Source organism: Lissotriton vulgaris, chromosome 7, assembly GCF_964263255.1.
Source record: "Lissotriton vulgaris chromosome 7, aLisVul1.2, whole genome shotgun sequence".
NCBI lineage: Eukaryota > Metazoa > Chordata > Amphibia > Caudata > Salamandridae > Lissotriton > Lissotriton vulgaris.
In genome coordinates this window covers 1,388,812,227-1,389,100,584 of record NC_141695.1, presented here as the reverse complement: position 1 = coordinate 1,389,100,584, position 288,358 = coordinate 1,388,812,227, and the positions used below count along the sequence as shown (strand labels likewise).

The 288,358-nt window shown below is 47.2% G+C and overlaps 1 protein-coding gene and 1 pseudogene across 1 annotated transcript; one reads left to right on the top strand and one right to left on the bottom strand.

The window, feature by feature from the left end:
* Positions 1 to 64,550: 64,550 nt before the first annotated feature.
* Positions 64,551 to 280,664, bottom strand: LOC147703774 (polymerase delta-interacting protein 2-like). The gene is made up of 11 exons (XM_086932122.1): positions 280,547 to 280,664; positions 237,280 to 237,361; positions 156,926 to 157,023; positions 156,404 to 156,491; positions 149,085 to 149,154; positions 136,065 to 136,172; positions 120,763 to 120,899; positions 114,839 to 114,865; positions 100,931 to 101,056; positions 97,504 to 97,583; positions 64,551 to 66,655 (listed from the first exon to the last, which is right to left on the bottom strand). The coding sequence occupies exons 1-11, from the start codon at positions 280,636 to 280,638 to the stop codon at positions 66,550 to 66,552; spliced, it is 1,014 nt and encodes a 337-aa protein (XP_086788248.1). The 5' UTR covers positions 280,639 to 280,664; the 3' UTR covers positions 64,551 to 66,549.
* Positions 269,779 to 271,692, top strand: LOC147703775 (uncharacterized; annotated as a pseudogene).
* Positions 280,665 to 288,358: the final 7,694 nt, after the last annotated feature.

Below are 288,358 nucleotides of genomic sequence, written 5' to 3'. Positions count from 1 at the left end.
AAGTTTTTAGTGTAAATAATGAGAATATTGAAATGGTCCAAAATTTTAAATACTTGGGTATTTGTCAGGATTCCCCGGCCGCTGGTAGATCACTGCCTGCAGCTCGAATCTGTACCGAGCATAAAACTACAATTCCCATGATTCCTAGCGCGGCGCGTAGGAATGACGATATGCGACCAGGAAATGGGATATCACGGCGCTAGTGGAGAGACGCCTTGCCGATTATTCCTTCCTGGCGAGCAAGAAGGATTGCTCGTGTGACTTGCTCTTCTTTGGTGCTGTCTTTGGTGGGCTGAGGTAAGCTCACGCCGGATTGTACTTTGGACCCGTTGGAATTCTAGGTGGGGCTTAGGAAGCGCCCGTATATCGGTAGCTGGTATTCCGATTCTTGGATCTCCGTTTTCACCGTTTTGTGGATTACTTGGGAGGGGCTTAGAAGCGCCCACATCGCGTTTGGCGAGCTGTGTATTCAGGTTTCCCCGATCAGGGGGTGCTTGTATTGTACTGACTTATAAAGCTACTCTTTCTGTTATCTCCAACTTTGTTGGGTTCTATCCCGGTAGGATACTGAGGCTAAGTGTCCTTGAACTTGTGGAGAAGTGTGGTTCCTGCTTTTCCTTGCAGAGACTTATCTGCAGGGGAGTTGAGTTCTTTACCAATTTTTGATTTATGCTGGGCTGTTTTCTTTTGTTCTTTGTTCTCTGAAAAGTACCCTGCGGACTCCTATTCCAGGTGATTGAGAAAACGCATAGGGTGCTAGGCACACTTGCCTGTACTATTCTTAACTCCACCTCGGAGGGGATGTTATTTCCTTTTCACTGGACTGAGTGATAGGTGATGTGAATTCTCCTTTGGCCTTCGGGTCTTCCTCCATTCTCAGTAGGGTAGGTGTTTAATAGTCTTCCTCCTATAAACCTGTTCTTTTGAACCCTATCCATAGAGGCGGGCAGGAAGGGGCATATTCATGGTCTTCTTTGTGTATTTAAGCAGGAAAATCTGGGAATTGAGAAGACGCCTGTCCTGTCACTCTTCGTTCCAACATACCTGTATGATATTTCAGGTGGGTGAAAAGCATAGCATATTAGGTAGAGAGAATATAGGTCTAGAGTGACTTTTCCATTTATCCCATGCTTTATATATTTACAGGTTTCCAGCTCCAGACGCCCAGCTGTTCCCCTCCGGACTTCCCTATTTTCCCCCGCTTGATCTCCTTAATAGTCTGTGTTACTGATAGCCAGACTAGGGATGATCTAGAGGTGGGCCCCCTTTATAGCATCAATCCAATCCTGAGGAGCAACGACGACAGGCCTGACAGAATTAGCCTCGACTCTAAAATGAACTGGATATCGCAGGTAGAAAAATCTAGGCTAATGTTAATATAAAGCCAAGCTCCTATAACAAAGAAGCATAAAAACAGCTTCCTTAAGGCAGTATCATCAGCAATTGAGCTATTTAAGTACAAAGCCCAATCTGACGCCCTATATGGGGCAGAACTGTAGGGCCATGTAGCTAGAGACTCTTTTTCACTACAGGAGAACATCTTTTTTAGACAACTTCTAGCTGTCCCAGGTTGTACTCCTTTAATTCCCCTATTTTGGGACTTAAATGTACGACGCTCCGATGACCATGCCTCCTTACGTCCGCTGCTCTTTTGGGTTCGTCTTTGGTCCACTGACGAACTATTGGACTATAGAGCAGCACTACAGGAAATCTTACAAATAAAAAATACTGTTAGAGTGAGCTGGCTATTGCATATTGAAAAATGGTTTTTAAAATTAGGCTTATATAGTTTTTGGACAGATCCCGATTCCCTAACCCATGGCTCAAAAAAGCTATTGAAGGCACGATACTGGGAACACATTAATAGTTATCCACTTCAAAACTCCAAAATCGGGAAATTGACACTTAAATTCTTTTATGTTAAATGCGAATGTAAATTTGAATGTTTTATGGATGAAATCTTACCTTCAATGGCAAAGTCACTGTATTTAAAGTACCGCTATGGCATTTTACAATTAAAATCTAGAACTTCTAAATGGGTGTGCAAGATTGATCCCACGAATAAAAGTGATACTGATTACTGTGAACTTTGGGATATGGGCGTTAAAGAAGATGTGGCCCATATCATATTTACATGCCCTGCATATCTGCAAGCAAGGAGGAAGTGGATTAAGCCTATCTGCCTCCCTCTAGGCTTTTGGAAAATTAAAGAGGGGGAAAGAGTATTTAAAGGGGATACTTCACAGACCATAGTATTTAGTCTGAGTAGGTTCCTTCTTGCAGTAGCAATAGCAAGAAAGAAAAAAGGTCTAAAAATGTAATAGTATCCTCAGTTTCTGCACTAACTCATAGCATACCGAAACAAAACGCCCTGGTACTACAGTAGCCCCCACACACTCTAGTTCAAATTGTCCGCTGTAAAATATTTCCAGACTTTTTAACATTTTATAATCGAAATATTTACTATATTAAATTCTTTTTAACTATGAATTATTTTGATTCTTTTAGAATTTTAAACCCTCTATAATCCTGATCCCTTTGGCTAATCCTTTTGTACATCTAAACAGCCTAAGCACCTATGTATGTCTCAAATAGCTTTTACTCAGATTATTAGCACATGATGTATATGTTGATGTTTTTAATTGTATTGTACTCTTTTATGGTTACTTTAACCGAAATAAAGAATTAATGAATTAATGGTATCTAATGTCGTTTTATATTTTTTGCGCACAATGTTATTCATTAGTGCTGCACTATGTGAGTTTTGTACTGCAAATGTTTTACAACAGGAGTTAAGGTGTCTGTAGTCCAAAACTAGACGATATGAATCGTCTGGCTTGGAGACAGGAAATAAAGGATTGTTCATTTGAGAGGTGCATGTTTCGATCACCCCTTGATATTCCAGTTGATCTAAGATCTCCCTGACTTGCTTTTTAGCTTCCTGTTTAACTGGGTACTGCCTTTGTGCAGTGGGCTGATTTTTTAACTGGATTTTGTGGTGAGGAGAATCCTCATCCCATCCTATATGATTTTTATATAAAGCAGGAGCTTGGGCCACTGCCCATTTTCTTGCCAATGTGTTTTTTTATGAATCGGAATATGATTAGAGAAGGCAGGCATAATCATTTCTTCGCCATGAGGGCACTCCCTGACAAACTCTGGTGGCCCGTCTTTCTCAGCTAACAGAATGTCATAGCCTGTTGAAAGTTTTTCCCAAAACCAACCTTTTATTTTCCTAGTTCTATCTCCCTCTATACGTAATGTTATTTCATATAGTTTATGGGGCACACTAACTCGTGTGTCTGCAGTTTTCACTTGAATGTATTCATTCGTGTCCACTGTCTCCAGAAGATTCATCAGGATCTTGGGAGCTATGGTCACTTCTGCTGCACTGTCTAGCATTGTCTGTGCCCACTCTCCGTTTTTCAGTTGTGTCCTCAGATTTCTCGGCATGTTTAATTTTAATACTTGCTACCTTCTTCCTGGGAAATTGTAATTTTTTACTTTGATGAGCAGGTTCCTTGTCTTTGGACTTGACGTGCTCTTCTCTGTGTTCTGACCGTCCTCTTCTTTCCGATTTCTGTGAGGAAGATCGAGAAAGATTGAGTGAGAAGGATCGAGAGGGACGTGTATCAACATCTTGATCCGTCTGGTTTTCTTATTTTATCCCTATCTCTAAGGTTGTATCTTTTTTCAGAGGGCTCCCTTTGGGGAGACTTGTCTTCTTGGCCTGGAGATCTCTCTCTACGCTGAGGAGACCTTCCTCTGGCCAGGAAATGTTTTTCCCTGGGAGTGGATTGTCTATTACCATCCCAACTCTTTTTTGGAGTTTTTAAATTATTTTTAATAAATGTTTTTTCAGGATTTTCAGTTAGTTGGGGTTTTACCGGTTTCCCACCCAAACTATCTCTTCCTAGTTCTTCATAGGATTTTTCTATGATTCTGGCGAGTTCAAATGGTTGGTCTGCTATATCTGTTTCCTTCAATTTCTGGAGGTACTTTATATTGTCCCTTGCCAATTGAACTAATTCTCTATATGCCTTTGTTAATTATTTTAGTTTAACTAGGAGTTCTTCGCTTGACATTGTTTCGATGTCTGGGTGTGTTGGTTAGCTGCATAGGACCGGCCCCGTTGCTTCCGGTCTACCTAGTGGACCGAGCCTGGTGATGTGATTATTATGTTTTAGGGCGCCATTAAACCAGAGCAGGTGCTCTTGGTAATTTAGTGGGATTTCGATCTCCTCGAAAGGAGAGTATTGTCCCTGAGGTTCCTCTATTTTGTAATAGTGGAAGTCTTTTGTCGTAGCGTGTGCTGCTGGAAAATTTATCCATGAATAGAATACCTCTGTCTACCGATATTCATGTGCCCTCACCATGAATATGACTTTACCACCTCGTGATGTCAGTCCATTTTCTGTAAGTTTAAGAGTTCTAGTTCTTCTTATATTAACCGGAATGATTATTGCATCCGGGTCTGTGTTTTGCAGAAGTGTGTCGTCCGCTAAGAGTTGGGCTGCTAAGGCTTCTCTTTCTTTTTCTTCGTCACTTTCTGCCATTTTACTGACTGAAAGTTTTTTGTTGCAGATCGAGTTTCAAGGAAACCAAGATTAGGTGCAAAATATTTTGGAACACTGTATCCTTCAACGTTGATCAAACCAAAAACTAATACATAGGATTCTCATCCTACTAAGTTCCGGCGGATATTAACCTTTCACCCACTCCAGACGTCTATTGGAGTTTTTACGGGAAAAGGGTTCTGTGTGAAAAAGCACGCTTGAGTTACTCTAGTGTCTTGCGTTACATTATCGCCTTACCAAACGTTGGGCGCCATGTAGTGTAGTTCCTATTTTCCCAATAGGCTCTGCGCATTGGAATAACATAAACAGCAGTGTAGACGTAGGACGAGGTCATCTAGGTCTCTACTGACTATGTTAAACTTAATTTAGGTTTGCGCCAGCTAGCTCAGAGGTCACTGGAAACTTTCTTGAATGAATAGGGAGGGATGAACTTCCCTGGCTCAGACAAGAAAGGATTCAGTTTCCTACAACCGCATAAACATGACAACTTTGCTCCCTCAGAATAAGAGTCATGTGAAAACAATAGACAGCTATTTCACTCAGTCAACAGTGCATACTTAGTTTCACCAGAGTGCAGAGAAATAGAGACGGGCGTTTTCAATAAAAGGTGTTATTTATTGAGCAGTCTTCTTTCTCATGCAAGAGAAATGGATTGCCACAATTGCAATACTTAAAGTAAAGTAAAGTGCGTACAGTAAAAGTAGTATTATGAAATAATACTGCAAAAGCATTGATATGGTTTCTTAGCCATATGATACTTTAAAATTGATAAAATATATACATACACAAATACAGTGACTAACGTACTCAACTGGTGCTTCTAACTAAGCCAACCCCGATGTACCTGACCTAAGCCTAATACGTGGGAAGGGAGGAGTAAGTAGCAGTTTAAGTTAAGTAGGTTAAGATAGTTTTGCCAAGAATCTGCATCAGGAATTCTCTTAAGGGTTTAGTCAGCTCCGTACCTTGGTAATAGAATGTGGGAGGTCTGGTATCTCTTTCCTCAGGACTCGATCTCCCAGCCACCCGCAAGAGTAGGCTGGAAACACCGGAGCTGGATTTTCTCGTCTGGAGAAAAAGACAGCGTCTCTCTCAGTGCGTCAAACGGGAGGGGCGGCTTCCGTGGGCTCTTGCATCAGCTGGGCAAGTAGATGGCTGCTCTGCTCCAAACCACCGTGTGTTTGCTTAAGGCAACTGTTGGTATTTTATACCTGGAAGGTGCCGGGTTTGACGTAAGGTTGGACATAAGACGTCACTAAGAACTAACAGTTCTTTCTGGACTTCAGGAGTTCTTGTTCAAATCAAAACAAAAGCAGGGGGGATTTTCCCGGGCTGCTGGAGGCTTGGTTTGTTTAAAGAACGCGTTGTGCTTTCTAGGAGTCGATGGGAGTAGCCGTGCTGTGCTTTGGACTGCATGGGCTATTACTGAATATGGATCTGATTCTTATGCCTTTATCAGGATATTATTGATTATACCCTCACAAGGGCATAAATCGGGAATATTGAATTAGGGTCCTAGATATAAACACGACAAGGTCAGTTTAGAGTGGTATATTAATTGCCTCCTCTCTGAGGTAAATCAAGGCATCATTGGCATGAGGGAGATTATGTGCCACCAGTCATCTACCTGAATCCCCCAATTCCAGCCCTTAGCTTGCAGAGCACAAGCCAGAGGCTCCATGGTGAGGGCAAAAATAATTGGTGATAAGGGGCAACCCTGGCTCTTGCCCCTTTCTATTAGTATCAATTCAGGTATGGTCCTGTTAATTTCACCCTAGCTGTCGGACTATTCATTCAATTCAATTAATCTTTATTCAGGTGCAAACATTTTCCACAAAAGTTCAGACATGCGCAATAAAAACATATAGAAAGCATGCAATAAATATTTAATAATTAAAACCATTCTATAAAATACGTAATTATCAACCATACAAGAAATAATACTGCTTGATTTTATATTCAGACTAGCAGCCCGTCCCGACGTTGTCCGGGTATGAATTGCTGCCGGCCAGTAGTATATTGTTTTGTAGGATTTCGTTTTGATAGCATTTATTATCTGTGAAAGACCTGTGAAACGCACCTTTTCACAGTGCACTGCTGATGCACTTAAGAGTGAGCGTTCAGTAGTGTGTGAACTCTTGTTTCCCTACTTTATTTTTCCTTGCAATATTATATAGCGCGAAATCGACAACAAACATGGCATGAGCACAATTTACATTACAGAAGAACACATTCATTTGTGGTAGGCACGGGTAGACAAAGCCATTTGCCAGGAATCACAGGATGTTGAGCTGATGCCGAGATTCGAACGTAGCTCCCCAGCTCTAAAGTTCGCAATTCTAGAACTTGTAGCGGGAGGTGTGTCTAAAAGTGTATGTCGGTGCTGGCCATCAATGAGAGAGACCTGTGCATTTTTCAAATCGGTGGTGAAAAAAATGAGTATGCTGCTGGAGATGTGGGCCGCCATGCCACCAATGTACTTACCGGGGGAGGGTAAACACCCATTATTCCGCAACTTTCTTTCCACACACCATCACTCCGCATACTTTCATTAGGAAAGTACCATGACTCCGCAATGCCATTATAACGCATGGCATTACATTTTATATGCTTTTACCACGCATACATTTACAACGAAATTCGTTGTAAATGCATGAATGGTAAAAACAATTTTTTTTTAAATGTTTGGATATGGTAAGTATGGGCATAGGGGGTATATGTTTTGGGGTACTGAGGTATATGTTTTGGGGTGTTTGGGTATTTTAAGGGTTCAGATATAGTTTTGGGTTATGGGGTACAGGGGTAGTTTTAGGGCTTAGGGATAGGTATGGGTTTTGGGGTACAGGGGTATTTTTAGGGTTCAGGGCTAGGTTTGGGTTTTGGGGTATCGGTATTTTTAGGGTTCAGGGGTAGGTTTGGGTTTTGGGGTACAGGGGTATTTTAAGGGTTCAGGGCTAAGTTTGGGTTTTGGGGTACAGGGGTATTTTTAGGGTTCAGGACTAGGTTTGGGTTATGGGGTATAGGGGTATTTTAGGGTTCAGGGGTAGGTTTGGGTTTTGGGGTACAGGGTTATTTTTATGGTTCAGGGGTAGATTTGGGTTTTGGGGTGCAGGGGCATTTTTAGGGTTCAGGGCTAGGTTTGGGTTTTGGGGTACAGGGGTATTTTTAGGGTTCAGGGGTAGGTTTGGGTTTTGAGATACGGGGGTATTTATAGGGTTCAGGGCTAGGTTTGAGTTTTGGGGTGCAGGGGTATTTTTAGGGTTTAGGGATAGGTTTGGGTTTTGGGGTACAGGGTATATTTATAGGGTTAAGATGGGTTAGTGTTTAAGGGTGTTGGGGTATTTTAAGGAGTACGGGTGGGTTATGATTATGGGGTGCAGGGGTATTTAAAGGGAGCAGGGTGGACACCCGGAGCTCGAATGTACAGAACCTGGAAAGAAAAAAACAATGAAATATTGGGCACAACGCTCGCTTTTTTTCCGTAATCCCGCGCCCCGCACACGCCCCAAGCACACGCCCACAGCACACGATATGAGACATGGCATGAAGGGCGGAACGTACCACACGCCCCCAGCGTTTGTCACGCCCCTGGCATACGCCCACAGCACAACGCAGACACGCCCACAAGGGACTACTTTGCTGGCACGGTTCTTTTACCTTTTAAATGTATATGGTGGGCGTCTGCATAGCCTGTGTCCTTCTGCTGCAACTGCCCTTTGCAACACTGTATTAGGTGTTGTGATTGGTGCTGTGGTTCCTGAGATTACCCGCCTCAAAGGTTTGGGCTCTCCCTTTATTATATTAGTATAGATTTAGTCATGGGCCATCGAAATACGGGCTCAGACAGCAGTTCTCCAAACAGCACCTGTATGAGTGATTGACTAATCATCATTAACTTGAAGCAGCATACTAAATGCTTCCCTAAAGTCTGTAATAATGCGCCCCTTTATCAGGGAGCACAAAAAGAGCTTTGTGTGCTTAGAATAACAAGCATTTGCAATGCAATAGGTCTCACCTTTGTGAGAGTTTGAGCTATTGGTATTGTAAATGACAGTGCCTTTCATTTATGTGTTTTGAAAACCTGTAAGCGGTGAGTAAACACACACTTTGCCCTTAGAGTCTTTGCTTACGAGAAGCAAGGCTGGCAGTAAAAGAGGTGCAGTTACTGCCAGCCTTGCTTCTCGTAAGCAACGACTAAAAGTACAAAGTGCGTGTTTACGCACCGCTTGCAGGTTTTCAAAACATAAATAAAAGGCATTGGCATTTACAATGCCAATAGCTCAAACTTTCGCAAAGGCGAGACCTATTGCATTGCAAATGCTTGTTTTCTACTTTTTCTCATCACTGGCTAAGCTTATGGTGCAGAATTTAATGTGATAAATAGCATTTGTGCATGCAGCATGTCAAAAGCTTTTTAGAATGAGTATGTTTATATGAGTCGACAAACTGAATTCACAACTATTTTCTTTGCCAAGGCTTCTTGTGCTAGTTATATATGTAGCCTTGTGTAAAGTGCTGGGACAGAATAGACATTAGCCTGTAACAGTCCTGAGAGGAACAACAGAGTATACACTCTAAACACAAAGAGTTATCCACACTAAAATGTTGATAACCTTTGTAAGTTTCAAAAGAAAGAATTCCAACATCTCTCCACAAAAAATCAGGCGTGGGCGACGTTCTTTTTACATGAGTGAATATCTTGTGTAAACTCCAAATACTGAATTACTTGTAGGTCAGCTAATCTCTGTTAACTGTAAGTAAGTAATTTTATTTGTACATGATTAATTAAAATCTTTACAAAACTATAAAAGCATTGCTAAAAATTGTTAAAAGTTCATTGTTAACTGTGAAATTAGATAACTTCATCAGCGGCATGCTCTGTGGTATCACGTGAATTGAGAAACTGTATGGATACCTTGTGCTGCTAACCTGCAGTTCTCTTGCAAGCAAGTGGAAACGCGAAATTTGCACAAAATGTAGCATGTCATAGGTTTGCTAACACCTGCAGCACAGCAAAGGTATGGTTTAGCATCATGCAGATACAGCTCAAGGAAATATGTCCGATTTAGGCCAACAGGCGCAGCAAAGGTCAGGCAGGGCAAGCTTCCAACACAACCAGATGATGCTAGCTGGGCTGCTTGTCACGACGAACAACAAGTACCGCTGTCAGTAGACAAACCTGGATACAAAAGATGTCAAAGAAATGATGGGGTGGCTCAGGCTGTGACTAAGGACGAGGGACATCAGAGCATCGTGAAAGACACATGCAGGTTGACAACATCTGAAAACACGAAAGAAGAGAGTGCATGAGAGGGAGAGAGGGGAAGAGAGGGAGAGAGAGAGATGTTGTTGCAGGAAGAGTCGATGTTCTTTGCCCCATATTTACATAGCCGACGGCGAACCTAAGAGGTGCAATAAAATGAACACTTACAATGGAGCTTGGCGCTGAGGGCCCAGATCCCTTCCTATCTGGTAGCTCCCTCTGATTTGACCCCATTGTCATTGGTGATCAATGTCTCGAAAGGGGAGGGCTCATTTCTAAACTATACCCCTCCTGCCTGCGCCTCCTACCTACCCTTGACTCCAGACTCAGACTTGCATGGGAGACGGACTTGGGGCAGTCTCTAACGGACAAGGTGTGGGCTACTTGTTACGCGCAGACACGCCTAGTCTCTCTTAACCACTATCACAAGTTCCTGCATTATACGTTTTTGAGCTGAGCAAAAGCTGCACCTGCAGCGCTGGCCCGCATTGATTCTACTTGCACGTCAGAGTGCCTAAAGAGCTGCATTGAGAACACAGATTTCACACATATGGCGTGGACGTGTCCTAAAGTAGCAATATTGTCGAGGGAGGTATTCACTAGACTTGCTCGGATGACCCAGATGGCATTTTCCCCTTCCCCTTACTTGCTTTATTGAGTTATGTCCATGGTGTACCTAAATCCATGCGCAGGTACGCTGCCATTGCCTTATTTTTAGCCAAGCGAGCGGTTGCCATCCCTTGAGTAGGTAAGCACTCACCTATGGTAGATGCATGGATACAAAGCCTCATCCATTGCGACACTAGTGAGTTGTATGCAGCCTTACTGCCTCTTGCCCGAAAGATAACTGGGAACCTCTGGGATTACCTACTAACCCTGTCTACCCTACTCCTGATTCTACCCAATAAACATGTCGATTCTCATGGAGTAATAATAATAATAATCTTTATTCGGTTTTTTAGCATTTGCAAAACCATAAAAGATATCAAAGTATACAAATATTCACAGTAAAAAGGTACAATTGAATATACAATTAAAAAAGTGAAGATGCCAACAGTTTACGTGGAATATGAGTTGGTCCTTTGTTCTACAGATTGTTTCTGTGCCTCATAATGCACTTTAGAAAATTTAATACGTGGTACACAGTGGATTCAGAGTCCAAAGATTGAAGTGCCAACATAGCTGGACGACATTGTCTGTAACCCCATTTTTTTAATAAAGGGATGAGCCATATTTTTCGATGGGTGTGGAAGAACTTGCAAAACAGTATTGTGTGCATAGTAGACTGTTGGGAAAGATCGTCGCATGGGCACGGGTCCATCTGAGTGTTCCAGTTATTTTTTTCCGGAAATGTCACTAGTCTGAAAAAAAGATTCATTCTGAACCTTGTTAGGAGCATCTTTTCATATGCGGTGATCTCTAAGGTCAAATATAGCTGAATTTTCGGAGACTGCTGGATCATAATTGCGTGCAAAACAGATTTTTTTGCAACCAACGAAGACAGTCTCAGGGATTCCAGGTGGCTCAATGCGGTTTGCTTCAGTTCCTTTTTGGATATCTCTTTTAGGTTTTCTGGTTTATAGTAATATTGTTGTAGACCCAGGTCGGAAAAAAAATGTCTTACATAGGAGAGCCAAGCTATTTTGTTGGCATGGTCCAACTCCATGGTATCCTGTAGGATGCTTTTGGTCAGGCTATTTTTTTCCGACAGCCAGACTCGCCTCCAGAGCATAAGGGGTTGTATTTTAATTAGGTCTTCGATATATGAGATTCCCAGTTCTATGTGTGAGGCATAAGTGGAGGTGCCTCGTGGAGTTGATAGAAGGAATCTCATGAAGATATTTTCCTCTTTTTGTATAGACTGTATAGAGAATGAAAGAAGGCACCCTGCCTGGGATTTGTGAAGGTCTTAGCTAGAGGATCCAAGCATTATAAAAGGGGGGGTGGTTAACCCAGAGGCTGAAGCTGCACAGGACAAAAACAGGGTCAATCCAAATAGACTCAACAACATATATTAGAAAAATACATATTTTTTATTTTTTCCTTTTTAGATATATTGTTTGTAGTTTTCAGAAGACAAACATGTATAAATTAGATAGGGCGTATTGATTTCACAGTAGTACTTTAAAGAAGAAATTCATATTATACTACAGAGACACAAGACAAAATTTTTTTTACTGAATTAATATCTACCCAGTACTGACCACACTTCAGTCATACAACCACACTCATTCACACGAGAGTTTACTCTATCTATTATTTGAACATTCAACTTTCATTCATCCATTCATTCCTATAGTCCTGGCGTAGGCAACAATAGATGGTCAATAAGTTGCCTAAATCGGGAGGTTGATCCAGGCAGATGGTATTAATACGGGTCCTGATGTAGTTAGGACAGAATGCCGTATTCCTGGGAAAACATGCCGACGCGCGTTTCGGTGAAAGGCCAATGTGGCCACACCTTCGTCAGGGCCGGGGCAGTAGGCTGGGCAGGGGACAGGAATAAAATCTGTTTGCTTTATTGAAAAAGCCTAAGGCGACAGTAGATTTCAAAGACAGCTTTCACGAAGTCAGGGGGGGACGGGTTCCAGTTGTTACCTATTGGGTCTCAACTAGTAGTCCTCTGGCGGGATTTTAAAAGGCGCTTTGTTCTAGCATGTGGCTCACATATGCCATGTGACCAGTGATATGGGGCGGCCAGTCGCTGTTCGTCGTATTCTATAACTTCCGAGATATTAAGCTGTTGGATTTTCTATTGTCAGTTAAGGAGAATCCTATCGGTCATCAGGTAAGGAGTGGGTCCGTCGCGTTGCTGTCTTCTAAGACATCAATTATTGGCAATCCTGCAAGCACAGATACGCTACCTTAGCTGCCGTAGGAGGGGACAGGACAGTCAGGTCGGTTAATATTAAAATGAGGTTCTTCAAGGAACAGAGCCGGGCTTTTTAATTTGGATTCCACCGACTAGGATGAGCCGCCTAAGGTCACAACGAGAAACTGCTCACTCAGGTTCTATTGTAGAGTCGGTCGTTGTCTTCCGATGGGGTTCCGCCGGCTGCCTCGGTCGGCCAACTACGGGATACAGGACACTACTACTACTACTGTCCTGGAATCCAAATTAAAAAGCCCGGCTCTGTTCCTTGAAGAACCTCATTTTAATATTAACCGACCTGACTATCCTGTCCCCTCCTACGGCAGCTAAGGCAGCGTATCTGTGCTTGCAGGATTGCCAATAATTGATGTCTTAGAAGACAGCAACGCGACGGACCCACTCCTTACCTGATGACCGATAGGATTCTCCTTAACTGACAATAGAAAATCCAACAGCTTAATATCTCGGAAGTTATAGAATACGACGAACAGCGACTGGCCGCCCCATATCACTGGTCACATGGCATATGTGAGCCACATGCTAGAACAAAGCGCCTTTTAAAATCCCGCCAGAGGACTACTAGTTGAGACCCAATAGGTAACAACTGGAACCCGTCCCCCCCTGACTTCGTGAAAGCTGTCTTTGAAATCTACTGTCGCCTTAGGCTTTTTCAATAAAGCAAACAGATTTTATTCCTGTCCCCTGCCCAGCCTACTGCCCCGGCCCTGACGAAGGTGTGGCCACATTGGCCTTTCACCGAAACGCGCGTCGGCATGTTTTCCCAGGAATACGGCATTCTGTCCTAACTACATCAGGACCCGTATTAATACCATCTGCCTGGATCAACCTCCCGATTTAGGCAACTTATTGACCATCTATTGTTGCCTACGCCAGGACTATAGGAATGAATGGATGAATGAAAGTTGAATGTTCAAATAATAGATAGAGTAAACTCTCGTGTGAATGAGTGTGGTTGTATGACTGAAGTGTGGTCAGTACTGGGTAGATATTAATTCAGTAAAAAAAAATTTGTCTTGTGTCTCTGTAGTATAATATGAATTTCTTCTTTAAAGTACTACTGTGAAATCAATACGCCCTATCTAATTTATACATGTTTGTCTTCTGAAAACTACAAACAATATATCTAAAAAGGAAAAAATAAAAAATATGTATTTTTCTAATATATGTTGTTGAGTCTATTTGGATTGACCCTGTTTTTGTCCTGTGCAGCTTCAGCCTCTGGGTTAACCACCCCCCCTTTTATAATGCTTGGATCCTTTAGCTAGGACCTTCACAAATCCCAGGCAGGGTGCCTTCTTTCATTCTCTATACAGTTGTTCTTCCCCCCTTTCCCTGCCTATATCATTAAGAAACCCTACGGGGAGCCCCCTTCTTTTGCTTTGCTCTCTTTTTGTATAGAGCCAGTGGGTGTATGTCCCCAGATCCCTGCGCCGTATAGTGCGATGGCTTGGCATTTCGCAGCATAAATCTGCAGCAGTTCTACCGGAGATCTTTTCCCGAGATTGTTTGAAAATTTCATCAGCGCCATGATCGCTCGTTTAAATAGATGTCTCCTGGCCTCTACCGCCGCTTTCCAGTTTAGGGTGTCATCTATCATAATACCTAAGTAGGGATATTGTGAGGTCTTTTCAATTTTTTGGTCTTTCAGAAAGATGGGCTTCGTTGCTTTTCTTGGTCCGCCGACTACCATGACAAAAGTTTTTTTGACGTTGATGTGCAAGTCCAAGGCACCCATAAAATCTGCATATTTAGTTAAAGATGTCTGCAGTTCAATGGGGTTCGAGCTAAAATGACTGCGTCGTCCGCATAAAGTAGTGCGGGGATCAAGCGATCTTTTGCTCTTGGGAGGTCCCTCCCCCCTCTCAACATGGTCTCTTCTAGGCCGTTGGTATAGAGAGCGAAGAGAAAGGGGGCCAGGACGCAGCCTTGCCTCACTCCCCGCTCTACTCTGAATGGTGCCGTCAGTTCTCCTCTTGTCCCATACCTCACTCTCGCCGTGGCTTCACTGTAAAGCTCCCTTAAGAAGTTCAAGAGAGGAGGATCTACCCCCATTGCACTCAGCAGTGACCAAAACTTAGCATGCGAAACACAATCGAATGCGGAGGACAGATCCACATATGCCATATAAATGGCTCCAGGTTTAGCGTGGTTATATTTGGATGTTAACAGGCTTAGATTTAGAGCCTGTTCGACAGTTCCAAAGCCCTCCCTGAAGCCGAACTGTAGGTCCGAAAGGATATTTTTGTCTTCTACCCATTGTTGCAGCTTTTCAAGGAGGACTCTGCCAACTACTTTGCCCAAGGAGTCGAGGAGGGAGATTGGTCGATAACACTTAGTGTCTTGTCGATCCCCCTTCTTGAAGATTGGGACCATGATGGAAGATGACCATGAATCTAACAGGCCGAGTTTCGTTGTTGCTATACAAACTCTTGTAATTATTGGTACCCAAAGGTCAGGAAGATGTTTAAATAGGTCGACTGGGACCCCGTCAGGGCCGGGGGCTTTCCCACACTTGCTTGAAGATAGCGCCATTTCGAAGTCCTGCAGATCAACCTCCAGTGCTATAGGATAGACTACTGGATTGATGTTAGACTGGGGTGCTTCGCTGTTGGGTGTCAGTTTAAAATTTTTCGAGAAGTGGTTCACCCACGTATCCTCATCAATAGCCACGTCTATTTTTGGGCCGTTGGAGTCGATTAGCGAGGGGGTTTTGACTATTTTCCAGAATGCCTGGCTGTCTTTCAAAAGTGCACTTTTGTGCAGAGCATTCCACAAGGATTGTTTTAATTCTTTTTTCCTTGTTTTTCTAGCAGTGTTATACTCCCGTCGGAGAGCTTGAATGTTTATTTTGTCTATGTTTGGATTTCTGAGAGCTTTCCTCAGATTGGTCTGCGCTTTGGTGCAGTCTCGGTTGAACCAACCTATAGAGTTTTTCTTGTTTTGATTAGGAGTTTTGGTTAACAGTTTTTTAACTTGTTCTATTATTACGTTAAAGTTTTCCAAGATTTGATACGGCTCCGCGTGAGGATCGAGGCAGGTCAAAATGTTATTATAGGCAGATGTTACTAACCGTTTTGTGAGAATATTGGGGTCCACTTTTTCCCATTTTATTGTAAATCCGTTGCTTTTACCCAGTTCAAGCCTATTCTGTGTTAGCGTGTTTGCTATGTTTGCCATCAATGCTCTTGGTTGATTTGTTTGGAGATTTAGGCTTAGAGCGGAGTGATCACTGATATTGTTTTCCAAAATTTTGATGTTATTGATTTGATCTTTCAAGCCTTCTGCGACTATTACGTAGTCCACGGTGGTCTCGTTGCCCCTTCCTCTGTAAGTGGGTTCTAATTTATTGTTTGTCTGTTGGATGGGGTTTATGATTTGCAAGTCCAGATCGGAAAGTATTTTGTTCATAGCTGGCCCCACTCCTGAATGGATAAAGTGGACTAGGGGGTTGTCATGTTCGTCCACCATTCCACAGGTGTCGTTGTTGGGGCAGGGATGTAAGTTAAAATCTCCTCCCCATATTACATGGGCATTATCCGTTTTCTGTTTGGGGTGGCAATGTTCGATTATTTTTTCTTGAATTAGGGAAAGAACGTTCAAAAAGTTATCATCCTCTAGGTTGTTATATATGTTAATTATTGTGATGAAGAGTTTTTTTCCCAATTATGAGAGTGAGGATCTGGAAGTTCGATAATAGATCTGCCTTGAAGATCTTCATGTCAGCGATTGTATTTGCCAGGTAGATTACCAGTCCCCCTTTAGGTCTACCTGAAATACTGGGAAGGGCGGGAGATGTGAATGTCCTGTACCCCGCAAGGTGAAGTGGCGTCGTTGCCCAGGTTTCTTGTAGGCAGATGATCTGAGTGTCCCTCAAGAAACCGGCGGCCGAACCATCCTCAATTTTGTTGTTTCGGAGGCCAGCCACATTCCAAAAGATCAGAGAAAGCTGAGTGGATGTGTGATCTAAAGCTGTGTCATTCATTTGTAAGGGGGGTGGGGTAGAAATGCAAGGTGCCGGGATTATTTGTGAGGGCTCTGGCGATTTGATTATTGGTCAATCGACCATTTCCAGGCCGCTAAACCGGTTCGTGGTCGGTATGCCTAGCCAATTTTGCCCATTGATGGTGTCTCCAGTTGGGTCCGTATGGTTGATGGGGTGGTCTCTCCCACTGCTCCCAGTTTCTAAATCTGTTTTGTGGGCCCATAATCTGCCATGGTACTTCTCTCTGCTGGTGTTTCTGATTTACTGACCACCAGGAGTTGTCGGGGTCGCTATGTCGCGGTGGTAGATTTGGGCTAGCGACATCTAACTCCCACGGCTGCGGGATTGGTTTCCGCCAGATGTTATCAGTGTTACGTATATAATTGTTGTTATTATACCTTTTTGGGTAGAAGTAGGACAAAGATCTTGTTGCAATCCCCCCTGAGGAGTTATTATATTCCCAGGAGCAGATATACTCAGCTATGGTGGGGTCCTCGAACGTGATTACTATGCAATCTCCCCGGATATTTTTTTTTCTTGTAGCCTACCCACGAGGTCCGGCATACTGATGCTATTCTGCTTTTCCAGGGTGGCGGGACGGGGCGGTTTGTATTCAGCCAGTACTGGACTTTGTTCTTTAATGACCAGTTGGGTTCCGTCCCCTCACCTGTAAGTTCGGGGACCCCCGTCATGACTACCACGTATGGAGATGCCTCAGGTGGCAAGTTTAAGGGAGGTCTTTGATCAATAGTCCCTCTTGGGGCACCTTTTGTTTTTGGGGGATTTGTATTTGTTGTGGCAGGGGTTTTAGGAGCAGGTGTGTTTATGATTGGGGTGTGGTCTGTTGATGTCGATTGGGAGCTGGGTTGTGGGGGAATGGTCAGAGGCTTGGGAATTGGTTTTTGTGCAGTGGGAGGGTTTGTTTCTGTTAGGAGTTTAACTGTAGTTTGTTTTCTAGTCTGTGGGGGAGGTAGGGTTACAGGTTTCTTAAGTACAGGAAGTGTGGTCGTGGAATTTGGGGCTGGTTTAGGATGGGGTTGTGGGGGTGTAGGTTTAAGAGAGCCAGTAATTTTTGTTAATTGACTCTCAATATTGCCAAGTCTAGATTCTAGAGGGCGAATGTAGGAATTTAGGAGGGAGGCTATCTCCTTAATTAGCCTCGCTGATTCTCTTTCTCTACCTGATTGTTGTGGGCTCGGGGGATCTGGGATTGAAGAATCTTGAAGGTCATGTGGTAAGTGATGTATTATTACAACATTATTGGTTGGGGGGACAGAGTGGAGGGGTAACACTGCCGGGTTTGTATCGTCGACCAAAACTGGGTGCTCGGTCGCTTTGGTGTTTTCGGTGTGAACTGGGTTTTTCCTGGCATTCCTTTTCTTTATAGCTCCCTCCCGCCTCCCTCTCATTTGCCTTATTTCTTCAGGTGTTGGGTCAGGGAAGATGTCAGGGGTTTTTTCAAGGTCGCTTTCTGTAAGGATTACAGAAAGTTGAGATGCTGAAAGGTCTACGTTATTTGGAAGGCTAAGTCTATTTGCGGTCACCGTGGTTTGGGTTGGGGCTGACTGTACTTCAGGGGTTCTTGCGGTTGCTAGTAATCCCATTGAGGATCGACGTGCGATTGCAAGTTCGGTTGAAACTCTCCCCTCGATTAGACTTATGCTTTGGTCAATGAATGTGTTTGCTTTGGTCAGAAAGTCATCCATTGGACCTAATAGTTTTTCTCCTATCCCGTTCTTTTTAAGTTTTTTCTGCTTGCTAGATCTCGTGTTCATTTTCCAATGATTGATTGTTAAGAGATCTTTCTGTGTTGCCTGTCGGGTTATAGGAGAGGTCGAGAATATGATGGATACCTGTGTTTAGGTTGACCAGGGTGTAGTACTTAGGGGGGTGGGCCGGACCGGACTCTCACGTTCTCGAACGGTCCGCTCTTTGCCCGGTCTTCGCCCCGCGCGCGTCCCGCGTTGCGCGTTCTAGATGGCGTTTTTATGTATTGGCGGGTTGTGAGGGCGTGGCACTGTGAGGGGGCGCGGCTCTCACGGGAAGAGGACCAGCTGGAGCTGTTGTATGCTGGTCCTAGCAGTCCAGCAGCGCAGTCAACGGGGTGATTAGCTACTCCTGTAGCAAGGGCGGTGATTTCAGGGATCCAAGCAATCCGTGGCAGCAAAGTCTTTTCCACGAGTGGCACCCGCGAAGCGGGTGCCGCGAGAAGTTGTAGGGCTTGGCTGGGGGCGTGGCACTGTGAGGGGGCGCGGCTCTCACGGGAAGAGGACCAGCTGGAGCTGTTGTATGCTGGTCCTCGCAGTCCCGGGGCCGGCGCCTCGTCCTCCTCTGCGGCCTCGCGGTGGTGGCAATCTCCCAGCAGCGCAGTCAACGGGGTGATTAGCTACTCCTGTAGCAAGGGCGGTGATTTCAGGGCTCCAAGCAATCCGTGGCAGCAAAGTCTTTTCCACGAGTGGCACCCGCGAAGCGGGTGCCGCGAGAAGTTGTAGGGCTTGGCTGGGGGCGTGGCACTGTGAGGGGGCGCGGCTCTCACGGGAAGAGGACCAGCTGGAGCTGTTGTATGCTGGTCCTCGCAGTCCCGGGGCCGGCGCCTCGTCCTCCTCTGCGGCCTCGCGGTGGTGGCAATCTCCCAGCAGCGCAGTCAACGGGGTGATTAGCTACTCCTGTAGCAAGGGCGGTGATTTCAGGGTTCCAAGCAATCCGTGGCAGCAAAGTCTTTTCCACGAGTGGCACCCGCGAAGCGGGTGCCGCAAGAAGTTGTAGGGCTTGGCTGGGGGCGTGGCACTGTGAGGGGCGCGGCTCTCACGGGAAGAGGACCAGCTGGAGCTGTTGTATGCTGGTCCTCGCAGTCCCGGGGCCGGCGCCTCGTCCTCCTCTGCGGCCTCGCGGTGGTGGCAATCTCCCAGCAGCGCAGTCAACGGGGTGATTAGCTACTCCTGTAGCAAGGGCGGTGATTTCAGGGCTCCAAGCAAACCGTGGCAGCAAAGTCTTTTCCACGAGTAGCCTCTCATGGAGTATGTGCACTCTATGTATGCTCCAACTCTGGTGCTTTGGCATCTGGACAGACTTTAGGACACTTCTTTTCTTTTTTTGGCATGGGCTGACTTTCGCTATTGACATGGTATGCACCGATATGTCTCGTTTTTCATTGTTGTTCACATCATGCTTTGACAACTGTGCCATCCTCTTTTCACTATTGATGATGCATCGCTGTATGTTTATGCTGTTTCAAAATTCAAAAATAGTGTTATAAAAAAAAAAAGAATTGCATCTTTATTTTTCAAAGCATGCATTTTTACATGCATCTGACAAACGAATGTAGCTGCCTTTTTGTCATGGGTATCCAATCTAATTAATATGTTTTCCTTTCATTAGGTTTCTGCTGGTTTCTTTTTTTTCTCCTTTGGAATCAATATAATTTGCTTGTGGCCCTGGCTCTGAAGCTCTAATACTTTCCCATTAATGTCATTTATTTTGTCCAAGTATTGATGGCGTTTCTAATGTCATGCGACCAGTAGGCTTCTATGCTGGCAGCTGGCCTGGGATTGGCGGTGGTTTTAATAAATCACAATCAGGCCCATGCCATTACATCAATATTTTTTGTCAATTGCACCCGTCACTTTTCTCTTGTAACATACTGGTTGCTACCTCTTACATTTTGTTTGCTTTAGACACTTGCTCAGGTGCCACCATTGCCTACGTAACGTTTGTTCTTGTGCTTGAGTGTCTGCCATTTTTTTGAAGTATTATAACTCTACTTGTACTTTGTACGCTTTTGTAACTTGCACACATGCCACTTTTTCCTCCTGTAATCGAACGTTTGCTACCCCTTGTATCTTGTTTGCAAACAATTGTCACTTTTGCCTCATGTTACTTAACGGTAGCTTTTGTGTAATTTGTTCTCATGTAATTTTCTCCTCTTGTATCATTACTGTTCCTATTGTGAAATGCTCTGACACCTTCGGGTAAAGTCTGCGCTATATAAAAACGCATAAAATAAATTAATACATTGTAGAGAAGGTCAGGTGCTGCATTCAGCACCTGACCTGTACCTGTAGAGCTTTGTTCGCCATAAGTGGCGGGGTATGCTCAGACGTGAGTCCCTTGCTCACTTTGCCACTGGATTCAAGCAAGCCTGGCTGAAGACGGCTGGAATACCAGAAACCGGTCCTAGGAAGCTTGTTTCCGGTTCAGGGAAGGCATGGCTTGGCAGTTCGGGCTGGACTGTTCCCATGAGGCACAGGGTCAGACTGATTTGCACATGGCCATATCTGAACTGGGGTGGCAGAGTGGGCTAAAGAACGGTGATGGATTAAACCCAGATCCGTCGATGGGTGTGAGTGTTTGATTGGTTCAGATGCTCCGTCCATCACCACCCCCTTTTGTACCATTTTGTTCGCCATAAGATGGCAGGATATGCTAAGACGTGAGTCCCTTGCTCACTTTGCCACTGGATTCAAGCAAGCCTGGCTGAAGACGGCTGGAATGCCAGAAACCGGTCCTAGGAAGCTTGTTTCCGGTTCAGGGAAGGCATGGCTTGGCAGTTCGGGCTGGACTGTTCCCATGAGGCACAGGGTCAGACTGATTTGCATATGGCATATCTGAACTGGGGTGGCAGAGTGGGCTAAAGAACGGTGATGGATTAAACCCAGATCCGTTGACGGGTGTGAGTGTTTGATTGGTTCAGATGCTCTGTCCATCACCACCCCCTTTTGTACCGCTTTGTTCGCCATAAGTTGGCAGGATATGCTAAGACGTGAGTCCCTTGCTCACTTTGCCACTGGATTCAAGCAAGCCTGGCTGAAGACGGCTGGAATGCCAGGAACCGGTCCTAGAAAGCTTGTTTCCGGTCCAGGGAAGGCATGGCTTGGCAGTTCGGGCTGGACTGTTCCCATGAGGCACAGGGTCAGACTGATTTGCATACGGCCATGTCTGAACTGGGGTGGCAGAGTGGGCTAAAGAACGGTGATGGATTAAACCCAGATCTGTTGACTGGGTGTGAGTGTTTGATTAGTTCAGATGCTCCGTCCATCACCACCCCCTTTTGTACTGCAGCCCCAGCATGTGGCATTTGAGAAACATCTGGTACCAACGAAACTGCAAAGCGGGGGAGAAAGAATCCTGTTTATTCCATCTGAGGAGCCCGAATGGAGTATGCCGCTTTATGGATAACGCAAGGACAATTATGAGACATGTGTGAGCCTGTTCGACTGCCCAGGCAGAATATTCTTCATATAGATGTATTCTCAAAAGTTGCTGTTCAATAGCAACTAAAAATGAAAATATTATTTTCTATGCAGCAGATGGGGTATTGGATGCTCCCAGCTGGCATCTCATATTGTATGACACCTGGTGACAAACCTGAATGCAAATTGTATCTTAACATCAAGCTTACATCAGCTTCTGCCGCATGAGAGAAGGCAAGTGACTTCCCGCCACCCGGGCTTACGGAGATTTTGGCCATTTTTGATGCACACAAAGAATACACGCGCAAGGCAGTCCCGCTGACGGTGCGTTCCCTTTCCTGTCAAGGCGTCTTCTTGGAGTGCTGGCAGACTTCAGGGAACCCTGGACGTGCGAGTACCTACTCATCCATACATTACTGTCACCTGGAGTGAGGCTCAGGTGCAGCAGGGCCCGCGAAGAGTGTCGGAATAAGCACAAAAGAGTCCACGAGTGAACAGAGTGGCAGAAGTAATTCTTTTTGCAGAGCACGGAGCAGGCATTGTGTTTATTTGGGTCAGGAGACAAATCATCTCTCATGTAGATGACACCTGGGAAAGTGGCTGAATGAAAGAAGGATGAGGGGAGATGATGGAGAACACTGGCTGGAAGTCTCCGAGGACGGACTACCCTTTTCTCCTTCATTGCATCCTAATATACTGACTAACGTACCATGGAAATTCACTGGTGGGATTAGTGAAAAGAGGGCCCTGCCTTGCCGCGCGGCAGAGGAGGAGGGACGCGTAGGTAGAGCGGCCGCCATACATTAGCAGTCGTAGGGCGGCAAGGTTTGGGCCATTTCTCAGGGACCCTCTCGCCCCGAGATTGCACACTGCTTTTGATTAGCAGGAGTCGGCTGGGGTTTGGGCTCGGGTTTCGACTGCTTTCAGAAATCCCCTCTGTGTCAGATTGCCTAAATGTGTTCTAATGGATGCCCTCAGGCAAGAGGCGTCCCTGCCCGAGAGACATTCATTTTTTTTCCTTGCCACGTGTCACAAGCTTGCCGGTAAAATCTTTGTGATGCTCTATCCAATTTTTCTTCAGTAAATCAAATCTTTCTTCTTTCAGAAAGTTGAATGCCGGGAGGTTGGGGCGTTATAAAAACAAGCGCTCGCCCGACAGTGACTTTTCTCTTTGTTGGATGGCCCACTTGTACGGGCTCGTCCGACGGGGAACATCCTTTACAACGGAACTTTTACCACGAAGTACCGTTACGACGCAGGTTTAACAACGAAAGTCAATACAACGACTTTCGCTGGAGGGCGCTCTAGGATAGGTAATAGTTTCATTTACTATCCAACACCTGCCCTATTATCCACTGGGACTGGAGTTGGAATAGTAAATTAAACTATTCACTATCCAGCGCCCCCCAACGCAAGTAGTAACGACTTGCGTTGTAAAACTTGCGTCGTAACGGTACGCGTTGTAAAAGCATGCGTTGTACCGTCATACATCCTCGTCCGACTTACTTCTGCCGTAAAAGATTTCTAATCTTTATGGGGCCATGGATCCATAAAGATTAGAAACCTTTTATAGCAGAAGTAAGTCGGAAGAGCCAGTCCAAGTGGGCCATCCAACAAAGAGAAAAGTGTACTTCACACCAACCTCTTTCCCAATGGCTGGCCACCGTTTAGCCTAAACAGTGACACCAGCCAATGGGAAAGAGGGGCGGGGCTTATAGCCCGATACGTAAAGCCCCTCTAAATCATTAAATCTCACCAACGAGACGGCGCAGCTCTAGGCTTCGACCTAAAAACCACAAAAGAATAGAAAGTGCAATGTGGATTGACCTGACATCCCATTACATGTGCAGGTCAAGGAGTCAAGGTTTACTTGAAAGTCTGGGGGGAAGCATAACAAATACTTGACAGTATCGGCCCTAAAGCGGTACAGTAAACTGAGCTCCCAGCGGCCCAAAGATTTAGTCCGGTAACATGCAATTTAGCGGTCTGTTCTAAGGTTCCAATGTACCGCCGCACTAGTCTTCCCAATCTCTGTGGCCAATAATCCATCATGAAAATATTTTACAGTGCTAGCTGAAACTGCTTTTTACAGGTCACATGATTGCCATCCCGGTTCTCAAAGAGATGCTGGTAACCAATCTTACGCAAACAAGATTCCACCCCAGCTAGCCATGGGATATTCATGCCTTTATCACATTTATTGCAATCTGTAATAATATCTCTTGTAAGGCTCTCCTCCTTGTTTTTCCATACTGTTAACTAAAGCAGGGGGGATGGACACTAATGTAATCTGCTATAAAGGGTATATTGAATTCACAGCGACGGATAAATTGGGGAGAGGAAATGGGAGCCACCAAAACCCAATGTTAAAATCTATTTTCTTCTGCCTAAATAGTATTGCACTTGGTAATGCCCCATACATTGGGCCCTTATGTTGCCATCGCAAGACATTGCATTGTGAAAATTTGCAAGATTGGCATGAGAGCTTACCCCACCTTCTTGGCCTGTGATAAGCTAAACAATGAGCCTATCACCTTGGAAAATGTTTGCACAATGAGCAATATGTGTTGTCCAAGAACCATTGGCAGCGAAAACTAGACCCAGGTAAGAGGAAGTGCTAGTGCATTTTAAACTATGGTTGTCAACAGTAAGTGAGGAAAAATTATACTTCCTTTGGCCACAAGCCACGATATATGATTTTGCAAAATTAGTACGTAGGTCAAGAATGGACATAAAATCCACAAAACCTTGGACTAAGGATGCAGTGCCTTAGATGTGCAAGCCATCAACATAGCAGTGTCCGCATATAGCAAGGATGGTGACAGGGAGCCTTTTACTTTTGGAACATCAGGGGTGACGGTTAATAAATAAAAATGAGTGGAGGTAGTTAAAATATAAAATAAATAAGAGGAGCTCAAACGCACCCTTGTCTCGCACCCCAAAACATGCCAATATCTTTACAAACCTCCAACTGAATATTTATTCTAATTCTGGCCTTCATGTCCCTGTGCAAATATACTAAAAAGTGCACCAGTGCTTCATCCATCGCATATGCTAAAAGATTTGACCACAGCTTTGAGCGACTGATGCAGTCAAAAGCGAAGGTCAAATCCATAAAGACTAAATATAGCGGGGACTGTTACATAATAACGAAGTTCAGGAGAGACACCTTGGTCCCATCCCCAGTCTGCAGAGGACTTCCTTAAGGTGGGCCTAACCCCAGGCATCAAAGGATTTTTCTGTATCCAAAGACGCCAACCAGGGTTAGTGCTGAATGTCTGTGCCTAATCCATTACCATGAATAAGCGGCGGCGCTTAAGCAAGGTGTTTCTCCCAGAAATGTAAATTGTAAATTGTGTCTTGTAAAGCGCACTGCTACCCGCACCGCAGGCCTCGTAGCGCTATAGACCGCTGGGGAACCCGTCCTGGCTTTCCCTGTGAGATAGTCCCTCCTGGGGGTCTCCAAGGTGAAACCAGGCATCCCCGGCGTTTGTGTGGGGCCGTTGTGGAGATAAGGCAAGCTAATGCCCAGAGTTGCCGAGTGTGATCTCTGGTCGGAGTAGGCACCGATGCGAGAATTATCAGTCCGCTGATCCTGGTCCAAGACCCTGCCGCGTCGGGAATCGAACCCTGGTCCCGGGCTGTTCTCTGCTCTCGGGTCTGCCGCCTCTAACCAGTGAGCCACACCTCTCCACTGAAATGAAGCCATTCTGATCCGGGTCAATTAGCCACGACCTTACAGAGAATCTTACAGTCAGTATTTAATGATGACAGTGAGCAATATGATCCTACCAGTAAGGATCCCCGTCAGGTTTGGCTATTACCACGAATACAGCCTCCCTCATAGATTGCGGGAGTACCCCGTGGATGCGAGCAAGCTCATAGATTCGCAGTAGTCCTGGGATTAATTGTGGAGCGTATGTGGAGTAAAATTTCACTGGGCAACCATCCGCTCCAGGCGTTTTGCCTCGCACCATTTGTTTAAGAGCCAGGGATGTCTCATCAGAAGCTAGCCGGGCCTCTAGTTCAGGACAGTGTCAGCTTGCTTGGGAGGTGTAAATTGTCCAGGAATGTCTGTATTTCAGGGGCATCTGCGTCTCCTTGAGTGGTGTACAGTGCACCATAACAGGACCAGAACGTGGAATTGTTCCCAGTCGGTGCGCATAAAGCTGTAATGGAATTTGTGAAGGACTCAATCTGGACAAGGTTGGCAAGGAGTCTCCGCACCGTATCCCTTTTGGCATGGTAGCAGGCCATTTATGCTCTATAATCTAAAGAACCTACCTTAGCGAGAGTAGTCCTGTAAGCGAGTTTTGCTTGCTCTAGCGGGCTGCAGTGGTAGGTTTGTGGACACTTGCAGTTCATAAGCTCATATCTGCCTCAAGCTGCTACAAGTCCTTGCAGAGCAGAAGCTTATTACTGTAGACTAATTTAATGGCTAGTCTCTAGGACTACCTTAAAGGAGTTCCCACTCCACTAAGGCATCTGAGGCTGTTCCCTTGCAGTCATGAAAATATTGTTTCAGTTGGTCTGCAAGGGTGGTGTGGAATGCCGAATCATGCAGGGCTTCGGTGAGGAGTTGTCACATTATGATGTGTGGAAGCCCTCCACCCCAGGGCAGGGTAGGCTGAAGTGGATAATGATCAGATGAGGTATGTCCTAAGTACTCAACCCCTGACACCTGGGATATTGCTCTACAAAGCAGTAGAAGAGATCAATTCTGGTATTTAGATCGTGTGAGTCTGAGTAGCAGGAGTACTGCGTTGAGTCATAGAGGAGGAGGCAGCAAATGTCCCCTACCTGTGTATTGGTCACCCAACGTTGTAGGTGGTCCGTTAGTGTTATGGAATGTGCACCAGGCATTGGTTGGTGATAGTGATCCAGTGTTATGTCAGGGACACAGTTAGAAAAGCTTTCCTAAACACAAGGTGCAGGTGTAAGCATATCGAGGAAGGCTGTTTGGTCTGAGTTAGGAATGCAGAGTGAGATCAGTGACAGTGGGAGCCAGTCTAACACACGCTCCACCACCACATATCTGTTGCAGGGTCTACTCCTGAATGCTGTCTGTATGTTGTCCCCAGCTTGCCCCCTCCGCCTCCCATGCAGCTGCTGTAGATCACAAAAGGAAAGATGAGTCTCCTGGAGACGCGCTCTGTGTATGCTGCTGTGCCCCAAATACTGGTAGACTCCGTATCACTTGACAGTAAGCCAAGCCAGAATATGTCACCCCCCCCCCATGTTGGGCCCAACCACAGCTGCCAACATTGCATCAACTCAAAAAGGAAAAATCCAAGTACATCGGTACTACAATAACTCCCCTTCGCAGGCGGATGCACCAACTGGTGCTCAGCCTTAAGCACTGCACTGCTCATAGTTGTGTCCACTTAGCGAGTATGGAGAGCAGCGGGAGCCAGGCTTTACAGTTCCTGCTTGGTGGAAAAAATCTGACTAGCTTACCCTATGACAGATTCCGTGCTTGGAGTAACATAAGGGGACTTCATGTGGGGGCCTATGGGAGTAGTCCTTGTAGAGCCAAAGTTCGGTCGAGGGAGGACCCCCACCATCCCCCAGGGGTGCTTGAGTTCTCAGAGCAGGGGCAAGTCATATCACACCTTCTGCTGTCATGGGCGCAAGGCCTGCCCCCTCCACACTAAAAATTAAAAAAAATGGGGCGACATCTCGCCCCAACAAAATGCACAGCTAGTTGCGCCTTTTTGGCGATCATGTAGTTATTCGAATTATATTCGTTTACTCCTGTTAATCCAAACCTTTACATTACTCTAAACAATTTTTTCAAGTTCAGTACATATGGCATGAATTAAGTGGGGAGGGAGGAATGATGGAACATGTAGACGTGAACAAATGAGAATGGGGAAGCGGTTTCAATTAAGGAACTATCAGCTTTTAGCGAGACTAACAGAAAGTGTAAATTGGTTCTTTTCTAAAAACGGTACATAGGTAAAAAAAACATTGGATTAGAATGGTATAATCGCTAAGAAAACAACGTTTGTAATCATTGTTCACATCACTAAAATTGAGCTATTTTTCGTGGGTAAACAAGGATGTTGCACGGAACTAGTGGGGAAGCAGCTTACGGTTTGCGCATAGGGTTTGTGGGTTAAACGTTTTTTAACATGCTAACTACGAAACGTGTGTGGGGGAAGTAATGCATGGTATTTTGAAGCAAAGTTTAAGATGTAAAATACACAGTCACCCCAAGTAAAAGATGCAATTATTTTAGATCAGTCCAGGTTTAAAGTGATAATGGTTATTGTTCTGTTTGTTGTTTTAGTGACCCCTGAGGAAGGGCAATTTCGGCCCGAAATGCATTGGGTTTTTATACAAATAAAACACTGTCTTGGATGAGTTTGCGTCATTCGTGTTTTTGGGGAAGAGGTTCCGATGGCCCACCTTGAACACTTGAAAAACAGAAAATTGGCATTCCATTCCTCATGTGGATGTACTGAACTTGAAAAAATTGTTTAGAGTAATGTAAAAGTTTGGATTAACAGGAGTAAACGAATATAATTGGAATAACTACATGATCGCTAAAAAGGCGCAACTAGCTGTGCATTTGGTTGGGGCGAGATGTCGCCCCATTTTTTTGAATGTTTCTACTTATGTGCTCTTGGGCAGGGCACCAACCGAGTTGCAGGCATCTTGTTTGATTATTGAGGAGTTTCGAATAATCAGGATGAAATGGTGTGCACCCCTTCCTTCAAATTGATTCCCTCCACACTAAAGCCAGTGCAAGGTTGGTTTCCGTGGAACTGTGCTCCCTGTCCTCTGATGCAGCGGGCGAGGGGGGGGGAGGCACATTGGAGGGGTGTGGGAGGGTGCACATGATGCTATTTCCGTGGCTGCCTAGTCCTCTGTTGGGCCTGACCTATTCTTGTTGCAGGGGCGCCCTCTTTTCTTCTCTCGCAAAATATATGCATCACTGGCATCCAGAGGTGGATTTGAAGCCACTACCATCAAGTCAGGCTGAAGGCTATTCAGGGGATGTGTAAAACATGGTATAACTGTTGTGCACGATCTTCACTTTGGCTGAGAAGTGCAAAGTGTACTTCAACTCCACGCCCCTCAAATGTCTTAACTTCCAAAAAGGAAGCTCTACTTTTCTGCACTTCAGCACTGTAGATTAGGTTGAGGTTGCACTTCACCATGAGCCAGAGACCCTTAGACCTGCCATTTGAAGAATATGGTCCCTGTAACAGTAATTAAAGAGGCGGGCGACCACCAGTGGGGGTGGGGGTAGGAAGAGGGTGCCCAGCAGAGAGGGTCTGCTGGGCACCCTGTGGGCCTTTTCCACTGAGAAGAATGTCCAGAATCTGCGTTCAACATAGTCTGAGCCAGTCATTCCTCCAGGTAGTGCGCAATGCGCAGGCCCCCAAGTATGCTCTGGAGGACCTGCAATCCCAACACTGTTGCAGAGTGAAGGGCCCTCTGCATCTTCAACCTTTTTACTAAGGTAATGGACCACGTCCTGATGCGAGAGTCCGCTTCCGCAGCGGAGGGCATTAGGGCCGCCATTGTAGATTCTGGGTTTCACACGGTCCTTCAGATTTCTATGATCCTCACGGAATACACCCATTTCGATTCCCAGGGCATCTGGCTTGGGTTCTAGGTCAATTTGATGCCAAGCATAGTTTCAGGACATCATCAAATTTCCTGGAATGTTCCTGCCCTGTGTTGAGTGCCTGGAGGGTTCCCCCATCCACTCCACCAGCCCCTGGTTCAGACATCGAGGCTGTGGACCGGTCATGCCTGGGACATACTATAGGGAAGGGTGTGCACCATGGGGAAGGGTGCGTACCAAGAAAGTTCCACTGTAGATAATCATTGGGCATCTACCACACAGAACAAGTCTGATGTTGGGTTAGTCGGGCAATTGGCAGCCACAGCACTGAAGGATGGGGGGTGGGAGTACTACCTTGCAGCTTACTCGTGGGGTGTACTTTTAAGTTCTGTCCCCCTTCTTTGAAGCCCCACAATGATAAGAATTTGGGGACAGTGTCTGGCATACAGTGCACTGTCACATCAGGGGAGAGGGGAGGATCTGGGAGGGGTAGCGCCTCACCATTATACACTTGCCCTTGTTCGTCAAAGGCATGCCCCTAATCCGCTCCAGGAGAGGAGTGTTTCTCTTTGGGACAGAGGGACTGGGCCCTTCTGACCCTTTAGAAAAGGGACCAGGGAAGACTTACCCATATATTATGATCTTGCGCCCTTTTCCCAGATGATTGCTCTTTGCTATCTTTCACCATATCAGCAATGTTCCTGCATCCCCCTGAACCTCCATAGACCCTGTAACGCTCTATCCCTCAATAGCGGATATTCTAAATGCACTGAAGATCAAGCATACCAAACACAGGGACAGCAAAGCCACTTTCAACCCAGAAAAGCAAATTGTCGGTAACAGCTAAAATCCGCGCCAACATGGGCTACTTATTCGTCATTTATCCAAATGCCAATACTCCTCTCTGGCCCAAGAAGTCCGTATATACAGCCTCAATTCCTCTGCCAATAGCTCATTACCGCTAAAATACTTGCATAGAACGCAGTCCCTGCCAACTCACCAGAAACTGCCACTCCTGCAGCCCTTTATCCATTTGACACACGATAAAGTGTACCATTTCTGCATTCCCCTTTTATTGTAGTCTTTAGACAACCCTCTTCTGGCTGACCAGAAATCTTCAGTCTCACTTGATTACAGGTGGTATTGTATTGTATTGTATTGTATTGTATTAATCTCTTATATAGCGCAGCTGCCACCCTTCGGGTATCCTGGCGCTTGGATCATGAGGTAGATACCAGATAGCAAAATCAATTGTCAATATGTTAGTCTAAGGACCGCCTTTAGGAAATAGCCACGCTTTCCGGCTCTTCCTGAAACAAATCAGGGAGTCAGCCTGTCTGAGATCCAGAGGTAGCTCATTCCAGGCACGTGAGGCAATCACACCAAAAGCTCTGCCCCCAGCCGAGATCTCTTAAATCTGGTAGATGTTATCAGATTTACATTCGAGGAGCGGAGCTGCCTCCCAGGACTGTACCGGGTAAACATCTCCTGCAAGGGTACCGGACCATGACGTGTGCTGCTTTATATACAATGCAGAGAGACTTAACCCTTAAAGCAGATTCTCTCTTTGATAGGAAGCCAGTGAAGGTCTCTCAAAGCTGCGGTCGTGGAGGACCTGCGGTGTCTGTCAAGTACCAACTTTGCTGCCAGTGACTGGATTTTCTGCAAATCCTGCATAACATATTTTGGTGCCCCCATATACAGGGAGTTGCAGTCGTCCAGCCTACTCAGGATAACACTCCTCACTACGAGAGATCGAGTATCCTTTGGGAGTAACGGAAGAACCTTCCGTAACATACGCAGCAAGTTGAAACAGCCGCTGGCTGTTTTATTCGCTTGGGAGACCATCTGTAGATTTTCATCCACAATCACCCCCAAATTGCGTACCACTTTAGCTGGAATCAGGGGCTCGTCCGCAGGGGTTAGCTTAAACTCCACCGAAAGATGGCGATGGAGATGGTCTATTAGATAAAGCCACTGACTTTTTCCAAAAGCTCCAAGACTCTCAATGACCTAATTCCCACAGTTCCAGCAGTGCTGTGGTCTTTACTTTCTCTGCCCCAGGAAGTATGTAATACACAGACCCTCTACTACTGTGAACGTCACAAAGCATCAAGTAAATGATAATTAGCTCCCAGAACATGCCTTGCTTGACAAAAGTTAAACTTCAAACAGCTCAACAAGAAAACCAGCAGCAATTTCAAAATCTTCTCATTTCAAGCAATTTGATTTTTAACCAATGTAACTACAGTCTGTCAACATTAAATATCACTCGCCTATAGGCCAAGTCCTTGTCTCACAACAGCAAAGCCACCATAAATGGGGAGAATTCATGCAAAGATATGCTTACATTGCATTTCAGCCACCGACTAGGTCAATGTTCTACCCCACGCCTACCATTTTAAAACAGGCCAAAAGTCACTTGCACCGTCCGCATCTGCGAAAATGTTTTGTGCCACAACCACTCCATGACTATAGAAAACTGTTTTTTGTTGCATTACTCCCCCGCTTTTCCGCTACCAGTTGCTGTTTTTTAATTCTGACAGTGCACTGAGGCCTGCTAACCATACCTCAGTACTAGTGCTCTTTTCTAAACAAACAATGTCTAATTGTAACACAATTGGCAAAGGACTTTAGCACCCCTGTAAGTCACTAGTAAATAGTACCCCTGGAACCAAGGGTATGGGTACTAAAGACTTTGAGAGAGTATGCCTGGATTCAGTGTTGGTTTAGACCCCCTTCCCCCACTACAAAGACAAACTCATTGGGCCGGAGGGTACAATACTAACTGAAAAGTGGTCCTGACCGCTCCGGGCCGCAGTTGCTAGTACTACCTAAGGGCTCTGGGACTCGCTGACAATGCCTGGTTCAGACGCGATTGCATTTGCTCTCGGTTCCTGCTCCTTGGTGGGAGAGGCTTATCCGGTGAACGACGGTAGTCCCCCAGTAGGGAGCATAGGACGCAAGGCCTGAGGGGTCAAAAGCAACGAAAGACGCGCAGATGGTTTGGATGGGCGCACCCCGGAGGGAGTGGCGCATGTGATTCTCTCTGCATCCCATTGGGGAGGTTGCGGGCTGGGTTCCCCTTTGACTGAGCATTACCGTGCTCACCTGGAGGCCGGTTGCGCTCCACCTTGGTCTGAGGTTCCAGACATTAAATACCAAGGTTACCCTTGCCTCCAGTGTCAGACTGCAATCCACAATCCCTGAACATCAGATGATCACAGCTCCAGAATGATAGCGCAATGCACTAAAGGAACTGCTCACGTAGCCCTTCACCTCGCTGCGCCGGAGCGCCCTGGCTTCTCTACCAGATCACGTGCCCCCGACATGTCGAGGGTGAGGCGCCAGTCACCCGTTCTTACCTGTAGACACGGTTCTCCTCCCTCAGGGTAGACTTGCAGACAATCAAGAGGGACCTGGCACAGGATCTATAAGTGGTCTGGACAGAGGTATCTGAGATCGGAGACAGAGTGGACACCCTGGAAAATCACAAAATATCCAGAGATGAGGATATCAAGCAGCTCTGGCAAGAAATCATTCGACTAATGGACCAGGTAATCAATCTACAGGCACGTGCCTGGGACCTTGAAAACAGGTTGCGACACAACCATATTAGAATAAGCGCGGCTCTTAGGGCTGTGGAGGACATTGGAGAATAAGTAACAGCCCTCTTTTTCCTGATCCTAGGTGACACCCAGGCGAAGGACATCCGGCTGGACAGAGTACACAGAGCGGGTCCCCCTAGGTCTGCAAACATTCCAAACCCAGACATCCTGGCTTGCGTCCATAACTTTCCCCTGAAGGAGAAAGATATCAATCTAGTACAATTTCGTGGCCATCCATTCCAGCGGTTTCAAGATCTCTCGACAATCACACTGCAGAAAAGACAAGAGTTCCTCCCGGTGACAGCCTTTCTCCGCAACATAAACATCACGTACTCCTGGGGCCATCCCTTTCACCTGGTCTTCACGTGGGAGGGGAAACTCCATAAAATCTGACTTACTGCAAATTGAGATTCCCGACTACCCTTCGCCCAGCTCGACAGCTGTGGACCCCGGAACCGGATGGCGCTCACGCTGGAAGTGGAAACTTCGTGGGACAGGGGTCCTGAGGCTGAACCCCACCATGATCGCCCAAAAAAGAAGGGTGGTTCTGGAGAAACTGGCTGAAGATCTAACATCACAAGATAACACCTGAGGCACCTCATGCACCATTTCTCAAATGTATCCTAGACATGGGCCTGGCAGGGGGGCTTCACTGTGGAGACTGGCCAACCATGGAACCCACCCTTAGTCTACTTCCTGGACTGGCATTGACTTTGTTGGATGCCTCGCCCCTTCCAGGGAATCTATCGTAGTTCTGTTCCTTGTTGGGGAAGTTACGAGGGTACCCACGTACTTACCTCTTAAGTTATAGAGTGAAGTTGCCTATACATTCAGCTGGGTCCTCTTACACTAGTCTACACTACTGGGCGAAATAGGTCCGGGTTATGGAATTTAGTGAAGGTACACACACCCACCCACAGATGCTAGACCCCTTGAAGGTGATTTCCTTGAATGTGAAGGAACTTAACAACAATGTCAAGAGACAGGCCGTCCTCTCAGTATTCAGGCAGCAGGGGTGGGGAATTCATATCGCCCGACGCCCGAGACATGTTGATTTCTGCCAGGGGCAAGAAGATTTAATGTCTAGTTTGTTCGACGGACAACTAGACATTAAATCAAAGTGAACGGCAATTTCCCTGCTCGGCCCCGCCCCCACAGCTATCATCTCGGTAAGGGGCCGGTAGTGTTCTGTCAGACGCAGCTTCTCTTCCACTACTGGTTGTAGCTTCTGTACGCACGCATCGCTTGTGTATTAGGAGTGCGCACAAGAACAATGGTCTGACTATGGCTGCTCAACAAGTCTCTGTCATAGGATTTACTAATGCCATAGCATGCGTGATGGCACGGGATGCCGAATACAGAACGGAACATTTATTTGCCTTGTTGGTAGGATTCTAAAAATACGTTTTTGTGTTTTCCTAGCTGCGTGTCTAGTGCTGAAACGTGGACACTTTTGCTCTGCAAGCACACGAAGTAGGGAAAAGAGCGAATGAAACCGGGATGAAAAGGAGAGGGGTCTTTAAGAGCGTAGTGTCTGCATTTTTTTTTGTTTAGTAATTGCCACAATTATACAAGAAGGAACTCCATATTAAAGTTATTTTAACTTGTTTTAGGTTAAAATAAGAACGCAATATAAAATGGGCTGAGGCACGGTAAATACTTTCTTCCATCTGTTTGGTTGTCCGTTTTCTCTCTTTCCTTTGGTGCAGTTATCTAAACAAATCTAAAGTTTGGTGAATATTGCTCATGCCGGAGAGTGAGTTTGTATTTAAAATCCTTAACTACTGGTGCGCCCTGAAGCAGTCCTGCGTGGGTAGCGCTGGAGAGGGCAATCTCATCTGGCATGCAGGGTCCCGTTTGGCTCGGATTCTCTCCTGTTCTGGCCATGGCAGCACTGCAAGGGTTGGAGCGGTCGGCCGAGGCTGTGCTAAAGAGGGCAGTGGAGTTGGATGGTGCATTAAGATCCAAGAGACCCTGATTGGCCGCCAGAACGGGATAGACCTTGTCATTTAGGTGCTGAAAGGTGATCTTGTGTTCGGGAGAGGCGCTGCCACATTTTCAGTGTGCTTAGGCATTACAATTTCATATTTTCAGGGTATTTAAATTTGACGTTATTTTATGTGTGAAATTTAAGAATTATCCTGCCCGACCCTTAACATGGCAAAGTATTTTGTAAGATTTAGGAGCTTTTGGCTCTTTTAGAGACGTACTTAGCCCAGCATTTTGAAGGCATTTTATTTGAGGTTGTGCTCTTAGCTGACGATTTTTTATTGCGTGTGTGACAGTTCCGCATGGATTCAGTGTACATTCTACTGGCAAATAAATGTTGGACACCTCGAGTGAAATTTTATTGTGAGTAAACCGAATAATGAATATGTAAAGAAATGCATATCAGAAACTACCTCTTTTGAGCTATGAGAACTGCCACAAAACCCCTGAATTGTATAATCAACATACTTCCGAGTCAATACATGTAGTTTTCCCAACAGTAATACTGTATCCATTTTCCCCAATGCTCTGTGGAAATGAACCACAAAGCAAGCAGTGAGACCTTTCCCTACAATCCTACCAAATTAGGTGGAATTTTCTTCCTACGTTTACCCTGGACACAGATTTTGTTTGATCTTTGATATGAATAAATATTTGGCCATGTCCATGATGAGAATGGGCTGTGGAGTGAGTTGTGAATACTCCCAAATGCATTATTTCGTGGTTGGTCATAAACTTCCCAGGGCATACCGACCCTGAAATACCCTCCTGAAACACCCTCTTCTCTCACCTCAGAAAATTTTTATTTACAAGAAAAGGTAGCTGCAAGTGAATCTTTTCACAAGTGCACATTTACTCTTTGAGCCTAACAACCTGAAAAGCTGTGCTATTTGCTAACCAAAACTGAAATAAGCATTGGCAAACTATAGATCCTAAACAGCCAGAGACATGGGGTGTCCAACATGTTCCAAGGAGGGCCACACCCATACAAGCTTTTCAGGATTATTACTTAAAATAAACATATACCAATTTAATCTAATTGGAACTAATTTGAATAGTCAGTGGTACTTTTGAAAGTCTGGCCATGGATTCCGACCTGCCCTCGTGGACCTACGCTGGACATCATTGCCACCTAATCCAAAACTTCCTTGAAACCCTTCCCCTTCTGCAACATTCTCATACATTTGTAGAATGTCCTTCATTAGAACAGAAAACGAGTGGCTTCTTTCAGCCTTTTCTGGAAATCCATGGATAGATTTGCGGGCAGTATCTCTGCTCCAGTCAGGGCCAAGTTAAGCACGTGTTATGCAAACCTTTCCTGTTAGGCACTGCCTATCAATAGGAAGTGTTTGGGTCTATCTATAGGAGGTGTGCTTAAGTTTGCGCGGGGGTATGTCTCTAGGGGTGTGGTCCTGCATGGGGTTGTGTGTCTGTCCATTAAGTGATGTATGAGTGTACAGTATGCATCTGCAGTGTAGCTATGTGTCTGTGCAATGGCTTTGTTTGAGTGTGCTGTGGGTGTCTGTCCCAGGTGTGTGTGTCATTGCAGTTGGGTTGTGTGTATGTGCAGTGAGTATGTCAGTATGGCAGGATGAAAGGGGAAGAACTAATTAGGCTGGAAGGAGGCCAGGCGTTTTGTGACAGACAGCACCTCCCCAACTGAACAGCATTTCTCATCCATTTATTTTTTACTTCAACACTGAGCTACTCCACCTTAATTATAAATAAGTATATCGTGCTACCAGAATATTATATACAAAATTTTGAGCGTCAAAATTTGGAGATGGTAATTGGTAAGCAAAGATTTACTATTCCTAACTCCAGACTCTATATTTTGGTTCTCATTATTTTGGCAGCATGATGTTTCTGCAGTAGATATTTCCACATACAACCAACATGGATGGATGTGCAAATATGCTGCAGCTTGTGATTTGGACCAGTATATCGATGCTACCATACCTGAAGTCAGTTATTCAAGATCCTTCCAAGATAATATGGAGGAACTTTTCACCACTTCAAAGAATGTCTTAGAGCAGTCACAACTTGGATGGATGCAAATTGTTTAAATCACAATTCTGACAAATCAAAAGTTTTGGTTTTTACCAAAATGGCCCCTGCCACCTTCTATCTGGTGGTGGCCTGCCAACCACCTGTCCTAATCATACCATGTCTGCTAGAAATGTGTGAATCATCTTTGACTCTACCCTCTCTTTTATGCCTCAAATTAAACATATTTTGTCTGTCTGCCTTACTGGCAGATATCGGCCTTCTCCAGGAGACCTAACTGCTCGCACAGGACTGGCATAGGCCGAAATCCAGAGCTTTTCTTACTAATTTTTCTCCTCGACAGTTCAGAAAATGGCTGTGGTGCCCATTCTCTCCTCATATAACTTCAGGGTTAAGGTTGTACATAAACTAACAGAGTTTAAAGATCACCTCCTCGTCTACCGCGTACAGCTAGGCACCCAGACACACACCTTGGGCTCCCTCTATGCCCCTAACGAGGGCCAAGTACTCTTCCTGTAAACTGCGATATAAGATACTCTTGCCTCGCAGGACCGAATAGTCTTAATAGGGGGTGACTTTAATTTGGTATTTAATAATGAACTACATTGCTCGGCCCACAGGGAGGGAGGTGCAGGGGCATTCATGGTGGAGGGTGCAACCTGGGTCTGGGAGATGGGTCGGATAGACTTATCGAGAGAACACCATACCTGCGAATACACTTTCTATTTGCACACACATTGGTCTTACGCCTGCCTAGATCACTTTTTGGGCTCCAGGGAACTCCAGCGGCTAGTCATGTCGGTAGAGATTGAGCCAAGATTTTTCTTTGAACACTTGGCACTTGTCCATGAATTGCGCACTCCACCAGCTGGAGAAGTCCTTCAGCAGATGAGACTCCAGGAGATGCTTCTTCTGTCATAGTCCCTCTGAGGCCTCTCAGGATCGGTTTGTTGCTCAAAGGGGGCCACCTATCGACAATTTTAATTCCGAATTGCCATTAGGGCACAGAAGATTAAGGGGGTCAATCGGGGGAAGGAAAGGATGGGAACAGCGGGGAGGAAAACCTGTGAAAAGAAAAGGCTTATTAAAGACACACTACACTGAAACAGCATAGAACCTAATTCCTAGGGTTTTACAACAATATCTAAACCAGGTCTACCTGTAAAGAAAAGTAACCAGTTCTGGCAGTTGCAAGTAGAAGGACGATTAGGCATTCATCAAAGATCTTGTCTTGGCTTCCTTGTCTTCTAAGGTTTAGAAGGAATTTACACAATATTCAGGCTTAAGAACTGTGAACAAACAAACATATATTTGGCGATATCACATAAACCATACAAGACCATAGACGCTGCTACTTATGGTGTATAGTACCCACCAGTTAAGGTGTGTGCTTGGGCCTCACAAGGGTGGAAGGATTAGGGCTTAATTCAGCTACCTCTCACAATTCCCCTGCTAGAAGACGAACAGAAAACACACACTTAGAACATATATATATATATATATAGATCAAAGAATATCACAACATCCAGGATGGCTTTTCATAGCCACATCAACAGATAACAAATGCAACCAATCCTTGTTGAGTTTAAGCACATTTGAATAATATACCACCTGGTATATGTAAAAGGTCAAGGCGCTGAAGTTTTGGGGAGCTTGGTAGCTACCACAGGGTTGCTACTTACATAGAATTGGGTTTCAACACAGTAGCAAGAACTTGCACTTTCAAATATCGAAACGCGGCGTACTCGGCCGCTAGATAACAGCGCTTAGAGGAAAGAAAGGCGCTTGGCAGTGTCACCGACATCCTTACACCCGGGTACTGTGGCAGCTAAGAATTCTTCGGTCCAGCGCTACGGATTTCACAGGATAATCTGCAGTGTCTCTCCCTCCGGCTCTGGCTTACATAGTCGACAAGAAACCAACGCTGCATCACTTCCGGTGCACGCACCCAGCACCACACAGTCTACTGGGAGCTGTAGTTCTGTAGCTCCGGTGGCGTTACTGCACCTGAATGTTTCGTGTTTCCAGCCCGCCTGCATCATCCGGAGAAGGACGGTGGCCTTCTCCCAGAAGTCTCTCCGCATTGGCTGGTCTGAGGAGTGTACAGCTGTCGGAGCCTGGTACTTAACATCTTTGGAGAACTGAACTGGTGAGACAGGTTAGGATAGCCATTCCTGACTACCTTAAAGTCAAGGATAATCCCGACGTGCCCGCGTCCATAGTCTGGGATGCCCAGAAGGCAGTGATAAGGGGCGAGTTTATTGCGCTCTTGGCGGCAGAGAATAAATTACGAAAGATCACCAGGGAAGAACTTCCAGGACAGGTGTGCGAACTGGAGCATAACCAGTAACGCACCGGGGCTCCAAGAATATGGCGCAAGATGGAAATTCACAAGCCCCTTAACCTTTCTTTAACAGAAATCCCAGGTTCCCTTTTTAGGGAGAGGCAAAAGAGGGCAAAGCAAAAGAAGACAAAACCATGTTCATTGGGAGGAGGAACAGAACATGGGGGCCAACAACACGGAGCAAGACCAGGGACCCACAAGCAGGACCAAGTTCCCACAGGGTCTAGTGACCAACCTGTCATCCCACACTCTAACCAAAGCAGAAGACAACATACTAAACAAAGGTTTGGGCTTCGTACCTACCGCTCGACTGGACAAATTTAAACTGCATTACAAACTTGCAGAGTTTTTCCGAATGCTCAAGGTGAAAGCTTTTTTTCAGAACCACACTCCAGGAGATGAAATTGAGAATACAGGCGATGCCAATCTGAGACTAAAATCAATGTTCAGTCCACCTCCTAGTACAATACCTGTTGAACTAATCACGTTCAGCAGGCGGTGTTCAACAAAGTAAAAAGGACTACAGGAGCAGAGACTTTCAAGACCAGCAGTGGAGAAGAATTTGCAGCACTAGAGACCCTACGCAATAACAATATTGTTATCAAAAAAGCAGACAAAGGGGGTGGGAGTCATTCTCCAAAACAAAGAGGACTACCAAGCAGAGTGCAGACGCCTACTGGATGATCACAAGAACTACAGGTTTCTAAAAAATGATCCCACTGAGATTTTACAAGAAAAAAATCAAAAGTAAACGTGAAGCTGATTTCTTGACAACAGGGGATGCAAGGATTCCTTATTTGTATACACTACCAAAAATCCATAAAAAACGGAATAGTCTCGGACATTGGTACTCTCTTAGAACCACTTTCCTGCTTCTGTGATTTCTTCCTAAAACCACTAGCCCAAACTACCCCCGTCTATCTAAAGGACACCAAAGACCTGTTAAATAATTGTACACATTGACTTTCAATTCTTAAATGTCCTTGCTGGTCAGCCTCGAAATCCGGAGCTTTTATACCAGCCTCCCCAAGGATAACACCTTAAAGGCTCTGAAAGTTGCCTTGGAGTCAACAACATGGGATTATAAAAACCCCAAAGTAATTGGTCCTCGACTGCGCGGGATTGGCATTAAAGGATACATTTTTTGAGTTCGAAGATGACCTTTTCTTGCAGATCTACGGCACCTCTATGGGCAGTACTGTTGCCCCAAGTGTGCTGTCCTGGATGTTTACGAATTCGAGAAAAAATACGTCCTCAACTTGGACATGCCATTGAAAGAGAATATCACATTTTACAAATGCTACATCAACTACATCCTTTAAATTTGGGAAGGCATGGAAGAAACAATTCCCTCCTTCCTGACCTGGATCAACAGCCGAGATAAGAATCTCAAATTCACACACAATATGGATAAGAAGAAAATCTCCATTTTGGACGTGGATATCACAGCAGAGAGTGGCAAACTCAGAACGAAACCATACTTCAAACCCACAGCAAAAAACTCCCTCTTAAGATTTGACAGTTTCCACCCCAGATTGTTATGAGAGAATTTGCCCTTTGGCCAATACCTTTGTCTGAGGAGGAACTGTAGCAATATTGAGGATTATAAAGATCAAGCTTCATCACTATCCTCCAAATTAAGGGAACGCGGATACCCAGAGAAAATCCTCAGGAACAAAAATGGGCCCACAACCAAAACCTGGATGGCCTCTTGGAGGAGACACCAAGATCGACCACAATGATACCGCTTACCTGTGTTACCACCTACAGCACCATTTCCAACCAGGTATCCAGAATCATCCAAAAATGTTGGAGGATACCTGAACAGGAAAATTGGGTTGGGAGAAACCTTTGTTCTCCTACAAGAAAGCACCAAGTGTGAAGGACAGCCTAGTATCCACAAGGCCAAGGACACAAGAAACAAACTTAGTACTCAACACATGGGGTTTGCCTAATATCACAGGCCATTTCGCATGCAGGAACTGTGATATTTGTCATTTGACCAAGACAGCAAAGACACTTAATCTGGAACCCGGGAAGGCATGGCAGGCACCTCAGAAAAAACACCAATTGTAACTCATGCAATGTGGTGTACCAAATCATCTTCCCATGCGGACTACGCTATGTCGACATGACAAGCCACAAAATCAAAATACGTATCTGTGAGCATCGAAGCAGCATCAGATGCAGGCAGAACACCACCAAAACGACTGATCATTTCCTGTCCTCCGGCACATAGTATGCGCTAGTCTTGGAGCTTAATTACTTGAGCCATATAACTGTATAGTAGATTGCACAACATGGCATCTAGTATGTGCTAATGTTAAGGTACAATGACAGCAGCCACACAATTTTTCTGTACGTTTGTAGCAGCAATCCCAACACTCTCCGAGGGCCTTCCACAGTCTAGTGTCCAAAGGATTAACAAGGCTTCACTAAACTGCATGTATGCACTCCGCCACACGTACAATGAAAACTGTACGGTATGTCATCCAGGCTGGTCTGATACACCTCATCACCCGAGAGCTGGTTACAGTCTAGTCCTTAAAGGACATGCCGTATGTCTGACATCATAATGTTGAATGACGCAGGACGCTATGCATGTGATACCTCCTCCGGCGTCTTTCGGGTTTGGTGCCATATTAATCGGGACACCACCATGCCGCGGAACCACCGGGATCCTGTGCCGGACCAGAGTAGGTACGATAGGAGAGCGGACAAACTTGACGAAGTAAGCTGCTGTTTTTCCCACTACGGTGGGGGCGGGGTTCTCATGCTTTTACCAAAATACACACCCTATTCTAATCATCCATTTTTTATTTACGAAGTGTGAGACTACAGGTGTCCGCTCCCCGCTGGTATAAAAATACTGCATAATTGCTCAACTTTAGTAAGACTTTGCAGTCCAGATGGAATGGCCCTCTAGCCGTATGGATTATTCGTGATTTTTTTCAGCAATTTCTTGGTTGCCTAAGACCAGCAGAGCCACCCTCGCAATTGGAGGGTGATGAGGCTTTTCACACTAGCCTCTACTTTAAGGTTGTATTTCCATGACATACCAAATCTGTACATACTTCCTACACGTGCGGCAGAGCTCCCCTTCTGTTGGCTGGCTTTGCAACTCTGCATTTTTTGCCCACACAGAGGCAGATCCCTCGCATGCGACTCAATTTGATATTATTTAATCTGAACTCAGTGTGTGTATGCATGCTCATTCATATGTTGATTTTTGTTGAGAATCTAGTTGACTGAGTCACTGGTCGACCCAGGCACTTTAGCTGTGAGTATTTTGGGGACCTCTGCATCGCACGACTGAGGTAGATGCATCGGGGTTACCATTTATCACTAGTTATTCTCTTATGTGAATGTTTTGCTTTATTGTTACAAATCGCACACCTGTCGGTGGGAACCGCAAGCACGGCAACACCCCCGTACTCACGGCACACCTTAGTGTAAGTGCTGATATTTCACTTGACTACACTGCATCACTTGATCCTGAAGAAAGCCTTTTTTTAAATCATTTACTTAGGCTAAAACATGTAGACCACTTTTGTTTGGATATAAAATACCAATCTAGTCTTTTCAGTATCCACATTTTGTACTTTTTAACCTTGTCCTAGGACCTCAGAAATAAAGTTGCTCTAACTGGACGGAGGATCCTAGAGGCATTTATAAGCTGCAGTTCAATATTACCCTTGTCACCAAAAACAAATCAGCTCCGCTGTATTCAGGCATCGCAGCACACCTGGGTTGCACTCGGCAGCCCAGGAGGGAACTGAGCGATGGAGCATGGCACCAACTAGGTTGGTGGGTGAGGGTTCTTTTTAAAACATCATTGTTTTCTTCCTGCACTGTGACAGTGTTTTGGATTCCCCTCGTGGGTCGGTCCCTTGTGTTGATTGATTAGTAATTTGGGGATAAGGGCATACCCCCCCCCCCCCCCCTTCCACGATTTCACTTTGATTTCTCTCGCAAAATGGAAATGGCCAGGAAACAACTGGCGGGGTTGGACTTAGAGAGGGCCCAAAGCTCCCTTCTTAGGCTAAAGCACTCCTAAGTCAGTGAGAATAAATGTGGGAGGTTCCTGTCAAACAAGCTCAGAGTCCAGAGACAGATGGCGAGGGTTGATCCCCTGCTGACTGTTGAAGGGGGACCCACTGAGGGGGAACAACTTGATATCGTCCAAGTTCTAAGAGTTCTACAAACATTTATACTCCACCCTGGAAGTCCGGCCTGTTACCTCCACACCGCGACCCCTACCTGACTGACCGAAGCACAGACAGTCTCTCTAGACTGTCCGATACGCATTGAGGAGGTTGAAGCGGTCATATAAAAAAAAAAAACTCCTAAGTCACTAGGCCCTGACTGCTTCTCATCAGGTTTTTATAAATCATTCGGCCCTGAACTAGCTCCTGTCCTCACAAGACTTTTTAACTCCATAGCGGACGCAGCCACACTCCCACCTTCGATGCATGAGGTGACCATCGTTGTTATCCCTAATCCCAGAAAAGATGTTCAGCTTTGCACATATTATTGCCCCATCTCTCTACTGAACATAGACGCAGAACTATTCACCAGTGTCCTGGTGACCAGTCTCACTGCCTTCATGCAGGGTCTAGTGGCCCCTGATCAAACAGGCTTTATTTGTTCGATAATACGAAGCGACTCCTCTATATCATAGACAAAGCCAAACGTGTCGAGAGTAATACAATGCTGCTATCAGTCGATGCAGAGAAATAATTCAAGAATGTGCACTGGCCCTATATGGAGGTAAAGCTGGCCCACTTTGGCATAGGGGAATGATTTCGCCCACTGCTGTGTGCCCCTTATCACCACTTCTATTTACGCTCTATATGGAGCAAGTCGCACAGACGGGGAGGGACCATTCTCAAATCAAGGGAGTTCTCTTTGGATGGGAGGAACACCTAATTAGTCTAGAAGCAGACAATGTCATGGTGATGTTAGATGATCCCCTGGAGACTCTACTCCACTTCCTGGAGAAGCTGAAGGAGTTTAGAGAAGCCTCATTTTTCTGCATGAACCTCCATAAGTCAGAGGGCCTCAACTTATCAGTTTCGCCAGCTACACTGGCTTCCTTAAACCGGGCTTACCGGCTGCAATAAGCAACAGACTCCATCCTTTACCTGGGAGTGCAGTTGGCCTCAGCACCAGAGAAATGAAAACCCTTGATTATCGCGATCTACCAAAGTGAGTGTGGGACGAGCTGGCTTGCTGGAGACACTACCCATTGTCTTTGCTGGGCCACATTGCGGCCCTTAAGATGCCGATCCTCATCAAGGTACTCTTCCAGACCCTCCTTTAACTCTTCCGACAGGCACGATCCCTGCCCTACAGTCCTTGCTCCATCACTTTATATGGGTGGGCAAGTGCCCACATATGCAAAAGGAATTGAGTTGGTGCCTACCTGCTGAAGGAGGACTCCGAGTGCTGAGCCTACTCCATTACTACCAGGCAGCTGTGGCTGTTTATGGACCAAGCACTTGCTGGGACCTCATTGGGGAAGGTCCATATTCTCCTTTGCATACATAGAGCTCCCAGTCTCTACATATCCCCAATCACAAGCTCCTTGTTAGGGGTGTGGGACACTCAAAGTCTCAGGGGAACCTAACCACTGTTTCCTACCCTCTGACATCTGTGGTGGATAATGTGGCTTTCACATGAGGTATGGGGTCCGATTTCTGAGCATGGCATGAGGCTGGCTGTCAGGCAATTTAGTACTTTCTCTATCAGGAAGGTCCCAATTCCCTCCAATACTCTGCAGGCATATTTTTCTATTCCTGAAGATGAACGGTTACATTATCTTCAGATTAGACACTGGATTTTACACTAGCAGGTTAAAAAGAGAGCCCCGAGGCAACTAACAAAATTAGAACAATGGCTCTTTGCCAAAAGGTCAGATAAACACCTTATCACAGAATTATACACTCTGTTTTTACCATCAAGGGATGAGGGAAAATCACCCGCCCAATCACCTGGGAGACAGAATAGGGGAGGCAGCTCCCCAATAAAGAGTGGCAAGATATCTTTTTATAGAATGCAGCACACATCAAATAACACATCTAGCACAGAAACCGCTGTAAAAATTGCCACTTACTAGTATCTGACCCCCGTCAGGCTCCACAGGGGCAACCCTACTCCTAGCGATGAATGCCATCGACAACGCGGGACTAAGGGTACCCTAACTCATATCTTGTGGGACTGTCTGAAGTGGTCTTCATTCTGGGATTCTGTGTTAAATGACATTGATTCCCACTTCCACATTGAGATCCCCAGGTTCCCGTCCTTTACCTTACTAGGTCTCCCAATGCTCTCACATACCCGCTTACAAGGTGCAGAGCACAGCACATTAGTATGGCCTGGGGGCGGCCCTTCAAACCATCCTAACACTGTGGGGCACCACCAATACACTAACTCACCTAGGATGTCTTCAGCACCTTTGGCATGCTCTTGAAATGGAGCAGCTGACCCACACTCTTTCTGCCCAAGAAACCTGGCAACCATTCATAGCCCTTCTGTTCCAGGAATTTAGGGAACTAACCTGCCACCCCCAAAGAGGTCTCGGGGAACCAAAAAGCACCAGCCCCAATAGGGTGGTTTAACAAATCATGCAAAATTAGTCAGTTGCTGGGTGCGTTAAAAAAGGGAGACCCAGGTAACATTAGGGAAAGCAGGGTCGTGTATGGGGCAACCCTACAGGAAGCTAAGAAACCGGGAACATATTTGGCCTAAACTCCTGGAAGCTGCGACCTCCAATAGCCAGCTGTAGTTCTGGTTCTTGGTTAGCCTTGGCAGTAGGAAACTGAACAAACCTTCAGAGTCCTCAATCTTGCCCTGCGACTGGGCTGCTCATTTTGGGAGTCAATATTTAGACCACTCCCAGACCAAGAGAACCATTACACCTAGGGGTGACACCTATTTGTTAAGGTCTAATTTGCCCCAGTAGTCCTTTCGTTGGAGGATGTCGGATGCCCCACAAGACTCACCTGTTCTTGTGAAGCAATTCCGCAGAGACGACAAGAGCCACCGCCCCTGTACCAACCTAACCCGTGCGGGAAGTGGCCCCCAGCAAGGACGAGATGGAACCAGGGATGGGAGCCAAAAAGGAATGAAGAGATCTTGGTGGCAGTGGAGTAGGGTAGGGTCTTGACACGACAGAGGAGACAAGAAAGACCCGATTAGGATAAAGCACTACTCCTGATTGTGTAAACCACGAAACATGCAGGAAAGAGCCTCTGTTCCCTGGACTTACCAAGGCGTAATATGCGTGCAGGACCAAGGAAAGAAAGATCATCTGAATAAAGCGTCCATGCGCTTCTGCAATCAACCAAAGTATAGTGCTCCTGCGCTGTAATGAGGCAAGTAAGAAAAAAACCACCAAGTGTATAGATGCTCCAGCGTGGTAAGAAACAACCAAGGATAAAGCGCTCCTGCGCGGTGAAACAACAACCAAGGAAATAGCGCTCCAGCGCGGCGTGTCCCAAACAGAAAGGCTCCAGAGTAAGCGCTATAGCGCGGCCCAGTACATTTGTTCAATTAGCACTCCTGCGCTCAACATAAAAGTAATAACAGCAGCGCTCCTGCACGGCTGCATGAAAAGGAGGACTCAGGGGATGATGCTTTTCAATGCCAGCGAAATGCCAAAAGCGGCAAAAGAAAATGTCACAAACAGCACCTATGTAGTGTTTGCTTTATCGTGATTCGTAATCCAAGCAAGTACTTCTATTCTACGTAAGGCAGGGAACAGTCCTCAGTAACTGCTGGGCTCCGGACAGGATCCGTAATGAATCAGAAGCACCGAACCGGCGGGAAAGAATGTGTTTAAGCGTTTTCCCCCGGAAGTGCTTTTAGGCATGGAGAACTAGACCGCGACTTCACTTCCGCCCGGAAGTGAGGATGAACAATTGTTACTTACCTGTAAACAGGTGGTTCTCCAGTATTTGTGTCTTTCATAGATTCACATGCTTGAATATTCCCCGTCGTCAGAGTGGGAGTCCCACGGTAAATAAAATAGCAATAATATACTAAATATATATATAAACATATATACCCATATATAATCAGAAGAAAAAACCTGAAATATGCCAAAGAAGAGGCATAGATTGCCTACCCAAAATTCTACATAGGAATGCATGGGAATGGAAAAGACCTAATGCAGCCTATCCTTGTCATTATGTTGGTCCAAACTGCAGCCAATTAGGCAACAGCAGCCCTCCAGAACCTTCTCCTCAGAGCTCAACACCTCAGATTTTCGTAGCACAGAGTGACCTAAAGAGTCTATGAGGAGAAGAGAGCCTCTGAGGGGAGGAGGGAGGGTCGCATGTGAATCTATGAAAGACACCAATACTGGAGAACCACCTGTTTACAGGTAAGTAACAATTGTTCTTCTCCAGTGTTGGGGTGTCTTTAATAGATTCTATGTCAGGACCGGAGGCTTCAGATTATGCTTTTCTCTCTTCGCTGTTTATTAACACAACATCGCACAGCAGCCAGAAAAGCATCAAAACTTGAAAAAATTTTAGTATTCCCAACACAGGAATATCAGAAAACATTGTAATAACATTGTTTAATAACTACAAATCCCATGAGATGAACATTAGGCAGTCCTTCTTTAGTGTCCATAAATCCCAATATAAGGGTCCAACCAACGAACTCCTCCTCTTTCTTCGCTGCTTCGCAGCCAGTTAAGTGCTATTCTCCCTCTCTTGCACATTTTGTGTTTGCTGAGGTTTTTTGTGTTTCTTATATTCTATTTGCATTGACTGTTGCTTTGGGGGGCCTGTGGGGTTTTCTTCCCTTCCAGAGCCCCTTCCATCGCGGGGACGCCTTCGCCCCTTACGCGATGTCCCCGTGTATTCCGCGGTGTTGAGTTCACCGCTAGAGGGCGCCGTTGCGTCTTGCCTGCCCGCAGCTCCCGTCTCGCTGATTGGAGCCGCGCGGGAGAGTCGACGTCGCAAGTGCCCGCTGCCGCCTAACCCTGACGCCCTCTGGGTTGTACTGTCCTGTGCCTGAACGCCCCGGTGGGGTCTGTACTGGTGGTTGTGACCACGTTGAAGCCTGCGGGCGATTTTCAGCACCTTTTCCCTACATCAGCTTCCGCTGGGGTGTTCCCCGCTCGAGCGCGCTGGGAGGCGGTGAGACCCGGTCTCTGGAGAGAGGGTCGGCGCGCTGTGAAGGCTGGTGCTGCCTTTTTGATTCCCCGGTTCCACCGGCCTACAATCCTTGCTAACCTTCGGTTGGCCCACACGTGGCTGTCTGTGTACGCCATCGGAACCCTCAGTTTCCAATTTATTCTCTACTGCGTGGTGGACGCCATGGCTGAGGGGTACTACGTCGAGGAGGAGGAGTCACACCAGTACCTCCAAGACGACGAGTTCTATGCGGCTGTGGACCAGTCGATTTACCGGTGCGTGCAGGAAATCGTTGGGCCTATGGAGGACAGACTTTCAGCCCGCATTGTCGAAGAATGTGCCAAGTTGGCACCGGCCCTAGGGGGGACTCCCGCCAACGATCCTTGCCAGCTTCCGGCGGCCAAGAAGACACGTGGGGACGCGGGTCCCAGTGGTTCACAAGGTGTGGACAAGGACGCCTTCGAGCGCCTACGCAACGCTTTCCTGGCTAAGGCGTCCGGGTCGGCCTCCGAGGCACCTCCGCCTCAGACCCCTTCAACGCCGGCGGACGTTGTCCTGGCCTCCCCGGGGGGTGTTTCCCCCGCGGATACGGACGACGACGAGGACTCCGTGCGGTTATGGCGACCGGCGTCCAATTCGACGGAACTGCCCAGAGACACTTCAGGCATGTTGGACCCGGACGAAATCATGCACCCGCGGTCGGCTGCTTGGGCGCCTGGTGACAAGGTGGCACAATTTGTAGCGGGCCGCCTCCGCAAGCCCTTGGAGAAGGAGGCGCGCAGCTGTTTGAGGGGCGAATGTCCCCGCCCGACTTTGGATGGGAAGGTGGCCATGACGCCGGAGCTCGATGGGAAAATGGCCACCTTCATGGCGAAGTTCGTGAAGGACCCCCGGAAGGGGATCGACCGTTCCTGGCGCTCCTGCCAGGACAAGCTCTTGGACACCATTGGCCCCCTCACCAAAATCCTCGATATGGCCGAAGAAGCCAAGGTGTCGGGCAGCGCCATTTGCCCGGAAGTACTGTCCAACTGGGCGCAGCGGGCTGTTATCTTCCTGGGGAATGCCAACTGTGCCCTTTCTACCGAACGGCGTCGGTCGCTGCTGATAAAACTGGATCCCAAATTGGGCGATTTGGCTTCGTCGGAAGCTGGCGCTGTTGCCCAAGGAGAGCTCTTTGGCGAACCTTTCATAAAAGAACTGGGGAAGTTTGTTTCCACCTTCACCTCCCTGGATAAGGCCCAGTCAACCATCAAGCGGGTCTTCCGCCAGCCATTTTCCCGGGGGGCTGGTCGTGGTAGGGGCCTCACGACCGGCCGTGGTGGTCAGCAACAGCCCGGAAAAGGGCATGGCTCCGGCAGAGGAGGCTACAACTCCTCCGCGAATTACAACAAATTTTACCCCACCAGAGGTCAGCGTTTCAGAGGACGCGGAAACTTCCGGAACGACTCCGGCGGCAACAATTCACACGGTGAGTGTTATCCCTGCGGACCAGGTTGTTATTGGGGGGAGGTTGGCGTGTTTCCCCCAGGCATGGGAGGCTATTACAACGGACGCATGGGTCCTTCAGACCGTGCGGGGATTCCGCATAGAGTTTTACGACCAGCCGTGCCAGGCGGAGCTTCTCGACCCATAACGTTTTCTCAATCGGACACGCTCTTGATCGACGAAGAAGTCTCGGCGCTGCTGCGCAAGGGGGCTATTTGTCGAACAACGCGCCACCCCCGGGGTTTCCTGAGCAATATCTTTCTTGTGGAAAAGGTGGACGGGGGCAGACGACCAGTCATCAACCTCAGGGAGTTCAATGGCTGGGTGGTCTACAACCACTTCAAGATGGAAGGCATCCATCTTTTGAGGGATGTTTTGCTCCCGAACGACTGGATGGTCCGTCTGGACCTCAAGGATGCGTATCTGGTGGTTCCGATTTACCCCCTGCATCGTCGTTTCCTTCAGTTTTTCTGGAAAGACATGGTGTTCGAGTTCAAGGCCCTTCCGTTCGGTCTTTCCTCGGCCCCTTGGTGCTTTACAAAAATTCTGCACCCGGCCATCGAGACCCTGCGGAGTCAGGGGATTCGACTTATCGTCTATCTGGACGACATCTTGCTGTTGGGCCAGGACCCGAACAAGTTGGCAGCCCATCTGTCTCAGACGGTCTCCCTGTTACAAGGTCTGGGGTTTATTGTCAACAGGGAGAAGTCGGTTTTCACCCCGGCCCAGCAAATGGTGTTCCTGGGCTTTGTGGTGGACTCGGTGAGATCGACTCTCAGTTTGCCGTCCAGAAAGATGGCAAAAATCAAGCATGTGCTTCGGCAAACTATCTCCAAATCGCACACCTCCCTCCGGCAGGTGGCCAGAGTAGTAGGCCTTCTCTCATCGTCCATTCAGGCGATATTCCCGGGCCCTCTTCACTATCGGGCTCTTCAGCGACTGAAAGCGCATCATTTGCGCAGAGGGCTCTCCTACGACCGCTTGATTCCCCTGTCGGTGGAGGTCAAAGAGGAAATGTCTTGGTGGCTCGCCCACATGGAGGCATGGAACGGCCGCACGATTTTCGGGTCCGTTCCGGACTTGGTGATCGAGTCCGACGCCAGAAGGTCTGGCTGGGGCGCCCGCTGCGGGGATTTCTCCACAGGCGGCGCTTGGTCGTCCGACGAACAGCGACTTCACATCAACTGCTTGGAACTTCTAGCAGGTTCGTTCGCCGTCTGTTGCTGGACGAGGGACCCAGTGAAGTCATGCGTCCTTCTGCGGATGGACAATGTCTCAGCGGTTCGGTATGTGAACCACTTAGGGGGTCCGCGATCAAGAGCCCTTGCGGACCTGGCGAAAGACTTTTGGGATTATTGTCTCGCCCATCAAGTCTCGGTTACGGCGGAATACCTGCCGGGTCGGGCCAATCAGGTGGCGGATTGGCACTCGAGATATCTTCGAGACTCCAGCCTGTGGAAGCTGGATGTTCAAGTGTTCAGCTGGCTGGCGGCGTGCTGGGGACCGTTTTCCATAGACCTGTTTGCGTCCCGTCTGGATTTCCAGCTCCCGAGGTTCTTCAGCTGGAGACCGGACCCCTTGGCGGAGGCGACGGATGCGTTCCTCCAAGACTGGAGTCAGGAACGGCCGTATGCCTTCCCGCCTTTCTCCATGATAGTGCGGGCCGCGGCCCAGATTCGCCGTCAGATGGCGGACGTGGTGATGGTGACGCCCGTGTGGAGGTCGCAAGTGTGGTTTCCAGTTCTTCTGGAACTTTCCTGGGATTCTCCGATCCTACTCCCCCGGCTTCCTCGTCTTCTCCTCAATCCAGACGGGGTCCCTCACCATCTCCTCCAGGGTTCTCTCCGCCTCATGGCATGGAGGCTTTCAGGCGACGTTGGTCGCTCCCTGGCCTTTCGAACTCAGCTCAGCACTTTTTGTCCAAGGCCTGGGCAGGCAGCACTGCCAAGAGGTATAGATCGGCTTGGACCAGGTGGGTTCGTTGGTGTCTTCGACGGGGTTTGGATCCCATGGTCGCAGGCCTCGTTCCTATCCTGAATTTTCTTGCAGAACTCTCTACCGCCGGCTTAGCATACCGGACGATTAATACGATACGTTCTGCCATATCTGCGGCTCATGTGCAGGTAGATGGAGTGGCGGTTGGGGAGCATCCCCTGGTATGTCGACTCCTTAGAGGAGTGCGTCTGGCTTTACCGCCGGAGCCACGGTATTCCGTCCTGTGGGATGTTAACGTGGTGTTGAACCTTTTTCTTTCTTGGCAGCCTAACAAATATCTTTCCTTAAAAGAACTGTCAGCTAAACTGGCGATGCTCCTGTGCTTGGTGTCTTGTCGCAAGGTGTCTGACGTGCGTGCCCTGGATGTCACGGCGAGAGTGTTCTCCCCGGATGGGGTGACCTTTACCGTGGGCCGACGCACGAAATCAGCTACGAGGTCTATTTCCTATCCGGCATTTGCGGATGCCCCTAAGTTGTGTGTGGTACAGTGTTTGAAAACCTATGAGGATGTGACAACGGAACTTCGCCCTCCGGGCGAACGGCAGTTACTGATTGCGCTGCGCAAACCGCACAAGGCTGTCTCTTCCCCCACTATAGCCAGGTGGGTGCGTTGGGTGATGCAGGAAGCTGGTATTAATACGAGGCAGTTCGGAGCTCACTCAGCAAGAGGGGCCTTGGCCTCAAAAGCTTTTGCCCTTGGGGCACGATTAGAAGACCTTATGCGCGCTGCGGACTGGTCTTCGGATTCCACCTTCAAAAGGTTCTATTTTAAGCCAGTGGTGGATATTGCTAGTTTGGTGGTGGACAAGCTTTAAACAAGCATAATCTGAAGCCTCTGGTCCCGACATAGAATCGAAATTTGCCTAGCGTAGTAACGGTAAGTTTCAATTCTATTAAGGACACGGAGGCGAGGATTATCCCACCCATACCTCCTGCGGAGATCCCGCCCGTACTGGAGTAAGTAATCCGTTTTCTGACTTGCAGTATGGTTACTGTTTTCTTGGGTTGCATATCGATTGACTTGATGCTCTGCTTTGTTGATTGGCCTTCATGCTTAGCGGGTATGGCTTAGCTCACGCTGTTCTTTTTTCCGCCAGGGAATGATGGTGCGAAACGAGATGCTTGAGACTTTGGCCTGACTCGCCACGAAGAAAGAGGAGGAGTTCGTTGGTTGGACGCCTTATATTGGGATTTATGGACACTAAAGAAGGACTGCCTAATGTTCATCTCATGGGATTTGTAGTTATTAAACGATGTTATTACAATGTTTTCTGATATTCCTGTGTTGGGAATACTAAATTTTTTTTCAAGTTTTGATGCTTTTCTGGCTGCTGTGCGATGTTGTGTTAATAAACAGCGAAGAGAGAAAAGCATAATCCTCGCCTCCGTGTCCTTAATAGAATTGAAACTTACCGTTACTACGCTAGGCAAATTTCGATTCAGATGCTTGAATATAGAATAGTTAGCAGTCCGTACTAAAAAACAAAGTTTCCATAGATACAATGCATAACAAAAGACTGAAACAACTTTATGGGTATAGAACACACACAATTTAAAAATATATATACATATATATATATACACATACATACATATATATATATATATATATATATATATATAACAGTAATAAATCATATGGAAACTAATAGGAGGAGGGTAGAACAGATGCTCACCTTATTGAAAAAGATTACGAAGCACAGCTTGTCCTACTGCGGTATCCCCTTCATCCATGGCACCCAGACAGTAGTGTTTCATGAACGTGTGCCTGCTGGACCACGTAGCTGCTCTGCAAATCTGATGCAACGGGACACCGGCAAAAAGTGCAGTAGAGGACGCCATGGATCTGGTGGAATGGGCCCTTACTGCAGCCTTCAAAGGTTTGCCTGCTTTGTGATGGCAGAAAGCAATAGCCGAAGACACCCAGCGGGCTATTGTAGGTTTGGTGAATGGACGTCCCCTTTAAAAGCCGCCATAGGCTACTAAGAGTTGATCCGATTTTCGGAACTGGGCTGTTTTGCTGATGTAGAACTTCAAGCACCGCCTAATGTCTAAGGAATGCAAGCGTTGTTCCGCAAGAGACTGCGGGTTAGCAAAGAAAGACCTCAGAATAACAGGCTCATTGATATGGAAATCTGAAGGTACTTTAGGAAGAAAAGTAGGGTTAGTGCGTAGCAGCACACAATCCGGCTTAAACTGAAAAAAAGGTGGTTTGATCGTGAATGCATGAATGTCACTCACTCGACGCGAAGACGTCAAAGCAAGAAGAAGCGCGACCTTCCAGGTGATGTACTTGAGGTCCGCTCTATGTATTGGTTCAAATGGTGCATTCATTAATTGTGCTAAGACAATGTTGAGGCGCCACGCTGGAGGAGGACGCCGAACTGGTGGAAATTTACGAAAGAGTCCCTTGAAAAATTGCCGTATTATCCTAGAGGAACATAGGCAGGCGGAGCCATCGTGGCGGAAGCGTGAAATTGCCGCCAGAAAAACTCTTAAAGTAGCATGAGACAATCCAGACTGAGCTAGTTGAAAAAAGAAAGGGAGGAGCTCAGCGGGTGTGGCACGCAAGGGATGCACACCGGCCTCAGCACACCAATGGTAGAAGCGTTTCCATTTTAACTTGTAAGTCTTTATAGTTGATGGAGCTCTGGCCTGAGCAAGGATGTCTCGACACTCTTGAGGAATGGCTAGATGTGCAAATTCACAGTGCTCAGGTTCCAGGCTGATAAGCTCAGAGAAGAGGGGTCCGGATGGTAGACGAGGCCCCTGTCCATGGAAAGAAGATCCATCCGAGGATGAAGAAGGATGGGCTCGCATTGAGACAGGAGGAGCAGCTCCGAGAACCACGCCTGCCGTGGCCACCTGGGAACAATGAGAAGGATGTGGCAGGGTTCTCTCCGCATCTTCCAAAGCACTTGTGGCACCAGAGGGATTGGAGGAAAGGCGTAAGCAAACAGATTCGACCAATTCATCAAAAGGGCATTGCCCTGTGAGCCTTTGTGGGGATGCCAACTTGCGTAAGCTGGGCATTTGTGGTTCTCTGGAGTTGCGAAGAGGTCCAGTGCTGGGCGACCCCAGCGACGAAAGATCATATCGAGTGTCGGTTGAAGTAGTTCCCACTTGTGGGTGGATGATCGGGATCTGCTTAGGGAATCTGCCAGGAGGTTGGACAACCCCGGAAGATGAACTGCAGTGATTGTGATTTGATGATTGAGTGACCAGTCCAAAATCGCCTGTGCTAGGCGGGATAACACCGGAGACTTCGTTCCGCCCTGCTTGTTTATGTAGTGCATGCAGGTTGTGTTGTCTGTCTGTATGAGGACAGACTCTCCTTGCAGCACGGGTTGAAACGATTTCAGGGCTAGAAAAATAGCCATGAGCTCCAATTTGTTGATGTGCCAGGCTTTCTGGTGGAGAGTCCATTTCCCTTTGATGGACAGGTCTTGGAGGTGAGCCTCCCAACCCTCCAGAGATGCGTCCGTAGTTCGCGTCAGATCTGGGGTGTTTAACAGGAACGACATTCCTGCTACAAGATGCAGTGGCTGTGCTTACCATTTGAGCGCTGTTCTCATGCGAGCCGTGACACAAATCTTATCATTGAATAAACCGGTGACTTGACGCCACTGTCCGTCCAGTTCTTCTCGAATGGGTCGTGCACGTAGTCTGCAATGAGGGATGAGAGCGATGCACGAAGAAGCCATCCCTAGAAAGGACTTCAACAGTCGAACTGAAATGCACCGTTTTGACAGTAGAAGAAACACTAGATGTAGAATCCTCTGTTGACGTTCCAGGGAAACAAAAGCCTTTGCCAGCGTGGTGTCCAGTGTGGCCCCTAGGAAATCCTTGCAAATTGTCGGATGCAATTGGGATTTTTCCAGGTTGATGGACAGACCCAAGGAACGAAATACCCTCTGACAAATGGAGGTATGGTGCAGCAGTTGTGAGCGGGACTGCGACTTCAGGAGGCAGTCATCGAGATATGGGAATATCTGGACACTTTGGAGGCGAAGAAAAGCCATGACCGGAGCCAATATCTTGGTAAAGACTCGGGGGGCGGACCGGAGGCCAAATGGAAGGACCTTGAACTGGAAATGCAGGTGCCCCACCTTGAATCGTAGGAACTTCCGATGACCTGGGAGTATTGGGACATGGAAGTAGGCGTCTCGGAGGTCGATGGTCGCCATGAAATCTCCGACCGAGAGCAATCGCAAGATTTCTGCAAGCGCTAGCATACGAAAGGATTTATCCTTGAGATATTGATTGAGCGCTCTCAAGTTCAATATGGGTCTCCATTCTCCGTTCTTCTTGACAATTAGGAAAAATCGGGAATAAAACCCCTTTCCTCTCTGAGACCTTGGCACTACTTCTACCGCACCCTTCTGAATCAGACGGCGAACCTGATGAAATAGTTTCTTGAGGTGCGGAGGTGGCGGTCCAGAAGGTGGCGTCGGAGGAGGTACTTCGACGAATTCCAATGCATGGCCCTTTTCTACAATGTCGAGTACCCAACGATCCGTTGTAATGGAGGACCATTGAGAACCAAACAGAGAGATTCGACCTCCAATTTTCAGATTGAAAGGCAAGTCATTGACGCTTGTTGGAAGTTCCCCTGTAAGTGGACTTTCCTCGATAGGTTTTGACAGGCTGCTGACGAGAAGACTGTTGTCGGTTTCCGGAGAAACGCTGGTTGCCTTGGTTATAGGAGCGATATTGATTGTTTCCGCCTCGAAAATTGGAGGTAGTGCCTCGTCCTCGAGCACCCCGAAAGGGCTGTTTCTTAAATTGAAGGGTACCTAAGGCACGTGCAGTGTCAGTGTCTTTCTTTATGGATTGCAACGCTTCGTCAATGTGCGCTCCAAAGAGTGATTTGCCGTCATATGGCATATCAAGAATTTTTGTTTGAACTTCCTGCCGAAAAGAAGTTGAGCGCAGCCAACCTTGCCGACGTAAGACGGCTGCTCCAGCGAGTTGCCGAAAACCAGTGCAGGCCACATCCACTGCACAGTCAATTAATTCTTCGGATGCTCTCTCACCTTCTTGCAGAAGCTGCTGCGCTTCCGCAGTGGAAGCATCCGGAAGTAACGCCACATAGGCGGACATATCTGCCCAAACTTGACGGTCATAGCGACCTAAAATGGCCATAGCATTAGCCACTCGCACAGTCGTAGAAGACATTGAGGAAAACTTGCGAGCTATTGCATCAAGGCGTCGGCCCCCCCCCCGGTCTGGAGGAGCGGTGATAATAGATGCTGGATTTCGCGATCCTGTCTGAGCTGCCTGCGTAACGACAGAATCAGGCTTAGGCTGGCCCGTAAGGCATGCCGGAGATCCCACTGGCGCCTTATATTTCTTTTCCAATCTTCGTAATTGTGCTGGTAAAGAGTTTGGGGTCTTCATGAGTTTTACCCTTCAGCCCAGATGAAATCTATAATTGGGACAGTGTGAATCTGTTTGAACGGTTGGTTCTTAAAGTCATACAGGAAGCAATCTTCCTCTCTCTGGACTCGTGGTAACTTGAAACGTTGTGCCGCCCTGTCCATCAATTGTTGGAAGCTTGCAATATTCACCGGAGGAGAATCCCCTGGCGTCACCTGAGATGGGGATGGTGTCTGTGCACGATAGTCATCCCACTCCGCCATCAGATCATCATCACCATCCACATCCGCAACTTCTCCATCCTCACGCTCTGGAGGGTTCTCATCGTCATCATCAGGATAAAGAGTTGCATGAACCTGAACTGATGTGCTTCTATGAATGGTAACAGGCGGTGTTGGTTGCAAAGGAGCGGTTGACAGCTCTGTAATCGGGTTCAAAAAACCGATGGGACAGTAGACACTTGTGGTGATGGCGGGAAACGCCGATTATAATCATCCAACATGCTTTGGAGGCTTGAAATCATTGATAAAGGCAACATCGCAGCTGGCATTTGAGACTGAACTTCATGATGTTGGCCATACTGCTCTTCTTCATCATTACTGAAGTCTTGGCACTTTATATTCAAGTCTGAAGGACTTTGAGCCTGGCCGTCAGACTCCTGATCCGAGTCCGTAGCAAACAAAGGAGAGGGTGGAAGAGTCATTCCCCCTTCTGTAAAAGTTGCAAAGCGGTCCGATTTGCTGGAAGACAGCGGCAACAAAGGCAATGAGGCAAATGAAGAAGTTGTCATTGAAACTGCATCTTGCGACCGTGTCGACGGCAATATATCCGTCGACGGAGCCATCTGAGTCATCGACGATGCGATGGATTTCTTTGAGGCAGCAGTCATCGAAATAGTTGTCGATGAGGACATAGTCGACGGAGACGTCAGCAGTGGAGCCGTCGACGGAACCTTCATGGACATAGCTGTCGACGGAACTTTCAGTTTTAACTTTTTCGTCGGCGAGACAGTCGTCGACTGAGCAGTCGTCGACGGAGCAGTCGTCGACGGGATAGCCGTCGACGGGACAGAAGAAGACAACACTCTCGTCTTTGAGGCAGCCGTCATCTAAATCGTCGTCGATGAGGACATCGTCGACAGAGACGTCAGCAGTGGAGCCGTTGCCGGAACCTTCGTGGACGTAGCTGTCGACGGAACTTTCAGTTTTAACTTTTTCGTCGACGAGACAGTCGACGGAGCAGTCGTCGAAGGGATAGCCGTCGACGGGACAGAAGAAGACGACACTCTCGTCGACGGAACACTCGTCGAAGGCATCGACGAAATCAACATCTTCAAGACTTTCGTCGACAACGATCGGACTGCCGATGACGGAGGTTTCTTCGTCGACGAGGACGAAATTGGGATAATTGAAGACACAGTCTTGGAACTGAGAATGACCCTCATCGACGACGTCAACGCAGGGGCTGACGACGATCCAGAAGCAAGCATCGTCGTGACTGTCGTCGTCGATTTTGATCCAGAGACAGCCATTCTCGTTGACGGACCTGTAGCCACCGTCGTCGACGGAAAATCAGTTTTCTTCACAGAGAAACTGGAAGTAGAAGCAGAAGGAGCCTGAGAGCCAGGTCTCGTGGGACCAGAAGTGGCGAAGACACCGCAGGGGTTAAGGAGAGAGACATCCTCTTCTTTATCAAAAATGGAGAAGGCACCTCCTGCACACTACCACGCTTAGAAGCTGCTTTTGAATGGCCTGAAATTAGACTTTCAGCATCAGAAAGTACATTGTCTTTATCCTTTAGCCTCTGAAGCCAGAGTAGTAAACGGCCTTCTCTATCCTTTAAAGTCTTTGTGGAGAAAGTTTTACAGAACTTACAGCTTCCCACCTCATGGTCAGGGTAAAGGCAGTAAATACACTTACTGTGTGGGTCCTCATGAAAAAGTCTTAACTTTCCACAGGATAAACAGGCTCTGAAAAGAGACTTCTTATTAGTAGACATTGTAGAGAACAGGAAAAAACCTGAAGAGAAAACTGAGCAGAGCTCAGGGAGACTCCCTTACACGCGACGTGCGGTAGAAAATCTGAGGTGTTGAGCTCTGAGGAGAAGGTTCTAGAGGGCTGCTGTCGCCTGATTGGCTGCAGTTTGGACCAACATAATGACAAGGATAGGCTGCATTAGGTCTTTTCCATTCCCATGCATTCCTATGTAGAATTTTGGGTAGGCAATCTATGCCTCTTCTTTGGCATATTTCAGGTTTTTTCTTCTGATTATATATGGGTATATATGTATATATATATATATATATATATATATATATATATATATATATATATATATATATATATATATATATATATATATATATATATATATATATATATATATATATATATAGTATATTATTGCTATTTTATTTACCGTGGGACTCCCACTCCGACGACGGGGAATATTCAAGCATGTGAATCTATGAAAGACACCCCGATACTGGAGAAATTCCGAAGCCTGCATGTGTTTTGCGGCGCTCGGAACGGCTTAAAGGCCGCTACATGACAGAGGAAACTTCGTGAGCTGGGGCCGTTTTAGGCCAGGAAAAGCCCCAAGCCTTGAGAAGATCCCAGCAGATCAATTAAAATCTGAGACCACTGTCTGGGTACCCAGCATAAATGTTAGAGGCTATTCCCACTTCTTGGAGGGATGCTGAGATCGTCCCAATTTTTAAGAAGGGGATCCCAGCTTCTCATATAATTATAACCCTATCAGCCTTATAGATATTTCACAAAAGGTTTTCAGTAAACAGATTCTTGAGCATATTTTGGATTGGTGCAAGGAGAATAATGTTCTCTCAAATCTGCAAGTAGACTTTAGGCTCAAGACGAGTTTTGTTAACCAGGCCTTCTGACTACACTTGGTAAATAGAAGATGGTGGACCTAGGCAAGGTTGACCTTTTTTTGGCCTCATTGACTTCATAGCTGCCTTTGACATTGTGTCTAGGGGAAATTGTGGGAGGTGCTCCAAGAAATGGGAGTCCCCCAAGATTTACTGAGTATAATCAAAACTCCACAAGGGTAATTTTGCAAAAGTCAGGTGTGGCACCAAGGGGAAAGCGACCGAGGCCAACCCTGGAGGACCAGGGAGTTCAACAGGGCTGTGTCTAAAGCGCCAACACTTTATACATTAATAACTGTGTCGGCTATCTGCTGAATTGGGTTAATGACTGTCCCTCCTTGGCAGGGTCCTGGTGCACTTATTTGTGGACTACACACTCTTGTCCTAAACTAGAGGGGCCTGCAAAACCTGATTGCAGTACTTGTTGAATCTATCAGAGTATGGTCTTGAAATCAACACCCCTAAAAATAGAAACAGGACATACTACTCTAAGGAAGGAAGGGCGAGATGGCTGGTCAAAGTTGGGAATGAACACCCTGAAAAAGTGAGAGAGTTTGACTACCAAGGCATCAGATCAGCTGAAACTGGGTCAAGAGAACCACAGATCTAAGAAGCACACTTTTCAGTACCTCTCCAATCCCTATGAACTGTTTACTCTTATGCAGACATGCAAGCTGTGCTACAGAGCCCACCCTCCTCCTATGATCCTATGCAGCCTTAAACACTAATTGGCCAGTTGCAGACAGAGGAAATACACAGTTGTGGTTTGTAGAGGGATGCTTAGAGGAGTGTGAACAGTCTACACTACCATAGCTAATAGACGTAACATTTACCATTTGTCTAAACACATTGGGATAGGAGCAGTCCTGAGGAAAGCCCCTTAACCTAGAGAAGCAGAAAGTAGGGATGAAACATGTCGACCAGTGGCTTGGGGGACATAATATATACCCTTAGGAAGCCAACATTTTCCTTGCTGTTGATCTTGCCAAAGGTACTCAGAATTAAAACAAGCATTTACAATGCAATGGTTTCGCCTTTTGAAAAGTTGGAGCTATTGGCATTGTAAATGACAAAATTTTTATTTGTGTTTGTTTTGAAAATAAATAAATAAATAGCATTGTCATTTACAATGCCAATAGCTTCAGAAAGCTTAAAAAAAGGCAAGAGTGAACGTCGTGCAGGGCCAAAACACAATTATGTTCAACAAACTCCTAAATAATTTGTTGCATGCAAATAATAATAGGAAAACTAAAACCGAATCGTGCTGCACACTTACTAAAAAAAAAATCTATATTGGCATTATTAAAACACTAGTTCGATTTCTGAACTCTAAAACTTATACATAAACGCAATAACATCAATGCATCAATGCACCAAAACCTATAAATAAGGCACATAAATCATGCCATGTCTTATACTATAAAGGCCTATGTTTGGGGTAAGAAACTCAAAGTATACATTATACCAAGGGATAAATATTCATCTAGGGCCCTTACTACAAATTTTAGGTAAAATCAAGGGGCATATTGAGCAATGTGGCGTAATTGCATAACTTCGGAAATCTCATAACAGGTGCAACATGAGTTTATCAAAAGTATGTCAGATTATGCCAGCAGAACAAAAACATTATCTCGGCCTTCTACAAAGCGGCCAGTGCACTCACTGTCACTCTGCACTCAGTCTGCACTCACTGTCACTCTGCACTCAGTCTGCACTCACTGTCACTCTGCACTCACTGTCTCTGCACTCACTCTGCACTCACTGTCACTCTGCACTCACTGTCTCTGCACTCACTCTGCACTCACTGTCACTCTGCACTCACTCTCTCTGCACTCACTCTGCACTCACTCTGCACTCACACTCACTCTGCACTCACTGTCTCTGCACTCACTCTGCTCTCACACTCACTCTGCACTCACTGTCTCTGCACTCACTCTGCACTCACTGTCTCTGCACTCACTCTGCACTCACTGTCAGTCTGCACTCACTCTGCACTCACTGTCACTCTGCACTCACTCTGCACTATAGAAATGTCACTCATAGCAATTTGAAACCTTGGCAGCTATGGAGCATTTCCCTGGCAGAGTCACCAGCTGGATCTTTCAGTAAAAGAAACCAGCTTTGGTTGAAAAGGCCAAGCCGGCCAGTAAAGTTCCCAGGGCCAAAGTGGAGCAGCTATGTGGTCAGGAGAGGCTGTTCACCGACCGCACTGTCCCTGTCAATCTGATCATGACCCTCCCACACTGGCACAGCGTTGCTGGTTGTAGCAGGGATTCCTCAGCACACCCTGGCCGGTAGGAAGGCCCTGTATTAACGACATAAGCCTCACCACTGGGTGCGCTCCTGAATGTTCCGCAGTACAGCTAGGGACAACGCAGGGTCACTGCAGTATTATGGCTTTCTATGAGGGAGAAGTAGTCTGCGGTGTCCTCCTGGCAAAATCTAGGACAAATTCATGCCCTCCAAATGGATCACCGTCCCATCTCCGGTACCTCAGAGCTCCTTCAGATACATGCGGCAGGGGGGGGGGGGGGAAGGGGGGAGGGAGGGTAAACTTAGCGGCGCGCTCCAATAGCGTGAGTAGGTATGAGGCAGGATGTCCAGGCCACCGCAAGCGTCCCCACTCACGGTATATAACTTGTAAGTGTCCTCAAATATGGCAATGTGCTGCTCAGAGCCCCCGGCTTGCGGGAGCCGCCGCGCGGCCCGCCAGCGGCTCCTCAATGTAGTAGAGTGGCCGTTCCAGGGATTAAATGCCGCTACAGATCCCTGTCCTGCGGCCGTCACCACGGGCAGCTATCTCTTCCGTCACCTCCAACGCTGGTAATCCACCGCAGGGGCCTCGCCTCACGACGTGCCGAGCTGTCCACGCCGCACGCGAGCTCGCTTCAAACGGCAGGCCCCCGCCTCCGCCCGATCCTCCCGGCGGGCCGGCCTAGGCTCACAACTCTTCTACAACTCAGTTTAGGGGTACCCCGAGGCACACGGCGATGCAGGGGGGCTCCAGCTCATCAGATGGGAGTTCCGTCGATCGGCTAGTGCACAGTAACAGTTTTCACAAAATGTACAATAAAAACGCAGAGAGCCGTGTGTTAAAGTATTGGGCAACGTCAGAAAGTGCAGGATCATGTGTGAAAGAGCAGCCCATGGGTGAACAAGCAACGGAGAGTGAAAGGGGAGGGGGGGCGGGAACGGGCACACGGGGAGGGGGGCGGAACGGACACACGGACAGCGGGGGGGGGTCGGGAAGGCAGGAATTAAAAAAAACACTCACCTGGACTTCTTCCACCGGCCGTGGTCGGCAAGGAATGACGAATACAAACAACAACAAAAAAAAACGAAACTCCGCCCACCGCCACCATGACGATGCGAAAAGGGTGGAGAGGGAAAAAATTGCAGGAACGCCCACGAATCTGGTCCGGCCATGACGGACAGATCTCTGTTCCAATGGCTAGCCTCCATTTATGGAGCTAGCCAATGGAACCAAGGGCGGATTCAAGTCCCCCATACTGCAAAACTAAAGATTTCTCCTGGGGGCGGAGCTAGGAGCTCCGTGCCCCAGACGAAACCTAAAAAGGAGAGGAACCAGCAGGCAATTTTTACCAATTCCCGTAGAATCCCACAGGACATAAGTGCTTCAGTAAAAGATTGTGCGAGTCTGCCCGCACACTCTAGGAGTAGTGGGTGAGGATTCGATGACGAAGTAAGACACAGGTGGTAGTTGTGGGTTAGGATACTATAAAATAAACAAAGATTTTGAAGGTCTTCCAATTTCCACCCATTAGGAGATAGAGAAGGTAGGAGCACCCTCTTACTGTGGTTAAACAAGAGTAAACACATGATTACTGCCACAATACAGCCACTTGAAATGAAGCATCCTGGATCTACTGTGGTCATGTGGGAATCTATGCTGGTATGGCAATGCAGTTGTTCACTAGTACAATGAAATGATCTATTATTTGAAAGCTGAATGAACAGGGTAGCGGTGCAGGATGCCTACCACTTAAAAGAGAAGAGGTTGCAACTTATTTGAACAGGTGGGTCCACCAAGTCTAGATCAAGCCAGATAAGCTTTGGTTTCCATGGCCCATTTTCTAAAATTAACCAGCTTTCAAAATGGGGGAGAGGAGTTACAGCCAAAGGAACACATCAGAAATACATATAAAGTAGCAGACAACAATGCCTGAAAAGATTGCTCCTTAAAAAACCCATAAAACAGAGTGATTTGGATATAGATTTTATTATGCAGAAAAAAGTATCCCTCTCCAAAGAAACATCAAGAATAATTTTCTGAGCTTAAAACATCATGGGAATACAAAACAGCATGGAGTCATTATGTCAAGAGCTTTAGTACCAAGCCATTACTCACAGGTCTGAGCTAGTAGAAAGTGGTAGTCACATTCTTGCAGTAGGGGCGGGGAGGGACCACAAGTAAGGTTGCAGCTTTTCAATTACTCAGTAATCTGCTAGGTGCAAGCTATGTGACATAAGCAAAAGAACCCCGACGTCCAGCGTCAAGAAAAGGCATGGTGCTTCTGTACAGCTGAGTAAGAAATGCTTCTTGGGTAATATGCACAAGAGAACTGTTTGAGAACAACTATGCAAGGACTGACTGTAGAATCAACAAAGTTACACATAGACAATTAGAACTAAACTAGTTAACAGAATAAACTGGAGCAGCTTAGACAGAGGGCCCAGAAGAAGCCTCGACTCAACACCCCTGACTTCAAATGCAACGAATTGCCAACGAGAGACTTTTTCGGCTTACGATACAACAACAAGGCAGCTTAGATAGCAAATATGGTTTGCAACAAAATAATAATCCATGATCCTGTTTGTGATCGCAAACTCACCCAGGGAACAGCTTCATGCACAGCTCTCCCTCAACTGTCGACAATTTTACCAGGAGATGTGATCTAACCTTTTAGTTTTCCCCAAAATGAAACATTTACTTCTATGTGATATTAGTCACCAATTTGCTCATTTGGGATGCAGTAAAAACCAATTGTTAAATGAAGTTGACGCAGTTACACACTTCTCTGTATTTTGTGACCTACATTCTGAGGTACTAGTCAATTTGCGGCAAGCGTGTACACCATCAACACCAGCAGGCACGTCAATAGTAGTAGGAATTGAAAATAAAAATCACAATCTCTATTAATCACTCTTGAAACGCTAGACCAGCATGAACAGCACCCAGTTGCAACTTCAAAGCACATATATTGTCCTTGGAAGTGCTTGTGGAGTTATTTCCATCTGTAAATTCAGAACAGACAATAATAGAAATGCACTCCCATTTCCTTTAGGGATCTTATTGAAGATATATGCGGCATAAACAAACAAAATGAACATTTTTATTCATCCGCATCTTACAACAGAGGCACAACAAAGATACAAATATTTTTCCTCAATCTATTATTTACTTACTCGATCCCAAAGGTTACTTAAAGCACTTAAGCTAAGAATGCATTGTCATCCTTACTAGATTTCCACTGCAGACTATTTTGGCATTTAAGTACATTTCAAAACTGGGCCCCATTCAATTTTTGGACTTACTGGCCACTATCAGAATCAGGTATCCGAATACTGTTGTCCAGGAAAAGTGGAGAAGTTACCTGCGTTGGTTTCTGTGAAGGCAGGGTAAGGTGTTTGTATTTTTAATTATAATTCTGAATAAGAAAGTAACATCTTGATGAAAAACTAGCAGACTACATAATTATCCAAAAATAGCAAAAAAACAGAACAGGTCAGCTGGCAACAACCCCCCCAAAAATACTATTTGAGTCACACATTTAGTAGTGCAAAATAAATAAATAACACTATAAATGAGACAGATGTACAAAGCAGCTCTACAATTCCGCTCCAGGAGTGGAAGACCTCAGTTTAGGTTCCGGATAGTTATGCTTCCGGTGACTAGCAGGATCAGATTGCATTCAAGTTCCCACTGCCACTCAAAGTTTTAACATGGGATCTCTTTTTTCCAAGTACTGTCCCTCAGATTTACGTGCAGTGAGTAACTCAGCATCACATGACGCACTTTCGCAGTACCCGGCTAGTATTTCAGGAGCAGCACCCTGTCCTCAGGAGTGTTGGAGCAAGATCATAGAAATACATTCTTACAGCAGAGTCATCACCAGATACTGAAACTGGCACTGAATGTGTTGGAGTGGGTCAAGAAGGAGTGTCGCCCAGATTGTGCAGAAAGCAGGTCGTCATGCCGGGTTTATGTCCCATATCCCGGCAGGTCCTCAGGGCGGCTCTCCAGTGAAAATGGAGGGATACGGCAGTCAAACATGTAACCATCCTCTCGTTCCATTCGAAATGTGCCCCTGAGAAAAAACAATACCCATGTTATTGTGCCTGTAGGAGAGAGTGCCTGAGCGCTGGTTTTAGGGGAGATATAAGAGATGGTGCAGATCAGCAGCTGGGGAGAAGGGGGGTATGTGTGTGCTGCGTAGTGTAGGAGTGTTGGTTGTAGGACTAGTGTAGGGCATGGTGCAGGCTGGTAAAGATACGTAACAGACAACACTGACGCGCAGGTTTTGAAGGAGCTCAAGTACTTATGTAGGAGAGATGCCAAGTTTATCAGGCAGAGTGGAGAAAATGTTACTCACCTATAACAATCATTTTGCAGCTTGTAGAGTTGTAGGTTCACACGAGGTGCACACTCCTGCTATCTAATGTTGGGCTCGGACAGTGCAAAGTTTTTTTTCCACATAGATGTACTTTCAGTTTTAAGGTGACTCAAGATTCACCACCTGAAACATACAATCCACCAGAACACAGACTCTCCCTTCGATTGAGTTTTCTCTATAGGGTTAGTGTTTTGGGAGGTGATGCATTAAAAGGTCTGAACAGGAAAAAAGTAATGAATAATAATTAAAGTAGGGGGATGGCCACGGAGAACCACGCCTACGCATAGCCACAGATGACCGTAGTTTCCTCCCCCGGCAATGACGGCTTGGCGGTTTTGAGCAGCACGGCACGGAGCTGAGATCTCTGGCGGCGGGCGCATTGAAGTTTCCGATGCACTTTTGGCATGCCAAATGATCGGGGAGGCATCAGGAGTATTACCAGCAGGAGCGGAGAAAAGAAATGAGTCAAAGTGGAGCCTTATGGTAGCGGATGATTGAGCAGGACAAGGCTGGGATATTCAGATTGGAACCAAGCTGGTTGGAGTGGGAGCAGCTCTGATGGGAGGAACGCTGTTTGAGGAGGTGAGGTGAACTGGCTCTGAGAACTATGGCTTTTGGGTATCGCTAGCGTAGGCTGCGCACTTGCGTAGTCGAGCTCGCGAGATTTTATGTTTTCAGAGTACTTTCACTAGTGAGGTTAAACCCCGCCCCTCTTTTCCAGGGGTTGCCGTCACGGTTCATGCTAAACGGTGGCCAGCCATTTGAAAGGAAAATGCTACTTACCAGTATACATCTGTTCTAAGCATGTAGAGCTGCAGAGTCGTACACTTAGCAATAGATCGCCACCTGGTGTTGGGCTCGGATGATTGCAGGTTGTTGTCTTCTTGGAAGAAGTCTTTGTAGTCACGAGATAGGTGACTCCTCCCTTGGACAATACTGCGCATGGTCATCGACTCCATCCTCAGATTGTTGTATGGATGCCGCTTCTCACCTGTTACGGGTGGACCGGGGCCAAGGAGGTTGGTGCAAACGCGGCTCCGGTATATTACAGGACGTTGGCGGCTCCCGCCAGGTACGGGCGCCACCTCTCACCTGTTTGAGCCGCACCGCAAAGGGTGGTGCAAGATGTGACTGGAATTTGCCTCCCTCTCAGTGTTTGTATCAGAAACGAAACACAGCACAAGGAAGTGATTTCCCTGCCTCGTCAGTAAACAGTATTTCCCAGAACAGCTGCACACGTATTGTGAAAACGCCCACGGTTGCATGACTGTTTCACGGTGACTTTCTCGAAAGTTAAGGGCTTCTCACATCACGCCACTTAGCCGTCCTTGGTATGACATTGAGCCGGTATGTTTTTCACACTGCTCTTTCGAAGGACAAAATTTAACCACCTGTTTCGGTTGTGTGACAGGATGTTTTCATGTAAATCATGTGACTATTTACATGCAGCCATACATTTTTCCCCAAATTGTGTTTATTGAAATGTATAACCTTTTGAATTTCTTACAGTTTCAATATGGGCTTGGCAGGGGTGTAGTTGCCGTCGATACGTCAGGCGTAGTGCACCCGGTGTACAGCCTTAGCCCCGCCCCGATAATTGCTGTATTTTGCTACCCCAGCAGCAATCAAAGGGGCCATTTTCCTACTGGCACCAGGGCCACTGGCATCCTTGCTACGCTGTACAAAGTAGCCAAGGTGATCCAAGTGTCCAAGACTCGAAGCGAGGGCAAAAACGGCGTAGAGGTAAAGGGCAGGTGTTGGGGAAGGGGAAGGCAAACAGGTTGGAAAGTGGGTAAAGGTAGCTGACAGCCGCTACAGAAGGGCAGAACCAAGAAGGGACAGACGAGTAGAGGTGGAGGTAGTTAGCAGGAAGGGGCGACAGGAGCAGGATGGGAGAGTTATAAAGTAGGGATGATGAGATGTTAGCAGAGTAAGAGGCAGCCCTACATGGCTGGGGCGGAGGGTGCCACCTGGATGCTGTGTGCAGTGTTGTGGTGCCTGGAAGCAGAGAGGCGGAGGACAGTAAAAGAGAGTAGGAGGGAGAGGTGGAGAGAAGCAAGAGGGTCAGAGCCGGTGGCGGGTGGCCCTTGGGGGGGGGGGAGCAGGGGCTGTGGCTGGCGGCACTGCTGTGCCTGCATTCCCCAGGGGTGGAGGACTGCGTGTAGGAGAGTCAGGTAGTGTCTGTGACGGGGTGGGTAGTCTTAGAGGAGGAAAACAAAAGTTAAGGAGGGTCAAGGGGACTATGTTTAAAGACCTACCAAACTCCAAACCCCTAAGTCAGACTACAATAAACAGAAGAGAGTTGGAAGGTCTATTAGACAACGTAGCTGAGTCTATGAGGACCTAATAAAGTGACCCTTTTGGATTGCACTGGACCAGGCCCAGTGGTCACATGACACGAATATGTATTAGAAATCCTATCAGCCCACCCATCTGGCGGAGCCTCGTCATGTAGGACCTCTAACCAGGGTGGTGAGTCCAGGCCCAGATGAATTGGCCAGACAACACACACTGCTGGTTGATCTTGTGAACGTGTCCGTGCCACAGAGTGGTGCTGAAAAAGTGCAGTGCAAAACAGGGAATAAAGAATAAGTGATCTAAAATGGCGGTCGAGGCAAAGAAAAATTGTTTTTATTAGAGATATTCACCAGGACGCCAGATTAAAAAGAAGTGTAGAACAGTGTGAAAAAATCACTGTGATGCTTTGCTATGTTGTAAATCAGGCCAACATGTTTCTGCCGAAGGTGGAACTACACCGGCATTCTTCAGGGCCAACTACAAAAAAGATCTTGCTACTGCAAAGGTACACTCAGAAAAGTTATACAAAGTGAGGCGAAAAAAGGAACAGACCAAAATGTTTGTTAAAGACCTGTCCTGACTACTGGTGTGGTCGAATAGACCATCCTACCATATCCTCCGGATTAGAAGTTGATAGAGGAAGTAATCCTAAAAATGAAAAAACAAAAGGAAACAACAATTGTTGTACATCATACAGTCAGAAATAGACTATTCACAATATCAGGAACAAAAAACAGACTCAGCTAGGCAGGTCCTTGCTAGGACGGCCATATATTATAAGGGTTTCATATTAAAGTAAACCAACAGTCATTGCTGAACATAATTTTCAAACAGGATGTATTGGGACTTACCCAGCAATATGTGGGAGTCGAGCCTCACCTCACCCGGCAACGGCTCGGAGATTGAGGCCCCGCTCTGTTCACAGAACAAAAAATTTTTTTTAGAACTTATCAACCTGCGTTGACTCAGGGATCTGTAGTCAATATTAGGTTGTACAATCTGTGCAAAAAACTGGTTGTGTAACTATCCCACCCGAACGCCATCCAATGGGAGACAAGGGGAGGCCTGGCTAATGGACAAAACTAGTGTCTAGTAGGTGACTAGCACAGTCCAGCTGGAATGAGCACCTGTAATGTCTGGTGCCCGATCCATGGTTGTGCAGTAAGTTGTATACTCTGAGCCAAAACCTAGATGTAAACAGTATGGCTCTGAGATTGACTAATATAGACTGGTGGGTCCTCAGTAAAACACACCCCTTTTCCTGTGCCCATATGAAAGGTTCCATATAGTAAAATGAACCTAGACCTTTAATCTGTTGGTGTAAAGGAGTTGCAGCAGCTCAAGGTTAAAATTGAAGCTAAACCTGCGTCTGTTTAAAGGAAAATAACATACAGAGAAGCTAGACATGCACAGAGGAAAGGGGGGCCAACATCAGGAACACAGGACTGAGCGCTGCGCCTAATAATCCAAGCTGCTCACCTCTCCGTCGGTACCCCTAGGCAGATCTAGTCACCTACTAGACACTAGTTTTGTCCATTAGCCAGGCCTCCCCTTGTCTCCCATTGGATGGCGTTCGGGTGGGATAGTTACACAACCAGTTTTTTGCACAGATTGTACAACCTAATATTGACTACAGATCCCTGAGTCAACGCAGGTTGATAAGTTCTAAAAAAAATTTTTTGTTCTGTGAACAGAGCGGGGCCTCAATCTCCGAGCCGTTGCCGGGTGAGGTGAGGCTCGACTCCCACATATTGCTGGGTAAGTCCCAATACATCCTGTTTGAAAATTATGTTCAGCAATGACTGTTGGTTTACTTTAATATGAAACCCTTATAATATATGGCCGTCCTAGCAAGGACCTGCCTAGCTGAGTCTGTTTTTTGTTCCTGATATTGTGAATAGTCTATTTCTGACTGTATGATGTACAACAATTGTTGTTTCCTTTTGTTTTTTCATTTTTAGGATTACTTCCTCTATCAACTTCTAATCCGGAGGATATGGTAGGATGGTCTATTCGACCACACCAGTAGTCAGGACAGGTCTTTAACAAACATTTTGGTCTGTTCCTTTTTTCGCCTCACTTTGTATAACTTTTCTGAGTGTACCTTTGCAGTAGCAAGATCTTTTTTGTAGTTGGCCCTGAAGAATGCCGGTGTAGTTCCACCTTCGCAGAAACATGTTGGCCTGATTTACAACATAGCAAAGCATCACAGTGATTTTTTCACACTGTTCTACACTTCTTTTTAATCTGGCGTCCTGGTGAATATCTCTAATAAAAACAATTTTTCTTTGCCTCGACCGCCATTTTAGATCACTTATTCTTTATTCCCTGTTTTGCACTGCACTTTTTCAGCACCACTCTGTGGCACGGACACGTTCACAAGATCAACCAGCAGTGTGTGTTGTCTGGCCAATTCATCTGGGCCTGGACTCACCACCCTGGTTAGAGGTCCTACATGACGAGGCTCCGCCAGATGGGTGGGCTGATAGGATTTCTAATACATATTCGTGTCATGTGACCACTGGGCCTGGTCCAGTGCAATCCAAAAGGGTCACTTTATTAGGTCCTCATAGACTCAGCTACGTTGTCTAATAGACCTTCCAACTCTCTTCTGTTTATTGTAGTCTTAGAGGAGGCCGGGCACGAGCAGCACCCCCCTGCACCAGTAGTGACCCTCCGCTGCCTTTCTTCCTCTGCAGGGAGCCTTGCCGCGGGCCACTATGCCCGTGATCCGCCTGCTGTTGGTCGCTGCCCTGCTCTGCTGCCCGCCCCCGCCCAGGATGCCTGCTCTTTTAAGTTTATTTTGCGCTTTTATATTTTTGGTGGTGTGTAATGCAGGTTCTCCCCAGGGAAGCGGACTCACAGAGGCAAGACCCCCTCACCACACCCAGCCTTTCTGTGGGAGCCCGGCACTGAAAGCCAGGAAGGAGGGTGTGCGGGGCAACTGGGGGGACAGCCCCAGCAGGTGGTAGGAGGTAAGAGGGCTTAGTCATGCCGGGGGATTCAACCGTGATTTGCTTGCGAGTCTTGGGTGAATGGGAAAAGTGCTGGTGAGACACTATACTTTATATCACACTCCGGCTGTTGCGGGGCAGACAGGAAGGTGTTATTTTGCAGAAGGAAAGGGAGGGGGTGGAACCCACATACCTTCTTGGGCGAGCCCATCGCTCCCTTGCACGCTTGCATCGTAACAAAAGTTTCACCACATTGTATATAGGTAATCAGGTGAAATGCCAATACCATTGTTTGCGAAAACGGGCTCTGGTGACTAGCATTGTAACTGCTTACTGCAGGCGTGGGGTCAGGGACTTGTAGGGGAGGGGGCAGTTTGGGGGGAGTTGAAGGTATGGAGTAGAGCAAAATCTGTTCCTGTCACAAAACTGTGTATTTGATGTAAAATGTGTTGATATTGTGCTTGCAACAGTGTTTACACTCTTTAGGTATTTCTGGTGGAATAACTGTGTTGGGGACTCTTTTTAAAAATCTCAGCTTCTCCCCCCTCTTGAAGTTGTTAGCGATACTGGGTCCAATAAATAACAGCGTATATACCTGTGCAAATTGTTAATGTCGTTTTTTTGGGGGTCTTTAAAAATGTTGCCACGCTAAAATCAATCTGAGGAAAGAGGCAAAAAATGACGTGATTTATTTTACATCTGCTAAGCTGCCGTTACCTAGCCGTACCATCTTCCTTTCACCCTCTTGCCTGTACTGCATAGTCTATCTTTCTTAGCCAATATATCCTATTCACTGCCCCTACTGCCCCCTCGACATCTCTTACACCCCGTGGGTTCCCCTCATCCAGCGAACATGTCACCCTACGGCTGCCGCCCCTCATCGTAAGTTCTCTTCCTCGCCCCATCTTCACTCCCGGTGGCTACCTCAGACCCGCTTCGGCAGCGCACTTCCCTCCAACAGTCTCCCGGTCTCTCTTCTCCACAAGAGCCTTTCCCGGGCACAAGGCCACAGACTTCAGAAATCTGAAAACATCTCCCATGCAGCTGGTGGAAGAAGCTGCCTTCATGCAGGTCTGAGGCAGTGGAATGGCCTTGGCTCTCCCTTCACTGCCTAAGGAGGGGGCCTGAGAGTGCAGGTGCTCCCTGGACGAGGAGGTCACAGCTAAGGGAGGCCCTGGCAGAGAAGGGCTGACACCCCCCACCCCAGCTCATGAACCATCCCTCCCAGTTCCCACCTGTTGGTCGAAAGAACACCATGCCATGGCGGAGGGGGATCTCAGACCCCCCCAATAGCTGAATAAGGCGGTCACGGCTTAGGCAGGCTTTGGCATTTAAGCATCTGGACCTCCTTTAGAATGGCATAAATCCCAGAGAGTCCAGAAACGGATAACTGCACGACTACCCCCCCACCCCCACCCCACTCCCGTGGAGGGATACCCCCACCTCTTCCTCTACCCCCTCACACTTAGTGAAGTCAAACCCCAGCACTATAGCTTTTCTCGTTAGAGGAATATGAATGCATCCTGTTGTATCTCGTCCTGCACCCCACACTTTTCTTGCACAGGCAGCAAGACCTGTATTGACCCCTACCCCACCACACTTCCAGAGAGGCCCTTGCTGCAAGACTTAATTCCACTAATTTTTAGGGCTTACTTTATAGCACAATTGTCTGCATTGCCTATTTCGAAATTCTTTAACATCTATAGCATAGCAAGCTTTAGCACTCCCCAGAGTAATAGCCTCCTCTACTATCTCATGCTATTGGCGGTTTGATGGATCATTCAGTCTTCTAGAAATTGCTTAACCAGAATGTCTGAGGCACTACTTTACATCTGTAAAGTCTACCTAGTCATCGCAGGTTGTCACCTCCCTGTACGTTTCTGTTGCAGAAAGCAAGAACTGTCCACTTTTCTTCCGGTATTGCAATAGGTCTAACAGCATTTCTGCACCCTACGCCTGAAAAAACAGTCGTGTGCATGCCTTTAGCTGCCCATGTGAGCAACATAAAGCCAGAACTACTGGCTTTATGAGTGTTTGTTTTTTATGTGGGAAGCCTGACTGCCTCTAGCTGTTCAACCCCCACTCTTACTCGGGGTGGGGGGGTGTTTCTGCTTGCTGCGGGGGCAACTAATTTCCCTGTTGAATCATAGTCACAGGTTCAAATCACAGCCTTTCATCCATCTGAAGTCGATAAAATGATTACCATTAAGTTGGGTAACAATAAACATTGGTTATTCCGCGCCAAAGTTCCCCACGGGTCAACGCGCGCAAATACACACCTTATGTTATGTTCATGCAGGAGCGCCCACCTCTTGCTATAGGGTCCTCCATGTCTGTCTGTCGCTATTCTTTCTGCACAGGCTCCCCGCAGGGCCACAAGCAAGGCCTTCATCACATGATTTCTAATTGCATGCCAGTTCACAGATTTGGCTTCCCGGATCCACCTTAGAACTGGAGTGTTGTTTCCTCTGCCTGACCTTCACTGGACCCCAGGACAATTGCTTAAAAGGAGTGATGTGTTTTTGAAAGGGGGAGGGGCGGAGTTAAAGGGGAGGCAGGGGCAAGAGCGGACAGGCCCTGTAATTGTTTTCGGCACGTCCTTTTGATCCTGCTGAGTGTTATTTTGTGTGTAAGGTTATTTTGTTTGTAAGCATTTACAATGCAATAAGTCTCACACTGACATTATTTTGTGCTATTGACATTGTAAATGACATTCTTTTTTTGTTTTGTTTTTCTTTTGTAACACAAATAAAAGGCATTGTAATTTAAAATGCCAATAGCTAAAAGTTTAGTTTAAGTTATTGGCATTGTTAATACCAATGCCTTTTATTTATGTTTAAATAAAGAAAACACAAATGAGGCATTGTTATTTACAATGTCAATAGTCAATAGCAAATGCCTTTTATTTATGTTTTACAAAAGAAAAAGAAACAAAACAATGTCATTAAAAATTTCAATAGATCAAAATAATGTCAGTGCGAGACCTATTGCATTGTAAATGCTTGTTTCTTCTGCAATTTAAGAAGCCATAGCTGAATTAACGAACTGAGAGGGAGAATGTTTTTTATCCTCCTGTTAATTTACCCTCCAAAATTATCAAAAATGAAACAGATTTCATAATCAAGGTGCCTTTAGTTTGCAGCTTCCAGAGGAGAAATAAAAAGGAAGAAGGGAGAAAAGGAAAAAGATATGAAAAAAAGAAATCTTCAATAGGACTGTGAAATATCTGCGGTGTGGATTTAAAGGGAAAGACAAAGATGGGAAAGCATCATAAACAAATTAATCTAGTCGCCAACGTTGATTCTGTGGCAGGACTAAAAGACAAAACTCGCTTGGCACAGTCAAAAGCACTTTCTTCAGCGGTTAGAGCTGGACATTCAGTCAACCGCCTGGACTCAACTCAAGCTTTGAGAGCTCGGAAGAGGAGCCTGCTGAGCCGCTCTTGAAAGCTGGGGCCCCGCAGTCCAGCTGCAGATGGAGGATCCTGGTTCTACTGAAAAAAACCAGGCTGGTGACCCAATAGCAGGGTCTAGTAAAGAGGAGGCAAAAAGCATGAAGGACTTTCCACTATTTTCGAAAGAGGCGTCCCAGGCGGCCTCCCTCAAATCCATCGCCCAACCATCATGGCTGATTGAGGAAGGGGCAGTAGGGATAGAAGACATCCACAACAGCCAGCGACAGACCATCTCCATCTCCATCTGCATTAGCAACGGTTCAGGCAGCTCTCCCACCCGACATAACAGCACAAGAATCTAGCCAAAGCTGCGTGGTCCAGGTAACACCTCCTTCTGCAGGGGTTACTCCACTACTCCATACCCAGCTTATTTAGATTATGGCAGCAGGGCCAACTGAACTGCGATCAGGGGCCCAGGCACAGCAACAGACCCCGCTGCCCGATGGAAAAAATGCGGGACCACCGGGTCAGCCCCTGGGAAGTCAGGAGGGGGCAAAGAATGGACAACTGCAGATTTCAGAATCTGTAGAAGCCTCAATGGATGCTTCGGAAGATGCAGCCCTTACTAAACAGAAGGATATTAAAACCTTGCTAAACCTGATTCTTGAGGAGATAAGAAAAATAAAGAGGTCTCAAGAAAACAAAATAGCCTCTCTTCATCAGCATCTCAGGTATATTGAAGAAGCAGTGGCCTGCTTCCCAGTAAAAATACAAGCAGCTGAGTCAAGGACTGCCCAGCTAGAGGACCAAATGAGCTCCATGCTCTTGAGAGTTAACGAAGGCACCAAGGATAAGAATATTTTAGAGAATAAACTTGAGGAACTTGTAAACCACTTGGGACAATCAAACTTACGAATAGTGGGGGTTCCTGAGGGGAGTGAGGGATCCCAGCTGTTGCAATGGGTGCAATCCTTTATCAAGCAGAGGGTATTGCCCGAGCATAATGGACACCTAACAATCACAAGGGCCCATAGAGTCCCTTCCCATCTGTTCTGTAACTCTAACAGTCAACGCACCATCCTGGTCAACTTTGCTGACTATCGAATCAAGGAAAGGATTTTGGCTAAGGCCATACAACAAAGACAATTCTCGATTAATGAAACTTCGAATTGCCGTATATTTTTTGACATGTCAGCGGCAGCTGCACGTTGGCGCAAAGAGTTTGTTAAACTTCTCTTCCTCCTTAAAGCTCAAGTCGCACTGGCATCAATAACCCAACAATCCAAATGACATGTTCTAGTGAGGGGGGAGTTCCACATGTTTTCAAACTTAGAAGATCCTCAGAGTCTTCTTAAGGAGATCTCTTCTTCAAAGTGAAATGATATGCTAGACAATTTGTACGTCGAAGTTCACTATTGCCGGGGGAGGCGGGTCACCCAGGGTGTAGGTCCATGACACCCATTAGAAAAGTAGGGGGTGAGATGTGGTTAGTGTGGTGGTCCACATTGCTCGGAAGGAGGGGGTTGCTGACGGGGGGCTAGTTCAGGGGAGGGTATAGCAGTAAAAAGAGCAGTAGCAGGGGCAAATGTGGAAAGGTAAACAGGATTGCGGGATTTTTCTTTTGCCGTCTGAAAGTCTATACAAATGATAAGTGCTGTATTATTTCAGTCAATGGCAATAGAATACTAAACAAACAGACAGAAATATGGAGGGATTATCAGGTGGTTAGCTTCTTTGTCGCCGCACATGTTATTTTTTCAAGAAACTGACTTAAAAACAAATTCCCGAAAGTTTTTTTATCACAAGAGCATTTTCTCATGCTTTCTATGCATCAGCTGGGCTAGCAAAAAGAGGGGTAGCAATTTCCTTTGCAGAGGTCTCCCTTTGGAAGGTGGATCTGGGTCAAGGCCAAACGAAATTGTATAACAATTGTATAACATTAAATGTTGTAAACTATTACGGCCCAGTAATAGACGATACCACAGCACTATTGAAAATCAGTGAGCTACTTAGGGGGACACCGGGACAGATAATTTTAAGGAGGGGATTTTAACTTCATTCAAGATTTGAAGAAATACACCTCTAACAAGAACAAGAAGCAGTTAAAGTCTAAAACCAAAAAAGTCCTAGATGCTTTACAACAGGAGCATGTTTTGTTAGATCCCTGGCGTCTAACTGACCCAATTAATTGTAAATTCACATGCTAGTCTCGCCGATTTCAAATGGCTTCCCGTATTGATTTCTTCTTAATATTGATATATTTGCAACATATAGTACTGAAATAGGGGCAAATTCATTCTCTGATCACTCCCTAGTAAAACTAGAGTTGGAAATTGAGGAGGCAAGGAGGATAAGATCCAGGTGGCAAATGGATCGTCTCCTCCTTCATAACTCCCAATGGGGAGCTGATATAAAAAATGAATACTTTAGGATTAATGAAGAAACAGCAGAGGTTTTTTCAGTTTGGCGTGGGTTCAAAGCAGCCTTGCGTGGGCAGATGATCGCTTTTTCAACCACCCAGTCTTAACAAGAGCGTGACAAAATAGCCAAACTTCAGAAGGCTGTGGATATTGCCCTGCGCCTGAGTAATACCCCATCACAGGGGGTGAGGGAAGCAGGGAGTGAGCTTGAAAGGGCGAAGCAGGCAATGAGGGAATTCTTTCTAAATGAAGACATAAATAGTTCCAGGACATACCAACAACGTGTATATGAGGATAGCCAAATGGTTGGTAAAGTGCTAGCCAGGGCAACCAAAAATAAACAGGAAGCAACTTTAATTTTCGAAATTATTGACCCAAAGTCCAGGGATATAATAACAGGAAAGGATAGCGTAGCCGAAGTTTTTAAGGAACATTTTTCGCAGCTATACACCACTAGATAGGAGGCAAGATTGGGCCTAATCAAGGAATATTTTGAGAGGGTAAATCTTCCTAGTATGTCAGAGCTGCTAGTGGAACAAATTCAACTTGACATATCAGAAACAGAAGTTTTAAATGTTTTAAGAACTATTGCAGGGGAAAAGGCCCGTGGAACTGATGGGTTGCCGATTGAATTTTATAAAAACATTTTCTAAGGAATTGACCCAATCTTGGCGAAGCTGTTCAATAATATTAAGTCGGGAGACTGCATCCCCTCAAGTTTAAAAGAATCTCTAAATGTCCGCTTTGTAAAGAAGGGTAAAAACCACAAAGATGTCAATTCTTATAGACCAATCAGTCTCCTCAATACTGATTATAAAATTCTAATGAAGTTCTGGGCCCAACGCTTCACCCCCATAATCCAGGAACTGATTCATAGCGATCAGTCCGGGTTTGTTGCGGGGAGGTCTACGTCCTCGAACACTGGGTTCTTAATTCAGGCCCTTAACTACTTATACGAACAAATTAAACCCAACGCTCATTATGATGGTGGACGCCGAAAAGGCGTTTGACCTGGTTAATTTGAACGCTCTTTTCTTTGGTTTGGACAAATTTGGTATCCATGTCAAGGTCATTATTATGTTGAGGAACATCAATCAGGGTACCCAGGCTCAGGTGGTGATAAATGGCATCAAATAGGGACAGTTAATATCCATCATGGGACCAAACAAGGTTGTCCGATGTCCCCCCTTACTGTTCACCTTTTTCATCGAGCCCCTGGCCATAAGAATCTGTGAAAACCCGGTAATTAAAGCTCCAATAATTGGGATGGCGAAATTAAAACACTTCACGGGTGACATTGTTTTATACCTTAGCCCTGAGAGCCCGAACTTGGACCAGACACTAATAGAATTCAGTCAATTTGAATTGGTAAGGGGTATAAAATAAATTAAAATAAAACCGAGATCTTATCACTGAATGTCGATTGTAATTTCCTCCCCTCCAATTTTAAAACCCAGGTTTTGAAAGCGGAACCAATACGATATCTGGGTATATATGTCTCTAACCGCTATGAATAGCTGTTCAGCTTAAACTATCTAGCAATGCGGAATAAAATCAAAGCATTGCTCAATAAGTGGTCTTTTCTACCCCTAACATTAATAGGCTGTGTAGCTCTAGTAAAAATGTCTATTCTTCCCCTATTAATATTCCTTTTTTATAAATTTACCTTTGAAAATCAACTCCAACTAATTTAAAGAGCTGGAGTCAATGTTTAGGGTATTTGTCTGGAGTAGGAAGGCTTCTAGTGTCAAGGTAGCAATACTACAGCTAGAAACCAATCAGGGTGGTTTAGCATTGTCAAAAATTCAAACTTATTATGAGGCAACGATTTTAGGACTTACAGCACGCCTATTGTAATCAAATGGTTTATCAGACAATTTTCTATTTGACAAAATGGTCCAGGAATCTGGCTCGCAAATTTCGACATTTTTAAAAATATCTAAATTGCCGAAGACCAGATATAAGACAGTACAAGACTTTTCTTTTAGGTTGCAATCCTTTTTTTAAACAAGCTGGCTCTTTCGGATTCCACCATTGAAAGTTAGTGAAATGCAAAACGCTCGGTCTCCAAATACACTCTAGTAGTCTTAAAAGATGGAAAGATTGTGGTCTAGAAGAATTGGCGAACTTTTTTTAATCAATAACAAAGTAATTTCCTGGCAAGAGGTACAAAATACATATGGTGATCGTAATAAGCTCGGCTTTCTAGAGCATCTGCAGATTATACATTTTATAAATAGATTTAATCTATCATCAAGCGGTGCTCCAACAAAGCAGGTGAGCTTATTATACTGAGACAAATTAAGGGGGGTTGGAAACTGGTACTCTCAGCTGAGAAAGTGTAATGATTTCCCTCTGGTTTAAGAATTCCTGGGAAGAGTAACACAGGAAACTGACTGCTCTTTCTCTTGTCAGGAGTGGAAGTTTATAGCGCAGCTAAGGAGTAAGGCATTAAGAGAAGCCAATTTTAAAAGGATTGCTTTTCTATCCCAGTGGCTGGCATATTATACCCCTAAAACCCGTAGCAAAAAGAAATCCAGAAGTGGAGAACAGATGTTTTCGATGTTAGGCAGAAGTTGAAGGGGCTTGGCTTCACACATTCTTCAAGTGCCCAAAATTAGCATTATTTTGAGTTAAGATCTTCTCGGCTATAAGCCAGGCAATTCAAAAGAGGCTCGATCCAGAGGCTGAGGTAGCCCTCTTCCAGTATTTCTAGAGTAAGGACTGAACTGACAAAAGCAGAAGAGACCTTCACGGTGATTTGTTCCCTTGTTGCTCGATCTTTCATTCTCCAGAATTGGATGTCTGAAGATGTACCTTCTTACTTCAAATAGTTAAACAAAATTAAACTAACCATGATGTTTGAAGAACATATGCTAGGAGGGTAGGCACAAGAACATTTAATGCTGTTTGGAAATTCTTTGAGAATCTTGAAACTATGGTGGAAATATAAATTATTTAGATGTTGCACTTTAGCACCTGTGAGCACTATAGCACATTGCACTTTTTCTGGCCAGCTTGAGATGCACTTTAAAGATGGCACGGTAGCATTTTTCCACTGCAGCATTTCTGCAGGTAAATTCTTATACATATGTGAATGGTTAAGATACTGTTTTAATGAGTGCTCTAAAATCAAGGATATAGGTGAACTTTAGTTGGATTACGAATCTTTTCAGTTTGATTTTCTCTTGGCTCTTTAACATTCTAGAATACTAATAAGTAAGATTTGTTCACTTATAAATAATTTAAGATATAGCCAGATTACTGTTACTCTAGCTATTTACTTCCCGTTCATGTCTTGATATTTATTCCATGTTGGTTCCACTTGCATAATGAATAAGATTTATTGATCGAAAAATTTCAGTTAAAAATCCTGTTGATTACTGTGATTACTATGTATTTATTCCTTTTTACTCTGCTCAATAAAATAAAAACATTAAATAAATAAAACATAATAATAGTAAATAAGCCTTAATGTAAACACTACATGTGGTGCTGTGCACTCTTACATGTGGAGGTGGGTAAGGCGCATGAGAATCTACAGCACTACAAGGTGCAGATCAATTGGAGAGGTAACATTCTAAATTTCCAGCATGTCCTGATGAAGCTCAAATGCTTTAGAGAAAATGAAAAGATGTACCCAGTCCCTAAAGCTGTGCTTATGAGTAGCAAACTGAGACATGTGGGTCAATGTTTTGTCAGACTTGTACTTTTTATGGGGAGATGAATGACCACACCTCAAAAAGACTTTATTCGGTTATAAATCTCTGATAACCATAAAAGTACATTAAAAACAATACACAATTCATAATCTATTTACATATCTCCACACAAATATGCTTAGTGAATGTGTAGCTAGACAACCAAGTGGCAACTTGCAGCTATCTCCTAATGGGATACTGTCTAAAAAAGCCATTGTGGTCCACTTCTTTAAAGTAGTGTGCATTTGCCTCTGGCATAGTAAATCTGAATGCATTCTGCAATCTACCTTGGGCTGCTCAGATTGCGGCTGGGCAGATGCATTTAACACCTTAGTTTTTCTGATGAACTTGGTATGGTAAAAAAAGTACATAATACATCTAAAGTCAGTCTTCTCACGACGGACTGTGGCCGCAGAAAAAAGGAAGAAATGTCAACAGACCGGTGACAAGAAAAGGAGCGTTGACTTTAGGCAAGAGGCAAAATGTGTCCACTAAGGACAACATGGTCTTTGTGCATCTACAGAAAAGATTCTTCAGTGGACAAGGCCTGTATTTGACTTACTCTTTGGAGACAAATTATGGCTTCTAAGCAAGCCACCTTTTGGGAGACAAACTGCAGAGGACATGAATGCAGGGTCACCAAAAGGGGCACAAAAGTCAAATATGGACAACAGTAAGGCAGTAAGGTCCCATGAGGGCGCTGGTTGTAATCCAGGAGCAATTACCCTCTCAAACCGTACCATAAATGTTTTAACAGCAGGAATTGTATAGGTGGGCTGGTGGTGTCTGTTTTATAAGTAGGCAGCTATCGCTCACAGGTTTATATGTACAGAAGAATACTCCAGCCCTGATGTTTGAAGTGCAGCAAGTAATAAATAATATTTTGTACAGTAACCAACACGTGCTATATGTGTAGACTGTTACACTAGTGAATACATTGCTTGCATTTAGCTGCATTACCTGCTTCTATGGTAGGCTTTCTAGGCTCTTTCAAACTTTGCATACAATTTTCAGGGAGCTGTAAATACCCAAATTCTAGGATCCCTTCAGGGTGCAAGATTGCGGCCCGAGGTTGAATTGCACGGTCTGTGCTGACTGTTGTGTGTGCATGTGTTAAAGCAGTTGTAGCTTCTTGTGTGGGACAATGGACAGCTCTCTAGAGAGAAACTGTCAGGGCTGCCGAGCCCAGAAGGAGGCTATGGGGACCATTGGTGCTTGTCACATTTTCCTGACATACGGAATCCATAGTAGCGGGGGGGGGTGTATGCAAATATCCCTGCCCAGCTGATCAATAGGTCATTGCTCGAGGACTGTGGTTGAAAGTAGCTGGGTGCCAAGGTTTGGCACTTTGCTTTCTCATGAATGGAGAATAGGTTGATTGCTGGAATGCCTTAATCTGAGAAGCCACTATTGAGTTTTGTTCTCTAACGTACGAGTTTGTAGAGGACTCCTGTAGTGGAGATTAACAGTTTTTCTTTTTTTAAATGTACTTATTGAGATTTTTATAAGAAGTAACAAGCACAAAACCCACAATACTTGCAGACATATATGTGCACCCTCTAGTGCTTACATCATTCATCAAAGGTTTCTTGAAAAAATGCAGTGTAGATCATTACAGTTGAAACATTCATCTAAGAACAAAAATACTGAAGAAAAGCAATACAGTGGAATGTACATCGCGTCCACTATGTTAACTGGTATCCACTTGACCGGTTACAATATACATCATTTAGCAAGTAATAGAAAATACATATCCCTTCCAAAGTGTTTATGGCCATACACAGATATCCCATAACTATCATTATCATGTATTTTCAGCCTCTGTATCTACTGGATGAGATAGGGGCAGTTTTTTAGAGGGTCCCAAATATCTTTGGGACGGGATGTCATGGGGAGCAGATCCGCATAATTGATCCGTTTTTCTTGACACAATATTAAATCCTTGATCCAGCCCTTGAACTTGGGAGCCCTTCCTCACCCCCATAGGCATGCAACCCTACGTTTGGCCATCAATAGCGCCAGAGCGATGTATCTGCAAGAGGGCTTTTCTAGGAGTACAGTGTTCCCCAATAGCGCTAGTATTGGAGATATCGCCAATGATAATGATGTCCTCTGTTCCAGCGCTTCAAAAACCTGACGCCAATATTCATACACGCTTGGGCAACACCCATACTACATCAATCACACTTATCGGTGTCCCGTAGTTGGTATTTGTACATTTTGGCTGGCATGTAATATAGATGGTGCAAGAATTTAAAATGTGTAATACACAGTCTGATACTTGCTGAGATTTGTTCCGTCTGTAGGCAGCGGTAAGACCACTGTTTATCAAATAAGGCACAACCCAGATCTACATCCCAGCGTGTGCGAGCGGGACATTGTTCTACCTCCTGTTGTGTATGTATCATATGATAAAAGCGTCGAAACAGCATGCTCCAGAGAGGGTGCTTGGAGCATCGTATGAAGTGGGGCCAATGTCTGGGTTCTAGTGGGTATGCTGGGGTAATGTCATGCACGCCTTGCCTAAGTCTCACGTAAAGAAACACATCTAGTGGCGAGGACTGTGTGTTAGGGAATATCTGCTCTTAGGTGTGAAACCTTCCATTGCAATATAAGTCCCCCCAGCATGCTACATTCGTCTTCATTATGGCTTTCCTGAACACAGCTTCTTGTAACAGCTGCATGCAGGGGTGAAATGTCAGCGGGAGTAGTGGAGAGTAAAGCATGGGAGTCCGCAGAATTGTCATAATGCGTCTCCAGGCGGATACTGTACATGTAATTGTCGTGGTGTTTATGTCACTGAGCTGTGGGACATTGCATATCATGCCTGCCAAAGGGATGGAATCTGCGAGCCATTGCTCTACTGCTATTTGTGGCATGTATCTGGGTGGGTGAAACCAATAATAAGCATAATGAGCCTGGCAGCATATATAATTTAGTTCAAGGTTCAAAATGTCAAACCCACCCTGAGAGTATGGTCTGGTAATTACGCCCCAGTGCAACCGTGGTTGCTTGCCCTCCCATGTCAATCTGATAATTTCCGAGCGTAAAGTTGCGAAATGTGCCTGCCTAGGTAATATGGAATATTCATGAATAAATATAGCAACTGAGGGCGAACTACCATTTTGATTAATGAGGTGCGCCCTGCCATGGATAGCGGCAAGGAGATCCAACGTGTGACACAGCCTGTAATATGATCCAGTGCCATACCGTAATTTAAGCGCATTAATTGCTCCCTGTCCCTGGTTATGCACATGCCCAAGTACTGAACCTCTGCATTACACCATTCTATGGGAAAGTTCAGTAAGAACTGAGTGGCAGCTGAGGTGAGAGGGAAAACCTGCAACTTCCCCAGTTGATCTGGATCCCAGAGAGTCGCCTAACAATAATGAATTCTCTCAAGATAGGATTTAAGTTTTGCTGCGGGTCTCTTATATGCAGGGTGATGTCATCTACATAGAGGGAAATGAGCACCTGGTGATGGGGCAACGCAGGGCCTTATCCTGATGGTGCTGCCAGAGTTTGGCCACAAAGGGCTCAATTTCCAGCGCAAAAAGCAAAGGGGAGAGCGGGCAACCCTGGCTGGTATCCCTGGTGATCTGGAAGGCAGGGCATATAATTCCGTTAAATAAAACTTTGGCAGTGGGTGATTTATATAACAAGCCTATCCATGACAAAAAACCCATAGGCATTCCCATGTGATGAAGTATACCCAGTAAGTAGTTCCATTCTACTGAATCGAAAGCTTTGGTGGCATCTAACAAGACTGCCACAAGCACCTGATCTGGATCCACATTTGTAATATGGAAAAAAGGCATGGCGGTTGTGGGAGGTCGCTCGTTCTGCAATAAACCCCGCCTGGTCGGGGAGAACAAGTCTTTCCATTAACATATTTAACCCATTGGTCAGTAAGCTTAGTCAGAATGTTAGCATCATTATTAATAAGGGACAGCGGCCAATAAGAGTCGCATTGATTCGCAGATTTCCTGGGTTTCAATAGGGAGGTAATGAACGCCGTTCTCATCGTTGGTGGGATAATCCCATTTGCTTGGGAATCTTCGTTTCTCCGTTTTTAGTATGGGAGCTAACTGATTGATAAATGCTTTATAAAAGTCTATGAGGAGCCCGCCTGGGCCTGGGGCTTTACCGGACTTCATATGCACTTCACATGTATCCTCCAGCTCAAAGGGGGCATCTAGAAATTCCCTATGAGTCTCCCAGCCGTCCTAAGGCTACATCAACCAGGTAGTTGGCCAGGTCCATCGTGCCCCCCCCTGCTAGTAGAATACAGTGTGGAGTAATGAGTGGTGAACGCAGCCAGTATGTCAGCACTTTCTCTGCACTGAGCACCATCAGGAGCTATAAGTTCCAGTATGTAGCTAGAGAAACGGGGTCTGCGTATCGATTCCACTAGAAGTTTACCAGGCCGTTCTACTTCTCCATACCTGAGGGCCACACAGTATTTACTCCTAAATCGTGTCTACAGTTCCGCCGTCTCTCTATACTCCGAGTTTTTCCCAAAAGGCACGCTGGACCATGCCATCTGTGCCCTGAGCAAGTAGAGTCTCTAATCCCTTGAGTTCGTTCTCCAGTTTCCTCAGGGTGACCTGGATGTCCCGCAGAACTCCTGAGCTTTTAGAAATGCAAAAGCCTCGAATTGGGACTATAAAGGTGTCTCAACACTGTCAACGGAGCCCAGATTCCTCTGAAAGAAATCACTGATTTCTTACCCTTGTTCACTGCGAAACGCAGTATCCAGTAGAGTGAGACGGGAGAGTCTCGAGCTTCTAGGGAAAGCAACGAAACCTAGAGGGGTCAATGATAGTCTAACAGGAGAGTGTTCCGAGTATGTTCTCGCCAGATGCTCGACTGAAACAATCGAGGGGCCCAGGCCACAGAAGACCAGACAATAGTCCAATCTAGCCCAAGATGCGTGCATGGCTGTGTCATGCATGCTCTCAGTTTTTTGTGGGTGGCCATGTTGCCATGCGTCTAGTAACCCATTGTCCACCATCACGTCACGCAGCAGCTTGTGTGATCGAGTGCAATGATGCGATGCCGGGTTAGAGCTACCCATCTCAGGATGTAAAGTAGTATTAAAATTACCCCCCATATCACATGAGTAGAGCCAATTTCCAGGATTTTCCCCCACAGTGCAGCAAAGAAATCAGGGTCGTCCACGTTGGGCCCGTAACAGCAGACTAGTGTGATAGGGACTGAGCCTAACCTACCCCAGACCATGCAGAAGCGACCTTGCTGATCTTGTGCCATGCCAGCATGGGTGAATGGGTTGTGCTTTTTTATAAGTATTGCTGTCGCTCTTGAATATGAGGAGTATGAGAAGAATACCCTGTGGCCTGCCCACTTACATGCAAATGAAGGGGAATGACAGGGATTCAAGTGAGTCTCTTGTAGCATCGCAATCTGGACATGGTGGCGGTCCAGGTATGCTAGGACCCGTCTACATTTGCGTGGATCGCCTAGTCCTCTGACATTCCATGTTAAAAAATGTACTGTCTGATTATTTACCGAGTTGGCCATGAAGGTGCTGTAGTCTTATGCAGATGGGGTTCTATGATCTACGTCTGCAAATGTGACACCATACTTGTAATAAAGATTCCATCTGTGCTTTGTTCTCCTTTATGTCGCTTCCCATAAACAAACCCTGCAGTAAGGGGGAATCGCCTGCAGGAGGGTCTCCTAGGTACCTGCACAGTTACACCCTCCCCTCCGAGTTGCAGGGTAGTTATTAAACAAACTCGTCGGGGACAGGGGTGCCTTGTGTCAAGTGTTTCTCATTCCCAGGGAGGCACTTATCTGTTCATGTTGCTCCAGATGCAAACCCTCGCAGAGACTGCTCTTCAGTATGCCATTGTCCCAACATATAGCAGGATGCGGAGGCCGCGGGCAGGCGGAGAGGAGAAGTTGAAATGTTGCAAGAGGCAACCAGCAGTAAAGATGGAGTTTGCATTATTCCATGGCCGGTGACAACAATCTAGATGACAATTCATGTGTGGTGGGAGAAGCCTTTGGCCGTTTAATGCGCTTCAAGAAGTCATCAACTTACTGCAGAGTAGTGAAAAAGTGTTGCTTGCCTTGGTGCATCACACGTAAGCGAGCCGGGTACATTAGCATGTAATCTATTTGTGCCTGGCAAAGTTTTTGCTAGGCTGGGATGAATTTCCGGCTTTCTTCTTGGACGGTGGCCATAATGTTAGGTATAAGGTAAGAGCATCCCACCTCGAAAGTGAATTGCCTCTTTTCCCGTGCCATCCTGAGTGCCACATCGCGGTCGCGATAGTTAAGCAGCCTCGCGATGATGGGACGAGGTATGCCTCCTGGTGGTGGCCTGGGGCCCAGGGAGAGATGACCCCATTTTAACTATGAATTGTGAGGATAAGGGTCGGTGTTGGTACTTTCCGGAAAACCAATGATGCAGATATTATTAAGTCTGCTGTGCGCCTCAAGGTCTTCATTCTTGGCAGCAATGATTCTAAGTAGTTTGTACATCTGCGTCATTTGCTTTTGGATTTTCTATGTGTTATCAGTATCGGAGATGCATGGTTCGGTCTCTTTGATGCGTTCTTCGTGTTTGTCCAACTTATGGACAATGGCGTCCATACGGGTGTTCATTGTGTCCATTTTACATTCAATGGAGGCAAGGATTTGTCTTACCTCGGAGTGCCATCTTCTTGCATTTGTGACGATTTCTGTACTTGGTCTTCATTGGTGTGGTCCGAATCTTCCTGTTGTGATCGGGTACCCTTTGTGGCCTCAAATGGAAGCCGAGTTTGCTTTGCATCGGCCTTTCCCTTACTGCTGATCGCACTCTACTGTAGTAGCCACTGTTCTAGAGACCGCAGTCCGCTATCTCTGCACGCACTACAACAAAGATGAATGTTGCTGCACAGGATTCTCTATGAGGGGTGTCCAGGATGTTGCTGCTGGCAATGCCCACGGTGCCCACCAATACCACAGGAACAGCCCACTAGAGTGCACAGAAGGCCAACAGTGCAAGCGGCCCACCTTCGCTTTGTTTTGGTAAAGGTCTAAAAGTCAAGCATACAACAGTGCATGGGCACAGCAAAGGGCAGTTCCATTCCCACAGTGCCCACCGCAAAAAAAACTGTCCGCAGGCTGCCTGCAGTCCAGGGAGCAGACCTGTAGCAGAATTACCTTTCTTGTGTGTCCCCAGTAGACAAGAAAGGCAAATGTAGGCTTTAGGAGTAGTGTCTGTAGGGCTGCGAAGGGCCCCTCGGGCATCAATTAGGTTGCGCTCGCGCAGGTTCAAGATGGTGGGGGATCAGCGGGACACCCCAGGCACTGCAGGCCCACAGTCTGTCAGAGCTCATCAGTCTCGAAGGGGCATATAAATTTCCGCAGTGCTTAATTAGTCCACCACTGCAAGGCCACAGCACTCTCACAGAGCCAGTGCAGAGCTGACAAGGTAATCCAATCGCTGGGGGCCCTTAACTTACCAGGAAGGCCCGTGTGGGCAAAGCGGGAAGTGCCAACAGACTCTGCAGGATTGACGCTGAGCCGGCCCCACGAGTAGCAAAGGGGTCGTGCTCGAGTGTCTCTTCAACACGCAGTGTGGGTGGGTATCTGGCCGTGCCCCGCGGCCACCAGACGGGAGGCCCAACAGGGGAAGGAGAGTCTCTCCTGGTCACCAGCCGGCAATGTGAGAGAGTGCGGGGATTGTTGGGCACCTGCTGGGGTATTGCTCATTGGCACTCATCGCCACCGCACTGTAAGAGCGTGATTCTCCTCCAGGGCAGGCGCGCAGCCCAGCAACCACGTGGGTGCCGTAGCGCCCACATACTTCACTCCGCACGCCTCGGATCCAGCACACCAGGCAGCACCTCCGGCGTACCTTCGGGGGAGCTTCTGCAGAAGCCTACAGGAGCCTCCGCAGCAACCCTCTAGGCCACCGGGTTTTGTACTGTACTCCGGTGTGATAGATCTCGTCTTATGACCTGGATAACTGTACAAAGTGGGTGCTCAGTTTGTTTACCTAGTACCCAGTAATCATGTTGTCTGTTTGAATTTCTTTCTGGAAGGCTTGGAGAGCTATCCTCATACGTTCTAGCATACTGATGTGAAGGATATGTTTTTTCAGGAGCCACTCCCCCTGCATTGCGAAGTCGCCCCTCTAACCTCTCCAACCTATGAGGAATGAGTCTGCATTGATGGCCAACTGCGGCTGCGAGTCGACAATTGACCTACCCAGGAGCAAGTAGTTTGAGTGCCACCACTGCAGTCTATGCTGAAAATTGGGCTCCTTCAACACTACACCTACCAATTTCTCAGTCGCCTATGAGCACTATTTGGCAAGTTTTTTCCTGGGGAGAATCCTAGTCTCCGATGACAGTCGTTAGAGGGCGCATAAGGTTTCAGGTACTGTACTGCTTCAGAGTACCAGAGTGCCTCTCCTGGTTTAGTTATCAGAGTAGATTCATTTGACGTCTTCCGAGGTTGAGGTAGAGACCTTACAGTTCTGGAGCTGCATTGCTTACTAGGACACCCACCATCTATTCCATTTGTAGTGTAATTGTCGTTTTTGAATAAAAGGCGTTCAACGCGGAACAACTGAACTACACCCTCACCCAATACAACCACACCCGGGCGTCAGACGCAAACATCGCAGCCAGAGAACTCCACACGTGGATATCCAACTGCGGAGACGAGCTCGCCCGTTACATGACCCCGGCAAACAACGCCTAGTTCACCACCGATCTCCAAGAAAAAAGGAGCACCTGCAGACGCCTGGAAAAGAACTGGAGGATCACCAAGACAACCGATAGTCAATCCATCTACAAGGACGCCATGACAGACTGCCACAATCAAATCAGAACAACCAATAGAAACTTCATCCACAAAAAAATCCTCACCAACTCCAAGGAACTCTTCAGTGTCATTCATTAATTCACCAACCCACACAGCGAAGCCACAGACAACAGAACGTCCCAAGACCCCTGCGAACAAGCTTGGAACCTACTTTCACCTGAAGATCAAAACACTCTACGACAACTTCGTCGACCACCCACAAGATGCCATAGCCTGTCCCCCGCCTCTCCAAGACACCACCCAGCCCATCATCTCCAACTGGACACCAATCACAACCAAAGACACCACCATGACCATGAAAGACATCCCCTCGGGGGCCCCCACCAACCCCTGTCCCCCCTCACATCTACCACAGAGCTACAGACACCATCGCACCTGAACTACAACACACCATCAACACCACCTTCAGAACAGGCAGCTTCCCAGATGACTGGAAGCACGCAGAAGTCAGGCCCCTGCTCAAGAAGCCCATGGCTGATCCCACCAACCTCAAAAACTACAGGCACATCTCGCTTCTCCCCTTCGCAGCCAAAGTGGCAGAGAAAACAGTCAACAGGGAACTGATAGAATTCATCAAAGAGCACACAGTCCTCGACTCATCCCAATCCGGATTCAGAAGCAACCACAGCACAGAGACCGCCTTACTCGCTGCCACAGTTGACATCCGCACCCCTCGGACCAAGGCCACTCCGCATCCCTCATCCTCCTCGACCTGTCTGCAGCCTTCAACACGGTCTCTCACCGCACATTAGTCGCTAGACTTCACAACGCCTGCATACAAAGAACTGCCCTGGACGGGATCCACTTGTTCCTCACCGGAAAAAGCCAGAGGATCAGGCTACTGCCCTTTCGCTCCGCCGTCACGGAAATCACCTGCGGAGTCCTACAAGGGTCATCACTGAGCCTGACCCTTTGGAACATCTACATGGGCCCCCTCGCAGCCATCGTCTGACAATACAGCCTCAACATTGTATCCTACGCCGACAACACCCAGCTCATCCTCTCCCCCACCACCGCAAAACTCAACTTCCAGAGAGGAATGCAAGAAGTTGCAGTCTGGATGACCAACAGCTGTCAAACTCAACGCCGAGAAGGCAGAAGTCTTTGTCCTTGGAACCACCCCTTCACCTTGGGACAACACCTGGTGGCCCACCACCCTCGGACCCCCCACCCCCTTGCGCCATGCCAAAAACCTCGGCATCGTACTCGATTCACCATGAACCGACAAGTCAACGCTGTCCCCTCCAGCTGCTTAAACGCCATCTGCATCTTCCGCAAGACCTTCAAATGGATTTCCACAGAGTCAAGGAAGACAGTCACCCACACAGTCATCACCATCAGACTGGACTATGGCAACGCACTCTATGCCGGCATCAAAAAGTCCCTACTCTGCAAGCTCCAAACCATACAGAAGACCGCCGCCAGACTCGTCCTCGGCATCCCCCGGCACGAACACATGAGCCAACACCTGCAGAGACTCCACTGGCTGCCCGTGGAGAAGAATGTCACCTTCAAAATCCTCACCCACGCCTACAAATGCCTACACAACAACGGACCCAAATATCTCAACGACAGAATAAACTTCCACGCACCCAAAAGAAACCTATGATCATCCAACCTTGTTCTGGCAGAACCCCGTGCTTCCACAGAGCCGAGGGAAGATCATTCTCTCACATTGCAGCCAAGACTTGGAACGAGATGTAGGAGAGTAGGGTCTGCTTCCTATGGGTACCCCCACTTTTTGCTGCGATTCTCTGGTTTTTCGACTTTAGTGTGGCTGTGTACCTGCTAATCAGGCCCACAGCCCCAGCTGTTCTCTCTCTACGTTGATACCATGGCCTTTAGGTACATACCAAATTGGTTACTGAGTCACCCTTGTGAGCCCCTGTATAGTGTACCATCGGTACCAAGGGCATAGGTGCACCATAGGCCTACCAGGGGCTGCAGCATGTATTGTGCCATCCTTGGTTGGCCTTCCAAACTGACACCACAGGTCTGTTCACACAGCCTGGGTAAGGTGGTGTAATCACCCCTTACTTAGATATAGTATACCTATATCTATATACACATATAGACGCATATACACATATAAGTCACTCCTATGGCAGGCCTTAACAATCTCTGTGTGTGCTAGTGGACGGCTGTGCAGCGAGGGCATGGCGCAGGATGGTTTTTAGCTTCCGGTGGGTCAGAGCACTATCTTACATAATGTGCGCGCCCCTCAGTCCTGGGCCCCAGCCCAGGCACTTCAAACTTGCCGACTCAATGTATAAATTATGTTGTTGACACTCTAGTAGTTATAAACTTTCAAGTTACCTTGCCATCAACTTGAGGAATGCATACAGTGTGACCAGGACATCAATACTCATGGCACAGGTGCACTCTTAAAAGTGCCAGGCAGGGGTGGTTGTCAGCTCGGATGGACAATGATGACAAGCAGCTGCCATACTCGAAGGCTTCCAGGCCCGAGACACTCTTCACACTGGCCCTCTGATAGCCAGACAGCTCTAGGATAGTGCCAGAGGTAAGCTTTGGTGACTGTGTAGCACCTGTGTCTGAAAAATAGGAATGTCTTGTATACCTGGTGCTCCTGTATTGTACAAACTTGACCCAAAGGTAAGCGAGCAAGGGTCAAATTCATGCTATATAGGAACTGCAAAGAATACCCCCAAAACTAGGCAACAAATTGAACTCAAGCCTCAATCAGCACCAACCCATTGTGAGACTGCAGTCGGCCCCAATAGCAGCTCATTCTACTACAAAACTGCCAATGTGAGCTCACTGTCCTTATGCCGCCCCCCCTCATCTGCAGAACACAGGCCAAAGATGCACTCTCTGGCTTCATTCAGTCAGGCACTGCAGAGAAGATGAATCATTGATCATGACACAGGTAAGCCCAGCAGCAGAGCAATCACCAAAGAGCAGTGCAATGAGGGTGCCTGGCTTAAAGCACAACTGATTTTTGAACTCTTTTCTTGGTCTTTCGTCTTCTGGTAACTACATAAAATAGCCTGAAAGTTACTATACCTCTCAACTAATTGTCATTAGCGACTGCTTTAGTGGTGAGTGGGTGGGTGGTATGACCCAACTTATCTAAAGAATCACTCTCTTCTAAGGGATAGACCGCATCCTAGATATTTAATATGGCGCCCCTTTACCTCACACTCTGCCCAACATCAGTTGTGTGGTCTTCCTTTGTTGGAGGTCCGCACTGAGATTTTTGGGTTGGAACGGTAGACTGACTGGTATGACCCCAATGTGGAAGGGGCGATAGCTCAGCCACGCGGCGGGGTTCATGGGATTCCGTAAATAGGATTTCATAGGCATCACAGTCCTGGAGGATGTCTGGGCCGGGAAACATATATTGACTTTTCAAGACTTACAAGACTGTTACAACCTCCATTAGATGCAATTCCACAAATGTTTGCAACTGCACCCCCAATCCCCCCCCCCCCCCCTCAGGGCCAACATTCCTCCAGATACATTCCTGAATGTATTCCCCTCGAGGCCAGACTTCTACTGGGAAGCATTGGTAGGGGTGTCTTAGACCAACTTTATTAATCACTCATAGCGAATGCCCCACACAGTTTTGACACTCTCAAACATGTTGAGAGGGCTTGATTGGCGAATTGGACGAGGCAGACTGGAGGGAGGCTAGGCTTGCCTCACGCATGCTGACCATTTCCACAATCCTCTAGTTCATTCAATTAACTTATCTGCACACAACATACCTCACCCCATCATGTTTATATCATGCTGACCGGATCCCCCACCCTACTTGCTTCCGCTGCTCAGCAACTACAGCCAATTTCTACCACATGATCTGGCCCTGCCCAATCCTCTCACATTACTGGGAACGTATAAGATGTGAACTCTCGGAGGACTTGGCATATTACTTTGCACTTAACCCAGAGTGGCCCACATGGGCATGGTTGAGGAGATCGGCGGCCCTCGGGCTGATTGCACACTTTGTGGGTATTGCCACCTTGGTCGTTAAACGTGATATTGCTCATATGTGGAACTCCCTGAACGCCCCTTCCCTGGCGGAGTGGAGGGCGGGAGTGGACTGCGTGCCCAATTGAAGAAACCCATCTATACTGCACTCAGCTGTCCACTCGAAGGGGGGACTTTTATGTTTTGGGAATATGATATATCAAGTGGTTAGCTGTTATGTAAAGGTACGATGCAGACACAATTATTTTCAAAGCAGTGGAATTGGAAAAATAACAATGTTGTTATAAAAATTTTAAAAACAAAGATAAACTGAGAGATTCAAGATAAAGAAATTGATTTGAAAATTCACTTTTTTTCTTTTCTTTTAAGTTTACCATAATCACGATCATAATAGTAAGCGGCAGTGGGTTAATGAACTTCCATTTCGATGTTTAGCAGCAGTCTCAAGTTCTTTTTTGATCTTCTTATTGATCAAAAAAGGGTAATTTCTGATACTTTTGTCTTTAAAATGCACTGCATTCCTTATTTGTACTCACCCGAAAGTGTTACTCTAAGTGTTAGACATTTGGTTGTTAAATATCACTCATACGTACACTGGAAGCATTGAAATGTCACACACATTGGCAGCTCAGGGAACCTCTGTCTGGCGAGTGATTGCACCAAGAGTGCTTGATCAGCGTCATTCAATCAATCAATCAGGGAATTATAAGTGCGCTACACACCCGTGAGGGTCTCAAGGCGCTGGGGTGGTGGGGTAGCGGGGGGGGGGGGAATTCGACACAGCTCCGTTCTTCTGAAGAGCCAGGTCTTGAGGGTCGATTCGAGCTGAAATGCAAACGCGGGCCCACGGGTCACTCGTGGAGTGAGGGCCTCTGAGCTTCGGTGCAAATGGTGCTCGGGTCTGGGGCTTCAAGCACCCCAATGCACGAATTCGAGTTACCTCGTGAAGTGAGTGCAGCTTGCAAAATGCAGGATGTCCAGGAGTTCCGGTCCCACGTCTCTTGTGTCCGCCACGGGTCTCAGCTTTGCTGTGAGCGAAGGTCGGGTCAGAGATGTCTGGAAGTCTGTTTCCTGTGGCACAGATTCTTCTGGATCCGGCGGGAGCCTCGATAATGCAGACCTGCAAAGTTGCCTTTGGTGCCTGTTTGTACAGGGTGGTCACTCCTTGACCACAAGGGAGATGTCTTCCATCTTCCAGTCGAAATGGAATGTCGAAGGTCCAGGACTTATGTTTCAAAGTTTCGTCCAGGGTAATCTAAAGTCCTAGTGACTGGGCTCCTATACCTATACTAAGTTTAGGGGCTGGACTACACTTAAGGTCCCTCCTATGGGTGGACCTGGGAAGGGGTTGGTTACACCCCTTTCCCTTTGTCCAGTTTTGCTCCAGAGCTGGGGCATAGTGCCCCAGCAACCGGTTTGAACTGGGAAATGCATGGAGCACCTTGTGTGCCCCAGGCAGTGTCTGGAAAGCATTCACTGAATGCAGCCTTCCCTGCCCAAATACACTAAAGCCTGTCTGGGGAGGTACTGGCACCTCCCTGGACAGGAAACCTATTGTCCCGGCCTCCCCTGCCAGAGTTTTGTCCAGCAACAGGAGGTCAGACTCGTGTCTGTGGCAGCAGCATCCATTTTGTGATGCTGAGGCTCTGTTTAACTTTAACCGGGTAAACCAGTAACTACATGTCTTCTCCCTCTAGAAGGGTGGAATGCTACCCCCGCCGCTAGGACTGGGGGGGGGGGGGGGGGGGGGGGGTAGTATTCCAAAGTGTTTGACACCTTACACGACATGTTTTGATAAAGCCAAACCAAAGTTAGCATTAACTGCAAGGATTATAATGCACTTAAGAGTATATGGTATGGCTATATCATAGAACAGCTATAAGGAGATGGTTCCGAAATCTGCAGAGGGGCTCAGCTCATGCCAGGGCACCCTCTCACATAAATCCAAGCACTCTGCCTCCAGGTTTTTTGCGGTGCCAGCTTATTTTGGATGGTGAGAAGAGAGCTTGAGGATAAACGATCTGAATGCTGCACATGGCCAATCACTTTATAATGCACATTGAAAAAGGCACCAGATCCACCGGAGGTTGTCTCTGTCGCAGTTATCAGTTCATTTTATTTACTGACATTGGTCATCTCACATGACCCAGAGAGGTTAAGCCTAAGACCGGCTCACAATGGTATTTTTGGGGGTTTTAAAAAAAAATGAATCTGCACTTGCAGCTGCTAGTGCAGTTAGGAAACAATATATCAAGTAATTATCTAGATGCTGACATAACGTCTTTGACTTGGTGCCCAGCCGGATGATAAAAATTGAATGCAGTGGCAGTCTAAGGAAGCAGCAGGGCAAAAAGGGAGCAGATTGCAGCGCCGCATTGAACAGTGAGTGGGAGGAGCTATAATTATGCGTGCCTAATGAATTTTAGTGAAGTGATGCGGACACCAGAATTAGAATGCGTTAGTCTAACCCCGGATGCATGGTGCTTGGCAGGGGTTGGGCTCTGGACTGGATGCTTTACTAACCAATGGAGATGCAACATTTTTATTGTGTGTTCTCCATTGCCGTCCCCAAGAGAGGCACTGTCACACAACCTAGCACTGAGCTCATCAGACATTCAAGTTCTCAGCGGCCAACAGTCACACGTTGTGCTTGTCTTCTTCCAAAGTCAGCTACAGTTCTGAGATATATTCATCTTGAAGTTAAGTTGAAATTAAAACTAGAGGTGAAGGAGTACTAAAAAACCTGGTCTGTGCTCAATGTCCAAAAACAAATAAATTGTAGAGTCTGTGTTCAGGTGTACGGTCAGTTTAAGGGAAAGTATAACAGGTCACCGCCAACAAAAAAAACAACTTGTAAATCTCAAGCTCAACACTTGATGGCAGAAGTGTGAAAAGCAGGAGTTACAACAGCACAGGCTGCAGACAGTGTTTTTTTCACCTGCCTCTTGTGCAAATCAATGGGCTGCCCACTCACCACATATGACCACTCGGGGCTTGCAGAGACACATGGCTGCTGTACTGGAAAGCTGGTTCCTCCTTAGACAGGACTGGCTCCTAGAGGGAAGATAACAAGGATCAGGTATGCCATACATGACGTCTCGAAATGCACGTGTACCTTCTCAATTCAATGTCCAATGACCTCATCCCTACAAAGGATGCCTAGCCTTCAAAATCCTGGTGATCAGATCCCTACATTAATGATCAATGGAGGAATAAGGGCTTGTGTGGATTAGTGGTATAAAACTGCATCCCACCGTAGGCCACTTCAAAGCACTAAAAGAACTGGAGAGATGACAAAAGAACAACTAGAATAGCAGAAGAAATTGGAAAACATGGAGAAAAAGATGCAGGCCCTTATCAATGAATTGGTGCTCTACAGACAAGATAGAAAGGCACAGAGAATGTGTTTTGCCAGAGGAGCCATTATTTCCTGGTCCTGTGCTTCTTCAGGATTCCATGCTTGTACTACAAAATATATTTATGCATTTTGAAGCATGCCTGTGCTGTTTATTAATAGTGAGACAGCTAAAACTAGATTGGGTCACACATTTGACCAACTGTGTTTTCTCTTCCCCTTTAGTCTTTCTTTTTTTAACGTCGGTGCCTCTGTTTTTTAGAGTTTCTCAGTGAAGTGTTTAACTTCGGCCCTGATATGCCTGGTGATAGTTTGCTGTGGGTAACCTGCCATGGGCAGCTGACTAGCAGGTATTGTATTGTGTAAGAAAAGCTAGGAATGTGATAGGCGAGGGAGGCAGAATTCAGGGGAAATGTTTAGGGGTTTGGGTGATGATACCAAGAAGAATAAGATCCTGACACTGACCATTGTAAACTCTGTACTGTATTATATTGATTCACCTGTATCACATAAAAAAGAATGAACTCCAGACGAGGTAGAAACTATGGTACATTAAAGACTAGGTGAACCAGATTGCCCTTTGAAGGCGGGATACTGTTCTCCCCACCACTTTTCACCCTATCAACCATGACAAGAGTTCCTGAGAAGATTACCCTTTTGATTAAAACAGGCTCAGCGTCTAAGACTTGTGTTCCATAATGGTGCTAGAATAAACACTCTGAAAGAAAAGCACCCTGTAGCTCTCTGTGTGGTGCAGTTCAGCCTGCATGATCAGGAACTCCACACAGACTCTTCAATACTGAAATCCGTCTTAGGCGACTAATGTCTGACCTTGTCTGTGCATCATTTGAGATAATGCTGCTTTCCATTTGCAGCCTACCTTTTGACGTTCTTCCCACCTTAGGCAAAGACCAGTCGAAAATTGTGAAGTCAATTCTAGATTTGGATGAGCAGGGAAGGGGCAACCTTGAAGAATCATACTCCTGATTTTACCCAACCTTCAACACGGGATCTATGGATAAAAACTGGGGAGGAAATGAGCTATGAAAAGGACAAAGAAAACGGGGGCCTAGAAGTTCATTACCTTATGGATCAGTTATTCTATTTCCATAACATTTCCCATCTCTCACCTGCTCTGCCGTGGGCACTCAAGACATATAAATGACTCTGTTCCACTGAACTTCCAGAGGTGTCACCCTAGCTAATAACTCACTAGCCTACAGCCTTTCAGATACACAAGTCCAGAAATATCTTGATTTTGCTTTTAGATCAGTCTTCAACTTCTGGTTTGTTTATATAGCGCGTACACGCCTCCATGCCGTTGCTTCAAAGCACTCAGATGCACATAAACGCAAAAGCAAGCAGTATCTAGATAGACAGCAAAAGTACCTTATGTGTAAGTGAACTGTGTAGAACTAAACACACATTGAGAGGTCCAAGATTTCTCTTGGTGCAAATGCTCTGCCCTAGAGTCTGGTCGGTGCAAAGACAGTTTAAGGGTGGCAGTGGTTAATTGTGAGCAATGGGCTCAACGTTAGTCAGAGTTGGCTCTTTTGAGAGTTATTTGCATAGGTCAGCCCCTTGATCGAGAGACTCAACAAGCCCCCTCAAGTATACAGGTGACGTAACAACTTAATGAGGTACAGCGTTTACTGATCTTCGCTATGCTGACAGAATCTGAGACTACTAGATGTAGGGGATGCAATGACGTACAAGAGAGTGTCATATGTGTGCATACTATAACTATACACTTCTGTTGCCACAGTGTTAGATATAATTCTAGATTTTACACATTTGCCATCATAACCTGGGTATTGAAACCCCAAAAGTTTGTTTCTAGCTAAACAAATCCAACACTACTAAACAAAACTTGCAAGAGGTGGGTCTGTCTGTGCATTGGCCAGGTCATTTAGAGGTCAACTCTCAGTTGCTAATGCCTGTATTTTGGTGTTAAACATTTACCAACGAAGTGCAACTTTGCCCAGAGTGTATAAATAATTGTTAAAATGATGAACTAATCATAGAATACTGCTACAGCCATAATGTCACATATTTTGTCTTTTCTAACAACATAATTTTGTCAGCCTTGTGCATAATTTGGTGTTTCAATGACGTATAATTCCAGTGGCCCTCACCATATTAAGCAATAAGGGATAATGATGCACTGAATATATGCAGCTTAGTGCAAATTAAGTGTTTTAAAAACCTAAAGCATATTTAAATGGCACATTACATTGCATCTCTAACACCTCCACTTCCTAAGTGCTAATTTAAGGGCAGTGGCTGCTTACTGCTGGTTGAATGCAGAACTGAAATTATTGGGGTAAACGGGTCGTACATGAAGGCAACACCCCCTCTCCCCCAGTACTTCCTACATCCACCAACTGGTTGCCTAGATCCCTTCGTCCATCTGATCAGGAGAGGCCCTTCCTAAAGGGCGGACGGGCCCTGCCATTCCACCTTATTACAGACATGAAGAGTGTCTGTCATGCTGAGCAAAGGTCAGCCTGACAGACACCTTTATTCTTCAAGCCAGGTGCTATATATGCACAGGTGCCTCTCTGTCTTACTTGAACCAGTCTGAAAATTTTGCAATTCTGTGGGCATGACCTCCTCAGCCTTGAGGTCCTCAATCTCAGTTTTTTAATAACTTATTTTGTGTAGGGTTTTCATATACACACAAAGAAAAGAAAATACAACAGTACACATCATTGCATCATTACAGTCTATGCACAGCATCCGTTCTGGTGATTGCTAGGTGGTGGCATGCCAGTGTCTGGCTGGATTGGGCGGTTTAGCCACCATAGTGGCCCAGAATGTAGTGAGGGAGACAGTTGTTAATCTGGCCTACTTCAACCTCACACCACTGAGATCATTCTAGTATTTGTGAATGTGCATGTGTATGTGCCTGTGCTTGTGAATGTATGGGTGAGATTGAGTGTACATGTAGATAGTGGAGTGTGAGCATGTATGTTTGTGCGTGAGTAGGCCACCCCCACTTGCCCAAATTACCGGGCCTCACTGCATCAGATATTCCAGCACTCACCCTTCCTACTACACCACGGCCTCGCACAGTCTCCAGCGTCCCTGTGAGGCTAAATATTCGCCAATGTCTCTCCCGGAGCTGCACAGTGTCCGAGCTCATGTTTTCCAATCGAATGCAGTAACGCCACTAAATTAAAAAGAAAATTAAACAATTGAGAGGGTGAAGGACATGGTATGAGTTTATTCATCCACAGCATGTCATACTATACCCTACCTCTTAATACAGAATGTAGGCATAGTGAATTACGTTCATCATTTACCCTAAATAACATTTGTACCACTGCTCGTTATTTCGCAAGACTCTTTGATAACCAACTAGTTATTGATTTATGTTGGTAAACTAGAGAAACATTAAAAATGCTAAAGGTATAACTAAAGTTTATAATTAAGGCTCCCTGTTTTCCGTTTTTACTGATTTTTACAGATAAATGCAGACAGAATAGGCCAATAGTTGTGTGGATTGATAGAAAAGGGGTTGGAAAAGAAAGTAATTTTAGTAAAGAGGCTTTAAGAGCAGTAGCTATGCCCAAGGTTGATATTGAAATCTTCATATTTTCTTATAAGTGCACCGGTTTATCTTCTGCGTGTGTTCGCAGCACTGAAACCCTGCAGACATTCAGGCATGACTGCATATTTATTGGTTAAACAAATGTGGAACTATACTAATTTCAGCATAACTTTTCCACAAAACTCAAAATAAATATGGATAAATACAGATAAAATTAGCAAAAAAGAAATATGGATAAATACAGACGGATATCACAAAAAATGAAATACCATAAAACCGGGAGCCAGATTTATAATTTACGCACCACCTTCAAATTACTGCAATCAGCAGGCCATCGGTTAAATCCTTAGTAATCCACTGTAGCGTCACCACAGATTTCTAATGACCAACTAGAGCGCTAACATGTTTGTTCAAAACAAAACCAAGGCTCTCCTGAATGCCAGTTTGCAGGAGCTGCTAAATTCAAAGCCCGTCCTAAAGAGCAGACTGAATTAAATAAGCATTAAGATGACAATGCAGGCGTGAGACCAGAGGGTTAAAAGTGTGAGGGAAAGTACAGGTTTTTAGTAATTTGAAGCATAATGTATTTTTATTGGGGATAAAAATAGTTAAAGAGATAAATGTCTGCATAAGTACAGTATCCTCGTTCCACATCTGTTTACACAGCCTGCACATCTTCTCAGGTGCTTAACAGCTCCATAATATTAAAATAGTAAGGTTTTGATATACATATATATTCATATATTCACTGAAAAAAACATAGGTTTCAGGGACGTTATAGTTAGTTGGACATTAATCTCGTACAAAACCATAGAAATTGCCCCATTATAGTTAGTTGAGCTAACTATAACTCGCGCACCCGCAATGCATTTTTGTGTGGTATTTACTGGAGGTAACAGGAGGAGTAGTTAGCCCCCAACGTCAACCTTGGGGGCCAACTATACCTTTTATTACCACCAGTAATTCCCACACAGCAAGATTGCTAAATTCTTACATCAGGCCCCGCCCCCTCCTTGCACCACTGTGCAAATGTGCCCCCTAGCACGTTGCAAGTTGGGGGATTAAGTCCCCTTGAATCCTGAGGGTTTCTGGGGGTCAACTAGTCCACCAGGTACCTCCAAGAAGCGGCACAGAGCTGCGTTGCAGAGAAGTATTCCGAGGCCACGCCCCTTTTTACACCTCTGCAACGTACATCATGGGTGCTTACTGTAAGTGCCTGGTGAGCTAGTCTGACCCAAGGGACCCTCAGGATTCAAGAGGACTTAATCCCCCAACTTACAACGCATCAGAGGGTCATTTAAACAGTGGTGCAGGGTGGAGGCAGGGTCTGAAGTGACAAGTGTGCAAACGGCCCTGAGGCATGTTTTAAGTTGGGGGATTAAGTCCCCTTGAATCCTGAGGGTCCCTGGGGACCAACTAGCCCACCAGGAACCTCCAGTAAGCGCCACGGGGCTGCGTTGCAGAGAGGTGCCACGTTTCAAGTTGGGGGATTAAGTCCCTTGAATCCTGAGGGTCCCTGGGGTCCAACTAGCCCACCAGGTACCTCCAGTAAGCGCCACACAGCTGTGTTGCCAAGAGGTGTAAAAAGGGGCATGGCCTCGGACCACCTCTCTGCAGCGCAGCCCTGTGGCGCGTACTGGAGGTACCTGGTGGGCTAGATAGCTCCCAGGGACTCTCAGGATTCAAGGGGAACTAATTCCCCACCTTAAAACGCCCCAAGGGGGGCATTTGCACAGTGGCAGCGATTTGCCGGTTCTTTTTTGAAAAAGTTTTGGTGGCGGCTGCTGCGTGGCCCCCCATCCCTTGGCCTCGAGGCCTTGCACCCTTTTTTAAAAAATGTTTTATTATGCGAAGGGGGACCACTGGCCCCCCTCCAAAGGCCAATTTTGGCACCGGGGACCCCATTCCCTGGGGCCGGCCTTTACAAAAAAATTATTATAGGGAAGGGGGGCCGCGTGGCCCCCGTCCCTGGGCCACTATTGGCCCCGGGGACCACATCCCCTGGGGCTTGGCCATTATTTTTTTAATTATGATTTAGAGGAGGAGGGGCCGCGCATCCCCCCTCACCAGGCTGATGGGGTATCCAGGGCCCAGCCATTCGTGATTTTTTTTTTAAGGGAGGGGGGCACATTGCCCCCTACCTGGGCCATTTCTGGCCCCAGGGACCCTATCCCCGGGGCCCAGCCATTTGGTTTTCTTTTCCTCAGGGCCCCTGCTAATGAATTTATAGTGCCCCCAGGACCAGGCCCACCTGGGAGCTTTTTTTAAATGAAGCGCTGGAGCCCGTGCTTCGTTTAAAAAAAAATGTTTTAAAACCCCTGAACAGGCCTAGGGGGTCAGGGTGTTTCTACCCTGCCACTGCGGCCATAGATATCGAAACTTTTTCTTTTTCTAATTTCTCAGGAACTACTGAACGGGTTTACACCATTTAACAACAAGCAATGGCAAAGCCAATAGGTCTCGCCGTTGGGACCTTATAAGTGTTTAGCCAAGCAACAGTTGATGTTGTTGCACGAAGGATATTGTGCTGCATAACTAAATACTTATAAGGCCCCAAAGGCGAGACCTATAGGCTATGCCAATGCTGGTTTTTTCTTTGCACTTTTATTCAGTGCAAACTCGACCCGAAGGAATTGGAGCGCTTTACATGAGGGCACTAAACAGCGAAGTGAACTTGGAGTTATCACACCGAATAGCTGCACAGGAGTAAAAGAGCGTGAGAGAATGCGCCCACATCAGGTTCCCACTGAATTCATTGTAGAATGTGCTAAGTTTGCCCTTGAACAAAACTACTCCATGTTCAATGGAGACTTTTATGGCCAAGTGAAAGGTGTGGCCATGGGTGCTATTTCTGCACCAGCCATAGCTAATCTGTTTGTAGCTTCTTTTGAAGAAAAGGTGATTTATAATAACAATGCCTTTAGTTCCCATATAAAGGATAATCTCAGATACATCGATGATGTATGCTTAATATGGGAAGGCACTCCTGTTGAATTGCAGGGTTTTCATTCCTGGCTGAACCAGCAGAATCCGAATTTACAATTCATTATTGAGAGTAATCAACGTACCATCAGTTTCCTAGATGTAACTACCTGGAATGATGGAGGGAATCTAGCCATTAGTCTACAGCGAGGAATACGCTTTTAAAATATAATAGCCACCATCCAAGCAATTTGCGGGATAATCTCCCTTTTGGGCAGTTTTTGTGTATTAAACGCAACTGTACCAGAAGGGAGGATTATTTCAGAGAAGCTAAATTGTTACAATCAAAGTTGGTGATGAGAAGTTACCCATACAGATTAGTGAAACATGCAATGAAACACGCATGGTACTACGATCGACATGCGTTACTATATAAAGAACAAACAAAATCACAAGACATTCAACATGATTCAATTACTTGTGTAACTACATTTGGAACTCAGTTTAATACTATCAAAAAGATTATCCTAAAAAACTGGCATCTCATACAGAAAGTGGAACCTCATTTAAAACAACCACGATTTGCTTTTAAAATGGCCAGAAATTTGAGAGATCACTTAGCCAGAGCCTACAATGAACAACACGCAGTCACAATACAAAACGTGGGGTTTAATGCCGGTAATAGGACATTACCCGTGTGGTAATTGTACAGCTTGCACAACCACGTGTACCCAAAACGTGTATCTTGAACGGAAAGGAATGGAAGCTACGACATCATTTGAATTGTTTGACAAAAAATGTCATCTATGGCATACAATGTCCGTGTTCTCTATTGTATATTGGTAAAACAAAGCAAGAGGTGAAGAAGCGCATTACGCAGCATCAGTCGAATATACTTTGTAAAGTAACAACGGCACCTTTGGTTGAGCATTATTTACAAAATTCGCATACTCTTTCTGATATGAAATGGTTTGTACTGGAGATTGTTAAAAGTTCAAAGAGACGGCAGAATGTCGACCGGTTGCTCACACTTAAAAAGAACAAATGGATTTGGTCATGCAAAACTGTCGAAAAGGGATTGAATTCTTTTGTTGAATGGCATGCACTAGCAACTTTGTAGTTTTTTATGAATGTACCATTACTGAAGTCTCTCAGCAACTAGTTTTCTGCGAATGTACCATTGTTGAAGTTTGTTATTTTATTTTACAAGGGTACATATTATGAAGCAGACATGTAAGGCAACATTGTAGACACCTGGGGTAGGGTTACCTTTATGCTGTCATTTAGAGTGTGCTAATACACTACGTCCCCCTGAGGCATGAGTGAGGTCTTAATGCTTCTGACTGTACTTATTATTTCCTGACCCTCCATTTTGACTAGCTTTTGTTATTGTGATTCTTGTGTTCCACACACTTAAGATGTGATGGAGTGGGTAATAGGACTACATGTGCAGTGTAGACTTTAGACTGACGCCCTGACTTGGTGAAAAAGACTATTTAGACTATTGATTGGTTGGGTTTGTTTATTTTGTGATGTACCTTAGGTACGGGGTAGCTCATGTTAACTAGATGGCCCCGTTTTGATTAAGGTTCTGATTAGGGTGTTGATAGAGTGATTAGCATCATGGTGGAACAATAAAATTACTTAATTACTTACTTACTCATGGTGGAACGTTCTTAACTGATGCGCTCATACTGGAGTTATATCCGATGCAAGTTAGAGTTGTTTTGTTTATTTTCATGACTGAGGCTTTTTTGTTTGTTTTGGACTAGAAGGCTATATACAAATATGTTTTGGCGGCTACTCACTTAAGATGGCTGCCAAGTACGCGACGTTTTAGGCGTGGGCTTACGTTCTGAGGTTAAAGTTCACTTTTACGCTTCCGCCGCACTCGGTCTCTGGATTCGAGTGAAGAACTGAGCACTGCCGGTTCCTAATAGAATTAAGTCTACACAGCATTTTTGATTTTTTGATTTTGTTTCATTTTCGAGTTTGACATCAGTTTCTAATTGACGACGGTGTTCTATTCTCAGGCCTCATTTCAATGATTGACTCGTACGGCTCACTTGTGAGGATTGTGTGTTTTCTACGTCTATAATAGATGGATGAATTGTGGTTAGACTTGGGCGTAATCGTTAGTGATACGTTTTTTATTTCTAGATTTGGAGACTTACTCTGAGGTAAGAGGAGTTTCTTGGGGTGCACTTGGATTAGGTGCAATGTAATTGTTTTGGAGTGATGTTCGGAATAGTTATATGTACACTTAAGATGTGGATATTTAGAAGGATTTTTTCTTTGAATAAATTCAATACTTTTATACTATTTAAGGTTATGGTGGCACTGGTTGGTGTGTTACAGGGAACGTTGAAGGCCAAATAGCATGTTTTTTGGTCGTTGGTGGCACTTTTTATTGATTTGTGGCACTTCCCATACACACGTAAACACATCAGAGATAAGTTGTTCATGTTTTCTTTGAACTCAGGGTTTCCTCTGTATATGTTATATTTTTATGTTTTCATTGCATTAGATTGATTGTGCAACTCCTCCGTCCTGAAGATGGTCTCGGGGATCTTCTAGACCATTAGATAGACTGAAACGTCGACGCTTTGGCACTTTTTTGTTTGGATTTATTTTCTTTGAGGCATAATGAAAGCAATATAAAAAGATCCGTTTGATTTTGACATATGGTGATTTTCGTCCAAATGTATGAAAAGCAAAAGGTGTTTTGTTACTACTGTGTAATTGATGGAGACAATCAGTAGTATTTTGGTTGCCGTACGTCTAATTGAATATTTTTTCTGAAATTGTATTAAATAAACATTCATACAACATTGTTTCATGAGAAATTCCTGAGTTTGTGATAATTTATGTTAACATATGTGGCATGCTTTGAAATAAGAAATAATATTTAAATGATTCCTCTAGGGACATTTGTATTGTGTTATTAAATACAAAGGCAGCTGAACACAGGGCGAAAGCAGCAATTATTAAACTGTATTACAGCCACGCCGAGCAATGAAAAACAAAGGCGGTAAACGAAAGGGGGAAAAGACGAAAGCTAACTAAAAAGGAGAAAAATGCAAGCATTACACAAAAGGAGGAAAAACACGAGCGCTCGAGAACAACGCGACGCTTCCACAACAAAAAGCATAGGCCGCGCCGCCGTAAAAGTAACGGCCGCACAGCCGTGAAAGCGAAAGTGATCGCGGTGAAAGTGAGCGCAAGGACGCGCTCTGTGGAAGCTGTTCACGTCGCGTGCGCTTGTGTGCGTAACAGCAAGCTGGTGGCTGGCAAAAGCCTCTGGGTAGCACTTTGAAAACCCAGTAATTAAATGTCTCACCAGAACAGCGCATGCGAGGCTCATGCAAGACCTAACAAGCATTTACAATGCAATGGTCTCGGCATTATTAAAGGTAGAGCTATTGGCATTGCTCATGACATTTTCTTTTTTTTTTAAATCATAAATAAATAGCATTGTCTTTTACAAGGCCAATAGCTTAATCGTTAAATAAATGGCATTGTCATTTACAATGCCAATAGCTTATTCGCTCGCATATGCATGACCTATTGCATTTACACCCACACAGAGCCACCCACACACACAGAGCCACCCACACAGTCATTCACATAGACTCACCCACACACACAGAGCCACCTACACAGAGCCACCATCACACACACAGAGCCACCTACACAGAGCCACCCTCACACAGACAGAGCCACCTACAAAAAAAGCTATCCACACAGAGCCCCCCCCCACACACACACACAGAGCCCCACACACACACACACAGAGCCCCACACACACACACACAGAGCCCCACACACACAGAGCACCACACACACACACAGAGCACCACACACACACACAGAGCACCACACACACACACGCACAGAGCCCCCCACACACACAGAGCCCCACACACACACACACAGAGCCCCACACACAGAGACAGAGCCACACACACAGACAAGCCACACACACAGACAAGCCACACACACAGACAGAGCCACACACACACACAGAGCCACACACACACACACAGAGCCACACACACACAAACAGAGTCACACACACACAAACAGAGTCACACACACACAAACAGAGCCACACACACACACACACAGAGCCCCCCACACACACAGAGCCCCCCCCCACACACACACACACAGAGCCCCCCCCACACACACAGAGCCCCCCACACACACACAGAGCCCCCCACACACAGAGCCACACACAGACAGACAGAGCCACACATACAAAGATAGAGCCACACACACATGGACAGAGCCACACACACATGGACAGAGCCACACACACACACGGACAGAGCCACACACACGGACAGAGCCACACACACACACACGGACAGAGCCACACATACACACACGGACAGAGCCACACACACACACGGACAGAGCCACACACACACACACACGGACAGAGCCACACACACACACACACGGACAGAGCCACACACACACACACGGACAGAGCCACACACACACACACACACGGACAGAGCCACACACACACACACACACGGACAGAGCCACACACACACATACACGGACAGAGCCACACACACACACGGACAGAGCCACACACACGCACGGACAGAGACACACACACGCACGGACAGAGACACACACGCAGAGAGAGCCACACACGCAGAGAGAGCCACACACACACGGACAGAGCCACACACACACGGATAGAGCCACACACACACGGATAGAGCCACACACGGACAGAGCCACACTCACACACAGACAGAGCCACACATACACAGACAGAGTCACACATACACAGACAGAGTCACACATACACAGACAGAGCCACACATACACAGACAGAGCCACACACACACAGACAGAGCCACACACACACAGACAGAGCCACACACACACACACAGACAGAGCCACACACACACACACAGACAGAGCCACACACACACAGACAGAGCCACACAGACAGAGCCACACACACACGGATAGAGCCACACACACACACGGACAGAGCCACACACACACACGGACAGAGCCACACAGACACACACACAGAGCCACACACACAGACAGAGCCACACACACAGACAGAGCCACACACACACAGACAGAGCCACACACACACAGACAGAGCCACACACACACAGACAGAGCCACACACACACAGACAGAGCCACACAGACAGAGCCACACACACACAGAGCCACACACACACAGACAGAGCCACACACACAGAACCACACACACAGAGCCACACACACAGAGCCACACACACACAGACAGAGCCACACACACAGACAGAGCCACACACACAGACAGAGCCACACATACACACACAGAGCCACACACACATAGACAGAGCCACACACACACACACACAGAGCCACACACACACACACACACACACACACACACACACACAGCCGCACAGACAGAGCCACCCACATTCCACTACAAGGCCATCACATTTACTGAACTGAGCCCTGAGGCTTTCAGAGTCTGCAAAAATTGATTCATTACAATAGGAGTGGAAGGCTGGCTACCTGATAGCGTGCTCAAGGTAGCCGGTTGGGCACAACAGCCCCCTCTTTGTCATACTGTCCAAATGGCAGAGAGAACAGTCATTGGCAGTAGTGTCTGTTCCTGTCTCACCAGAGCTCAGACCCATGTTTCTATTATGCATCAGGCCCTTGCTTACTGTCCTCTATCCGTGACCTCAGGCTGACCCACAGTTTGGAAAGGCATATCCATGCTGACCGCCTGCAGCTACTTCTACTCCCTCCCTCAACCCCAGCCGGAAGAAAATGGCACTCGAGGGCTGTGTGGTTACTACAACTTGTGACTCTACTAATCTACAGACACAAGTTATTGTTGGGACTACCTCTCCCTGCCAGACTCACTCTCACAAGAGACACGAAACTGACACTTTAGAGAGAGGCCACAAACTGAATGAGCGCATTCCCATCACACTGAAAAACGGGTGATATGCACTGGTGGGCAGTGTGAGGAGGCTTGCACTGTCATGGAAGAAGCAGAACAACAGGAAGCACAATACCTCTCCCTGCCAGACTCACTCTCACAAGAGACACGAAACTGACACTTGCGAGAGAGGCCACTAACTGAATGAGCACATTCCCATCAGACTGAACAAGGAAAGGCAGGTGTGATCCTAGGAGCGCATTGTTTAATAGAAAATCCACAGGATACAAAGAATAGAGAGATCGAGTGAGGAAAGCAGTAGAGTTTAGAGAATGACTGCATTTGGACGTTGGAGTTAGTTAAAAGAATTAGGAGACACAGTATCCTGGGCATTAAAAAAGGATCAGAGCATCGAGTTTGCCAGGGGGTACGAGGTCTTGAATATATGCAGATTTAATCAGGAGCCGGGAAGGCCACAGATGCCATTCGAGGGTGTCAGCTGGCAGGTCGGGGAAGGGGGATTCAGGAATTATGAGGGTTATCCTGACGGGAGCCCATGCTGGGATCAGCAGTGTTGAAAAAGTCATGTATAAGGTGGCCAATCATGGCAAGTATGTTCTTGGTGAAAAAAAGCTGGAAACAGGGCGTCTAGGAGGGGTCGAAGAAGGCGCAAGGGATCTTGGAGTGGGCCAGGCAAGACGAAAACTGTCCGTGCGGAGGTCAAGACAGGGCAGAACTGTTTTTGGAGGTCAGAAATCGAAGATATTTTGTGGGAAATTTGGACTGGTTCTAAATAAAAAAAATGGAGGGCACATTGTGGGTACGGGGCTTTGAAGAAAATGAGAAGGATGTATCTTACGGTCAGAGTAAGCTTCCGTTATTTCTAAAGTGCGGGAAGGGGACAGAGTGTTAGCAGTCTAACTACGGAAGGGGATAGGCACAAACAGCACACTGTATTGAGAACCCGTTAAGGGGAAGTGGATGTTGAGGAGTGCGGGGGGTCTACTGGCGGACGACCGCTCTGGTGGCTGTCAGTGGGCAGCTGACGCTGGAGCGAGGATGCCACTGCAGCAGTCGATTGCACTATCCGATGCCGCCTCTCGTCTGCCAAAGGTGGCTTTGCCCGTTCCCGAAGAGCCGGGGGGCCGGTCCTCCATTGTTCTGCGTCCTCTCAGTCGCTGACACTGTGGCACCTGTGTGGGCACTGAGTACAGGCTCTCGAGGTACCAGGGTGTCGGGGGCGCCCTCACTGCATCAGCTCAGAATGCCAGCTCCACAGCTCCGCTAACACTTTGCCTCTACCTGTAGCTCTGCGCGGACAGCGCATGTGTACGCATGCGTGATGACCAGCCTCTGCTTTCGCCTTCGTGGCTCCGCCTCCACTTCACTCGCTTTCGCACAGCTAAAGCATCAGTGACATCAGCGACGCTGATACCGACACAAGGCTAGCAGCGCCCGGACAAAGCTAAATCTACCATATAGTATAACTGATAGCAGGAAATCATTGACACCGTGGACCCAGCAAAACGCTGATAGTGGAGCCCTGACACCAGGGAATCACGAACGGCAACTCCGAATGTCAACACAATAACGTAATTATAACTGAAAGGCAACGACAGTTCTGCCGCCAACGTAGCGAAGGCACAGGAACCGAGTTACAGCAAACTCCTCTCCTACTGCAAACGAGCTGCCCTTGCTTTTACTCCCTAAATTACAGCAGCGTGCATCAGTTTGCTTGTGTCGGTGACGCTTTCCCGAGCATAAATGGACTAACCCTGAAGATAAACACGTATTTAAACAAGTTTCCTGGTGTCTGTGTGAGTAGCTTCGGGAGGGGGCGGGAACGGAGACACGGACAGCTGGAGGGGGGGCGGGAACGGAGACACGGACAGCGGGAGGGGGGATGGGAACAAAGACACGGACAGCGGGAGAGGGGCTGGATACAACCACACGGGACGGGGACACATGGGTCTTCAGAGGGGACTGGGAGCGGCAACACTACGTCCATCCCGTTAGCAATGACGAAAAACATCCCTGTAAAAAAAAAAAAAAAAAAGTAAATGGCCACAATGGCCCACCTCTGAATAACGGAAAAAAGGGGCGGGGCTAAAAAAAACAAGAAACGCCCACAAATCTGCTCAAGCCGGGGACAGAACTGAGCCTTCATTTATGAAGCTAGCCAATGGAAGAGAAGGCGGGTTCAAGCCCCAGTACTGGGGAAACATAATATCTCGGTTGCGCGACACTGCTGCGCAGTGTATGCTAGGCCGAGCCCTAAAAAGGACTCTTTCTGAACCAAGGGCTACCCTTTTGCCAAATTTGGTATAATTCCGTTCAGCAGTTCGAGCAGTAACTTTGTCTAAAGTTTCCTATGGAAAATAACATGGGGAAACACGTTTTGGGACCCCCCCTTTCTTCTCGACCCCGCTTGGCGAATCACCCCGGAACTTTCAAGTCAGGAGCTGACTGGAGCTGATCTCTAGTTTTGAAAATTTTGCGAAGATTCGTCAACCGGCGCCAAAGTTATTGGGAAAACAAAAATTGCTAGTCCTATGGAAAGTAGGTCCTAACTAGACCTACCTACTGGCGACCGCCAGTAGGTAATAAATATATATATATATATATATATATATATATATATATATATATATATATATATATATATATATATATATATACTTCCTTTACACGGCTCTTTAACGGCGGAACCTCCCACAGTCCGGTGGCGCGTTCAAGGCTGGCAGAGCCCCGCCAGTCAGTTGTTTTCCATAAAAATCCAAGTTAGACGCGCACTCAGAGGTAAAGTGTACACAGTGTCGCTTTATTTGCTGTGAATAAAGCAAATAAAGCGACACTGTGTACACTTTACCTCTGAGTGCGCGTCTAACTTGGATTTTTATGGAATATATATATATATATATATATATATATATATATATATATATATATATATATATATATATATATATATATATATATATATATATATATCTATATATATTTGTTTTCACCGAAAAAAACAAAGGTTAAAGTGGCATTATTGGTAGGTGTTGAACTGAGACACAAGTCAACATTAAAAACCCTGAAACTACTTAAATAAGCCAGTACAGTTCAGTGAACTAACCATAACTTGTGCCCCATACATGCACTGCTTATGACTTCATATTACATCACACATGGCATTAAACGATTACATCAATGATTTCACTGATGACATCTCATTCATAGCCTCCAGCCGGACCCTGCATCCAATCACCATCAGGACTTGGACTCAGTGCCTACACTTAGGAAATTCCTGCACCAAACCTCCTACAAGCATCAACGCTCCACTGCACACAATCTTCAGCCATACGTAGGACAAGTTTGACACAGGGTGTAGCATTTGGACAGAGACAAAAAAACGGTACCAACTTTGAAATATGTAAAAAAAAAGAAAAAAGTACTAAATGGTGCAGACTCATTTAAAGCATAACTTACATAGACATATGGTTTACGTAAAATAATTAAACTCTAGCCACTCCTTCTTGATAAACTAGCCCCATTAAGTGGCCTAGCCACTACTCTGCACATACTTTGCAATGTACGGAGGTTTTCACAGGCAGACTCTCAAACCCGGTTATGTAGTGAAGCCCCTGCTATATAAAGCCTTTGTCATGTGGACAACTTTCAACGGAGAGCCAACATCCTTCACACACACAAGCCTATAAAAGGAAGGACAAACATGTTGCAATTGTATACACTCATTTGCAGTACAGAAGCTATAGCAAATATGCTCTAGAGGTATCTCAAATACTTTTCAATGTCAGAAGCAGAAAGCAAACGGTCACACTCATTGAATGATGTCATCAATGATGTCAGCAGTAAGGTTATTGAACACAGGAATAATGTATAAGGTCACTAACCTTCTATATATACATTCATATGTTTTGGGGTGGGCATCTTTGGTTATATAATGCCTTGTGCATCTGCATGTATATTTTTTGCTACTTAACCAAAACCAGAATACAAGGGGTTACATTTATGTAGCAAGGTAAAAATCACTCAAGAGGCCTCTTGATTGTTAAGAGAGTTGTGTACAGTAACAGTGGCATTTAAGCTATTAGGGAATTTCTCATGTTAGTTTTGCTGAACAGTGGTAATAAGCTCAAATCTGACCTTTGTATTGTAATAATATTCATGTGAGTGGTTGTTTATTAGTACAATTGCTCTAAGTAATATACAAGTGTGTCATATTTATTTTCAATAGCATGACATGTATCAGATAGCCAGGGAGACAGAAAGAGATGGTGATTACTCATCATTTACAAACCCCACCTACACAGAACATTTTAATGAACAGCAGAGTCATGTCACCCCCCAGAGGTCCACCCTAAACATTTAAATCACAAAAACATCCAACAAGTAAGTTACAAGTAGTTGGTCACAAAAGGCCACCTTACTCCACCCTGGTCAGACAACTTGTGAGAGGGGTGAGAGTCTGGGCTTGGTGCACACCTACTTCTCCCCTCCCTTCCAGCTCCCTTCCAGCTTTCCCCTAAAATATAACTTACCCAATACACAGGGGTATTTTGTGTCTCCTACAAGGAAAGAAGCGAAAAAATAATGTATTAACCACAGTGCAAACCAGGTCTCTTCTAACAGTGGCATCGCTCATGCAAACATCTTATAGCTGGACAAACACAGCAATAGTAGCAGCACTCAAAGCTGCACAGAACATTTCACACGGATGTTAAGAAATACCCCACAGGCCTTCAGAATGCCCAAAGAGGCCTTCAGAAACGCTTCATAGCAATGTGGTAGATGCCGCTGCAGCTTGTACTACCTTTTTTACATTATCAGTAAAATATGGAGCAAGTTTGAATAATAGCATTCATTTATTTCCTTGAGGCAATCTTACACCATAACATCGTGCTTTCATTAAAGCTCTCCAGAGGAGCGTAACTTTATTAGTGGTGCCGAGAATCACAAAGGGTTTTGGGATTTAGCAACTGGGAGCACAGGTCCATCACTTTTAGATTCCTCTTTGTCAAAGGTGAAGGAAGCACATTAAGCGCACAGACAATTTAGCTCTCCACAGACCAGAGGTCTTCAAACCGGGAGCACGTGAATTGATCTAAGGGGGGGGGGTGGGGGGGGGGGGGGGTTGCCAGGCATTGGCAAAGAGAACCATCATACTGAAAACAGCGAAAACTGTACTTCAAGTGAAAAATCAGAGTGGCAATAAGCCACTCCGTACTGGACCATCATTACCAAAGTTTTGCCACTCATGTCTACTCTAGGAGGAGGTGGGGGAGGGTTCGAGATAACATCCAAGGTCCCTCTTTCCATTTCTGATAAGAGATCACAGTGTAAACACTTTAGGGAGCCAACGATGCCTGTAGCATGTTGGCAATTATATATTTTATTGCATTGTTAAAATCGATCACACTACATAACAAATGTTTGGATTGTTGAATATATATATATATATATCAGACAATTGTGTGCTACTATAATTGAGAAAAAAATATGCTCGTCATTTTGATGCCCCCATGAAATTTCTTTAGATGTGGGGAAGGAGGGAGGGGCATCATGAACCAGAAAATCTAAGAATTGAATGAGGAGTTCATGATGGCCACCATACTCCAACATATCTGATTACTCCAAAGAATACCAACAAAAAAAGGGGCAACTAATTTCCAGTTCACTGCAAAAGATCATTGGTAGAGCCTTTACAAGAAAACCATTATCAAATGGAACTTTTACATTCACAGCATTTCTTTGAAAAGGGATCTGGAGCCAATTTTGTCACCAAGATGCTAGCACAATCTCCAACACTAGTTTCCGCTCTGTCTGCTGCTGATGACTGCCCAAGGCTGAGGACTACAGGGCCTAATGTTTTGGGCTGGTGGAGGAAACGCTGAGAAGCACGTAATTCATTGTGCTTTGCCCTGAACTCTGCAACGGTTACTGTTTTCAGCAATAAGATATGACATAACGTTCATTTATAAAGCACACGTTCATCCGTGGGGATCTTGGCGCTGAACAGATGTTTATTGTTACCAAACTCTATAGTACTCATTATCTCCCTCAGGATGATTAAAGGCTGAGTGAACCAGCCGGGATTTTAACCTGTTATCATGAGTTGTCAAATACATGCCCCTACCGTGGACGCATTAGTCCACTAAGCCACCCAACCCGGCTTCAAAAGAGTTAAAAACATACAAACTTGACATTGTGCAAACCAAAACAAGTAGTTAAAAAAGGATTTAATCATAGGGGGAAAAGACGGGAAAAATGATAAAGCAAATAGGCTGTTTCCATATTCTATGGTAACATTATCATTTGGGAACAGTACTCTGTGGACATGTGTGTGAAGCAAAGATCATCAGTCATGATACTATTAGCAAACGAGAAAGCTTAGCAAAACAGATGCAGAGATGATCTTTTTGGGTAGGTCACACAACCCATCCTTACTGGTAACAAATATACAGATCAAATTAATTATCATAGCTGTAACAAAGTGTGTATGCTCAAGTGTATAACCGAGCAGGAAGAGACTTGATAAGGAGGGGTGATTTTTGTGCTTTGGGTAAAATAGCAAGGAAAACAAGTTTAATAACACTCACCCAACGTTAAATGCCTCCGTTCAGAGTGCAAAATTACCCTTCTCCTCACAATTCAAGCGAGTTTTCCAAACTCCATTTAAAATGATCCTATTAATTCTTAGCAAATCTCTATAAGTCATATCCAAATTTAGTTGTAATAACTGGTAAGTGGATTATAGGTACCCAAGATTCAAACTGCGTGGTGTCTCATCCCATCAAACATTATGCTTAGTGATCACTAGCACCACACATGTGAAGGAATGGATGATTAAAATTGAAATATATGGCTTGAGGAAGTCTAAATAGGGACATAACGTGTCGGCTGCTAATGATTTAATAGGATGTGAGTTTTGGTATTGGAAAAACGAAGAATAAAGGATACATGGGGATTTTTAAAAAGATACCCGACTGAAAGACATTTTTTTAATCTGATGTCACACAAAGAATGAACTTGAAGTATAATATTATGACTACTACTCGGTGCACATTAATGTTAAAAAATTACCGACCCATTCCAGCAGCCTATTTAACAAAGCCCGTCCAAAAATATTCCCAAGCCATTTAAGAGAGATATTGGCCTGTAGTTGTTTAGTGTTAGCTTGCTTTCCTTCTTGTGCAAGCGATGGAATTGGTGGGTAACACAGAGTTAAAAACTTTTGTCAACAGGCAACAAAACGGCTCCTGACGCTTTGTTGAGCTTCTGGCAACAAACTGAGGGGTTTGCCTAAATAACCACAACCACCTGGGTTATATAAACAACTTAATGAAGTGATGGTGTACAAAATGCGGATCAATTATAACACAATCAAATTAAATACAATAAGACATTCGATCATTATTGAAACCTGAATTAATCAAGCAAATTCATTTAAGGTGCAAAGTTAGAGTTGCCACTAAACATTATATTCAGAGGAACTCCACATTCCCAGAGTACAAATCTCTGTATCATTAAACAAAAAAACACTATTTGCTATATAAACACATCATTAAAAGACAATCTTATTCTTTTGTGTCCTCACAATAATTCATATTGTAGGTGTCCAAAAGTTAGGTCCCTACAATGATCCACTGCAGAGGTAGTCAATCAGGAGTAACAGAACACAATGCCCTCTATTTTATCCTCCTTATCTTTCCACTGCTTGGTCATCTTATTTCATATACAATAGACCCCTCTAAATACAGTTGACGCGTTTCAGCTGTGTCAAATTCTCAACCTTATAAGGAGGAAATGGAAAAGACAAGAGGCCTATTGACTGTACCAAAATTGGAAATTACTAAATCAGAAAAGTTATCTAGGGACTCATCCTATTGCATACACACTGACCACTATCGAAGATCAAGGAGGACTAATCATTCATACTTATATAATAGGGCTGTCATGTGCTACCAAAGTGAAAAACTGTGCACTATCAATAGAAAGGTATGGTTCCTAAACCACCTCCATAGGTGATCCCAGGGGATTAATGCAGGGCAGCAGGGGCCTGAAAGTGCATCAAAAGGATACTGCACAACAAAGTAGACATTGCAACACTCGCTGCCAAAGTGAATAATTTCTGGTGAACTGTTAAGGGTAAGGCGAGAAAGAGGCTTACCAAAACCGAAAGTAATCACACATTTTCACATAGGGCTTACCTTGTTCCGCTCTGAAGAACATCAGCTTAGAAGTATCGTCATGGAAGTCACGGAAACACATAACCCAGTCACCAAAGGGACAAAACCCTCCCATAAGCCTAGCAGCTGCTGGCCAGTGCACCACATCAAACTGTTGACCAATTTAATCATACTCAATTTACAAACACTCACAAAGAAAAGTTGGCCTTGCCAGGATTTAAACATTTGACCTACAGAATACATCAGGTATTAGCAGCAAGTACTAACTCACTGAACCAACTTGGCAGCTGCTTGTGGAGAAGACTGCTTAGTGGTTTGTCATTGTTATTAAATATGGTGGGCTTCACAGTTACTTATCCAGGGTGTTTGCTTGCAGATTTGTACTGCATGAAAGTAGAGAAATCGGAAAAGATGCAAAATGTTCTATTGCCTTTTTAAAGACTTGTCTCAAACTGACATATATAATCTGTACTACAGAAGAGAGCTTAGGGTGGGTGTGGAGAGAGTAAAGAGAAAAAGTATACAGGAGAACATGTAGATTTAGTGGAAAGGGTCTGACGGTGACAGGTAAATAGTGACACTAACTGTAGCAGTGGTGGGAGATTATGACAGAAAATTAGCGTGGAAAATAATAATGGAAAGATTTAAAAAATAGCCAGAAGAATATGTGACAGGAAAAGAACAGAATTTGACAGAGAAAGTGTTGGAAAGGCTGGTTATGATGGGAAAAGAGTGAAAAAATAGTCATGGAGAAAATAAGAGTGATAGGGAAGAATGGGTAGTAATTGGTAGATAGTGACAGACGAGAGTAAAGTGACGGGCAAAGAATTAAAGTATGAAATGGAGACCGTGAAATGAAGAAAGCGAGCAGGATGTGGGTGGGAAGGGGCTCTCTTGTATTAGCTAACAGGACGGCATAGTGCCATGAACATCCATACAGAAGCAACAAAAGTGCATCAGTATCAATGCAATGCAATGCAATGTAGTTTTGGTAAGCCACAACCCCCCTCAATGAACAGAAACAGTCTCACTATCAGTTACCCATCAGTTTTGACAGGACATCTTTAGAATCAGCGTGACTGACACATATCAGTACCTATCTGGTGATCAAAGTGACTAGGTGATTCCACTTTCAGTGTCAAAGGGCAGGCACTTTTGTAACCGGTGTGGGGGACAATTATTGTTCATTACTGAAATGCGGTGCCACCTCCTATGCTTGGCGTGTTTTTGTTCAATAGTGTACTTGACAGTTTGTGAGGATGGTTACTCCCTTATAGTACAAGGCCATGGTGTGATTGGTGGTAGCTGACCTCCTGATTAGTCTTCAGGCGGCGACTTCTTTCTTCTGGGTGGTGCAGCCTGCATGCTGCAGTTCCTGTGGATCAGCCCCTGTAGAAGTCTGTCTGGACTGAGGCAATGGAAATCTGTTCTCTTGGCAGTCTGCTCCTGCCCACCACTACACGCAAGAAGCTCTTCCCGCGGTTTTCTTCTGGGTACCTTGCTGCTTGTGTAAGTACGTGCAACACATATTTCCATATAGGTTCGAAACAACCATACAGTTCATGTGGACTTCACAAGGGCACAGGGAGATGCTTGCCAGGAAAAGAACCCATTAGTAGATTTGGTTCCTTTCCAAGTCCGGATTAGGTCAACGATTTATGAAAAAGCCTGGCCCTATGACCTGCAGGCTCCTTATGAGGAGAAAGAGCAAGGCCCACCTGAATGAGGCCTGCATGGAGATTGTCTGAGAGGCAAGAAACAACCCCCCTCAGTGACAATAAGGACACAGCTGATTGGTGGCGAATTGAATACGGTCAGGGTAAACTTTTTTCTGTTCACCGGGACAAGATATATGCCCACACACTATAAAATCCAGTGTGTTCGTCCACAGTGTAGCATTTTTCCTTTTCCTTGTATGTGTGTTAAGTTTGGATTCACACATGCTTGAGGTCACCGGGAGCTGGAAATGATGTCAAGAATGGTGTCCTTCACTGCCAGCCACCACCTCGGCCCCATTTGTATGTGTACAGATCTCCCCTCTGGAGGGTCAGTAGTGTAAGAAATCCTTCTCCACTGTGTTTGAGCCCATCGATCCTTCCCTTAATATTGTGCCCATTGAAAACACCCTAGCGAGGAGTTGTTTCTCCATCAGTACCAACACAAATAAATATAAAACTGTTACTATAAATTCATCCCCAGGTGCCCTGGGACTTGGAGCATTAATGTGTTAACATTCAAGAGAGCACAATGAATCTCTCCCAGGGCAGAGAACATACCCGCATGCCCATGTAGAAGGGTGTGGCTGTAACCCGCAAATTTTCTGTGGTCTCACGGTGGACATCAGACAGCTCTAGCCAATGGTGATTCTTATCCTGCCAGGCCCGGAGGGTCTCCTGAACTACTAAGAAGGGCTCTGTAAAAAACGCAGAAAAAAATCAGTTGGCTTAAATGCAGACAGACTCAATATTACTTCTCCATTTCCATGCATACATTTTCCAAGGTATAAATTGTAGGAAAGTGCCCCTTTTTGACATGGTCAACCCCACTTTCTGCCTGTGCACTTGGTTCCTGCTAACCAGATCCCCAGTGCCAAACCCCATTTCCCTAAAACTGTACAAGTGTTCCCCCAATTGGCCATAACTTTAGCACCAATGTAAGTCCCTAGTAAATAGTACCCCAGGTCTTTGGGCAATTGTACTAAAGGGGGTTTCCCAGGGCTGCAGCATGTATTGTGCCACCCTAACGGACCCCTCACCTAACTCATGCCGACTGCCATTGCAGGCTGCATGTCTTGGTACAGACAAAATTGAAAACATAAATGGCACACATCCCTGTGCGCCATGCCTGCAGACAATTCATGCAGTATAGATAAGTAACACCTATGGCATTCCTTACAGCCCAAAGGCAGGGTGCCCTATACTACATGTGTACATATCTGCATGAGCAGACATGCACATGTGCTAGCCAGTCCAATTACTGCCAGTGCAAGTGACCAAGGAAGCCATTTTAAATACATGTGCTGGACAGTGGTGTAAAACGAGTTCACCAGCTACCTGATGGCTTCCCTGAAACTGATTCCAGAGTTGGATTCATTAATAGATGCACCCAGAGGGCACCTTAGAGGTACCCCCCGAAAACCTACCAACTACTAGGATGCTGGTTGACTCGTCTATACCAGCCTGCCACCACAGATGAGTTTCTGACCCCCAGGGGTGACAGTCAACGCTCTCAGGAGATCAGGGACAAAGCCTCCTGCGGTAGAGGGTGTTTTACACCACTTACAGCAAGATGACCTGTAAATTTGCATTCCAAGGAAGGGAGCTTCAATGAGCCTGCCGCCTTTGGTATGTCTTTCTGCCTTCCCTCAGAGGTGATGCCAAACCCCCTGACCAGGGCCCATTTGGTGCCTGGACAGGTGGGAAAATGAGTACATAGAGGGGCATGTTCACCCTCGGGCTAGTTCCATCCCTAAGGTGGGTTACCTGATGTGGACACGAAATTTAAAAGTCTGCCATCTTTGTGATGGCAGAATTTGGAACCCTGGGACAGGGTATTGCCCACAGAAAGTCATCATATAGGGGGTAAGTAGCCCATTGGCTACTACTCTACACTCCCCTAACGCTCCTAAAGTTGGTATTTAGAGGGCCCCTGGCACCAGGAAATCAAATGTTGCCGACTTGAAAGAAGATGGACACTGAAGAGTCACAAAAGCAAGAACAAAAAACCAGCAACTGACATGGCGTCAACACTCCCGGCCTGCTGTACCAGACAAATGCGTCAAAGACGACTCGTCATGCAGCTGCCTCTGCCTCCAAAAACCTGGGCGGACTTCCAGCCTTCACCCTAGACTCGGGAACTCCAGTGGAGTAGCCGAGCTGCTCCACCACTGAATCCATGCATGCCCACCAGAAAAGCTGCGAGGACTCCGGGCTGCCAAAACCCGACACCAGAAAGCACAACTACACCAATGCCCCATAGCCTGAGTCGAAGTGGCCCAACTAGTCAGCATGGTTCCCAGACCCTCTAGATCCGAAGCCCACCTTGGGTTTACTAAATGTGGACTTCCCACCACCTGCAGTCTCTTTATTCAGGCAATCACTACTGTGAGTTTCTCCGGTGACAGAAACCTGATGCAAACACCCACGCCATCCCATGGAGAAGAAGACCAAAAGTGTCCCCCCATCGTCAAGCATCGTGAGACCTGAGCCCCGTGTTGATTAAACCGGACTGGCCCCAGTACCTGCCCATTTTTTACCAGCCTGAACCTCATTGACTGAAACTGGGCACCAGACGCTGTATCGACCTCTGCACTCGGCTGCCCCAGTGCTGCCTCAGTTGACGTGTTGGTGCTGCTTTGGACCCTGCCCCAAAACTCACCTAAGTCCAGAAGATTGGTCCTGTACGTTGCTGTAAAGTACCTGTATTCAGTGTATGTCTTTTCTCCACAGGATAACAATACTGCTCCAGAAATTGCAATGTGTCAACTTTTAAAAACTGTAAATATTTCTAACTCGCAACGTACTTACCTGAAAGTGATGATAAATATATATAACGATACGTGTTATTTTTCAAAATTGGTGTGGATCTCCTTAGAGTCCAGAAAATCATTTATTGACCATGTACATGCAGGAGATGTCTAGCCCTCCTCTCTGATAAGTCTAAGGCTGCTCAACCACACTTTCCCCCAAGAGAACACACTGGGATTGCTAGAGTAAGCCCCTGTCCACTTCTAAGGAATTTGTACACACTTTGGTAACCTGGTCAGAAAAGCAACAATAGGCGCTCTCCACTACGTATGGGGAAAGTAAAAACCAAGACTATCTTTGAAAGGTGCTCAAAGGAAAAATGGTCAGTTACCAAACAACCCTAATATGTCCCTCAGAGAGGAGGAACAAACTATATTAACAAACTAATCCGAGCACTCAAAGGTAGAGAAAAAGTCAATATTCAATCCAACAGTAAGTGCTGTAAAGTCCAATTTAATCCAATTCTTCTGTTCGAGCCAAAAGAGATGTAATCCATAAATCTTCACATAAAAAACTAGTTGAAGTTCACACAGCCAAGGTATTTGTGCCACAAGTGCCAGACCGCCTATTAGTTGGCCACATCACTCTGATGTTTATTTATTTATTTATTTAGAATTTTGTAGAGCGCACAGTACCTCCGACGGAGGTGTCCCGGCGCTGAAGACATGATTTCAGGAGGGTCGAGAAGGAGTAAAGTGGGATCTTTAGATCTGTGAGAATAACCAGGTCTTTAGTTTTTTTCTGAATTGGGGTTCGGACGTCAGGAATCTTAACTCTGTGGGTAGCTGATTCCACAGTTTGGAAGTGGCTACTGCCAGGGCCCTTCCTCCTGTACGTGTAAGGCGAAAGCGGGGGCAGATCATGAGGCGAAGATGATTGGATCTCAGGTTTCTTGGTGCTTGTGAAAACCTCATTTTGCGACGTAGATAGGTTGGGCCTCGGTCATTGAGCGCTCTGAAGGCCAGTGTTAAGGCCTTGAATTGAATACGGAGTTTTATTGGGAGCCAGTGTAGTTTGATCAGGTGGGGTGAGATGGAATGACAGTAGGGGATGTTGCAGACCAGCCTGGCCGCAGCATTCTGGACTTTTTGAAGTTGGTAGATGAGGTAAGTAGGGGCGCCTACGTATAGGCTGTTGGCATAGTCCAGATGAGCAGTAATGAGGGCATGAACTACCGTTTTACGGGACTCAAGTGGTAGGTATGGGATGATTTTTTTTATCATTCGAAGTTTCCCGAAACAGGCTGAGGTGGCTTTATTGATTTGAGTTTTGCAGGAGAGGGAGGTGTTGAATTGAAAGCCAAGGTTGCGGGCGGTTTGAACTGGTTCTGGGGGGGGGTTGAGTTCAGACGGCCACCAGAGATTGAAGGGTATAGGTGATTTTTGATTAAAGAACAGGACCTCGGTCTTGTCTGTATTGAGTTTCAGGTTGTTAGCGGACATCCAGGCGGCTATGTTGAGCATACAGAGGCAAAAGTTGTTAAAAGATTTTTCAGTGTGGTCATTGAAGGAGAACACCAGTTGGGTGTCGTCAGCGTAGAAGGTTACTTTGACGCCACAGGATTCCACAACTTTAGCCAGAGGTTTGAGGTACACATTAAAAAGGAGCGGGCTGAGGGCAGAGCCCTGTGGGACGCCCCAAATCAGCTGTTTTTTGGAGGAGAGAAAAGGTCCCAGCATCACTTGCTGTATTCTGTTTGTAAGAAAAGATTTTATCCATGCGAGGGGGGGGCCGCTGATACCAACTTCTTGCAGGCGAGTCAGAAGTTTGTCGTGTGAGATGGTATCAAACGCAGCGGATAGGTCGAGGAGGACCAGCATGGCCTTCTCTCCCTTGTCCGTGCATTCGCGGATCGATTCGGATACCTCGAGTAGCGCCGACTCAGTACTATAGTCTGGTCTAAAGCCTGATTGGGTGTCGTGGAATAAGGAGTTGGATTCCATATAGCGGGGCAGTTGTTTTTGGACGGCTTTTTCCAGAACTTTTGCGGGCTTGGGTAGGAGTGAGATTGGTCGGTAGTTATTTAAACAGGAAGGATCAACGCCGGTTTTCTTTTGAAGTGGAATTAACATGGCGTGTTTCCAGTCAGAGGGAACAACCCCAGTGAGTAATGAGGAGTTCCAGATGTCTAGTAGGGGGTTAATGATGATGGGGGCAATTGCGTTCATGATAAGAGCTGGGGCTGGGTCCAGAGGTGAACCAGATTTACATTCCTGAAACAGCTTTAGAGCAAGTTCTTTGCTGAGTGGTTGGAATGCGGTAAATGCATGAGTGCTGTTGGGAGTAGGATCTTTGAAGGTATGGAATCTTTCTGAAGGATCGCTGCCGCTATGTTGGCAATTTTTTCTTCGAAGAAGTTAGATAGGTTTTCACATAGTGTCTGTGACATGGGCACAGGAGTGGAGAGTGCGCTAGGGTGAGTAAATTCTTTCACTATGTTGAATAGGGCCTTGGTCGAGTTTTTTGCTTTGGCAATTGTTTCGGAAAAGTATGTGCTCATGGATTGGCGTTTGAGTTTGCGAAACTCTTTAAGGCTTTGCCGATAGAGGGCCTTAGCTCCTGTATCATAGTTCTGTCTCCATTGTCGTTCTAGCTTTTTGCACATGCTTCTGTGTGCCCGTAGTTCTTCCGTGAACCATGGGGCCGATGGTTGTTGTCTACGGGAGAAAAGGCTTTGAAGAGGTGCGATTTTCTCAATAGCGGACGTAAGGTCGCTATTTAGTGTACGCACTGCTTCGTTAAGGTCGTCCGGGAGAGGGCTTAAACTGTTATGGTAGTTTGGTTCTAGGGCAGTAAGTGTAAGTTTGTGCCATTTTCTGCCCTGAGATCTGATGGAGGATTCCTGTTTTGTAATTAGAGTCAGGGGTATCTCGAAGGGTATAAGAAAATGGTTGGACCATGGTAGAGGTAGGGAGGGGAGGATTTTGAGTTCCTCGCTGTTCGAGATGTTATACTGCAAGTCGTTTTCACTCGCTTACTTGTTGGCTGAACTGTTCTATGCTGGTTGTGTAGTTCTACCTTGGTTGGAACTTTCATTGGCTGTGTTTTTTATGTGAAGAATTATGAATTACACCTCCTTAGAAAGCCAAATGGATTTTATTTCATTATCAGCTGAAAGAGATTTACTTGTAAATGCCCTTGCAGTTTGGTTTGTACCATTGACTGGGCAGAAATAGTTGCAGTGCTGGGCAATTCAGACAACATTTGTAGAGAGCGGGGGCACCACAGAGTTCACATGCTATCTCAGGAAGAGAAAGAGTTAATTCTTCTATCCAGGTGGGAGAGTGAAGGGATTTGCCTCAACTTATCTTGACAAACAGAAGTGATAAATGAACGTTTGGGAACTGCATCCCCTACTTGTTTTGGAGGGAGCATTAGGGCAAGGCAGCACCTTATTCTACTGGGGTCTGGCCTGGTGGAGTCTCTATTTTACATTTCAATCCCCTTTCTTTACACCCAGATCCAAGCACTAGTCTTTATTTGTATACATAAAAAACGATTGGGATTGAAAATTCTTAAAGTTGGTGGAAACATTCAGTCTCTGGCTAACTACTGTATACTCCAGCATCAGAAGTGGGGCCAAGGAACTTAGTTATCTTACCTTGGAGATCAATCAAAGCAGAACCCGGTCCATCCCAAACTCAAGCCATACAATTACTGCTGGGGAAGTGATTATTCAAAGCAGAGGGCATCAAAATGCAACATCAGAGAAGGTACTTTGTGAAGAGCATGTTAGTAGTCTGTATATTTCCACTTCTATCTAAACTATCATCTAAAGTAAAAGTGCATGTTGTGCAGATATTGAAAAACAGCACAAATATTAAAAGGGTTTAGATTATGTATATAGATACTCCAATGCTGTCTGAATAACTGCCACTTTTCTGTCAAAGCTTATTGCCTGGGGAAATGAAGATTTTGGCTCAAAACACAGCTTGCGGTGGACCCCACAACAGAGCTGCTCACAGCAGAAGAGCATTGATTTTAGGTTGGTGGTGTCAGTCTAGAATTGGAAACTAATCACAGATGGAGTGATCAATAAAAATATTACTATCCCCCTTCCATCGTTCCACAGATCATAGAGCAGGATTGGGACAGCAGATACTATAACGCACATCTTGTTCCAGGTAGCTGTGCCACAGGGCTTTTAAATGACCCTCTCATCGGTCTACTTGCAGCTGGTTAGGCTCTTGCCAGAGAAAAACCTAGCACCTTATCTAGAGGCAACATTTTGTGGAAAGTAAGGGAGTTTGATGAACATATGGAGACATGACGCTGCTCTATACCAAAGGAAAAACAGACATAATTTTCTTAGCTAGGGTTAGTCTCCAGAAGGATATAGAGGAGCAATCGGGGAGGAACTTCAAAGGTAGAGGCATGGGAATTCAAACACACGTCTGAAACCCTCCATCACTGCAGAGATTACCTATGGGATAGGGTTAGGGCATGAAGATGGTAGCTTCACAAACGTATCCAGCTCCCTGGCCAAAATATTGTAAATCCAAGGTTTTCTGCTAAAGTTCAGGGAAGAAGATCAATGCTCGAGTGTGGGCACTTGGAAAAATAGTTTGTTTCAAAATATCCCAGACCCAACTACTGAAGAGTTTGGCTCTGTAGACCTCCGGACTATCAACCTGTAGGCTTCCTGGCAGGCAAACTGGAGGAAAAGCAATCAGACTGGATTACTAAGTGATGAAAATTCCCCTCCCTATTAAATGGGAGACTTACACACAATAAATTGCAATTCAAAATCCTCCAAAGTTGTAAAGTTAGATTTTAAATTACTATTCAGAAAATGCTACATTTACAAGGTTGGCATTTTTCTGGCCAAACCAACTGTGCCTTTCAGCCAGTGTTCTGGGTCACAAGACTGACTGGCTCTGCTGTTGTGTGGTGTATATTGCTTCCAGACAGTGATGTGTTGGGTTGTATATGCATTTTCATGTTTCTTATGTGGGTATCATATTTACCGTGCCTTTCGTTATTGTAAGGAAATACACCACTGTGGGATTCCAGAACGGAAGATACGGCAGTGAAGGAGTAACAGTTGAGCTTTTCACTGGCGACGAGGAGGTACCTCCTTCAAGACGTCCACGTGTGCCTGTAATTCACCTACCGAAGCGAAGGACCTGATTTGAGTTGTCGAGGTGGTGAGGACTTTAATGTTCCGATTATCCTGCCTAACGCATCTGCGCAAACCGCATTTTGTAGAGTGGTGCAGGTGAAAACATTTACATTTTTAAGCTATTTTCCGTTTTGCCTCATTCAGACTTCCTCGCGCTCAATTCAATGCGTGTCATTGACATTGTGACGTCCACCCCTACGTAAACGTGATCACTGCTATTTGCCTGACCACTACGTGAACGTGATCACTGTTATTTGCCTGACGTCTTTACGGTGCGTTCTACGTTGCATCTTCACGCTAATTTTAGCCTTTCTGCTACCACGGCAACGGGAGATGCGCACAGCTGATTTAAACATTGTTGATGCGCACAGCCATTTAAAGTCATAGCAACATTGCGATTCAATTACACAGTAATGCACTCAGTTGATTTGATCATCGCTGATGCGCACAGCTCATTCAAAGTCCTCATTTAATTGTCAAGATCCAAATTTTTGCGCAGATTATTATAAGTCCACAATTCAAGTGCACAGCTAATAAAGACATCGCTGATGCGCACAGTTTATTCAAACGTCAAAATTTACGTGCACATTCGATGAAGATATAATTGATGTGCACATATCTTTCATTATCAAGTTCATACAATTTTTCCAACATTCCATGCAGGAAATTGACTCATTTTCATGCACTGTATTTCAGAATTATACAATATATAATTCAATATTTATTAACTTTGTACTTTTCTTAACATTTCTCTTAAAGTTGTATATTTAAAACATTTCTAACATGCAGCAATCTTTGTCACCTCCTCCTGCCTTTTCACCGAATCCTGCTTCTCCTGAGGTGGATTGGAAAAAATGGAAAGAAAGCTTCGAGGCATATTTAGAAGCCCTCGATGGTGACTCACAAGCAAGAAAAATAAAATCACAATTTTAAGACATTGTCTTGGTTCTGAAGGTCGGACTATTTTAAAACACACTCCTAAAGTGTTAGTTCTGTGCGCTGAAGGTGAAGGTGATGGTGTTGAAGATGAATATGCTACAGCTAATAAATCTTTTGATACAAGATTCAAAGACTGTAGGAATATTACATTAGAAAGACAAATTCTATAAAAGAGCGCACCTTCCAGGAGAATCTGCTTCTAACTTTACGTATTCTAGCAGACTCATGCAATTATAGAGCATTCGAAGAAGAGATGATTAGAGATCAACTTGTGGGAAAAACCAATAGCAAAAAAGTCCAAGAAGCACTTTTGTCAAAACCTGAGTTGACTCTACATAATGCAATGGGGATTGCTACTAGAACTGAAAGTACAACTTCGTATTTAGAAATGTCAATTTCAAATTCTAGTGCACCAGCACCAAAAGTTTCGGCTGTTAAATGCAAATACAAATCTCAAAAAGAAAAATCATGCCAGAACAAATCTGGTGGTTTGGGCAAATCTACACATACCACCACTAAACCGACAAATAAATGTTGGGAGTGTTACCGTTGCGGCAGCACTTTTCATCTTGGGAACGCCAAATTCAGTCCTGCTTGTAGCAAATGTTTTAAGAAAGGTCATTCCGCCCACGTGTGTAAATCAAGTGGTAAATCATCTGTTAATCGAGAACCTTCGTCCAAAAAAAGTTCTAAATGTTGAGCAACTCACAGGTGAATATTCTTTAAGTGAGGAGGATCACATTTGCGTAATACCAGAATGTCAAAGCTCTGAAATTATTTCTACTGTATCACAAGGAAGAAGACTACCTTTATGTACCTTATCCTTGAATGGAAACGATATCAAGGTGTTAGCTGACTCTGGATCTCCATTTACGATCATAAGTGACAAAATATGGGAAGATCTGTTTCAATCTCAAGATATTTGTTTCGAACATTCATCTGCTCATCCCATTGCTTACGGTGGTAAAACCATTGAAGTATTTGGCGAATTTCATGCATTTTGTGCTTTAAAGGAAATAATGATCAAGAAGTAGTTTATGTAGCTAAAAATGATACTTGTTTATTGGGGTGGCATGACCAATGTAATTTAGGGATCATTTTGAATCCTAATGATCCTGAACTAGTCATTTTGAAGAAAGGTTTAGTTTGTATACAAACGGTAAAAGAACATTTATGGGAGTTAACATATCCAGAAATCTTTAATGACAAATTAGGTCTATTTAAAGGATTCAAACACAAAATGTAATTAATTGATCACGCCAAACCTGTAATACACAAGGTTCGCTAAGTCCCTTTGGCCTTACGTGGTGCACTTAAAAAATAATTTAAAAAACTATGCTCAAGCGATGTCATAGAACCCATAGAATCTTCCGATTGGGTTTCACCCATAATTTTAGCGCGCAAGGCCAATGGTTTGTTGCGCATGTGTGTTGATCTCCGCAATCTTAATCGCAATTTCTGGGTTGACCAACACCCTTTACCAAACATCACTGAAATGACCACTACCCTTAAGAATGGTGAATACTTCAGTTGACTTGATATGACATTAGCTTATCCTCAAATTGATTTACACCCTGATTCTAGACATTACACTGCTTTCATCACCCCGGAGGGTTTGTTTCAATACAAACAAATGCCTTTTGGGCCTGCTTCTGCGTCAGCAGTTTTCCAAAGAATTGTGGAAAGCATGTTCAAAAATACTCCCGGGGTGATGGCGTTTCAGGATGATGTGTTGGTTCATGGTTCTAATCAAATTCAACACAATGAAAAATTGTGTCATGTTTTTTCCATTCTTAAAGAAAAAGGTGTCACTTTGAGTTATGAAAAATGTAAATGAAATGTAACCTCTGTAGATTATTTAGGCTATAAGTTTTCTGCCAAGGTGTCGAGCCTAAATCTAGTCTAGTCAAGGCTATAGAGGATTTTTATGCACCTAGCGATAAGGATCAATTAAGATCATTCATGGGACTCCTCGAGTTCTATGCAAGATTTGTGCCTAATTGTTCTGCAAAAACATTCCATATGAGGAATTTACTTTAAAAAATTTCATTTACAAATGGAATGCTGAATGTGATAAGGAATTTCACAAAATGAAAAAAAGAAATTGCACATGCTCTCCCTCTCAAACATTTTGACATTAATGATCACACAATAATCATGACCGATGCCAGTCAGAAGGGTCTTGGTGCTGTACTCATGCAGCATACGGATGGCAGCGATGAGGTTTTGCGTCTAGAGATTTGAAAGTTGCTGAAGCTACTTACGCTGTGATAGAACGCAAAGCGTTAGCCTGCTGGTGGGGGATTGTTCATTTTGAACCGTATTTATGAGGCTCCAAATTTACTGTTAGAGTGGATCATAAACCTTTGGTTCAACTCTTCACCACCAAAGAAGGAGATAAAGCCACTCCTCGTATTGCAAAATGGCAATAAAGATTGTTAGAACATAATTTTGATGTAGAATATGTTCCTGAAAAATGTAATATTTTAGCTGATTGTTTGTCAAGGATGCCAGGAAGTACTTTTGATGTGGATATTCATGATAAGGAATTTGAGTCGGAAATCTTTTGTTATGCATTATCTGATGGAGCCATTTTAGAAAGTGCATGGAGAGATGAGTATGATACTGATTTAGACATTAAAAAAATCATGAGTATAGTTCACACAGGTTGGACCAAAGAATGTTTGAATGATAAAATCCTCAGTAAATTTAAGCATGTTTTTGATGAACTCTCAATTGTAAATGGGCTTTTATATCGCTCTTCTTTACTTGTAGTTCCTTTGAGCATGAGAGTCAAAGTACTAACTTTAGTCCGTGACGGTCATATTGGTATGCGTGCCATGAAGAGAAGGATTAAAGAGCAGTTTTGGTGGCCAGGTCTCGACAAGCAAGTAGAGCATTTTGTGAGGGACTGTTTACATTGTGCTGTAAGTGACAAGTCTCAAGTGACAGTACCTAGTCCTGTCCAGGCTGTGAGTGTTCCTTCCAAGCCTTGGTCCATACTGTCCATTGACATTTTTGGCCCTTTGTCTTTGTCTGTTAGTGTCGTTTTGGAATATGGTATAGTTGTAATAGATTACCACAGTCATTGGTCGGAGTTGAAATGTGTAAAGGTTCCCACTACTTCTTGTGTAGTAGAATTTCTGGAATTTTTATTTGCTAGGGAAGGTGTTCCAGACGAAATTGTCTCAGACAATGGCTGCCAATTTACTTCTTCGGAATTTTAGAAATTTGTAAGCTTCATGAATATTAAACACACCAAAAACCTCCCTTTATCATCCTAGGAGTAATGGTCTCATAGAGAGATTCAACAGAGTTATTAAGGACAACATACAGTTGTCTAAAGCCAGTAGTCTAAATTGCAAAAATGAACTTAAAAATGTGTTGTGGGTCGTACGCACCACCCCAAACTCTGATACAGAAGTTTCTCCGTTTATTTTGCTAAGGGGCCGTCTTCCATCTTCCAAATTGTTAAGGAAGAGGATGGGTGAGTTTAGTCTACCGGTAGACAAGATAAAAGAAGTAGGGAAGGAAAGACTAGAGGCCCAAAACAAGTATGTTCAAAATAGTTCTAGAGAGCTTAATGTGAAAATTGGTGATCTGGTTAGAGTCAAATGTACTAGTATTGTGCCTTAAGGGTGAATCCATGTTCTCTAGTTTTAAGTCTGTTGAAAAGTTAACAAGAGTGCGGTACAATTAGAAGACGGAAGATGGTGGAACAAAAACAAGATCTCGGTTTCCAAATCACCCCATCTTTTGATGCATGATGATTCTGCACCTCACCATAGTCAAGGTGAAATGGCTCATGGTTCCAATACCTGTGTTCCTTCTTCCAGGGTTTAAAGAGTTCATAAAAAGGTTCATGAATATGTCATGCATTACTTTATTTGTTTTGTTTGTTCTGCTTTCATTTGTTTTCTTTTGCGGAGGAGGAAGATGTGCTGGGTTGTATATGCATTTTCATGTTTCTTATGTATGTTTCATATTTACAGAGCCTTTCGTTACTGTAAGGAATTCCACCACTGTGGGATTCCAGAATGAAGGTACGGCGGTGAAGGAATGACAGTTGAGCTGAGGAGCTGATTGGATCTGTGGTTGTTGATTCTGTCTTGTTAGAGGAATATAATAAAGAATTGAAGTTATCTTCGTACCTACTTATTTTCATGATGCAAAGGAAGCTTAGGTGGGAGGGGAGAGGATCTTCCCGACAGGATGGCTGGGGAGGAGTTTCACCATGCAGTGATTACATTTCAAAGGGACCTACCTTCAGTACATGCAAAATAACTTGACAAAGGCCTGCCATTGCCTTTGTCAACCTAGACAGTTGGGAGCCAGGACCAGGGGAAGGGAAAGAACTGACCTGAATCAGGTTTGGTCAGGGAATTCCTCCACACAAAGGCTGACACCAGGTACAAAAGTTGGGGCTTCAGAACCTCTCAGCAGAGCCCTCCTGTACCTGAGAAAGATTTAGAAAGAATGCCCTGCTGCCTGCGCAAGAGGGACTGCCCTGCTGACAAAGATCTAACCTGCTTGCCTAGAACCCAGGCTACCCAAAGTTACTCCTTGGTCAGCTGGCTGATTTCCTGTGTGAGTTGCAGGGACACTCAAGTTTTCAGAGGCCTCCCTGCAACTGCCCAGCAGACAGGTACCAACTGGACCTCCCTGAGCCATGCTATTGGCCTGTGCAGTAGTGAGCCCTGAACCCTAAGAGGTGCTCCCTCTCCCCCCGCCCCCTCAAGCCCTGGACCCTTGGCTGGCATCAATGTGAACGTCTGCAAAGAAGGTGAAGATACAAAATTTTGGGCTCCACGCGACTGGGTAGTGACCTTCTTCGCATCAAGAATCAACTGCCCAAGAGGAACCGCCAATACAAAGCTACATCGGGACCTTCTCTTCATGCAACAGGCGACGACTGTCAAACCAAGACCTATACTTCACAATAATAGCCCTCGACGATCAACATGACGCTCCAGCGATAACAGACTCTTCGAGCCACAGCAAAGACCATTCATGCCGCACGATCGGCTCTTCGGGCCACAGCAATTACCGTGGACGCTTGCCCTGCTCCTCGCATCAACCGTCTCCTCCCCGAAGCCCCAGTAACTGCAAAAAGCACCCTTTGCGCCGGTCTTGATAAAGTAACTCTTCATCAGGGCTAATCTGGTCCCTGTATCCGGCATGGGCTCCATAATGGTCGGTCCGAACTCGTGACTTTCTCCCAGTCTAGTGTGACCAGATAACCGTGAGGGTCCTGTGTGGTTCTTTTCTGTTCAATATTTTCACTGTAAACTCTGAAAACTCATATCTCAGGTTCTACTGATTTGATTTTTGTCATTTTGGTGTCAATTTATTTATTTGAATTTACTCTATTTCTTTTTTAATCGTTTGAGATTTTTCTTGTGTTGGGACTTCACTTGATTACTGTTTGAGGGCTGCACGAAAATATTATACATTGCCTCTCAGTCAGTGTTTCCCAAACTTTGGGTTGCAACCCATGGTGGGTTTCAAGCAGATTTTTGTTCAGTCACGAAAGTCCAAGTAATAAATATTGATGCCTTTAAATTCTGCATTTATCTTGTCACGTTTGCTGCGCTTCAAAGACAAAGGTCAAATGTCAGGCTAGTTCTTATGACGAATTGCTGCTTATTTTTAATTTTTTTTCACATTGGGGTTGGAGTTTACAAACTCCCCTCACTTTGCAGTCAGAGAAAAAAAAACTATGTGACAATGTTGCTGGGCTGCAGGAAGTGCAAAAGTATGCGATTCATATCGGAGTTCCATGCCCTCTGGCCTCAAAACTCCTCACGTACTTGCAATATCTTTAAAATGTTCAGTTGGGGGTATGTTATACTTATATAATCAAGGAGGCAGACTGCATAGAATTAAAATGGGGGATAAGATGTTGGTGGTGTTGCTTAGAACTGAAATCAAGTTTTTAGTGCAGCTATACAGTCTGTAACAGATTACAGAAAAAGAAAATTAAGCTTGTGTGTAATGGTTATGTGCTTTTTTCTGCTCCACTGATTGAGTAAATCATTTCATGGGTGTCATATTTTGTAGTTATTCATATTTTTTGTAATTAAGACCGATGATTTTTATACAATGTTTATATGCATATTTAATACATCCCAGTTGTTAACAGTGTGGAGACGTGGCCAGTCATTCCCCCAAGATAAACATATTCCTCGGAGCTCCAGGATGGGCTGGTGGAAATGAGGAGATTAACCCTTCTTTGTCACCAGATAAGGTAGGGTACAGCAATGTTAGTTGTATGGAAAGAGCAAGTGAGTCGAGGACGACATTCCAAGAATGCTGTGCTCAAGGGAGAAAGGAGCCATTCGGCAGAGACTGGGAGGCCCATGAAGGAGGGAAAACAGAGTAGAGCAGCAACAAGGCTGCGAGGGCCTGTCGAGAAGCTGTCATATAGGTAGTGTGGTCAGAAGATATGCAACCCTTCAGTGTATTGGAGAGTCCGCTCTGACAATGTGTGCCTGACTGATGCAAGGTGGTGAAGCACTTACAGCCCACATGGTGGTGGTTGAGATGCAATCATGTGGCAGCTTAACTCCCCAGTGTGCATGCACATTCGTCTGTCTCTCTCTCTCTCAATATAATGAAAGGATAAAGTGTGACTGGGAGGACAATGAAACTTGAGCAAAGGCTGGTACCCCCAGTAAGGATATTTCCATAACCGAACAAAGATTTCGGATCCTTTGTGACCAGAAGAGACATATGAAGGATGGAGTACATTGGAATGTCTATTTCAAGGCTGGCCTGGAGGAGAAAACTGATCAACTCAAGGAAAGCATTACAAGTGAGACGCCAGAAGGCACAACCAACAGCCATACTCACAAACAGAGAAAAATAGTGTGCTTATCGCGTTAAAGTAAAGGTTTTGCCTCTCAATAATACAGTATACAGCATTTTAAGGGGGAGTGGTGCAAATGCTAGGAGTGCCGTGGTGTTACAGGGGATGAGAAAAAATTCTTACCGTTCTCAGAGTTATATGCGAAAAACCTATTGAACAGCTCATGCTGAATGGGGCCCTGGTCACTGGAACTGTAGGGAAGGATGTCTTCATGGCTTACATAGTCCAGGCCTGCGGAAAGAAGGAGTTAAACATGAGCAGGGTAGAAGACAAAAAAAAAGCGGCAGCAGTAGGCAGGTGGGAGGAGAGTGCATCTCCAGAACAGACTTAAATCATCAATTCCTCAGTAGAAACCAGAATTAAGACCTAGAGCTCACAGGCACAAGTACATTCACAGTTGTAAACATGAAAATATTGAGATATGAAATAGTCTGTCGACCTGTTAGAGATGTACAAAGACATCCATTTCCATCAATGGTTTGACACAAATCTTCTCAGGATCCTGACTCCAATCCTCATAGAAAAAGGTCAAGGACAGATTCACGCACAGACGGGGGGAACACACAGCACTGCCAAAAATAACATTAGGTATTATTATGCATTTTTGTATAGAGTGCCTGTGTCGCTCTGTTGGCTGCTCCAATAAAAGATTTCGTAGCATGCAAAAAGGGCAATAAAACTAGGTGACTGTATCCAAGTGGGCTGCAGTTGGACTATACCAGTCCTTTTCATTTCTAGTTATGGTATTAGTATGGTATTTGTGAATGCATGTTCAGAAGTACTGCATGGAGGACTTAAGCTTTCAAGTGTCTGTTCTTGTGACCTTAAAGTTTTTACCCAGGGTGGTTAGCACAGGTTCGAGGTCAGGAGAGCAAGGAAGTTCAGCTTGGAAGGTGGGGGGAATAGAATGTCAAGTTGGTTTGTCCAGTTAGCAATATCACAAATTCTTTAAACAAAGGGTCCAAGGGAAAATATTTAAAGACCAGGCAGTGTTCTATCCCTACACTGAATCTTGAAAAACAAAGAAAGAAACTTCCTGTCTAAGAACAGAGAAAAGAGGACAGCAAAAAAGCTAATGCGTCTAGGTTAGAAAGATAACTGTTCACAGTCAGGAAAAATCACATCAGTCCACCGTGGTGGCATATCTCATCATCTGGGATTGCCTCTTGGTTGTAAAACCAAGTGCAACCAAAGGATGTGCCCTTCTTAGCATTAGGAGGGAACACAAGATGTATTTATCAATGTTCAGATTAAACTTGCTTCAAATCCCAGAGAATGGTTAAACTAATTCTTCTTTAAAGTGGGTGCTGAAGATTTGCAATGCATATAAATGAAAATGAGGAAGAGAAGTGCAGTTATTTAAAATTGGCTACTAGGATACAGAACAATTTTAATAAGTGCTATCCTAGTGCTAAACATAAAAACAGTGCATGTTCAGTTTGAAAGGATAACTGTGAAAAGTCCGATAGAATGACAGGTCTGCATGTTTCAGCCTCAAGATTAACTAAATCTAGGCTTTCATCAGGACCATAATACAAGAACGCTACTGCAATATTATGCATACAATGTGTGCAAAGTGAATTAAAAAATCTCAAAAGAAAAACATGGTTGGTTCGATACACCCTACTATAACCTGTGTATCCCAAAAGTGGTCAAAATATCACAGGATTCTTGGACTCATTCCTAGAAAGAACAGAAATAAACATGAATGATAACTAAAGACCCAACACAAACAAAAATGCTGTCCAAATTCACATCTTCCGAAAACTGCTGTGTAAAAGATTTTGATATTATCAAATATATCTCTGTGTATATATCACTGATTTCAAAATATTGTTTGACTCACCAGTCTTTATGCGGGAGTACTCCTCACCTAACCTGGCATCCGCTCAGGGAATGAGGCACCGCTTTATATTGCAGGTAAACATAAAACATTTTTGTTACAATCAGAGTAAAAATCTCTGAAACTTAGTTACCCACTACATCAATATATAACTCAGTCACGTTTTAACAACAACCAATGGCACCATCCATAGGTCCCTAATATTCAGATGAAAAAATGGTGTTCGTAAAGAGCCGTATATGTGACTAAAGGTCAAGTAGAGCCACATAATAGTGTCTCTAGTTAAACCTAAGTCTAATCTGTAACTCAGTGTAAAGCCACAGATGGTTAAACACGCATTAGAAATGCAATCAGGCTCGGATTTATTTGAGTTTGAGCTAATGGCATTGTAAATGCCAATGTATTGTTGCTATGTGTTATGGAGTGTGTTCATGTGGTGTGTACTGCAGTTGATCTCCTTGTGAGTGTGAGAATATTGCACCGTTGCTGCCTGTGATGTCCTTCTTGTGAGTGTGAGAAGCTTGCACCTCTGCTGCCTGTGGTCTCCTTTTGAGCGTAAGAAGCTTGCACTGCTGCTGCCTGTGATGTCGTTCTTGTGAGTGGGAGAACAATGCACCTCAGCTGCCTGTGGTCTCCTTGTGAGTGTAAGAAGCTTGCACAGCTGCTGCCTGTGATGTCCTACTCTACTCACTACTCTGCACTCACTACTCTGCACTCACTACTCTGCACTCACTACTCTGCACTCACTACTCTGCACTCACTACTCTGCACTCACTACTCTGCACTCACTACTCTGCACTCACTACTCTACTCACTACTCTACTCACTACTCTACTCACTACTCTGCTCACTACTCTGCTCACTACTCTACTCACTACTCTGCACTCACTACTCTGCTCACTACTCTGCTCACTACTCTGCTCACTACTCTGCTCACTACTCTGCTCACTACTCTGCTCACTACTCTCTACTCACTACTCTACTCACTACTCTACTCACTACTCTACTCACTACTCTACTCACTACTCTACTCACTACTCTGCCCTCACTACTCTGCCCTCACTACTCTGCCCTCACTACTCTGCCCTCACTACTCTGCCCTCACTACTCTGCCCTCACTACTCTACCCTCACTACTCTACCCTCACTACTCTACCCTCACTACTCTACCCTCACTACTCTACCCACTACTCTACTCACTACTCTACTCACTACTCTACTCACTACTCTACTCACTACTCTACTCACTACTCTACTCACTACTCTACTCACTACTCTACTCTGCACTCACTACTCTGCACTCACTACTCTGCACTCACTACTCTGCACTCACTACTCTATTCACTACTCACTACTCTACTCACTACTCACTACTCTGCACTCACTACTCTACTCACTACTCACTACTCTGCACTCACTACTCTACTCACTACTCTACTCACTACTCTACTCACTACTCTGCACTCACTACTCTGCACTCACTACTCTGCACTCACTACTCTGCACTCACTACTCTGCACTCACTACTCTGCACTCACTACTCTGCACTCACTACTCTGCACTCACTACTCTATTCACTACTCACTACTCTGCACTCACTACTCTACTCACTACTCACTACTCTGCACTCACTACTCTACTCACTACTCACTACTCTGCACTCACTACTCTACTCACTACTCACTACTCTCCACTCACTACTCTCCACTCACTACTCTCCTCACTACTCTACTCACTACTCACTACTCTCCACTCACTACTCTCTACTCACTACTCTACTCACTACTCTGCACTCACTACTCTGCACTCACTACTCTGCACTCACTACTCTGCACTCACTACTCTGCACTCACTACTCTGCACTCACTACTCTGCACTCACTACTCTGCACTCACTACTCTGCACTCACTACTCTGCACTCACTACTCTGCACTCACTACTCTGCACTCACTACTCTGCACTCACTACTCTGCACTCACTACTCTGCACTCACTACTCTGCACTCACTACTCTATTCACTACTCACTACTCTACTCACTACTCACTACTCTACTCACTACTCACTACTCTGCACTCACTACTCTGCACTCACTACTCTACTTACTACTCTCCACTCACTACTCTCCACTCACTACTCTACTCACTACTCTACTCACTACTCACTACTCTACTCACTACTCACTACTCTACTCACTACTCACTACTCTACTCACTACTCTACTCACTACTCACTACTCTACTCACTACTCTACTCACTACTCTACTCACTACTCTGCACTCACTACTCTGCACTCACTACTCTGCACTCACTACTCTATTCACTACTCACTACTCTACTCACTACTCACTACTCTGCACTCACTACTTTGCACTCACTACTCTACTCACTACTCACTACTCTCCACTCACTACTCTACTCACTACTCTACTCACTACTCACTACTCACTACTCACTACTCACTACTCACTACTCTGCACTCACTACTCACTAAGCAACATGGAGTGGGTTGGTGAGAAGTACACCAGCAAGAGAGTTGGAGGAAATATATGAGGGAAGTGACACAGAGGGCTGTGGTAGGAATGAAAAGCAACGGCCGAGAGTGCAATGTGGAGCAGGTGGGAGAGCAGCACACAGGCGAGATAACAGGTAGGTGTGTGTGGGGGTGGGGGGTGGGGGGTAACACAAAGGGCCATGGAGGGGAAGAGAAGTAATGGGTAATAAAGCAACCCCAAGGGGGCAAGGCACACTGGGAAAGAAAACAAAGCAGGGAAAAGTAGGCCACAAGAGCGATCACAACATGGAAGGAGGAAGGAAGAAGAACACTGGTGACAGAGAGCAATATGGACTGCTGGGTGAGAAAGTACATGTGGGAGACAGCTTAAAACCACACGCACTCTCCTGGAGTGAATAACCATAAAGAAAACAAGTTGTGCCTGAAAAGCAAGCAGTAGAAGCATAGAAGGCAGATAATCAAAATAGATTTTTAAAGAGGCTATGCTCCCATGGGAAGGTCAAACACAGGACTGACAACCTTGGGCACAAATAAGAAGCAGAAAATGAGAGCGGCAGGAAAGCCTGCCAATGCAGAGCATTAAGTAAGCTCCAAACTACTGTATGGGCTTGGTAAGCCCACAATATGGCTCGCACCAGCCAGTGTATGTGCTGTCTAGCACCCGCAACCTTAAAAAATGGGCATTTATATCTACACTGCTTCAACAAACTTCTGTCATAATTATCTGTTTCGCTAAGCAGGCTTTGAGAACTAAACAAATCAAGATTTCAGGTCCAGACGTCACACACCATTTACAACGTACCACACTTAATTTATATTTCTAGTCTATTTTTTTGCTAAAGAAAGATTTCCAATCAAGGATGTGAGAGAAAACAAGTTGTTTAGCAATTACAACGAATTGCTGAGACATTCCAACTTAACAGCAATTACAGGCGGGCAACATAAGCACCGAAAAGCAGCAGGCAGCCTGCATTTAAGTTTCCCAATAATGTCAGAGGCATTTAAAAGGCCGAGCCTCTGTTTTACTAACAGCAATTTAGCGCACACGACACTGACAGGCGCACTTAAGTGCCCCGAAACCTCAACATCCATTTAAAACGAATTATGCCCAACTGCGATATTTTTCCCTCCGTGCTGAGAAAATGCGGGGAATATCGATCTTTCTTTCAAGCGGATATTCTTGTTTATGAATTTGATAGAAAGCCTGAATACATCTGATTGATACAGTGAAACACAAACATTCCCACAGCCCCAATACAATTGCCTTTCCTGTCTGTGACCTCTTGCAAAGACAGACAACCATGAGCTAAATGCAAAATCCGAGTGAAAAGGCTCTGCTAAGCAGACTCTGAGTCGTAGGCCTCTCTCAACGGGGGCGTTTCTGGTAATTTCTCCATCTGCCAGAACAATTTGCTTATGGTTATAGGGCACACGTCGCTGCTGGCCAGTCGAACAGCAAGGCACCGTCACTTCCAGTTACTGACGACAAAGCAGATTGCCTTGGGTAAGAATTCATTGTGACACGATAAATGTCTCTGCTAATATTAAACATTACACTGCCTGGAACACGGGCTCTGCAAGGTCTGCAGTGGGTTTCATGATAAACGCTGTAATGCTTGATGTACCATAGTGGATTAAGAAAGTGGCATTTTCATATTAAGGGAAGCTTCCCAGATCTCAAAAGTAAAAAAAACCAGGCGATGGCGCTGCCGCTTGGGAGCCAATCCCAGCGCGGCGTTCGGTGAGGGGGCTCGGCACTTCGAGCCAATCAGGGCTCTGCTCCTTCGGTTCTCGCCCTCGGCGGCCCCGGCCAGATGCCGACCTTTGCGGGGATGATTCCGGCCACGGGCAGCGGCGATTCACAGGCGGTCAGCAGATTGTACGCGACCAGGAGCGGGCAGAATGCTTGTGAAGCCCCCACTCTTGCTAGGGGGATAGCTTAAAAAATACTGTGCCTGCCCGTGAAGCTACAGGAAACTTCTTTCCATTATCTCCGCCGTGAACGCGGCACCCTGACAGCTCCCAATTAAAATGAATGGACTGTCGTGCACGAAAGGTAAATATTAAACGCGCGCATGATACATACAATGCAATGGTGAACGCGCTCGCAACATCTGGATTGCATTACACGGGCACTCTGACAGCTCCTAATTAAGATTAATCACTCTGCGTGCTCGTTCGCACACAGAATATGCCATGAAACTAACATCAATGACGGACAAAAAGTAAATATAGCCTATCACGTCAAGGCTACTAAATAGACAGCACAGCGAAGACGAATCACTAGGCAGATGCCATAAAACACTAAGGAATGTGTCTGGCCAGAGTCCTAGAGATCCTTTTTTTTTCTTTAACATTAGGATCTCGGAAGCTCCGCCCCCACTTCGTGGCGGCCGAGGCCCGGGCCCTAAAAAATGAGTTCCTTTACCCAAACCCCTTCACTAGAAGTTATGTAGAGAAGTAATGCGTTTGCAGATGACTTGCTATATACTGGTTTGACAAATACCACTGCAAAACCTTATCTCTCATGTATAAAAAACCTTCTAGAGACATGTCTTGTTCCCTAAGAAAACCTGCTTGTTGTTCATCAACCGGTCACTATATAGACATAAAACCCCTCCAGTAGGTCCCTTTCACAAGAGTGTGTATGCACATTTCTAGTACAAAAACGGAGTGTACAGTGGATCGTGTACAGCATGTCCTCAAACTCAAAAGACAAAAATTGTAGACGTTGGGACTGATAGACCTTGGATACTAAAGAAACACACTAATTTTGACACCGAAAGAGTGATCTATATGATCATGTGTCCGTGTTTCCTGAGGTATATCGGTATGACAACACGAAAGGTTATCGTTATGACAACACGAAAGGTTAAACTACGCATTAACAAGCATAAAAGCACCATTAGGTGCAACAAGCAGTCCACACGTTTGACAAATCACTTTCTCAGCTTGAATCATAAGGCAGAAGATCTGAGATGGATTGTACTTGAACAACCGTTCATTCCATCCCATGTTAGCGATGTTGCGAAGTTCCTTTTTATCAAGGAGCAAAAATGGATTTTCAAACTTAAGTTTGATAGCCAGGGGGTGAATGATGATATACCATGGGTCACATTATAAACACTTTGCCAACGGTATATTTTTATTTGTACAAAAAAAGAGAACATAGCCAAGCAATTCAAGTAATAAAGATGTTGGTTCGGCCTTATACATCTGACTAAGCAATACAGAGCATTTCAGAAAATCCAGCTTAGAAGGCAGACCATTTAGTTTATTAAATGCACAGTCACCTTTGAATTAAAGTAATAGGAAAGACTGATCACTTAAAAGTAACGTAATTGATGACATTTTTAATCAGAATAATTTAAACTGCATATTTTTAGATGCCATATGTGTGCCAACGGAATATAAAAAACTCCACTAGCGAGGTTTGTCTTTTCAGCTCATATTCTCAGTTGTTGTGTTCTGAACAGGACTGTATCAAGGATAATCTGGTTTCTGATATTGATGGTCGGGTTGCATTACAAACACATTTTTATACAACACTGGTTCTATTAAAACAGAATATGAGATAACAATATAATAGGAGGTGCATCAGTCCTGGTTAGGCACGCTCTGGCTGTTTTTGAATTTTGAAATATGAAACACCTGATTTGAGTTGCATTATTACATACTTGTTTGCAACATTGGTCTCACAAACTAAACGTGATGTGAGCTATGAACTATTAAGAAGCGCACTATTCGTGGTCAGGCACTCTTGTGTAGGTTTTTGGCTTTTGCTTTTTGTAAAAAGTAGGCTTGACCGCTTGCAACCTATTGTTGCTATTGCACTTCATAGTGCAATAAAGATTTTTTCCTATAAACAAAGAATGAAAAAAACTGACGCATGTGGTTATCCCGGGAGGACAACTACATTTCCCAGGTATCCCCAGCTCGAGAGAGACGAAGCATACTGACATTGAAGGAATATGCGCAATAGAATCAGGAAGGGATCGCTATACACGAGCATGTCTTTGAGACACGCTTCTAGATGTAAGGAATCGAGCGCTTTGGTTATGCTGCAATTGCAGAGTATATGCGCCAGGAAACCTCCGGTGTCAGTGTGCTTTACAAGTGTCACCTAACATAACATAACATATGCGCATTAAAGATCATGGTCCGCACGCCCACACAGACATGGCGGATTTGGGGGTTATGCGCAGCAGCATACATGTGGAGAAAACTGACGGACATCACCTGTTTACTATCACGGTAATACACACGTTATTTAAACAGACGCGCCTGTCCGTTCGGTTACCTCCCCTTCAGCTCAGTTCAGCTCGGGGTACCGACGGACATGTAAGGAGGGATTGGACCGCTGTGTATACACTCCGTTTTTGTACTAGGAATTTGGATACACCCTCTTGTGAAAGGGACCTACTGGAGGGGTTTTATGTCTAAAAAGTGACCGGTTAATGAAGGTTGCTAGAAATAATTAACAACAAGCAGGTCTTCCTAGGGAACAAGACAGGTCTCTAGAAGGTTTTTTATACATGAGAGATAAGGTTTTGCAATGGTATTTGTCACACCAGTATATAGCAAGTTATCTGCAAACGCATTACTTCTCTACATAAGATCTAGTGAAGGGGTTTGGGTAAAGGAACTCATTTTTATAACCATCTGTGGCTTTTTCACTGAGTTACAGATTAGACTTAGGTTTAACTAGAGACACTATTATGTGGCTCTACTTGACCTTTAGTCACATATACAAGTCTTTACGAACACCATTTTTTCATCTGAATATTAGGGACCTATGGATGGTGCCATTGGTGGTTGTTGAAACGTGACAGAGTTATATATTGATGTAGTGGGTAACTAAGTTTCAGAGATTTTTACTCTGATTGTAAAAAAAATGTTTTATGTTTATCTGTAATATAGAGCGGTGCCTCATTCCCTGAGCGGATGGCATGTGAGGTGAGGAGTACTCCCGCATAAAGACGGGGAAGTCAAACAATATTTTGAAATCAGTGATATATACACACAGAGATATATTTGATAATATCGACATCTTTTACACAGCAGTTTTCGGAAGATGTGAATTTGGACAGCATTTTTGTTTATGTGGTGGGTCTTTAAGTATTATTCATGTTTATTTCTGTTCTTAGTAGGAATGAGTCCGAAAATCCTGTGATATTTTGACCACTTTTGGGATACACAGGTTATGGTAGGGTGTATCGAACCAACCATGTTTTTCTTTTGAGATTTTTTCATTCACTTTGCACACGTTGTATGCACAATATTGCAGTAGCGTTCTTATAATATGGTCCTGATGAAAGCCTAGATTTAGTTAGTCTTGAGGCTGAAACATGTAGACCTGTCATTCTATTGGACTTTTCACAGTTATCCTTTCAAACTGTACACGCACTTTTTTTATGTTTGGCACTAGGATAGCGCTTATTAAAATTGTTCTGTATCCTAGTAGCCAATTTTAAATAACTGCACTTCTTTTCCTCATTTTCATTTATATGCACTGCAAATCATCAGCACCCACTTTAAAGAAGAATTAGTTTAACCATTCTCTGGGATTTGAACCAAGTTTAATCTGAACATTGATAAATACATCTTGTGTTCCCTTCTAATGCTTAGAAAGGTACAACCTTTGGTTGCACTAGGGTTTACAACCAAGAGGCAATCCCAGATGATAAGATTTGCCACCACGGTGGGCTGATGGGATTTTATTCTGGCTGTGAACAGTTATCTTTCTGACCTAGTCACATTAGCTTTTTTGCTGTCCTCTTTTCTCTGTTCTTAGACTGGTAGCTTCTTTGTTTGTTTTTCATTGTCCAGTTAGCACTCTGTAGAAGAACTAATATGATCTTTGCGATTTCTGCTTATGTGCCCCCGTTGCATTTTGTATATTCTTGTACTTGAGCGCTCATTTTTCATTTATACATGTGTTACATTTAGTATTTATTGCACATGTGGAAAAGGTAATGTTTGCTTTATTACAATTTGATGCTGCATCAGTATTCATTTATCTGCATTAATTTGATTTGTGTGTGGAACAATTTAGTGAAGGTGCAACAAAATTAATCTGCTAATTCTTCTCTCACGGTCCTCATCACTAGGCCTGCCCTTTTCAAATTAATCAGAAAAGTGTTGTTTGGGAGACATGTATTACACAGCTTCCTGGAAGACTAGAAGATCGTGCAAGCTGAGCTACAGAACATCATTCATGAACACCATCGCTTACTCAACTAGTTTGGCCTTATAAGCTCTTGGAAAGAGAACACTTAGAGACAGAGTGACCTTATTGAAGAGCAGAACAACAGGATTGCTATTCAGAAAAGGTAAGGAAGGGGGCTTGAGGCCACCTCAAGAGAATCAGATGGGCACTTTTGGTGCAATGACAGCCTAGCTAGGGGCTAGAAGCGAGGGTTTGGGACTGGTTCCATCTTTCAATGAAAGGAACTGCTTCTACTGAACCATCATCACAATGTTTCAATTCTTTTAAATAATTTGGCTACAAAATTGCTTATCTAATATTTTGTTTCTCAATTGCTTTCATTGTTATAGTTTCGTAAATACATATTATCTACCATAGATTATGACACTCATTTTAACAAAGTGTTTACAATTTCTAGGGTGCATTTCCTGTGTCTCCCCAGCCATGGTAGCTTTGGAGCACACTAACAAATGGTCCTATATCCTCGCAGGTCTCCCTAGATAGCACCATCCCCATGTAATGTGCAGGTATTTCATTTTATACAGTGGACTATATTCTTGTCTCTAGTTAGGTAAGTCTGCTTTGAGCTTGTGCTTTGGCCAAACGGTTTAGATGGGTCTACAACTGGGCCGTATTTTGGAAAACCTGCAAACACGTTTCAGAATGATCATTCAGAATCTAGTGCCGAGATTAGGCCTGGTTTAAAGCCATACACAAGGCCTCTCCTATACAGGTCATGGGTGGAGACCCAGACTCATGAAGCCTTGCATGTCCCACTTGAGGCAATCTTTGGAGAAGTAAACAATCTGTGGCTAAGACCCACAACAGCACTGATCCTGGTAGAGATTCCTGGATACCAAAGCTTCAATTAGATTCCATTAGCTGACAGGAGACGGGCCCCTGAAGAGGAGGTATGAACTGAAAAGAAATGATGGCAAAGTGGAACTGGAAAGATACCAGCCCACATGGGAAGAAGGCATGTAGCTCAGAAGAATCAGAAATTGTGAAGCAAGGTTTTCTCACGAAAGTGCAAGATGCAGCTGAATACTGCTAGACCGTGAATTCAGGGACACATCCCTTCCACCAAACCAAACTGCGTAAACGTTGAAGTAGGAAAATACATTGAGGGCTCAATAGGGATAGAAAAAAGCTTCAGAGGCAGAAAAAGCATCCCAATGAGGCGACAAGAGCGAGACCTTTACAGGTTTCAGGAATGGGAAAGAGTTTCTTCTCACTGAGGCACATTCAGAGGCAATTGTGCTGTTACTCCAGAACTACAATTTCCCAACGTGCTTGGTGGTACACTATAAACAGCAGTGCAGGCTCAGGAGAAGGCAGAGTTTGTTTGGAGGGAATATGTGGAAATTATGACAATACCAAATGGCATTATGGACTCAGACTACCCAGGAAGAGATCCTGTTGGTGTGAACTCCCTTAAGACCAAAATGGCAATAGGACAGAAAGTATGTGCCTATGCTGCCCCTCTGCTTAAAAGAAGAAGCAAAGAGTAAAGTCTGCAGGAAGCCTCCAGAACCACAGAGAGTAGGCCCTGCGTGGTTTAAGGGCTCTTTTTACAAGTGAGCATATCAGCTGGACTAGTCAATGATGTAAGAGATGGTACAATTGCAGGTGAAAGACACTACTAGTAGGTTGTAGATAATGTTAAATAAAAGCAGGCACAGTATGCCCCCAAAAAACATGTGGACAGTGTTTTGTGCACAGTTGTGCGAATATTTTGTTGAAATGGGGATGATCAGTCAATCCAATAATTGGTAAAGATGGTAAAGTGGAGGCACTTTTAATAAATGAGAGTAACTAAGAAGGGACGCCAAGGGAGTCCAATAGGTAGTCAAATACACTTCTCACAAGTTAAAGACCCAGTTATGTTGCCACTCAAGAGCTCTCTGTGCAAAATAATTCAGGTAATTGATTCCTAGCTTGGTGGAAAAGTGAAAACCCCTCTCCTATTTACCAAACATAGCGCCCTGGCTGTGGGTGCTCTGCCATGTTATAGCAGAGTGACCTTTACAAGCATGAGAGCATCTTGCAACAAAGGGTATTTACTGGCATACAACAACATCCCTCCTTGGCTGCTGTGAAGCTGCTGAATGCTCTCTGGGTACGTTCACAGTGTGGGACAAGGCACCTTCTCAGATGAGAGCAGGGTTCAGTTTCTTTGTCTTCGGAGTACAGATTTCTTTGTCTGGCGTCTTATCACTGCTCAAATGATGCTAGAAATGTTGGGGTATACCTCTGGAGAATAAGACGGTCTTAGGCTCTGCTGATTGTGCTTGCATAAAGTTATTTGCCCCTTCACTTCCCCCGCTACCGTTTTGACCTTCTGCTAAAAAATAGTCGCATCATGATTGTTAATCACAATCAAGGCAGAAGTTAAGAGCCACTCCATTTCACCTAAACAGAAGACATTGGTAAAGGACCAAAGTCCTCTCTTGCAAAGCCCTACCTGTAAAGGTGATGCTGATCAGCTCCTCTACTCTTTTCAAACCAGTGAAATATACAAGGCTTCCAACAAGCACATACAAAAACTTGACTAGAGGCACACAAGAGTTGCAGACTCACCGGGAATTGCATAGAGGGCCCGGCTGTCATCATGACTGGCAAGAAAAGTCACTGCTTCTGTTTGGGCTCTCTGCAAAAGAAGTACAAGATACTTAATAGTACACCCCGATACAGACATATATTACAAAAATAAAATCAGAGACAAGAGGACAACTCTAGATCAGCATGCACACGAAGAGTATAGGGAGCTATGGACTCACAGAAAGGGGAGGTGGGGTTAACACCATTTCAAAAGTAGTGGGTGATTTGGGGATTATCTGTTTGGATTTTGGAAACCAATTCGGTTAGTGAGATGTGAAAGCATGCCTGGTTTGGCTCAACTTCAGATAGACAGGGAAAAGGGATGGGGGTGAGAGAGCATGAGAAGGACAGGGGAGGGTATGTGTGGGTGCAAGGGTGTATGTGCCTGCTCTCTCTTGCACCCCCTAAATGACGGACATAGCAATGGATTCCTCATATCAAGTTTGCTGTGCATTGGCAGAGAGGTGTCTGTGTGTTTGCTCCAAAATTGGAACAGCAGAGGATGTACAAGCAATGTTTCCACTAATAATTTTACACTGTTTGTGGAAAATCATGTTAGTGTGCAAACTTTTCTCGATTATGTGTGGAACTGAAAATATTGGTGAGTGACTATGCAAGCAATCACAGTGAACAAAACCACGACTTCATATGATGTTAAGTGCAGGATACCCATTAAAGATTTTTTCAATAACTCATCAACAAAGACCTGGGGAGGCCCTCTTTTGATTCGAACACTCATACATACATACATAATCTTTATTCAATTTTGAAAATAAAATCATAAAAGACAAAACAGTTTGAAAAAAACAGCAACTGACACCCACATAATCACACTTGCTTTAAAACCCCGGAGAGATAACATGCAAGAAGGAAACAAACTGTGGATGAATTTAAAATCTGTAATTACAGTAAAACCAGCCTGACTTGAGTGAAATTCATTAATTTTAAAATTGGTAGCAAAAACTTGTACCGTAGGGTATTATATTTAGAGTAAATCATAACAACATGTGAGGTGTCATTGGCCGAGGCTGACAGAGGCTTTGTCACAATCACATAGGGGCAATTCCAAACCCTTGAAACAACCGTGATTAAAAAAGACTAAACGCAGAAATAGATTCAGCCTAAAATAAGTCAATAAGCATCACTGATGACGAGTCATGTTTCACGTCAAATAAGGTTCTAAATTACTAACAGTTTTTACTAAAATTGCATGTCTGACGGAAAGTTTCAATATTGCAGTCATACCGGTCCGCTGCCTTCTTGCCCATAAATGCCACTACAACCCCTTTATGATCAGAGCTAACTAGACAGCTGGGATTAGCATATAAATTGGGCCTAACTAAATACATCATATTATGGGAGATAGAAGCCAGCCATGGGATCAGAGAGGGCTTGACCAATTTTGAACAATCCTGCAATATTAATCTGTTAAAACCAAGATCTTCCTTTGTCCAAATTGATAACCAGAGTTTTAAGGGGGAAAGTCAGATCTGGTCAGTAATGTAACCTAATCCCAGTTCTTCATTGACTATTTCATAGGGTACACTTTGTGGTACTCCCAGAAGGCCTCATAAAAATGTATTTTCCGTTACCTGAATTGGGGTGTCCGGGCTATAGCCTCATATTCCACTGCCATAACTTGCTAATGAGACGCACTTGGCCTCAAGATTTTCAATATAGATTTAATGTGGGTGAGCCCCAACTGGTGTGAGAAATCGCCATGCTAAACGTGGCTCTGTTAAAAGACCCCACATTCACTACGCTGGATAAACTCAGAGGCTTGGGTTGAGGATGTGGGTCTACTGGTAGGAGATGACTGGATGGACGCACTGGCCTCTCCTAGAGGAGCAGCGATATCGATGAAGCTGCGTCTCATTCAATTTAATACAACCACCGGGTCTATTATACTAGGCTCAGGCTGTGGAGGGCGGGTCTGGTGGCATCCCCGATGTGCCTGCGCTGTGAGCGAGAAGAGGGGTCCCTAACTCATAACATTTGGCACTGTACAGCACTCACGAAATTCTGGAGAGGGGTTGGCCTGTGTGGCGGAGGTGTTGGGGTGGGTGCTCCCCTCCTCACTGAGATTGACAATTCTGCACATCATGGAGGGTATAAGAGGTAAGATATACAAGAGGCATCTACTACTACTGGGGCTGACCTTGACCAAACGAGATATAGCAAGGTTGTGGAAGGAGACGGCCCCTCCCTCCCTCTCGGCATGGAAAAAAGGGCTGGATTTCGGCATGGGGTTGGAGATTCCGATATTTAAGGCTAGGGGATGCATGCAAAAACACCCCAAAATCTGGAAACGATGGGCAGACTAGCGAGGCCTGGAACTTGACCCGGGACCCTTGCTGGACGCTTCTGTATCTGCCTTGATTTATGGACCCCTAGGGTAGGGGACTGGATATGCAGTAAAGGGATTGATTTGTTGAGATGGGAAATGTGGCGACAACCGAAACGCAGCAGTGTGTTAGTGCAGCGGGGGGAGGGGTTCCAGGAGTGTATGTTATATTGTACTTCATGATGCTGATGATGATTATAATGTATAAACTAACTGTCAAAGACAATGACAAGCAATGTTTGGTGTGGCAGATGGTTCCTGGGTTAAGGAGCACTTCACTGTATATGACGTTTGACATAATAAAATGTGTTTTAAAAAAAGAAGACACCACATTCTGGGTTATGAGTGGGTGTCAGTTGACACCAGAATTCAACTAGACCCCTAAATATTTAAACTTATCATCCTGACTGACGTGGTGTCCCTCTACAACAAATGTCATAGTTTGTGTTGGGCAGAACACACTTCATTACATGTGATTTTGAGAAGTTGGTACAAAGGTCAACACTGCTCATAAAATCAATAAAAAGGTTAAGACGTTTTGGTAAACCCTTGGCTGTCTGAGCTATTTAAACTGTGTCATCTGAGTAGAGCAGGGCCAGTATAGAACAGCCTTCTACTTTAGGGACATCCACAGCCGGGTCTGACAAAACATGTACTATTTGATTAATATAAAAAATAAATAAAAACGATGCTAAGATACGGCCTTGACTTCTAACAGTCATTTAGTTATGCACTGTAGAGGTTTGTTGTCTGGAAGTTATGGAACGAGCCCTAAAAGCTGTTCCTTTAGATCGATTCTATTCAGAATGTTCACGATGTGAAATGGGCTGTGTTTATGAAGAAAAGGTTTATTTCCCTTCATTACCAGTGAGCTACAATGAATAGGAGAAAGGCCCCATCAAAAGCTATTTTATACCAAACAAAAAGGATTAGGTTTAGTGCAGTGCTAAAAATAGTGTTGAATATCTTTATGCAATACAAGTTTTTTTTTTATTTCAAAAAAACAATACAAGTTTTTTTAAAGATCTCTGATACAGAACACTTCGGCCTTTTTTGTGAACTAGCATTTAAACTGGCTTGACAGCAGTGGTACCCAAAATAGTGTGTCACTGAAGTAGGCTAGTTACAATATGTCATTTTGTTACTAGAGGTGACTTTCTTCCCTGATAAGAATCACGCACATTTCCTACCGATAATAAACATAAAGTTGCCCAATACTGGGATTCAGTGGGGTACTCTCTTAATAAGGCCCTGCTTTGATAGAAAACAGTGAATTAGTGAGTGACTGCATCATAGAATTCAGTCCATAAAGAACTGCTCTGCTTCCTTGTATTGCAAGTTCAGGAGTGGATTGGGCTGCTGTCCTTGCCTGCAATTACAATCCCAAAAGACGGGGGTTATATTTAGTGGTGCTCCATTCTGCAGGCTAACTGAAGGTCCTCACAATGAGATCTAAAAGTGAACATAGCAAGATATTTTTGAGGGAGTGCACGGCTGCTTTAAGGTAAGGAGTCAGTGTGTGTTGGGTTTTATCAGGACATCTGCATACCCAGAATCTTTTACCATTAGTTACTTACCCAATTTTTATTTCACAACTATGGTCACCTCTATTAAATGCTCATGTGAGTTCTTAAGAAGGTGTGCATTTACTGCCAGAAACAGGATGAGAGTGCATTGCAATAATTTGTCTTCATACATTCTTACAAATAATCAATTCAGGGTGCATTTGATAGAATTTTTGTTTTTATAGGCTCAATTACTGGAGAAAAATATTAAATTGGGGTGGAGAAAGAATCACGTTTTGGGTAAGAATTTTCTTTATCATGGCACCAGCATAATGATAGTTTTGACGTACAGAACTGTCCTGTTGTAGGCTGCATCAATCAACAAACAGGATGTATTACTCTTTCTGGTAACGACGGATTGATTCTATTCAGTACTTGCAAATCATTAACTTGGTGCAGAAGAAAAGCCCCGAGATAGATGAATCTGTGTTGGGAATTAGTGTCAGGCAGCTCAATAGGAAGGTAAAAATGAATGAGGCTGAATTGTTACAAACACAGGATTGTGCTGCAAGGTAAGTCCATATGTAATATAAGCTGTAATAAAGTTAAAGAAGTCACTAAGTCTTGAACCAGATACCTGGTTTTACTCTCATGTAACCTCAAGCCAAAAATGAAAAGAGCCTTCATGTGGCTTCTAACTCGCACCATCTTACTGCAATCACCTGGCAACTCTTCTGCCCCCGCCCCTCTTCAGACTCTGGCAGCTCAGGAAGTGGTGCAACATATTCATTTTATAGATGTGCTGAAAGTGAAGCCCCTGCAGAGTGTTGTGAAAGTGCTCAGAGAAGAGGTTATGATAACGATTTGTCTTTGATCAATTTCATAGCACTTTACATTGTTTTGACACGTAGTCCATCCAAAAAGCTGCCCGCGGCCCAGGCGTGATGAAACAAAATGGTTACTTACCCATAGGAGTAGTTTTGCAGCTTGAAGAATTTTCTGTGAGTGGTGTTTTTTTTTTTCGGCATCGAGGGCTCTTCTGGCCCCGAAACTTTGCCTTTGTCCCTCGCGAGCACTTGCTTGCGTTGAGGGCTTGTCGAGTTCTCATCGGTGTCATTTGGTCAGGACTTAAGTGTCTCTCTAGTCTTGCACGGAAATTCGGTTGGTGGGTGTTTTGACGCCAAGGCTGCCATGGAGGACCTTGCGTTCGAGGACTTAGCTTTCATGCCTTTCCGTGGTTTTGTTACCTTTTACCGTTTCCTCTCAGCATCCTTCACCACCTTCTTCACCTCTTGTCTTTTTTCAGCTTTGGTTGCAGAGTCTTCGATGTCGGACTCCTCTCCTCGTGTTGTGTTGGTCTCCACAACATTTTCATCTTCGTCACTTGATAGCCCATGGTATGTCAGAGATTCCTGCATCTTTTGAGTGCCATGCATGGCCTCTGTCGGTGTCGTAACTTAAGTGTTTACGGTACTAACACGGCACAGGCCTCACAGTCTTCGTCCTTGCGGTCCCTGGTAGGCAAAGGTTGCAGTTTATTTCCCATGAACATTTACTGTCTCTCCCCTCTTCATTCTTCAACCACGTGGTTATTACCAGCAGGATCCCCCATCGGGGGATCCTGCTGGTAATAACCACGCTGGGACGCCCCTGGGTAGCCATCGCGCTCTACAAATCCTCATTCCATTCCATTCCATTCCAAAGGTGCCCCTTCTCCGTTACTTAGATCTTCTTGTGGCCTTTGGTGTTTTTCAGTCTCCCTTCCTCTCTTCTCTGAAAATCTTATGAACTTCTAAGTCATGCTTCCAGACCCAGTGGTGGAAAAAAGAATCTGAAGATGCGACCATGCACAGAAACCTCTGGAGCGCTGTCTGACGTCACACAAGGGATGGACTTACCACCAAAAGGTGGTCAACAACGCTCACACACCAAAAAACTACGTGTCCGGACCCAACTACTAGATGGCGGAATAATGCTGGACACAACCACTAAATGGCGAAATAATGCTCAGCATGTGAATACAGAAAAGAATTCCTGCTGCAAAAAGGCCACACGGTTCGGGCTCTGTGTGAAAGTCTGCCACGGATCTCCAAACGTTACTAGTTTCATGTGAAAGCTGTAGAATCTTCCACATTCTTGTTTTGCTAACAAGCGTAATTGTCTTCACTGAAGGTGTTGAGCCTCTTCTAAAATCAATTTTCGTTAGGTATTAGGAAGCAGGTGCTAACATTTAAATAGAGTACCCTGCCATCCTTTGCCATACAAATCTTTCCTATAAAGTCTTCTTGCTTCAACTTGGCTATGCTTCTATTAAAGTGCATTTTTTTTAACACCGTTTGTCGAAGAATTAGAGAGCAAGCATTACGCACATACATCAAGTGGGGAAGAGAAAGAGATACCCATCTATAGGCTGAATTACATGGCAAGAAACCAGGAAGCCAAGGGTAAATCACAGTTTCCCTCTTGACCAAAGTGTGTGATACCATAGAGCTACCATATTTCACTCTTCCTCCATTTCCATTATTACATTTGAGGAATACTTGCAAAAACATCAATTCCGGTTGTGAGCCATAAAAAAAAATATTTGGTAGATTATAACTTTGCTCCATTAAGAACATTTGCCTAGCCGAGTGCTTCATTTCTAAAATTATAAGTGTTGCGCCCAAAGTGATGTTCAGCCGCCCATGGGTGGCCTATCAAAAATCGGGTGCGGAATGTAAAGGTTCCATAGTCTTAAATTCCCCTCATGACTCTTTAATCCACCACCATACACTCCCGGTCACTTTAACCAACGATGAACTGCATGTTTACAGGGAGGGAAAGAGAGAAGTAGAGAAAGGAGAAAGACCAAGAGACAGTCAAAGAATGAAGACAAGAAAGTGAATGAGAGAGTGAATAGAAAAGGTAGTTGAAAAGGAAAATAAAAGTGAATGAGAAAGATGATGAAAGATAAAGTGAATGAGTAAAAAAGAAAGGCAAAAGAGAGAAAAACAGAAGGAAAAGGGTATTTGGGTGCGTGCATGTCTCTGTCTCACTGCAGTGGCAGGGCAGGTGCACTAGTACCCAGTCCCTAGCGAACATACGCTACAGGTCAGCAATGCGGTCCCAGCACCAAGGTACCATGAGGCATTTCTGGTAAAAAATTACTTTTTTCAGTACAGCTGAATGTCGGTCCACTGGTGACAATGAGGGCTGTGTTGCAGGTCAGTTGGCAGAGTGGAGCGTGTTCCCCAGTATAGAAACAGCAGCGGGTCAGGGTTGTCAGATACACCAGCAGAGCTTTAGAGAATTATTGCTGAAACAGCAGGTGTGCTACAAGACAGGCCGACGTACAAAGGCTGAGGAGTGTGTGGTTCAGGTAAGACAAAACGTACGTGTGGTAAAAGTCATAATTAAAAGAGATGTGCAGTTATGCCAGTACGTTCACAGATAAATGCAACTAAACTCACAATGTGGGGGCAGTCACGGTTGTCCACCAGCACCTGGTAGTATGGATGCGTTTTGCCTTTCACCTCTTTAGTGGCGGTCTTCTCGGAGCTATGAACAAAAAAAAACACATGTGAGAAGGCAGTAGCTGTTATGTTATGTTAGTATGAATTTGTAGAGCGCACGTTCACCCCGGGGTTTCTTGGCGCTGTGTGCCGCTGGGGAACCCGTCCTGGCTTTCCCTGTGAGATGGTCCCTGTTGGGCATCCCCAAGGTGAAGCCAGGCATCCCCAGCAGCGAGGGGGCCATTGTGGAGATTAAGCAAGCTATTGCCCAGAGTTGCAGCGTGGGACCCATGGTTAGAGAGGCACCGAGGCGAGATTTATCGAGCCCGCTGACATTGGTCCTGTACCCTGCCGCGTCGGGAATTGAACCCTGGTCCCGGGCCGAACTCTGCTTCTGGGTCTGCCGCCTCTAACTGGTGAGCCACACTTCTCCACAACTAGGGAGTCTACCCCTGCACCCATTTCTGCCCAACTACTCACTTGGCCCCATTGGCAGAAGCAACATCTCTATCATAGAGGCGTGCAAGCCACGGGAACAGCACCACACCACGATATCCAAACACCTTGTGGAGAAAAAGCTGTCAAGTGGGAAAAATTCAGGAAAAAAACAGAATTACAAATTGGACACAGCAAACTTCAGATATAAGCAACCCATCTTAAAATAAATATCAACATGCTAGAAAATGATTTTAAAAGAATTTCCCATTAAAAAGCAAGAATGTCAGTATGTGGTTCTAGTGATACAGCACCCACAATGACAGTTTACTGGTAAGTGCGGTCATTAGATTTAAAAAGTGAAATTCTTCATTCTCTAAACCTTCAAAATGTAGTGAAACATAGGGCGATTCAAACATACAATACAGTACAATATAAACAAAATGGGTGAGTCCTTCATTCTACGGATACTGATACGTTAGTCTGCCTTTTTGTTAGCAATAAATGGTAGGTGGAAATCAAAGTGCCACCTTTGATTCACCTCAAAGTTAGCAACATTAATAGACAATTATCTCTTGCATGAAAATAGGGATTTTGAAAATGTGGATAATGCACGTTCTGGTGATTTTTAGTTTCAGTAATGGTGTTGCAAAAAGGATGGGCATTACAAATGTAGTAAAGAAAAGATTGATATAGAATACAGAATGCGGATGTGTACTAATTATGGAGCACCACTGTCAAGTGCTTTATAAATAATGAAGGTACCCGACTGCACATAAAATAAGGCAGGGAGGCCGAACAGGTCCGTTCTGGGATCATTTAGTACTAAACCCACGACATACACAAACCCCACAACCGCAGTAACAGGAGCCACTCGGTTAATCAACCACAGATTAGTTTCCCTCACATAGCGCTAGACAAGCTAAGTATGCATCGTTTTCAGCGCGCTACTGTCAGCATTAACCTGCGATATTATACAAACAAGGGTTTACTCACTTTTAAAAGAAACGCAACCGCTTACGGATTACCGCTCTACATTGGCCAAGCGCGCTGGGTAAATGGAAGAATCACTAGGCTGTGGCAGCCGTGTGGTTTCTATAGTTACGGGTAAACGTGAAAAGGAGGATGACATGACTCAGGAATGTGCATGCCTTAGTAACTTTTCTATGTCTGCCGATCTAAAGTTCTGCCTAATGTAACCATGGCAACCAGGCAATAGGAGTGTAAAACAAGCTATATTCTACCACAAAATAAGAGTGAAACATACATGATGTAATGTAAAGTCACAGGGGTATAAATGTAACCACAAACTGCAGAGATGTTGTGAACAAGGCGGGTGCTTACCGCCGAAACGCGTCAAGCAGCCAATAAGTGAATAAAACTCATTTGGAATCCAAAATTTCACGGAGTCAGTGCCTTTCTTGTATGCTGAAGTTTGGAGTGTTCCTGATTTATAGGATCTCCCATCCTGGAGATCCAACACTGACCCTCCTCGATCTGGTTGCGCTGTGGGAGAAAAGGACGAAATCCCTGTGGTAAACTTTCTGAAAGAGAGACACGCAGCGCCCCCCGGAACCATCACTGTGAGCAGGAATCAACCGAGTGGATCTGTGAAAACGCCGCGGACAGCCTGACTGGAATCTACGATCACCGGAGGGCAATCGGGGATTGCCAGGTAAGGCTGTTACGTGTGTGGAAGAACAGGTCTAGCGGTTAAGTTGCAAGAGCGAGGTTCAAGGGAGAGGTAGCCCAGGTCCGAAGTTGCATTATACGGGCAGTGAAATTTTCCAAACAACTTTTTATTAATAACACTTAACCAACAATGGCTGTGGAATGGGAAAGAGAACGGGAAGAGGCGGCAATGGATATTTTCCAAGACATTGATACAGGCGAAGATAACACAAACAACATGCCAGCTCCCAAGGATAAAGGAGGGAAAAAGGATGAGACTAAAAATCTGCTGGCAGAACTGGAGAAACTAAGGAAAAAAGAGGTGGCAAAATGGTGGGAGGTGAAATCCTTGAGTAAATACATTGAAGTTGGACGAGTTCCCAGGGGATTAAGAATACTAGTAGCTCCCACATATGAAAACCCAGACCCTGCCATGCTCCAGGATTGGACGGATAACAGCGCGCAGGCGTCCATGAACATGCTCAAAATATTGACTAAATACGCGGCTAGTGACAGAGAGAAACTCATTGCCCGTATTGAAGAAATCATAAAAGAATTGGGCACGAAAGAAAATAAGGAAGAAATCGCTAAAGCGTTGGATGAAATAAAAGCGAGAATTCTCAAACATGAAGAAGAAATAAAAGAAAGAAAAGCCATAAAGTTCCAAAGGGATAGAAAGGACTATGTGACTGGTAGAATTTACACTTTTGCCAGGAAATATGACCAAGTCAGGCGACAACCCCTACCAAATGCCACGACCAGCACAGGAGAACCAGGAGAGCAAAGTGAACCAGAACTAAGCACAGACTATGAATCGGAAAATGAAACGAATAATGCCACAGGAGCAACTGGGCCTGTACCGACACCAGCAGAGGAGTTGGCTTTTTTACGGTTACAACGCCTCACCACCTTAACCACTTCCATGCTAGTGACAAGGTCAACTCGTCATGGGCTTTACCTGCCCTGTGCTTATGACGAGTTGACCTTGTCACAAACAATGGTAAATATTGGAATCCAGCACCCAGCGGGAAAACCCTTAGCAGCCAAGGTGTTAAGACCCAGGATACCCCATCAGCAATGGAACAAATCAACCACAAAACAGGACTCTAAACAAAAACAAAAAGCTGCCGCAGAAAAGACAGACGGTGGGGGAAAAGAAACGACAAAAGCAACAACAAAAAAACAATACAGAAAGAACAAACGACGATAATGCTAAATAATAAAAATAGCACAGACAACACAGTAATTAACCTTTCTAACATGGAGCTATCACAAAAAGAACTAGAAATTTTATCTTTGGGTTTGACTTTCTGTGCACATGCGAATTTTGATTACGCACAAACCAGAATTGACTTCTTCCAATATATGCGTAAATTGAAGCTACAAAAACATTTTGTCAACACTACATATCAAGTCGCAAACATACAACCCTGCACTCAAGATGTCCAAGGTTTGAGTGTGGCTAACATGAACGTACTAAGAGACATGATTGACATAGAATACAACAATGAGAGTGAGATGGTATCATCGGGAACGGCAGCCGCAATGACAGATATAGACATTTACAAAACTGAAAGAACCAATTTCAAACCACGTTCTGTCTTCATGCCAGCTATGCCAAAAGATGGTCTTGACCTGTTTACAGACTGTGTGATAAAAGATTTGAAAGACCTGTCGATGCGCAGTTCCAGGGAGTTCTTTAAAAAGTACCAAAACAAAGACTGTATATATGACAAGTTAATGGAGAAAATTAAAGCTAGATCAGACATTGTGATCAGGTGGTCAGAGAAAGGGGGAAACATCGTGCTCTGGCCTTTGGAAATGTACAACAACGAGGCCATGTCACAGCTACAAGACCAGGAGTGCTACACCAGGATCACTCCCTCGCATATTTTTGGAATACAGGAAAAATACACCAATGCACTGTACAAATGGAAAAGCACGGGACTCCTCAGCAAACAGGAGTTCGAATTTTTGAAAACAGATTACCCAGTTTCCCCACAGTTGTACCTTATCCCTAAGATACACAAGAACGAGAAAGTGCCCCCAGGAAGACCCATCATTGCAGCAATTGGCAGCCTGTTCGAAAATACTAGCATTTTCATTGACCATTTCCTGCAACCCTTTGTTTCAAAACTCCCAGCATACATTAAAGACACTGGAGACTTTGTACGCAAAATATACGATGTAAAATGGGAAACTGATTATGTATTTATGACTTTGGATGTGCAGTCGTTATACACTAGCATCAGACACCATGATGGGCTACGAGCTGTAAACCATTTTCTGGGGCAGAGACCTATAACACTGTATAATCACACTAGGATGTTGCTAGAAATGACAGAGTGGTGTTTGTCAAACAATACCTTTATCTTTAACAGACTCCACTATAAACAACTGCAAGGATCAGCTATGGGTACCTGTTTCTCTCCCAGCTATGCGAATCTTCACATGGGCTGGTGGGAGGAACAGGTACTGGGAGTCAAACATCTTGCCACACTCACCAAAAATGTAGTCATGTACAAACGCTACATTGACGACATTTTTATACTTTGGCAAGGTCCCAAAGAAGAGGCAGAATCTTTTGCAGAACAACATAACGATAATGCACTCAATCTTAAATTCACGTGTACCACCGACACCACCCCTATACGATTCCTAGATCTAGAACTCTACATAGAACAAAGTAAAATCCAAACAAGAACGTACCGTAAACCAACCGCGGGAAACTCAGTGCTACATGCACAGAGTTTTCACCCGCATAACCTCAAGGAATCTATCCCATATGCGGAATGCCTACGCATGAAGAGAAATTGCAGTACTAAAACAGGGCTCACTGAGGCGAAAGAAAATCTATTTTCTAGATTGAAAAAGAGAGGGTATAGCCAGAAAACCTGTAACAAGGCTGATACCAAATGCAGAATAATCAGTAGAAAGGATCTTTTGTTCACTCAGAAACAAGTCCCTGTTGCACAAACACCTATCAAAGAACCCCCGAGACTCATCACAGGGTTTAATGCATACCACACCCAGGTTAGGAAAATACTTACGAAACATTGGCCTTTGGTAAGAAACGACCCGACCATTGGAGAAATATGTGGGAATAGACCCTCCATAGCATTCAGGAAGGCTAAATCCATGAGGAATCATTTAGTCTGCAATGCACCAATCCTCAAAAAAACTGTGGATTGGCTTAGTAACCAAAAGGGGTTCAAAAAATGTTCCAAATGCAAGGCCTGTAGACATGGCATAAACACTACGAAAGTGGAGGTACCCTTTAGACTCAAACCATATACTATCCGAGACAAATATAACTGTAAAACGGACTACGCAGTATATGTTTTAGTCTGTATATGTGGTAAACGGTACGTAGGGAGCACCATTCACCCAGTGCACGTGAGAGTTCTCCAACATCTCAGAGCAGTGACGAATGATGACCCGGCCTATCCAGTGGCCAGACACATCAATGTGGTCCAGGCAGGTGACATTGAAGTACTGTCGTACTTTGTCTTTGACAGTGTCCCCAAAAATATCAGGGGGGGTAACCGTCTCCTAACTCTAAGGAGATTAGAATCGAGGTACATAATTCTCCTCAATTCTAAGATACCCAATGGCCTGAACGCTGATGAGGCGCTCAGCGTGCACCTGTAAATCACACAGATGGTCCAATTCTGTTAATGCCTTCCCTCTTCCTAAGAGTTTCCTCCTTTCCCTTCCTGGAAACATCTACTGTTCATGTTTTAACTTCACGTCACATTGTACATAGGAGCACAATCACCACCCCTAGACTCTGTTTTATCTGTAGTGGTAGTTCAGCTTACAATAATAGGCATGTCTTCAGAACTTTAACAGATGTAATTATGAAATGTCCTGTAATTCACATGTGTGGGGGGATGAACACCACGCTGTTCAATGAGAGCACATAACATAATTCTATGTATACATAAGAGTATTGACTTGTACAAAATGATCGCGGATGCAGACATTAATTATGTCATTTTTGTTGGTATTTGCAAATTTTGCCTTAATCTATATGAATGTTCCACATAACACCTTTCCACTTGGAGAAGAGTTGTTTCTCAGGCAGAATGCGGATGTGTACCAATTATGGAGCACCACTGTCAAGTGCTTTATAAATAATGGAGGTACCCGACTGCACATAAAATAAGGCAGGGAGGCCGAACAGGTCCGTTCTGGGATCATTTAGTACTAAACCCACGACATACACAAACCCCACAACCGCAGTAACAGGAGCCACTCGGTTAATCAACCACAGATTCGTTTCCCTCACATAGCGCTAGACAAGCTAAGTATGCATCGTTTTCAGCGCGCTACTGTCAGCATTAACCTGCGATATTATACAAACAAGGGTTTACTCACTTTTAAAAGAAACGCGACCGCTTACGGATTACCGCTCTACATTGGCCAAGCGCACTGGGTAAATGGAAGAATCACTAGGCTGTGGCAGCCGTGTGGTTTCTATAGTTACGGGTAAACGTGAAAGGGAGGATGACGTGACTCAGGAATGTGCATGCCTTAGTAACTTTTCTATGTCTGCCGATCTAAAGTTCTGCCTAATGTAACCATGGCAACCAGGCAATAGGAGTGTAAAACAAGCTATATTCTACCACAAAATAAGAGTGAAACATACATGATGTAATGTAAAGTCACAGGGGTATAAATGTAACCACAAACTGCAGAGATGTTGTGAACAAGGCGGGTGCTTACCGCCGAAACGCGTCAAGCAGCCAATAATATATATATATATATATATATATATATATCCAACAACAAAGAAGCGTCCTCTAGGAGAAATCGCACATGGAGTGGTTACTGCACACGGCCTCCCGCAGCAGCAAACTCAGCACGCACTTGTGACTTCCCATTTGCAAGTACCAGACGCGTTTCAAGCAGTAAGCCCTTTATCAATGGCATGCAAATAACAAGGTGAGGCATCCAGGTAGGTTTGGAACGTATTTAATGATAATTGAGTCCCCGCCCATGTGGGCGTGTGCAGTAAGGCATCCTGGTAAATGTAGTTCCTCTGCCCCTGACTCAGGTTCCGTTGGTCCCAAGTGGATCAGGAGCCTCACGATGTGCAAAATGTCATCCCGATTGGGCGGAGGTCAGCAAACAGGCACTGAGTTGCTCCCAATAATAGTCTGAAGGTCAGGCCCATTCCATTCCAAAGCGTGCTCGCAATGCCGAGCACCAGGACCCGCTGTGTTGCAGTGGTGGGACTTCTCCGCGGCCGGACCAGCCGCAATATATCCAACAACAAAGAAGCGTCCTCGAGGAGAAATCGCACATGGAGTGGTTACCGCACACGGCCTCCCGCAGCAGCAAACTCAGCACGCACGTGTGACTTCCCATTTGCAAGTACCAGACGCGTTTCAAGCAGTAAGCCCTTTATCAATGGCATGCAAATAACAAGGTGAGGCATCCAGGTAGGTTTGGAACGTATTTAATGATAATTGAGTCCCCGCCCATGTGGGCGTGTGCAGTAAGGCATCTTGGTAAATGTAGTTCCTCTGCCCCTGATTCAGGTTCCGTTGGTCCCAAGTGGATCAGGAGCCTCACGATGTGCAAAATGTTATCCCGATTGGGCGCAGGTCAGCCAACAGGCACTGAGTTGCTCCCAATAATAGTCTGAAGGTCAGGCCCATTCAATTCCAAAGCGTGCTTGCAATGCCGAGCACCAGGACCCGCTGTGTTGCAGCGGTGGGACTTCTCCGCGGCCAGACCAGCCGCAATATATCCAACAACAAAGAAGCGTCCTCTAGGAGAAATCGCACATGGAGTGGTTACCGCACACGGCCTCCCGCAGCAGCAAACTCAGCACCGTTGGTCCCAAGTGGATCAGGAGCCTCACGATGTGCAAAATGTTATCCCGATTGGGCGGAGGTCAGCAAACAGGCACTGAGTTGCTCCCAATAATAGTCTGACCTCCGCCCAATCGGGATAACATTTTGCACATCGTGAGGCTCCTGATCCACTTGGGACCAACGGAACCTGAGTCAGGGGCAGAGGAACTACATTTACCAGGATGCCTTATTGCACACGCCCACATGGGCGGGGACTCAATTATCATTAAATACGTTCCAAACCTACCTGGATGCCTCACCTTGTTATTTGCATGCCATTGATAAAGGGCTTACTGCTTGAAACGCGTCTGGTACTTGCAAATGGGAAGTCACAAGTGCGTGCTGAGTTTGCTGCTGCGGGAGGCTGTGTGCGGTAACCACTCCATGTGCGATTTCTCCTAGAGGACGCTTCTTTGTTGTTGGATGGAGATATATATATATATATCCCAATTTGAGTTTCTTCTCCCAGGAACCACAGAAATGCCTTGCACACCAGGGTCCGTGTTGGAATTGCGTTTATTGGCAAATTATATATCACCTAGTGGCAATCGTCGCTAGTATAAAACTTTATAAATAAATAAAAGCTATAGTTTGGTCTGCTTTTCCACAGACAGTGTATTTTGGTTTGCTAATAACTTTGGCCACATTTGATAAATCTCCGCTAAACCTGCCACAAAACGTTCATCCACCTAAGCTCCCTCCTGGAAATTTTGAGATGATTCATTAAGCGGAGGCCTAGAAAAAAGGGGGTCTCAAAACGTTAAATCCCCAAGCATTTTCCATATACTTCTTTAAACACGACTATACCAAAAACTGCTAACGATATGACACCAAATTCAGTAGGAAGCTAGATCTTGGTCCGCAGATGGAGCTTTTTGAGATTTGATGGAAATCCGTTGAGTAGTTTGAGAAAAACAATTGCATATTGTGGCAATTTGGCCAGCAAGAATACTGCATGTCTCCAACGAAAGTGCAAAATAAACAACCAATGGAAATGCAATATGTCTCATATTTCCTTGAGTTCGAGCTATTGGTGTTGTAAATGACAATCTCTTTTACCTATGTATATGTATGTAGTGGCGAGGGAGGGGAGTCGAGGTAAGTGGGTGTGAGGCATGGTATGCCCCCACTTTTTCCTGAATTGCTGACGTACTTTGACTGAGTGTGCCCTGGGCTCCTGCCAATCAGGTACTCGGGCCGGTGTTCCTTCCCTAAAACTGTATTGAAACCTAAACTCAATTGGCATCTCTGGCCACAGGTAAGCCCCTGGTAAATGGTACTCTAGGTACCCAGGGTACTGTGACAAGAGAAGACCCCTAAGGGCTGCAGCACTTATTGTGCCACCCCTAGGGGCCCTGTAACCTGACACACACACACACACTGCCTTTGCAGGCTGAGTGTCTTAGTGAAGAACTAAACAGAAAGTCGACATGGCACACATCCCTGTATGCCATGCCCACGAACACACTGCCCTGGCATACCTCAGTCACCCTTCAAGTTAGGTGCACTATGCCAGTGGTGTGGGCACAGGTGCATGAGCCCTGTGCCCCTACAGTACCCAGGGCAATTCCTGGTCACTGTAAGTGCAATAAGGCCATTAAGAGTATATGGTGCTGGGAGGTTGTCATTACGAACTCCACAGCACCATAATGGCTACACTGAAGACTGAGTAGTTTGGTATCAAACTTCTCAGCACATTAAAGCCACACTGAAGCCAGTGTGGGATTTAATGCAAGATGCACTACAGAGGGCATCTTAGAAATGCCCCCTGAAATCTAACCAACTCCCAGTGTCCTGACTGCGTGGCTACCGAGGCTGCCACCACCAGACATGTTTCTGGACCCCTGGGTCGAGAGCTTGCCGCTCTCGGGGGCCTGAAACAATGGACATCCTGGGACAAGGCGCCAAGCCTCCTTCCCCAGAATGGGCAGGGGAAGCTTCAAAGGCATACCGCATTTTGTGAGCTTACCCAGGGCAATTGCTGTACTCAGCAACTAGCCCCCATCGGTTCTGACCCCCACTCTGGCGGGAAGACAGGTTGGAAACCCTAAGTGAGAAAAGGGGGTGTGCCAGCCTCTGCCAACCCCACCCCTCAGGTGGGAGAGGCGAGGTGAAGCATAACTCCAGGGTCCCGCCATCTTGAGGATGGGGAGCCCTGCCCAGTCAGAGGTAGGCTCATGCCCACCTCCAACAGGAGAGGAGCAGGATAAGGGGTGTACTCACCCCAGGACTGGGACCCATTGGTCCCTGCCCTTGTCCTACCTGTAACCCCCCTAAATGTAGTATTTAGGGGCACCCTGAACCTTCCTTCCTCAGATCCCAATTTTGAAACAAGAAGAAGAACAAGAAGAAAGAAGACCTGCTGTGCAGCTGCTAACAAAAGGATGACACCAACTGACTTGGCCCCAGCCCTACAGGCCTACGGGCCTGTTGATCCTTGAACCTGCTCCTGCTAAACCCCGTCGTCTCCAGCGGACAGCAACCTCGAAAACCCCGGAGGACTTGCCTGCCTTGCTCATCTACAGACGGACTCCCACGAGCAGTGGTCCTGCTCAAACAAGCAACACCCCTGGTGCCAGCCAGGAACCGCGAATCCAGCACACTCTGCACCTGCCGAGCCCGGCCTGTGCCTGAGTGAACAAAGACCACTCAGACGTCCGCCGGTGATTGTGACCTGAAATCCAGCCTGCAGCCTCTCAACAAAGGAACCCCTCCAACCGCGACCAGCTGAGGGTAAGATTTCCCGATGTCCAAAGACACCCCTGCATCCGGCGCACCACTGCCCCCTGTGCCCAACTCCTGGGTGTCTACCTATCCTCCAACATCCCAACTTACCTCTCGAAGTGGTGGTCGCACCTGAAGAATCTCTGTCCCTGAACCTGCAGCCTTTGTTCAACTTCCAGCTTTCCCATTGAATTACATTGGGCGCCCGAAGGCCCAAAAGCACCCTGCACCCAGCCGCCCGAGTTCCACTAGGAGTGCAGCATCTACCTTACTCTACTTCCCCACTTGCCCTGTGTAAGTGACCAGGAGCTAAGATCCCACAGCCGCGTGGCCGCCTGCTAGCAGCCACCAACCGAAGGCCCCCTATCCTACATAGGATAACAATGGGCCTACTCTCTCTGCCGCTGAGGGTGTATTAACTGTACTTACCGGACCCTGGGAGACCCATGAATCTTACCCAGAACCTTAACTCTGCCAGTCGAGTACTTACCCAAAGACCGAAAACTTGATTTTCTCCGTAGGGTAACATTGGCTGGTTTTCACTTGAAATTTCTTCTAAGTGTTGAGTTTTGCAACTTTGAAATATTACTTAAAAATCGTCCGAACAACGAAAACAAAATTATCACTCTGCTATCAGGAGAGCTCACAGTGCTGTATCTTTGAGTCCAGCACTGAACCTAAAAAGTAATTCTAACTGTAACTTACAGTTAACTTGATTTTCCTCCATAGGATTACATTGCTTGGTTTTCACCAAAATTTCTTCTGTCGATTTTCAAAACATACAAATATTCCTTAAAAATCGCATGTGTAACAAAAACGATTTATTTCAACTGTTTTCAGGAAATGCACCAGGGCTGAATCCAGGATCCAGCCCAGAGTAAGCAAAACATTTGTAAAGTGATTTTATTGCATTTACTTAAAACTTCCCATTGAGCTCAATGTTATAATTGTGTTTAACTTGTGTTGCATATTCCAACAACTGTATCTATTGCATGCTAAAGCCTATTGCTATCTGAAAGTATTCAATTGCAACATCTCATTCTGAGAAAGTATTTTTATACCTACTTGTGGTTCTAAAATAAAACAACAATATATTTTTATATACAAAACAATTGGCCTAGAGTCCAGTTATTGAGTGTGTGAGACCATTTGCTGACTGCGTGTACAACAAATGCTTTACACCGTCCTCTGATACTGCCTTACTGCTCGACCAAGCTACCACTTTAGAGAGTAAGGTTATATCTAACTTTAGCCTCTGCCATACCTCTGGGGACTGTGGACTCTGTGCACACTGAACCTTACTTTGGTGCAGTATATACAGAGCCACTTTCTTTCAGTGGGTGTCTAGAATGTGAATCCTAAAGAGTGAATAAACAAGCATTTCCAATGCAATAGGTCTCACATTCGTGAGAGTTTAAGCTATTGGCATTGTAAATGACGATGCCTTTTATTTATGTGTTTTCAAAAACAACACATATATAAAAGGCATTGTTGTTTCTAATGTGAATAGCTTAAACTCTTGCAAATGGGAGACCACTATCATAGTGACTGCATCCCTTTCTGTAGGCGCTGATCGCCGTATTCAGGTTACAGTAAGCTGTGTCTTAAGAAGGGGCATGGCCACCATTAAAGTGAAAGCACGGCATGAGGCGATTTTATCCACACAAAAAAAACCATTTGTTCACAAGCATTTTTTTTTTTTTGAATCATGACAAGACTGCCCAAGGTCGTTAGCACCACAAGGATAGTAACATTCATTCAGATCCTATAAATTAAGAAAGTAGCAAATCTGAATATGGCCCGACAAAAAGACAGTGAGAAAAGGGCAGTGGGGTGGGTTTGCAGTAAGTGGGTCTGCAGTAGGGCAGTGGGGTTGGTCTGAAGTAGGGCAGTGGGGTGGGTCTGCAGCAAAGTGGGTCTGCAGCAAAGTGGGTCTGCAGTAGGGCAATGAGCTGTGTCTGCAGTAGGGCAGTGGGATGGGTCTGCAGTGGGTGGGTCTGCATTAGGGCGGGTCTGCAGTCCAGTGCAAGTTCGGTGGACAAGTTATGGACAGGAGCGGCTCCTCCGTTTGAGGACAATAAGCACAGCCTGCAGGCCTGTGGCCCCAAGACCGGCCCAAAGACGCGCTTTATCTAAGCTTGGCAGTCACTGGGGAGGCACTTCTGGGTAACAAAGGTAAATTCAGCAGAGCATGAACTCACCCTGTGTGTCGCATGGTCAGGGTCAAACACATGGTTATAAAGGACAACATTTTCAGTAACTATTTTGTTGCGTTTTCATTTTCAAGGAACTGCATGAACAGTCACTTCTACAAATTAAAATAAGTACAAGTTACTATAATCCGTGAAAAAAGCACTCTTTTGGGTTATGAAACCTAAATTGTTTAATGAAATCACTGCAGTGTGTGCGTAACTGAAAAGTAACAAAACCTGTAAACCTGTATGCCTGTGTGATATGTTGCTGGGGGACCCAGGTATCTGTTGTAAACCTGTATGCCTGTGGGATATGCGGCTGGGGGGGACCCAGGTATCGGTTGTAAACCTGTATGCCTGTGGGATATGCGGCTGGGGGGGACCCAGGTATCGGTTGTAAACCTGTATGCCTGTGGGATATGCGGCTGGGGGGACCCAGGTATCGGTTGTGAACCTGTATGCCTTTGGCATATGCGGCTGGGGGACCCAGGTATCTGTTGTAAACCTGTATGCCTGTGGAATATGCTGCTGGGGGGACCCAGATATCTGTTGTAAACCTGTATGCCTGTGTGATATGCGGCTGGGGGGACCCAGGTATCTGTTGTAAACCTGTATGCCTGTGGGATATGCGGCTGGGGGTACCCAGGTATCTGTTGTAAACCTGTACGCCTGTGGGATATGCAGCTGGGGGGACCCAGGTATCTGTTGTAAACCTGTATGCCTGTGTGATATGCTGCTGGGGGGACCCAGGTATCTGTTGTAAACCTGTATGCCTGTGTGATATGCGGCTGGGGGGACCCAGGTATCTGTTGTAAACCTGTATGCCTGTGGGATATGCGGCTGGGGGGACCCAGGTATCTGTTGTAAACCTGTACGCCTGTGGGATATGCAGCTGGGGGGACCCAGCTATCTGTTGTAAACCTGTATGCCTGTGTGATATGCTGCTGGGGGGACCCAGGTATCTGTTGTAAACCTGTATGCCTGTGTGATATGCGGCTGGGGGGACCCAAGTATCTGTTGTAAACCTGTATGCCTGTGGGATATGCGGCTGGGGGGACCCAGGTATCTGTTGTAAACCCGTACGCCTGTGGGATATGCAGCTGGGGGGACCCAGCTATCTGTTGTAAACCTGTATGCCTGTGTGATATGCTGCTTGGGGGACCCAGGTATCTGTTGTAAACCTGTATGCCTGTGGGATATGCGGCTAGGGGGACCCAGGTATCTGTTGTAAACCTGTATGCCTGTGGGATATGCGGCTGGGGGGACCCAGGTTGCCCAGCTGCTGCTCCTAGTATTCTTGTAGAGCGATAACAAACGCTGCTTGCGGGCACATGGACTCGCCACTCCTCGCCAAACTACGCACAGCAACATAACCGGCAGAATCAGAACTGGTTCTCTGGTTATGGCCTACTAACCAGTACCTCTCTCGCTGAAGCATGGAATCGGAACATGCTGTACGCCATGTAAATTGGTGGAAGTAGCTGCCCGGGCGCATACACTGCACGATATGTTTGCAGACATTTTAAAGTGCTCAATATCCGTATTTGATGTAATGAACGTTCATGAAGTAAAATACTTGTTGCGTACTTTGACGGAAAAACACATGGTAATGTACGTTTTGCGTGGCTTATGGAGTGTTTGGTGTGCCTCTATTTAAAATATTTTGACATTTAAAACTAGTGTCGGGAAGCGCATTATGATGTGAGGTCTTCAGTCACAATGTAAAACAAGACTTGTCATGTCTTAAAATGATCATGTGCTGTCTTTTTTTTTTAATTAGTATCTGCTTAAATATATTAACGGAATAGCAAAACTTAATCTTGGCCACTGAAGTGCGCATGGGAGTTGTATTTAAATGCACAGTGACGAGCCAGCAAGTACACGCAAGGGGTGGATTTCATCTGTGACTTTTTCTGAGAACCTGAAGGGGCAGATTTATAAATTACGACGACTTGGTGTATTTTACTTAACAGTGATGCGCAAGATTGTTGAAATCTGGGGTGCTGTCTTTCAACGCAGTGAACATAAGTCGTAAGTGCATAAATACGAGGTGGACACCGAGGACTTTTACATTGAGAACCTGGAGGGCAGGCTTTTAAAGTCCAGAGACCAATGGAGATAGCGGAGGGTAGAGCTAACACCCAGCGCAGACTGTAAGTACACCTAGGGACAAGTGTAATCTTCACCCCCAACTTCCCTTACAGGCTAAACACCATCATGTATTGTATTGTAATTGCATTTATATGGCGCTTACTACCTCTGACGAGGCGTTGAAGCGCTTTTTCGGCGAGTAGCACGCTACCCCGGGACCCATAGAGGATTAGTGTTGAATTAGTATAGTGAAACATGCAAGTACATTTTAAGTGGTGGATATGTAAGTCAGTTATTTGGATTTGGAATGATAGCAGAAGGCTAGAGGAGGACAAAGGTTTGTATTTATATAGCGCTTGTTGACGCACGCTATTCAGGAAGCCTACAAAGGATTAGTGGTGAATTAATGTCGTGAAATATGAAGTAATTTCAGTGGTGGATATTAGTCAGTTACTTGGAGTGAGAAGGATAGCGGAGGGATAAAAGGGAAAGAAAGATTTGCATTCATATAGCACTTGTTACCAATGATGGGTGTTAAATCGGTTTTCTGGTGAGTAGCACGCCACTCCGGAACCCATAAAGGATTACTGTTGAAAATTAGTATAGTATATAAAATATGAAGTAATTAGAGTAGTGGATATGTTATTCAGTTATTTGGGTAGTATATTAGTATAGTTTAATATGGAATTTGAGAAGTGAACATGTTAGTCTGATAATTTCGATTGAAAAGGATAGTGGAGGGATAAAAGAGTGAAAGCTTTTTTTCTTTTCTAGGTCTTAGCAATAGGAGGAGGCTTTTGGATGAGTAAAAATGAGTTTTGGAGGGGAGGACTCAGAGGAAAGAGTTTAGAAAGGTTTGTTTTAGGGGATCGGTATAGTAAAAGAGGTGAAGGATGATACAAGAAGGGGTAGAGCAGGAGAGAGTCTAGAAAGGGTTATTTTGGCAATCATAGTAGTGGTGTGGAGTTTGGGCTAAATGAGAGAGTGGATGTAGAGGATATATTAATAGATGTATAGGATTAGAGATAGGGTAGTGCATTGGAAGCAGTAACCGAGGGATAGCTTTTAGCGTAGTTAATAGAGATGACAAGCTATATGTAGTCCCCCGACTGATTACTCCAGACGTCATCGAACAAAAGTGGTTTTATAAGGCATGAAACATGGCCATTGAGCAGACAGAACACAACGTTCGAAATGCATGTTTATGCTATCCTGCGAACGTTGCATACTTTAGTTTATTAGCTGCCTCACAGGTTTTTAATCGGGTCCTTCCAAAAGTCTACAATATTTAAAGTTGTATCAAATAGACCCGGACACAGAGGGTAAAGATGGTTTGTCATGGCCGTGCCACTCTAAACCATCTCTTCAATTTACGTTGTAGGTATTTAACTAGGTTAACGGATACAGGAGGGTGAGGGCGAAAGAAGCAATAATATATCCAACAAGCTCTCACCGCGCAAAGGCAGCCGCTTGTTTATATTTGCATTGCATTTTCTCCTAAAGTGAACAAAGCGATACCAAAGGGGATGATGGACGGAGCATTTGAGCAAATCAAACACTCACCCCCAGTCAACTGATCTGGGTTTAATCCATCATTCTTTAGCTCACTCCACCACCCCAGTTCAGACATGGCCATATGCAAATCAGTCTGACCCTGTGCCTTATGGGAACAGCCCAGCCCGAACTGCCAAGCCATGTCTTCCCTGGACCGGAAACAAACATCCTGGGACCGGTTTCGGGTTCTTAACCCTCATCAGCCAGATAAGTTGACTGGGGGTGAGTGTTTGATTTGCTCTAGTCCATCATCAGCTTTGGTATCTCCTTACTTTAAGTGAAAGCATGATGCAAAAATAAACATGCGGCCCTCCTTGCCAAAGACAAATGAAACAAGCTGTCGCCATTACGTTAATACGAAAAAAAAGTGCTTACCCATTCGTTAAAGAAGACAGTATAACGCTGCAAGCAAAAGATCCACCCCGGATGGGCCGTCCAAAAAGGAGACAGGGCGGTAACAAAGAAGCCTCATTTTAAATCGGAAGCCAGCGTTTAGCATAAACGATGACACCAGCCAATAAGATTGATGGGGGGGGGGTGCTTCAACACCACTTCAGAAACGTCCCGATTACAAGAAGCCTCGCAAAGCGAGCAGCGCATGTGCGCTGCAACGCAGTTCTGCGAGACCTAAAAAAACATTGGTGCTGTAATTGTAGGTGCAAGGGTGTGAGTTTTCCATTTAAAAGGAGGATGGCAGGGGTCTGAGAACAACAATTTGTTGCTGTGATCCTGGATGTTAATAGTTCATGTGCAGAGTGTGTTTGCACTTTAAAGCATAACACACAGAATAGATAAGGGAAGCAGGGACAAAATTTCGTTTTAGAGAAAGGTAAAAATGTCTAAATGCATTAGTCACAAAAATATTTTTTTTCGTGTGAAAGATTAAGGTAACATTAACAAGAGAAGGACGGCAGCACAGGGAAGGAAATACGCTGCTCACAACAAGAACCAGGAATCTTTTATCTCTTGCTCGGGTGGCTTGGCAGGAATAAAGAAAATATTATGCATCTAGTTGCAGACACCAATCCTGCACTGTACAGGATGTAGCGTCATGGCCAGACTTGCCGACTTTTAATCTGGAGAACCAGGTTCGAGTCTTGGCAGCAGCTCAACATCCTGTGATTCTGGGTGAATCACAATATTATTGTTTTAAAAAAAGGCAATTACTGAAATCTTTGATTGTGTGAGTTGAGAATAACTGCCCTCATCTGATCCCAAACTCAAAATGCCTACATCTTCTAAGAGCATAACTACAGAGAAGGAAAGACCATATTGTGGAACAGCCAGAACTGCTGGCTTTGGAGCTAAGGAACTGGGTTCGAGTCTCGACGTTGACTCGACATCGGATTCTGGGCGAGTCATTCGATTTGCTGTGTCAAATGTAAACAATTTAAAAGGTGCTGTGCCTAATGTAGAGCACTCAAATACGCTGTGTGCATACAGATTTCTTTCTATGCATTTATCCTGGTATATATACATTTGCTATATGCATTTATTTTACATATGAATTATTGCTATTTGACATTGGGGAGCTGCCTTTTTAGGTCTCGCCTGTCAATGCGCATGCGCATTGAGCGGAGCGAGACTATAGGGGCTTAAACAGACTTTAACACCATCAATGCTGATGGTATTCCCCTCCTGTGCTGACTTTGAATTATTTCCATTGTTCATGACGAGCTCAGCTCGTCATGAGTGTACGAGAGGTGTACCTCATGATGAGCTGAGCTCGTCATGAGCATCGAAGGTGTTAACTACAATGGTGATTTGCTGCTGTGCCCGTGCGCTTTTAGCTCAATGCGCAAGCGCATTGAGCTAAAATGCGCGTGCACAGCAGCAAATCGCCAGCCATCTGTTGCCCAGCTTGGTGTCGCTCCACCCCCTGCTGCATCAAAGGCTTTCACGGCCGGCCGGCCGTGCTTTCAGTTTCACGGCCGGCCGTGTCTCCTTATTTAACTTGTTACTGTTTCATTATCAATTAATGGCGCAAGATTTAGAGCGTTAGAAGAAAGCTCTCAATTGTGCCCCCATATACACCGGCACTCCTTGTTCTATCAATCCAGAACGTTAGCAGCCTTAAGCTGTACCTTTTAAAATATCCAGCCCCTTGTTCTTGAACAATTATGTTGTAGCTTATAACAACTGGCCAGACTTTGGGTTTTCCGTCTTTTTTCACACTGGCACACCTTGTTATATCAATCCAGAACGTTAGCAGCATTAAGCTGTCGCTTTTAGAATATCCAGCCCCTTGTTCTTGACCAATTATGTTGTAGCTTATAACAACTGGCCAGACTTTGGGTTTTCCATCTTTTTTCGAGCGGACATCAGCTGCACCTTTAAGAATATCCAGCCCCTTGTTCTTGGCCAATTATTTTGTAGTTTATATAAACTAACCAGCCAGCAACATCAGCCGCGAAGCGTGAGACTGTTAGGAGGAATTCACTGCCCCTCAGGTAATTACCCCATTACGCAGCACCCATTTGCTGTTTTTTTACACCGGCCGTTTGCTTTTAGTTATACTGTGTTCTGTGTTTTTCACTTTCACAGAAACACGGCAGTATCAGCAACTTACATTTTACGGTTACTCATCAGCCACGCAGCGCAAGCTCGCTAGGAGGCAAATATTGCCCCGTAGGTAATTACTTCATCACGCTCCGCTTATTAGCTGGCTTTTTACATCAGCCGCCTGCATTTAGTCACACTGCGTTTTGGTATCTCTTCTCTTCACAGAACTTTGGCATTATCAGCAACCTAACTCCACGGCTACTACCGGGCCGTTTAAATGCCCTGCGATACATCCCGAGCCATAACCGGATTGTTGTTTAACGTATAATACTGTCACATGTGGCGCTAGTGCCCTAATTATCAGGTAACTTCCGAAGCAGAGAGCTTTATAGCTGCATTTATCTTTCATGTTATTGTTAATCACTAGTAAAGCGCCTCCAGCGTTTCTCCTTTTCTGCCCCCATGTAATGCATGTCCTCGTGTAATTCCAAACATCAGAGCAAGCTACTAGGGGGGGACGTGGCCAAGCACGAGATGTGAGAGGACGTGCCCGGGCTGAGCTCCGTGCGAGGCTCTCCCACCACAGGCCTTTTATCCTTCATTTCCAGGGGTACCAGGCCCAAACTCAAACCGAGTGCCCCCGGGACCCTGATCCACCACCAGGACGATTTTTGAGGGAATCGGAGCACCTGACCCTCCGACCGGCGGCGGCCCGGCAGCTGGCCGCCCAGAGCGCACTTTCGGTCTGCGACCCCAGTCACCTGAGGCCGGGGATCGGGCCTTGCGAGGTAGGCCGCGGCACGTGTGGCCTCTGCGCCGCAACTGACCAGGGAACGGAGACCGAGTCCTGCACGCCGGACACTCCCCAGCGGCCCGGCTTCACAGGGGCCCCAGATCCGGACATTCAGCTTGCCGACAGGGCCCACGGCGGCCCATAAACACAGCCTGCCCTGCCAGCCACTTCGAAGGACGACCCGCCGGGCTCCGTGTGGGCCGAGGGGTGAGTGCGTGGAACCCGCTCTGGCGCCTTCGCCCCTGGGTCACGGCGGCCCGAAACGGACACTGGGAGGCCTAGTCCCCTGGACCCCCTTGCCCGCCTATCGTCCCAACACGAGCCTGGCCGAGGGGAGGGACCCATACCACGGAACCCAATCCACCCGACGACCCAGCCACTCGTGGGCCCCAGGAGCTGCCAGTGACCAGGCCGCACCGGCCCGTGGCGGGCAGTGACGCCAGCCCGCCTCGGCCACCGGTGTGGGAGCCACCCGGCCGGACTTGGCGGACACCGGAGGATACCGGGCCCGGCTGTAACAGGGCCCACGCAGACACAGTCTCCCCTGGACCCAGCCGACCAGCACCGGAGGCCACACGGCCCGACCCCTCATGGCCCCTGCACCCGTCCACTGCCTGGATGCCGTTCCTGGTCGGCGCCGGACCTATCTGACACCGAAGGGTCCAAGCCACGCCACGCGCAAGCTGGAACCACGTTGCACTGACCCCCTGACGGCCGGCCCGACCCTGGGAGAATCTCCTGACTGGCACAGGAGCAGACACTGAGCATACGCCGCCTATATCGGTCTGCCGCTGAGCTATACTGGGCCCCCACGTGGCGCCTGGTGACACCTGGCATCACCCGACGCGGTGCGCCTTCCCAGGCCCTGAGGACGGACACAGTCGGAGAGATCTGGAGACCCAGCCTGGCAGGCCGACGCATAGTGCAACCGAGAGGCAACTGCAACACGGGCGCTCCTGGCGTGGGCTGGCACACCCTGGGGGATCTCATACTGGCCACTCCACAATCACCCCGACCTCCCCAGACAGTGCCAAGACGCAGAATCCTGGGACCCTGCGGTGAGGCAGCCCCCACCCCCCCCACACACGGACCACGCGCCATACACCACGGGTGACGCGGAGAGCCTGGCTGAGAGACTCACACTCACGAGCCCCAACACTGCGCACTGCGAGGGCATACTCGCTTGACCGCCCAGCTGCACAGACCACCCTCATGTCAGGGGGAACCAGGGCGAAGACTGGCACCGGAGGGCCACTGGGAAAAGGAAAAATGGTGAAGTCCACAGAAGCTGACCACACGGCCTCCAAGCTGGACACTATGCTGGCAGCCATGGAGCGCCTGGAGGAGTCCATGCAGCTGACCCGTACGTCACTGGAGAACAGGATCGATAAGGTAGCTGTGGACCTGACAGTCCTCCGAGCAGACCACAAGAAACTATCCGACCGCACAACGTCTCTGGAACATACGGTGGCGGAGACCACACCCAAGTTGGCACAGACGGACAAGCACGTCCAAGACCTGCTCAACCGAGTGGAGTTCCTTGAGGATAGAGCGGAGGATGCGGAGGGACGGGCCAGAAGGAACAACGTGCGCATAGTGGGTCTGCCGGAACGATGGGAACGGAGAGAGACGGCGGAACACATGGAGACCTGGCTAAGAGAGCTACTACCGGAGGGCACGCTGTCACTACACTTTGTAGTGGAGAGGGCGCACAGAGTACCATCCCGCCCAGCCCCCGAGGGCTCCAACCCGAGACCGATGCTCATGCGAGTGTTGAACTACCGCGATCGGGACGCCATCCTCCGCGAAACACGGAAACTATCAAACATACAGGTGGACAACGCCAAAGTGATGTTCTTCCCTGATTACACCATACAGGTTCAACGGAGACGCCAATCCTTCCTTGCGGTGAAGCAGCGGCTCAGACTCCTGGCTCTCAAGTATTCATTGCTATTCCCGGCACGGCTCCGAGTGGTGGCGCAGGACAAGACCCACTTTTTCAACACCCCGGAGGCGGCAACGGCCTGGTTAGATTCAGGAGTGGACACGAATCCCGGACCCGCACCAATGGAGCAACGCCGGAACCGAGGCACACGCAGGCGGAGACAACGACGCAACTCAAGGGCCGGGTCCCCGGCCGTGGAAGCAGAAATCGGCCCCACCCCGGAGCAGATGCAGAATGAACAACTGGAGGCCGTCCGCATAACAGCTGAAATCAGCGGGTCACAATCGCCTATCCTGATCTCCAACGCCAGCCCGCGATCACGCGGGAGCGAGGACGACGACTACATGTACGGATTGCCGGATGACTCAAACCCGGAGGGCCTGCCAGACGTCACACCCCAAACATCTGATCTGATAGCATGAGAAACCCTCCCCAGCCTAACTCTGGCTAGATCACTGCAACCAACATAACGGAATGGCCAGCTCACCTCCGAAGATGGCCCGATCGAGGGCCCACGCCAGCACCCCTGGCGACCCCGACAGACATGTACGCCCCCGCCCTCGGGGTATGTACTCTATCCTCTAACCCCCCCATCCACCGGGCTGCCGCGGAGTCGCCTTGGCACCGGGTGGAGAGTTGCAGCTATTTCACTGGAAGGCCACCGGGACCATACAATTGAAGGGGTGGACGGACCCCTGGAGGTGAGTGCTCCTCCCGGAGGGAATGTAAGACACGGTCCTGCCATGGGACTGACCGTCCAGGTCCAGCGACATTGGGGACTCCGACCTGTCTGCGGACATTGACACTGACTCCTGGTGCCCTTATGGCCCAATGCCCGTGGAGGGGAGCCTCCACAGCTCTCTTGGCGTTACGAACTACCTTGTTCTATCCAAGTGCTGTATTTAGTCATCCCCCCATTGAACTCACGGATTGATTGAGCTCGATAGAGCGTTTGGGCGGTGACACGTTTTGTTGTTGCCCTTTTGGTATTATGTTTATGTTCAGGTTCTTCGTTTTGAGACTTGTATTGGCACTGAAATGCAACCGCGTGCATCCTTGGGTCTGTGGGAGTGGGCGGGGGGATAAAATGTTCACTGCTTGCTGCTGCTGTGCGGGTGTGGGCGGGCTGGGGTGGGTTGGGGGCCGGGGGGGGGAGGGATGGGCACCCGGGCGCAATAAATACCATGATGGCTACGATTAAATTCTGCACCTGGAATGTTAGGGGCATGCACACACCCTCACGTAGATACCAGGTGTACTCATATCTTAAGAGACATCAGATCCAGATTGCACTACTACAGGAGACACACCTGGTCGCTGCCGAGGTGGCCGCGCTTCGCCGTAGCTGGAGAGGGCAGATAATAGCCATCACCTTCTCAGCATTTGCGCGAGGGACCCTGATCTGGGTTCAGCCCGGAGTTCCGTTTGCACTGACACACAGCACCATTGACACTGAGGGGCGCTATGTCTTCATACAGGGCAGACTAGACGGGCAACAGATTGTCATAGCCTCCATATACGCACCTAATGTAGACCAGGGGAAATTCCTCACGTGGCTGTCGGCGGTAATTGCGACCTGGCCTGACGTACCCCTGATGATAGGCGGGGATTACAACTGCGTGTTAGATGCCTCCCTTGACCGCTCGTCCCCCCCAACGGCACTCGCCCCAGTACAGACGACCTCCAGGGCCCTGCTTGACTGGGCAACACAATGGAACTTACGAGATGCCTGGCGCGTCAGAAACCCCACTGCCCGGGTGTACTCCTACTACTCGGGAGCCCACTCCTTACACGTCAGGCTGGACAGATACATGTTGTCCCGTGACCTGATCCCCTCCGTGACAGACACCGACTACCTGGGCCGGACGCACTCGGACCATAACCCACACACGCTGATCTATGGATGGAGGCGCCCACATCCACCCGTACCCACATGGCGCCTGCAACCGGATCTCCTGCTTGACACCACATTCCGAGAGGAGATATCCGGGAAGATCTTACAATATTTCGAGGACAATACTGACTCGACCTCCTCCCCGAGGACCGAGTGGGACGCCTTCAAGGTGGTGACCCGGGGGAACTGCCTGGGCGTACAGGCGGGCCTGCGCAGACAGGTGGAAAGAGAGTTGACGCGGGCGGAGGAGGAACTGTTAGACAGGGAACGGGAGGCAACGGGGGAGGTGATGATTCCCGGCTGATCTCGGCTAGGGCAGACCACGCCGTATTGATGGAGCGCCTGAAGAACGTTAACTTCGCAGCACACTCCGCGCGCACACACAATGCAGGTGACAAGCCCGGCAGGTTACTGTCGTGGTTGGTACGGCAAGACACACAATCCGCGTCAGTCCTATCAATCCGTACGGCCCAGGGCGTTGAGGTTTATACCCAAACACAGATCCATGAAGCGTTCACATCGCACTACAAATCCTTGTACAGCACACGGTTGCGGGCCACAGTAGTAGAGATCACAGACTACCTAGCGACATTACAGCTCCCGACTGCCACCGCTGCCCAACAAGCGGAACTAGGTGCCGCACTCACCGGCGAGGAGCTGCGGGAGGTGATTTTCTCCCTCTCCAATTGCAAGGCGCCGGGCCCTGACGGACTCCCGGCGGAATTCTTTAAAGCCTACTCGCTGGTGTTGATACCAGAACTGCTGAAAATGTATAAGGTGGCGTCGGAAGACGCTGAACCCCCGGCGTCCCTAAACGCAGCTAACGTGGTCTCCCTGCTGAAACCGGGTAGGGAAGCGAACGAACTCGGTTCATATAGACCGTTAGCGCTCCTCAACACCGATTATAAAATACTCGCAGCGGCGCTGGCCCGGAGGCTTGCACCACTGATCCCCGCTCTGGTACACTCTGATCAGAATGGCTTCGTACCCACCCGGAGCACATCCTACAATCTACGCCGCTTTTTCAGAGTCCAGCGATATGCAATCCCGACCTGGCCACGCTCGGGGTGCATCGTGCTTGACCTGGAAAAGGCGTTCGACTCGGTGGAATGGCCATATCTCCTCCGAGTCCTCGAGAAGTACGAGCTGGGCGACGCCTACGTCCAGATGGTGGGACTCCTCTATCGAGCGCCCGAAGTCCGGGTCCGGACTGGACGGTTGTTCTCCGACAGGATCTGCATCGGGAGAGGTACTAGGCAGGGCTGCCCCCTCTCCCCTATATTATTCGCCTTAGCGATGGAACCACTGGCGGAAATGCTCCGCGTCTCCGGAATAACCTGGGGCATCCCGCTAGCGGATGGCATCCACTCGGCGTCTCTGTATGCCGACAATTTATTACTTTATGTTAGGGACCTCACGCGCATTCCTACGGCAATCACGGACATCTTTCGGACATTTGGAGACATGTCAGGGCTCCACGTTAACTGGGCCAAGTCGGGCGCCTATGCATTCGATGGCGAGATGCCACGGTGCGATGTGCGCATGATGGGTGAGACGCTCCGATGGCACCCGACGGTATTCCGGTACCTAGGGATCTTAATTTATCGAGACCCAGTGGATCTCCTGGAGGGTAACCTGGTGAGAGCGATATCCTCGCTTACGGCCCAGGTCACGTTTTGGAACTCCCTCCCACTTAATGTGCCGGCAAGAGTGGCTCTAACCAAGATGATAATGCTCCCCCGGCTCCTCTATTATTACACCAACCTGTCAGTGTATGTGCCAGCGCGCATATTTAAGGGATTGGAAACCCTCACCAGACGCCTTATTTGGAATAAGGGGAGACCCCGGGTGGCGCTGAAGACCCTATACGCAGCCACAGACGCCGGAGGCTTAGCGGTCCCAGATCAGGAGCTCTACTACTTAGCAGCACAGCTGCAATGGGTAGCCTACTGGCTGAGCTGTAAGAATCTGATGGACACGTCCACAGCCAACACCATCCTATCTCCCGTACAGGCAATAACGCTCTTCCACCCCCTAACACAGGGCCGACCTCCCACGCAGGTGCATGTGGCGGTAGCAAAACGGTGCTTCGCACGGAGCCTCAAGCTCACCAAACACACGGTGCCCTATGCCCCGAACCTACCTCTGCTGGGGACTCCCTTGGGCGCTGCAACGTTGTCCTCAACCGAACTGCGCAGCTGGACCGCGGCAGGCTTGGATGACCTGAGCGGCCTATATAGCGACGGAGAGCTACTGCCCTTCGAGGCCTTGACCGCGGACACAGAGCTACCGGTGGGTCAATTCCTAACTCACGCCAGACTCCTGCATGAGTTGACGAAGACATGGGGTGATCTTAGCCATGAGCCACCCACCCATTTGCTCATCCAGTACTTACATGTGATGGGCAATGGGTCCCACATTGTGCATTGGCTTGCGCAAGCCCTACACAGTCATACTCAATTCTCCTCTCAACGACTGAGGGAGAAATGGGCGAATGACCGAGGCACGGACTGGACGGACAAGCAGTGGGCCGCTGTATTAGCAGGCGCCAGAGTTGTCCCCCGCAACGCGCGATTTAAAATTATCCAATATTATATCATCCACCGCGCATACCTAACTCCGGATAAGCTGAATCGCTACTTAGGACTCACTTCGTCGGCTTGTCCCAGATGTGGCCTCCTGGACTCCGGCTTCCTACATGCACTCTGGAGCTGCGCTCATCTCACCCCGTACTGGTCGACGGTCGCGGACATGCTGACGGCGGCAACAGGCGTCACCCTCCCCAAGACGTGGGAAGTATGCTTACTGGGACTCTACAAGAGAACCAAGCAGACTAAACTACGGGAGCGTTTCTGGGACTTATGCCTTATTACGGCCAAACGCCTTATCACCAGACGATGGAAAAATGCTGCCCCGCCGCGCCCTGCGGACTGGCGCCGCTCTCTTAGCAACTGGGCTTGTGCGGAGAGTGTGTCTCTACACAGGGAGGAGACCGCTGGCCTACGGAAATACCCGATAGCCCAAGACTGGGATGCTACACTACTCGCTTACCACCGAGCGTGCGCCCAGGCCGGCATTGAGTGCCGTCCCGACACAGAATAGCAAGGGTCCAATCACCTGCTGCCCACGCCTGGCACAGGCTCCGCCGCCACCCCCCCCCCCCTGGCTCCTTGAGACCCCGCACGACAGAGGTGTCCCCCCTGCCGCTTCCCCCCTCCCCCCCGCCCTTCGCCCCCCCTCCCCCCTCGCCCTGCGGCTGCAGCGACACCACCTCTCCAATTGTCCCCGCCCCCGTGCGACCCACATAGGATGCACCACACACAGCTAGAGTTTTAGATACACTACCATACACGCAAATACAAGTCCAACAGTTATTGACAGGTTTCCCCCCTCCCCTTGTATTATGCTCCCCCGTTATATCTTTTTGTTGACACAGAGGCTGTTCATACTGTACTCATGATACTGCTGGCCCCCCCCCCCCCTTCCCTGTTCGCGTCTTGCATACAGCAGGCTGGGTGTATCCGTGGTCAGGGAACAGGCACCTGGCGACCCGTACAACAGCAGAGGGTATGGCACCGCCTCTACCCGCTACAGTGCTGATCAGGGAACTCAACTCCGGACAATAACTATTGGCCCCCGAGACCACGCTGGTCCTTCCGCAGTGCTACGACCCGCGAGCACTGCGTCATGAGACATTTCCTGGTACCGTCACTTATGGACTAATGCACTTCCATCAGCCAATGTTTATTTTCACTCATGTATAACCAAAATGTCACCATGTACTATTTGCTGTATACAATAATGCACTGTTATGACACTGTATGAATAACTACTGACTTATCTGTGAAACTAAAAGTTTGGGACTGTTGGTCTTAAAAAAAAAAAAAATCAGAGCAAGCTACTAGCAGTACTACTTGTCCAGAATCTTTAGCCGCTTGTCTATCTCCTATGTATTGTTTGCAGCACACTGACTGAGATGACAAGTCCACCCCTTAGGTCTGCCACATTTGTCTGTAGCACACAGCCCTATGAAACACATGTTACAAGGCGTACTTATCTTTGTAATTTAGGCTTTTTATTCGTATAACCCAGAGTGTACTGAACTTCTCAGGGAGGTATTGCTTCATTCCTTCAAATTGTCAGAAATCATTTTCTGTTTCCTTTTAATTGGGATAGTTAACTCTCAGACATGATCGGTTACAAATGAGGCAGACTTTTTGTTGCATTTGTTTTAAGGAAAATCGAAAATCACCGCCAGCAATATGCCTACATGTACCACTATACTATGTGGTCCTCTACCCTTCGAGAGCCTTCCAAATACAATGGCTATTATTTAATAATATTAGGTTGGGGGGGAGGAGCCAAGATGGCGTCCAGGTCGGAAGCGTAGTCCCTCGGCTCCGGGGACCATCACCTCCTTTTCAACTATCCTGTCGGCGATCCTGCACCAAGACGGCACACCGCGGAAGCAGACGGGCTCCGACGACCTGTGCCGAAATCCCGAAGCTCGCACTGCATCGCAAGTGGGCGAACCGTCCGACTGCAGTTTGCGGCCTGCAGCAGCTCTGAGGCCGGGACCTCGAGTGGAAGCTGTGACCGGCTGCCAGGCAAACAACATCGGGTGTCAGCGTTTGGGACGACCCGGTCGGAACTTTTTACCGCGCAACGGATGAGCCTGCACCGTACGCCCCACTGGACTGTAGGTACAGAGATGCGTGTGCCTGTCAGTTTGATTGTGTAAATCACCCGTCCGCATGAGCCCGGATTATTGACTGCCCAGAGACTGTTTGTGCACTTTCCCGCTAACGGCGGGTGGCTCCCGGGTTTCCAGCTCCCTTGCTATCGGATGGGGCTGCATCTCTAAGGGACGATGCTTATGGCCATATCCCGGTTCGGCCTGCCGCTCCTTGCCACCCAGGGTACTGACGACCCTTTGTGTGTAGCCTAGCCTGACTCGCGGCGTCCCTACTGAAGACTTTGGAGGGCGTATTGGATTGTAGCCTTGAGATGCCTATGCAACAGTGTGGTCGCGGACGTGTGGAGCAGCTGGCCATGTTTGGAGGGGCAAATGGAGGTGTGCAGGGCTATGGTGATTTATTGGCGGCTGTTGTTTCCCTTCGCCACGATATTGTGTATTCTGCTCGAGCTCTGGCCAGCAAGGTGGACGGCATAGTGTGTGAACTGAGTTGCTTCAAAATGGCTGTCACGCAGGTTCACAGTGACTCTCCTTCCTCCATGTCCGCCAGCAACAAGATGGCTGCCGCATGCGATGGAGACGGTTCCGATACCCCAAGTCCTGAGATGTCTTACGCTGTGGATGGTGTTTCTCCGGGACGGCGTGTAATCAGGGGATTGCGACCGCGACGGGAGTGCTCTCCTCATGTCATGCCCCCCGTTCTCTGGGGTCCGCTCCAGGAAGGGCTGAACACAGACTCCCTCCCCTGGCCCGGCTACGCCTTACAACATGGGAACTGTGTACTTTGAACTTATCCTGGGATCACTGGATCTGCTTGAGCCTGGTGCGCTTAAGTGCTTGTATCGGACTGGCTCTCTCGCCTTATCGTCTATGTTCCCCTGGGTTGCCAAGGTTCGCAGTGGTGGAAAAGAGAAAAACGGACAGGGATGAACGCTTCTATTCATAGCTTGGCAGTTTCTTCGTTGCTGACCCGGGCGTGTGGGTGGGGTGTTGTTGCTCTTGATTGCGCTATGTGCCGCCTTTGTGCTTTTCAATTGTTTTGCCCGAAATGCTTAATGTCACCGGATTTTCTATTGTGTGCTGTTATTGGACTTATGGGAGGGTGAAGCCGGGGGACGGGTGGTGGGCTCCTCCCCGCTTCTCTTCTTTAATGAGAGTTATAGATTAGGACACTCTTTTCTTACTCTCTATCTTTCGGGACTCCTTTTGTGGGGCGACAGGCACACTGCTAGGGGGGGGTAGGCCGTAGCCAGCTGCAGGGGTGCAGGGTGGGGGGTGGATGGGGGGGGTTTTGTTTCTTTATTTTTGGTTCTATGGGCCTTCTATTCTTTTTCTTTTTTCTTTCTTTTCTGGGTTTAGACGTTTTTCTTATTTGTGGACAGCAGCGATTCTGGCGACTTGTTGCATTGTATATTTGTCTATCCTGATCCTACGAAGCTGGAACTATCTCGTTGTTCTGTGATATCCTGATCCTGTCTATCCTTCAGAAAAAACCTTTAAAATTAGACCTCAATGCCTCTGTAATTGATCCTATGCCCGTTGTCGTGTTGAAATGTACTGCATTTGTGAGTCCTCGGGCTTTTTGTTGGACTGTATGTACGACTTTCTGTAAATAAAGGTCTTCCAAAAATTAAAAAAAAATAATAATAATATTAGGTTGCTCTACCATACTATGCCACAATCACATAAAAAGCCAACGTACAAGTGGACAAGCCATACAAGAAAATACGCTCACGTGGACCTACATATCAAGTTCTGCAAAGATAAAGTACACACCAGGGCCAACTCACGTAAAGAAGCACACACAAGTACCGTAGCAGGAGTTAAGTGCAGTCATGCTTGTTTTTCCCTTGTTGGCTTTAGCATTTTACTATGGCTTCATTGTCTAAAGGATTTACTTTGATCTGCGATCCCTGTGTGCTTTAATGCAACAGTCCACTGTGAATTAGTAAGTCATGTGGCCGCTATGTTGATAACGATTTTGTCTGCTTTCTTTTTGTTGTGTTCTATACATTCACTTCACGCTATTTTTTAGGGGTTCTGAGGGCAGCGTGACCTGTCACAAAGTAGCTTTTGCCATTCACTTCATTGCCATTCCATCTATTTTCTTGGCGTTCCCACTTTCTGCCTGCATGGCGCAGTGACCCTTGCAGCCGCGCACCACCTTTGAAGTGTTTGTGCTGCGCCTTGAGTATCACAGGAAAGAGTCGAGCAGAGAAATTGCCGACAGCAGTCACTCCCATCCCAACTTCCTGCGCTTTTGAAATGTGCTCTTGTCGAACAGCTCTGTGCTGATCAAAGCATCGCTTTGATATTCTTATCACAATCACCTCCTGAATCAGCCTCCTGCCTTGGCGGAAAGCAGCCTTAATTGACACTCAGATGCAAAGGAGCCTGGTTGCTGTTATCTGTGTGCAGCTCCTGAGAAACATGTTAATTGTGACAGAATAGTCCACTTCTGGCAAACCGTGTTCCTATCTATTCTGTAGAATCAATATCTTTGTCAATGAAAGGATGTTATGACATCCCTGCTCTTTAAGCTCTGCGGTGCTGCATTCCTTGATGTTCTCACCATATTGTGTTCATCATTAGTTTAGCTGCTTTGTCGAATTCCGTCGTGCATCTCTGTGATTTCTGACTCAAGCATTTTACATTTCTTTCCCTTAAAGTCCATAAACTCTCAATGCGTTAAGTGGCTTTCACCAGGAGAGACATATTTTACCTCTGGGTGTTTTGATCGCTTTACCTATACTATTGAGGTAAATGCAGAGAATGTATGAGAAGAACATCAGATAAAGGGTGACAGACTAAAGGGTTTGTGGTTACCTCTGGTTTTATTTAGCGTTTACTGAATGGAATACTAACAGGGCTCATATGAGGTCTACATTGATAGAACAGGATACCTATGGAGCCCAGAGGCCTTATCATTGAGGTGCACGTCAGTGCAGTACAACGTACTGTTACTATGCAATTGCACGTTTTACTTGGACTTTTTTTTTAGACTTAGGGGCATATTATCAAGCGGGGAGTTAAAAATGATCGCTGTTTTAGCGGCAGAAAACTGCCGCTAAAGTGTTGATAATGGGCTTGATAATATGCCCTTAAGAATTCCAATAGAAACCCATGTTCTGGTGTGAACATGGGCTTCAATTGGAATTCTATCTATCTATCTATCGACCTCACTCTATCGCCCGCTATCACGCTCACTCTATCTATCGCCCTCACTCTATCTATCTATCGCCCTCACTCTATCTATCTATCGCCCTCACTCTATCTATCTATCGCCCTCACTCTATCTATCTATCGCCCTCACTCTATCTATCTATCGCCCTCACTCTATCGCCCTCACTCTATCTATCTATCGCCCTCACTCTATCTATCTATCGCCCTCACTCTATCGCCCTCACTCTATCGCCCTCACTCTATCGCCCTCACTCTATCGCCCTCACTCTATCGCCCTCACTCTATCGCCCTCACTCTATCGCCCTCACTCTATCGCCCTCACTCTATCGCCCTCACTCTATCGCCCTCACTCTATCGCCCTCACTCTATCGCCCTCACTCTATCGCCCTCACTCTATCGCCCTCACTCTATCGCCCTCACTCTATCGCCCTCACTCTATCGCCCTCACTCTATCGCCCTCACTCTATCGCCCTCACTCTATCGCCCTCACTCTATCGCCCTCACTCTATCGCCCTCACTCTATCGCCCTCACTCTATCGCCCTCACTCTATAGCCCTCACTCTATAGCCCTCACTCTATAGCCCTCACTCTATAGCCCTCACTCTATAGCCCTCACTCTATAGCCCTCACTCTATAGCCCTCACTCTATAGCCCTCCCTCTATAGCCCTCCCTCTATAGCCCTCACTCTATAGCCCTCACTCTATAGCCCTCACTCTATAGCCCTCACTCTATAGCCCTCACTCTATAGCCCTCACTCTATAGCCCTCACTCTATAGCCCTCACTCTATAGCCCTCACTCTATAGCCCTCACTCTATAGGCCTCACTCTATTTATCTATCGTCCTCACTCTAGCCCTCTATCTATTGCCCTCACTCTAGCTCTCTATCTTTCGCCCTCCCTCTAGCTATCTATAGCCCTCACTCTATCTATCTATCGCACCACAACAGCATCACTCAGGGGCACCACAGCATCACTCAGGGGCACCGCTTTACCTATTTCGTGTAGGAGCTACACAAAAGGGCACACGGTAGTTGGGATCTGGGGTCACATCACTTCCAGACCCAAGCTGCTTTCTCTACCACCACCGATGTTTACTGTTCAAGTACTTTACTATCGTGGAATATTTCCTACGAATGTGAATTGCGTTATTGTTTTTGTGAGCTCGATTCTCCCTCTCCCCATCTCCCCCTCTGCCTGCTCTCCTCTCCCCCTCCCCTCCGTCCTTCGCTCTCGTCTTCCCCCTCTCTTCTTACCCTCCCTCTCTCCCTCTACCCTCTCTCCCTTTCCCTTACTTCCCTCTCCCTCTCTCCCTTTCCCTCTATTCCCTCTCCTCTCTCCCGTCTCAGTCTCTCTCTACTCTCACCCTCTCTCTCGCTCCTCTCTCCCCCTCTCTCTCCTCTCTCCCCCCTCTCTCCTCTCTTTACCCTCTCCCACTCCCTGCTCTCCTTTTTCCCCCTCTCCCCATCTCCCTCTCAGCACCACCACAGCATCACTCAGCACCACCACAGCATCACTCAGCACCACCACAGCAACACTCAGCACCACCACAGCACCACTCAGCACCACCACAGCACCACTGAGCACCACCGCAGCACCACTCAGCACCACCACAGCACCACTCGGCACCACCACAGCACCACTCGGCACCACCACTCAACACCACCACAGCATCACTCAGTGTTACCATAGCACCACTCAGCGCCACCACAGAACCACAAAAGCACCACACTGCACCACTCTGCACCACCCCAGCATCACTCAGCACCACCACAGCATCACTCAGCACCACCACAGTATCACTCAGCACCACCACAGTATCACTTAGCACCACCACAGCATCACTCAGCACCACCACAGCATCACTCAGCACCACCACAGCATCACTCAGCACCACCACAGCATCACTCAGCACCACCACAGCATCACTCAGCACCACCCCAGCATCACTCAGCACCACCACAGCACCACTCAGCGCCACCACAGCACCACTCAGCGCCACCACAGCACCACTCAGCGCCACCACAGCACCACTCAGTGCCACCACAGCACCACACTGCACCACTCTGCACCACCCCAGCATCACTCAGCACCACCACAGCATCACTCAGCACCACCACAGTATCACTCAGCACCACCACAGTATCACTTAGCACCACCACAGCATCACTCAGCACCACCACAGCATCACTCAGCACCACCACAGCATCACTCAGCACCACCACAGCATCACTCAGCACCACCACAGCATCACTCAGCACCACCCCAGCATCACTCAGCACCACCACAGCACCACTCAGCGCCACCACAGCACCACTCAGCGCCACCACAGCACCACTCAGTGCCACCACAGCACCACACTGCACCACTCTGCACCACCCCAGCATCACTCAGCACCACCACAGCATCACTCAGCACCACCACAGTATCACTCAGCACCACCACAGTATCACTCAGCACCACCACAGCATCACTCGGCACCACCACAGCATCACTCGGCACCACCACAGCATCACTCGGCACCACCACATCACTCGGCACCACCACATCACTCGGCACCACCACAGCACCGCTCAGCACCACCACAGCACCGCTCAGCACCACCACAGCACCACTCAGCACCACCACAGCACCACTCAGCACCACCACAGCACCACTCAGCACCACACTGCACCACTCTGCACCACCCCGCATCACTCAGCACCACCACAGCATCACTCAGCTCCACCCCAGCATCACTCAGCACCACCACAGCATCACTCAGCACCACCACAGCATCACTCAGCACCACCACAGCATCACTCAGCACCACCACAGCATCACTCAGCACCACCACATCACTCAGCACCACCACAGCACCACTCAGCACCACCACAGCACCACTCAGCACCACCACAGCATCACTCAGCACCACCACATCACTCAGCACCACCACAGCACCACTCAGCACCACCACAGCACCACCACAGCACCACTCAGCACCACCACAGCACCACTCAGCACCACCACAGCACCACACTGCACCACCACAGCACCACACTGCACCACTCTGCACCACCCCAGCATCACTCAGTTCCACTCCAGCATCACTCAGCACCACCACAGCATCACTCGGCACCACCACAGCATCACTCGGCACCACCACAGCATCACTCGGCACCACCACAGCATCACTCGGCACCACCACATCACTCAGCACCACCACAGCACCACTCAGCACCACCACAGCACCACCACAGCACCACTCAGCACCACCACAGCACCACTCAGCACCACCACAGCACCACACTGCACCACCACAGCACCACACTGCACCACTCTGCACCACCCCAGCATCACTCAGTTCCACTCCAGCATCACTCAGCACCACCACAGCATCACTCGGCACCACCACAGCATCACTCGGCACCACCACAGCATCACTCGGCACCACCACATCACTCGGCACCACCACATCACTCGGCACCACCACAGCACCGCTCAGCACCACCACAGCACCGCTCAGCACCACCACAGCACCACTCAGCACCACCACAGCACCACTCAGCACCACCACAGCACCACTCAGCACCACACTGCACCACTCTGCACCACCCCGCATCACTCAGCACCACCACAGCATCACTCAGCTCCACCCCAGCATCACTCAGCACCACCACAGCATCACTCAGCACCACCACAGTATCACTCAGCACCACCACAGCATCACTCAGCACCACCACAGCATCACTCAGCACCACCACATCACTCAGCACCACCACAGCACCACTCAGCACCACCACAGCACCACTCAGCACCACCACAGCATCACTCAGCACCACCACATCACTCAGCACCACCACAGCACCACTCAGCACCACCACAGCACCACTCAGCACCACCACAGCACCACTCAGCACCACCACAGCACCACTCAGCACCACCACAGCACCACACTGCACCACCACAGCACCACACTGCACCACTCTGCACCACCCCAGCATCACTCAGCACCACCACAGCATCACTCAGCACCACCACAGCATCACTCGGCACCACCACAGCATCACTCGGCACCACCACAGCATCACTCGGCACCACCACATCACTCGGCACCACCACATCACTCGGCACCACCACAGCACCGCTCAGCACCACCACAGCACCGCTCAGCACCACCACAGCACCACTCAGCACCACCACAGCACCACTCAGCACCACCACAGCACCACTCAGCACCACACTGCACCACTCTGCACCACCCCGCATCACTCAGCACCACCACAGCATCACTCAGCTCCACCCCAGCATCACTCAGCACCACCACAGCATCACTCAGCACCACCACAGTATCACTCAGCACCACCACAGCATCACTCAGCACCACCACATCACTCAGCACCACCACAGCACCACTCAGCACCACCACAGCACCACTCAGCACCACCACAGCACCACTCAGCACCACCACAGCATCACTCAGCACCACCACATCACTCAGCACCACCACAGCACCACTCAGCACCACCACAGCACCACTCAGCACCACCACAGCACCACTCAGCACCACCACAGCACCACTCAGCACCACCACAGCACCACTCAGCACCACCACAGCACCACACTGCACCACCACAGCACCACACTGCACCACTCTGCACCACCCCAGCATCACTCAGTTCCACCCCAGCATCACTCAGCACCACCACAGCATCACTCAGCACCACCACAGCATCACTCAGCACCACCACAGCATCACTCAGCGCCACCACAGCATCACTCAGCGCCACCACAGCATCACTCAGCGCCACCACAGCATCACTCAGCGCCACCACAGCATCACTCAGCGCCACCACAGCATCACTCAGCACCACCACAGCACCACTCAGCACCACCACAGCACAACTCAGCACCACCACAGAACCACCACAGCACCACACTGCACCACTCTGCACCACTCCAGCATCACTCAGCACCAACACAGCATCACTCAGCACCACCACAGCATCACTCAGCACCACCACAGCATCACTCAGCTCCACCCCAGCATCACTCGCACCACTACAACATCACTCAGCACCACCACAGCATCACTCAGCACCACCACAGCATCACTCAGCACCACCACAGCATCACTCAGCACCACCACAGCATCACTCAGCACCACTACAACATCACTCAGCACCACCACAGCATCACTCAGCGCAACCACAGCATCACTCAGCGCAACAACAGCATCACTCAGCGCAACCACAGCATCACTCAGCGCAACCACAGCATCACTCAGCGCAACCACAGCATCACTCAGCGCAACCACAGCATCACTCAGCGCAACCACAGCATCAATCAGCGCAACCACAGCATCACTCAGCGCAACCACAGCATCACTCAGCGCAACCACAGCATCACTCAGCGCAACCACTCAGGGCAACCACAGCATCACTCAGCGCAACCACAGCATCACTCAGCGCAACCACAGCATCACTCAGCGCAACCACAGCATCACTCAGCGCAACCACAGCATCACTCAGCGCAACCACAGCATCACTCAGCGCAACCACAGCATCACTCAGCGCAACCACAGCATCACTCAGCGCAACCACAGCATCACTGGTTCAAATATGTTCTTTCAATGTTTCAAGCAGTTTTCAAGCTTACAAGCTTTATTGCAAATCACAAAAAGATGTTCATTTTTCACTTCTGTTCTTGAATTTTCGACACAATAAAAAACACTAAACATAATCTTCACAAAAGTTATTTACAAAACTTAAAGCTATTGACATTACAAATTAAATAAATTATTTAAGTATTAATTATTTAAAAAAATTAAAAGCCATTGTTATTTGTAATATCAATATATCTAAGTCACGTAAATACAATACATGTTGCATTACAAATGATATAGGTGCCACATTTGCGAAAGTTATAAGTATTGGCATTGTACATGACAAAGCTATTATTTTAGCTATTTAAAAAAAAACATATAAAGAAATAAATAAATAATTTAGAAGACCAATAGCTCAAACTTTCCGAATGCGAGACCTATTGCATTTCCAATGCTTGTTGAATATATGAGCAATAAGGGTGTAGCTGGGGGAAATCATAGGCCCGATTGACGCCTTTATCACTATGGCTGCCTCGGCCCTTGAAAAGGAAATTGACCAAACGGTCTGACGCCTATCCCTGGAGCCTGCCCTACAAAAAAGATCCTTGTTGGGGCATATTGCTTTAGCGACATCACCAGCGAATATTCTGAGCCAAGATGCTGCTATAACTGAGATTAGTCCTGAACATACGGGCATCTCGGATATAAGTGGGGTGGATGCTAGCTTAGTGTCCTTCATGGCCTATCCGAGCGTTGATGCCGGGGCCAGGAAGAGCACTGAGGTATCAAAAATCCAAACAGTTGTACAACAATCTTTAGAAAGTACACCAGTGCCCGCTTCAAAACGTAAACGAGTTGGTAAAGCACAAAAGGGGGGCCGTGTAAAGAGGTTAAAAGAACAGTCACCTAGTCAGAACCTAGGTAGTCATAATAATAACAATAAGATCCCCACTCGGGGAGAGCCAACTTCGCAAACTCAAAGCTAATTCCACCCTTGAAATCATAGACATTGATCAAAGTGGCGCTAAAGATATACCTCGTACCTTAGAAAAAATAGAACATTTGGTAAGGTCTCTAATTCTGCCCGTAGTAGAGCGGTTAAAAAGGTTAGGCACATAGTTGGAGGCCCTGCAAAATACCACCCAGGTCAATTCTGAAATACTAAAGAACCTGGCAAAGGCGACTCAAGCTCCAAACACTGTATCTAATTTACCCAAATCCCAGAAAACTACGCAGAAATCCACCCCCAAGAGAAAGTTATTAAATGGGAGTACTAGGCCTATTGCGTCAGTGGGAGATAGGATTAAAGAGAAGCCACTAAACCCAGTGAGAGAGATACCCACTGTTAAGGGGGATGGAGACAAAGTCAGGACTGCGCCTAAGGGGCCACAGACTAAAGTCATCTCGCCAGACAAAGTAACACCGGAGGTTGTAAATAGCAGGAATGACATTAAAGGAGTGGACCTTCCTAAAGAATCCTATCCGTATGTGATACTGTTAGTAGGGGTTCCAGAATGGCGTAACAACAGGGTTGAGCCCTTTCAAGAGTTGAAAAACAAGGTGATGTTTTGGTTAGAGAAAAACAGGGCGAAATAATTAATTAATGTTAGACGTGTAAGGTGGGTGGGATACAAGGCTAAGGATGCCGAGGGCGACTGCATTGTAGTAAATTTTAGACACCCTCATGTGGCCCAATATATCAGTGGCTTCCCTAATTATAACAGTAGGGGTGGGATCATGACTTTTGATCTAGGATATTTTTATCCACAGGCACCTCAAGGAGCTGGTTTGAGGACCTCACTTCCGCAATTCTATAGGACAAATTGGGCCAACAGCAGACACCCTGTCAATATCCTGCAAGCCCCTTTTATTCATGGAGGTTATCCACAAAAGGTTTTTCATCCCATACAGGGTGCAGGAGACTTTTTTAACATCCCAGTATTTAACCCCTTTGACGCACTATCCGATTTAGGTGGGATAGATTGACATACAGGGGGGAGTAGTAATCTTAATGAGCAGGAAACACCTATTATCCAGGAGGGACGGGCTGAACAAGTGGAAAATGGTTACCTAGGGTTGGACGAAAAAGGAGTCAAATTGAATCCGGAATTGACTGATGATTTTATTGTGCCGATTGGCACGGATGAATCATCACCCAGGGTAGCTATTGTTCCGGCTAGTACTGATATCCAGTTTGTAACTTGGAATATTGTAGGTCTCAGGAACAAACTGGATGACCCTATTTGGAGAGAATCAATTGGGCTGGCAGACATAATTTGCCTACAAGAAACGTGGGATCAAGGGAACAGTTTCAGTTTGACGGTTATTCTTCGTTTTTCATCCCTGCGATAGCTTCATCAATGGGGAGGGCAAAGGGGGGTCTATTCACGTTAATCTCGGCCACGATCCCAGGTAAATGTACCCAGATAGAGACGGGTTCCCCATTTTGTCTGGCAGTTCAAATTGTCTATGAGGGGGCTGGTAAGATCTTAGTCGTGAATTTTTATAATTCTTTTGCGAGACATACCTTGACTGATCATTTGGCCCACCTTGATTGCTTCCTGGTTAACTATCAGGTAGCAAACCTCCATTCGTGCTCAATCATTCTTCTGGGCGATTTTAACATTCGTAGGTGCCCGGATAAATGTGTTATAATGGACAAGTTAGGCCCGACAGAACAAGGAGATACTCATTTTGAGCACTCCACTCAAGGTGTTCTTTTAGAAAAACTTGGTGGCGGATCATGGGTTGTTGTTACCCCGATTCGAAGATGAAAACATACCAACTTTTAAAGGTGGGGGGGGGGGCTCCACTATTGACTACATTTTTGTTAGTCACATTGTGTGGAACAACATTAGTAGTTATTTTGTGAGCTGGTCCCATTTTAGTGACCATAATCCAGTAACCCTCAATGTGAATGGCCTTTTTAGAATTCCCCACAAATGTAGTGATAGGGTTAAAAAGAATGACCTTGTTCCAACTGATCAGGCAAGAAGGATAAGATGGTGTAAAGTGATTCCTGAGGATTTTTTAATTAATCTTGCTGATAGTGTAGGCAGAGAAATGCACATATGCATGGATGTTGAAGCGGGTGACAAAGAGGTTTCGGCCGCTTACCTAACAGTCTGCTCTCAGATTAACGCGGCCCTTAAATGCCCCGGGAAATTAAAGGACCCGGGGGGGGTTAGCTGGTTCGACCATAACTGCACACTTGCTAACCAAAACCTTAGAAAGGCACTGAAGTGTAAACCAGTGGATAGGGTCCTTGTGGCTTCTCTGAGGAAAACTTATAAAAGGGTAGTAGAAGCAAGAAGGAAAGAAATTAGGGATGCAGCCTGGGAGGATCTAACATCAACTGATGTGTTAAAGAATAGTGCAAAATTCTGGTCCATTATCAACAAGCCTTATTTTAATGCTGTATGTAACAGTCAGTTAGATTGTGCCATACAGGAAGAGGTATGACACTCATCTACGAAGGGGACCCAGCAGGGGAAGTGGTTTCCCCAGCCCCAACCTGGCCCTCTTATACTTTATCGGTCACTAAGAAGGAAGTGGCAGAAGCCATCGGTAGAATGTCTAGTAATAACGCCCCGGGTCCCGATGGCGTTCCTGCAGACCTCTTCAAGTCTGACATCAAGTTATGGTCCAATATTTTAACTAACGTTTTTAATAGAGTCAATCCGGCATACCAACCACCTAGTCTAATTCAGTTATTGTGCAGATTTATAAAAAAGGCAATAGGGGGGAACCTGGTAATTATCGCCCAATCTCGCTCATTGACTCAGCAGTGAAGGTCTTAAGTCGAATGGTCTTAAGTAGGTTGTCGGACACACTAGATGAGAACAATACACTCTTGATCCTTCAGTATGGATTCAGGAAAGGACGTGGGACTATTGACCAAGCCCTGAATCTACAGATTTTAATTGGAAAGTACACATTTGCCAAAGGGGGGTCTTTACATATAGCATTTATGGACCTATCATCAGCTTTTGACCGAGTGAATAGGTCGAAATTGTGGCCTATATTACTAAAGCTTGGCATTGACGAACATATTGTGTACTTCCTGGCAGACCTTAATAGGGGCCTCACTGCTACAGTTAGATATGACCGGCAGGGCAACGGTACGGGCAAGATTGGAATTATAAATGGTGTTAGACAGGGGTGTATTTTAGCGCCCCTGCTTTTTACCCTCTATATTAATGACCTAGGCACGGTCTTACAGAAGGCGTGCAAAGATATACCTAGGGAGGGGAAGTTCTTAATTCCGGCATTATTGTATGCGGATGATGCCGCTCTCCTGGCACGCACAACAGTAGGATTGCAGCTGCTTTTAAACACATTTTATGATTTTATGATAGGACTAGATTTGAACGTTAACTTTTTAAAATCTCATGTAATGGCCACGGGCACAAAGGGCAAAAAAATGGAAGACCCTGTATTGTAATGGAAATGAGTTGTCTAAAATCTCAAGTTTCCCTTATTTAGGGGTTATTTTTGACGAGAGGTCCTCATGATTGCCCCAATTGGTGGTTAAGCGAAATGTTTTTGCAAGGGCCACCTTGGCTGTGCTCAGCTTTGCGAGAAAACTTGGTGTAAAACCCCTACAGGCTGTTTTAAAAGTCTACGAGGCCAAAAGTACTACAATAGCCATGTATGGTGCAGACCTATGGGGTTTTAAGGAAGCAACGCTGTTACAAGGCATAGAGGACAAGTTTTTAAAGAATATCTTATCAGTTCCCCAATCCACTCCAGGCTATATTGTCCATCAAGAATGTGGGGTGGAATTTCTGGCAGACCGAATTGCTCTGGCACCATTGTTGAAGTGGATTGCAGTTTGGTTGAACCTTGACCTCGAACTGAATCATTAGGTGTTGAGGGACTGTCTAGCCCTTGATCACTTTGACTCTATCCCATGGCTGCATTATGTCAAGAGGGTAGCGGATAACTTAGGCCGGCCCGAACGGTTTAGTCAGCCGACTAAATTGGTCAAAGGGGATGTAAAGTGGGTAAAGGAAACTTATAAGCTTATCGAGGGTCTAGAAAGAGAAAATAAAGAACTGATTAAACAAACTGTTAGAGCGCATCAGCTGCTCGTAAATCATGGTGAGATGGAATTATACCTGAGAGTGGTAAATAACTCTAACCACAGATTTTTGCTTACTAAGTTCAGGTTAAATAAATTCCATCTCCTTCTCACAGGCCGCCCAGACTGCACTAAGGCCATAGACTTGGAGATTTGTCCATGTGACGGTCTTTCCATTATGGATACTATTTTTCCATTATAAGAAAAAGAATTATCGTCCCATTGATTAAAGATAAAAGCTTCATGCAAGTTAAGCAAGCCCTTTTGTACCTCCAGCTCCTGTCCAGTGTCTGGGAAATTTTTAATGTTTCTACCTTTCTAGCCATTGCAATGCGTTTGGGCAAAAATTTAACCTGGAAGCAGTGTGCTTAGCGAGACCTTATTTTATCTTTTTGATCTTTTATAATAATGTTAACGGTCTTGGTCACTAAATATGTGTGATTGTTCTTTTATATGGATGAATTTTATACGAATTTTAAATTGCTAAACATGAGATTTGTAAATTGTTTTTCTTTAGCTAATGTATTACTTTTTGGGCCCGATTCTCGATGTTTGTACACTTTTATGGTTTTCGTTAAGAACCGAATAAAGTACTTTTGACTGACTGGCTGACTGAATATATTTTGTCTTCCTTTTAAAAGTGTGGTACTAATAAATTCATGAGTTTCATTTTAAAAGCACCAGGATTGGGGGCGTGGCCAAGATGGCGGCCTGAGCAGTCGCAACCGGCGGAGGCTCCTCGTCCCAAACCCCCAAGGCGATATTTTCGAAGCACTTTCCCACCTCTGTAGGCGATTATAAGCGGCGGGGGCGATCCGGCTTCCGGCTTCGACCCGGACCGAAATAGCAGGAGTTGGGGGCAGAGAAACAGTCCCGCGGACGTCGACCGCCGCCATCGGCAGCTAGAGGAGAAAAGTAGGCGAGGCCTTCCCACAAGAGCAGCCGGAAACCCGCATCGCGGCCAGCCGGAGGCCGGGCCGGAGAGCAGTGGCCTGGGCAGGCTGCAGGGGCAAAGCGGAGACCGGGGCTAGAGATCCGAGACAGACAGCCCGGTGGCCAGCGGAGCGGAGGACAGCGCCCGGCGGCAAGACACACTCCCAGAGGCCCGGAACAAGACGACCGCTGCAGCCCGCCGCCGATCCGGAGACAACAAGGTGAGGTGTGGGCTGCCTGAGCACGTGTGGGAGGCAAGTCGGGGGGCGGCCATCGAGCCCCCGGAGCGGACAGGTCCACCCAGCTATAGCGGCACACCACGGGGCCTGGTGGTGGAGGGCCGGACGGTGAGACAGAGGCGGGCAGTAGGAGGCGGCGGAGGCCCTGGCGGCCGAAGACTGCGATTGCAGGGCGGGTGCAGGAGAAATTTAGCAGCACTGTAAGCGACAGGCCCACGGGCTCAACGGACAGAAACAGGAGTTACGCGCCGAGCTCCCTGCGGCTGACGGTGGGGCGGCGTGGCCCCCACGAGAGGGGAAGGTGACTGTGGGGTGCGCGGAAGGCCTGGACCGTGCAGTGAACCGGAGACGAGTTTGGAGGCCTGGGTGGCCTAATCTGCGCTGCCGTACGGCAGACGAAGACGGGAGAATGCGGCGCCTAGGCCGGGTGGCCCGGGCACGGAGAGACCAGCTTTGGGGGGCATACACCGAGCCCCCGGTGGTAAACACTAAGACGGCGCGGCCCGAGGGAGGCAGAGTATACCCCGACAAAGTACCTGCAAGGATATAGTGTGGCGCAGCAGAGGCCGGTAGGCCGGGGATACCATGCGCAAGAAAGGCCGCACGCTCGACCACGACAGCAAACAGCTTCAAAGTGTATCCCCCACATAGACCCCCGACATAACACGGAACACCCCCGTTGGGGCCAGAGCTGACACGGCACCGAGACAGGGACACGGCAGAGACGGCAGTCAGACCCATGATGACCTGAACGGCTGGGGCATAAAATTTAGATACAAGATCCTGCTGTTGAGCACACGCCGAGAACCGAAGGGTCTAGAGCCACATATCCATCGAGCAGCCGCCATTTGCACCGGTTCCGGGGCTCATTCCCAGACCTGCTGACGGTCATCGAGGACAGCGGAGCTGCTCTAAAACAGGAGAGCGCCAAACATGTCCTCCACGAATCGCAGAGGGGGGCGCACCATCCCCGAAATTCTCTCCAAAGGATCACACAAGGGGGAGAAAAGCCCTGACAAACCTACGCCACTGACTCAACCACAAGACAAAGACAGGGACGAAGGAGAAGCTCCTGCAACGAAATCGTTCATGGAAAATCTATTTGCGTCTCTGAGAGAGGACATTCAAACCCTAAGGCAGGATATGGCAGGAGGCTATAAAGAACTACGGCGAGACATGGATGACATAGGGGAAAGGGTAGTAGCAGTCGAAAACTCAGAGCAGTCCAGGAGTGGGGAGGAGGAAATCCTGCAACAAGAAATCATCAGGCTCCATGAACAGCAAACGGATCTACAGGCACACACAGAGGACCAGGAGAACCGCTCCAGACGAAACAACATACGGGTCCGAAACGTGCCATCCAAAGCCGAAGGGGGGGGCATCACAGCATACCTGCAAGATCTGTTCCGCGAAATACTGGGAGAAGGCGAGATGAATTGATAGAGCCCACAGGGTGGACCTAGCACGCCGATCGCCCGCCCGCCCCCCCACCAGACATTTCGGCTTTTCTGCCGGACTACCCCCTTAAGGAACGTATCTTGAAGGCAGCACGTCAAAAGCGACCCATGAACTTTCGAGATCACACGCCTGAGCTCTTCCAGGAACTGTCCACGATTACACTGCAGAAGCGGCGGACATTCAAGGTAGCAACTACCTTCCTAAGGGACAATGGGGTCCCATACTCCTGGGGCCACCCTTTCAGACTGATTTTCAAGTGGAAAGGGGCCCTCCACCAACTCCGATCACTAAGGGACACGTGCAAAGTTCTGGGCATCCCCCATGAAGAGGACGCTCCAGACGATGATTCAGGACGACGATCCTCCCGCCCAAACTCCTCACAAGAGATGAGAGACGAATGGCAACAAGTGAAACGCAGACGCTCACCCAAGAAAGGCTTCAGGCCGGATCCAGAGACCGTGGCGCACAAACATGAAGCAGCTATACTGGAGGTCTCCAAAGACACCAATGCCGGTTCATGAGCACACAAGAATGGGGGAGCATATTCGCCTTTCAGTAGCATTGCCGGGGGGGGGGGGACGGGGGGCTTTGGGCTCGCCATGGACACGCTTTCCCACTTCCAGAGGCCTGGACTGCTGTTGAAGAGGCCTGTGACAGTGTTCACCAGTTGGGGTTTCAAAGTTGGGGTTGGGGTTGGGGAAAGGGGGGAGGTGCGGGTGGAAGGGGGACGAGGGACTCGGTGTGTTCGGTTTGATCAAGCGGTAAACAAGAATGAAAGGGGCAGTACTAGGTCAGGACTTCAGCGGGTAGTGCATACACCTCCCAATGGCTGAGAATCTCATCCAGATTCTCACCCTTAACGTAAAGGGGCTAAACAACCCGGTTAAAAGGAGGGAGATCATCTCTTTCTTGGAACATTCTGGGGCGGATATATGTCTCCTCCAAGAGACACATTTGCTGGCTAAAGATTGGCATCGTATGAAATCCAGGGCCTTCCCACACCAATACTACTCCGCCACAACTGAGAAAAAGGCTGGGGTGGCCATCTTAGTAGCGAGGCACTTTAGGGGAAGAGTAGGCGACAAAGTGGCAGAAATCAAGGGCAGACTACTGGCCCACACAGTGCAGATTGGTGCTATGTCATTCACAGTGGGTTCACTCTACACACTTAACTACAAACAGGAAGCCTTTCTTAAAGGTGCGCTATCTGAAGCACTAACCAGGGACACCAGACACATTAATTGGGGGAGACCTCAACCTGGTCATGGACAATGTGGTGGACAGATCAGGGCGGAGATCTGGTGACTCGGGCCCCTCTCCACAGCGGGGAAACAATGGCTAGCTGATAGGGGGTTGGTAGACGAATGACTAGAAAAACACCACACAGCCTCAGGGTACACTTTCTATTCCCACGTGCACCGCACATACTCCAGAATAGATCACTTTATTGGGTCCGCTGATCTAACCCCCATGGTGAAGGATGTAGAAGTCATCCCAGCGGCACTGTCAGACCATGATGCGGTAGTCCTTCGACTGAATGTCCCGCACACACGTCTTCACAGGGGCAGATGGCGCCTTAGAGAAAACATACTTACCCGCAAGGAGGTTACGAAGCAATTGTCCCAAAGTATTACTGACTACCTAAGCCAAAATGACACAGGGGAGGTGACTCAGGCGACAGTTTGGCGAGCACTAAAGGCGGTTCTTCGGGGGAAGATAATGGCGATCATGGTGGCGGAAAACAAAGAGCGAAAAGAAAGACGTAAGGAAATGGCAGAACAGGTGTTGGAACTGGAGAGATTTCACTGCCGGACAGGGGCCCTGAGAATCTGGCGAAAACTGAAGGCGGCCAGGGCGCAGCTTGCGAGCCTGGATTTGGACCAGGCGGAATACGCGGCACTCCGCCTCCGCCACACATACTACTTGGGGGGGGGCAAGACTGGTCGCCTGTTAGCCAGCAAACTGAAAGCAAAAACGGTCCGCTCCAAGATTCCCCTCATTCACGTAGAGGATGGAGTGGAAGCTAAAGAGGACGACCACATCGCGGAGGCCTTTAGGGCCTTTTATGCCAATCTCTATGCGGCAGACCCGGGCTTGGATCACGATACTGGAACCGCGTACTGAGAGACCGCAGACGTGACGGCCATAAATGAAGCTAGAGTACAGGCACTGGAGGCCCCGATACACCTGGAAGAGGTAATATCGGCGATAGCAAGACTTAAACCGCTAAAGGCACCGTGACCAGACGGCTTCTCCGCTGGCTTCTATAAAACGTTCTGCCCTCTTCTCGCGCCGGTATTGACGAACCTATTCAACTCCTTCCAAGGCCCAGGCTCGATCCCGCAGGAGATGCTGGAGGCCGACGTTATTGTCTTGCCGAAACCAGGCAAAGATCCGACTAGGTGTGCGGCATACAGGCCAATATCACTCCTTAACTTAGATCTGAAGTTGTTCACAGGGATCTTGGCTGCACGACTCGGCCCCTGCTTGCCGGGAGTAATAGAAACGGACCAAGCAGGCTTTGTACCCACCAGGCAGAGTGCGGACAATACTAAACGCCTGATGCACATAAAAGATAAGGCACACTTCAATGCCTCGGATGCGGCCCTGTTGTCAGTTGACGCTGAAAAAGCGTTTGACAGAGTGGATTGGCAATATCTGAAAGAGACACGTTAGTGATAGATTCCTTACCTTAGAATATCCCCAGGCGTCAGACTGGATCCGGAAAGTTTTGTGTAGCAGTACCCTTGCGCGTCGGCAGGCGTCGTCTGCGGCTCCGCGTCCGTCGTCGGCGTAGTGGGCGCCGTGATGACGTCGTCGGAGTACTTAGACGCCGCCTCCGCGTGCTGACGTCAGTTCTTCTTTTTTCCGCGCCAGCCAGCGCAGATCTGGAAAGAGCAGTTCCCTAGTCATTTTTTGACTAACTTTTTGGATCTTTTGATCTATTTCGAAGTCTTCACGACTCCGACGGTGCCGTTAGGGATGCCCGGCTTCAAGCATTGCGACGAGTGCGACCGCCTCCTGTCGGTTACGGATCCGCACCGCTTGTGCCTGACGTGTTTGGGCGTCGACCATGACGACGAGGCCTGCTCCGACTGTCAGGCCCTCTCGAGGAAGGCCAGGCGGGAGCGGTCCCGCAGGCGACTCGAGATCCGCCAGTCGGCCCGCGCCGTGTGAGGTCCCGGTCCCACGGGAGGTCGAGGGACAGGTCGCGGGGACGGAGCCGTCACAGCTCCGGGAGTTGGCGCCACTCCTCCGGGTCCAAGTCGTCAGGTAAGAAGCATAAGAAGTCGAAGAGACATCATCGCTCTTCAGACTCCCCCCGACGCTCGCGCGATGCGGCCGGGGGTTCGGGTGACACCGCCCACGCGGCTCCTCGGGAGTCGCGGGCGCCGCGTTCGGCTCCATACCCCCCGGTCCCTGGGCTGAACGCGACGCCGGAGGAGATAGAGCGCTTCCTCATGGCCATGAGGTCCCTTTCTCCTCCGACGGGTTCCGCAGCGCCTTTGGGCCCAGCGAACCCGTCTGGGGGCCCTAGTGGGTCGGGGGCTGCGACCCTGACGCCGTCGGGTGCTTCGGCCTCGACGCCGCCGGTGTCTTCGGCGCCGACGCCGCAGGGCCCCAAGATCCCGACGCCGCCGCTGCCCTCGGGCTCGGCGCCGCAGGGTACAGCGGTCCCGGCGTCGTCGGTGCCTTCGGGCCCGACGCCGCAGGGCGCCGTTCGGCCCTCGTCGGGTGCTGGATCGTCCCCGGTGGACCTTACGACCCCCCCGGGGTCGGTCCGTGTGGTGTCCCCACCGGCGTCGGCCTCGGCCGACGCCGTCCCCGATGCCTCCTCTCTATCGGTTCCGGCGTCGGGACGGCGCCTATCGGCGCCGATCTCGACGCCGTTCGGAGATTTCCATCCCTATGAACCGTCCTCATTCACTTACGACCCTGAGTCTCAGGAGATGGGGGAAGAGGAGGATTGGGAGGGGTCTGAGGACCCTCTGACAAGGGAATGTCAGTCTACCATGGACTGGACAGGAGACCTTGGGGAGGCCAGTGGCCTGGACACCTCTCCAGACACTGGATTCGTCTCTCCTCCTACCGTGGCTTCGGAGGAGGGCGCGACATATGGTGTGGTGTTGATGAGGGCTGCTAAGGCATTGGGCCTTGAGCTCCCCGTCGCGGCCGTGAGGACTAACCTCCTCACTGAGGTCCTTAAGCCGCAGTCATGCTCCATGGAGCCTCTGCTGCCGTTTAATGAGGCCTTGTCGGACGTTCTTTTGGGCACTTGGTCCAGGCCCGCTACAGGTCCGCCTGTAGATAGGAACGTGGCCAGACGCCACCGCCCGGCTCCGGGTGACCCATGTTTCCTGTCCACCCACCCCACCCCCGAGAGTCTGGTTATCCAGGCCTCTAACTCCCAGACCGCCTTCCCGACGGCTCCCCCTGATCGGGAATCCAAGAGGTACGAGGCCTTTGGCAAAAAGGTGTTCTCGTCCCTTAGCTTAGGACTGCGGTCTTCCAACACTGCATGCCTCTTGGGCCGTTACACCCATTCTATATGGGAAACGGTGGCGGAATTGCTGCCAGAGTGTCCGTTGGAGGTACGGGCGAAACTAGGCCAAGCCCTAGTGGAGGGCCGGGACGCAGCGAAGTATTCGATCAGGTGCGGACTGGATACAACTGACTCGCTGGGCAGAGCTATGGCTACGACGGTGGCGATTCGACGCCACGCCTGGCTGAGATACGCCAACTTCTCGGCTGATGTCCAGAATACACTCATGGACATGCCGTTCGATGCCCGTCGCCTCTTTGGCGACAAGGCAGACCACGCGCTTGTGCGCTTTAAGGACTCCAGGGCTACGGCCAAGTCCTTGGGCCTGTCGGCCCCGCGCCAGCAAATGGGTGCCTTTCGCTCCTTTCGTGGCCAAGGAAGGGGCGTCCCCACACGTGCCGCCAGCAACTCGCCGCAAACTGTCGTCCAGCGCGGTGGCGGCCGTGGTAACCGCCGTGGAGGCGGTCGGGGAACCAAGCGGAGCCAGTCCACACCTGCCCCTGCAGCATCCGCCTCCAAACCCTCCTAGTCCGTGCTTTTCGGCCCATGTGACGCCAGTGGGAGGCAGGGTTCGCCATCACCACTCTCACTGGCGCACTGTCACTTCGGACAGGTGGGTGCTGCAGATCGTCCGAAGGGGCTACTCCCTCCCCTTGGAGGCGACCCCTCAAGCCATGCCACCGCAACACCACCGCATATCGGGGGATCACTTGCGGCTCCTGCAGGAGGAAGTTTCGGCCCTCTTGGCCAAGGGGGCCATCGAGCGCGTTCCTGGGCCAGAAGTAGGACGTGGTTGCTACTCCCACTACTTCCTGGTACCCAAGAAGGGCAAAGGGGGCCTACGCCCTATCTTGGATCTGAGGAACGTCAACGGCTTCCTCCGGAAGGAGAAGTTCAAAATGCTGACACTGGCTCAGGTCTTGGCTGCCCTAGACCCGGGAGACTGGATGGTAGCGTTGGACTTGCAGGACGCATATTTCCACATCCCCGTCCTGCCGGCCCACCGGCGTTACCTGCGGTTCACGGTAGGCCTCGAGCACTTTCAGTTTACCGTGCTCCCCTTTGGCCTTACCAGCGCCCCACGGGTGTTCACGAAAGTGATGGCGGTGGTCGCAGCTCATCTGCGCAGGTTAGGGGTCTCAGTCTTCCCCTACCTCGACGACTGGTTGTTGAAGGCGGGCTCGCCCCAGGCAGTCGTCAGCCACCTCCAGACTACCGCGGATCTCCTGCACCGGCTGGGGTTTTCCATCAATGTGCCGAAGTCACACCTGTGCCCCTCTCAGAAGCTCCTCTTCATCGGAGCGGTTCTCGACTCGGCGCAGTTTCGGGTTTACCCGCCCGAGCAGCGGGTCCGGGATATACAGGCTCTGATTCCGGTCTTTCGGCCGTTATCCCGGGTTTCTGCCAGGTTGACGCTGCGGCTTTTGGGGCTGATGGCCTCCTGCATCCTTCTGGTGCATCACGCACGGTGGCGGATGCGGGCTCTGCAGTGGGACCTGAAGTTTCAGTGGGCCCAGCACCGGGGCGACCTGTCCGGCCATGTCCTGATCTCGGAGGGCACTGCGAGACAGCTGCAGTGGTGGCTCACGGACCGCGATTGGGTCAACGGCAAATCCCTCTCCCTTCCCTAACCGGAGCACGTAGTTGTGACGGACGCGTCCCTCCAGGGCTGGGGAGGCCACTTGGGAGAGGCAGAGATCAGAGGACTCTGGTCTCCGGCGGAGTCCCGGTTCCATATCAACCTGTTGGAGCTGCGGGCGATTCGTCTGGCACTGAAGGCATTCCTCCCGTCTGTCCGAGGGAGCGCAGTGCAAGTGTTCACCGACAACACTACCGCCATGTGGTACTGCAGCAAACAGGGCGGAGTGGGGTCGTGGACTCTTTGCCAGGAGGCTCTGCGTCTCTGGCAATGGCTGGAACATCAGGGCGTGACTCTGGTGGTTCAACACCTGGCCGGTTCTCTGAACGCCAGGGCGGACGAACTCAGCCGTCGGTGCTCGATGGATCACGAATGGCGTCTGAACTCGGACGTGGCGCAAGGCCTCTTTCGGCAATGGGGAGAGCCTTGGTTAGATCTATTCGCCACCGAAGAGAACGCGCAATGTCATCAGTTCTGCGCGTTGGAATTTCCAAGGCGGCACTCGCTCGGAGACGCTTTTCGTCGCGAGTGGAGCTGCGGTCTGTTGTACGCCTTTCCGCCTATACCTCTTCTGCCCAGAGTGCTGAAGAAGATCAAGCGCGACCGGGCACAAGTCATCCTTGTGGCTCCGGACTGGGCTCGAAGGTACTGGTATCCCGAGCTACTCAGCATGTCAGTCGGTCCCCCGATTCGTCTTCCTCTTCAGGAGGACCTTCTGTCGCAGCAGCAGGGGACGGTCCTACACCCGAACCTGTCCAGTCTCCACCTCCATGCTTGGAGATTGAGCGGCGACAGTTGAGGCCATTTGACTTGCCTCCTGAAGTTTGCAACATCATTCTGGCAGCCAGGCGTCCCTCCACAAAGATGGTATACGCCTGCAGGTGGAACAGATTTGTGGCATGGTGTACAGCAAAGGCTGTGGATCCCCTCAATGCCCCTCTCTCTGAGGTTCTTCTCTTCCTTCTTTCTCTTGCCCAGCAGGGCTCTGCTCTGGGCACTCTCAAGGGCTATCTTTCGGCTCTTTCAGCCTTTCTGAGGCTGCCTGACCAACCTTCTTTGTTCAAGTCCCCTATTGTTAACAGATTCCTGAAAGGCATCACTCATACCTTTCCTCCTGTTCCCTTCGTGATGCCTCAGTGGGACTTGAACCTGGTTCTCACCTTTCTGATGTGCGCTCCCTTTGAGCCACTTCATAACTGTCCGCTTCGCCTTCTTTCTTTGAAGACTGCCTTCCTGGTAGCCATCACCTCTGCCAGGAGAGTGAGTGAGCTCCAGGCCCTCTCTTGTAAGCCTCCTTTCCTGTCAGTCCATCCGGACAAGGTTGTTTTAAGGACTAGGCCCTCTTTCTTGCCAAAGGTGGTCACGGCCTTCCACATTGGGCAGTCCATCACATTGCCCACCTTCTTTCCGCCTCCGCACCCCTCGAGAGAGGAGGAGAGGCTCCACCGTCTGGACCCAAAACGTGCGCTCTCGTTCTATCTGGATCGCACACGCCAGTTCCGGGTGGATGATCAACTCTTTGTTGGGTACGCGGGCGCTAAGAAAGGGAAAGCGGTGCACAAGAGGACCATCTCCCGATGGATTATCATGTGCATTCAGGCGTGTTACTCCTTGGCTAAGAAGGAACCACCTGTTGGGCTGCGGGCTCATTCCACTCGAGCCACGGCCACTACAACTGCCTTGGGCCGAGGTGTGCCCTTGCAGGACATTTGCCAGGCAGCTACGTGGGCCTCGTTGCACACGTTTGCTAGGCACTACTGCCTGGACAGTCAAGTCCGGAGGGACGGCTACTTTGGCCGCTCCGTTCTCCAGGACTTTCTGGTGTAAATATTGGTTCGCAGACCCACCACCACGGGGATGGTATTGCTGGGGTATCTATTCTAAGGTAAGGAATCTATCACTAACGTGTCTCTTTCAGATGCACAAGTTACTACTTGTGTAACGATATATCTGTAAGAGACATTAGTTAGTGATAGATTCCTTACCGACCCACCCATCCTCCCCGTTCTGCGAACCGATATCTAGGGTTAAGGTCTTCTCCTTTCAGGGCCCTAGTTTCTTGGCACCAGTGTCGGTTTTTGTCATGGCTCTGCGCTTCTGGCGCGGAAAAGCTGTGGCTAAGAACTGACGTCAGCACGCGGAGGCGGCGTCTAAGTACTCAGACGACGTCATCGCTGCGCCCACGACGCCGACGACGGATGCGGAGCCGCAGACGACGCCTGCCGACGCGCAAGGGTACTGCTACGCAAAACTTTCCGGATCCAGGCTGACGCCTGGGGATATTCTAAGGTAAGGAATCTATCACTAACTAATGTCTCTTACAGATATATTGTTACACAAGTAGTAACTTGTGCATATGGACAACACCCTGGCGAGATTCGGCCTAGGGGATAGGTTCCGAGCCTGGGTAGCCAGCTGCTACGCGTCTCCCCAGGCGACGATCAAAGTCAATGGGGCATGCTCTAAGCCATTCGAAATTCAGCGGGGCACCCGGCAGGGTTGCCCGCTATCGCCACTGCTGTTCGCCCTCTATATAGAGCCATTTGCCCAACACATTCGGAATAACAGAGACATCACTAGCATCAAATTCGGAGGGGAGGAGCAGACCATTAGTCTCTATGCAGACGACATTCTAGTCGCGGTAGATAACCCCAGAATGTCTATACCGGCATTCCTGACAGAGATGGAGCGGTTTAGGGCGGTCTCTGGATTTAAGATGAACGTGGGAAAGTCTGTTATTCTCCCCCTGGGCAGCAATACCCGCCAGGCTCACAGAGGTACGCTCCACATAGGGGGGCTAGCTGTGCAAACTGCATTGCCATACCTAGGAATTGAATTAACTCCCTCCACAGCCCAGAAGGTTGAACTCAACTACTCCAAACTCCTGACCGCATACAGGGAGATATATCAAGATGGCGGCAACAACCACTCTCGTGGTTGGGCCGAGTTGCCTTGCCAAAATTACCTGTTACCGAAGGTGCTCTACCCGTTCCAGACCATCCAGGTCACTCCCCCCCCTGGACATACATAAAAAATTGCAGGATACCATACTACGGTTCATCTGGGCAAACAAACGCCCCAGGCTCTGACGCGACTTGGTCACTAGAACGACGGAGGAGGGTGGACTGGGGGTACCTGACCTGAAGCGCTATTTTCAAGCAGCACAGACGAGATATCTTCTGGAATGGTCCCCACCAGTCTTTGAAAAACGATGGCTTTTTCAGGACAGGGCAATGGCGGGTACGCCGCTGTGGAGGGACCCCTTTCTGGCATGGGCAGACAGACCAGCCTACCTTAAAAAGTCCCCCATCACTAAAACACTTCTCCAAGTATGGGACGCGGTAGTGGTCCCTAAAGGTCTGACATCCTTTCCATCACCAATGACGCCCCTGCTGGACAACCCGGTGTTTCCCCCTGGGATACTCCCCGGCTCCTTTCCCCAATGGCGGCAAATTGAATGCTGTTCCGCAAGACACTTATTCGACCTGCTGGGCTTTATGACATTGGACACGATGAAGGAGACGTATGGACTTGACAAGCCGCACCGATTTCAGTACTTTCAGTTGAGGCACTGGCTCACAAATAAAGACTTAGAACCCCTAGTAGGCCGCCCCCTCACCCCATATGAGAAATGGCTCCTCACTAAATCCAAAGACTCAAAGGCGATTACAGAACTTTACAAACTACTAGCCCCCCTTCCTCCTACAACGAGATCAGCGGGTCAGAAGAGGTGGGAGAAGGAATTAGGAAGAACATTCTCCGACAAGGAGTGGCAGGACATATATTACCGGGCACACCATACTGCTAGGAACACAGCCAGCAAAGAATCAGCGGTGAAGGTGGCCTATTACTGGCACCTGACACCGGAACGCCTACATCAAGGTAACCCGCGGAGGGATCCCACATGTTGGGAGGGGGTGCTGACAAACCGGGACCATGAAACACATACTGCGGGAATGCGTGGAAGTGCAGGTATACTGGGAGGGAGTACTCAAAGACATAGACGCACATTTTGAGACAGAACTTCCCTGTTTCCCGGCATACGCGATCCTTGGCCTCCCCAACAGTCTCATGTTCCCACTCAAATCCATTAGAGGAAAGCAGATGGGACTGGCATTAGGGGCTGCAACACAACACATCCTCTCCCTGTGGGGGGAACGTCAAGGAAACCCACACACACAGGGTGGCTGCATAGACTGTGGTGCATAATGGGGATGGAGAGGATCCAAGCTTCACTCACACAAACATCCGACACATTCAAAGAAATATGGCAGCCAATACTCACCCTGCTCACCCAAGAATTCACAGAGCTCACATGCCCTAAATACCTAAGAGTTCTCAGACTCTCAGATGACTTCCGCAATAAGACAAAGGAGGAGACACACAAGGCCTAGACTGGGTCCCCTCAGGGACTGGCCAAGGTTGGACACACCGAGGGGAGGGGGAGGGGGGTGGATGGGAATGGGAGAATCGGGGCAGTTGGGGTTAGGGAGGGCCAAGGGAGGGACATGGATATAGAGGTTCTAGCTTGCAATGTTTATTCAGGTTCCCATCATACAAGCTTACATGGACACAATTCAGCCGTCCCCAAAGCCCAGGACTCTGGGGTATACGAGCTGCAACAGAAGGGGAATGGAGTGAAAGGTCATATTGTATTACATACTGTATTGTATTGCTTGGCTGAACCCAATAAAAACAGATTTGATCAAAACTAAAAAAAATAGCACCAGTATTCTTTTACATGCTTCATTTTTGAGACTGCGGAGTTCCTTTTCTACTTGTGTAATTCAAAGGTGAAGTGATATATAAGCATTTGCCTAATATTAAGAGTGCTGAGTTTAATAATGTCCTATTGTTCCAAGTTTGAAGTATTATATTTGGCGTCAAGAACAGGATTGGATATTAAAGGCGAAAATGTTTTCGAAAAGATAAAGGCAGATTCCCAGATACCGGGGTAAGAAGTAGCCCCCTATGGTATGCTTGTGCACAAGTGGTCTTGTTGTTTAAGGCTAGGTGAAAACTGGAATGCATGCATAGCCCATGCTGAGCAAGTACAAATAGTGGCATGTCTGCAGGAAGTGCCAATTGTAACAAGCACTGGCGCTGCCAATAGGTCTCGCAGTAGGAAAGTTGAAGCTATTACAATTGCAAATAACAATGCCTTTTATTTTTGTTTTCATTTTAAAAACATAAAGGGCTTTGTCATTTACAAAACCAATAGCTCCAACTTTCCTACTGCGAACAGGTCTTGCCTTTAAGTTGAAGCCATTTGCTTTGCTAATGGTATTGTATTATAGCTATGTATTAATGAGTGTATGTATGTGATATGTTGTTATTTTATGTTGTCAGAATTGTAAGTGTTACCTATGTGTTTTGATTTGCAGTGGCCTTTGGGACCTTATATGTGTTTAGCAATGCACTTTCCAGCATAAGTAACTAAATAAATACATACAAAAGATACGCAGGATCTGACCTTGTGTAATGTAATAGGTGCTTATGCAAAACACTCCAATGCGTTTAGCCACATTTGCTGTTGAGGACACTGCATAAATAAGAAACATGGCAAAAGAAAGATGCTGCAATAGAGGAACACATCCAAAGGGCAGCTTAGCATAAAGCCCCACTACTTCCAGACCACAAAATTAACAACAGACTGCGAAAGGGCGTAGACAGTGATAGACATATGGGGAAAAAAATAGTCAAGGCTGGATGCTTGTTTAATGGGCATTGATAAGTGAAATCCTGCAGCCAAAGGTGTTTTTATTTTACTGTCCTTTTAGCCATTGTAAGATTACCTAAACACAGGATGCAGAAACATCCTATCTTTAAAAGTTGAACTGTTGCATACAGCCATGCATTATAGATGTACAATCGAGAGTGCTGCTTGTTGCAACCTACACTTGGCTCTGGAGTCACTACAATTTAGATTACTATGAATTCAGAGGCTCAACATAAAGGCAGTTACTTATAAAGTGGCAGTCAACGATCTCCCTTAAACCGGTTCAACAATCTTAATAACACTGAAGAGCCGATGATGGTAGGGCTTAGTTCTTATGTAGGTTTTAAAATAACTTGGTCTCTGTGGCTACAAAATACCAAACAAGATCAACCAAGAGGGTGAGAGGGTCGAAATCAAGTGGGGCATAGGGCTTTAGAAAACATACAACCCACAGTGTTTACGAATGACCACATTTTGCAGTGAGGCCCCTCATTTTGTGTAACTCACTGCACTTCCACATTATTACAGCATTACAACAAAGCCATTAAGTGAGCTAGTAATAATTTGGTGCACAAACCTGTACAAAAATTACACTTTCAATTTATCAGAAGGCACCCTGCTCATCTACTTAACTCTGGAAAATGTAACAATTAAGGGACCTCAACCCAAGATGATCCTGAATGAAATTGATAGCCCAAGCGATTGGCAACTGTTTTAGTTGCCCCTGTGCCAGACGTACACCCTTCGGTTATAAGCAGAACAGCGGCCTGCGTGCTGGGCTCGCTTTGGAACACAGGAGGAATTGTGACTGAATGAGCAGCCTCTGACAATCTGCCTCAGTGTAAAAGGGGCTAAACTTGAAAACAAATGCAATTCAATGTTTCACTCATTGTGCTTAATTTCAGCTTTTGTAAAATAAAAGCCAGCATGAACCAGTCATCACATCGGCCGTGGACGATATACCCTACTAAAGAGGCAGTGCCGCTCAGTGGAGGCACTGGTGGTAACAGCCCGCTGGGGCATCTCTCCCCCGCCTCACTCGCCTGTTAAAAGCATGGGCTGAAGACGGAGCTCTGTGTGTTTAAGAGATCAAGTGAGTGCTGGTAGAGGGAGGCTGAAAGAGAGAGCGAGGGAGAGAAAAGAGCAGGAGAGAGAGAGAGAGGGAAGAGCTAAAATGAAAGAGAAGAGCGAGAATGAAAGCAAGAAAAGCGAGAATGAAAGAGAAGAAAAGCGAGAATGAAAGAGAAGAAAAGCGAGAATGAAAGAGAAGAGCGAGAATGAAAGAGAAGAGCGAGAATGAAAGAGAAGAGCGAGAATGAAAGAGAAGGGCAAGAATAAAAAAGAGCGAGAATAAAAGTGAGAAGAGTGAGAATGAAAGAGAGGAGAGCAAGAGAGAGAACAGCAAGAGAGAGAGAACAGCAAGCGAGAGAGAGACAAAACGGCAAGACTGGAAGAGAGACTGAAAGAAGCGAGAAAGAGAGGACGGAGCAAGACTCAAGGAGACGGATATTAAACAGAACCACGAGAGAGAGAGAGCAGGAAAGAGACACGAGAGCGAAGCGGACTGCGCTTGTGCAACTAAGTCATTAAATAAATAAACAAGCACTGTCAAAGCGGACCACGCTTGTGCAACTAAGTAAATAAATAAACAAGGTGGCCCAAGCGGACCGCCCTCGTGCGAGCTGGCTCAATATCCTGTGACTCAAATGTGTGCTTACACAAGATGAATGCGTCCTTCTGTAAACCGATGAAATATCTTCCACCTGCAACCATACTCAAGCAGACCGCCAGTACATGTAAAAACATGGGGCATGCAAAAGAAGATGAAAACAACAAGCATTGCATAAAAAAAATTAATAAAACAAGCGTTGGCAAAGCAAGCAAGTCTTCCGTGCTGAAAGTGAAACCAGCCCTCGGCATTGCTGTGGGGGGGGAGGTGGGGCAGGGGAGAGGCAAGCAGGGAACAAGTTAAACGAGGTCTGGCAGGGAACAGATGGCCTGGCCGTGAAGCAGGGGGCGGGGCAGCGCTGGGGAAGCCTGTGGGAGGGTGATTGATGACTTTGATGTGGGGAGGGAGGAGAGCCTTTTGCGAGCCTGCAGGAGAAATGCTGCTGATGCGCGTGCATGTTTAATCACGTGGTTCACGTGAACTGCATAAAAACCGTGGGGCTGAAAGCCCTTGGTTTGACGATGATTTTCGCCACTTGAATTCTCGCTCCGCTCGATGCGCTTGCGCACATCGATAGGTCGCGAGACCTGAAAAAGGAAGGTGTTTTGTACTTTGGACCAAAGAGGTTGGATTCTCTTCAATGCTTACAGCAAAAGGCATGAAAATGTATTCAGTTCGAACAAGTGTGAAGAAATGAAAGAACAGTTAGTAGAAGCCAAGAATACTTCTGTAATGTTGCCATGTCAGAACAAATTGTTGCAAGATAATTTGGAAACTTATCAGCTTGAGGCTGAAAAAGCGGTGGTGCGGATAGATTCTATTGTGAAAGATAATTTTAGGAATTTTCAGAGAAATGCGCAGGCCATCTTACTGCAGTTAGGGGCAGATGGATATTTACACAAATACCCAACTGAGTCAGATTGGCCGCCAACTGAGATGCCCGGCTTTACACTAAGGGATGCAATGCAGAGAAAGAACGAGGATGTATGTTTTAAATTGCAATTTTTATAGGTGTTCCTCATCATTTGATAAATGGATTGCTAAATACATAAGTGCTAAATAAGATAAATAGTTTAGCCCCCCGCCAAGCCTACAAACATGTTAAAATGATGTTAATTAATCAAATAGGCAATTCCTTGTCTCAGGTGATGACAGTACGCGAATTGGGTGAGTCGAACATGACCGAGTTTCTCCCGGTCTAAAACTTGTACTGATAATAGAGTGTTCACAAGAGACATGTGTATGGCATTGTTATAAGACAGAGTGTTGTGGGAAGAAATTGAAGGCACTGATGCCAAGAGTATGTGGGGTTTGTATTGGAGGCAAGAGCTAGAGAGAAAGTGTGTCCTTCTGTTTAAAGTCTGAAGCATTACAAGTGGATACTGTTGCTTGTGGCATAATCCGCTCTAACCGTAAAGGTTACTAAAAAGCTTTTGTTGTATATGAGGATTGTTCTTGAGAGTCAAAGATGGCATTTGTTAAGTTTCAGGAGTCTGTGATAGGCAGCATTGTTGTAGAGGAACAGGTAAGTGCTCCTAGAGTTGGAGTGGTGGAGGATGTGGCTAGATTGAAAGTTCACCACTTTACTGATCACATTCCTCCCAAGGCCCAAAAGAGACCTTCCCAGTAGGGGATGTATAGTCTGTACGCCAAGAGGTGCGCAGAAGGACACTTATGTGCTTCCCGAGTGTCCTTCTAAATCTACGCTGTGTGTGCCTGCTTGTTTTAGAATGTACCACGTGCAAAAGAGTATTTGGGAGCAACCGTGAGTAAACATGAACTGCCTGGTCTGTATTGTTTTATATTTTTTGTTCAGTTTCACAGTTGGCATTAGTGCAATGTAAAAAGAATGTGTAGGCGGTGCGCGTGGAAAGGCTCTTGGCTAGCGGTGTGCAGGGACTACCGCTTGGCTGGTGGTGTGCAGGGACTGGCGCTTGGCTGGTGGTGTGCGTGGGCTGAAGCTTGGATGGCACTGTGAGTGGACTGGCTCTTGCATGGCGCTGTGTGTGGACTGGCGCTTGGATGGCGCTGTGGGTGGATTGGCGCTTGGATGGCGCTGTGGGTGGATTGGCGCTTGGATGGCGCTGTGGGTGGACTGGCGCTTGCCTGACGCTGTGGATGGACTGGCGCTTGGCTGACGATGTGCGAGTAGTGACTTCCTGCTGGTCGCTACACACACTGCTAGCCAAAAGCCAGTCCACACACTCAGTCATCCTGTGTGGTTGCTGTGTCAGGCATCTGGGCATATGAAAGTGATGAGCCCTTGAATAGCATGGTCTGTTAATGTTACAAAGAAGGGGGATCCCTCATCACTTAAAGGCAGGTAGACGGGGAAAAGTAAGAAACAAGGCAAAGGGTGATTACCTGTTAATGTGACTAATGTACTGTGGGCTCGTGGCTGGAGGCATGAATGGGCATGTTTGTGTCATGTATGAATGATGTGTGAATAGACTGTAAAGCAGTTGGGGCCTGGACGCAGCTTTACAGCTCACAAGCTGCGAGTCACTGGTTCCGTTTTTTGACCTTTCATTTATTAATGGAACATTTTATTTTTGTGAAATCTCCTCTTAATAAAATATATTAATATCAAATAACATTTTATATATAGAACCATCACTCACCCTCGTGCGAAACCCAACCAGTATGTGTGTGCAGTAATATTAGTCTTTTCGGTCTCTCTGCAAGGGTGTACATGGTCTTTTTGTGAATGTTGTAATGTGTTGGTTCCATGGCTGGCAGTGTGAATGGTCTTGTGTGTATCCCGTACGAAAGGTTTGTGAATGGCCTGGAAGGCGGTTTGAGCCGCAACGTGGCTTTACAGGTCACAAGTCATGAGTCACTGGTTCAGTTTATTAACTGCTCTATTAATAACAGTGATTTTTATTTTTGTAAAAAAAATTTGAATACAACTTTTTATATTGAACCTTACTCATCCTCATGCCAAATCCTACCAGTAAACGTGTGTAATTGAGGAATAGATGGTTGTGCTGTAATATTTGTCTTTTCTGTCTTTCTTTGCCAAGGTGTGCCTTATCCCTAGGAAAAATATACCAGCTCTAGATATTTTCGTAAACTAAACATCCAGGAGTGCACAGTGGTGTTTCTCTCATGGATCCCAACAAGTTTTCTTTCCCACCATGCCCTGCAAACCTCAAAATGAGACTAAAGACACACATTTTTCTTGAATTATTGTGCCATAATCTTCCAGAATTAGAAAGAAAGAATACATTTCCTACCACCCAAAACGTATTGTGGAGACATCAAAATTATCTAACACAAAACTTGGTTTTGCAAGCGGGGCATCTACGTTTTTGGACCTGAGCTCAGCGGCCATCAAGAGTAACCTACCAAACACAGACATTTCTGAAAACTAGACACTCAGGGTAGTCTAGGGAGGTGTGGCTCGCATGGATCCCCCAACATTTCCTACCCGAAATCCCCTGCAAATTTAGCTAAAATAAGATCACATTTTTCTTACATTTCTGTGTGGGATCACCGTGACTGAACAAATTACCTACCACACGGCTTTCCCCTCGGTCTCGCGAGTAAAACGATACCTCTCTTGTGTGAGTGCCCAATGTAGAGGCAACCTCAAAACGTATTAAAAAAAGAAATTTCTGCCTAACAACTAGCTGTGATATCCCCTCAATCTCTACGCCTTTTTGGCCTTTCCTTGTCACAGGCACTTGACACACCCACACAAGTGAGGTATTATTTTACTCGGGAGACAGAAGAGAAAGCTGGGTGGTAGGAAATTTGTGCTGGCGTGGTGAACCCATGCAGAAATTTTTTTTTTTGCTGAAATTGAGGGGTTCAAAAACCACATAGCAACATCTGTCTTGGGTCTGATCATCATTACAGCACAAATTGTTAGTGAAGTACAAGTTTTGAAAGTGATTAATCCAACATGGAGTTGGATAACGTGATAAGCAGTAATTTGATTATAGTGTCTACCATGTGCCACTATAAACCAGAACATTCTAATGTCCTTATCCACTGCCGCTGTGGTGAGATCTAGTCAGCTGTCATGGTCCCATTCTCTTTTAGCTAATGTTTGTTTCTTCTTCTATAGGTTTTTTGCCAATCGAATAGTTACATTGTTCATAGTTTCACATGTGTTTAATTTAGGCATCTATAGCTTCTTTACGTTCCTCATTATACCAGATTTTCGTTTGGATGGGCAGGAAATCACCTTTATCGCATTATAAAAATGCCATTTTAGAGTGGTAAATAATTCTACATCTATACTAACAATATTGCTGTGGCTGGTTTGATCAGTCAATGTTTGTGATACTAGCTTCATCCACCCAGTTAAGTCCCCATAGATAAAGTTTGGAGATACTGTGATAGAGTCCCCCACTTTAAAGCATGTCTAATATTTGAGAGAGTGTCATTTTGCATCTGACCAGCGGATGGAGAGAGGGTGCACTGCGGACAAGACTGAACTCTGCAGAGTCAAACCAAGAGAATTGTGGTCACTATCTTGTCTGTCAACAATGACAATGTCATAATCACTCCAACTTGTATGATTTTGGCTGTTTTAAGTATGTCCACCATTCATATCAGAGCCAGTACGCCCATTACAAGACATAAGTGCCAATGAAAAAACAAATGCATTCAGCTGCATAGCAGATGCTGTTCATCATTTTATAGGAGGAATTTGTAATTCAGGAATAGCCGCAATTCACCTTCCGTCTTTAGTGATGGAAAATTCACCCGTGTCCAGGCGTCATAAATGTTGTTGAAGTCTCCTTCAACAACAAAGGGAGCTCCATCATTAAGATTTTCAATATATTTTACTAAGTGGCAAAGGATGTCTAAACCAGTATTTACCCTCAATGCGTGGCTACACAAATTGAAAATATAATGTTTTTTAACCAACAGCAGAAGTTAAACTAATGCCCGATATATCATGAGCCTCAATCTCTATGAATTTGATAGCGCCAGCGAGAGAGGAAGACAGAGAGAGAGGGAGAGAGGGAGAGAGAGAGGGAGAGGGAGACAGAGAGAGAGGGAGACAGAGACAGAGAGAGAGGGAGACAGAGACAGAGAGAGAGGGAGACAGAGAGAGGGAGAGGGAGACAGTGAGAGGGAGAGACAGAGACAGAGAGAGAGGGAGAGAGGGAGAGGGAGACCGAGGGAGATAGAGGAAGACCGAGGGCGAGAGAGAGAGAGACGGAGAGAGACAGAGGGAGAGAGACAGAGAGGGAGGGAGACAGAGAGAGAGAGAAAGACAGAGGGAAGAGAAATCGAGGGAGGTAGACAGAGACAGATGGAGGCAGAGACAGGGACAGGGGCAGACAGGCAGAGCCAGACAGAGAGACTGAGAGTGAGACAGAGGGAGTGCAACAGGGACAGATAGAGGCAGGGACAGACAGATAGAGGCAGATATTAAGACAGACAGAGAGGGAGACAGAGGGTGACAAAGGGAGGGAGGCACAGCGAGTGAGACAGAGACCGAGAGATAGAGAGAGACAGAGACAGAGAGAGAGAGAGAGACACAGAGGGAGACAGAGAGAGAGACAGAGAGGGAGGGAGACAGACCGAGGGAGAGGGAGGGAGACCAAGAGAGGGAGGGGGACAGAGGGTGGGAGAGAGAGAGAGAGACGGAGAGAGAGAGAGAGACAGAGAGGGAGGGAGACCGAGAGGGAGGGAGAGGGAGGGAGACCGAGAGAGGGAGACAGATAGAGAGGGAGATGGACAGAGAGGGAGACAGATGGGGAGAGAGAGAGAGATGGAGAGAGAGAGAGAGAGAGGAGAGAGGGGGAGAGAGAGAGAGAGGGAGACAGAGGGAGGGAGACAGAGAGAGGGGGGGAGGGAGACAGAGAGACAGACAGAGACAGATGAAGGCAGGGACAGGGGCAGACAGGCAGAGACAGAGAGAGACGGAGAGGGAGACAGAGGGGGAGGGAGACCGAGGGAGGGAGAGAGAGAGACCGAGGGAGGGAGAGAGAGAGAGACAGAGGGAGGGAGGGAGAGAGAGAGACAGAGACAGAGAGGGAGACAGATAGAGAGGGAGGGAGAGAGACAGAGAGGGGGGAGACAGACAGAGGGAGGGAGACAGACAGAGAGGGAGGGAGAGAGACAGAGAGGTGGGAGACAGACAGAAAGGGAGGGAGACAGACAGAGAGGGAGGGAGACAGACAGAGAGGGAGGGAGACAGACAGAGAGGGGGGGGGGAGGGAGGGAGGGAGGGAGGGAGACAGACAGAGAGGGAGGGAGGGGGGGAGACAGACAGAGAGGGAGGGAGGGGGGAGACAGACAGAGAGGGAGGGAGGGAGGGAGACAGACTGAGGGAGGGAGGGAGACAGACTGAGGGAGGGAGGGAGATAGACTGAGGGAGGGAGGGAGATAGACTGAGGGAGGGAGGGAGATAGACTGAGGGAGGGAGGGAGATAGACTGAGGGAGGGAGGGAGGGAGACTGAGGGAGGGAGGGAGGGAGACTGAGGGAGGGAGGGAGGGAGACAGACTGAGGGAGGGAGGGAGACAGACTGAGGGAGGGAGGGAGACAGACTGAGGGAGGGAGGGAGGGAGACAGACTGAGGGAGGGAGGGAGACAGACTGAGGGAGGGAGGGAGACAGGCTGAGGGAGGGAGGGAGACAGGCTGAGGGAGGGAGGGAGACAGGCTGAGGGAGGGAGGGAGACAGGCTGAGGGAGGGAGGGAGACAGAGAGGTGGGAGACAGACAGAGGGAGGGAGACAGACAGAAAGGGAGGGAGACAGACAGAGAGGGAGGGAGACAGACAGAGAGGGGGGAGGGAGGGAGGGAGGGAGACAGAGAGGGAGGGAGGGGGGGAGACAGACAGAGAGGGAGGGAGGGGGGGAGACAGACAGAGAGGGAGGGAGGGAGGGAGACAGACTGAGGGAGGGAGACAGACTGAGGGAGGGAGGGAGATAGACTGAGGGAGGGAGGGAGATAGACTGAGGGAGGGAGGGAGATAGACTGAGGGAGGGAGGGAGGGAGACTGAGGGAGGGAGGGAGGGAGACAGACTGAGGGAGGGAGGGAGACAGACTGAGGGAGGGAGGGAGACAGACAGGGAGGGAGGGAGACAGACCGAGGGAGGGAGGGAGACAGACTGAGGGAGGGAGGGAGACAGGCTGAGGGAGGGAGGGAGACAGGCTGAGGGAGGGAGGGAGACAGGCTGAGGGAGGGAGGGAGACAGGCTGAGGGAGGGAGGGAGACAGGCTGAGGGAGGGAGGGAGACAGGCTGAGGGAGGGAGGGAGACAGGCTGAGGGACGGAGGGAGACAGACTGAGGGACGGAGGGAGACAGACTGAGGGACGGAGGGAGACAGACTGAGGGCGACAGAGTGAGGGACGGAGGGAGACAGACTGAGGGAGGGAGACAGACTGAGGGAGGGAGGGAGGGAGGGAGGGAGACAGACTGAGGGAGGGAGACAGGCTGAGGGAGGGAGGGAGACAGGCTGAGGGAGGGAGGGAGACAGGCTGAGGGAGGGAGGGAGACAGGCTCAGGGAGGGAGGGAGACAAGCTGAGGGAGGGAGGGAGACAAGCTGAGGGAGGGAGGGAGACAAGCTGAGGGAGGGAGGGAGACAAGCTGAGGGAGGGAGGGAGACAGACTGAGGGAGGGAGGGAGGGAGACAGACTGAGGGAGGGAGGGAGGGAGACACACTGAGGGACGGAGGGAGGGAGACAGACTGAGGAAGGGACGGAGGGAGACAGACTGAGGGAGGGAGGGAGGGAGGGAGACAGACGGAGGGAGGGAGGGAGACAGACGGAGGGAGGGAGGGAGGGAGGGAGACAGACGGAGGGAGGGAGACAGATGGAGGGAGGGAGGGAGACAGAGAGACAGACGGAGGGAGGGAGGGAGGGAGGGAGACAGACTGAGGGAGGGAGACAGACTGAGGGACGGAGGGAGACAGACTGAGGGCGACAGAGTGAGGGACGGAGGGAGACAGACTGAGGGAGGGAGGGAGGGAGGGAGGGAGGGAGGGAGGGACACTGAGTGACGGAGGGAGACAGACTGAGGGAGGGAGGGAGACAGACTGAGGGAGGGAGGGAGACAGACTGAGGGAGGGAGGGAGACAGACTGAGGGAGGGAGACAGACTGAGGGAGGGAGGGAGACAGGCTGAGGGAGGGAGGGGGACAGGCTGAGGGAGGGAGACAGGCTGAGGGAGGGAGGGAGACAGGCTGAGGGAGGGAGGGAGACAGACTGAGGGATGGAGGGAGACAGACTGAGGGACGGAGGGAGACAGACTGAGGGACGGAGGGAGACAGACTGATGGCGACAGAGTGAGGGACGGAGGGAGACACACTGAGGGACAGAGGGAGACAGACTGAGGGAGGGAGGGAGACACTGAGGGACGGAGGGAGACAGACTGAGGGAGGGAGGGAGGGAGACAGACTGAGGGAGGGAGGGAGGGAGACAGACTGAGGGAGGGAGGGAGTGAGACAGACTGAGGGAGGGAGGGAGTGAGGGAGGGAGGGAGTGAGACAGACTGAGGGAGGGAGACAGACAGACTGAGGGACGGAGGGAGACAGACAGACTGAGGGACGGAGGGAGACAGACTGAGGGCGACAGAGTGAGGGACGGAGGGAGACACACTGAGGGACAGAGGGAGACAGACTGAGGGAGGGAGGGAGACACTGAGGGACGGAGGGAGACAGACTGAGGGAGGGAGGGAGGGAGACAGACTGAGGGAGGGAGGGAGGGAGACAGACTGAGGGAGGGAGGGAGTGAGGGAGGGAGGGAGTGAGACAGACTGAGGGAGGGAGACAGACAGACTGAGGGACGGAGGGAGACAGACAGACTGAGGGACGGAGGGAGACAGACTGAGGGCGACAGAGTGAGGGACGGAGGGAGACAGACTGAGGGAGGGAGGGAGGGAGACACACACACTGAGGGACAGAGGGAGACAGACTGAGGGAGGGAGGGAGACAGACTGAGGGAGGGAGGGAAACAGACTGAGGGAGGAAGGGAGACAGACTGAGGGAGGGAGGGAGGGAGACAGACTGAGGGAGGGAGGGAGGGAGACAGACGGAGGGAGGGAGACAGGCTGAGGGAGGGAGGGAGACAGGCTGAGGGAGGGAGGGAGACAGGCTGAGGGAGGGAGGGAGGGAGACAGGCTGAGGGACGGAGGGAGACAGACTGAGGGACGGAGGGAGACAGACTGAGGGACGGAGGGAGACAGACTGAGGGACGGAGGGAGACAGACTGAGGGACGGAGGGAGACAGACTGAGGGAGAGAAAGAGACACACTGAGGGAGAGAGAGACAGAGAGAGGGAGACAAAGGAAGACAAAGGGTGAGAGAGACAGAGGAAGAAAGAGGGTGAGAGAGACAGAGGTAGAAAGAGGGTGAGAGAGACAGAGGAAGAAAGAGGGTGAGAGAGACAGAGGGAGACAGAGGGTGAGAGAGACAGAGGGAGACAGAGGGTGAGAGAGACAGAGGGAGAGAGAGACAGATGGTGAGAGAGACAGAGAGGGTGGGAGACAGAGAGGGTGGGAGACAGAGAGGGAGGGAGACAGAGGAAGAGAGAGAGAGAGAGAGAGAGAGAGAGAGAGAGAGAGAGAGAGAGAGAGAGAGAGAGAGAGAGAGAGAGAGAGAGAGAGAGAGAGAGAGAGAGAGAGAGAGAGAGAGAGAGAGAGAGAGAGAGAGAGGGAGAGAGAGAAATAGACAGAGGGCGACAGATAGAAGGTGGGCGACAGAGGGAGGGAGACAGACAGAGGGAATTAGACAGACAGAGGCAGGGAGGGAGGGAGACAGACAGAGGGAGGGAGGGAGGGAGGGAGACAGAAACAGAGGGAGGGAGGGAGGGAGACAGACAGAGGGAGGGAGGGAGGGAGGGAGACAGACAGAGGGATGGAGGGAGGGAGACAGACAGAGGGATGGAGGGAGACAGAGGGAGGGAGGGAGACAGAGGGAGGGAGGGAGGGAGAGGGAGGGAGGGAGGGAGACGGACAGAGGGAGGGAGACAGACGGAGGGAGACAGACAGAGGGAATTAGACAGACAGAGGGAGGGAGAGAGAGAAGAGAGAGAGGGAAGGGAGGGAGACAGGGAGGGAGACAGGGAGGGAGACAGGGAGAGAGAGGGAGGGAGACCGGGAGAGAGAGAAGGGAGACGCAGAGAGAAAGGGAGTGAGAGAGAGAGACAGAGGGAGGGAGGGAGAGAGATAGAGAGATAGAGAGAGGGAGGAAACTCTCCAACCCCAGCTCAAACACCACTGACATCCCACCATAGCAAGACCTGTGTAACTCCCTTGCCACCTGCTTCCATCGCAAGATTGCCGACATCCACGACAGATTCGACAACCTGACCTACCCAACAACACCTCAGACCCCACGGCCACCACCCACAGCAACCCCCTGCTCACCTGGACCCACATCAAGGACGACGACACCATCAAGATCATGAGCACCATCCCCTCGGCTCCCAGTCAGACCCATGCCCACGCCACATCTTCAACAGAGCCAGCGCCACCATCGCACCCCATCTCCGGAAGGCCATCAACATCTCCTTTGAGACCGCGATCTTCCCGGAGAGCTGGAAGCACGCCGAGATCAACGCCCTGCTTAAGAAACCCAAGGCAGGCCCAAGAGACCTAAAGAACTTCCGGCCCATCTCCTTGCTCCCGTTCCCGGCAAAGGTCATTGAGAAAGCGGTCAACAAACAGCTGACCCGCTACCTCGAGGAGAACAACATCCTAGACCCGTCCCAGTCCGGGTTCCGCAGCAGCCACAGCACTGAAACCGCCCTCATCGCTGCCACCGATGACATCAGTGCCTTGCTGGACAAAGGCGAAACCGCGGCCCTCATCCTCCTGGACCTATCAGCCGCCTTCGACACGGTCTGCCACCGCACCCTACGCAAACGCCTCCACAACGCAGGGATCCAAGACAAGGCTCTGAAATGGACCACCTCCTTCCTCTCTGGCAGAACCCAGAGCTTCCGCCTCACCCCTTTCCAGTCCGTGGCCTCCAAGATCATCTGTGGCATACCCCAAAGATCATCCCTTAGCCCGACACTGTTCAACATCTACATGGCCCCGCTGGCCCACGTCGCCAGACTGCATGACCTCAACATCATCTCCTACGCGAACGACACACAGCTGATACTCTCCCTCACCGCCAAAACCAACCTCCACGAAGGAATGAAGGCCGTCGTCGAATGGATGAAGGACAGCCGCCTGAAGCTGAACTCGGACAAGACGGAGGTCCTCATCCTTGGCTCCCCCCCTCAGATTGGGACGACTCCTGGTGGCCAACCGCCCTGGAAGCAGCACCAACACCCACCGACCACGCACGCAACCTGGGTTTCATCCTCGACTCAACACTCTCCATGACCAAGCAAGTCAACGCCGTCGCTTCCTCCTGCTTCAACACCCTCCTCATGCTCCGGGAGATCTACAGGTGAATCCCAACCCACACAAGAAAAACGGTCACCCAGGCCCTCGTCAGCAGCGGGCTGGACTATGGAAACACCCTCTACGCTGGAGCCCCGGCCAAACTGCTGAAACAACTGCAACGCATACAGAACGCCTCTGCCCGTCTGATCCTCAACATCCCTCGACACAGCCACATCATACCCCACTTCAGAGACCTGAACTGGCTGCCAGTCAACAAGAGGATCACCTTCAAACTCCTCAACCATGCACACAAGGCACTACACGACACCGGACCAGCTTATCTCAACAGACGACTCACCTTCTACATCCCGAACCGCCAGCTCCGCTCCGCCAATCACGCCCTCGCTACCGTCCCCCGCATCCGAAGAACAACCGGCGGCAGCAGATCGTTCTCCTACCTCGCTGCCAAGACCTGGAACACACTCCCCATCCTCCTACGGCAGCCCCAAGACCTACTTACTTTAAGGAGACTACTCAAGATCTGGCTCTTCGAACAGTAACAGCACCCCTTCCCCCCAGCGCCTTGAGACCCTCACGTGTATGTAGTGTGCTTTACAAATGTCATGCTTGATTGATTGATTGATTGAGGGAGACAGAGATAGAGAGAGGGAGACAGGGAGGGAGACAGGGAGGGAGAGCGAGAGAGGAAGAAAGATGTGTGTATGCCGGATCTGGTGGCTCAGTGGACAAAGGCGTCCGCTGCAGGGGTGTGTATTCAACGTCATGGTCATAGTTTTTTTTGTTGGTCTAGCCCTACCACCTCCCCCACTCCCACCAGTGCGGCCCCCAGCCACAAACCACACTGTAAATTTGGCCCCGAGAGAAAGTTTGTGAGTACCCATGCTCTAGAACCACATCAACCTGATTTAGAATTTTTTTTGTTTTTTTCGGCCATTTTTAGGTTTCGCCTCGCCGAAGGCTGCGCTCTGCGCAGCTTTTCGGCGCAGGCGAAATCTATTGTTTACTATAAGGGCTACAGGAACGTCCCCCGGCTCCCATTGGCTAGCTCCATAAATGGAGGCTAGCCATTGGGAGCCGGATCTGTCCATCTGACCAGATTCGGGGGCGTTCCCGCAATTTTTTTCCTCTCCGCCCCTCTGTGCGCGTCATCTCGGCGGTGGGCGTGTTGTTTTTTTTTTCTGTCAGGGCGTGTTTTCTCATTCGGCCGAAGATGGCACCGGGGCCCGTCGACCACTGTTTCCCCTGCTCAATGCTCAGGTAAGCAGCATTTTTTTAAAATTGTGTTTTTATCCCGTTCCCCCCCCCCGCCCTCCGTGTGCTCGTTCCTGCCCCTGCCCCCCCCTCCCGCTCTCCGTGTGCCCGTTCCCGCCCCTGCCTCCCGCTCTGTGTGCCCGTTCCCGCACCACTTTCAAATGCTTGTTTTATTATTGTTATTGCCTTTCTCTGGATCTTTTCTCTTCTGACGACTACGTGCTCTCCCAGAGAGGCCTAAAGAACTCCTCCTTTTAACCCCCCTCCTCTTTTTCTGCATCTAGGACTTCTAGTGCCTAGACGCCCTCGGGTGGACGTGCTGGTTTATAAATAACGTACTTTTATTTGTTTGCGGTGCTTGCCTGTAAAGCGCCGCGCCCTCGCATGTCACGCCGTGTTTACTATAGATCGAATGTCCCTGGGGAGGGGGTGGGCTGTCTTTGGTGCTCTTCACTCCATAGCTGTGTGCACCAGTATGGTATGCTTATCTCACACCCGGGTTCCAGAGTATTTTCAACAGACATTTCTGTGGGGGTTGAATTAATGCCCCTCTCCTGATCTCTTCAGGCATCCGGTGCTCCGGGCCCACCGTGCAGCGCTGCCCCCCACCCACCCTTAGCAGGGTGCACCTGCGCTACAGTAATGACATAATTTGTCGAGCGCCAAGAAACGGGTCTCACGGTGCTGTTTGTAGTGCATAAACGGAAGGAGAGCAGTCGTTACTCTTTAATTCCCCTTGGATGTTTGACTGTCTCCGGATCTAGTTGGTGTAGATTACCCCGCCCCCCACCCCCCTTTCTCAGGCTGAGGTATGTGTCTTGCCCAGACTTGTCCTCAGTGCCGTTCACGGCACATGCTGAACTGAACCCATCCCCGCCTCGAAGCGCTGTGCACTTCTAGTGCTTCCACTTGCAAGGCTTTCAACCTGTACCCGTTCCGCAGGGGCTGGATCCCTCCGGCCGCCCTTGTAAATATGCGTGCCAAAGCCTGGTGCCTTAAGCTGGCAGACACCGGCGCCCTGTGCCATCTCCCCTCCCGCCCCCTCCCCGGGGACTGCAGCCCCGCACATGAACCTGCCCGCCTCGCGCCTGTCTGTGGTTCCACCCCCGGGGCTCCGAGCTGACGTGGATGCAGAGTCCCTCCCCACCTCCCCCCTCTCGGGCTGCACGTGGCAAATATTCAAGGAGTCTAAAACTGGAGCACCGGGGATATAGAGGCAAGACTGTGTGCACAGCATGTGTGATGGAAGTAGGACGGTGGGGAGGGGGGCCCGGCGGCATGTGTACGCAGCATGCATGGAAGCAGGACTGCAGAGAGAGGAGGGAGGGGCTGAGCATGGGTGCACAGTATGTATGGAAGCAGGACTGCAGAGAGAGGAGGGAGGGGCTGAGCATGGGTGCACAGTATGTATGGAAGCAGGACTGCAGAGAGGAGGGGTTTAGAGATCTGTTTTTAAAGCAAACTCCCTCTGAACAGTTTGAGTAAATTAGATTTTTATCCAGAAATAGCCAGAAAGGATACAACAGCTAGCAAGTATTCAAATGTTTCTCATATTTCTCATGTGGTTGTTGACATGAGGGAAGTTAAGACAATGACCATGTTTGGTTCACTGGTAACTGTTGTGACCGGGGCTTTTGTTTTTTTGGCACTGCTAGTAGGGGAACATGAGGTTACGGTTCTGGGTTAAGGTTTGGAAGCTGTTCATTTGATGGAGTGGTAAATGGACAGTAGATAGTATGGACAGACTAGCAGCTCTTGGACTCTATGCCACAGTTCAATGAGCAAGTCATCTGAGCTTACAGAAACTTTGTAACTGAAGAGCCAGCTGATATTAGGATAATTACTTTTTACATATATATATATATATATATGGCTCTGGGTGTGTGTGTGTATGGGGCTCTGGGTGTGTGTGTGTGTGTGTGACTCTGGGTGTGTGTGTGTGTGTGTGTGTGGGGGGGGGGGGGGGGGGGAGGCTCTGGGTGTGTGTATGGTAGTAATTGCTGTCTGCTGAGCTCGTCCATAGGGTTCAATAGGTCTCACATTTGCGAGAGGTTAAGCTAATGGCAATGTACATGACAATGCCATTTATTTATCTGTTTTCAAAACCAACACATAAATACAAATGTTGTCATTTACAATGCCAATAGCTCTAACTTTTCCAAAGGCGAAACCATTGCATTGTAAATGCTTGTTTGTTTTTCCCTCCATTTTATTCTAGTTACCAGGTCGTCTGCTGTGGCGCCTCACAAGATTTTTCTCTCCCCCCTATGGGTTTCTTTGTTTATTTAAGCTCTTTGTCTTATTAGATTTTTTTTAACCCCTCCCATGCTTGTGACGGAACCGCTCCGTCACAAGCCACGGGTGAGCTGTGCTTGTGACGGAACGGTTCCATCACGGCCCGCTCGCCGCGCCTGCGCGGTGCTGATTTCGCGCCTGCGCTGACGCTTTAATGGGCGGGCGGGTTCGTGACGGAACCGTTCCGTCACAAGCACAGCTCGCCCGCGAGCCGTGACGGAGCGGTTCCGTCACTAGTATGGAGCCACTGCGCGGGTGCCCCACCCCCTTAGCGCTGCGGCGGAATAGCCGCCGCAGCGAAGGGGTTAATGTATTTAATACGTGAGCTCGATCATGTCGGAGGATGGTGATGAAGTTGCCCCCCACACTGGAAACAATTCTGCGGACTCCCATGATCACACTCACACAAGTTTGACAATTCAGACTTTAATGATACATTAAAATTACTAATACATGTCACCCAACCTATTCTTATAGCTTTGGGTGGCAGATAATTTGGCCCTCCCCTGCTGCATGATTCCAGTGGCCCTGGCTTTAGAGAGTGCATGTTGGATGGGGTGAAAGGTCTCTTCAGAATGCTTCAGATAAAATCACGCCCTTGTGGCAGTTTCTGGAAGTTCATCTTGCGACTGAGCTCATCTCATGCAGGCTAACTTTACCCTGCCCAATGGAATGCATATTCATGAGGGTAATTTGCATACGATTCCGTTGACGAACAGTCCTAATTTTGAAAGCGGCCCTGAAAAGGCTGGTCACCTGTGGCCCGGTAGGACATGAGCTGAATAGAAAGCCAGGAGGACAACGTGAAACGAGGTTCCGCTCGAAGGGTGGCGGTTCGCCTGGGCTTGCCTCCGCTGCAGTCCCTTAGTTCCAATCCAACATCCTTCACAGCAAACAAGTTGTGACAGCCACTGACATTCCACCCCGAGGGGCTAGGCAATCGCACCCTGAAGGGTCAGGCAATAAAGGGCCTGGCAATCGTACCCCGAGGGGCCAGGCAATCGCACCCGAGGGACCAGACATTCACACCCAAGGTGCCATAGGGCCCAGAAAATCGCCTCCAAGTGGCCAGGCAATCGCACCCCAATGGGCCAGGTAATCGCACCCAGAGGGGCCTGATGATCAGACCCGATTGCCATAGGCCAGCAAATTGTGCTGCCTACTGGGAGCAATTTGCACACCTGACATCAGTTGTCCAGGATACAGTAACTAGGCCTCAGGGAAGTTTTAATCCCACGGGCAACCTTTTCAAAGTTCCCGCATTTCCTTTAATTGATCAAATTAAAAAAAATGCACATTCCACTATTTCGCAAAACTTTATTTACACCTCAAATAAGGAAATTGGGCACAATACTAGCCGGAGATTGGGTTACAAGACACATCTTGCGTGACTATTTTAATGCGAGTTGTGCACCTACGTAAATGAAGGGATTTAAGATACTAGCAAACCGCACACATTTGGCTACAAAAGTACAGCATAGTTTTACAACATTTTCATGACATTTAGCAAGGAAAAATACTCTAGTTTGCACATCTCTATAACATCTCAGCTTGCACCCAATTCCTCTTTACGCACTTAAGACTGAAATGAGGTGGAAGAAGCTAACAGTTCATGTTCTCTTCCGTTCTGCAAACAGTGCACATCTGCTACTTGTTTGACCTTACGAACATCTGTTGGGTAGAAACTCTATGGCATGTGCAATTTGTGCCAGTGTAGCAATACTAAGTCGATTATAAACAAGCCTTGGTGCCAACTCAACATTTGCTCTGCAATCAGGATTAGGGTCCTAGTCACACAGTGTGTTGATGGAGATACCATCATAGCTAGGGTTTAGAGAAGGGAGCCCAATGTTGGTATACGAGGGCCAAATCCATGCCTGATTTTCAATATAACCAGGGCCACTGGAATTATGCAACAGCTGAGCACCAAACTATGCGGCAGGTTTGACTTAAGTATGTAGCAAAAATGGCACATTGTGGGGCATAATGCGACACTGGTTTTTATATATTACTTTATTATTTTGTGTTATTTTTACATATTTTAATATGGTCTAGGTAGAGATTTCACCTCATTTGTACCAGTTTAACAAATGAAGAGCTTTCCACTGTGCACAAACATGTCGCCTTATTTGTTATCCTTTTGAGCTGGGAGCAAATATTGTTGTTAAAATCAGCAGATTATGTAGCAGATGATGGATTGTGTGGCAAATGTGGCAAAAAGCTGTGGGTGCAGAATCTCATAATTCCAGTGGCCCTGAATGTATCCCCGGACTTTGCTTATGATTCCCATTTAGATTCATTGTATTTGAGCATATCTCCTGTAGATATCCTGGAGGTCAGCTGTGGATCAACCCCTTATTTCCCTATCTTTTCTTGCTTCCATACACCACACTTCTCCCCTGTCAGCGCTTGACCTGTCCCCTCGCCCTTCTCCCTCCTCTTGCTACTTGTCCCATATCCATCCAGACGCTCTCACTCCTGTCGTCGTTCACCTAGTACCTGAAACTCTCTCCTTTGTCTTTGCTACCCCTGACCCCTCCCCCCTCTTGTGGCTGTTCCTTTACCTGCATCCATCAGAAACAAGCATTTGCAATGCAATAGGTCTCGCATTATTAAAATTTTAGCTATTGGTGTTGCATTATTTAGCAATACCAATAACTCAAACGTTAATAATGTGAGACCTACTGCATTGCAAATGCTTTTTTCCTCTGGCTTAGGTTAAACAGATCATTCAAGGAAAGTCATACCTCTCGCTCATTTTTTCAGCTCACTGACATAAGAACATGAATTAGAACAAGAATATACTTTAAGCGAGGAGTCAACAGCGTATTACCCCCATTTCTTTTAAAAGCTGTAGTATTGTTTTACAGACAGATGAGCCGGTAATTCTCCGGCCTCTAAGCCCGGCGATCTGTGTCCTCTGAGCGCGGCTGGGAGCCAGGAAAACAGCGAGCGGGGAAAACCTCCCCAAACCGCACGAACCCCAAAATACCGGCAGGCAGAGGGGCGTGTTAGAGAAATGTTCCCTAAATACACGCATCCATTAACCGAGATGCAGGAAGGGGAGCAGACAATTGAAATGTCCCCCATACCCCACACGGGGGCGGAGTTAATAAAGATGCAGCGGGTGCAGCGGTTTGAAGGGCTCACTGCACTCCAGCTATTGGGAAGTGTGTGTGTGTGTGTGTGGGGGGGGGGGGCCGGAGGGTGGGGGGGGGGTATTGTCTATTTTCCATATGTGCATCAAGGCATACTTCAGCCTCGTTTTCTACTGCCAACCCCCCTCCCAAAAAAAAGAGGTACTTCGTGCAAGCAAACTGTCTGAAGGCCACACTACACCCCTTCACTCACAGGTGTATGAAAGGACCACGCATCGGAAATGTCTACCAGTCTAACCCCCATCGCCCCCAAACAGTTGTTGGCTAGGCGAAGTAATATACAGGGATAATCCCCCCCCCCCCCCCCCCCCCCCCCAAAAAAAAAACCAACCACAAGTAGGCAGGTGGCTTTGCAAGAGATGCACAGAAGGACAATGTATGCGCGGCGGAAATATGCCCCAACCTAATTATTCTTCTAGACCGGGTACAGCAAGATCATATAGAGAAACAGAATATCCCCAACCCACCCTGAGGCCCCACCCCCAGAAAGATACAGGCATAAGTAGGAAATACCGCCCCCCACACACACACTACACAATCAGAGGCGAAGTGGGTATCTGTGGAAAAAGAACTAACTGAGACATCCAGGAAAGGGGTATAACATAGAAATGTCCCCAAAACGGACTTACAACCCAAAGGTGTTCAGGAGAAAGCACTGTGTAAATAAAATATGCACAAACGACAGTAACACCCAATAAATGGTACGTGTGTTGAAACCCTCCTCCCCAGCCCCTTCACAAAAATAAAAAACAGGACTAGAAAGGGCAGCCTGCAAGGTAAATATCCACAAACCACGCACAACTGCAAAAAAGAGTTGTGGAGAAAGCCAGTGGGGTGGAAAATATCCTAAAACCACCGTATCGCCTGAAGCAAATGTAGGACCTGAGAGAGAAAGCATCCCTAAACTACATACAGCCCTAAAACAAACACAGGAAAACAGTATAGGTATAAAACACCTCAAACCACAATAATCTATGAAAAAAAGTACAGAAGAGGGCACAGTGCGAGGTGTGTCTCTGGAAACCACAGTATGCCCAAAGAACGAGAGCGGGAAAGGTCGCTGTGTATGGAGAATACTCTCAAGTTAAATTAGCCTCCTAATACAAGTGGGGGTAAGGGCAGAGTCCATCAAACTAGCCTCAACCGTACTACCCCTACTGGGAGTCCTGAAAAAGCCACACCTGTAGGCATAGTTCCATCACCGTAACTCAATATCTGGGAGAAATATACACTAACCACAATACCCCCCAGAGCAGGCATAGGAAAGCACAGCATGGTAACTGTAATCACCATGCCATGCTTCACACCTCACTAAAGCAGGAGCATGAAACTCACCATCTAGATAGAGCAACAGCCACAAAGAGGGGCAGAAAAACAGAGTGCCTAGTCTAAATATCCGCAGGGAACATTTTTGCCTAAAACTAGTCTTCGTCTAGAAAACTGGTGCAAGGAATATATTCAAACCACACCTACACCGAAAAGGGGTGCAAGAAAAGAAATCCTGTAAAGAGAATTTATGCAAATGACACCAGAGAAGTTAGCGTCTTGATAATATTTCCCCAGGTGCTTACAATCTTCTAGGTATATCTCACCTCCATACAGGTACACCTGCATAAAAAGTCTCGGTCTTAATGTTCTAAACATAAATATATTCTGTCTACTGAGTAAAACAAGCGATAAACTGCACGTTCAAACCTGTGCCCGCCCAGCTAAGGTTACAGCTGAACGAACCTGAAAAATGAGCGAGGAAGGATCTAGTTTGGAGTGTATGGGTGGTTTGAGGATATTTCTTTTACTTCTCCTTTTTGGGTATGATATATTTATTTTTGGAGGAAAATAGTGCCTTTCTCGGGCGATAAATACTGCCAGCAGAGACATTTGTTTTGGTTGTTTGAAGGAAAATTGCAATGTTGGAGGCGTCATGTCCCTTCGTGTTCGTGGGGAGACGGGGGCTCCTGCACGTTCTGCTGGAAGTGGCATGGGCATGAATGGGGGCGCCGTGGGGATGGGACAGTGTATGGCCTGTGAAGTGACTGGCCCGAGCTCCCCGGGGTGATGTGTGCAGGAGCGAGCCGACAGCCTGGCAGCTCTTCTTTGCCGCTTCCTGGGGCTGTTTCTTCTTAAATGGAATAGCTTTCTTTCCTAGATAGATTTGGGCGGTGGCAGATTGTAATAATCGGCCCACCAGAAACAAAATATGGTTGTGAAAATGAGATTCAAGAAGTGCCGATATTACAATAAAAGCGGGGTTCCCTTAACAGGAGAGAAGGGAGCCAGGCAGTGTACTGCCCGGGTCCTGGACTGGTAATTGAGCCCGAGTCGGTGATGTCTAAATCAGGCGGGGAGACAGTGAGGGAGCCAGAGAGCGGCAGAGCAGCTCCCCGGGCCGGTAGGAAGGAGCCGCACAAGGCGTGTAATCTGAGATGCGCCTAGGGCCAGTCTTCATTTTCACGTTTTACGTACTGAGGGCACGATCATTCATGCCCAGGAGCACAAGCTTGCGAGCAGTGCAGACAGCGCTGCAATGTTTTCATGTACAACTGGAGCCCACTCTGAGTTACTTTTAAATTCAGAAACTTTTATTACACGGGCTGCCGATATATAAAAATACTGAAAATTTAACTGTACGTTTGTTCGAACTTCAACTGCTTAAACACACTTGTTGCAGGTTCTTTGTGGATATTTAAGCCTGTCCGCAGATTGTATGTTTTTGTACGTGGACCACAGCTGACTGAACGTCGACAGGGGCTGATCTGTGCACACTAATATGGCGCAAACCTGCTCAGTGATGTCAGACCGCCAGAGGGGAAGGAAGGACGCCATAAATTGTGCTACAATTAATCAGCCCTGCAAGGGCATGTCGTTAACAAGGTTTTCTAGGCACACTGCGTCCGCCGCGCATCCCCGGTCAAAGTGCGGGCCCGGATTTAAAGAGGAATAATAGCCAGTCGTGAGCGCGCACCACAGAGGAGCGGGGGGAAGAGAGCGTGGCAAACGCACGCTGCTGCGTGTGCTGTCTACCGGTGGGAAGGGGCGGAGCAAAGGCGGGACATGCGCCCACTTTTGCCTAATCGCGTGCCGTTTTTAAATCACAAAAGCACGCGAAAGCAAATGGAAGACATGGAAAGTAAACCCACACGCACGAGCTTGTGGGTAACTTTCTAAAGCCCGTACAAGAGGTCTTGCGCTGCGTGAGCAATGCTGCGCACTGCAACGCAGGCGCAAGACCTAAAAAGCAGCTTCCAACAGAGAACTACCCAGTAACTACCAAAAGTCACTGCAATAGAACCATGAGAAAAAGCTCTATAGCATAAGACTGTGTATCCTTGTTATTGTCCAATTACTTGCGTTTAGCTTTTTAAACCTAAAACAATAAAAGTAATTTCAGCTACTGATTGGTAGGGACCTCAGGAGGGACTGTGCATTGCTCTTATCCATCGCATACATGTGCCTTGTTTTTCAGGAGCCAGAAAAGATGTAGACAGATCAAACTACAATGACTTAAAGGCAGAACCAGCCCAAAATGATCTGGAAACAGAATAATTAGTAATAGGCTACAAATAGAAAATGTTTGTCACCATGCTTCAATTCTCAAAGCACGTTACTGTGGCTCAGCTCCATCCATCATAGCTTTTTCCATTGTGCTGTAATTTCCCTGCTCCAGTTAATCTTTATTTTTCAGGAAGAGAGGCTTTATTTACCCTGAATTGAGTGGGAACATGGATTTCTGCAAAAAGCGGCTCCAGGAACAGAAAAATGCATTTCTGGGAAAAATCCTACTTTGACTCTTACCAACTTGATGTGTGTTTTAGGGAGCGTAAACATTAAATACAAATGTAGTGTATTTTTTGTAAAGCGCACAGCTGCCCCAACGGGGCGTCCCGGCGCTGTATAACGCTGTGGAACCCTTCCTGGCTCTCCCTGTGAGATGCCCCTCCTGGGCACCCCCAAGGTGAAGCCAGGCATCCCAGTGTTGTAGGGGCCGTTGTGGAGATTAAGCAAGCTATTGCCCAGAGTTGCAGCGTGGGACCCATGATTAGAGTAGACGCCGAGGCGAGAATTATTGAGTCCGCGGACATTGAGCCCAAGACCCTGCCGCGTCGGGACTTGAACCCTGGTCCCGGGCCTGATCTCTGCTTCAGAGTCTGCCGCTCTAACCAGTGAGCCACACTTCTCCACAAATGCGAAGGCAAGTTTAATGCTCGTCACTGGACAAATGTTTTCTTAACCACTTCCTCAGCAGTGACCTAGTATTCAAATATAGTTTTCTGTAGAAGAAAATAAATATTTTCACATAAATGTATACTAATTTAAGGTAGAGATGTGCATGGTGAGGTTAAATGATGATATCAAAACAATGCTGATTAAATATGTATTCTTCTAATCCCCTCACCTGACCCGCATCATACTGGCCTTGAGATTTTGGGGCCTCGAAGACACCAACAGCCTCCAAAACAAGATTGCCTGCACGATTTCTGAAAGAGAGTAAAGAATGGCAGTGTGATCATCATTAGGCCTTGCAAAATTATAAAAATGCTACTAGACCGGCAGGTCGAGTAACTTCAATAATCTACTCTACATAACTGTAATGTACTTGACATGTAAACTGGTCTCAAAATGTGGGATCATTGGTAAATATTTTATTTTACAGAGTTGCCTTTTTTCTTCATTCTCACATGAGTGCACCTTCAAATATAAGAGTTCAGCATTTCTGCTGTACAAAACAAAACTCTTCTGTTTGATGAAATAGGCTAAACGTTTGCTCTATGTGTAATAAGAATCTAGTCCACATATAAGGGGACACATGATCCCTAATCTGCCTCTCAGTTTACTAACAGCATTGCCATCAAGGCAGGGGCAGGAGTGTTTCTCAGTTCATGTTAAACCATTCACTTTCAATAAATAGATTACTGAGGCATTATGTGGTAGAGCACTGTCATTTACAGACAGTACATTTCCAAAAAATGGGCCAAAAACCTTCCAACTACAATGTAGCTTTACTGATAAAACCATGTAGTATAATAACAATAATCTGCGAGAGCCGGGTTTCAGATAACTTATTTATCATTTGCACAACACCAAGTACAGTGTTCTGATTTGTTTTTCATCCTAATAAAACATTATTGGCATAGCCAATAGGTCTCGCCTTTGGGACCTTATAAGTGTTTAGTTATCCAGCACAGTATCCTTGGTGCAACAACGTCAAGTGTTGCATGGCCAAATACTTCTAAGGTCCCAAAGGCGAGACCTATTGGCTATGCCAATGCTTGTTTGGTGAATGTGGCCCTGCAGTATGGGTCTAATATAGTGAATCTACAAAAACCCCACAACTTGACATTTAGACTGAGAGGGCAGCTAACCTAGCAACAAATGATAACCCTTTCAAAGCCTGTCCTCAAGCTTAGACACACCTTTAATGTTCCATGCTATCAAAGACCACCATGGGGGATCCCAGGGAGGAGTTTGGGGAGCAACAGAGGAGTTGAGGGATTTGAAAAATACAATTTTGGGAGAGAGCTTTACAGCGCCACATTGCATGTAGTGCCTATTTATCTAACCAAGTACAGCACTGTTTGGATAAATTCTATATTTGTTTTTAATAACTTAAAATAATAGGTATATTCAGTGGTTGTTATTCTTTTTTAAAGCAGGATCTTTAAAAAAAAAATTTTTTTTTATAAACTGAGCAGCTGTGTTATCAGCTAAGTTAAGTCCTAATAATGCCAAAGGAAAGGGGTGCAATCTATTCTTAATCAGAGGAGTGCTGGCTAGTAATGCAGTCAAAAGATTTAAGGGTAGAGGGATTGGAGATGAGCCCAGGCGCCTGCGAGAATGACCTTGAGGCCTTTAAGAAGCAGCAACCTCTTAGAACATTTAAAAGCCTCCTCTGGAATCTGACCCTGGTACGTCTTGCAACATCCCATCACTTAACCCAAGGTGGTGCAGACAAAATGAACATGTTTCTAATATTAGAAGTAGGGGGTACCGGGTGACTCCTTGTCATCAACACAACCAGTCTGGGGTTCCCCTCACAATTATTGTTTTTCAAGTGTGTTAGTCCAACTGGTTCATTTGGCCAGAACCAAGACTACAATTCCCAGAATACACCAATGATTTAAATTAACGCCTAATACTGGAAAAAGGTGTAAGCGCCTGCCCTCAGAATCTTAGTGCACACACTCACCAGCAGTTTGACGTTTACCCACACACAATGCCGTTCAACCGTGTGCTCAATTTTCTGTTTTCCAAATAAAAGTCAGGTTAGAAATGTTATGAAATTACTCAACACAACCATGTTTTCCGCCCAGGCAGCAAATTTGGTATCGATTTGTGATTCAGACGCTGGGGAAGGATTCAGTCAAATCGACACATTAGATTAATTTATGGCTCAAGAGAGAGATTTGTGTGGTCTTTCATCGGAATTTACCTCGGGCAGGAAGTTACCTCTAAACGAGGGCGTGGGCCAGGAAAATTCTAGTAAAAATCAAATCCGCTAATAGAAGTCAGAAATGTGACCTGAGGCAGGAAACCATTGATAAAATATCAGAAAGCCAAGCAGCCCACACACCGCTGAGTGGCACCTGCGCAGCAAGGGATGGCACCTCTGAAGGGGTGCAGGATGCAGGCTTTGATCACGCCTGTGGCTTGCAGGGAGCAGCCCGGTTGTCATAAAGCATGCATGACTGTTTCATTCAATCTCCCGGAGTCTTACTGAGACATGGACTTCACATCAGCCTATGGGGAGCCCCACCCCAAGCCTTATATAGGGAATATAAAACGTGTTAAATAAAATAATTTTAAAAAGTACAAAAACAACGCAGACTTCGTTAAATAAATAAAAAATAATAAAACACATGGTTGATATTTGAAGGGAAAGAATGGAAGAAAATTCAACAATGGATTTAAATGTGAATGCAAATGACGTGCTGTTTGATCTAGTGTTGCAGTAGCTGGCCCGGCTCGCGGCGGAGTCCGGGCACTCTGATCTCTCGAGGCAGCTTTGTGGCGGATGACCCTGGCGTGCCACGAAATGTCAAACGTGTGAGACACACACAAAAAAAGCATTTACAATGCAATGGTTTTGCCTTTGTTAAAGTTAGAGCTATTGGCATTGCTCTTGACATTTTTATTTATGTTTTTTTTAAACATAAATAAATGGCATTGTCATTTACAATGCCACTAGCTTTATCTCTAGCAAATGACACACACAAACACACACAGAGCCCCCCCACACACACACCCACACCGAGCCCCCCCCGCACACACAGCCACACAGAGCCCCCCACACACACAGCCACACAGAGCCCCCCACACACACACAGCCACACAAAGCCCCCCACACACACAGCCACACAGAGCCCTCCACACACCCACACAGAGCCTTCCACACACACCCACACAGCACAAGCAGGCAACAGGGGCACACGGAGGCACAAGCAGGCAACAGGGGCACACGGAGGCACAAGCAGGCAACAGGGGCACGAAAACGAAAACGGAGGCACAAGCAGGCAACAGGGGCACAAGCAGGCAACAGGGGCACACGGAGGCACAAGCAGGCAACAGGGGCACACGGAGGCACAAGTAGGTGACAGGGGCACACGGAGGCACAAGTAGGCGACAGGGGCACACGGAGGCACAAGCAGGCGACAGGGGCACGAAAACTGAGGCACAAGCAGGCGACAGGGGCACGAAAACGGAGGCACAAGCAGGCAACAGGGGCACACGGAGGCACAAGCAGGCAACAGGGTCACGAAAACGAGCACAAGCAGGCAAAAGGGTCACAAGCAGGAATTGTAATTTAGACGGGGCTGAAGTGGAGAATGGTCAGTAGGGAAGTAGTGCGGCTGGTGCAGTGGTACCAGGCTGAAAGGTGAGAGGGGCTGTCTGCACCCCAGTTTGGACAGTTTCCACTACCTAACAGGGATTGGTGGGAGGGGGCGTACTTCTTGCTTGCTTTAGGGCTGTTACTTCGGGGACGCAGTGCACGCTCTTGCCTGCTGCCTGCTGCCGCCGGGACACGACAACAGGCAGGGAGAGGACAGGCTGGGAGAGGGCAGGGAGGGGACAGGCTGGGAGAGGGCAGGGAGGGGACAGGCTGGGAGAGGGCAGGTTGGGAGAGGGCAGGCTGGAAGTGGACAAGCTGGGAGAGGACAGGCTGGGAAAGGTCATGGAAGGGACAGGCTGGGAGAGGGCAGGCTGGAAGTGGACAGGCTGGAAGAGGACAGGCTGGGAAAGGGCAGGGAGGGGACAGGCTGGGAGAGGGCAGGCTGGGAGAGGGCAGGCTGGGAGGGGGCAGGCTGCGAGAGGACAGGCTGCGAGAGGACAGGCTGCGAGAGGACAGGCTGCGAGAGGACAGGCTGCGAGAGGACAGGCTGCGAGAGGACAGGCTGGGAGAGGGCAGGCTGGGAGGGGGCAGGCTGGGAGGGGGCAGGCTGGGAGTGGGCAGGCTGCGAGAGGACAGGCTGCGAGAGGACAGGCTGCGAGAGGACAGGCTGGGAGAGGGCAGGCTGGGAGAGGGCAGGCTGGGAGGGGGCAGGCTGGGAGAGGGCAGGCTGGGAGGGGGCAGGCTGGGAGGGGGCAGGCTGGGAGGGGGCAGGCTGGGAGAGGGCAGGCTGGGAGAGGGCAGGCTGCGAGAGGGCAGGCTGCGAGAGGGCAGGCTGGGAGAGGGCAGGCTGGGAGAGGGCAGGCTGGGAGAGGGCAGGCAGGGAGAGGGCAGGCAGGGAGAGGGCAGGCTGCGAGAGGACAGGCTGCGAGAGGACAGGCTGCGAGAGGACAGGCTGCGAGAGGACAGGCTGCGAGAGGGCAGGCCGCGAGAGGGCAGGCTGCGAGAGGGCAGGCTGCGAGAGGGCAGGCTGGGAAGCAGAGAGGGTCTTAACTGAGAAGTCTGCCAGCGCGGAGCTCTCCGGGGCGCAGAGCAGCAGCAGGGCCCAGCAGAGCAGGGCGGGGGGCGGCAGGGGCTCGCAGAGGTGTCTCCTGGGGCAGCCGCCCAGGTCCACCATGGTGCGGCTCCGAGCCCCAAGCTCACATGGTGCCAGCGCTGCCCGCTGCTGAGCAGCGCCGAGTGTACGGGGCGCAGAGGAGCAGCAGGGCCCAGCAGGGCGGGGGGCGGCAGGGGCTCGCAGAGGTGTCTCCTGGGGCAGCCGCCCAGGTCCACCATGGTGCGGCTCCGAGCCCCAAGCCTATGGTGGTGGTGCTGCTGCGCTCGGCTAAGGTCCTAAGACGGGCAGTCGGATTTTCGTGTGTACGGGTCGTAGTGTGGGATTAATCTCTCGGGCCTGTGAAGTACTCTATGGTGGCCCTCAGCAGTCTTAGGGACCGGTTTTCCAATAGTGAGCCAGCAGGGCTGGAAAGACAGCAACTCTATTCAGCCTCTTGGGTTAGAATGACTTGCACAGGGTGAAAAGTGCTCCTTTGAAGCATTGTCTGTGGTCTGGTTGCAACTGACAGGTGAATCAGGCGAGGTCATCAAGTGGGCCCTTCGAGCCCGGGGAGCCAATGGAGGGGGGGATAGTTGTTGGACTGGAACAGTAAGTGGAGGGGTCGAGGGGCGACAGACCCGATCTGTATCGGGTGGTTTATTATGGGGCCCCAGCCAGCAGGAGCCAAACAGCAGGACCACTTCACCAGGGGTGCTGAAAACCACAGGATATCAATAGATGATCAATACAGTCAGCGGTGGAGGGGGTGGAGAGCACCCAGCGCCTGCAGTAGTCCTTCGAGGCCAGGTGCAGAACCCACAGCAGTGTCTGGCCCTCCGTTGTGCAGACAGAGGCAGGCATGCGCACCACCCCAGGGGGTTGTTCAAAGTGATCAGAGTATAACTGATAAGGGAGCGCGTCTCAGCCGTGCCAACATAAGTCCCAAGCAGGGTGCCCTGCAACTGTGTTTAGTAGATGAGTCAATGGGCATGCGGTCCAAGAGGGGAGACCCCGTAGCCTTCTTTGTGCTGCAGGTAATACAGGGCAAAGCTCTTGTGGCAGTCTGTAGTAGGCCTCCTTCAATGAGGAAACAGCTCACCGAGCCCCCTCCTCACTTCAAACAGTGAAGCATCCAGTCGGCGGTTGATTTGGGCTTCACAGGGTCTGCAAGCGAAGGCCCCCGCGCACAGGCGGGGCTGCCAGCACTCCTCAGCTGCTTCGGCACAGAAAGCCCCCCGGTCTTAATCACCCAGGCTCAGGGCTGCCCAGTGCTCCATCAGGGCACCCACTCCCAAGCGCATCAGGGGAGGAATCGGAGCCAGGCAGGTCTGCGATCAAAAGGCCTGCAGCATAGAGAGAGTCTCTGGTGTGCCCTCGCCGCCCCAAGGGAGCAGCGCTCATGCTCCAGTCGGGCCTCCCCTTCCAGGCGTCTTGGGGTGGGGAAAGCAGTGCCAGACGGGTCCGCCAATGCAGGGCTCACCTCGGAGGTCTACTGTGCAGGAGTGCTCTCTGTCACTCCCCGTCCTATCTGCAAAGCAGCCTACACAGTTCCGAGCCAGCAGGTTACGGGCGGCAAGACCTCACAATGGCCCTTTTCGGTGCGGGCCTCCTATGGGTCGGGACAGGGGCAGGGAAACTCATGGGCACCAGACGCTATCGCCACCCATCCTCACTGGCTTTCCTTATAGACAACGAGGGTCAGTCTCCACAGTCATGGCAGGGTTCCACCAGGCTCCGGTATCTGCACATTGTTTCCTAGGCCCAGCGCCAGCCTAGGACCATGGTGGCGCCCTCAGAGCTCTGTTTCGCCGATCAGTACGTGGTCTCCCCAGACAGCAGCGCTTGTGGGGCTCTTAGAATGGCTCACACAATTCCCCCCACAAATGAGTGATTAATGGCCCACTGGTCAGTGTAGTAAAAGGGTTCACCTTGGATGTGGCTGTGTAACATCATACTAACTCGATGGCGTGGAACAAATTGTATCTCAAAGCTATTATTATGAAATTCAGTGACAACGTGAGCAGCCTCCCGAGGGCATGTAGGGGAAAAACGATGTTTTGGAATTATATCGCACGGACAAAACATAAAAAAAGACGCTATTCTGTTTCTGTAACGAGTTTTGGCTAGGGGGGGGCGGAAAGGCACGGAGAGCGGGAGGGGGGCGGGAACGGCCACACACTGACAGCGGAGGGGGAGGGAGGGGGGGGCGCGAACAGACACACACGGACACACTGACAGCGGAGGGGGGGGAGCGGGAACAGACACACACGGCAAAAACAAAAAGCACTCACGCAAGCAGGAAGGCGGGTGCCGGCTCAATGCCGGACCAGATTCGGGGGCGTTCTCGGCTTTTGGCTGACGTAGCGTGACGTCGCCAAAAGCCAAAAATTCTCGGGAACGCCCCCGAATCTGGTCCGAGATTGACGGACGGAGCCCTCTCCCAATGGCTAGCCTCCATTTATGGAGCTAGCCAATGGGAGGAGAGGGCGTATTTCCGACCCCACACACACACATCAAAAGGTTTTTTGGCGCATGCGTACTGAAGTACGCATCGCCAGTCAAAACCTAAAAAGGCCACCCCGGACCCCTTCCACAGTCAGTCACTCCCATAGTACCGCTCCACCTGGCCTCGTGCCGCAATGAATGGGGGAAAGATTTCCCCCAGGTTGCTGAGGCACCAAAATATTCAAAGGGAGGTGGAAAGGAGACAGCAAGCCATTGACTGGAAGAAAGGCAAACACTAATCAGCCATGGCACCGAGCAGTGACAGCATGCAGGGCACACAGAGGCTGCAAACCCCGACGTGCAGCAGCGTTCGGGATAAAAATAAACACACACCAACCTCTGTATTATCAGAAGCAAGGATTTGGAGACAAGAGAGCGTTGCACACAGAAGCAGCAGACACAATGAACCAGTGACAGGGTTTCATAGGAACGCCGATGCCTCAAAGCTGTAGCAGCATTAATGGCCGCGCGGCCGTGAAAGTGACGCGGCCGGGATGCACTTAATAAAAAAAACACGCTAGTGGTGCGCGCGCGATGCGGCGGAAAAACTGAAAGTGATCGTGCTGTAAGGGTGCTTAATGAGCCATGACGGAAGGGTACCGCGAGGAAAGTCAGATGGCATACAGTACCAAAACAGTAATGCAGTCAAAAAGCAAAACAACAAAAAAAAAAACCTAATGGCCATCCAACTTCTTTGTTACATAATTACCAGAAAAGAGCTGCAGAGTTTTACTGCACTGCTACTTGGGAAGATGTTCCCCAAAAACACAGGTTGTTCAATGATGCTCAGTTCTTTGGACATGTTCTACTGTTTGTTCAGGCTAAAGCAATTGCTCAATGGTTACAAATAACTAGATGACAACTCCTGAAGAAGAATAATGCCATAAAAAATTGATTTAACGCCATAAAGGAAGAGCTGCGTGCCATGAGAATGATGATCATGCAGCACTGTTATTTACTTGAGCTTATGACAGCCATGGAAGGAGAAGTATGCGGAAAGATAGGTACTTCTTGTTGTACTTACATTCCAATAAATGATACAGATAGTGGAACAAAATTAGCAGACATACAAACTTTGTACAGTCTACAAATGAAAATGGTGGCTGAAGGAGGTGCTCCAGATGAGTGGTTCAAAGGGAGGCTTGACCGACTACCATCCTGGGTGTTGGGATTGTTTAAGGCTTTATTGCCACTTTTAGTTACAGCATGTTGTAAAAAGAGGAATACAAAGGTGGGAGGGAGGTTCACAGTTATGTCACATACATTGGTAGTAGATGATCAGGACAATATATATAATTTGACACCAAGTGCAGATGCAGGATTAGAGACTGGTTGAAATGTGAACTAGAGGGGGAAATGGTAAGGAGGAAACAAAATGCAAAGAAATCTCGCTACAGCAGATATCAGTGGAGAGCACAGCAGAATTGTAAGTGGTTACAGAACAGTTCAGGACTAAGCTTCACGATGATACAATATAGGTGAGAGTACACTAGAAATTAGAATGTACGATCAGTAAGTTTCAGTTAAATGGAACACAAGTTTAAACAAGCTTTGTAGATTTTTCATTTTTTTCATTTCATATGTCTTTATTTCGAATATTTCATCATAAAAGACGCTTCCATAATAAAATACATCATATATAAAAAGAAACACACATCAATTTTAAAAAGCATAAAAATAAGTTGTATATGCACTTATGGCACATCATACTAACATTATAAAATGAGATCAGTACTCCATAAAATACGATCAGGTCGTGGCTACATAAAACCTATCCATTGCTTACTGTTTTGTCCTAATGAACCACACCCATCCTAAGAATTTCGCTACAGCGATTACAAGGGGTTCACTCGTGTCAGTCCTATTGATCCTTAAAGCTTCCAACCCAACCCTTGTACCCATGTTGCGGCAAATAGGTTTAAGCCATTTTGCCCGAGGGGCTGCGTACGCCGGGCATTCAAAAAAAATGTGGCCAACAGACTCCTTACGATCAGTGCACCAGCGACAGAATTCAGCCACCTGGCACTTCCATTTTTTTGTGAACATTCTAGTTGGAAGAGAGCCAACCCTCAACTGATGGTAAAGTTTCCTATCGCTGGACCTGGTAATGGTATCCCAATAGTCTTCAAGAGATGGATCAATTTTATGCTCCAGAAACAAACCGGACAGGGAAGTGGCTGATAGTTGTCCAATGTGTTTCTGGCAGACTGTTGACCAGTATAGGCTTTTAAATACTATTTTTGATGGAAAACAGTTGTTAGCGGGGTCAGTCCACAAATTGCCCAAACCCATAGACTCTAGGAGCAGTCTAACTTGTTTAAACCATGGAATGTTACCCGAACCCATTACAGATCTAACATCCAAAATTGACTTTGCAAATAGAGCCAGTTTTGGGGTGGTCCAAATCCTCCTCCATAAGGCCACTGGCTTAAAACGAGCAATTTCATCTATTGAGTGACAGCCCAAATCCATTAATAGTGGCAACATGGGACTAGAGCCGGGAAGGCCTGTTATATTCCGTAGGAATTTATTCGGAACTTTGACCAACGGGGAAAGGTCCGCAAAACCCCAGAGGTCCGCTCCGTACAGGATCGCTGAACCTATCCTGGAATTATAGATTTTAAGAGCTGGGCCTATCCTTTTGGTCTGAGACGATCTCTGTTCTTTAACCAGGCACCCTGAGAGCTGGGCAAACTTGAGTGATAGAGTATAAATCTGGGGTTTCCAACTTATTTTGCTGTCTAGAACAATCCCCAGATAGGTCATGACATTAGTCTGCTCTAACTTTGTGTTGTTCATCATGACATGGCCAACCACAGGTCTACTTTTCGTAAGGATCATAAATTTAGTTTTAGTTACCTTAACCTGCAGATCATGATCATGGCAAAATTCCTCAAATTTGTTCAAGGCCGCCTGCAGGCCCACCTGGGTCTGCGATAATAGGAGGGTGTCATCCACAAACATAAGTAGCGGAAACTTCGAGCCACCCAGAGAGGGGGCATCTGTCAGAAAGGCTGAGAAATATTGCACAACCCTGTTGATGAATAACAAAAACAGGGTTGGCGCTAGAACGCACCCTTGCCTGACACCACGGGACACTAGAAATCTATTGGTAACCTGCCCTTGCTTACCCCAGCGGACTTGTGCAAAATTTGCCTCGTGTAACTTGATTACAACGTTCAAAAGCTCCTGGGGCATCCCCATGTTTCTTAAGACCCCCCACAGTTTGTCCCTGGGTACTAGGTCAAATGCTGACTTGAGGTCAACCAAGGCGGCACAGATAGTGCCACCACCCAAACTGACTACTTTCCAGTAAATCAGTAGGAACCTGAAGACCTGCTCGATGGTACTTATACAAGATCTAAACCCAGCCTGCAAGGGCGACAATATATCCTCCAGCTCTATCCAGCTCTGAATTCTAGCCAGGACCATCCTGGCAACAATTTTCTGTATAGAGTCGATCAAGCTAATGGGTCGATAATTCCCCTGGAATGGAACGGTCCCCCTTCTTATGTATAGACAAGATCTCAGCTCCTCACCAAGAGTCCGGGATACCTGCCCCCTTGGCAATAGCATTTCCCAGAAATTTGTAGAGTTTTATAATCACAGCACAAGTATGTATTTCATTCTCCTAGTTAATGGAAACGTGACCTGGAGAATATAGATGTAAGGTAGCATCAGTTAAGTGTACACAGAGTCAGATAAGTAGGCTTGGGTGAAAAACGATAAACACACATACACGTTTGAGGTGAAGTTCATATTGTACTTAAGCTTTGTTAGACTTACAATAAGCAAATGTAGAGGAAAGGTTGAGTTTAAAAGACACAGGTGATGTGAAGTTATGTAAAGTTTGATTAACTAGATGCACTCTTAGACCGGTTATTGACTTCATGGATAGTTGTATGTAGCTCAGCACTTCATGCAATATATAAGTGTGGGTCTGCAAAATGCAGATTGAATTTAGATGGTAAACTCTGCAAGGCCACTTGTTTTCCCAGCCGAGAGGAATGAAACCAGCTTTGCCTTGCCAAAAGAAGTCTTATATTTTTTATTTCAGTTTTCCCACATAAAAACCTCCAGGAATACCACGTTCAAGTGTATCAAATTGAATTGTTTGAACCAAACTTTACTTAGCCCTGAAAGACTAAGCAAGATAATGGAAATGGAAACCCTGAAATATCTCCACTGTACCTCTACAATGGTTGAAATTCTTAAATGGTGTGGAGTTGCCCCACTACAAACAGATACTGGGAAAGGATCACAATATGCCAAGAAGCCACCTAGATAAGATAGAACTCAACACTCCTGCAGCATGCTTATTGGAATTGTTTCAACACTCCAATCCCAAAACTGCCAGCCACAGAGTCACACATCGACCTCTTGTCTTAGCAGAAAGAGTGATAGCAATGAAGAGGGAGGACAAGGGATAGCCCCTCATAAGAAATATGGCTTTACAAAGTTAAGAGGTGGACCAAAGGAGAAAGCATTGCACAGTGGGTTGAGAAAACGAGGAGCACAGAGACACCCAACTGCAGATTTATGGGATGAAATACTGAGTGCATTTGAAACATTTGTAGAATGGGGAGAAGGGGTAGCACAACAAAGATAAAGGGAAGAGGCGAGAAGCATCGTGAAGAGAACAAGGAGTTATGGATGATCTCATCAGAGTTTTGAAAACAGACACCACACTCGAACACAAATGAAAGTTCATTACTGTGAATGTTATTATTTAGCACCTATGACTCGTTATGAGCCATTGATGCACTTTTTACAGCGAGTATCATGAAGTCAATGAAGCGCTTTTTACGGTGAGCATCATGCTACTTCGGAACCAAAGATTAATAAGTAATAGGTTAGTACAATTATTATTATTTTTTTCCTGTACATTAGTTGTGTTCGGATTATGCTCTGGATTTCTTGTGTTTAGTAGAGTCTGGGATAGGGTTTGAATGATAAGAATGGATATGAAAATGGGAAGTAGTGAGTTGTTTTGTGAGTAATAGTCATGTGTGCTTGTTAGTTGGTTGGCATGGTACCGGGAAGGTTAGAGGCTGAGAAGGATGTTTGAGAGTTCATAGTAGTCAGAAGGTTTGGGATGAGTCAGAGGGAGTTGTGATGGGAAGGATAGAAGGTTTTTTTTTCCTATTTTTATGTTCATAATAGCAAAATGCAAATAGTATAAATATACATATTTTTATGTATATATACACATGATTAAACTTATGTGTCTAAATACGCATAAGAATATTGAGGCAACAATATTTACATGGTTTGCGGGCCACATTTAACATGTGGTAAATTTCCTAAGGTTTCAAATAACTGCAACTAACACACATGCACACACACACACACACATACATACATACATACATACATATGCACGCTAACACACACCGAGCACTTATTATAGTTATTAGTAGCAGATGTAACTCACTACATCTTCTTCACCAAACGCCCATCTAAATGGAAAAGCCCATTTCTCCGACATCTCCCTATCACTAATTCCCGCAATATCCCATACGGTCTGAAACTCTCCACCACCTCTCCTTCCTTTCATGGTGAAATAGATATCTCCATCTACAAATCTGGAAACATTCTCATCCAAGCTTCTGAAAACCACCTCCACATCTTTGAACACCACTTTAGTGCTCTATATAAATCCCTCACACATTCCTTAAACCCTTCCCTCTCTCCCCCCTACCCCTAGACCCATCTCCTCCCATCCCCTCCCCGGCAACCCTGTCACTCCTCTCCGATTCACCACAACTCCAAGTTCCTTCATAACCCTTGGTTTCTCCTACCCCCTATCCATTCTCCCTGATTTTCCTTCCTCCTCTCTTACCCCCAATACTGTGACCCTTCCACAACGGCACTCTTACCCCATGCCTCCATCAATACTACTAGCAATGACTCCCCTCACCCCCTAATTCTCCTCACATTATTTTCACCACCTCTTCCACCAATCATGAAGATATAACCCAATCCCTCACACAGTCCTTAAACCCTTCCCTCTCTCCTCCTCTACCCCTAGACCCATCTCCTCCCATCTCCTCCCCGGGCCCCCAGTCAATTCTCTCCGATTCACCCCTACTCCTGGTTCCTTCTTCACCCTTCGTTTCTCCAACCCCCCTATCTCCCCTCCCTGACTTACCTTCCTCCTCTCTTACCCCCAATAATGTTACCCTTTCCCTAACGCACTCTACCCCCCCTGCCTCCAACACTAGTACAAGTACTGACTCCCCTCCCCCTAATTCTCCTCACACTATCTTCCACGCCTCTTCCCCCAATCATTTTATTTATTCCCAATCACTACTTACCACCCCCGCTCTCAACACTATAACCTGTTACGACATCCTTGTCTTCCAGGCTACCAATGTACACGTCTCCCTCCCCTCCTCCTCTACCTATGAATCTCCCTCCCCCCTATGACTCCACTAAACTGTCCAATTGCCCTCACAACCGCTCCCCTATTCTTGCTTCCTCTCTAACCGAGACTTCCTTATGCTCTGCTCCACGCTCCTTCCCTTATAACCACCACCTGAACAATCCCCCTACATCCTCCACCTTCCACATCTCCTTACCGATGCCTCCACCATTTACCCCATTTATCGACCCATTCCAAGAATGCACTTCCTTCTATTCACCTCTCTCCCTCTAATGTCCATATCACTTCTCCCTCTGACTCAATGTTCCCTCTCCCCCCTCGCCTAACCGCCCCCCACACACCCGCAACAGCTCCCAGGTCTCATCCACCGATACCCCCTTCTCACACTCCCCTGCCATCTCTTACAACCCACAATACACCAGATACACCTACCGTCACAGTCCCTCCACCCCATTCACTTAATGCTCTGCCGAACTCGAATTCCTTCCTTATGTCTACCTCCTGTATACCCCCCTCCCCAAAAATGTTACTTCCCCACCTTACAACTCCACCCTCCTCCCCCCCCCAGGTTTCCCCCCCTTCCTCTACACATTATTCCCCTCCCAGACAAGTCTCACTCCACCAACTTCCAAAAAACTAAAGATCCACTTCAATCCTCACTTCTTACACAATCTCTCCTCAATGTTGAACTTCTCTTGTCGTCCCTCGTCTTAGAACTCTCCTCACTCAGAACTAATATCTCACTACTTGCTAAAGCCTACTCCTCTGATCAGGGACACCAATCGATCCCCTCACAATACACCTTATCGTCGCACATCAACACCCCTATTATTTCTCCCACAAACTACAAGCCGAGCGTTTTTACCAACACCAAAACTCTACCCCTCCCCTGTATCTACACAAGTCCATCCATACCCGCTGAACCTGCCTCAATCGTCCCACCCTGTAATGACAACACGACCCCCCCTCCACAGCTCGATACATGCCCATTGACCTTGGGAACTAACTTTCCTATGAACTCCTCTGTCTCTCCCTCACCATCCTCGCCCAATTTCCCCCATATTCGTCAGTCTACTATCCCAGTTCTCTTAGGAATGACACACTCCCCCTTCTCCATGCATCACCCAGACCCCCACAACTACTTAGACCTATCCCCCCTTGTTCCCCCACACAACTGCCTGACCCCACCCCCCTCTGTTGCATGTTGATTAATTGCCGATCCGCCTCTTGCCACGCTACTGAGATTGCGGAAACTATTCTCAGTGAAAACGTTGACATCGCGTTCCTAACTGAAACTTGGCTCAAAGCCCACTCCACTCCCATCCTCCACTTACTCATTCCCCCAGGCTATTCCATCATTAAGAAAGACAGGATAGATAAAATAGGAGGAGGCCTTGCCCTAATCTTTAAAGATGAACTCAACATCTCGCTAGTCCACCTACAAGACCCTTCCACCTTTGAATACCTTTGCGCCAATCTCACTATTCCTGGCTCCCCCCACCATTCGGTTGCACACTATTTATCACCCCCCTGGAAACTGTATCTCCTTTACTGAAGAGATGTCTGATCTTATTATTCAAGCCTCGCTTTCTTGCTCCAATAATCTCTTCCTTGGGGATTACAACATACACTGGAATATAAATGACGACCCAGCTTTCATCCTTTTTAAAGACGCCATGGACATCACTGACCTTACCCAACTCTGCCTGTCCCCTACTCATATCAAAGGTGCCACCCTCGATGCCATTTTGTCTAGCAAAGATCTGGCCTCTCTCTCTAATATCCTTCCCGTTGACTGGTCTGATCACCACCTTATCCTCTTCACCTTGAATAGCTCCATTAATCGCCCCACCCCTACCGCCAATCTACCCATGAAACTCACTCACAACCTTCACCTTATTCCACCCGATGAATTGGAATCCACAATTAAAACTCGCTTACTTCTCCCCCCTCTCACAGCACCAACGACCTAACCAAACATTACAATTCTATTCTTGAAGCCCTCAACCAAATTGCCCCAATCAAACAACAAAAAAAATCCCTCCCAAATCCTGGTTCAATGCCGAACTCAACAATGAAAGACGGGCCCTCAGACAATCAGAACGTGCCTGGAGAAATCATCCCACCCCTAATAATCTAGCGCTCCTGAAACCAATACAAAAAACATATCTTCAATGAGAAAGCCTCCTTTCTCCGGTCACAACTTGACCAGGCTAGAAATCGTCCCAGGGAACTCTTTAACATCGTCAAAGAACAAACTTCCGACCTTGCCGAGGAGGAGCTTAGCACGCATCCAAGATGGTTGCGTGAGCACAGGGCTCCCCGGACCCTCGCCACCCTTCGCAATCTATCCGGAAGTTATCCTGAATTCCTGGACGGATTCTTTGAGATGAACCTCGGCTGACTTCATAACTCTTTTCAGATCTTAAATCGGACTTGGGCAAACGAAACTGCGTCGATCTGAACTTCTTGGGCCCACAGGGTGGCGAGCCGGGGACTGGGCGACTCTTGGATCCAGGACGGAATCGAACAACAACGGCAGTGGGGTCTCCTCAGTTGCCCCATCACCACTTTCGGTTTCATTTCTGGATCCCGACACGGTTTGATTGTGAGACCGTATCCCTCGGCTTGGATCCATTCCAGCCTCCATCTAATGCAACCACTGCCTTGACTCTGAAGCCGTTCGGATCATTTTTTGTACTTTTGTTTTGGCAATACGAGTCAGCTTTTGTGGTCTATTGGTGCTCGGCCTGAAGGCGGCCATTTTCACCAGGTCTCGCGGGCCCCTCTGGGACGCATCTTCCAACATGGCTGGTAAGGGTGACAACATGGCTGGTAAGGGTGACGCTGAGAAGCGGAAGAAAAAGGCACCTCTTCGTTGGGGACTGGTCCAGACAAATGTCATTGATCGCTACACTCAGCCCAAAGGATCCCCTGGACTCTCTAGTCGTACCACAGAAGATGCCAAAGATGACCCATCCGCCCCTGTTGATCTGTCCCTTCAGGACATCATGGGCGCCATCTTCAATATGAGGGAGACCATTGGTCAGCAATATGAGGCACTCGCTTGTAAAATCGACACGGTCGCCATCGATGTCACCCTGATCAGGGCCGACCTGTCCAAGACCAATGAGAAAGTGAAGTCATTGGATCTGAAGACTTCCAGCCTCACGACCGACGTGTCGGAACTTCAGACAGAAGTTGGTAACTTGAAATCTGTCAATGACTTGATGTCCCATCGGCTTGAGAAGTTTGAGAACAGGGCGCGACGCAACAACATTTGTGTCATGGGTGTGGCAGAAAATCCCGAGCCCCACTCGGTAGATCTCCTGGTCGAGGATCTTGTCCTGAAACATCTTTCTCCCTCTGGACTCAGCAAGTTTTTTGCAGTGGAGCGTGCACATCGTGTGCCGGGTGGAAACACGATCGCAATGATGGGCGCTCCTCCGCGGCCCATCATTGCGAAACTTTTCCACTTCAGAGATCGAGATGCGATCTTGCAGGCTTCGAGAGTACATGGCCCGGTAAACTTCGAGAACTCCTCTGTCAACTTCTTCCCGGACTTTACACAACATGTCCAGAGACAACGAATGGCCTTCCAGGGGGTAAAACAACGTCTTCGGGACCTTGGTATGAAGTATGCGATGTTTTTTCCCCACAAGGCTTTGAGTGGAGTATGAGGAGCGTACTTTCTTTTTTGATCGGCCGGACAATGTAAATGACTGCCTGGACACCCTACCTGGCCGAGGTGATCGGACGGAGCACCCAGGCGGTGCCGAAGGTGGTGAGCCTACGCGGAAGTGACTTTTTTGGTCCCTAACCTCCGAACATTAGACTTTTCTCAGCTGGGTTCTATTTCTTTTTCTAATATGTTTCATTGCGGTCCACGTCTGGGTGGCGGGTGGCGACGGGCCTCTTTCCTCCTCCGGGGTCTTTTTGTAGAGTGGGGTTCTTAGGGCGACAGGCACACTGCATGTTGGGGTGGCTTTCTGGTCTATTGCAGGGGTGCAGGGAGGGGGGAGTTGTAACGGGTGTTGGTTGGGGGGTGGGATGGGGTGTTTGGGCGTGTGTTTTTTCTTCTCAAGGCGACAAATTGGTCTTTTCCTTGCTTCAGGTATCCGGCTCTTTGTGGGGTGACCTATGCTTTACTTGTGGGGATGGGGGGTAGTGGGTTGAGGTTGGTATCATGGAACGTCAATGGATTGGGGGATCGTATCAAATGGGGTGTTGTGTTGCAATATTTGCGTCGTTTGTTTTTTGATGTGGTACTCTTGCAGGAAACGCATTTGGTGGGAAATATGTGTCATGCTTTAAACAGGTGGGGTTACCGACTGGTTGCTCACTCGGGGTTCACTACTGGTTCTAGAGGGGTTGGTATCTTGATCCGGTCTTCTCTCCCCATCAAGATAGATAATGTTATCCTTGATGACAGAGGGCGCTACGCCGCTATCACCGGTAGGTGGGAGGGTAAAACTCTTTCCTTGGTTACAGTATACATTCCCCCGGGTCTCCAGACCTCTACTTTCTCTGATGTTGGCCGGATGATGCTGGGCCTCCCTGACAGTCTCCTTCTTGTGGGTGGGGATGTTAATTCTGTGCTTTCAGGCAGTTTGGACCGCCACCCTCCCAGGACGCTTCCCACTTCCCAATCTTGGCTCGGTGGGTTCATTGACACTTTTGGCCTGGTGGACTGCTGGCGGTTATTGCACCCGACGCAATGTCAGTACACCTTTCATTCCAGGGCCCATGGTAGTCTATCCAGGCTCGATTATGTCCTTATGCCCGCGGTCCAGTCTTCCTATGTCAGGGAGATCAGACATTTGGCCCGAGGCATTCCTGATCATTCTCCTTTGTGGCTTAGTTTTGACACGGGGACACGCCGCGGGGCGGATTGCCCCAATCAACCCATGGTATTTGCGTAACCCCAAGACCCATAGTAGCCTGATAAAGTCCCTAGATTCTTACTTGCTGGAAAATGAGGGGTCTGTCTCGTCCTCTGTGTCCCTGTGGGAGGCCTTCAAAACTGTCATTCGTGGCCAGGCTCTATCCTTAATAGCTGAGTCCAGGAGGGCCCGGAATATGGAGGTTGAGAGTCTGGAGGCAGAAATACTTGAGCTGGAGGCCGACCTGGAATTAGGCATCACCCGGGAGAAACTCCACGCCCTTAGTTTGAAGCAATTTGATTATAAATCCAATGTTACGGATGCCGCCAAGACAATGTTCAGGGAACAGCAGGGTAGAGTGTACGATGTTAGTGATAAGGCGGGCAAATTGATTGCATGGCTTGATAGAAAGGAAAGAGCTAATCGTGTGGTTCCCGTGATACAGACTTCGGATGGTGTGTGCGTGACTGACCCTGGCGAGATTGTGGAATGCTTTGCCGACTATTTTTGTGTGGTTTACTCCCTGGTGTCCGACAGAGATGAAGATGACTCTTGTTTACTGCTAAGGGACATTGCTTTGCCTTGTCTGTCTGAGGAGGACCAAGAGCACATGGAGGCCCCGTTGTCGGTTGATGAAATTGCTACCGCGATCCGTTCCCTCCGTTCTGGTAACGCCATGGGCCCTAATGGCCTCCCTGTCGAACTGTATAAACTGCGCCCGGACAAAATTGCGCCCTACCTTCGCGCAATGTTCAGGGAGTCACGTGAGCTTGGCGTCCTCCCTTGTGATCAGCGTTTGGCTACTATAGTTGTGATCCCTAAGGAGGGCAAGCCTCGTGATCGCTGTGCGTCGTATCGGCCTATTTCCCTACTGAATGCCGAGCCTAAGATCCTTGCCAAGGTCCTTGCCAATCGTTTGCTCACTGTAATTTGTGACCTGATCCACCCGGACCAATCCGGTTTCATTACGCACCGAAACACTGCTCTCAACTTGCGGCGTCTACACGGTGTTCTCGCTAGGGCGGAGTCTCTATCGGAACCAGCCATCTTGGCTTCCTTGGACGCCACAATGGCCTTTGATACGATTGAATGGCCATATCTTTGGGCCACTCTGGCGAAGTTTGGTTTCGGTGCAGACTTTATTAGTTGGGTTAGACTTTTGTATTCGGATCCGTTGGCTCAGGTCGTCGTCAATGGCAGTGTCCCCCGGCCCTTTGCTGTCGGGAGGGGTACACGGCAGGGATGCCCGCTGTCCCCCTTGCTCTTTGCTCTTGCTCTCGAACCGCTCGCAGCCTGGCTCCGCTGGGAGCCGTCGATCAAGGGCATTCAGTGGTCCCCCGATTTTGAAGATCATGTTTCGTTGTACGCCGATGATATCCTTTTATACCTTAGCTCCCCTCGTAAATCTCTTAACGTCCTGTTTGATGTTCTTACTTCTTTTGGCAAGAACTCCGGCCTGATCATCAATTGGTCCAAATCGTGTGTGTATGTCATCTCGGGCGGCCTTCCCCCTTTGCCGAGTAGGTTTCCCATTCAAATCTCGCAATTAGGCTTCAAGTACTTGGGAGACTATATATCGTTGAATCCGGTTGCCCGCTACGAGCACAATCTCCTCCCTCCTCTCCGACGACTGAAGGTGGACGTGGCTCGGTGGCGTAAACTGCCGTTGTCGCCACTCGGTCGAGCGGCACTCTTTAAAATGATGTCTCTGCCTCGCTTTCTCTATGCGCTTCAACATTCTTTTGACGCTATTCCGGCGGCGTACTTTCGGGAAGTGGAAGGTTTGCAGAGGAGGCTCGTTTGGGACGGTCGTGCTCGCATCGCCCTTGCGAAACTCACTCTCCCCTGGTATGACGGGGGCATCGCGCTCCCGGACATTAGGAGATATTACTGGGCCTCTCAGTTGTCCGCCATCAACCATGCTATGTATGAACCCGGTCCGGCTCCTGCATTCGAGATGGACAAACATCAGTTGCCTGGCGGTAACTTCAATAGAGCACTCTACTCTCGGACCACGGAGAGGAACCTCACGGGACCCACTAAGGTTGCGGTGCGTGTGTGGAAAGATGCAAATGAGGCTATGGGATGGAATGATCGATTGACGCAAGCGACCCCAGTGTATGCATCGGAACAATTGGGATGCCTCTGGACAACGAAAGGTTTTGAGAACTGGGACATCATTGGTATCAGCAGAGTGGGTGATCTTTGGGTGAAGGGAGCGGTGAAGACCTTTGCGATGATTCAAAGTGAGTACGAGTTGGGGGAACAAGAGTTCTTCAGGTATGTACAGGTTCGCCACGCTTTGCTGTCTGTCTTCACAGCGGGGTGATTCGGTTCCTGAGTCATCTCCACTAGAGGATCGTATACTTGATGGTCATCTGTCCGATAGTACAATCTCCTTGATTTATAAGAAACTAATCAATCGGGCAGACCTTCTTGTGCGTCTCAGAGAGGTCTGGTCTGGAGACGGGTTGGAGTTGGACGACGAGGACGGGCAGGCCGCCTTATCCTCCCCAAAAGAAGTCGCCATCCCGGCCCGTCTCCGTCTAATCCAGCTCAAGATCCTCCACCGTGTATGTGTTACGGTTCCCCGTTTGGTCGCGATGGGTTTTTCCCTGGATGGGTTGTGTAAGCGTGGATGTGGTATGAGTGCTACCTTTCTCCACATCCTCTGGGAGTGCCGGGAGGTGGCGGCGTATTGGCAGCGGGTACATGCGGTCATGGAGTGTGTTACCGGGGTCGCTCTGCTGCCTGAGGCTCGTAGATGTCTGTTGAATGTGTGGGAGCCGAATGATTATAACATTGCCCAGGCCCGGTGGGCGGCTCTGGGGAACATGATTGCAAAAAGAGATATTGCGCAGTTGTGGGGTTCCCCACGGCCCCCCGCTGTGTCGGCATGGAAGGAGAATATGGACTGGTGTATGTTTAGAGAGAAGACTGTGTATCTGACTAGGGGCAAGCCCAGGGCGTGGAGCAAAATCTGGGGTCAGTGGAACGCCTACCGAGGGAACATTTGCACACCTCCCCTCGAAGACACTTTGGACATTCCACCCTCCCCCTGATCCTGAGGTTCCTGGAACGATTTATTCCTTTTCTCCTAATGTCTAACTTCCCCACTGCCTCCCCCTTCCCGATTATTTTTCATGCCCTCCTGATTCGTTATTTTGTACGGTGGGTCCCCCCCATTGGAGCTTGACATTGTCTATAACGTCTCTCGCCTTGAGTCTCTTTCCTTTGTTTTCTTCCTTGTTCTTCTTTTAAAAAATAAAACATTTCTATATCCTGCCTACATCCTGTGTTGCCGAAAAGGTATCCTGTGTTAAGTTGGACCACAGAAGAGCGGTCGCTGCTTTGTGAATTACATAAATTGCCTCACATGTCTTAGCGGCCGGCCCCTGTGGTTGTAGACCCATACTTGTAATGCTATTTTTTTTGCACAATAAAGTTTTTTTTTTAAAAAAAAACTTCCTCTTGCCCTCCTAAAATTTTGGCCTCTGTTGAAAGATGCAAAGAAATTGCCAGCTTCTTTTCGAATAAAGTTAACAAGATCAAACTATCCTTCTCTTCCCCCCTCTCTCACTCCAACATCCCCTTAACGAACACACCCTCCCTAACATTCCTAATACACATCTGTCCTCCTTTCCCCCTCATCACGATCCCTCTCAACCCCTCCCTGGTCTCCCCAGCTTGACTCCACTTCTATGGATCACCTTGCTAAAAACAATGCTTCATGGAGTGAATTTAGTCTAGTATCAGAAAACACTATCATCAACATTATCTCTAAACTCAAACCATCCTCTCACTCCAAAGATCCTCTTCACGCCCACTTGGTTCAAGAACTCAAAAACACCATTGCCCCAATATGGACCAATATCAGCAACTCCTCTCTTTCCACTGGCTGCGTCCCCGCCTCCCTTCAGCTAGGTCAAATCTCCCCCGTTCCTAAAAATACCTCTGCTGACCCTAATGACCTTAACAATTTACGCCCCATCTCTAACCTTCCCTTCCCTTCCCTTCCTCTCCAAAGCCCTTAAAAATGTGTCCTATCACAATTAGATAACCATATCATCTCCTTCAATCTCCTTGACGCCTTCCAATCTGGTTTTCGAAAGGGATGCAGTACCGAAATTGCTATGCTCAATATTACAGAGGACATTCATTGCTCTCTAGACAAAGAAGAATCCTCAATACATATCCTCCTTGACCTCTCGGCTGCATTTGACACTGTCCACCATCCCACCCTTCTTAACACTCTCAAAGATCGCTTTGGTTTTGAAAGCACTGTATTCAAATGGTTCTCCTCGTTCCTTCAAAATAGATCTCAACAAATTAAACTTAGTCACTGCCTCTCTAAACCCCAACCTGTCTCACTTGGTGTCCCACAAGGTTCTATCCTCTCCTCAACCCTGTTCTACCTTTTCATGGAACCACTCACCCTCATTCTCAAACAAGCTAAAATCAGCTACCACCTCTACGCCGATGATACTCAACTATACTACAAGATCAAATCCCACAACAACACCCTTCACCTCAACCATACCCTGAATAGAGTCCAATCCTGGTTCCATCTTAATCATCTCAAACTGAATACTAAAAAAAAAATGAAATCATCATTTTCTCCCCCAAAAACAATTCCCTTCCCATTCAACTCTGGATCAATGACATCAAAGCTCATAACTGCTCCCTCTCCACCTCTAATTCTGTCAAATTCCTAGGCATCAGCATCAATCAGAATCTTACCCTCATCCCCCACAATAAAAATGCAGCCAAAAGTGCTCTTTTCACCCTACACCACCTCAAAAAATGTAAACCTTTTATTCCAGCTGATGATTTTAAAATCGTTGTCCAATCACTTGTCCTTTCCAGGATTGACTATGGTAACGCCACACTTGCTGGCACTCCTAAAATCCATCTGGCTCCGATCAAATCTGTTCTCAACCTAGCTGCAAGACTTATTTCTTACTGTAAAAGATTTGATCACATCTCCCCAGTCCTTAAAAATCTCAACTGGCTCCCAATAAAAGGCCGATCCATCTACAAGATTGCCTGCATTACTCACCAAGTGCTTCACCAAAACACTCCCTCTTACCTTTCCATCAAATTACAAAAAGCAGGGTGCTCCAGGTCCCTGAGAAGCACTAACTCACTTGTCCTGATCCCTCCAAGACTCAAATGCAAAAAGACCCAATCCCGTGCATTCTCTGGTTATGCTCCTTCGATTTGGAACTCTCTCCCCAAAGATCTTCGCTGCAACCCCTCTTACCCTTCAAAAAAAGACTAAAAACACTTCTTCTCAAAAAATATTGGGGTACCTAATGTTACCGATCTCGACTCTGCTCACTCTTTTTTTCCCTTTCTTGTTTCACTCCTATACCCATCCCTCTCCCTCTCCTCTTATTCTCCCTCCCCCTCTCTACACGCCCATCTCTCTATTAAATTTCAACATTCAACGTTCCCTTAGTGAGCTCTCGGTTTCTTTCTCCTCATCGCTCCTTTGAATGCTAGGTTTAATCCCAGGTGAATATTATGCACATTATTATTCTTATTCAGATATGTTGACCTACTTTGTAAAGCGCTCTGATACTCTTAGGTCCAGCAGCTCTGCTCTATATAAAACCTTTTAAATAAATACATAAATAAAAAGGTTAAAATAACAATATAGTTAGGTGAATGTCAGTGACAACATTGACATTTTGAACTAAACCACAGAAGCTCACCGGTTATAGTTAGCAGAGGTAACTATAACTTGTGACCCGCCATGCGCTGCTTTTGACCTCACATATTACATCACTCATACCATGTTTTATAACATAATTCATGACATGACCGATATCTCAAATGACATCACTGATGACATCACAGGGGACATCACTGATGACACCATCCAAGCTTCTTTTGCAAACATCTCTCTATAAACTGGTATGGCATTAGAGGCATTAGAATAATATGAACCATAATTAATGCCATCGAGGATACAACTCCCTTTGATGTGACAAGCATGGGCTGTGTGCATGCTTGACTCTGTACCATGCACTTCACCAGTAGCCTACATTACATAAACAATTAACCACAGATATATGGGAAACCCTTATTGGACACAGTGTTCAATCTGTATTCAAGTGATCAGAGAAAAAACATACACCTTTCTGCCAAATGTGGTGTCATTGTGTCCAGCTGTTCGGGCTGTAGGTTCATCCTACTGGAATTAAGATGGGAAAACACTTTATTAGCCCCCTTTTCCTTGGCTCCCGCTTGACGGATCACCCCAAAACTTGCCTTGCAGAACAAGGCTTATAATGACAATAGAGTTGGACAATTTTGTGAAGATTCGTCAACCGGTGGCAAAGATATAGGCAAGTAAAAAACGCTTTTCCTATGGAAACCAGGTCCTAACTATAACTACCTACTGGTGACCACCAGTAAAATAAATGTACATACACTCTTCCTTAGAGTTCCCTTCGCTGGCTGGCTGGCTGGCTGGCTGGCTGGCTGACACACACACACTTGACGGACAGACTGCAGAACAATGTCATACATTCACCCCAGTACAGAGATTTGGGCCTAAATCCATCGTTTTTTCGCTCACCATGCCATTCCACTTTGAACCCAGCCATATGCAATCAGTCTTGACCCTGTGCCCAAAGGGAACAGTCCAGCCCGAACTGCCAGGCCAGATCCTCCCTGGACTGGAAAAAAGCATCCTAGGACCGGCAAGAGGGGCACCGGACAGAGCTCTTAGACAGATCTCTTAGGCTTTGGGATACTTTTATTGGAAATATCAGCTCAGTCTTGCCCTTCCGCAGCTCATCTTTCACCACTGACTCGAAGAATTTAACTGGCCCTCTTACCATAAGGAAGATTCACATAAAAGTAACTGGTTATCGTACTTGTCGAGGATCCATGCGGTCGCATCGAGATCAGCTGGCAGCATCCTCTCACCATTTCCCTGTTTTGGCCCCTTATTGGAGCACTCCTCAAGGGAGATCATAGCGCATGAGGAGAGATCTCCCAGTGAGCGACGTAGAGAGTGCAGCGACCTAGAGAGTGCCATTGAGCGGAGGCCACCTGGCAGTCCACAAGGGTGAAGCTCACCAGGGTCTGCCGTGGCATGCATGGAGTGCCTGCTGCTGCTGGGATCCCCTTGGCTCCTCTCCCCATATTTGGACTGCTACGAGACAGAAAACTTGACTGGTCTGCATGGTGAATGGCACAGCATGGATGTCCTGGGTGGCGCTAACAGGACCCTGGATATTGCCATTTGTTTTGTGAGAATGACCCACTCAGCATTGGACACTGAAGGTGAAAAACTCTGGGGACATTTTCGGGCTTTTCCTTTGCCCAGCACACAATCATTTCTCCCTGTTGACCAAAATGGCCGACGCCAAAACTAACAAGAACAGAAAGAGGACTATACACACAATGGGGAGTGGCCCTCTTTGAATGGTGTTCCTTGGCTTGCCCCACCAACTTAAACTGAGAGAACAAATGTAATAGAAAGAAGCCATCTTCGATTGGTGAACCCTCGCTCACCCTGGGTCTGGGTCTGGGTCTGGGAAAGGTCTGTGTTCCCTCAGAGGGTCCGGTACAATAATTTGCTTGCCCGGAATTGCCCTGATGGTTGAAGCTGGATCACAGCAGCAAGCTGATGATCGTACTGTTGTTGGAACTCTCGAGTCCCTGGTCCATGGGGACTTCTCCTAGTGAGAAACGTAGGTCATATATAATTTGGCTTTTAAAAGTCGCGAATACGGTTTCTCAAGACATGTCCTCTCTTCAACTCTGGTGATTGATCAGGGCTGTCATCTTTTGTCTGCCGGTGATTCTATACTGAACTCCCTGAGCCCATGTTGCCACTCTCTTCTCAGCATGCATAGGTAGTGACATAGGACTCTCATCCTGGCTTGACCATAAAAACATAACAAGCATTTACAATGCAATAGGTCTCGCATTGACGCGAGTTTGAGCTATTGGCATTGCAAATAATGCCTTTTATTCTTGCTTTTTTTAAAAAACATAAATAAAAGGCATTTTATGGCAATAGCTTAAACTCGCCTAACTGCAATACCTATTGAGCAGATTTTGTTATCAGTAGAAGTGATAAGGAAACATATAGGCCTTACGCTTTAGCAGATTTGTGCCCAGGACACGCAGCATTAGGCTGGAGCCAGGAGAATTGGTTTTAGTATTTATGCATGTACTTTTCCCGACGTGCCGTAAACTGTTGTGATCATATCTGCCTGGTCTCATGCTTATTCATGTTGTACTTCAATAATACGGCTGACCGGGGACATTTCGTTGAGTATGCACTTACATTGTATGAGGAGGCTTGTAAGTAACTTGCTGTACACTACCTTGGAGAGGGTTGTGCTGTGGTTTTTATTTATAATTCTCGCATTTTTAACTTTGCAAGTTTAGAGTTGTTGATTTGTAAATATGTATTCTATGTATACCGCTTTTATGGTCCTAGTGACCAAACAAAAGTGTTTGACTGACAATAATAGCACCGATAATAATAGCACCGATATGCAGTTATAGATCATGTATATTAAACAGAATTTATATACATTTTTTCAACACATTTATTTTGTTCAATGTATTTTTAAATACCACTGAACATCATGCAAGAACTCCAAGCACTAAGAAAATTAAACAAACTACTATTAACAGGTTTGTTCTAACTTCATACAAACTTCTTTCAAAAGCAAAATGCTTCTGTTGTAGGTAGCCCTGTCTCTGCCTATTAATCGCCTGTGGATGGAATCTTATGCTGTCAATTACCGTAGTGCAGGGCACCCTGTAGTCTACTTGGGAATGGAATGGCAGAGACACCGTTTTCTTCCCTGCTGAGATGTCACACCTGTCCCATAGACATTCTAAGCACTCCACATCAGTGGTCATTATGGTTACGCTGAAACAATTAAACAAAGGGTGCACCTGTCACGGAAAAGGTGAGAATGAAAAGACTTGTCTCCGAAAACAATAAAAACAAGCACTGTACCAGGCTTCCAAGGGTTGCAAAAACCACAGCGAAGGAAGGAGGGGGTAGGGGGAGATTCTAGCAGGAAGAATGTTTCGTTCTAAATATAAAGAGAACTTTTTGACCATTTGGTATTAAATTGGTCCCGCTCTGTTTTACCCAGGCACTCCTCGCCAGTGGCGTGTGTGTCCTTTTTGAAAACTGTGGTAACTTCAAAGAAATCAAGCAACTTTACTGTAGGTTTGGCAACTTTACAGGCGTTTCTCGATACATTTGTAAACTCGGTTTTGTTTTTGTGTTGTTAGTTGAAACGGGGGCTCTGTTAGTCTCAACAGTTGCAGGGAATGACACTGGGTCCAGGTCCTCTCACCCCAGCCGCACTTACCTGCGAGCCCTGGTAGCGTTTGAGTCACTCTTCGCACACCGCCTTCTTGCAGCAGGGCAGGGGCTTCAGCAGCCGCATCTCCAGGCAGGCCCGGCAGCAGGCAAGCACCAGCCATCCCAGCCCCGGCTCCGGGTAGAGGGGAGTCCCCGACTCCAGCAGACCAGGGAAGAAGGGTTCGTCAGCGGCAGCGGCTCTGGGCTATCCTGGTGCCCGGGGAGGTCATTCTCTGTGCAGTAAACGCTGCACTGCACCAGTCTTTTGGGCTCGGGGGCGGCGGCTGCTCCTCTGCAGTCTCCGGCGATGGTGGGAAGGGTCTGGGGCACCCTGCTGCGTGGGCCCTTCAGGCTCCCCCTGCCCTTCCTCCAGCGCTTCCACCGCCTCCACTGCTGCTCGTCGTGGTGCCTCCGCCGACGCTCGGGCCCCAACTCCCCACTGCCCTGCTCCTCTTCACCGCAGGTCTCCGAGGAGGGGATCTCCGCCGCTCCTTCCTCCTCTCCAACGGACTCCTCCTCCCCCTGGGGAGCCTCACCGCCAGTGCCCACCATCCTCAGAGCCGGTTTTGAGTCTTCCATGGCCGGGGGTCTCCTCTGCCACCCCACATGCAAGCTCTGCTTGCAGTCACCGCCACGCTTCCGGGGCCACCCTTGCCCTGTCCACGACCTCAAGGGCACCCTGAGAGTCCCTGTCCGGGCTGCACTTTCTGGCCCGTGCCTCTGTTGTGTTGTTGGATTGCGTTTTAGTTCTGGTCCGCGCTTCGTTCGTTTCACTCCGAGACGGGCTGCAGGGATTGACTTTGTTGATATTTATTTTTCTTCTACCTCTAAAGGAGTGTAGAAGCCAGCCAGGAGCTGCAGCAGAACAGAGAGGGCAAATCGGCTCACTTTTCAACTACTGTAGCAAAGAAACCTGAGTCGTGACTGACCCAAAACAAGCACAAAATCACCATTGTGGGCGGAACCAGGAAGTCAGGCATCCTTGCCCGTGACATGGGTGGAGCCTGTGCCGAGGCCGGAAGAGGCCTTTGTTGCACGTTGATGCAGGGCTCCCATGAGGAAGGGAGAGCCCCGCGGTAGCGGTGGAAATGCAGAGAAGTCCCGGGTCCCAGGAGGGGGCCCGGGTGAAGTGGAGAGGCGGGGTGTGTTTCGCCGTCGCGTTTCCCAGCAGCCCGGTGAGTGGGGCGCGTCAGTGCGCTGACACGTCTTGGGCATGGAAAGTGAAGTGCCTTGCCTCTGAAGGAGGACAGGAGACGCGCACGGCGGCACAACCTGATCCAATTCCGGCATGCTGCGCGTTCCCATCTCCTTGGAAGCAGAGCCGGTGACTATAGGTCTCGCAGGCGAGACAGCGCTTTCGGGCTTTAATCGCCAGGTGCGAGACCTAAAAAGGACTGCACTCCTTACTAATCCCTTAGGGTCCTAAATCTACCCTCTTCCTCTTCACCCTAGCTCCTCCCTGCCAAGTGACCTCGCCATGGAATCATCACATATCAATATACTGAACCACCTACTATCCCCTGTGGGGAACAACTCATTCAAAATCACTGATATGCCAAACTTAACCAGAAACGCTGCAAAATGTTTCAAACACAAAACGCTCAAACTAAAGAAAGAAACACTCTTCCTAGATTCCTATTCCTGGTGTAAAAAGGGCTCAATAATCAACAATCTAATATTTTTCACCAATCGTCGTGCTCAATAGAAGAGAGCCACATCCTTCATACTTGAGATCATCTCCACCAAGAAGATGTGCATGGCCTCAAACTTGCTATTGCACCCATAACCGTGTACAATGCTGAAACCAACATAACTATTTACAACATCAGCACTGTTCTCATCCAATCATCTAATGGCAAACTGGAGCTCCTTGACGCTCTCTTCTCCTACATTAAAGAGAAGATAGACAACAACATAACCTCCCCATGTAGCGACAGAGATCCCCATATCCCATCCAATCCTTCCCTCACCTTCCCTACCAATCTCCTATGCCCTCTACCCTCTCTCCCATGACTTCATTACAACCCAGTCTGCTCTTGCCCATCCTCCCCTCGAAAGAGGCGACCAACCCTGGTCGCCAAATCACCACAGCTCAAAATAATACCTCCCCACCAGAGAAGGACGACCCCTCCACATCTACTATCTCCTAGGTCTCGGCCTAGCGTACACGGCGCAGCAGTGTCGCACAGCCGAGAATTTACGTTTCCTAGAGTGGGGCTTGAACCCGCCACTCTTCTCCATTGGCTGGCTTCCTAAACAGAGGCCAGCCATTGGAGGAGAGGGGCGTCACTCCGTTCAAGCCCCGTCTTTTTCTGATTGGGGGGCATGTTTTTTCGTTTCTTTCTGTGACGTCATCATGAAAAAACACGCCCCAGTTTGAAAAGGACGGGGGCTCGGCGGACCCAACCATGTCTTGTTGTATGAAGCGGCCTGGTTCTAGCTGCGCTTCTTTGAGAAGTGCTACCAGCGTTGTTGGGTAAAAACAGCGGCTGAGTGGCCTTTCGATGCCCCATTCGCTGTAGAAAGAGGGAAGTTTGCCCCAATGTCCCGCAGAACATTGCAGTCCGTCTCTTGCTGTGCTCACAAGGCATCCGGACAAGTGCGCCCAAGGGCAGGGGGAGTTTTGCCGGGAATCTCTCAAAAATCTGAGATTTGCCTTCATACTAAAAGCCAGGTTCCCATGTCTGGACACATCTCCCCGATAGTACCGGGCCATACCATGAAACCTCACGAGTCACGTATCCTGCTGCCTCTGTCCGCGGTGCCCTGATGCCCCCGGAAGCAGCGGAGACATCCGGTTCCACGCTTCCGGTCAGAGATCGTCATTTCTGCTGGGTTCGGTTTAGATTCTCCGATGCTGCCTGCAGGTGGCCAGTATAACCGTCCTCGGCGGAGTGGGAGGGGTGTATACCCGAAGGCCCCGCCCTAGGCAGGGCCTGGCAGTGCCAGGTGCTGGGCCAGAAGAGAGCTCTGCTGCAAGGAGGGACACTCACAGCCCACCATCTCTTTTTAAATCCCCGTGCATAGATCCTGCCGCCCACGAGCTCCACAGCGCGAATCCAGCATAGAACTGAGCGCTTCAAAGCCATTCATTCTTCTAAGATAACTGTAGAGCCTCCTCGCCTCGAGGTCATTCTAGTGAGGTAGAGCGGTGTAGTTCATTCAAGAGAAAGGACGAGGTTCATCATTTCTTGGAAGGATTAAGAACCCCCCATGCCCGCAAAATCATTGAGCTATACTGAACTCAGCTGCTGCAGCCACCCCAACCCCACCCGTGAGAGGTGTCAATGCTGAAAGTAAGGAGGTTCGGACTGCACTAGGAGAGTATAGGCGAGGGGATGCATTGGTGTGCAGTAGGTGAAGGTGGGAGAGGGTGCATTGGATGTGCACAGTTGAGTGTGAGAGGTGCATTGGGTATGAGCTAGGTGAGTTTCCGAGGGTGCGTTGGGTGTGCACTAGGTAAGTGTGCGAGGGGGTGCATTGTGTGTGAATTAGGTGAGTATGTGTGAGAGGATGCATTGTGTGTGCACTAAGTGAGTGTACGAGAGGGTGCATTGGCTCTGCACTAGGTGAGTGTGCATTGGGTGTGCACTTGGTGAGTGTGCAAGAGGGTGCATTGGCTCTACACTAGGTGAGTGTGCAAGAGGGTGCATTGGGTGTGCACTTGGTGAGTGTGCAAGAGGGTGCATTGGGTTTGTCGTTTCAAAGAAAGCGTGGAGTTCGAGCTGTATTAAGTGCACATAAAGGGGACAATTGAGTGCACTCCAAGGGCCATGTCTGAGTGACCCACCCAGTCCAGATGTTGTTCTTTTTCCCCCTGTAGTTTTAATGCCATTACTAATTCCCTAATATATATAAGAGAGAGAGAGAGAGAGATTGTCATCCCAGTTTTTCGTGTGTGTGTGTGTGTGTGTGTGTGTGTGTGTGTGTGTGTGTGTGTGTGTGTGTGTGTGTGTGTGTGTGTGTGTGTGTGTGTGTGTGTGTGTGTGTGTGTGTGTGTGTGTGTGTGTGTGTGTGTGTGTGTGTGTGTGTGTGTGTGTGTGTGTGTGTGTGTGTGTGTGTGTGTGTGTGTGTGTGTGTGTGTGTGTGTGTGTGTGTGTGTGTGTGTGTGTGTGTGTGTGTGTGTGTGTGTGTGTGTGTGTGTGTGTGTGTGTGTGTGTGTGTGTGTGTGTGTGTGTGTGTGTGTGTGTGTGTGTGTGTGTGTGTGTGTGTGTGTGTGTGTGCAAATGCAATAGGTCTCGCATTTGCGAGCGATTAGGCTATTGGCATTGTAAATGCCTTTGCAGACCAAGAAGCGCAGATTCATGAAGCTGAGGTGGAGACGCAGGATTCTGACTTGGTGGGCATGGCTAAATGGGCGCACCAGAAAAGTGGACATTTGGGCGAGCGAGCCGCTAGCAGGTGGCCTGAAAGTAGAGGGATGTATATTCCCCTAGATTTGATTAAGACTGCAATCATTCACTGTCCTGTTTGTCAGCATACTCAGCACAGACCAGTTCCACAGGTAGTGAGAGGCCAGTTAGGCAGAGGGAAGTTACCAGGGCAAATATGGCAAATTGATTTCATCGGGCCGATGCCAATGAGTCGAGGATGTCAGTATGCATGCACGGTGGTGGATACCTACTCTGGCTATCTCATCGCCTTTCCATGCAAGAGAGCAACCCAGTCGAACCCTCAGAAAACATTGAATTTGTTGATCTTGTATTACAGAATTCCATTGCAGGTCCAAAGTGCCAATGGGTCACACTTTAAAGGAATGATGGTGCAGGATTGTTGTGTGCAGCAGAACATTGAGTGGATCCATCACATACCCTATTACCCACAGGCAGCAGGTTTGATGGAGAGAATGAATGGTTTGCTGAAAGAGCAGTTGGAAAAGTTGTCTGATGGGTCATTAAAGCAGTGGAGGGATCACTTGTCTGATGCATTGCAGATTTTGAACAACCGACCCCTTGCTGATGCAGAGACTCCTTTGATGCGCATGTTGACCCCAGCTTTGCAGATTAAGCCCCATGTGGCCACAAACACGATTCTGTATTGGGAGACAGCTCCGGGAGCTTTGGCTCCATATCGTGCCACACCAGAGGCTGCCGATCTTGATTTACATGCCTTGAAACTCTATCTATTGCAACCACGAGACATTACCTTGATTGAGACAGGAATTCCCCCAGAGCATTTCGGGCTAATCGCCCCTCGATCTGGGCTTGCCCTTAAAGGCATCCAGGTTTTAGGAGGGGTGGTAGATGCCGATTACAAGGGGGAGATCAAGGTTATCCTATTGAACAGTGGAAACAATGATCTGATTGTGCAACCCGGTGACCATGATGCCCAAATGGTCATCATGCCCGATTATGGAGGAAATGTCATGAAGGGGACGGCCCCAGCCCTTCTAACTGTGCGAGGAAAGGGCGGGTTCAAGATCGACTGACAAGAACCCAGGGGCAAAGTTGTGGGTGGAGTCCCCAAACAAACCTCCTTAACCTGCAGACTTGATCGCTATGGGCAACGATAATATCCTAGTCATCATGAAATCCCCGGACAGGAAAAGTGGGAAAATGTACCTGCTGAAAAATGTTATTTGCGAGAGTGATTATACCAGTTTGTTTTCCGTTTCTAGATCACAGTATGGCTTGCCGCTGCGACCCTTGCGCTGTGTGGTCGCCCAGGGATGCCGAAGGGGATCAACTGCCCGAGTCGGATGACAGCATTGTTGCAGCAACCGGATAACATCTGGACCTACTTGGCCGGGTGCTGAACACTTCCCACTTCTGTATGAGAAACCTTCAGAGTACAGCTGATATGATATAAACGTGTCTTGTACCGTACCTACCCCTGCACATGTGCTTCTGCAAATCTTCAACCAAACTAACTTTGATGGGGTAGTGGAGGAAATTGATGTTCGAACACATCTGAGTCCTTATGAGTACTGTCGCTTTTGTCCGGAGGTTACAGATAGCCTCTGGAGGAACATGACGAGTATTGTTACTTACAATATCTCTACTGGAGATGTTTGCTATCAACTAACTTGTGACCCTGCCAAGATTGGCAAGTGTGGCCAATTGAAGTTAGAGAAAAGCAAACAATTGACCACTGATCAACAAACATTGTCAGTCACGACATGACAACTTTTGTAGTAATGTTACCAATTATATGGTCTGTAATCACACAGTATTAGCCGCTAGCCATGTTAACCATGTGAAATTACCTATAGGATGGTTGTTCTCGTGTGGTAATATTTCATACACTTACATACCAGCTAACATAACTGGAGGACCTGGTGCCTTATCACGATTAAGTCTTATGCTTTTTCCCATGCATTCTGTTACACGTATTCGCTCTTCTAGAGCCACTATTCAATTACCTGAGGATTGTGACTCAGATATTGATTTGCTTCCTAGAACAGAATATACTAGTTTGGCTCTTTCCATTGTAGGAGTGCAAGGACTGTCCGTTTATAATGCCAGAACAATTGCCTGTTTAATTATGAAGAATCTCAATCATACTTCTGCCGCTTTAGCGGAATTATTATTAGATGTTCAAGGAACAAAAAAAGCTGTTTTGCAAAATAGGGCAGCTGTGGACTATTTGTTGCTAAAATATAACCACAGTTGCGAAGACTTTGATGGGCTCTGTTGTTTCAATCTATCTGACCATTCTACGTCTATCCATGCACATATTAATGCTTAAAAGATTTAGTGAAAGGGGTTACCCAAGACGTTGGCCAAGGATGGTGGGATTGGTTGGTTGGGTGGCTGCCTAATTTTGGACAGCTTCGGTATATCTTGGGTGTTCTTATAATCATTATTTGCGTTTTATCTCATTATGTTGTTGCATTCAATGCATTCCTAATCTTCTCTCCCTTTTTCGTCCCAGATCCATGGTATTTAGGCCAACGGGGTATGATGGGTGAATCGAAGGTCAAGGGGTGGAATGTACTGCATTTGCCATTTCTTGTAGGTATCAAGGACCCCCTGATATGGATAAGACTCCTGGGTCAGGGACAACAATTTTTATGTAAAGGCATACACCCAGGCAGACTTTAAGTACAAGAGCTGGGTATTTAAGGAGACATATTTATATACACACAAAATATGATAAAAAATTAATGCAATGGACTGGAATGACATCAAAAGAGATAATTTTTAATATAAATATAAAAGATGAAATAGATACATATAATTGACAGATTACATAGTAAAAAAGATTATTTTCTTAAGATTTATGTGGCTTTTTTCAAATATATTAAAAAAACATCACGATATGTATAAAAAAAGACTTTTTCTTTCAATTATATTCTCTGGTTATGGAGAATAGGGCTGTGTGTCAACGCGTTTCGACAAGGTCTTTTGTCTTCATCAGGACAAATTGATATTCAGCCACTTTTTCTAAGGTATGTTATGACCAAAAAGGTTCGAAGTTGATGTAGGGAGTAAGGCACCTTTCCTCTAAAATCCGGAGTCGGTATGTGATAACTGTTTAAACAGTGTTCACTGCTTCCATCTTGCTTCGACCTACATCTACTCTTCGTCGTCTTTTTTTAAAAGGGAAGGGAAACCTCAAAAGTTCACCACCATTTTCGTCATAGTATACCGTAACGGTTGATAAAGCTGTAAGTTTGTATAGCTTTTAACTTCATTGGTTATTCAAAGAGACGCGGTAATGGATAGAACCCGTTGGTTGTTCAGAGAGACGCGGTAATGGATAGAAGCCGTTGCGTGTTTTAACTTCGCTCTCTTTAGGCGGGGGCTGTAGTGCAACTCGGATGATTGTTGACCAGAGTACGCCCACGTTAAGATATACGCGGTGCTCGAGACGTCTCTACCTCCCTCAGTGGTTCGTTTGAAAAAAGGTGATTTGCCATTTTACATATGCTAAATTACATGTTGACCTCGATTCCATGCAATGCTCTGATCTTCCATTTTGTTGCATCGCACTTCCATTTTGTGCTGCCTTGCCCTGTACTTACATTTCAGCAGTAACATAAACATGTTTTTCATGTAAACCAGTACAACCTGGTGCGAGGAATCTCGTGAGGATGCCTTGTGAGGTTATGTTGTACCTTCAGCGTGTTTTCGTGCATTCTAGGCTTATCTCTAGGACAGAGGGAGGATGGCCGTGCAAAGCTCCAATGCCGGAAATAGGGAAAGGAATGTCTTTTGCCTCGGCACAGCCCAAACAGAATCTGGCCAGGTCTGTCTGACCTGGGTGGGTCAGATGCAGAGATGGGGCGAGCACCTGTGAATAGATGGGCGAGAGCGCCTGCTAGAGGCTTCTCGAACATGTTGATTTAAACTATAAAAAGCGGTGTCTGTGGGGTGGAGCTCAGGAGCTCAGTCTTGGAGTGGACGCACTCGCAGGACAACTTTGGTGCCCAGAGAGATTACTTCCTGAGCCCCCGGTCTCTACAGGGTTCCCGACTTGGTGTTCAGTGCTTGGCCAGGGATGTTCAATTCTCCAGTGCGGACGCATCTGGTGAGGTGCTTTGTACATTAACTGTTTATATACCTGTATTCACAGTTTCATATTTATAGATATATAGCGTGGTGTATTCATTGTCTATTGCCTTTCACTCGGTGCCTAAGAATGTATTAGCTTCAGTGACTTATTGCCTTTGCTTACAATATTAATAAAGCTCATTTTTCACCTCCAGAGGAGTGTTGAGTTTCTGTGTGAGTAAGTGGTGTGCGTACGTTCAGATTACGCAAGTGGGCAAAGCAATACAGAAATAAAGAAGCCCTGGGCTTCTAAGTCATCAGACCACTCATTTCAGGTTCTGAGCCCGGAACAGGGTTCATCTCACCCGAAAGTCCGAACCCGACCCCATTCCCTGCATCCCACAGAGTCAGCAGACGGCAAATCAATCCCTATTGAACTATCCAAAAATGATAACTGGCATCAGCTGTCGAAAAGGGAAAAGAAAAGACAACGAAAAAGCCGAACAAAAAAAATTGAAACTACAACCTCAAATATGAGTAACCCTTCAATGAGAGACACAGAGCTTCCAGGAAATGCCCCTTCGACATTACTGTTGAAAGGAAAACAGTTGAGCCCCAATTAACATCGAATCAGTTGCCCCCACAGACGGAATATCCACATCAGACCAGTCAACAGTCAGGGCTACCTTAAGCTTTGGGGCAGCCCCTGCAGCCATCAATGCAAGCAAAACCCGGCCTTAAACAACCACCAACTAACCGTCCCAGCACTGGGAGCAGGGCAACAGAGTCCTACAACTTCCCGGTTTGTCAGCCCAAGGCTCTAGTTCCTCTCGTCTTCTTATTGTTGAGGACAACAAATTACGTACACAGAGTATAGCTACAGAACTTGGTCGTAAGAACCTCACAAATTTAGTAAGCTGTTGAGAGTTGGTGGCCACAAGCAAATGCCCCCTTTCACCCTCTCCAATCACCCATCATACGGAATTGCCCCTTCCATTGTTCACTATACCTAGATCAAAAAAGTCCATCGAAGATAAATCGAAGCAAAAACAGCCAGTAATGTCCAATGAGTCCTGTGAGCTCCCAAGTAAGCACCCAAAGAACCAAACTGCTGCTCATTCCAGAATATACCTCCAGAGGCCCTCATGACATCCTCAATCGAGGGAATATAGTAGACTCTTCAAATCATTACCAGCCCTAAGTCACCTACAATCGAGAGACATAATCGCTATTGAATTTATTCCAACTACCGGATCTAACACGGGTGAAGCTATGCTAGTAACACTGGTAACCCCGGTAACCCGGGACCTCGTCTTCACGAAAACTGACCAATTTAAATCTGGGGTATAAGAACCATAATACCAAGCGCTCCTTGGTACCCCTAAATAATGGAATACAACCAGGCCCATACTTCCAGCTCCTCCTTAGCCTCCTTTTCAGTACTGAGGTCCACAAGAGGCAGCTCACCGACAGTAATCCCAGAGCCCACTACCGATCAGCGAAACTTCGACGGAGCAGAATGGTTATGGTTGCCAGGGGCCCTTTCCAGAAACCGGCCCAATTGAACCACCACTAATCACGGTCTAACAATATGTTCCTGGAATATCAACGGATTTGGGCAGGAAAAACAATCTGCTGCCTCCCTGGACTTTTTAAAAGAATACGACATTCTCCTTTTACAGGAAACATGGGCAGGAGAAAGCATTACAATAGAGGGCTTCCTAGAGTTTATGACACCTGCCACCAAGCAGTCCAAGTTTGGCAGACCTAGTGGCGGTCTCTCGATCTACGTATCAACAAAACTATCCAAATGTATTAAACAGATTACATTTGACGAGGATTGGCTCTCTGGAATTATTCTGTGAAGTTTACTTTCGGATCCTCAGCTGCTCATCCTCAACGTCTAGATCTCACCCTGCCAGAAATTACAAAAATTCCCTTGAGTCAAATTAACTACAGGTTACATAAACATAGCTCAAAATACAAAAAGTACAATCATATTATGCACCAAAGATTGAAAGTTTAAAAATTAATTTATTATGTATACATTAAAATAAAAACAATGGTGTAGGGCTAACTAATCTAATGCCCTAATCTAAAATACATAAAATGCAACAAAAACAAAATCAATTGTGGCCTGCACAATTGGGACTAGAGACAGAAAAGGTAAAACATAAAAACTGTTAAATGCAGGTTGTACATTCGGACTCCATTATATTTCTACCAATGCTTTGCTACTATAGAATCTGTACTTTTTGTATTTTGAGCTATGTTTATGTAACCTGTATTTAATTTGACTCAAGGGAATTTTTGTCATTTCTGGTTGTAGAACCTCATTTCCCTTGACTAGTTTAAGGGGTACCTCTGTTTTTCATACATAGATCTCTCCCTGCACCACCAAGAAAAAACCCAAAATGGACTGTTTGATCAACTCCATTTGTGACTTATTTGGCAAGTATGGCAGCACACACAGCATCATTTCAGGCGATTTTAATACCAATCTCTTCTGCTATCTTGCTGATGCTACAGGACTGGACCCCCCCCCCCCCCATCCAAGAGTCCCCCCCACACTTTGTATCCCAGTCAATTCCTGCTGGAAACAAACTTTCGACATTGGGCAAATATGTGGTAATGCAGTTCTGCAGCTTAGGATTTACCTTATTGAATGGGCAACTCCCCACTGACATCCCGCCTGCATGGACCCGGTCAGATGGTAGATCCTTCTCGTTTTTGGACTTTACTCTCGGGAGTAGAGGAATACTGCCCTTGATCAAGAGCTATCACATTACACCACAAGGAGAGAGTGACCACCGGGCACAAATAATAACATTATCCACCAGCACCCCAGGCCATCAAGAACGTGCCGATACTCACTAAGGCAGCCACACAGAGGACCTAAAGAGTATAAAATGGTCGGACTCCACTGCCCTTTCCCTGATGGAAAAAAGCAGAGCCCTATTACACCAATCCCTAGAGTTAAATACCCACGTTACTAGTGGCTGGACTTCTCTTACAAACCACCTTCTCAATGAATTGCCAATTAGGAGGGGCCAGAGAAAATAAATTCCTAAATTCTGCATCTCAAAAGCCACAAGAAAATTAAGAACTGAGAGGAATCGAGCACTCCAATTATCAAGAAAGAACCCCAGCAATAAAACCAACTTCAATAACTATAAGCAAGCTCAAGCAGCTTTTAGAATCTCAACACGAAAGGAAAAATTTGCGGCCTTGGATCAATTCTGGCTGAAGCTCATCTACGAAAGTAAAAACCCTAACCCAAAACAATTCTGGTCCCTCTTAAATAGGAGCACACAAAGTACAAGTGGGTATGGCAGTGCAAATATCAGTGAAGCCGCTTGGAATAAGTTTTTATCTCTTCACTTTGGGGATACCAATAAAAATGTTGCTTGCACCAATTCCCCCAGCCCAGTTAACCTTATGATCTCCCCCCCAGGACTGGAGAGCCCGAGACGAGCAAGCCCCGTAAAAATTCCATCTGAAGATCCGACACACAAGGAATAAGCGAAAAGGAACGATATATCCCTAGAGCCCTCGGAGACACCTAATGTCTTAAAAAACAAGATCTTGCGCCTCATAACGAAAGCCAGAGCTGAAGGAGCCCCAGGCCCGAATGGCCTCCCCCAGGCGATGTTTACATCCAATATCAGCATATGGTCAGAATACCCGACCCCCTTGTTTCTCTAATGCAGTCTAAACAATACGGTACCAGAGTCCTGGCGAGGTGCAATCATTCACCCAATCTACAAAAGTGGAAAGAGAAATGAGCCAAAGAAATACTGAATGGTTGCACTTCTCGACGTGGAGTCTAAGTACTATGCAAACATTCTATTGGAGGAGCTACAGGCCTGGGCCGAAACAACCGCACACCTCCCCTTTAACCAGATGGGCTTCATGGCCAATACCGGTACCACAACCAATTTAATGCTAACAGTCCTGATGGAGAAAGCGCCAGTCCAACAAATCCAGCTGCACTGTTGCTTTGTAGACTTCAAAGCAGCCTTCGACCGTGTGCACAGGGGTCAGTTATGACAGAAACTAAAATCGTGGAGCATACCCCTGCCTCTTCTTCAAGCAATAATCCAACTCCATACGGAAACATGGATAAGAATGAAGCTGGGTGAAGGCGCCCATGTCTCCAGGAAGATTCGAACCGAAACTGGTGACAAACAAGGTTGTGTATTGGCCCCACTTCTTTTTAATTTGTTTATATCTGACCTTTCTCCAGTACTCGACAGTGTAAATTGTCATCCCACTCAACTTAGCGGGACCTGCATCACCAATTTGCTTTATGACGATGACTTGGTGTTGTTGAGCCACACAGAAGTGGGTCTCCAGAGGCTACTGGATGAACTGCTACCCTACACGACAAGAAATCAAAGCAAAAAAGGTCAGTAGAAAGGTGGCATTTCAACTACACAAAGCTAGAATCAACTCCCAGTTATAAATACTTGGGTATCTTTCTCGATACAAGAGGTACATTTAACAAGCATAAAGAAGCATTGAAAACCAAAGCCTTGTTGTTAGAAGCTGCTGCTGCTGCAAAATTAGCAAAACAGCTACTAGATCCCAGCCTAACTCCCATGCTGAAATTGATGAAGGCTAAGGTAATTATCTCCTTGACGTATGGGCACAAGATCATTAAGGGTACAACCAGTATATTAATAAACAAACTAACAACTAACATTTTTAAAAGAGCCTTTCGGTTGTCGCCAGCCCAAGTGAGACTTGAACTGGGCCTACAAGATCACCATGGAGGGGAGGCAGGCGCATGTAGTAAACTATGTCATAGACTGCGCTGTGCCCGGGAGGGTTCCTTGGAGGCCAGACTATGGCATAAAATAGAGAAATATCAGACCAGCCATAAGCATCGGCAATTCCTGGATCGCAGATTACAGTTATTAGGAGTAAAAGACCTCTGGGAAACAAACCCCACCCACCCGGTGTTAAAGACTGCCACTAAAAAAAACTGTCAGATTGTGGTTCTTTCACTCGGACATGGCAATACTGTCAAAGAGGAAACACGCTTGGGCTGTAATCTCCAATTTTAAAGTGGGTGTTCAGCCACTCTACCTATCAAACACATACATACTTTATAGGAAACATACGTTTTTAGCCCCGAGGATGGGTGACTGGCCCTTTCTGAAGAACCTTCCCGAATGGCGCCGGCCAGGTAGCAGTACTGAATGCAGGTTGTGTGGCTATTATTCTGAAACAATGGAACACATTGTCTGTGCATGCCCCGCATTGCTTATGGCCAGATGGTCATTGCTGCGAGACCAATGTTTCATGTTGGGAGTTCGATCTTTCTGCCAAGCAATAATGGCCGCTCTTAACCCCGACAACGCCAAGCTAAACATTGGGCTTACGAAATTAGTCCACAAAGCGTCAAAACTACTGGAAGCCATAACAACATCCAAGCCCTCCTCATCTTAGCATGGCGGCCGAGTTAATAGACTCGGCAATCAAATTAGAGACTACAACATCAGAAAGCCAGAGCGATGTCTCCCAGCAGAACATTATTAGCCCATATTGGTTCCCATAATTATTAGTAATTTTAAATACACAGTTTTTAACTTTTATTATTGTCATTTTTATTGTTCGATTCAGTCATGTTTTAAATTGAAAACGGTTTTTTAAGCCAATCAATAAAGAGTGTTTGTTATCATAGCCCTCCCCCCGCCCCCACCTCCCTCCTCTTTAACCATAGTGTTGTTCTTTGGCTTTCCCCACAAAACATTACCTCCAAACATATCCTTGCCCACATAAAATTAATCTTGGTCAGAATAGGCTTCAAGGTCAATTAACAAGACATGCACCTTCGCAGTCAAGCCCCCACCTAACAGCCTTTAATTTCATCTACAATGAGATCGATCCTCAGTGTCACCTATCTGGCAGGCACCATGTCATGCCCCCTCTGATTTGATGAAAATGCAGTGGATCAGTTAGTCCACTGGGCCATGAGACCCAGCAGTCGAAGGCCAGGACTACAGAACCACAGAAGTAGGAGATTCCTTCAATTGTGCCCTACCAGCGCAATGATATGCCAGCAGTACACATTTCCTCGAAGCAGTGCCCTGACAGGGATACTGGGCCGCAGGAGTGAAAACCAACAACCAGCAATGCCCCCTGAAAGGGTGCTGCGATGTATACTTCATTCCAGCAAAGCAGTGTAAACTCCTTTCAGGAAAACAATAGCATGGAGCTGCAGAACCCATACCAGCATGAGCTGGTGCCGCAGTACCTTCGTGTGAGCAAGGGCAGGGGATCCTGTCGAAACATGTTACAGCACTTTAAGTAAATAAACAAACTTACTCAAAACTGAATCTGCTGTGTCGGTATCAGGCAGTTGAATCAAGAAACGCTGGATAGATATATATATATATATATATATATATATATATATATATATATATCTCACACACCTTTGTAGGGGGATGTTGACAGTTTATCTGCAGCACAATGTGTGCGCCTCCTCTTCTTGCAGAAATTCGATTCTAGGGAGATAACTTGTCATATCTACAAGACAAGACAGCACACTGCGCTTCAGCAATTGTAAATACCAGTGTACCCTAACAATCAGTGTTTGCCTCAGCAGCAACAACTTCCTTCACCACTATCCTTTGAAACTCCAACAGCGTAAGCAATTTTCCTGTCACAATCACACGCTTCTCAGGTCAACGCGAGTGTAGGTAATGCATTCCAGTTTGTATTTGCTTTTCATTTGGGGATTCGTAGTCCCAATTAACACAATATAAAAGGCGTGACTTCGAATCCCAGAATGAAAAGGTAAACCCTGAACTGGAAGATCTACTCGTAAATGCGGGCCATGTAAACTTGACAGCTCAGTGACAGATTTCGATCAATGCTTTGCAGTGCTATTGTCCAAAGGGCGTCAGGGCTCCAGTTTCCTCCAGCGTCCTCGGATCGAAGCACTGCGGCGTGCACCATCACTGCCCTGAGAGTACGTTCCTTTAGCCATCCACAAAAAACAGGTTTCTCCAGTAGGAACCTTTCAGCAAACTCTTTCCCTGGCCATACTCTGGCATTGATGTTGGACTCCCAGCTGTGTGAGCCTTCCCCTGCATCGTTCTATGAGCAATCAAGCAGCGAGAGGTACTGCTTGGTCTTTATTACGTAGCTCTTAAATGTATTTCTCACCTAGAGCCCAAGCTCCGCCTCTGCTGCCTCCAGGGTGAACTCAGTGCCTGGTATCGGTTCAATCCCAACAGCCTGGCCACAGGCGCCGCCATCTTACTATCCCGGCTTGCACCTCGACAGCCTTAAAGGAGAAGGCAAGCCCTGTCTCTTAAAGGCGCAGTCCACGCACACACGTTTTTGTTCGAAACGGGTTCTACTACTACCTGTGTCCTGAGATAACCAAATACAAGCTACTACCTGTGGCCTGAGATAACTACCTCTATGCCAACCCTCCCGATTCTGGCGTGAGACTACCGATTTTAAGGCTAGTCCATACATGCCAACATTTCAGAAGAGCAAAGTGGGAGAATTAACAAAAAAATCGGGAGAATGGGGCATTGAATCGGGTTACTGGCATGTATGGGCTTTGGAAGTGGCTGCTGCAGGATCGGACATTTGAAACGTAAATGCACGCTTTTTTGAACTTTCAGATGCACGGAGCGCAATGGCAGGCAGAGAGGGGGTGATGCAAGTGTTGTGCACTGGCCTGGCAGGTTGCTGCTGTGTGGCAGCCCAGGCTGTAACAGCTTCCCTGCGCACACACAGCCGCCCCAGTACTTCACACGTCTTTAAAAGACCATTGCCTTGTTAATGACGCTTTGTTGTTTTTTCACCCCTTCGAGAGCCCCTGCATCGCCACTCGGAATATTGCTGGAAGAATTAGCACCTTACACAATACCAAACCCTGTCAGCTAAAACCCAGAGGAATCGGGTTTTTGCTTGCAGGAATCGGGAGGCGGGAGACTAACCTTGAAATCGGTAGTCTCACGCCTGAATCGGGAGGGTTGGCATGTCTGGGCTAGTCTCCCGCCTCCCGATTCCTACAAGCAAAAACCCGATTCCAAGGGGGTTTCAGCTGACAGGGCTTGGTATTGTGTAAAGTGCTAATTCTTCCAGCAAAGAGTGGCGATGCAGGGGCTCTCGAAGGGGTGAAAAACCAACAAAGCGTCATTAACAAGGGAATCGTCTTTTAAAGACCTGCGAAGTACTGGGGGGGGGGGATGGGTGTGGTTGCAGCCTGGGCTGCCACAGGGGGGTGGGGGGTGCATGCACTGCCAACAACCTGCCAGGCCAGTGCCCAACACTTGCATCACCCTCTCTGCCCGCCATTATGCTCAATGTTTCTGTAAGGTAAGAAAAAAACGTGCATTTACGTTTCAAATGTCCGATCCTGCAGCAGCACACTTCCAAAGCCCATCATACATGCCAGTAAACCGATTCAAAGTCCCAATTTCCCGATTTTTTTTTTAAAATCTCCCACTTTGCTCTCCTGAAATGTTGGCATGTATGCTCTATCCGGAATTCATGACAATTTCATACTTGATTTTTTCATACCTAGGGTTTCTGGAAGATGCAGTACGATGTCTTTTTATTATAGCTCTTTGCTCGTCACTCCTTCTCCACCCTTCTAGCATACCTGGCAATCCAAGCAGCCTTTTTTAGGTCTCGCTGAACCAACGCATAAGCATTGTTCGGCGAGATTATAGTAAGAGGCTTTCAAAAGTCTACTCACTGCGGATTAGGTGCAGTTCATGTGAGCCAGGCGTGTGCACATCACCCATACATGCCAACATTTCAGCAGAGCAAAGTGGGAGATTAAAAAAAAAAATCGGGAGAAAGGGACTTTGAATCGGGTTACTGGGCATGTATGGGCTTTGGAAGTGTGGTGCTGCAGGATCGGACATTTGAAACGTAAATGCGCGTTTTTTTCTTACCTTTCAGAAGCATGGAGCATAATGACAGGCAGAAAGGGTGTTGCAAGTGTTGGGCACTGGCCTGGCAGGTTGTTGGCAGTGAATGCACCCCCCCCTGTGGCAGCCCGGGCTGAAACAGCTCCCCCACCCCCCACTACTTTGCAGGCGATTCCCTTGTTAATGACGCTTTCTTGGTTTTTCACCCCTTCGAGGCCCCTGCATCGCCATTTTTTGTTGGAAGAATCAGCACTTTACACAATACCAAGCCCTGTCAGCTGAAACCCTAGAGGAATCTGGTTTTTGCTTGTAGGAATCGGGAAGCGGGAGACTAGCCTTTAAATCGGTAGTCTCACGCCTGAATCGGTGAGGGTTGGCATGTCTGATCACCAGCCACATCGCACACCATACACCATTTGTCTGAGCCTCTGCATCAGACTTCAAAGGAAGCCGTTCCCAAACCGCTCACCCGCCCCCCCCATCAGACTTCAAGGAATGCGCTCCCCCGCTCCGCCACAGCAATGCAGAGAGCTTGTTTTCAATTGTAATTTAATGACATACTTCAGAGCATTTCAGCGAGGCGCATCTGGTAGAAATTATACCGATCGCAACTCCAGTGTGACTTCAACATTTTTTTTCGGGGTTTGTTTTCTCTTTCCCATGGCAGGGACTTGCATCTGGTAGCAATTATATATTTATTTTTACCACTGGTCGCTGCTTGTTCGGAACAGCTGCCATTCGCTCTCTCTTGGGCTGCAGCTGCTCCATCCTCCCTTCTGCTTGTTGGGCTCTTTTCTTTGGGGAGCCTACATGGCACTGCTGATTCCCCTCCCCTTGTCGGGCTTTGTTTTCACTTTCTAATCACAGGGACGTGCATCTGTTAACAATCTACCCAATCATCCCGACATCTGAGGAAATACAGTGTGACTTTTCAATGTATCACTTCTCTTCCCTTTACTGTGTTTTGTATTTTTTTCTTAGGTCTCCCGGATCAACGCGTAAGCATTGTTCAACGAGATTCTAGTAAGGCTTCCGAAAAGTCTCCCTAAGCTGCAGATTTGACACAGTTCATGTGAGCCAGGCGCGTACACATCCCAGCCACATTGCACGACTTCAAAGCAATCCGCTCCCCCGCCCCCACATCAGACTTCAAAGGAATGCGCTCCCCCGCCCCCACCACAGCAATGCAGAGAGCTTGTCCTTTCTCCTTTCCTTAGGCCACTCCTTTTAGCCTCATTCTCCACCGGCCTTCCTTGTCCCCTCTCCTTTCTTAACCTCCCCTTCACCCGCAGACTATCTTCCGCGAACACAACACAAAACAAAACCGATCGCTTTGTTGGCAGGATCTGTCGGCCAGGTCGGAGTTGCCAAAGTAAATACACTGTGCAAACGAAGCAGCAAGGAGTGGTCAATTTTCAGTCGTGGTTTCTGTTAGAACTGGGGTCACCAGTCCCCTAGGGTAGCACGGCACGAGCGGGTAGGCATCCGAAAGCACATGTGTTAAGCGATCATGCAGCACACACTCACACTGAGACAGAAACCTGGGCACGCAATAAATGACTCCACTCCAAAGCTTGTATAAAAACAAGTAATTTGTATTAAGATAAATAATCAGATAGATAGATAGAGCAGGATCAGGGAAATCACAAGTTCATTTAAAATACATATGTCTCAAAACTTGCAATCAATATTGGATGAATAGATATTAATTAGCTAAATACATTTTTAGTAAAACACAGGCCTGTCCTTCGCCTTGCTTCTTGACAGCACTTGTAAAAATGCATTAAGGAGACAACCAAATAACATGGCATTTGTTCCTGCAGGTATTTCACCCATGTTTCACCAACCATAAATAGGTGAATAAAGAACTGTAGGTTTCAGTAAATATAGCACTGTATAGGAGAAAACATGTCATTAGAATAAACATCCCCTAGTGCAAGTATATCCATCTCCTTAATCAGGAATGACCAATTTATGCATCTCTCCCAGTAGGAGTAGACCTTCCCTAGATCAGGGCTACACAGTTCCAAAACAGTAACATCTCCTTGTGCAGGAATAAACAGGGCATTAAGTGTGGAGCAAACATTTCCTAAGTATAAACATCCCCTGTGCAGGTTTAACTAGTTCCTTAATTAGGAACAACCATTTTAGGAATTACCCCTAGTAGGAGTAGGTATTACGCAGTTCAACAATAGACGTAACCTTTTCATTGTAAATATGCCCATTTCAGAAACCCTGGATAGGCATTGCGTTAGCTATTCCTTCAGCCGGATTAACACCTTTAGTGAAGTAGGGGTAAACATTTCAACATGAATATCTATCTCCTTAAAAGCTTCCCATCAGTACATTTCAGTAATCCTGTCTGGAAAGAAATAATGTTTCCTTATACAGCAGTAAACAAGCAAATGAGTAACTGTAGGCTTTCACTAAATATGGCACTCAGTGGGAGAAATCATTTCATAAGGTTCCAGAGACTTCCAGGAGGTTCCACCATTCTACCTGTGGGCAGGCTGGCAGGCTAAGTTGATACATTGTTTGGAGGGTTCCAGCCAGGCCCTGGCCACTAGAATGCGCCCACTAAACCACGCTGCAGCAGCAGTGGTCAGTGGCAGCCATGTTAGGGGTATAAGACACCTGCATCTTAACATCAGTTTCACAGTACACAGGGCTTTCCTCACTACACAAGGCCTATACATTGTTGTTACCATGAGGGCATTCTGATTTAAAAGGGAAATAAAAGGCGAAAAATGTTAGGGAAGGGCCAAGTCTCACACATCTCCCCCCCAGCCAAAAGCCAGGGTAGACCGATCATTCCCTTGATGGGCTTCCCTGCTTGGGGCGGAAAAAGGTGGACGCAGGCCCATTACCACCATGACATTCTCGCTAATCCAACCATCCCACTGGTGTTCCCCAGTGAGATGCAGCCAGGACGGACCTCTAAACAATTCAGATGTCTCTGGCCCTTGCTCTCTCTCAGAGTGGGGGGCAGTAGCCCCAGGCCCGTAGTACCCTTTCCACTCTCCTCTACAACCTAGGGTCTAAACCCATAAGTTGACCTGGTGACAGGGGCGAGTCCTCCCTCTCCCTGCACCCCCTCCCAGGGTTCCGCACCCTCCCACCTGGAGTAGTACCCCTGAGAGTCACAACCGGGGGAACTCTGAATACAGAGATTCCTCCCGCCAGGTCAGGCAACCCCTAAACCTGGCCACCCAACCCAGGATCTGCGCCCTGTGGCTGGACCGGTGCCAGAGGAGAGTTCTTTCTCCCTCTGCACCCCCTCCCAGGGTCCCGCACCCTCCTACCCGGAGTGGTACCCCTGGAAGTCACATTGGTAGGGTCCATAGTTACTGGTACCCCACCCTCCAGGTCAGGCAATCCCTGCACCTGAAACCCCAGTCCAGGTTCTACACCCTGTGACTGGTCCAAACCCCGAACCTCGGGTACGCTGCCACCATTGGAAGCACCTGCTTCCCTTCCTTCCATTGCAAGGGTCACACTCTCCCTTTTCTGCTCTAGCATCTTCGACGGAGCACACCCCTCCCAGGGTTCTCTGGTGTGCCCGCCTCCCTGGGTGTGACCTGCCCCTCCTGTCCCCATCCCCTCTCCCCTCTGGGTGGGCTCCTACCCGTGCCCCAAAGTGGTACGGAGTTCCTTCTTCCCTCCGCCCAACAGGCACCCCCATCCCCTGACACAACACTCCAGTGCCAGGTGAGGACTCAGATAATTCAGGAAAAGGTTTTAGGATGTGGCGACAGAATGAGGTCCAACAGGCCTTGATACACTCACAGGCTAGACAGTGGAGGGGTCAATCACTAAGGCTTGCACACACAATAATTGTGCAACCCAATTGCTGTGCACCCTGTCCCAAAGGAGGGTGCTGCATGGTCACAAGTCCTGGATCCCACCGCTCGACACCAATATGTTGGAACTGGGGTCACCAGTCCCCTAGGGTAGCACGGCACGAGCGGGTAGGCATCCGAAAGCACATGTGTTAAGCGATCATGCAGCACACACTCACACTGAGACAGAAACCTGGGCACGCAATAAATGACTCCACTCCAAAGCTTGTATAAAAACAAGTAATTTGTATTAAGATAAATAATCAGATAGATAGATAGAGCAGGATCAGGGAAATCACAAGTTCATTTAAAATACATATGTGTCAAAACTTGCAATCAATATTGGATGAATAGATATTAATTAGATAAATACATTTTTAGTAAAACACAGGCCTGTCCTTCGCCTTGCTTCTTGACAGCACCTGTAAAAATGCATTAAGGAGACAACCAAATAACATGGCATTTGTTCCTGCAGGTATTTCACCCATGTTTCACCAACCATAAATAGGTGAATAAATAAGTGTAGGTTTCAGTAAATATAGCACTGTATAGGAGAAAACATGTCATTAGAATAAACATCCCCTAGTGCAAGTATATCCATCTCCTTAATCAGGAATGACCAATTTATGCATCTCTCCCAGTAGGAGTAGACCTTCCCTAGATCAGGGCTACACAGTTCCAGAACAGTAACATCTCCTTGTGCAGGAATAAACAGGGCATTAAGTGTGGAGCAAACATTTCCTAAGTATAAACATCCCTTGTGCAGGTTTAACTAGTTCCTTAATTAGGAACAACTATTTTAGGAATTACCCCTAGTAGGAGTAGGTATTATGCAGTTCAACAATAGACGTAACCTTTTCATTGTAAATATGCCCATTTCAGAAACCCTGGATAGGCATTGCTTTAGCCATTCCTTCAGCCGGATTAACACCTTTAGTGAAGTAGGGGTAAACATTTCAACATGAATATCTATCTCCTTAAAAGCTTCCCATCAGTACATTTCAGTAATCCTGTCTGGAAAGAAATAATGTTTCCTTATACAGCAGTAAACAAGCAAACGAGTAACGGTAGGCTTTCACTAAATATGGCACTCAGTGGGAGAAATCATTTCATAAGAATAAACATCCCTTAGTGCAAAATTAACCATTTTTAACAGGCAAGCCTGAGCTTAGAAGACTTGGTTTATGCATGTAAAGCCTTTTAGTAAATGAAAACATTTCTTTAAAGCAAGGATTATCTCACTCCATAACTGTGGGCATGTGCTCCACCTTTCAACCAACATGAATAAATATTTCATTATCCAGCAGTCACAGTTCATTATGCAGCTGTTGGCGTTTCCACCCCCAGGCCAGAATCAACATTCTAATTCCTACATTAAGCAGGCATAAACTTTTCAGCACCCAAGAGTAATCCTGTAAATAAGTAGAGGTTATAACACTGGGGCAGGGGTGTAATAAAACTTCTGTAGTTCAGAATAATCCTGGTTCCAAGCAGGAATAACCACTTCAAAACTCTTCCCCAATCATAGGTAACATCCCCCTAATCAGGAGTAAACATTACAGGGAAGGAATCAGGCATAGGCATTTCATTAAGTAATTTTTATAAATAGAACATTACTCATTGCTAGAGAGCAACATCTCATTAAGCAAGCACAGGCCTTGCTTTAGACTAGTAAAACATTTCTGTTAATTAAGGAGAACATTTCAATGAGCAATTCAGTAAAGCATTCTCAATGAGCATTTTACTATGCCTTGGACTCCCCTATGCAGGGCTAAGCCATCTCAGGTGAACTCAGTATGTCTTTAGGCCTACGCCGGAACCAGGGCCCAAACAGTTAATGAATGGCAAGCCTGTCCTCAGGCATAAACAGTAACTTAATGGCCTCCACGTCACTAGAGGCACATAGGGGCCAACAGGTGAGCACTTAAGGTAAAAAATACAGCGTTTCTCTGGGGCCTACAAGAGAGCGCTTGGAGGCACAATTACAGCGCTTCTATGGGACATTCAAGAAAGCGCTTGGAGTGAAATTACAGCGCTTCCCTGGGCACTACCTCAGTTCCTCACATGACAGCGCTTGGCCACAAGCAATGCTGGGGACAGCGCTTCAGCAGACAATCAGGTTTAGATAATAGCACCCTGCAGGTACAGCACTTCACAAGGCAGCAACCCTCTTCAGTACCTCAGCGCTCTTCACAGGGACAGCAAGGGAGCGTTGGGGGAGCAGGGAGTCAGCGCTTCAGAAG

Excerpts from the sequence above, each read along its gene's own strand:
- LOC147703774 (XM_086932122.1), bottom strand. The coding sequence starts at position 280,638 with ATGGCGGCGCCTGTGGCCAGGCTGTTGGGATTGAACCGATACCAGGCA. Across the intron at positions 237,362-280,546 it reads AGGCGGAGCTTGGGCTCTAG|AAATCGTGCAGGCAATCTTG; the intron begins GTGAGAAATACA and ends ACTCTCTTTCAG. Across the intron at positions 136,173-149,084 it reads GGCCCTCTATGCAATTCCCG|GCCTGGACTATGTAAGCCAT; the intron begins GTGAGTCTGCAA and ends TTCTTTCCGCAG.